Below are 275,798 nucleotides of genomic sequence, written 5' to 3'. Positions count from 1 at the left end.
TGAGTACATCACAAAACCTATATACTCCGTTTACTTCGTGAGCGAGTATACAGAAACTTTGCTGCAGTTTGGCTGCGTATGCAAATATTTTGACAGAACAGAGTCCTTCATAGATAAGTAAAGCAAATAATCATAATGAAATGGAGAGACTGAAGAGAAAGAGAGATTGAGCGCGGGAGTGAGCGGGAAAGCTGCAGAAAGAGAGATATATAAACAGATAGAGATAGACATATAGATAGTAAAAGGTTCACTGCGCTGTAGAGTATGCAATGCTTTTAGCCAAGTTAATTAAGCGCAAAAATATAATTCATATGTGTCTACTTTTAATTTGTTTTATTATTTTTTGTAATCTTGGCTTGTGTGTGTGTTATATTTTTTTGATTTGTTTATAGCCAGTTTGGCCTTATCTTTGGTCAATTCACACATGAATAATTGGCTTGGCTGGAAGCAGGCAGCGTGTATCTTGTTGTTTTGGCCATTATCTTATCAAACAGCTAATGCTATCTCACTCGCTCACTATCTATGTCTCTTTCCGTCCGCCAGCTATCTGTTGTGTTGATAACGAGTGATAACTGATGTTAATGTCTAGCATTTAGTTGTGCGCTTTTGTTTCAACTTTTCTGAAGTTTCACTCTAACCAATTGCGTTGTTGTTGTGTGGGATTTTCAGGACATACACTTGAAGAAAAAGTGTAGTGAATAGAGTTGACTGAAGTACAACATAAATTCATAATTTTTGAATCTTTATATGGAGGAAAAATACTTTAAAAAAAACCTTTGAATAAAAAGGTAAATAATTTTTTTAATATTTCAATATACTTGGATTTTTTATTAGAATTTTTTGAACTGCAAATTTATTTGCCTTGATCATTAGTTATAGTCTCTACGCTATTTCATGCAGTGTACACTTATACATATACATAAATGTCACTGCGTTTGTGTAGGCGCTTTTACTATCAGTTTTGATATTGCGATTTGCGCGGCCAACTCCTATAAATATGAATTTCATGCTATTAGAATTTTCTGTTCATTTTTAATGGGCGTTACAAACGGTTCTTTGAGTTCGGTAAAAATTGTATTCGATCGTGCTGCAATCGGTATCTCTGTGCTCTAGTGTGACATGGCTTAGGCCATCTTCTGATTGAAACTAATAATGTTTAACTCGTGCAACTCGTGGGAAACCTGTGATTTTCCCTGCACTGAAAATACTTTTTATGGCGACGATGCCAATTGTTTTTACGAGCCAGATATTAAACCACAACAACAGCAGCCACAAAATTCGCTTAATGGCCTGATTTACGGCCATACGCTCATCAATGAGCCCACAGTGAATTTCAATAATGGCGGCTTCTATAACACCCAAGCAGCAGCAGCACCACCGCCAATGGTTGCCTACGCCCAATGTGGTGCTGGCTTGTACAACGACTGCTCGAGCCTGGAAATGAATTCACCTTGCTCTGCGACGCGTTTTCATCCCTACCAGCGGCAGACCTCCGATTTTGGATCGTATCCGCCGGGCTATGGCCAACAGTCGAGCATGCCCTATGCCCGGCCAAGTCTGCCGTTGCTCAACCTTCCCGTGCCCTGTCGCGGCAATCAGCCGTGGGGCTATGAGCATTGCTATGGCTATGGTCCGAGTCAGCCGGAGCCATGTCAATTTACGCAATTTGTGGATATCGAGGATTTTATGTAAGTAGAGCAAGTGGAGCAGCCCAGAAAGCACCTAACCATACCTACTTCTATAAGGTTGACTTGCTAAATTTCATAAAAATATAAAATATGAAGTGAGACAAAACAATTGCGTAGCCCTTTATAGCGTAACTCCCACTCTGTTGGCTTTAATCCAAATATACGTTATGTCTTTTTATAAGCTCAACAAGTCTGAGAATTTTTATGCTACTCCAAGTGGAGAATTAATTGCACTTAAAAATATATGCATTTGTATTTGTTGACTCTTCATGTATATATCTCTATATATAAGCCTATCTAACTGTCAGCTAGGGTCTAGACTTCATAGCGAAATGCTAAGCATTGGTCGCTTATCACACACACACACTCACACAGACACGAACAGCTAAGTAGCTTGAGTGGGCGCATATCTTATCTCGTTCACTGAATTATTTTATACATATTAAGACATATGAATGCGCATATTTATGTGCCTACACAAACATATGTATACCCTGTATTAGGTGCAATGGGCTGTGGGTATTTATACGCTAAGCTCCTTGAAAATGAGGAACGATAAAAATGTTTACTATTGTATACATAAAATATATACTATTGAAGAGAACGAATTACCGATGCCATATTCGTCTTATTCGAACAGATGAGAAAGTCAATTTAAAAGGATAGAGAAATAGAGGTCAAATGTATTTTCCAAATAATTACTAAATTTTCTATTATATTTATGTTGAAATTTTCAATCGAGTAGGCAAAATATATGCTTATTGTTTCATATAACTCCCGGGAATCTCATTCGCACATTCCAAAGTGGATAGTTTTTTTTACTTACTTAAAGCAAAGACAAATGAAAATAACTTTCAGGCAATTTTTTTATAGCCTTTTTATTTTCACTTAATGAAATTGATAAATGATACTTAAAATATATATTCTTATCTTTAGATCTTGGAAGAACATGTGAGCAGCACTATAAGAAAGAAAGTAAATAAACTTGGAGCATAGTAGGTTTAGGTCTTGAGGTACCTGATGTACACATATTCTGAAAGACTACCAAGTCAGAAGTCATTCAGTCAATAAATTGAATATAGATAGGTTTCTAGTCGTATATAGTATAAATATATGATTATTAATTATATGATTATATATAATTTCCTAAAGTTTTTATTATCTTTTCAATTCATTATCAATGCAAATCAGTTTAATCGATTTGTTGGTATTGAATTTTTGGATTTCTTGGAAAATATGCAAACATATTAATTTGTGAAATTTAAGAGGCTTCTAACAAATGATAAAACATATTTCGAATATTTTAGTTAATTATCTATACAGAATAAATGGAAATCAAAGCTCTTTTTTATCGCTCGTCGATAAGAATTATAATCCGTAATAAAAAAAATTGCAAGAAAAAACGAAATGAGGCGTAACAAATTGTGTGGTAGCAAATTAGATAGTTGCCTCTATATAAATTTATTTATAAATGTATATTGATGGTTTTTAAACTGATAATTATGAATCGCATGACTGGGAAATACCCTATAAATACAAGAGTTACATAATTGTTTCTTATAGATTCTGTTAATCGCAATCGAGATTGCTCGACTAAGAGATCTGTCGAAGTTTTCGTAGAACTTATATTTTGATAATTATTCGTTGTTTCTCTGCAGGCCACACTTCCTTCTATATGGCTTAGGGAAATTTATCGTTATCTGAAGTTCTTAATATTTTGTTCTGTTCTATTGATGTCGTTTGTTCTGTATATTATATTTACATATATTTTAATCGTCACTCATTCACTTTAAAAGTTTTCAATGTATTTCAATTAAATTTTTTCAAAATAATTTTTTTTTTTATAACAGAAAGAAAATGAAAGCATCATTAATTGTTTTGCGATTGACGTAGTTGCTCACAATTCTCATTTCACATGCCAGAGGCGTGCGAGTCTTCCATATCTAACAGACACACACACATATGCATACCTCGATCTTTGCGTGTGTGTGTATGCTTGTAGTTGAGCCTCTCTCATTTGCGCGAGTTTCGCACAGAATTTGTTTACGTTTAGCAAACCGCAAACGAGCCGCACGTTTAGCCATATTATTTGCTTATCTATTGCAATATCCCCAAGCTCCATTAATGTATGTATATATAGGTATATATATATACACATTTAGGCATATGTATATGTATGCGTATATATATTTGTTTATAAACTTGGGCTAAGAGCTGAGCTTTAATACGATTTATTATTATACTACATATTTGTTTGTTATTTGAATTGTTGATTGTAAGTTTCATAAATATATGTATATATATATTGAAGCACATCTTCTTAGACTCATTTTAACAGTATTTCATTATGTATATAATAAACTTTGCAGTTTTTATACATTTAACATTAAGTTTAGCTGATATTTGTTTTTAAAAGATGTTTCTAGAAAACAAATTAAATTAAATTTATTATTATTATTAAACTTATTCAATATGCATTCAAATTAAATTTTGCTAAATAAATACAATTAAAAGTATATTCTATTCAATTTGCTTATTAGATTATCTCTATTAAAAACTGATTTATGGGCATATGCAAATGAAGTTGCTTTTTAAATAAACTATAAATATATTTATATTTATATTTATATTTACTGTTCCTATTATAAAGATAACGTTACATGGTTTTCTATATGTTACATATAATAGCGCACGTGCTCAGCTCATGCCCTAACTCTGCTGCCATTGAGCGCAGCCGGAAATGCTCAAAGCAACAAAAGCAAAAAGACGAAAAACAAAAAAAAAAAAAAAAAATCAACAGCAACAAACTGCAATCGCTTTGTGAATATTTAAAAGCAATTCACTTCTGTTTTAATGAAATACCCTAACCGCATTCGTCCCTCATTTGCTCTGCCTCCCACCAAGTCGCTCGAGTTGCTTAAGCAGGCTATTAGCATGCAAAATCAAAGTCGTTCGTTTTGCCGTGGGGCGGGGCTGTTTTGGGCGTTAACAATACATTTGAACTGTTGGCTGTTGATGTACTCGAACTCTCGAATTGTTTATATTTTATAAAATTTATTTATTGCTGATAATGTGACATTGTGCAGAGCTCTGAAAAAAATGTAATATATTATGATTCGTGAAGTGAAATGTTGAATCGAAATAATTAATTGCACAATTTTGAATATACTACGGTGTGGGCAGATGGATTTATATCAAGTGATACATTTAATGAAAATAATTATTAATTTATTATGAGTAGACAAATTCGATTATTCGTTCTAATAATACTCCATTTAATATATGTAAATTGAGATCTGAATATTATTTTATATTTTATTGGATTGGTATTAATCAGAGTCAAATTGAGGTAGAAAATGTTATTACTTCATATTTTGAATACTCTTCCAATCCTCTCATTGATTAACAGCCTTCAGTTTGTGAGGCATAACATAGACTTATAGTATATATTATATTATAATACAAGTATTTGATTGCTTATTTTCGTATTGTATTCAATAAAATTTTGTTTGAGGTCATGAATTTGTTAATCCACAATAAAACAAGGTAGAACAATATAAATATTGAGTAGATTGTCTTTCAGGGGTTTTCCATTCCCTTAACTGTAGTTACTTATATCAATAAATAAGTAAAGAAATACATAATCTTCATTGCATTGCTGTTTAAGGAATAATAGTAAGTTTTTAATACTTTATTTTTAGGAAGACAGGAAAGTCTGCTGGTTATCGAACCGCAAATTGCACGTAGCACTTTGATAATGTAAGACAATAGGAATTTCTGCAGATGTTATCTGCAAAGATACTTTCTTCTCAGGCTGGTCATAAAAAAAGATGAAGAAATTAAGATGAAAAAGAGTCAAACGAAAATTAATTCAAGACGAATGAGAACAAAGTTCACTTTTAGTGCGCATATTTGTCTGATTTTATACCATTTTATTAATATTATTTTAAGTACAGCTGCTTGCATGCAAAAATAGAGGACAAAGTAACGGAAATATTTTTTATCGATTAATTTTCAGAGCACTCACACTTGCATGCTTGCTACACATATTTTCGCATATTTTTCGAGAATTCCTTTGTTGCCAATCGGCATTTTTGGAACATGGAATTACAAACAGCTGAAGAGTCTTACAAACAGTTTTAGACTGTCATTTTGTTTGACCACACGTCGTATGAGTAATGTGATAAAATAACTTTTCATTTCTGTTTCGGCCTTTCTGTCTGTCTAACTGATATGGCACGGCATTAGCGGACATCTACAGCTCTATACGAAAACTAAAAATAAAAGTAGGCTGTGGGCTGGGGGCGTGGCAAGAGGTGGCTGTGACAAGTAATGCTTGTTGTCAAGAGCCGCTTGCCGGCTTTGTTTTTATTTTCTACTCGTTCGCGAAGTGAAAATTAGATATATTGCTGTTGGGCAATATTCAGCACGTTGGCTCGACTATGACTCATTTAGTCTTTAAGTTAGATACCTCAACTAATTTAGTGTAAACAATTAGTTGGATACGCTCTTTAGTGATGTGGTAAATTGGTAATTGGAATATTATATTTATGGCTTATGGTGATTTCGCAGCTAGAAACTTGTCATAATTAGATACATTCGAATATATTACTGAAACGAAAAATAATAATAATAAAATACTAGAGATTTTATTTTATAGCTTTAAAAAAAAAGATATGAAAAGAAAACTTTAACTATGAAGCATAGTTTAAAGACTGAAAATTATAGAGATTTTAACAGATAAATCTATAAGAGGTATATGCTATATCAATTAGAGCATCGCAATATTTAGTTGATTTCCTGGAAATTTGAAGAATGGAAACTGTGAAGATTTGAGTGATGTGTTAAATCTATTGAGGCATGGTAAATATAATATTAGTTGATTTCTTGGAAATCTGAATGAATATTATATAGTCAGGTTAATAGCCGTCAACATTCTTCTATTTCTTTTCTCTAGATTCAAATTCTTGTGTTTTCTCAGCAGAGGCAAGTTGTTAATTAATTCCCTTTACACATTATATGACATGATTTTTAACCAATTTGTTTTTTTTTTTTTTTTTGAGTTTCAGAAATAGTTTATAAAATTTCTGCGAATATTTCGTGCTTAGCTACGTGCCAAAATGTCCACCAAAAAATATTATATAATCATTAAAATGGTTTTATTTGACTTTTTTTGCTTGACCCTATTTCATATGATCATAATGATCATTAGCTAGAAATGAATTTAATGTATTAGTTTTTAGCGACAACTCACGAGTTTTTCTTGGCAATCCATATGAAATATTGTATATAGTATATGCTAGTCGAAAATTGGCTATAATCGAAATTGTTGTTGTTTGTGTGAGGTCAGTGTACTCTGAAATTGTTATAGCATACATATATTAAATATATATATGTATAGTATGTAGAATGCTTCACAATTTCCATTTGTCATGTGAACTATTATTCTTTGTTTAGTATTTTTGTGGCCCAATTGATAAGGATTTGGGCATACTTATTTATTTGATTAGTTTAGTTTTACTTTGGGAGACTTTCTTATCTGTAATGTAATGTTAATACTATTTAAGGCTGATTAATACAATTTCTACACTCTCTATTGATGAACTCACACATGTTAATCACTTTTAACCAGCGTATTTAAGATAAAATGTGAATTTCTTGTGATTTTGTTGTTGTTTGCTGCGGGCATTATTTAACTCAAATGGTGCCAAGGTTTTGTCTCGTTATTATCTAATTACTTAATGCCTTTGTCAGCCTGGCTCGGGCTATCTTAAGCCACTAAGCACACCCACTTGACCGCCGCTGATGAAGACCCAAAGTTTGGGCAGGGGAGGCGGGGTTGGGTGCGAGCTAAAAGTGAAAGGTTCTTAAATACATATTGTGATTGCTTTACTTTGTTGTCGCTGATAATACTTTATAATATTGTAGCTACGTCAATGAAAAGGGCAGCGTTTGTGTATTAGGCAATGATACTGAATAGAAGTACTGCAAATAGTTTTCAAAAAAGAATTTGAATTATAAAGTACTTTGTCTCTATTGCAACTAAACTGGCTTTAAGTTTGTTTGTTATCTTTATATTTTATTGTCTATATTAAATAAATATTTAATATATTTAATAAATTAATTAAATTAGGTATTTGTGTTTTCCTTTTACTTGTATAAATAATCATATTTTTATTCATTATCTACATTCTTTATATTTCTTAATATATTTTAAATGAATACCTTTTGCATAATTTGATTCACTTTAGATCTCGAGATTCTTTATCTGGTTTATTATTCAAAATCCATGTATTATGATTCAATCTTAGTTGTAGAAGAATCTTTTTATAAATTTAAAGTTTGTATACGAAATTCTTCAATTCTCTGCGTGGCTCCCGTGAATTTGGCATTTCGCTTTTACATAAAGAAGCCCAAATATATTCGAACTATATATGAAATATTCACGAATCAATTTAAAGTCGATTTATACCAATATTTATAGGGTTCGTTCGCTCCGGTTGGTCGAGTGCCTGGCGCTGCTGCTGCCATCAACTCTGCCGCCTTCGCCTTGGCAGTAAATTTTTAGCGAATGTTTTGCTCAATTGAAAAATTATGTGTGCGCGCTGGCCGCGCTGGCAATTGAATCAAATCAAATAAAAACGCAGCGAATCGCAACAATTGAAATCTACGCATTTTGGTTTGCGCCTCGCGACGCACCTCTCAGTGCCCCCAGCACTTGCCGAGTGGCATGTAAATTTTTTGCGAACTGAATGTAACGACGTCAAGAGTGGTCTACGTGATTCGCTTCAGATTAGTTTTTCATTTTTTGCTAACTTCTGTCGATGTGCTTTTTCTTTTGCAGGAATAATGAAAAACGCAAGGAAAAGTCACGGGATGCGGCACGCTCTCGTCGCTCCAAGGAGACGGAAATATTTATGGAACTATCGACGGCATTGCCTCTAAAGGCCGAAGATGTGAATCAGCTGGACAAGGCATCTGTAATGCGCATTACAATCGCCTGCCTCAAGATACGTCAGATGCTTGAGTTTTGTAAGTTTCATTTGCATAAACACATCATCAAATAAATATAATATATATGTCGCCATTTTATAGTGCCCGAATGCGATGCGGTCAAGCCGAAAGTGGAGTTCTTCGAAGAGGATTGGCTAAAGTGCGCCGAGGCCAGTGAACTGTTGAAGCAAACCATGGATGGTTTTCTGCTGGTGCTATCTAATGAGGGTGACGTCACCTATGTTTCGGATAACATAATGGATTACCTCGGCATAACCAAGGTAAAGCGAATTATATAGCCAAATTGATTTATTGTTTCATTAATTACAAATACTTTCTTAACAGATCGATACGCTTGGCCAACAGATTTGGGAGTATACGCATCAGTGCGATCATGCCGAGATTAAGGAGGCACTTAATCTCAAACGCAATGGCATTGTTGACAAGGTTAAGGATGAGCAGCTAATTGAATCGGGCGTTAGCACGCATCATCGTGATCTATTCGTGCGCATGAAGTGCACTCTGACCAGTCGCGGACGCAGCATCAACATCAAGAGCGCCTCTTATAAGGTCAAAACTCGAACTCTCTTAAGGAAATAGATTTTTAATACATATTTTCTATATATGTTTTGCAGGTTATTCACATAACCGGCCATTTGCGCGTGAATAGCAAAGGAGAGCGCGTTTTAATTGCCATTGGGCGGCCCATACCGCATCCTTCGAACATTGAAATACCGCTGGGCACCAGCACATTTCTGACCAAGCACAGTCTGGACATGAAATTCACATATGTGGATGACAAGTGAGCCGAGTTACACGAAACGAATTGTGATTTACTCTTACTAATACTCTATTAATTTTTTTGTCTTTAGAATGCACGCACTGCTTGGCTATCTGCCCGGCGATCTGCTGGAGACGTCACTTTTCCAATGCCAGCACGGCGCCGACTCGGAGCGTCTGATGGCCATCTTTAAGAGCGGTAAGTGCACGACTAGGGGCAATTTTTTCTCTCTTTTATTTTGTCGCTTGTTCATTAAAACTAACTGCAGCTAACTAATATTAAACTAATTACTTTAATGTACAAATTAAAACGCGTTCTCGTCGTTAGTTTGCGCCTCGTAGCATAAGCGCACGGGCGGACTTCCATTTCCGTCGCCTAACTACTACATCTCGTTAATGTCCTGCCGCATCAAAATAAAGTTGTCACTCGTTACACTTTGTATACTCTAGCAATGGGTGCTACGAGTTTTGTTGCTGAATTTGTAATGTGTGATATATAAGCATATAGTTCTTCAGCCCTTCAGCTCGGAAGCTATCTTAACGAAACTCGATATATTTATACAAAATAATCAAAAGTGTAGAGGTGGCCATTGTATTATCAACTAGATTATTGACTCTATAATGACTTGCTTCACTTCTAAATCTAGAATCAGTTGAGAAATATCTCATAGTTCTCAAGAGTGTCAAAAGTAGATCTAATATTATTACAATTTCCTTCCACTCTTTGCATGTTCTGATGATGAAATAGCGTCGCTCTTAATTACGTGATATATAAGAGTTTTTGGATTCTAGACATCAAAAAATAGGAAATAGAACACATATTAAATTTTCTTATATCTATAGCATTTCATATCAGAACTGTGGATTCCCCTATAATACTTATGGTATATCATATATATAACGAAAGAGTATTCAATCATCGTTAGTTATTTGGCGTATTTCCTCCATCACTTTCTGTCACGCCCGTGTCCTGCCATATCCTGCCGTGTCCTGCTGCCAGTTTGCTTATTGCATTTAATTAGTTGTAGCACACCGTTAGCCAACTACAACTCCGACATTCACGCCAACTCGTCCGTTTGCTGCTGCGTGTCCTGCTGCTGCTGCTGCATAAGTCCATTGTCGTTGCCTGGCTTTGCTTTAATTTCACTTTAGTTGCTAATTAGCTTTTTGCAACAACTAAATAAATAAATTGTTACGGACAGCTTTGGCTGTGTCTCTAGGCGGTTTCTGCTTCAGCGGCGAACAAAGTTTTGCAGCTTAACTTTATCTATATAATTTTTTTTTTTCTATTTTGTTATTCTGTCATCAAAATTAGTTTATTAGTTTACAAATATTACTGAAGCTAATTAGTCAAGTCTATCTAATCAGTATACGATCATAGAAGGAAATAATAAAAAGAAATTCATTTAAATAATACTACATTAAAATGCAATTAAAAAGTAATTAAAATAAATTAGATTCGAATCGAGTTTGTAGAAGCAGCTAATTAAATAGCTAATTTACTGACTAATTAAATAATAATTTAACTTAATTGATTTAAGTTAGCAAATTAAATATAATATATGAGATTGATAAATTTCCACTCTTGTTCATATTGATTACTAACTACTGAAGCTTCGCTAATTTATATGTCGTTAATCTGAATGGACTACAATAATAAGCCTTTCAAATTATATAATTTATCTGACGTTCGTCATTTAGCAGAGGGCACCAAGGGCCGGATTCTCAGTTCGCAGTTCAGGCTGCTTTGTGTTTTGGCCAAACATTTGCTTGACAGTTATAATAATCATAATGCAATTTATCATTAGTAAAACGCGTAATTTGGATCAAGTTCAGCTAGAAAGAAAGATGAGGCAGATATGATTGACTAAAAGGTTTCCAGACTACTGCACTTTGAAAGACATGAAATTGATTGCAAACACCAAAGCCTATTGGAAAAAAGATCTATGTCTTTCTTTTTATAAGGAATACCTCTCAGATATACCAAACCAAATTTTCTAAACGATGTTTTTATACCTAAATACGAAAACAAATGTCTCTCGTATTAAGTTTTTAAGAAGCTACGAGCAGTACATTTAATCCAGATACTTGATCGATAAATATCGATAATACATGATACTCGGTTCACAGCAAGCAGAGCCGCAAGCAGTGCATTTACTGCTTGCACTTCCACAAACAGCGCTTGCAAATAGTAGTGCTACTTACTTGAGATCATGATGACATGTGTGTTGATTGTCTTCTTTAAATATCAAGCATCAGCTTTGGTCGCCAGCCTGCATAAACTTTTGGACTTTTAAGATATTTTCTGTCTCCCGCTGTCGCTTAAGCACTTTACTAATTTTTGGTCTTCAGTCGTGGAGTAAAGATGAATCTTCAACTCCTGCTGCTGCCCGCTGCAAGTTTTGGCCATTGTTTGCTTATTTGTTGCGTTTAATGGCCGCGTCATGTCGTCTACATTGACCAAATAATGTTTTTGGTACGCTGCTGCCGCTGCACTTAAAATCCCAAACGCTGGGCAATAAAAGCTGCTGAAGCTGTTGATGCTGCTGCTGCTGACCATTGTTGGGTACATTGTACCCTGGAAAGCGAGCGTATCCTAGTCGCCAAAGTTGTTGAAGACAACAACTAGGAATGCTGTAATCGAGCATAACCAACTGCATCATACCTGTTCAAGCTGTAAAGTAGTTAGATAATTAAATGTCAGATATATATGAGGTTTATACGTAGAGGAATGCAAACAATGTTCAACTAGATGAAATCTGAAAGGTTTTATTGGTGTAATCTCCCCGATCTCTTCCGTCTCTCACTGCAGTTTTTGTATTTAAATTTTATATTATATATAAACGAGATTCAGACTAACTCTATTCTCATTTATTAACATAAGTTTATTACAATTTTTCCATGTCTTTGGGCATTTCTAAAATATCCTAAGTATATTATTCAAGCTACTCAAAAACCAATATTCTCTCTCTAAACGAGCATGCAAGAATAGATATATGTATATACCTATATATATAGAGAGAGAAAAGAAATTGTCACTGCACTACAATTGGAATTATTATTGGCTGCAATGAGTTTGGCTTCTTTGGAGGCACGTTCTGTGCGAAATGACTTTCGGTTTTATGATGCGACATGCATTCAAGCTCGGACACAACTGGACGGTCGTTTAGCTTTGGAATGCGGCTACAGCTTCTAACTCCCAGCTCCTAGCTCCAGCTGCTGCTGCAGTTACTCCGCATCCGGCTTTTGCCGTGCATATCGCATATCGTTAGCAGAAAACTTGCGAGCGAGCTGAAGCTGTAAAACTGTCTTCGAAAGTCGTAAAAGTATTTCATACATTTTTGTGTGTTTGTTCTTTCCTCCTCTATTTTTTTTTTTATGAAGTTCCAGCCAAACTGCAGTCGCTCTGTTAGCCATGTTGGCTTCTTGGCTAAGCAGCTGACACGCCCACCCAGCACTTTGAACTTTTGATGCTATGCTATGCGCCTTGTTGAGGACATTATAATTTTGTCATCAACTGTGTTATGTGTAAAAAGAAAGATCTTAAAAAATGTATATATAATATATAAATTTAGTTATTAGTTTCTTTACAAACTATCTTTGCAGAATTAATATGTTGTTGATCAGCTGATAAAGGATAGTCTTAACCAACATTGATTCACTTTAATAACAAATTTACTCTCCACACAGACAGATATATAGAGATCTTCAAGAAAATAAGCTTAAATTCTAAATATATGAAGATATTTTCCGACATTGATCAGAGATCTGCAAGGAAACTAGTTGAATATATTTTCCTATGACCCAATTGATGTCATATTTTACCACCTAAAGTTTACAATCAAAACTTTACCAATCTACTATATGAATCCTCTCGGAATAATTGATTATTATTAGGTGAATATGTGTTCCTATCTCTCAATCAATCTCATATTTTAACACCAAACTTTTACCAATCCTATAAATGAATCCTCTCGGAATGATTGAATATAATTTCTTATGTTTCAATTGATCTCATATTTTACCATTGAAATGCTACCAATCTAACATATGAATCCTATAGGTGTAATTGTGAACACATATTAGTTAGGGTATTCAGACTTTATAATGATTTCCTTAGAGCTCCCTCGTTATGGTTAGCTTGAAAGCTTACTTGCCATATGATTGTTTATGAGCGCTGTCCGTTTTTATTTCCATTTGATTTTCATAAAGTTGACATGCTTATATGATAACATATGAACGAATGGTGTTCGAGGTTCGCTGTTCGTAGTTCGTGGTTCGTGGCTCTGGCTTAAAGCACTAGCGTTGGCTGTGACAAACAGTTCAATAAAATACAAAATGTGCGGAAAATCGCAAATGTCATGGCAAAAGGGCGAGCAATTGGAAATCTCAAAACGTTTGCCACGTTTAGCTGCGACTGCTGCTGCTGCTGCTGCTGCTGTTGGTGCTGTTGGTGCTGCTGATGTGCATTGAAATGGAAATGTGAAATGGTTTCTAGAAAAGAAAATAAGAAAAAGAAAATGAAATTGAAGAAGGAACTGCAAGCATTTCCATGCTGCAAATAAAGACGACAATTTGGCCTCGAGGCGAAAAATTATGAAAAGCAGCAGCGCAGCAGCAGCAGCTAGAGAAAATGCAAACAGCATTTCAGATGCGAAAAGTAAATTTAACGTGGCAGATAAATAAAGAGACCCGCCCAGCTAAAGATGAAAGATAAAAGTGGTGCGCGTGGCAAATGTGCCAATAAATTTGCAACCAAAAAACAATACCAACAAAAGCAGATTTTTGCCACACACACACACACACACACAGACACAGAGTGAGATGGACTGTTGCGTGAGCAAAACTTTTTATTTAGCTTGGGGGACAGGACGGCGATGGGCGTGGCAGCTGTAGCATTTGCTGCAGCGGGTGCATTGCCGCGGCATTTGTCAGGCATTCAACTTTCAACTCTTGCTGCAAAAGTAGCTGCAGCTCAGCTTAGCTCAGCTTTTGGCTGGGTGAACGCAATTGGCAATTGCTGCTCCTGCTGCTGCTGCTGCTGCTGCTGCTCCAACTGCTGCTCCTGCTGGCATTTGTTTACGTATGTGTTTATTTTTTAGCACTCTCGACAGACACGTACGCAACAACAACAACAGCAGCTCAGCTAAGAACGCCAAATGTTGCATGCAATGCGGCGCAGCAGCTTTAAATGTTGCCCAAAAACAAGCTGGACAACATTTGAGAACTGTCTCCCTCCTTCTCCCTCTCTTTTCTCTCTCTCTCACTCATTGCTTCGTGGCCCTTGCCCCTTTTAGCTGCGCTTTTTAGTGCTGCATTTTCAAGTGCAACTTTTGAGTCTTCAGCTTATTTTTTGGTAGTTCGCGCGCTGCTGGCTGCTGCTGTAATCAACATAACAAGCGACTTGGCAGTTTACGAGTCTGTTAATGCCTTTCACACACACACACACACACACACACACACACACACACCCCACACACAGACAACCACCTAGACGCGCTTCCTGTCTAAAACGCCGTCATGTCTGTGCGGGCAAAACGCTTCCTGTCAAATTGCATTGATTAGTGATGACAGCGTGACAAGGCAATTTGTATTTAGACACGACTGTGTCTTGTCTGTTCAATAGTCGAAATAAATACACATTTAAACAAAGCTGGTTAGATTTAGACAATAAAGTCTTTACGCTTATGATATATAGAAAAATTATAAATAATATATAAAAAAATATTATTTAAAAACTTTATTTTAATATACTGTTTAATAGGCGAAATTCCGACTTATGTATATATAGCTGTACCGGAACTCTTTATATCTATCCATTTAAATCTATAAGCTGTATAAAAATTGTATCAAAATTATAAATATTAATATTTAATATTTAATATACTCTTTTGTTTTGAATATGAACTTTTAATTAATATTCCCTTAAACAATAATATCTATTTATACAATAACAACAATAATCTAAGTGAATTTGTAAGGCTTTTAATATCCTATATTTGATTTCACGTCATTCACGCGTGTCACGCAGCTATCTCTAAGGCAGTTGTCGTTGCTGCTGACGCTGTCAAGTCGTTGCACTCATCAGCCTTTCAGAAACAAACCCCATCCACGTTTCGTGGCATGCAACGCGTTGAACGCCCACGTGCAGCCGCCCACCAAAGTTTATTTATCTTTTGATGCGCGCTCAAGAAATGAGAAAAAGAGTATATTAGTTTTTCAGCTATGCGCTTGAAATTTGAAATTTAGTATATATACATATATATTTGTAGTCTGATAATATATGTGAATACCTCTTGCGCCCTAGAGGCGTGGCAAAGATAGATATGTACCAGATATGCTACACTTTAAGAGTTAGGATCAGTAAGTTAGGGGATCTTCTTTATATTGTAGATACAGAGCTATGCTTGATATACTTCACTACTTGGGGCTTATCAATTTTGCACTAAGCTCAACTCTTATGGACGTCGAACGAGTATTCTGCAGTCGGTTAAGCTCCACTGCGCTGACTTCGCATTTTTTTTTCTTGTTGGCTTAGTGGCTTTTTGGGGGGGAGTTGCGCTTGGCCGTCAGTTTATGTTAATGCACTTAAAATTTCGGGGCGAACGCGCCAAGAGTGGGCGTGGCATTGCACCAGTGGGCGTTGCCGTTGCAGTTGCTGATGCGTCGCCGCATTTTATTACATGCATAATTTCGCCGTGGGATCGAGCCAGACCACACCAAGCCACAATCGAGTCGAGTGTAGTAGACCGTCGCGTCCTGGGCCGAGTTCAGCTTGGGCTCCACTGGGCTGCTGCTGTTTTATTTATTTAGGTAGCTTCGTTTGTCTGGCGCTTCGTCTGGGCCATGGAGAGCGTCAACTAATGCCGTCGAAACTAATGGTCCAATTCGAGTGGCTCGACGCTGGTGGCGCTTGCCCGTGGTGTCCTTTGCCTTGGCTCTTGATGATGATGATGATGATGACGTCGCCGGCTTCTTCTAATCCTTGCTCGTGTGGATTGTAAAATTTCAGCCAGTTAATTTCGGCGAAGCTGAAGCGCCATCGCTCGTTGCATTTGACAAATTAAAATTGCATGAGCGGAAATGCGGCTTAAAGTTTCGCCGGATGCGGAATTTCCTGTGAGAGCGGAGCGATAAACAAAATTACATTCCAGCTGAGCGAAGTTACGGGTTCAGTGCAGTCACACAAGTTCAAGGCTAATAGAAAGCCATGAAATGCTGCCATTTATTACCAGGTCCTTCAAAAATCTCTTTGACACCGTTTGTCCACTCCATTGCATCTCCAACTCCATAATTTCAGTCTTGCTATTTCCATTCTCTTCTTCTTCTTCGTCTCTCTTCCCTTCCATGAAATGTCAGTTTCAATTTCAGTCAAATAGTTGTCTGTGTCTTATGCGGTCAATCAGTTGCGCCAGTCGTAAATCCAGAAATAAGACATTCGTCTGCTGGGATTCGATAAAAAGCAATGACTTTGATGCTGGCCAAAAACAGTTAAGGTCAAAACAGAAAAAAAAAAAATATTTATTTATTATATTTGCTATGTTCTTATATGTTTTTTATTATTTATTTCTTGAAGTTGTGTAATTTTATGGTTTCGTTGAGTATTATATTTTATGCGTTTCCTCTTCTGAAAAAAAATATGTACACAGTAACATTAATATTCGCTTTTATTTATTTTTTATTTTTTTTTTAATGCTAAATTACAGATTTAAAAAAAAAAAACCTTTCCGATGAGGTATATATCAATATAATATATTTAACATTAAAAAAAAAAAGAAATAAAATAAAATAAAAATCATAATATTAATGATACTCACTGTGTATTGGCTCATAAGATATCCCAGAGAAATGGAACTATTATAAAGTTCATTCTAATTTTTTTTAAATATAAATTTAGTTTTTTTAATTTTTAGTTTAATTTTTTGTTTAGTTTTTGATTTATCGTTTTATTTGAGCTGAAATTCGAAAATTATGATCAATTGTGATAATCCCTTAATGTTCAGAATTAAAAACCACAAAATATAGATATTTATAAAGAAATATTCTGAAGCAATTATGAAGTAGGTCCACATTCTGTATACCTGCAAGGTATGGTATCCAAAAGATTAAGAGTAACTTGAATATAGAGATGGATACTTTTTAAATTACTTGGCTGCTTTCGGTGTCTGCGAATTCATGTTTCACGTAGGTTGTCGGAGTATTTATTTTCAGCTATTATTTATGTAATTGCCAAATGGTAGACTATAAATAGGGAACTACACTTTGTGCTGCCTCAAAGTAATTTGGCTAATGTTAATGAATGTACGTCTGCCGTTCGTAAGGAGCGCAGGGCGAACGTCTTATCTGTTAACCTGTTGATTTATGTGCGAAGCGGGGGCTGGGGTGGGGTGGTGCGGTGGTGCGCAATCCCTGGACGCTTTATTTTAGCTCCGACTCGAAATGCTGCTGCCAGGCAGCATTCACTTCATTTTGCCAGTGTTTATTAAATATGCCGGCAATTTCCTGGCATTTGTTGGCATTTGCGTTGTCGGTACGTGGGGCAAATGTTAATGGTGGCCTGCCACACAGCTACAGCTACAGCTACGGCAATGGCAATAGCAACAGCGCCTTGACTTATGCACCACATTTCGGTTGCATCCACCAAAACGTGGCGCACTAGCGCTGTTGCGCAGTTTATTTCATTAAGTTCATAAAAATAAACAGCAACAGCAACAACAACAGCAAAACTCTGGACTTGGCAAGTGGAAAAGCTTGTTGTTCTCAGCAATTCTCCAGTGCTTTGTATACCCTGTAATTGTTGTTGAAATGTGCACAGTAGCCAAAGATAAAGTTGTCTAAAAGTTCATTAATCATGTGTCTAGCTCGACTTTAAATAAATATGGGATTCGGCTTATAGTTACAAAGACTTGCAGGATATATTTGACATATAAGGTGTGTACCATATATATATTTTGATCAGCTTCCTTTATATTGCACACAGTTTGTAGTTGTCGATCATCAAACTATTTTGTTTTATTTTAATGTTTATTTCATATACAGCTGAGTCGCGATGATTTGTACTCCGCTAAATCGAAAAGTTATATTCCCTTGAAAAAAAAAAAAAAATCGCTGTCGATAATTCTAGATATTTTCAATTTCTGCATAAATCGAAAAAAAAAACTGATCCCTTTGCCATTTCGAATTTCCAAGACTCGACTGTAGTTGATCAACATTTGTTTGTTTCAATTTGACTTCTTCATCGTATAGAGTTCTATTCGATATTTATTAATCGATTTCTTTATGAAAGTATAAAGACCTAGAGCTATGTAACTTTAGCTGTAAGTTCTTGAATTTGTAGTACGAGGAGCCTTGTTATCCTGCAAATCGATAAATATCGATAGGTTATATTACTTAACGGATGATGTCATTTCAAGAAAGTTTTTCCAACTTCTCAAAAGGTATATGCTTTCCTATACTCATTCCTCTTATATGCATTCTTAAATCCATTATGAAAGTATAAAGACCTAGAGCTATGTAACTTTAGCTGTAAGTTCTTGAATTTGTAGTACGAGGAGCCTTGTTATCCTGCAAATCGATAAATATCGATAGGTTATATTACTTAACGGATGATGTCATTTCAAGAAAGTTTTTCCAACTTCTCAAAAGGTATATGCTTTCCTATACTCATTCCTCTTATATGCATTCTTAAATCCATTCCCGCTTATATGGTAACTCATAGTCGTTCACTTGCCACCTGCTGCTGCTGCTGTTTGCTGTTACTTTCTTTAGCTTACCTTTACAGCTCTATTTACAGCTGCAGTAGCTGCTTAATCCTTGGCTGGGCAAATATTTCATTTCATTTCGTTTAGCTGCATCTAGTTGTGCGGGCAGTGACTTATGATGATGAATGTAAATGGCAAGTACCCAAGAAGGAGACCAACAGCCACAGCCCCCTGCATATCCGCACCCAACCTCTGACCTCTCTCTTATCCGACTGCCCCCAACTCTCAGACTTGGCAAATTTTGATGCGCTTTAAAAAGCGCAAAGGCTGTTCCAGCTTGTGCAGCCTGACTCAAGCGATACGTGCTATTCTCAATTGTCACGTCACAATTGCATTGTGCAACTAACAAATGTGGCAGGACCAGCCCCGACTCTCTGCCACCCCCTGCCCCTCCGCCCCAAACCGATCCTGAGACCAGACACCCTTCTGGCATTTAAAATTAAATAACTATTCTATTGAACTGCAAGAGAAATGCGTTGACTGCATTTTGACGCTCTAAATGGCGTTAATAACATTTAATGTGCGTGCACTGCATGGCATGCCAGGCCATTAGATACCCCTTACTTCCAGCCCAACTGCTCCCTTGGTTCTGCTCGTCTAATGTGATTTGCGTAAGTTAATTTCGATTCTTCTACGCTTTTACGACTCTTGGCTAATTGACTTTATTCCGCCGGACAATGTTCAATGACGCTGCTCAGTATACAGCTATATACGTATGCATGCACATACATACATATATTGAGATGTAGTTTTGGTTACTTGCATCACTCTCAGATTTGTTGCCTCAACTTCAGCTCGTCGTTGCATCGCTATCAGCTTCTTTGCATACTTTGGCTGTCCTGCCAGTTTGAAAGTTTGCCGTTTAGCAAGTTTTTCGCTAGTCTTGCAGAAAATTATACAAAAGGCAAACGTGTTGTGGTGCTGGGTGGTGTGTGAGTGGGTGTGGGTAGGTGTGAATCGTGGGGCATAAACTGCTGCATGCAAATATGCATTTGATTACACGCCAAAAACTTGCAGCCAAACAAAGGCAATGCTCAAAGTTGCGACAATAGCTGTGCGCACACTGGAGCAAGGGTGGAGGAAAATTGAAAAAATAAAAATAAAATAAAACAAAAAATAATAAAACAATAAATAAATAAAAGAGAATACAAAATTAATAAATAGTAAAAAATACAAATAAAACAATTAATTTAAAAAATAAAAAAATAAAAAAAATAAAAATAAAAAATAAAAATAAAACAATTAATTAATAATAAAAATAAAAAATTGATAAAAAAAATTAATAAAAATAAAATATTAATAATAATCAACATTTAATAGGGTTCAATTGTATATATATATATTTTTTTTATAGATATATTTAAATTGGGATTTATGCGAAGGGTCTATTTATAAATTATAATATATTATATATCTATTATAAAAATAAATTAGTTATTAATTTTTAAAATAAATATAATTATTATTATTATTTTTTTTTATATAGTTTTATCGCAGCTTTTGTCGTAAACTCTATAGCGCATTTATGAGGGTACCTTAACTATTGAAGTGGCTAAATGCCTTTATTGCTACAAGTTACTTTAATTTAGGTCACTTAGAAATTTTCTTTTAATTTATTATTTGGCATAAATAATAAATATTTACATATTCTATATTATTAAGTAACGCAAATATTTTGAGCACTAAAGTCTGCATTATCAACAGTGTTTTATAAAAAAATAATTTCGATTATATTGATATGCTAAATATCTATTGTATATAGATATTTATATACTATATTTATTATTTTGTGTATAGAGAATATGTGGTTCATGTTAAGTGTGCCTTTTATTCTGATCTGCTTCTATGACTATCTTGACTAATTTCTTGTATGCACCTGCTGCACTGTGCGCCGCTGTTAGAGCCGCCACCGCAGCCGCCGTTGCCGCAGCGTGTGGAATGACTTTTTGCCGTCGCTGGCGGGCGGCATTTAAGACGACAGCCAAGTAAAGTAAATTTGTGTGTTTATTTGCAAACCCCACGGCGTGTGGATCTGCTCGCTCCTCCCTCTCTCTCTCGCCTCTCTCCCCCTCAGTGTGTGTGGCTCAACTTTGCACATTTTGCACCGCAAGCGCCAAAACTAAAGCAGTTACAGCCAAGGGGCGGAGGAGAGTGATGTAGGGTGAGGGTAGGTGTATAGAGATAGCGCCAAAAGACACAAAATGTCAATCGGCGAAGTGGAAAATTTTCATTAAATTAAAAAAGCGCACACTTTTCACACACACACAAAACGAAAATTGTTGAGTAAAGAACAAACGCAGCAGTAAAGAAAAAAACGGCTAGAGCATGGGCGAGAGAGAGAGAGAGCGAGAGGGAGAGGGAGAACAGTGTCTGTGTGTGGGAGTGGAAAAAAATCCCAATGAATGCGCAAAGTTTTATGTTTTTGGCTGCCGGGCGGAGATTTTCTTGATATTATTTTTTTTTCTGTGAATTTATTTTTTTGGTTGAGGTTGCGCTGAATGTTTGTGTGTGTGTGTGTGTGTGTGTATGTCAGTGTATGTATGTGTATTGCTTTTGCCAGACAAAACGTATAAATGTGCTTAGGCAAGCGAAAAGGGTGTGACAACTGAGCACAAAAAATAGCTGTCAAATGCGATGCGCCTTAAACTATGCAACAGTTTTGGTCCGCTCTCGGACTTTGTTCCCCTATTGACACCTAATTGACTCTCGATTCACACACACACACACACACACACCGTACTCGCACACACCAAACCATACAATCCCTTTATAATCAAACACATAGAGAGAAGAAGGAGAAGGCAGAAGAAGAAAAACCGAAATATAATAATCTGCTGAGCCAAGGCAGCGGCCCATTTGTCCCAGCTCTTGAAAACCTTTTTGCCCACAATTTGTTTAACAAAAAGCCTTTTGACTCTGTCAAGCAGCAGCAGCAGGAGTAGCGGGGACAGCAGCAGCAGCAGGTCCTTGTCCCAGTGGAGGCGGCACTGTGATGGCTGCTGCTCAATCAATCAAAATCCGCTTGTGGCTTTTCTTCTGCTTTTGCTTTGGCTTTGGCTTTGGCTTTGGCTTTAGCCGCGTTAAACAAGTCGTGTAAACTGTCGAAATATCTGCGACACCTCCCGCCCCAAAACACGCCCCTTTATGGTGGGGCGGCGATTTGTGAATAAATTTGATTGCTTTAATGAGCTGTTGAGCTGTTGCGCATTGCGCATACGCAACGTTGTGCCAGACAAATTATGACAATCTATAAATATTTATATAGTATAGACGTATATTTAGTTCAGCTTGAGGCGCATTGCCATCAATATCAATTTCTCATTTTAGCTGCTTATCTGCTTGTGTCTGACTTTCTATACCCTGTAATCAGAAGCTCTTAATAAGTCGTTGACAGCTGAAATTTTGTATTGTATATATACTTAGGCTGAGATTGACTTGAGTAGCTCAAATTTGATTTATTTTTAATTCTCCTCTGTGTTTGTGTTGGTCATACTCTGTAATAATCTGGTTTTAATACAGTTTTGATAGAGGAGACCAAATAGAAAATATTAATGAATATAAAAATTCCCAATATTTTCTAACTATCTCTCTATCTCTGTCTTCATCTCTATCTCTGTCTTTATCTCTATCTCTATTCCTATCATTCTCTATCTCTCTCTTTATTGGATTTTAAAGTCTCCCCTGCCTATAGGGTAACATCTAGTCGGCTATACTAAAGTTCCGTATATTATTCCTGGTCTTTGGCTTCCCTTTGGAGGGCGTTAATGTGCTTACACGAAAATCATTTTAAATTGTTGTTTTTTTCTCGCGCTCTTTTAACGTTGTCCGCGCTCTGTCATTGTCAATTATATATTTCGTTTTATTCTTGCCTGTCCCAAAACTGGCAAAATAAAGCAAAAAAGAATAAAATCAGCCGCCTCGAGCTGTATTGGCCTGTCTATGTGGACCTCAGCGGACTTTTCTGGACTCTGTGCGCCCTGCTGCACATGTTGCGTGTCAGCTGCTTGGCGTTCTCGCTGAGCTCTCGTCTTCGCATTCTTTTTTTCCGCGTCATTTTCTGAAATTGGCATTTAGTGTGCGACGAGCGGGATTTACCGAACACACACTAACACATAGACACGCTCGCACACCCATCTAGATTGAGCTGCCTCCGTTTGGCTGTCTCGCTATGGTTTAGTTACACAATGGGTGCATTCACCTACGTGCAGCCGCCACCCCGCTGTGGATGCCACACGATGGCTTTGCCACCGGCTGTGGCTCCGAGCGCTGCTACTGGCTGTTTGTCTGTCGCGTTTCCTTAACATGACATGAAGTGTGTGTGTGTGTGTGTGTGAAAAGTGTTGCCAGTATCTGTTACTGCATCGCTGCATTTGTCTGTGCAACCGCTCACATTTCGTTTATTAAATGACAGCACGATATCTGCAAATGAAATTTTCCTTCAACGCATTTAGACGCTGTCGTCTCTGCTGCCATTGCCGCTGCTGCTGCTGCTGCTTCTACTGCTGCCTTCAATTGCTGAAATTGACAGTCAGACAGATAGATTGACATTTAAGCAACACTTTTGCATTGAACGCATTTAGACGCATCATAAAATTTTGTGCTCTCCATTTTTTATGCGCCTCAGCACTTTAGCTCTCTCTCAGCACTCGACTGCCGACAACTATTGCACACTTTTTGGCTTCTTTAGCTGCTTCAGCTGCCCATCATTCCAATTCAGAAAAGTGACAAGCGTATCTACCTATATCTATTTATATCCTTATATTTATACGCTGCTTACAAAAGAGAACAAGTTTTCTATGAATAAATTATGGCATTGGTCCGTTTTCCTTTTTTTTTCGAGACTCCTGCATTATTAAATTAGTTGGAAAGCTTAGTAATTTTAGATTTTTTATTTGAAATGGGAGGCATTTTATATGTATCAGAAGGAAAGAAGAAAGGAAAAAGCGTGTGCCTTACAATTTGATTTAAGGTTTGGTTTTTAAAGATTAGATGACCATAGAACCAAAATCACGAAGACTTCTATTGCTAAAAAGAAAGAAATGAAGAATGAAGGAGATATGGAAAAATATAGAAGAAAACAGTAGAGAACTTACAAGAAGCAATGTTAAGATTAATAAGAAGAATAGAAGAGAAAGAATAAAGAAGATAATATAACAAAAAAGACAGAGCAGAAAAAGCAGAGGAACAGTAATCAAAGATGAAAAGAGGAAAAAATGTTGAGATAAAAAGGGTTAAAAAGATTATCAAAAATATAGAAAAAGGGAAGAAAAGAAAAAGATAAGAGATACGTTAACAGAAAAATTAAGAGAAATCGTAAAAAAAACCCAGATTGAATAGAAAAAGCAAACGAAAGGAAAAAAATTATAAAGAGAAGATCCTTAGAGCGATAGATAGATTAGGCCAGTGGACAATATAGCTTAGCTAAGCTTATTAGATTAGAGGGCTTGTTAAAAGTGTGAGTGTAATTTATGAGAATCGTATAGAAGGGCAACATTTAACAGTAGCTGTCAAGTTATCTGCAATTAAAACTAAACATAAAAAAATCGATTTAAAGTATTATTACCTTCCAATTGGTCTCTTGATAATAAAGTTACTATAATGTGACAGTGGAATAAATAATTGATTCCATAAATAATTTCTTATTTATTTATACCTACATCCATTAGAAGTTGACCTGCTGTGATCTTTAGCGTAATGAATAACTATTTCTATCCTAAAAATCAATATTGTGACGCTCTGTCAAGGCACAGCTGACCATTATTAAGTAAATAGTTATAAAAATATATATTTTAGCCTTCGTGTGTTGGCTAACAGGATAATTGAAAATTAATAAATGATGCCAAAGTTTTTTGATACGATATGGCAGAGTCATCCAAACTAGTCAGGGCACACGAAAGTCAAGTAAATGAGAAGAGCGAGAGAATAAGTCGAAAACTTGCTGGCAAATCTCTGTAGAAATCTTAAGCAAGTCCAATTAGACGTTTGGCAAATGGACAAATAAACATCAAGGCATAAGCAGAAGCTAAAGCTGAAACAGGGAACAGGACAAGAACACGACCGAACCAAACTAATTGAACAACATGAAGCAGCAGAAAAAAAAGTGAGGCGAAACAGCACAGAATATGGCTGTAAAACTTTGCACGCTTTCTTCTTCATGCAACAATTGTTGCAAGTCAGTTGGCGCCGCTAATGAAAAACGGCAGCTCCGGATGCAGGGCAGGGACGAGCGCAGGCGGCTGCCATTAAATTTTGCTTAATAAAGTTGCAGCTGGCGAGGAGCAAGCGAACGAACGGAAAAACTGAATAAAATAAACGTAGAAGCCAGGAAAAAAATGACCAAACATCAACACTTAATTGTTTGGCTAGCTAGGTGAAGAGACTGTGGGCCGTGACTGTGAGCGTGACTAACAGTGACTGCAACAAAAAAAGCCAGAAAAAGAGGAACAAGAAATCGAGGCACGCTACGTGCCGAAACTTAACATATTCGCGCTGATTGACAGCCCATGTAAACAAGAAGAGCGATTGGCTGGCTATTTATAAGGAAAACAGCTGGTAACTGCTTGGTAGCGAAAGTCAACATAGATTTTGTTTTTGAAAATATGTAAGACGATAAATTATGAATTTATTTCTTTTGTAGGAAATAAAAAATTACAGAGAGAATAGCCTAAAAAACTGTTAAGCTTTAGCTCAAATCCTAAATTGTTAAAGCCTAGCTTAACATGAATGTAAGCTTATGTTAATGCAAATACTTAATTGCCGACTATTAAGTTAACAGATAAAGTTTAGCCTGTACTCTATCATACTCCGTAAATGCTAATTAACGAAAATGTCAGCAAAGTTATGTCTACATCAAAGAGTTTCGTTAAGCTTACATTAACAGCTGCTCACAGAAGAAGGCAATCTTAACTTACACAACAGACTCATGTTAGCTTAACAGACATGCTTTACGTATTTTATATTACAGTAACGTAATACAACATTAACGTAGCCAACAGACTCTTGTTATATTAACAGTACGTAAGCTCTATATACAATACATAGCTGTAATATAATATAAAATTACTAACATAATACAGTCCTGATAAGCACAAACAGAACCAGAATTCATTAACTAAGTTATAATAAAATTATAAATTAACATGAAAAACTCTGTTAAGTTAACAGGCAAGAGTTTGGGTCCCTTCTAATTGCACTTGTTAAAAAGTTGACAATTTGTCTAACTTTTCCCAAAAGTTTGGTATGAATCAAGTTAATATATTTGATTATAAAGATACTCTTTAAAGGTGGGTGTGCGCCATAATTATCTCCATGGAGATGAGATTTGTTTTAGTTGGCCTTTTCTTTGTCTCTCTCTCTCTCTCTCTCTCTCTCTCCCTTAGTCTTACCCTGTCTGTTGTTGGACTAGCATAGACGCGTTGATGATGTCTTTTCACGCTCAAATTGAGTTAATTAAAATTGTGGGTGCAGCTGAGAGATAGAAAAGAACCGACACCTACAATTTTCGACAGGTGCGTGCTATGCGCTGAGTGTCGCCGACAAACCGAATTAATGAGCCCAGCGCATAGAATCAGAGGGCAGGGGATTGCAAATGGGCAAAATGGGCGGGCTGGCAGTGAATGAATGTAATGAAATTTAAATACTCGTTTCGCCAGAGCATTGCGAACATTTTGTCTTATTTGAACGGGAAGCGTTGGCGGCGTTTGGCCAAAATGATTAAGTTGCTGATTTCTCGCAGACGCTGGCAAAAAGTTTTCAATTACCCCGCATTTATTTTTTGTTAAATTTTAATTAGTAAGCACAAGCGCACAAACGAAGTTGAAGTTTACTAAAGATTTAGCTATATCAAGATATAAGCTCTCAGCCACAAATAGCCAAATGCAGTTGGAGCATCCAATTAACTTAATTAAGTTCGAAAGGAAAAGGTCATGGGACCCAAAAGTCAATTAAATTTGTATTTAGTTTGTCGAAATTGTGGTAAGTAATTGGTAATTTGAATATTCAGGCGAAATATTAAGTTTATGCAATTATCAAAATATTTTTGCAATCGCAATTCAATGCTAAAATTATATTCGATTGCAAAGAGAAAGCGATACATATATAATTAAAATGTATTTAAGGAAAAGTTGTTCCATATGCGCATAAATTGACTTTTCATATATCATTATATTTGGCCTAAAAAACAAATGCATGTATTATTAAGAATATTTTCTTTAAGTCAATTCGATTTCTACACTTATCGATTATTACATTTTCGATAAACACGATTATTACATTCTCACTTACAGGGTATTTCCCAGTTCGGTCTCTTGACATTCTATGCTGAACATGCTTTTGTATTCGTATTTATTTGACTTTCTTTTAAATGATTTAAATGTGACTCGCGAATAAATAAATATTGACTGTGGCACGTCGCACGGCAGGAAGGAACGCAAAAAAGTCAAATAAATATGCAAATTCTTTGACTTTTGTTTTCAATTAACTTTTCTTCCTTGTTTTCCTTCTTGTTCTTCCTCAGTTTTTTTTTTTTTTGCTTAGTGCTTGGCTTGCTTTTCTTTTCAGTGAATGCGCGACAATGGCTGAATGCTTAATTCACAGTTATAGACAATTTTCCGCTTGGTGTGAACTGATTTTTCACAATGTATGTGTGTATGTGTAATTGAGGGGAATGTCAAATCATTCTAGTTATTCGTCTAGAAATTGAATTAATATTTAAATTTTACTTAACGCTTCGAACTGATCAATGGAAATTATGAAATCATCAATGGAACCAAATTAGATTGATGAGTCAACTTTCTGTTTCTTGCTATCTCTGTCTCTCTCTCCATCCATGTCTATCCCTCTCTTTCTTTATAGGTCTCTCTCTCTCTTTTTCTGTATGTCGATCAATCTCTTCTATCTATCTTCCTCTCTCTCTTTATCTATGCTCACTGTTTCTTGCTCTCTCTCTTTCTCTATATATATGCATATATGCTTCTCTCTCTTTCTCCTTGTATGTATATGCCTATTCTATCTTCCTTTCGCCCTTTATCTATGCCCCTACCTCTCTAACCCACTTTGTCTCTTTCTCCCTCTCTGTTTCTGTCACTCTCCCTTCTTCTTTACTCTATTTCTTTCTATTTCTGTCTCTGCTTCAACATAAGTCTCTAACCAAGTCACATTTCCTCCTTTCATCGTGCATTGAATCCCATTTGGAACTCGTTTAAATGAAACAATTTTGTGTTAATTCATTTTGATGCCAGCCCTCAAATGTGTCTTGGCATTCATCTTTGGCTATATTTATGCAGCTTTATGGGCGTCCAGCTCATATTTTGAGTAGTTTTTAATGGCTTCACCGCAGGACGTAAACAAGTCGCAAATGTCGCACGTTCTCATCCAAACCTAACCCAATAGGCGGTCCTATTCAACAAGGACAAACCGTTATTAGTTTCTCTGCGTCCAGTTCAGTTCGGTTGGCATGGAAACCAGGCCAAATGTGCCACAAAACTTGCGTGGCCAAATGCCAACGCAAAGGCCGCAGCAACCGCAGTCGAGCACAGACGACGACTTCTAGGCATTGGCCGGTCGCCCGCTGCGCTGTTTCGCCATTAATTTCTGGCTCTTTGCATTCGCCCGCCCACGCTCATAAAATATGCGAGCTTCAAAAAGCCACAAAAGTTGTTAGTTGGCGGCTTTTGAAGAGCTACTTGGGCTGTATGTGAGCGCCTTTTACGACCCAGTCCGGTCTAAAGTGACGAAACACATTTGCGAAGCCAGCAAACGAGATAAAACATCAAATACGCATCTTTTTATTACGCCTCACAAACTCTATTCAATATGCAATTTGTCAAATGGCAATTGATATCAGGCATAAAATTCTACAATTGATAAGCAGACGCAGGACGTTTTTCCTTTTTTAAATTTAATTAGTGTGCTTATAATTGAATTAAAGTGAATCGAATCTATTTCGTAACAGATAGATAGAAGAGGAAGAGAGAAAGTTAGGGGTAGAGATAATACAATAAATTAGCCAAGGAAGTCAACTTAAAACTGAACCTTTTCTTAAATTTTAACAAAAAATCTATATATTTCACATACTAATCAACTCTCTATATACGTCAAATCTAATCTAACTATAAATATAAATCAAATTTGATAGAATTGCGCTCATAAATAAACATTTATTGCAGCCCAAACACTCAGACAATGAAAGTTGATCCATGCTTTTAGACTTGCTATAAAAAAGAGTTGAAAAATACCCGTTAGTTGAAGCCCTTAAAAAAAACTTTTATTGACCACATTTTGAGTTATGGCCGCTTATGCTCGGCTTGGCTTGGCTATGTTGTGCAAAGGACGAGCGCTTTTAAGGCTGGCAAAAATCCAGGCGCTCTTTGGCATTACAAAGAAACGCAAAGAAAAGAAAAGAAAAACCCTTTCATGTCATTTGCCACACGCTGAGCTGCACGGATTTGCACGGCTTGCTCTTTGGCCAGGCCAAAAGGAACAACAACAACAACAGCAACAATAAAGGTAGCGAATGCAATTTAACGCTTCAGCGGGCGTTTATGAAGGAGCAGTAGCAGCAGCAGCACGATGACAGCGCTGAAGATGCTTTTCAATAAGCTGCAATTGAGTTTGCATAACTTGGCTAAAATATGCATATATGGTATATCTATATATATATATATATATATGTGTATATATTATATCTACGCCCCCGTGTCGTAACTTTAAGTTGTTTAGCGCTTTAAAGCGGCTGCGTGCAGCTTATGTCACGGCTTAATTCAATTAAATTAGATTACGCATACGCCACGTAGCGCCAGGCACATCGGGCTGCCTGGCCCAAAGGTCAATGGCTAAGCAAAAGCGTAACTTTAGGTTTTTCTTTTTCTGGCTGTCAAGTCAACTACCTTTTGTAGCAGCAGCTATCGTTGCAGCTGGGGGCCAAAGCTGCCGAGCTGCCGAGCTGCCGAGCTGCCCGACTTGGCCAAAAAACAATCCGCAAACAAATCCTTGATTTATGCGCACATCCTTGCGCACAAGCCAAACATTTATTTCCTTATCCACTTGTGCCAATGCGATTTGGCCAGCCAGCGTCTTGGCCCAGGCCAGCAGTAAAACTTACCGTTAGCAGACATTGAAATGGACACACACACGCACACACTCGCACACACCCATGCTGGGGGCAATCAAATGAAAGCAAACTAGCGCCTGCTCTAACTGCCATTGTCAATTGTGGTTGTTGCTATTGTTGATTCTGTTGCTGCGGCTTCTGGTCAGCGCGTGTTGACGATGATTTAGTATTATGTTGCTGCAAGGATTTAGTCGTGTACTCGAGCGTGTCTGCACAGCATCCCATTGGCCGCATCCTGTGCATCCTGGCTTTATACAACCTGCAATCAGTGTTGAGTGCTTTGTTTAGAAAGGAACGAAAAGAAGCTAGTACAGTCAATAGTACCGATAATTTTAAATGGCAAAGGGATTGGGTTTTTTTTCGATTTATACAGAGATTCAAATTATCGAGAACGATTTTTTTCAAGTGATAGCATTTTTTCGACCTATCGCGGTTTTCGATTTAGCGGTGTATAAATTTTCAATACTCGACTGTATATTGCTGGTATATATAATAATAGTTTTCAATATTTAAGTTATCGATAACAGCCAACTTTTGAAATATTCTGTAAGATTTGTCATATTGTCTTCTGCAAAATCGAATCAGAATTTCGTATTGCTAGTTCTAAATTGGCTTGTCTACTCTGGGTTTAATGACTATCTATTCGAAGTATATATTATATTTATTTTTAAATATAAACATATCTAGACTTAAATGAGTTCAGAAATGAGAGTACGGTATTTCAAAATCTCAGGTCTCAAGACAATGACCAAAGCCCACATATCACTATCACATCATAAATATCTATAGAGATGCTTTAAGCAATTCTCAAAAATAAGGTTTTCCTTTAGTTGCCTATTAGTTTCCTATTATGCCCATAGAAAATCCTCTAAAACCGCTAACTTTGGCTTGAAAAAAGCCATATCCTTAAGCAACGCTGCCTGCAACCTGCGTGAGATGCTTTTGCTATTTGTTCAACTTTGATACATAACCTTGAATGCGGTTCGAATGTGGTTTGAATGTTTGTCTTGCATTCATCTCAATCTCAATGCGGAATGAAGTTTAGTTTGGTTCAGTTGAGTAGAGTTCGTCCGGCAGCAGCAGCACCAGCAGCAGCAGAAGCAGCAGCAATGCATTGCAACTACTGTTTGCTTATTTGTACAAATGGCTGCTCGTTGTCTGTCTGCATGCGTCTATTTCCTGCCCTCCTCCCCCCTCCTCTTTCAGTCTATCTGTGTGTGTTCATAAATTCTGTGACTGCTGCCGTCTTTGGAATGTGTTGCTAAAAATTCTAGATAAATGATCTTTTGTCGCTGTGCGCGCGTAGATATTTTAATATTTTTGCCTTGAAACTTGTCTAGCAGAGTAAAAGTCCTTGACTAAGGGCAAATCAAGTTCATGGCGAATGCAACCAGCAGCCGGCAGCCAACAGCCAACAGCCAACGGCAGCTGCACTTTGCTAATTCCATAAACACTGCCAAAGCGTCTGAGCTCTATGGCTCTGACTCTCTGGCCAAGCAGACGCCGCGTGCCTGGAATGTTGCACACAGTTTCGTGTTGCATACTTTTGTGCGCTTCCTAATCCAGGCGAGAGAGCAGCTAGAGTTAGCCTCTGCCTCGCCTGGCTTACACTGCACACAGCCACACATATGGTTCACATACACGGCATGACTTGGCTAACAAGCCTCTTCGATGTTGCCTTATTAATGACCTAGCATAATTGCGGAGGAGTGCGGAGCTGTGGCTAAGACTAAGGCCACAGTGGCTAAAGAGTATTGAGCCAATGCATTGGGAATAGTCAAATGTGATCTACTTATGTTAGGTATAAAAGCTGTTGAAGTTTATATGTTGTATATATTGTATTATGAGTACTTATTATTGTTATTATAAGTACAGACGCTATAAGCGGAGTCAGTATATCCGGATTCTACTGTATTATAAAGACATATTTACATATATGAGATATTTACTCAACAGCTATGATAAACATTGTCAAATAATATGCGTTATTTTAATTTTTATCGATAGGAAAACTATCAACGACATATTTAGAGCTGTGGAAGAGTGTTGTATAGTCGGTTGAGCTGAGCTTAAATATTTCCTATCTATACATTCAATATTTCTTAACAAGTATTTAATGTATTTTTGCCCAATATTGATAGTTTTAGTTTTTCATCACAGACTATAAATCTTTAATTCATTTAGATACTAATACTATCGTATACATCAACGATATCTATTTAGAGTTGCGGAAGAGTCTTACAAAGTTAGTTGAGCTGAACTCAAGAAATTCTCTCTATATATTCAATGTATCTCAATTTCATGTATTTTTCCCAACATTTATAGTTTATAGCCTGCCACCACAGACTTTTAGTTCATTTTGATACGCAAACTATCGTATATATTATCGATAACTGCTGAGAGCTGTGGAAGAGTATTATATATTGGTTGAGCTTAGCTTAAATAGTTTCTTTCGATATATTTAATATTTCGCATGAATTTCTGCTCAACATTTATAGCTTATAGTTTTGTACCACAATCTTGTAGACTTTGCCCCACTGTGCTGTGTGCGCGGCGCTCGCTTTTGACTGAAATTAACACGAGGCCACTAAGCCGCAAGCGCTGGCACAAAAGAAAAACTAATTTTCTGCTGCTGATTTCAAATTAACTGAATGAATGACTGAGTGAATGCGCGACTGAGATAAGTACACGCATATATCTCGCTTCAAACGCACACATACATACATACATACATACATACATACAGACATATATGTAGCTAGTATATCTAACTAAATGCCATAATGATGGCAAAAAGCCAGCCAGCGAGCGGTGTCTGAGTTTTCGCTCATGTTTCATTGGGATTTGCGGCAGTGGCAGCGGCTTTTACATTATGTTTACGAATTCAATTTAAGTATAGCTATTTGCTGATATATATATGTATATATATACATATATATGTATAGATGTTATATGGATAGCCATTCAGGCAGCTGATGTCCGTATTCGGCCTGCAGCAGCAGCTGCGCCTGTAATTAGGCAACGGCAATTACCTGGCTTGTCCATTGGCCAACTCACACCATCATCGAAAGTTGGGCTAATAAAAACGCCGAACTTTCTACCAAAACGCATTAAAGGCCATGAATTTCAATTGCTATGTGCACGCGCGCCACCTCACCATCTCACCACCGGCCCAGGTGCTGTGCGTAGCTGTCTTTGGCTTATGAATTTTCATCAGCAGAACGGCAACGTGAATTTTTATGCCCTCTACCCTTTGAAAATGAGTGAATGGGGTATGCATGTTACATTGTGATGAAGGATAAATGTTTTAGATAGCTAAGTTGATCAAGAACTCAGAACTCTTAAATTCTAGAAATCCATCTAAAGCTAGCTCAAAACACATTTGGTTGATATCATAAACTTTCTTTCGATAAAAATCGATATATCGATGACAATAATTTGGTAGACATATCTTGTATACTTTAAGGACTTGACTAGATTCTCGATGCTCAGCTGAGAGTCATTACTAGGTTATGCTCAACAAATCATCATCAAAATGTTTATGAAATTTGTTTTTCAGGTACCTAAGGGTATGTTCTAGTCGTATACTCTCCATTACAGCTTTCCTTCTTGCTATATCCAGGCTTGCGCGCTGCTTGCCAGGCGCATTAAATTTTTATTGAGCTTAGAGCAGCAAGTGTCTTTGTCACATCAACCACACACACACAGACATACACATAGTCATACTCATACACACTCCTACGCACAGCAACACCTACACACACCCACACACCCACACACCCACACCCATATTCTAAGCTTTAATGCTTCGCATACACATATTTATTTGATTTGATTTAATCTTTCTTTCGCTTTTTAATTAAAATCGTCTTTATTGTTGAGCGTTCCACGCAGCTTTATAGGCCCCATAAGCATGCCTGTTTGACACCTAAGCGGCGCATCAAATATATGTATGTACAATATATTATATCGTGGAGCGCAAATTGGTGTATTACTTAGCAACTCTCTGATGTCGCATGTAGTACAGCCGAATCGAGTGGTTTTTATGCGGGCCCAGCAATTATATTATTTTTATGCTTCGCTGCCTTTTGGCCAAAATGAAAAAGAAAACGCGTCATTCGAAACCTGCGCCTATTTGCTTTAAACTAAATCTGTAAACCAAAACCAGGGTTGCGTGAAACTAAAGAGCGTGTAGAGAGTATTTAGAGCTAGCTGTTGGCAGTGTCAGTGGGAATTGAATGAAGATATTGTATATATTTATATAAATAAATAAATAATAATTAGTGCTCTCTAGTAGTAAGTCCGAAAAATCAATAATACTAGATTTTAAGCACAAGAAGTAGAATTAGAAATTTATATATTATTTTTAAGTAAGATAAGATTGACAAACATATATGTTATATATATATATATATATATTATTAACTGATAAGGTGCCGTATTTGTATCAAAATTGACACAGAAATCAGTATTTATCGATAACTAATACGCATTTGTTATTTATGCCAAGTTTTTGTGACACGTTAATAAGTAAGCATACACAAATTAATTGAAGATTAAACATCGATCTTTAAACAAATTTGTGTTTTATTAATTATCTAGTTGAATTTTAAACAAAAATCGATCATTAAATAATTATATAATATACATATATAGTCAAATGTCGATAATTCGAAATGGCAGAGGAATAGAATTTGTTTCTTGATTAATTGCGATTTTCGATTTAACGGGCTACAAATTTCAGAGACTCGACTGTATCTATATATTCATAAGCAATCTTGAAGTTCTACTTTTGTATACCTGAGTCATGCAGCCCTGGTTTTTATTACAAACACAAAATGCATCAAGTTAAGTGTGTCTCAGCATTTGAAGTGCTGAGCCGCAAAACAATTTGAAAGTAAAAAAAAAAAAAGAAAATTCTTATTGCTCTTATAGTGCGCTCTGTGTCGACCGCAATTGGGTTTAATGTAATTTGATTGATATTAAACTTATATTTAACTAATATATGTATATGTCTGTCTTTGTTTATATCTTACAGTGATTAACAAGGGACAGGGCGAGACGTGTCGCTATCGTTTTCTAGGCAAATATGGTGGCTACTGCTGGATCGTGACTCAGGCAACGATTGTTTACGATAAGCTAAAGCCGCAGAGCGTTGTCTGCGTTAATTATGTCATCAGGTGAGTCGATTCGTTACGACAGTTTTTCTACAACTAACTAAACACCCATATCGTATATATAGAGTATAAGTTATGAGACTATTAATGAGCCTAAATGTGAGCTGCCCGTATAACAATGCCAAATATTTGCTCATGTCTAAGTGCGCCTTGAATTTTGCGTGCTTTTATTAAATGATGGTAATTTGTGTTGCCTCAAATTTATAATTAATCAAGCGTATTTAATTTCCCGTTGCCAAAATATTTAAGCACTCCCCCCACACACACACATACCCAGAGACAATTTGAAGAATGCCTTGTCATGGCATGGCATTGCCCCAGCTCAAACCCCGCTAACGAACAGCCACACAGCATCCGCAGTCGCTTCATTGAACTGCAAACGGCACAGGGACACAAGATTTCCATACAGACGCACACAACATTTTTCCAACTGTGTTCGCAGTTTCTTATTTTTATTTTTCACTTTTTTTTTTATTTCCTTTCAAATAATTGTGTCAGTCAGCGGCAGGCCGCAGTCATCGGAATTGATTTGATTTGATTTGCTAATCTGTCTTTATTGATACCCTGTATTGATAATGGATGCAAGGCAAGAGTGAAGCTGTTAAAGGCAAAGCTTCAGCTGCACCAATTTCAATTTACTTTTATATATTTTTAATTATGATTGGAAAAGATATGCAAATTTAATACGCTGCAATTTCATAAGCAATGCATTGAGGCTTAACATTCAAAATATTCTTAATTTTCAACTGAGTACTTATAATTTAGGGTATCTTTATATTCCTGCACTTACTTTAACATATATACAGAGCATCTTCCAGTCATTACGCTTGCATAAAATTTTCCACCACAATTTTTTGTCAGCTCGCTTTAAATTTCCGTCAATCGATTGAATTCGCGCTTGACAACATGGCGTATACTCAATCAGAAAATAAAATTAGCATTTTTACTGCGACTTACAAGTTATTTCCGAACTTCTGCAGGGTAGCCATAGCCTCAGGTTTTACTATCCTTTCTCCTTTATGCATATTTATGTGCTAGCCTCACTTTAAATTCGTCTCTCTTTTTTTTTTATACCCTTTTCGACAAGCCTGCCGCACGCATTTATGAATAATATATATATGTACATATATATAAAGAAATTTTATTTTATGCATCTGTTAATGCTTTGCGTTCATTATGGAAATTGTTTATGCGCTGTACGTGTTGAGTTACTTCAAAGGGCGACTTGGGTCTCCGCATATATCTCAGAAACTTTCCGTTTCTATATATAAATTCGAAATTTTCAATCAGAATTTGCTTTAAATTTGTCCAAAATTGTATGTAGTGAACACCATATTCACATTCATTTCACATTGACAATATATATTCGATAACAAGTCAGAATCGATTGTAACGGTTATCAATGAGTAGCTTTTACTGTTAGCCAGTCGATTGTTAATTCGATAGCATTTGACCAAAAATATGTTTGAAAATATCGTAAACACAGTTAAATCGTTTATTAAAATAATCGATTAGTGACATAGTGAAGCCTCTTAATGGCTTAAATCGATCGCTTTCATAATCGATAGACATCATTAAAGGCATACCGCTCCTTTCATCATTTTATGCATATACATCTCTCTAAAACTTGTTGTTGATTCCGACAAATCGATTGTTAATTCACGCTGAATTATCGATTATAAATAGATATATGCCTTCATAATTCATTTAGACCGTCTACGTTGCTATTGTGCACTGTAATTACACACGGAGCGTATTACGTTTTTCCAATTGTCTGTATCAAGTTTCCCAACAGCAAACTCCTCGCATTTCCCTTTTGTTTCAGCTAGCGGGTAAGTATTCAATCATTAAGTATTTATTTCTGTTAAAATTAAGCGTTAATGAGCAAATATTTGTGCATTGTTTTGTTTTGGCCGATTTCCGGCTCTCGCTGAGAGAGTCGCAACATGAAAATGTGCTTTTAATTGCCATTTCAGTTGAATGTTGTGACGGGGGTTATTATAATTGTGTATTTTGTTTGTCCACCCACCAAAAAAAAAAAAAAAAAAAAAAAAAGCAAAACGGATGACCACGTGCCGTCATCGTTTGTCAGTTGTGTTTTTTGTTTGCTTTTTGGTTGTTTAAATAATTTATATAATTATTGGCTTCAACGTGGTCATCATCATTAGAGAACAGAATCAACTGTGTTTTACCTTCGTCTTTAAATAATTCTTGTTAATTAAAGTTAATTATTTGGTTAGATTGACGGGAGTACGTGTTATATTTCTGGTTAAAATTTGAATATAATAATGTCTTACTAAGCAGTTGATGAGATTAAAGTGAATGCTACAAATATGGGTATAATTCATATACTTATATATTTGTGTTTCTAATTTGTAATATCAACATGTATATATGTATAGAACTATATAAGTATAGGAAGTTGAAGGAGTTAATACTACATTTCATGTGACTGTACGTGGAATTTGAAATATAATTTCTTACTGATCATATGATACGATGGGAATACCCTTTTGTTTATTGCTATCTATATTCATCTGTCAGTAATTTGCTGTTAATTAGTTGATTAATCTCAAATAAATAGGGTAACACATAAATGTCGCATTTAAGTGCATTTAAGCTATAAATTTTGGTTGTCGGCTTCAGTCAAGTAAAGTTTGTTAATAAAAAAAAAAAAAAAAAAAAAAAAAAAAACTTGAGAGTAATAAAAAGTCTTCTGGAAGGAGGTACTTATTAAATGCTGGGAATATCCCCGATATATATATTTTTTATTTTTAATAGTTGATAGATAGATTGTGCAATTGTTCGATAACTCGTCATATGTATTTGACGGTTTGGCATTGCCTTTTAAACTTCAAACTCAAATTTGTAACCAAATTATAAACAAATTTAATGCAAAATAATTCACGGTCTTGTGCATTTGAGTAATGTTCAATTTTATTGGCAGCTATTGTTCTACTTGTGTTTGTTGTTGTTTGCCTAATTGAAAAATAAAATTACGATAGCGAACAACGGAAGAGATAAGAGACAAATTCTCTTGGCCTCTGTGCCAATGCCAAAAAATGCAAAAAAAAAAAAAAAAAAAAAAAAAAAAATCAAAACATTGACAGCGCAATTTTCTAATTGATTTTCCTGTTCTAACTTGAGGCCCCTCTGCACTGGGTATATTCTATCTATAAGGTATTTTCTTCTAGTACTACGAGCATTGAACTGTGTGCGTGAGTGAATGTGTGTGCCACATATTACTTTTACCTGCTGCTGCTAATGAGCAACATTTCTTGGCTAATGAGTTTTGGCAGCGCCTCAAGGCCGTGGCAACTGCAAATCAAATACATTCAATGACTATGCGTAATGGCCATGGCTTCTACAAAGCTATTTATGGCTGATATGTCGCAGTTGTAATTGCTGCTAGGGTTAGCCCTTGCAATTTCAACTTGATGAATTTAATTAAAATGTCACACAAAAATATGTAAAAATTATGCAAAGTCAAGATAAGGAAAGATAAAAGTGAGCTAGCTAAAGGTATATGCGACTGCTAGATACACTATGTGGGTAGTGGGTGGGTGAGGAAGGGAGAGTGTAGAGAAGAGCGATGGATAATATGAGTCCTACAGCATAAAGAGGCCAGGTTGAGATGAAAGATACAAGTTTGAATAGATTATAGAAGACTGGACATGACATGAGTAGAGCAGACTACTCAATACGCTGCTTCTAGTAAAACTATGGTTAATTGAGTGGAAGCAATATAAAAGACTGTCCTCAAAGTAAAATCATGTGGTTCAGATTATGATAAAAGTTAAAAGAGCTCCCAGAATAAGAGATAAAAAAGATAAAAGAAGAGAACATTCTTGCCTTGCTCATTTGACAATCTAACTAACAGATCAATATATCTGTCACTTTCTGTCTCATGTCCTCAAGACTTCAAATATGTTAGGACAGCTAGAAGTACCCTTGGCATTAGACTGAAATTGTCAGGCGTGTGCTAATTAACATTGATTAGTTTGGTGAGGCACCAAAAAATTTGCATATTTATAGCGCGTGTTGCATAATTTTAGGCGGCTAAGCGAGCGAGAGCTGCGTTTAGGGGCTGTTGTCGTTGTCGCTGTCGTTGTTGTTGTTGTCGTTGTCGTTACCGTTGTTATTTGTTGTCGTTGTACTTTGTTGATTTATCGAATGTGGCTTGGGCTTAAGGCTGCTCTGGCTGCCTTCCCTTAGTCTATTTTGCTGTGGTATTAATGGAATTTACACGAGTTCTTAACACTTTGGCCAAATAAAAGCGAACAAAGTTTTTTAAGCTTGGCTAAAAGGGCCTTTTGCCACCTCCTCCTCCTCCTGCTGGCTGGCAACAGCGGGCGTCGGCAATATTGCGGCTAAAAATTAAAACAATAAATTTAAGCCAAGCAACACAGCAACAACAACCAGAGTCGAAAAAGGCAAAAGGAAAGAGAAGAAATCATTGCATAATTTTTTTCGGGGAGCAATAAAAGTGTCCTTTTTACAGTTGCCATAAAAGTCACTGCGGAATCCTATTAAGCAGCCATTCAATTAATTTAAAGTGAGGCAGGACTCTTAATTATAGACGAATCGAAGCTTTGTGGTGAATATAAATATATATATATATATATATATATATATATATATATATATATATATATATATAGAGAGAGAGAGAGAGAGAGAGATAGAAAATTGGAGAGAGTGAGCTATATATTGGGTACAACATGTCGTATGCGCAACCTGATGAGCCCACAGAAATTCAATCAAGCAACATTTTGGTTTGCTGGCCAAAATGGCTGTGGGCCTTTATCATGTTACTGGTTTGCTGCTTGTTTTATCCCTTTGTTACTGGTCGTAACTTTGGCATCCTTCGTTGCACAATGTCCTCCTGGCCAAACTTTGTGTTCTTTTGCTGTTTGGCACTTTTTATTTTATTTTATTTTTTTTTTGGGGTTTGATTTTTGTTTGTGCTATTTGAATTTTTATCGAGCCCAGCTCATTCCCTATGTGTTTAACCTGGCCTGGCCTTAACTTTCTTCCTTGTTCCTTGGGGCTAATTTCGATTTCTTCCGAGCGATAACTTTGGTCAGTTGCTCGATGTGGGCGCCGAACAATGGCAAATTGAAAAAGTTGAGGTAGTTACGACCCATCCAAGCAGGACAACACCACACACAGCGCAGTCCAGCATTGACCTTAATTGCTTTTTTTTCTGCTTTCAAATCAATCGATTTTTTACACACACACACACACACACACACACACACACACATATACAGGGGGAGAGAGGGAGAAAGAGAGTTTTACCTTACGGGCAGGAATTAACGCATCGTGTATTATTTTTGTTATTTTATTTCCTAACTCTCTTTCGCTTTAATTTGATGTCTACAAAATGGCAAAAGCTTGGGGATTTTTGCAATAAGCCAATATAGGCGCGGACTTAAGATTTATGGCCACACAATTACCCCAACATAAGCGCTCTCTCTTTCTCCCTTACTCCATCTCTTACTCTCCCACTCTCCCTCTGTCTTTCTCTGTTGTCGAATTGCATGTTTTACGAATTTTTGGACCTTTGGCCTCGCTGGCTGCTAAAGAATGCCTCTTAATAGGCTTATCTAGTCACGTAGTCAGCGCAGCATCACGTATAATGCTAACTGCGAGGGTTGCTTAATAACTAATTTGAATTATTATACCCAGATATATACTTATATAAATCTATATATAAATGCTGAGTTGGTTTAAAAAAAGAAAACAAATTCTTAATTTTATATAAAAAGAAATAGCGATATTAAATTCACTTGATTCTGTGAAAAAAGAAGAAAACCTTGAGCTCAATATAAAAATTCATCCATTTTTTACCACTTTGAATGGAATAAAAACAACTATTTTTTAAAGAATTTTTTTCTGAGGAAAATAAAAAATAAAACTTTTTTGAAGATTTTTATCATAAAATCATACGCCTTAGTTAATGATTAAGCTTTATAGCTATGCACGTTTTATTGTATTATATGGAAGGTATTTGGCCTTTTATTTGCAGCAGTTCACAAACCTTAAACTAAGTCGTTTATCAGTCTGCTTATCTCTTGGCAAATGAAACAAATTTCAACTAGACTCGATAAACAGTCTACACAAATTGCAGCATAATATTATCATTAGCGCTTATCAAGTGCTATCGATATGTTATCAATGAAAATGTAAAGTGGCTTTTTAGGCAACAAATAGATAACAAACAACATTAACTAGCTTAGTTTGTTTGTTGTTTTCGTTGTGCCTAAAAATAAAATAAATAAAAAAAACTCATATAATTATAGGTGCAAACTTTTCAATCCGCTCTCGCCTTGTGCCTCGCATATGACAAATTCCGTTTGCTGCTATCTTACATAATAATAAAAGTTAAATCAATCAACTTTCGCTGTAGTTTGTATGATGAAAATGCCTTTGCTCTAGCTACGGCATTTCACGTAAGTCACGCGGCGTATGCGTAATGTGTATGTGTGAGACCTCCTCTAATGCTGCAGCATTAATACGGCTAAGTGAATAAGTTATGTAACAAAAAGCAGAACTATGCCCACTTATACAATCTATTATGTACATATGCAAATAGCCAAGTGCTCGAGGCGAAAGTCTTCGAATCAACTTGAGGCCAATGGAAGAGCACAGGATTTCCGTTTGAATTGGTTAACAAGCGTTCGGCAAGGAGACGGCTGACCAATGCCAGCGACTGACGTCAGGTTAATTAACAGTATATACACAGTCAACTCTTTAACAAAGCTGTGTTAGTGTGTGTGTGTGTGTGTGTGTTTGTATGTCTGTTTGTGCATATAAATACCGCCCGTGGCTGCCATTTTGGTTTATTTACTAAAGCAGGCAAACGCGCACACAAAATCAGCCTCACACACACAAACACACACCAACACACACACACATTGACATTGAACACACGTGCGTCAGTTTACGCCTTACAGCACAGCTCAACTTTAACAGGCTTTCATTCTCTTTTATGTCTTTCTCTCACTTTCGCACTTGTTAGCTCGCTGCTCTCGTAATACCCCTTGGAAAGTTTATATAGAGCTTATATAATGTTTGGCTTCACACATACATATGTAATTTGTAGTTATTTATATAGAGTCAATCAGAAAGAATAGCCGTGCCACTCAAAAGTAGTTTCAATGAATCAATAAGTTTGCAGGTGCTGGAGTCAGGGTATCTTCTAGTCGGGCACTCTCATTTCTTTCTTTTCACCCTCTTGCGATTTGGCGTTGCGCCGTTGTGCCTAAAACTTTTGCCTTCAAGTTGGTCTTTCACTTCGGCCGACGTGTTTGGGAGCCCAAACCTGACATCTTTCAAGGCGGGGCTAGAGATGGAAGCGAGCTAAATAGAGGTGGTCCAGAGCAACAGTAGTTTCTAGCACTATATTTTAATACTATCGATAACTGAAGAGATGCAGTAAAATATGTCGATTATGATACTCTATAATATTGCTAATATATGAACTTGCTATATCATAATAAAGATATAGACATCTAATCGTATATTTCATTTTTATGAGTATATGCGAAATGCTAATATTCAATTTAATGCCTATCGATGTAGATGATTATCGATAGCTGTCCTACATTTTAAATCATAATTTACACATCAAATTTTAATGTATTATATGAAAAAAAATAAAATAAAAATAAAAATACCGCATCTGACATTCATAAATCAAAATTTAAATGCTTGTGCTATCGTTAATTGCTTTGCTCACGACCCACGCCCACGCACTAATCTCTAGAGACTTTTACTGTTTGATGATTTTGAATGCTCCTGAGAAGTGCAAAATTAATTGATTAACACAATTTAAGATAAATTAAGATGTTTTCCAAATCACTTCTGAGTACGCTCACGCACGAAGCACGAAAAATGATATTTTTTTTTTTTTTGGCTGCAAATATATTTGCATCTAAAAAGTAATTTTGAAATAAATATTCTGTTGAATATATTTTTAACGTTCCTTTACTAATATTTGATTATCAAATATCTCTCGTGCTCACGCACTCACGCACTCACGCACTCACGCGCTCAGCTGAATTCGGTTGAGTTGTCGCGGCATTCATAATGTAGCAGCCTTTTAGGCGACAATGGGGTCTGTGGTACGAGTATTTATGTGTGTACTTAAATGTTTGCTTATCAGCGACGCAGCTGATTCTATTTTGATGAAGTTGAGCAGCGCCAACAACATTGTGACAGCCGGCGGGCCAACGGTGCGTATGCGTGATGCGTATTGCGCGAAGCGAGGGCGATGGTAGAGGTAGAGCTGGGACTTGTGCGTTATTCGTTTAGCAGTCGAAAGCAAATGACAAATTCATAGACGCCGTGTGGGACAGCAGCAGCAGCAGCAGCAGCTGAGAACGAAATCAGCTTGTTTGCATTTTGATGATATGGTGAATATTCAGCTGAGAAATCTGGCTGAAATTGTAGGGAAAAACCGTACGAAGCTCGACGAATCAGTCAAAAATCTTTGCAAATGTGACCAGCATTTACATAGGATCCACCTGTTCAGTGCGGACATCAAAAGATGATGCTCACACACAACCACATCTATATAAGCACACACATGTGTGTGTGTGTGTGTGTGCGTTAGGAAATTGCATTTTGATTGGCCTGTTGCTGACGCTGATAGCGCAGCATGTCCCAAAATGGGATTTTCCCTTGACATTGGCCGTAAAGCGTAGCGCAGATTTTTGATGGCTGTAAAAACAGAGGAAGACGAAAAGAATTCGCAATTTATGCGCGCTGTAATGTAAAATAAATAAGCTCGCGCATGCTTTATTCTAAAATACTAAAATTTTGATATTAAACACAAAAATGATGTACAATGAAAAATTACAATCTAAGGCCAGCCAATTCAGCAATTGCAGCCGCGCGGTGGGGCGACGCTGCTGGGGCTCTTAAAAGTTTATGTTTTTCTCTTCTCTACATATAGATTAACATATCTGTGTTGGAAATGCCAAGGTCTTTGGGATACGCACAATAAAACCCGATAAATCCGCACAAAATCACAACTTGAGGAGTTCTTCACACGCAACGATGCAGGACGGTGAGGGAGAGGAGGGGGGAGGGAGAGCAAGGACATACACAAGGCAACGGTCTGTGGCACGCACGTGTTGTGGCTGTAGCTGTGGCTGTGGCTGCCTTGACTTTCTTCCGCTTATTCCATATTCAAATGCCAATGGCAATGTCAAAATATATCCTGGCAACGCATATTTGAATAAACGTCAATGTAATTGACACTTAAAAGCTGAAAAGAAACTGAAATCGAGGCAAGGTAGCCTTAGGTACAGATTGGGGATGGTTTGCCGAGGTAGTGGTGGTGGTGGTTTGAGTGCCCTAGCGAGTACTGTGAATATGTTACGAAAGATGTAACGCTGAGACCAGTCGAGGGCTAGGCTAGTTGAGATCACAAAGTATATGCACTATACATAACATATACATAATCTTTAATCAACATGTCATGGTGAGGTGGATTTCTTTATTGATGTAATATTCGCTGGCTTTATATGCTATATTTATATTGGATTAAATTTGTTTATTTTAGTACATATTCCATATATAGCAATTATGCGGTTAAGAATATATATGCGCTGTGGGGTATGCCACGCCTCTTTCTGTCATTTACAGACATTTTAAGAAAATCATTCTACTCTGATTTCACATTTTCAGGGTATAAATATATAGTTAAAAATTAATTCAATAAATAAAAAATATATCAATTAAATAATAATTAAATACATTCGAGTCCCGATAATTCGAAATGGCAAGGGGATCCTTTTTTCAAATTATCGAGAATTATCGATAACGAAATTTTATTTAAATGAAATATCATTTTTTCGATTTATCACGATTAACGATTGAGCTCGACTTTAATTAAAAAGGTAAAAAAAAAATAAAAAATTTTTTAGCAACCACCATGAATACGACTTCAAATCTTGAGGTTATTATAAAATAAAATGTTTTTTCGCAGCAACATCAAATATCTTACAATGGTTTGTAGGAATCATCAAATACAAGACAAGACTATTTAAAGTCTGTTTATATTTGATATATAAATGTAAATATATAGATTTTTATTATTAACATATAAGTTTATATAATTTATATATATTCCACATTTCTATATACAATTGCAATGAGTCAACTCACGAAGTTCCCTGTCACAGAGTATGAGAACCTCCTCAAACTCGTGATTTGTTTAGTTTCGTTTCGTAAAAGTCAAGGCAGGAAAAAGTAGACAGAAGTCAGGCGGTGCTTGACACTCGAAATGCGAGTGTGTGTTGATATATATAGGTGTGTGCTTATATAAAACTGTTTGGGTATATAAATGTGAGTATTTTTGTGCGTGTGTATGTGTGTACCTGATGGCAGCCCACGCCAAAACGCCGCAGGATATATACATATATTACGGCACATTTTGCCGCAATTGTAGCTCAAAAGAATTGCGAATGCTGTTTACATAAATATTTTTAAAGTTGCGGCGCCAACAGAAATAATTACAGCAACAGCAACAACAACAGCTTTATTACATACATAAGCGCCCACGCTTATGATTTTATGGCTCAATTCGTTTTTGGGCTATTTTTAGGTGCCTGTTTGCCCTTTTATGGCGCGCGCTCCCTCCCTCTCTCTCTCTCTCTCTCTCTCTCTTTGCTTGCTTCCTATATGAATATAACTCTGTACATGTGTGTGTGTGTGCGCTTGCAATTTGTATCTTAAATTTCAGTCACTTCTTTTTTCATGCTAATTATTTTGATTGAGCTGGCAAATGAAATTTTCATTGGCCTAGCCTGAAGTGATCAAATTTACCTTGCCCTCTGACACACTGGATTACAAAGCAAATTATTTTGTTTGTTCAGCGCTTTTGATGACGTCTTCATTTATGAGCAATAACAGCAAGAACAGTAATAATAACAACAACAGCAATAACAGCAACAGCAACATGAACAACATCAACAAACGTGAAATCATATGTTTTGCTGCCTATCGAATTATTGCGTCGCACATTTTCATACATTTTTTTCGTGTGTACTATAACGGTGCTCCCTCTCACTCACACATACACACACACACTCTCTCTCCCTCTCTTCCTCTTTGTCAAACAGGCACACAGTAGTAGTCGCTCTCTCGCGTGTCGTTGACTGCTGAAAGTGAAAGTTTCGCTTGCGCTCAATTTCCATGGCCTTTGCACAGCCTAAATGCTCTCCATCGCGTGTTACATAACGCCAGCCGAACGCTCAACGAAAGCGAAAGCCAAAGCTAACAAAAAACAAAAAGCAAAAGAAAATAATAATAAAAAAAAAAAACGGAAAAAATTCGAGTTCAAGGTCTCGCATAGGCCGCATGCTCTGCGACAGCACAGAGAGCGCCATGACACTCACAAGCACGCTCACTCTCCCACTCTCGCGCTCTCTCTCTCTCTCTCGGTCGAGCCTAAAAGTAGGCTGCAGGCTGAGCAAGTTTTGTGCAATTGAGTGAAATTTGTGGCGTTGTGCCCGGGCCTGGAGCCTGGGTAAGTGAATGTGTTCGCTGCAGCCGAACAGCTGACGCCGACGCCAGCCGCACACCTGTATGTATGTATGTGTGTGTATGCGTGTGTTTTTGTGCGTGGGCAACTGTTGTTGTTATGTGTATGAGTGAGAGTGAGAATAAGATTGGAATACAATGATTGAGCGCTGGGCACGTGTACGCATTACAGTTATTTTATGTTAGCTATTGCAGTTATCTTTGCGCTGGCCGCTTCCTGCAAGAATTACGTCAATTTCGCTTGAAGGCGTTGCCTTGGGCCGGAACACACACTTTGCAGCCTATCTCGTTTTGCACTCTGCTCGCTTTTCATTTCTTTTTCTTTTCCTTTTTTTTTTTTTTTTGTTTTTGTTTTTGTTTGCTTTCTTGTGAAGTTTCTCATTTGCTATGTCAATTGTTTATTTGCTCGTCTATTTCTTTTATTTCATTTACAATTCCCTCGCATTATCCTTTTCGCCTAGCCTTGTGGTCCTGTCGATTGCTTTATCTTATCGCACACACAAACAACTCACAACTCGTTGTTGTTGTTGTTGTTGTCCTAGGCCGCTGTCGCGGCAAAGTTTTCTACGTAATTGCAAATTACGCAAGACAACAACAACAACAACCACGAAAGTGGGCAATGACAAAAGACGGAAGGCATATCCGTACCCGGAACCCTAACTGTACTCCGACCCGTATGCGCATTTCGCTCGCTCTGCACATCGCCAGTTATTAAAATGAAAATGTGCGTGGCTCCAGCAGGACTACAGGATATCTAACGTCTGTCAGAGGGAGCGAAAAGTGGTGTGAGACGAGCAGGCAGAAGAGTAGGCAGTGTAAAACAGAAGTAGGAAAACACGCAAACTATGTAAAACATGAAAGCCTGAGGAGTTGTCGCTAAATTTAGACGTAAGCTGCTCAGGGTTAGAAATTATGTAGACAGTTTAAATTTTCTTTTATTTTCCTGTCAATAAATTTACCTAAATATAACTAGATATATATGTATGTATATATATAACTAAAGTATATATAGAAATATAGTTGTCCATGTCAAGCAACTAAGCAATTGATATTTCTTTTAAATATTCAAAATAGTATGGACCTGGGTCATAAATAAACTTTTTAAAGTCCTATTAAATATATTTTCGAATACTTAGAAATTATCTTTCTATTTTTTGTCGTTCCAATTTTCATAATTTTGAAAAATGTTCTGACAGATTAACTAGATATATATATTAACAAAATGTTTTTGTATATATTTAGAAAGATATTGTATATTAGAATTACATTCTTCAATTTAATATATATGAATGTTAAGATTAATTTTTAATTTAATTTTTATAGTCTAACTTAAAATGATCAAAAACCCAACCAAAACTTTTATATTTATATAAAAAAAATCTTTTAAAATTCCGAGTATAATATACAAAGAAATCTAAATGGAAAAGTGTATATAACAGAAAAATATATATGTACTCCCCATTATATTTATTTGATATTCCTTATACATTTAATGCATTAAAACCTCATATATTTTATTTAAGTGTTTAGGTAAATTTTCTTTAAACGAAAGCATACCCAAAATTAAAACAGCCTAAAGACTTAACCCAAGCCAATTAGAAATAAACATTTACTGTATAAAGAGTAAAGAAAAAAAATTTGGCCTGCTCATTTCAAACTTACAAATAGCTTAGGGTCTGCCACTGAATGAAGGACAGACGGAGCGGACTGTCCGGACTACGTGAGCTGGAGCAATGCCAAGGCTTTAGCAACTGTTCAAGAGCAGCAAAAAATATATATCATAATAATAATAAAAAAATATATATATATAAAAAATTTGCTTTTCTAAGCAAATTTACAAAACGAAAGTAAAACCAGCGAAGAAAATTGCGGTCGAGTGCAACCGACCGGATAATTCTCGTTCGAGCTATTGTAATATATCTTTCTGTATATATTTTGTTACAATGTTTTCTATATTTCAAAGATATATATCTGAAGAGCGGAAAAAAGTATATATAACTAAGTATTCTTTATAAAAATATGAAATCATATTTTAGCTTACTTCCTTGAAGAGAAGCTCATTAAATTTATTCAATTGGAGTACTCATATATGCTTATTCGAAATAAGACTCCTTCAATAGTCTATATAGTAGCTGCAATATATAAGCAAAGTATTTACCATCAGTAGCTTCAATAGAGACTTTACTTTCATGCAAACAATTGGATTTTAACCAAATTGCTGCTTGGCTAATGCCAACATACTCGCTTTTCATGCCCTGAGCGAGTATGGAAAATAAAATATAAATATATTCCGCACGATTTAGCTATTTTTATTAATGATAATTTGGCACTTAGCATCGGGCGACAAAAAAAGCGCTGTTCATATAAAAAATTCTAAGCATAAATCTCGATTGTTGTTGTTCCCTTTCCATTTTCTGTTTTTCCATTTTCCATTTCCCATTTTGTCTGCATCAAATTTTCACGTTTGTCTTGCAACATGTGACAAAGATTCATTCGCATATATTTAGTTCTTAGTAATTGTTTGTCTACATAGCTTATATATATTAGATAGACTGACTGTAGTCCACTTCGCTAACCCAACTAGGAAATTCTTTATTATTTTTCTAGTCTGTTGTTTTTTTCTTCCCGGATTTCAATAAAACTTGTTTACATAAAGGCGAAAAGCTTGAAAAATTAAACGAATTTCGTTTGTGGTTTATTTGAAATTTATTATACCTACTCTATAAAATGTTGAATGGGCTATAATTCCTTTCGAATAGTTTTCTAAGACCTATTGGATATTATTATAGGATAATTTATCTAAAGATGGGAATGTAAAGAAAATAAAAGTTGAACATGTAAGATTAGAATTATAATGATGGAACAAATCCATACTTTATATCATGCAAGAATTTGTTCGTTATTAAAAATATTTAGCAATCATATATCGATAATTTAACATATCGACAACAATGTAATATAAATAATTTAACATTTTAAAAATTATTTTGAAAGACAGATCTGATCTTGGTTTATTTTAGTCTTAAATATATTGTTGGAATTTTTACCAAACTGTACATCAAAAATTTTCTGAAAAGGTTCAACAGATTCTAGGGTATTTCTCAAGTCTCTCAGACACTGGCACACGTCAACTATTTGTTATTTAAGTCACATGAATTTTGTCAATGTGTGTATGCAGATTGATTTTATTGCTGTGCGGATGATGAAACCGAAAGCAAAGTGATGTATGTAAGTAGCTATAGCTATAGGAAGAAGAATCAGTTGCGCGTGACACGAAAATTTTCCAGTAGTCCGAAAATAAAAATAAAAAACGAAAACAAAACAAAACACAAAACTAGCAAAAGATGCTCATAATTTGTGACATGAAGTCACATGCAGCCCGAATAACGAGATGAGCACGTGGTCTACTTTTATATGCTAGAGCAATGGGTGTGGGTGTGATTTGATTTGGAAATGGACACAGAGAGTGAGAGAGAGAGAGAGGCAAGATGGGAAGACAGTTTGATCTTTGGGACAGGCATTTCCTTGAGGACCGCACTCTGATGGAGGCACACATGTGCTTGATGGACTTGGCCAAAATCAAATCGACCAACAATAAGTGAGTGGACAGCCTTCAGTTTGCAGGCCCAACACATGTCGCTGTCATTGGCAGGATGTGCGGCATTTGCAGGACATCAGTTGGCTGTAGCTCTTTGTCTAACTCCTGAACTCATTTCGTTTCGGCTTTTAAAGCTCTCTGCCTAGCTCTGACCTTGTAATTATTTCAATTTATTAATATTACGGCGCACTACATATTTTATTTTTTTTCTGCTTTTGCCTACGGCGACATAAATCAAAAAGGCTTTAGCATTCATTTTCTGTTTCTCTTCCTCTTTATTTTTTTACACACGTGCGTGAGCCTCGAGTACAACAAAGCGCACGAGCTTGTCTCTTGCTTTATGGGCAGAGCTATTAAAAGGGCAATTGAATTGCCCAATGGGTCGTATACTTGATGCCCAGTAGCAAATGGCGTCCACGCATTGTAAAACAATTCAGTTTTGCAGTTGGTATGAAAGGTATGTTAGATGAATTGAATGAAGTCAAATTAATTCCTTCAGCTTTGCTGGATTGTAGTAGAGCTTTCATGTGTTTTTGTCACTGTACTAACTATCTTTAAAAGTTCTCTAAATATCAAAGAGTTTTTTCTATCTCTAAAAGTTCTCTAAACATAAAAGTGTAGCTGTTAATATTCATATTCATTGTATTTATACTGGAGGAAAACGGTTTTATGCTTTCCTAAAGATATTGACTTATTGCAAGCAAAATAGTTCTATCCTTTGATTAATCTTGTAATGCAACAAATTAAGCTGTGACTTGGCTTAACTTAAATTCTTTCGAAATATTATTTTTTCAGCTTTACTTCATATTCAAACTTACTTTTTGCTTTTACAGCGTATCTGCTAGTCGATCAGCTGTGCATTTGATTAGCTTCACTTGTTATTTATTTGAGCGCATTAAATGTTTATGCCTGTGCAGAAGATGCTCAAATTGCGTGTCAATACGCCAATAAGTAGGCTAAGAAAAATTGTTTCAGCCCTCGCGGCTTGGCTGTTCCACCGCCTGTCTATCCGTCTTTCTGTCTGTCGCTTACCCAATAGATAGATGGCTTCAATGATAAGTCATTGGAGCTAGCCAATTTGAGCCGCCAGCTGCTTGTGCCACACCCCATATCCGACTGATGAGCCACACAGAACGCAACATTCTGCTTCTTCTGCCTTGGTTTTTGGCCATTGCGTGCCGCCGAGTCATTATTTGAGCTCTACTGTGACTGGGCTGGCTTGCATTATTATTGTTTCTACTGTTGCTGTTGCTCTTATTGTTGTTGTTGTTGCTTCTGGCTTCTGCAAACAGCACAAATATTATATTAATTCACAGTGGAAGTGAAATGAATGAGAATGCCATAAACTGAAAACACTCGGACAATCCAACACCAAATACACTGTGAATATTTTATGGTTGAAATTAAGTATTCATGGGAATAGATGGATGGACAGGTAATGATAGAGAGTGAAATGAATGAGAGCAAGAAACAAGAAGCAAGAAAGAAAAGAGAATAAAAGATAGACAAAAAAGAATAGAGAGAGAGAAAGAGAAAGAGAGTCGGAGGCAGAGAAATATCACCTAAAGTCCATGCCATTCTAAACAAAGTTTGATATTTACAGCAAAGCTTATATTTACAGTTAATAAAAAAAGTCCGATTTAGCATATTCATGAAAACTTTCAATTTCTAAATAAATAAATAAAAATAAAATCTAAAATAATTATAAAATATAAAAGAAATATAAATAAATATTTTCCCTACTTAATAATTTTTCTAAAACACTTCCATAACATGTTCTATACGCATTACGCAAATTTCTCGCAGTGTAATTAACTGACTGTTTCATTTCATTTGATGACTTTGTTGTTTTCGATTTGTGGGACGGGAAACCATTTGACTTTTTTTTTTTTTTTTTTTGGCCGCAATGATGATGTTAATTTCCTGCGTTTCGTTACATTTTCCGACATTTGCGACTAAACAATTTTTGTTTTTATTATTATTATTATTAATAACATTTGTGAGTACTTCGCAGCGAGACATTAGCGACATCATCAATCATAACACGAACTTGACAAATTTTTTATTCTAAAATTGAAGCGACTTTTATAATTGTTGTTGTTGTTCTTGTTGCGTGTCAGCTGTCAGCTGTTGTTGTTGTTGTCGTAGACAAGCTTGTTATTTTAATTAAGCGTTTCATTATGTTACTAATTTGTTGTAGTTTGAACATTTTCTGAACAAAACCAAAATAATAAAGCCAATTATTCGGCTTGAAAATTAATTTCGTTTCTCATTGTAATTATTGAAATTCATATGGAATATACATATATTTATCTTCCGGCTGGCATGACTTCACATGCATACTGTCTAGACAGATGCGTAAATGGTATGCTATATATATAATATAATACTACAAGTCATACTTATTATTTCTGGATGTAGGCCAAGACTTTGAGGCCTCAGCTTAATTCATTTGCTGGCATTAGATACTACTAGATACTACTAGATTCAATTTCATTAATATGGATTATGTTCTGTCTTGATACCCTGTAAACGCTGAAAATGGGATTTGCTAGTCATAAACACTTCAGTTGCATAACATATAACTGTTAATGATACGAAATCTTACATTAAATATCTCTGATATAAAGTCACTTAAAATTGTTCTTTTAATTTCCTCGAAATTAATTCTAATAATGAAGCAAACTTTAGACTTTTCAGTATATTTTGTATATTAAAAAGTGATTCACTATAGATTTATTGGAAATACAGACAGATAGGGGATGATGAGTCAGTTGTTGAGTACCCTACATGCGTTATATACTACTATATATAAACCACTATATACTATATTCCAGTATCTTATGTCATATCATATCATTGTTTCATCTTCCTTATCTATTTCCTATCCATATGCCAGTTTCCTATATTATATAAAATCTTGTTCTCCTCTTTGATCTAATATATGTTCATTAAACATAATATATTAATTTCATCTATTTATGTTTGTTGTATATATTATATACTTGGCTTCGTCTACCCTCTAATCTGATAATATATATACCAATCCTCATTTCTCTTTTACAATAGTTATATTTCAGTTTATATCCACATTCTTCCCATTTACAGGGTATTTGCATGGTATTCCAATCCACTCGAACACTTTCTGCTTGCTTTAGCTTTGTTTTCACTCTTGTCAACAGATTTGCTCAAACATTTGCTCGCTACTCCCATTTCCCTTTTCCATTCCCGTTTTCAGATACATTTCGCTATGCACACAGTGCAAACTATCTTAACATTTTGGTTCTGTGTGTGTGTGTGTGTGTGGTTGTCGTAAATTAATCGCTATCATCAACATCATCATGATTTCTGAGCAGTGCTCGACTCCTGTTTGCCTTTGGCTTTTGTGGGCTTTTATTGCTTTGAGCGAAATGTCAACACAGTTACAGTTGAGGAGGCGTCATTGAAAGATGCTTGGCAAAAGATACAGATACAAGTACCAGATACATTTGGGCAGGCTTAGTTTTTGGTTCATTTTTGTGTAGCTGTTTATGAAGTTGCCCCGCTTAAACAAGATGTCAAATAAAATAAATATTTAAAAATCTGAATGGAAATATTTGTGTGTAAATATATTAGGAGCCTCTTAAAAATCGATTTATTTGCTTTATGAAATTCAATTGATTGGGCCATTCAAATAAAGCTCTTAACTTCCCTGCGACTGTATCAATCAAGTATTATATCAATCAGTTTCTAAATTGTCAAAGCTCGTGTGACTTTTGTTTTTGTATTTGAATAGCATTCGATTCCATTCGCGAATTGCCTAAAATTTGTTAGTCCATCAATCAATCAGTCAAACAATCAACTTTCATTATGTTGCGCTTGACATCAATCGCCTCATAACAGGCGAAACGAGTCGAATAGACGGCGATTCACCTGTTCGTTCGAGTTATTCGAGCCTTTGCCTGCTCCGATCATTTATCATTGCGAGGCGTCAAATTAAGTGTTATGCTCATGTTGAGATACAAAATCTAAACGCAAATAAGTGGTTCAAGTCCTGCCTGAGTGGCTGGAATGACAAACACAAACACACACACACACACACACACACACACACACACACACACACGTACCCATACACATACAAACAATTATATATATATACACACACACACACACACACAAATAAGCAAGTAAACAGTAGCTGCGGAAGCGTACCAGAAATCGTATAGATTATATGCAAACACCCGTTTCACCCGTTATACCCGCCTGCCTTTTGGCCCTTACCGATTGACATACATACATACATCGCAAATACCAACAACAACAACAACGCGCAGCTCTGCCTGTTATATGAGACCCAATATCTCAACATCAGTGTTGTTGTTGTCAATTTTTTGTCTCTGTTTTTGTTTGCCGTTTGTCTTGAGAAACTCGATTTTTCGGGCGTCGCTTTGAGCATACCCTACACAAGCACACAGCGCATGTGGTATGTGCGAATCAGTGCATTAGCAAAGACTCATTAATTTCGCATTATTGTAGCTCAATTAAAAATCAATTAATTAATTGTCTACAACTTTAAAGTTCTAATTAAATTTTAATTATATATTGTATGTAATATGTGAACTACTTTTGTACAGGGTATTTGTGAGTGGATAGGCTTTGCTTACATATTTACATATGTTCTGCAATTTTAAGCGTCTGCCCTGCGTCTTTCTTTGTTTGGGCTATCGTATTTTGCACACGCACACGCACGCACACGCACACACACTCACACACACACTTGCATATGTACAGCTGTGCGTTGTCTTTTGTATATTGCCAAATCACTTTTCTTACTCTTTTTGCTGTGCCTTGCTTTTTTTTGCGAAGTAAAAACCAGTTCCAGCAGCTGCGATACCGGCAGAACAGCGGCAGAGCAGCGACAGTGGCAGCGGCGGCGGCAGCGACAGATGCCGGCCGGCATACATTTTGGGCATTCAGGTCTGGCAGTCGATCATCTGATCGAAAGTCTGGCGTGCTAAGAGCTTAAAACATGTGGCGCTCTCTCTCTGTTTCTCTCTCGCTCGCTCGCACACACTCTCTCTCTGTCTCTCTGTTTTTGTGCACTCTCTTTGAGTGCTTTGTATGCTGCTGCTCTGCGTTTGCTGTGGTGGCAGCGCCTGTTGCAGCTCTTCATGTGAGTTGCAGCTTTGGTAGGCCTGGCCAGCACGCACGTAGACCAAAGCAGCGACGCTGGCGTCGTCATTAGTTTTTTATGTGGAATTTCGTCTTAAAACTAGCCAAACGCTCGCCCCTTGTTGCCAGGTGTCTCAGCGGCCGCGGTTCAATATGCGTGTGTGTGTGTGCGGCCTGGCATACGTTTGGTGACGTGATTTTAACAACGTCTGCCCCCAATGAATCAACGCATACATTTCACATATTATTTGCAAGATTACAACAACATGCGAATAACGGCAAATCAAATGCGCCGTGCAATTGTGAGCGGAACTTGTGAAATCTTTCTGCAGCGTTCGATTCGAATGCAACTCAAATCGGATATTGACTCGAGTGCAACTCAAACGGATATTGAGTCGAATGTGCAACTGCGCAAATTGTTGTATGTCTGTTCCCCAAATACCCCTTTCCCCTCCATGCTTCAATACGCTGAGTCATGTGTGGGCTTCCCTTTCCATGCCAATAGCGAGCCATATAAGGCGCTAGATCGGAAAAAATTGCGATTCTTCATTTAATCAAGTCGAAATGCAATTGAGCAATATAAGTCAGATCAACTTAGTCGCGTGTTTTTTTTGAGTGGGCAATATCGATGTGCCGCGCTCCTGCCCTCTTTCATATGCTCAATTCAATTGCACAGTCTACAAATGCAATTCTCTTTTATTATTGTATAGTGAGATATTTCGTATATATATTTTGAGCGATTCACTGGATATTTACATGAAAGTCGGCGATCCGTTAGGTACACACTATATGACACTATTCGCCTCATTTCTCTATTTGCTGATTTTCACTCCCAAAAAAGTTCATTTAACTCCAAAAGATAATTTTTAACAATTTGTTGTTGTTGTTAAGTTCATAATTCCTCTTATGAAAGTCTTAAGAATTAGAGCTAAAGCGCAAGAAAAAAGAGATAAAATGAAACAGAGAATTAAACAGAGAATGAGACAGAGAGAGAAAGAGAGCGAGGGAGAGCGTTAAAAAGAGAGGAAGGAGAGCAAGACAAAGAAAAAGAGAGAGAGAGAGAGAGAGAGAGAGAGAGGAAGAGCGGGACATATTTGCAGACCATGAATGAGAGAGAAAAAATACCCATGTATGAATGTTCCCCTTATAAATATTTCATACTCTCCATTGCCCCATTGACTACTATTTTGGGATCATACTATCTTAGATCTTATCTAGCAATGTAGTACAATACATACATGTATATATGATTTCTATTTTCACAATTAAAAGAAACTTACCAGCTTTGCTTTAACTAGTAAATCTCAACTCAATATATATATATGTATAAGATTTGTCAACTATGTGAGAGATTATTTATTAAAATCTATATGTATATGGGACATGAGACAAATTGTATTATAAAACATACAGATTATTATATTTGTAAATAAATTACTTTTTCCATTTATCTATTCGTTGAAAAAAAATAAATAAATAAAATAAAACTTTATGTAAAATATTTATTTTAGATGATTCTCTCATTTCGTCATATTTAACATTTGTCAGCGCATCATGTTGACTTTGAATCGTATTACGAATCAACTGCTTGACTGATTGACTGATTGATTGATTGACTGTGTGTTTAAGTTGTTGTATTTTTGGGGGCTCGTCGCTGACGTTGCATGATTAGGCATAAAAGATGGGAAACTCTACAATTGAGGGCTGCAACATGAGGTATGATAATTTCAAAAGCACACAAATACACACACAGGCACACACACACCCACACACACATAAAGCCACAGACATTCACACATTTGTATGTGCTTGTGTGCACGTTTATAGATTGCTTTATCAACATTGTTGATTTATTTTTAATGTTTCTCATATTTTCTTTAACGGAATTTCTGTGAAACTGTCTCTTGTTTGCTTTTAAGCTGATTGAAGTCGGACAGTTGATTTACATTGTCTGCTGGATCGGATTTATATATTATATATATACTATATATTTATGTATATATGTTCTTCTTATAAATGGTGCTAAGTGCGCTGCTGCTGCTGCTGTTGCAGTGGCCAAAAATAAACTGAAGGATGCGAAAATTTCAGATGGGGTAGAAAAGCAAGGCAAGTTCTAATCGGGAGTGATCGACTAGGGGATACCTTGTACATGGATTGGAATACTCACTGCTGAGAAGCTATGCACACACACTTACATACATACACATATACGTGTACACACACAAATGCAGACATTCCTCTTACTCTGCGTACTTCTTCCTAAAACTCAACCACAATAACTTGGATTCTAGATATCGAGTGAAATTTTAAGTTCGTAAATATCTTATCATATGCCTGTTATACATATGTTATTCGTTTTGAACTGAGTCCAAATTTATGTATGTATTTTAGTATTTTGTTTAGATTAGAATAAAAGAGCAGATCAACTGACTAGCCGGATAGACAGACAGCATAGACAATATCAATTCAGCATGTTCTCCCCATTAAGAATTTATAGACCTTCTGGTTCTCCCAATCTAGAGTTTATATACTACATCTATGGACTCATCTAAACCTGTTACATATACACGCACCAAAACAATACACCCTACTTGACTATTTCCAATGAGCATACAAAAAGAAAATGATTTGTCTGTTTCATGAAAATTCCAGCAGATGTTGCAAATCTTGTATTCTTTTGGATTTGTTGGCACAGTTTGGATTTATTTTTAAGACTTGAGAATTGTTTCAATCTGCGGCACAAGTTGATAAACCTGTTTAAGCCACATTTGGTAAATGTTTATATATTGGCATAAATATATATATCATATAAGATATCTATATAGGTATTTCATATGTCTAGTCCAAATTCAGCTCAATTTTTTTGAGATTTCTAAAATTGAATTTATATGTTTAATTAAATTTAGTTTTTTCACTTTTGTTTCTTTTTTGTTTGTTCCATAAATTTGTGAATTAGTTGAAATATGTTTGCTGTTTGCGCTTTTTTCAGCTTTTTATATATATATATTTATATATATTTATTTTTGTCTCCCTCTGTGGAAACTGCATAAACATTTCAAATTTATTTGAGTTTTGCTTATTTGTCTATTTATTTATCTATTTAATTTTATTTTCTTTTCGGTTTCTTACATTTTTTTTTTTTCATTTGTTGCAGCGAGAAATATGAAACAAATGGGTTAATTGTGGCATGTGTGAGTGTGTGTGTGTCAGCAAATGTGTTTTATATAGCTGAATATGTATCTGAGTTTGCATGTTATGCTAATATATATACTATATATACCATATATAAAGTCGTATATTCTTGATCTGCAGCAAAAATTCAGAATTTGCAGTTTTGTGCATATTATGAGATTCTTTTTATAGAAATCTATTGAGTATTTTTTTTTTTTTACCAAATTCTGTAACAAAAATCTTACTCTGCTTTCTATATTCCACATATTAATATACTTAACTTTTATAATAGTTATAATGCAAGAGCTTAAAGGAGCTTCCCTTTTTTATTTGCCTACAGCCAACATCAGAATTTTTTTTTTTACTAACTCTGCAAACACATTTTCGTGCAGGACCATAAAATTTTCATCAGCATTACGTAAAAATAGTGGGCTGGCGAAATTGCAGTCGAGTGGGAAAAGTGCTCACGTATATTTACATATACTATATATGCGTGTGAGTGTAGGTGTGTGTGTGTGTGTATTTTCATGCCTCACAGAGATGCCTAGATACTTCTAGTATATTCGAAACAGGCACAGGAAGATACAGATGCAAATACACGCAATAATTATACTCAGATACGGATAGAGTTAAAGATACCCGATATAGATGCTCGATTCAGATAGTCTAGACACAGATACACGATACAGATACAAATATATTCAGATAGAAATAGATATTCAGACAGACAAATACAATTTATATAGAGACATAGATACTCTCCAATGCTAAGCAATCAGATACAGATACAATCAATCGAGATATAGAGATACTTCCCAAATATTGATTCAACAATTTAGAAACAAATAATCGAGTCGTAGTCATACGCCATAAAATATTCTGATAAAGACATCTGTACTTAGATACAAACACAAGCTCAGATACAATCAGTCAAGTCACAGAGATGCTCAAGCATTCTAGAGTATAACAAATACTCAGCCACTCAAACACTCAGTTACAGATACAAACACTCAGATACAAGTAGACAAGATACTCCTCTAAGATTTTGATAGTTTAGATACAAATATTTGATATATAGATATTCATACACACTTGCCACAGATGCATACATAGTCGCCATACAGCTACTCAGATACAAATACTTAGATACAAATAGTCGTGTTACACAGATACTCACGCACACATTCGCCAGTTTATAACAATTTCAAGGCAGCCCATAAAATGCCCTTAAATGGATCTCATGCCTTTCCCTTTCTCTCCCTTTCTGTCCCCTCTCTCTGTCTCTCTCTTTCGCTGCCCTTGCCGTCCCGCCCTCGCACACGTGACCTGCTCAGCTTTAGGCCCCAGAGCCGAAAACTTTTGTCGATCTGCTCCAATGAATGAATGGATTTGTCTGACATAAGCAAAAATCACAAAAAAAAAAGAAAGAAAAAAATACGCTCAATTCGTATTTTGAATGAATGGCGAAATGTGTGAAATACGAATTTCTATGGAATATCGAATGTTAATGAAAACAATTAGTATTTAATCAAATTAGTGCTCGTTGTGAATGTTTTACTTAAAATAAAACTCGCTTTAACAACGCCAAACTCAATTAATTCGCGCCGCATGCGAAAAAGTGTTAAAATTCTGTGCGTTTCGCACGCACAACTTTACTGCTGGGCTGTTGGCTGACGCTATGCGTGTGTATGTGTGTGTGTGTAACTTGTGCTTGTGTTTGTATAACGCTTTTAAGGGCCAACACGCAATGGCTTTAGTTTTATGACGAAATTAGCGAATGTCTGTTTGGAAAATGCCACAGCTTCGGGAATATCTCACTCTCTCATTCTCTCTTGCACACACACACACACACACACACAACAGATGTATCGGCACACGCACGTATCAATATTAACGGTAAATTGTGGAAGTTGGTTGTAAATGTTTGTATTTATGTGTTTTTTGTGTAAATTTCAAATGGTTTCATGAGCTGTTTTTGTGGCATAATTTTTGGCGTTGTGACTTCGTATTTGAAAAGAAAAACAAATGAATAAAGAATGAATACAACAAAATACTAATAAAACATGTTAATTACTATTTGGACGTCTTATCATGTTATCAGCACGTTGCATAGTTCAGGTTTACAGTTAGATTAGGCGAAAATACTTAAGTATAGCATGCGCGCGTATGTGTGTATGTTTGTGTGGATGTTTGTGTTTGCGTAGTCGGTCAGTCAGCTTTATCGTTAGGTTTGTCCAAAAACAGCGAACAATTAGCGTAAAGCTCTCAATTGCTGAGCCATGCAAATTGAGCAGCCGCATGCGAAATTGCAAACCAGGCAAACCAGCGGCAGCATCCACAGCAGCAGCACCAACGACAACAACAACAACTACTCGAAGAACCACAACAGAAGCAGCGTTTGTTTGACATGCAAACAATAATAAACGAGTGGGAGAGTGAGAGAGTGTGTGAGAGCGCGAGAGCCTAAGTTTTTAGCATTTGCAAAAAATAATAACAACAAAAATCTAAACGAAACAGAAACGAACAAAATGAACGTAAATGGCAAGCGTTTTGCGCTCAATTGCGCGCACGCAATGAGTGAAACTAGTCAGCGTGAAAGCACTCAATGGCAGTGCGCCGGCGCTGCGCTCTTTTGAGTGCCTTGTTGTTGTTTCGCGCTCGCACTTAGAACAGCAGCTCGACGCTGTGCTCTTTCGCTGCCAGCAGCAGCAGAGCGGCCACAGCTACAAGCTTTCAGCTGCGCTGGCATTCCGCTTATTCGTCTCTGGTACGTTGTCGTCTGTGCAGGCAAGCGGCGCAGTCAGGCGCTTGAGTTTTTCCGTGTGCACTTCTAAACTTTAATTCTCACCAACAGAAAAAAAAAAAATCAAAAGAAAAGAAAAAAAGCAAGAATAATAACAATAAAATTAAAATAACTGGACTCGGCAAACTTGGCCAAAACGAATGAAACGCACAGCAAAAACGTTAAAATATATTGTTTTTATTGTTTAACAACGTCAAATTGTGCAAATAAATACAAAACCGAAATTCAACAACAAAAGTAAAATAAGCAATAAAACAAATAAACGCCATCTATTTTTCAACTTTCGCTGTAAATAAAACTCAATTGCATTTCCGTTCTCAATAATTAAACAAATAATTACAATAATTGCAATAATAATAATAGAAATTAACGAAATTCTGTAAAAAAAAATGTTTTAAAAAGCAAAAGGTAACAAAATTGTTTAAAATATACAAAAAATTATATAAAAAATGTAATTTGTGGCTGTAAAAATAAACAACAAATACAACTGTAATCAAGCATAATAAAAATATATATAAAGTATATATATTCATATATATATAGAAATGTGTATATGTTTATATATAAACTAGTTGAACACAACAAATTTTATATTTTTATTTTTGACAAAAATAAACTTTTTTTTATTATGCGTGAATTTGACAACGACAAAAAGAATGAAAATAAAACACAATCACACATACAAGTATATATACATACATCAATTATATATTTGTATATATACGCGTGTGTGTGTGTGTCAAAAAGATTATCAAAAATAAATAAAAATAAAGAAAATGTTCATAATTTCTGTTCAATTTAAAGAGAGAAAAAGGAAAAAAAAAAACAAGTGCGCACGTTTGTTACACGCGGCAGCGAAAGCGAAAAACAATAACAACAACAAACACAAGAAGAGCAGGTCGTAAAGCAATGCATATTAATTAATAAACAATTACAAAAATATTATGCCAAAAAACGAAAAGTCTGCAAAAAAAAAAAAACTTTTACACAACACTCGCGCACCTAACCTACAAAACAAATACATTTCTGCGGTCGACGCTGCTGCAGCGGCAGTTGCAAGCGCAGCAACAACAACAACGATGACAATTTTTATTGCAATCTGCGTTTCAGTGCGGCGCTGGCGTTGACGTTGACGACGCGCGACCCCCACAACGCAACGCACGATCTGTCTGCCGCTGCCCACTTGCTCTCTGTTTCGTTTTCTTTTGCTCTCTCTCCCACTCTCTTTTGCGTGCACTGACAACGCGCTCTCTGTAGAGTCCACGGCGGCGGCGGCGTTTCATTTTGTTTCGCGTTTGTTTTATTTATTTTGGCTATTTGGCATTTCGTTTTGTTTTTGGTTTAGGCTGAGGGTGGGGGCAGCGCAGGAGGCATAGCTGCATTTTTTTGCATTTGCAATTACATAAAAATGCTGAGCGAGTTAATTTGTTGATGAAATTTAATTGAATTGCAGCTTAATTAGCATTTAGCATCGACTTGTCAATAAACTCACATACACACAGACTGTTGATTACACAATTTGCAACGGTGTGCGCGTGTGTGTGTTGTGGCCGAAATTTGCGTGTTTCGTCTCTCCGCTGTTTATAGTCTAGTTAATTCAGCTTCTATTAAATATATACCTACAAATTCATATATATGTGTGTGTTTGTATGGGTTTGTTGCTGCCTCTTTTGCCTACTGCTTTTTATTTTCATTCAATTTAGTACACATTGCCTTTTATGTGCGAGCACACATGCACGCATTTCTCACACACACACACACACGCATACGAAAAAAAAAAAACAAAATGTTCGTCAAAAGCAATTACTGACATTTTACGTTGAGTTGAGTTTCACATGATGCTGCTCCGTTATTGCTCTGCAATTGAAATCAACAGCAGCGGCAGAGACAGCGACTGCGACAGTGTCAGTAGCAGAGGCAGCAGCATCGGCAGAGAGAGCTATACAACATCGTCGCAGCTTCAGTCAGGCAGAATTCATTTGTTTTATACATATATATTCTTTTCTTTTTGTTCTTCTCTCTCTTTCACTCCTCTGTGACACTGCGTGTGTGTGTCGTCTCCTTGTATCTGAGCGTTTCGCCTCAGTTTGTTACACAATAAAATTGTTGCTTTAATTTAGTTGAATCAACTATAATACTTCATTCATCTATCTGTCGCTATGTCATATTTTTAAATACATATACACATATATGTTTATTTATTTATTTTATATTCAATTTCCCATTACCAATTGACATTAACTGCATTACTAATGCACTTCTAAGTGATTATTGTTGTTGCGGCTATTTACACTTTACCCTCATCTTATTTAGGCGCGCTCTTCCGATCTGCCCCCTTCTCTTTACTCGCGCTCTCTTCGTCGCTCACAAGCCGAAAAGTGTGCCGCTGAGTGTTTGCAGTTTTTGTGAGTGCATTTGTTTGTACACGTGCATGTGTGTGTCAGTGCAGCCAAAGAGAGAACAACTGAGCGAGAGAGACGCACTAACATCACGCGATCAATTGATACACTGTCTCGACTTTGATTTGGACCTGTGTGTGTGTGTGAGTGCATGAGCCTGTGCATGTGTGTTTGTGTTCGTTGAGTATGTTACACAGAGTTCAAGAGTTTAGATGCCCTCTCTCGCCTTTTCTTGCTCTTATCAGCATTGCTTGAGGTGTTTGCTTTCGTCACAGCACATTTTAACAGGCCGACAAAGCTTCAATTAAAAGCTCAAAGGCTTAGACTTAATTGATTTTAAGCTTTGTTTCTTTTCACAACACATTTTGTTTTTTTTTTGGCAATTTTTAATGAAAATGATGTAAGAGCTGAAAACGTGAGTTCAAACCGGCTGCAACCGGCAAAAAGTACATTAAAAAAATAAGAGGGGAAGAAGAAGAATGTAGATGAAGCAATTATTTAAGTGTGTTCTGCTGCTGTGTGTTCGTTTTGCTTGTTAGCTTTGCGGCTATTGTAGCAAACGCTTTTGTCCCATTGATTGCCTTCCGGCATAGCTCGCTCTCACTCTCTCTTCCCCACTCTCTGACTCTCTGTGTATATATACTAAATGCAGGTGTCTGTGTGTGTGCATCATTTGCTGTACAGCAAAGTTTCCATAATTTTCCATTGTCAACAAAACGCAACTTGACATTGAATCATCTCTGCTCTATATCAATGCCAGAGCTATCAGACCCCAGACCCATGGCGTACCCATCGAAACCCCAACGTATCTCTCATACTGCGTAGTTCCCATTATTTCACCACTGAGACGAGCCCCCAAAAAACGAAAATTCCGTAAGCTTGTTGACTTTGACTTTTAAAAGTTAATAATTAAGTGTTTGTTGTTGTCGTGAATCGTATATTTTCTGCACTTCATCAAGTTCCAGTCTCTACGTTTATCTTTAGCTTGTGCTCGACGGGTGGTGGGGGGTCTGAAGGTTGGTTTGTTGCTTGTCCGAAATTCACGACGTTTTCACGTGTCTAAGGCTATAATGCTCATACGCTGTGCGCATGCACAGGCCCAACAGCTGAGTTGGAGCCGATTGTACCGTTACTTATCTTATCAACAAGCATTTGCCGGCAAAGAGAGCGAGTGCGAATTAGACGTCGAATGCCAGATACACTCAAAAGTCACTGAATTTCCATGCTTCAATCACGGGCGCAACGTATGCTTGTTGCAACAATCTCGAGTTGAGCATATATAGAATACATGATATTTACTTATGTATATATATTAATATTAATATATTGTACTGTTGCCATGATCTGTTCCGTTATCAATCGGCTGTGTAACGCTTTAATTAGCCTGTGAGACACACCCACCAACTGACGCTTATCGCACGACGTCGTCGACGTTGTCTCCTCTTGGCCCCGTTTAAAGATAAGCCTGTAGATAGAGGGTAGGACAGGGGTAGGAGAGAACTCTTTTTTTTGGCAAGTGGGTTTGTAAGACATATCCATTTCCGGCACGCTCTTATCGTTTATACAATATATGTATATAAGAACAAGACATAGCACATGAAATTTTCCAAAACATTTGCAGCTCACTAAAAAGAAAAAAAAAAGAAAAAAAATGGCTCATTAATAGCAAACAATTATTTATAACAAGGTTTTTTTTTTTTATAATATACATACTAACAAATTTTAAATGAAAAAATTTATGATTAAAATAATTGCTATATATAAACATTTGCTATATACATGTGCAAAAAAAAAAAAAAAAAAAAAAAAAAAAAAAAAACCGTAAATATATATTATAAACAATTGTTATACATGTATTTTAAGTATAACAAATAATTGTTGTATATAAATATTTTTATATCGGTTATATAAAACAACATCGAAGACAACTATTAAATATATAACAAATAACTGTTATATATCAAATCAAAATCAAATCGAAAATTCGCGCGTTTTTCGCTTTCTTTAACGGGCTGTGTTTTGTAACAAACGAGTGCAACTTAAAAAAAATCAACAAATGAAAAAAGAAAAACCCATTTGATATGATTATCATTACGATATCGTTGTGCATCGCCTTTTTGCAGTAATCTTGAGAACAAACATGAGATTTATTCACTTGCGCAACAAACGGCGGCAAGTGAGGAACAGGCAAAGCAGCAACAGCAACAGCAACAACTACCTGAAACTAACAACGAAACAACAATTGCTAAAAAACAAGTTGCCGAAACAACTAAAGCAACAACTGAAACAACAACTGCAACAACAACCACAGCCGCAACAACTTTAGAGCTAGTGGACAAACCCAAAGTGATTGAGACTGCTAACGAAACAACAACAACAATAACAACACCAACACCAACTCCAACAACTGCTGCTGCAACTAACCCACCATCAGCACCACCACCAACAACAACTAAAACAACAACTAAAACAACTAGTAACAACAACAACAACAATACCGTAACCTCAACTTTAGTTAACAAATCGCAGCAACTGCAAACCGAATTGCTTATCAAACGTGAAAATAATTCACCCGGACCGCGCACCATCACAGCACAGATCCTCAGCAACAACAGCAACAGCATCATCAACAACAACAACAACAATTTGTTGCGTATCGAAGAGAAACGCCCCAAATCGGTGACTGCCTCACTCATACGCAGCACCCCAGCAGCTTCTGCCCCGAAGAAGCATTCAATTGCTGCTCAGACGCTGCCGCCGACAACAACAGCAACAGCTGCCATATTGAACAACAATTTGCAACAGCAACAGCAACAACTGCAGCAACAACAGCAACAAGCACAAGATATGAATAAAGGATTCTTATCGTTCGCTGATGAAGGCCGAGGATTAACAAGTAAGTAGAACAAACTATACAGATAACTAATCCCAACAACAACAACAACAACAACAACAACAACAACAACAACAACAACAACAACAACAACAACAACAACAACAACAACAACAACAACAACAACAACAACAACAACAACAACAACAATGACAAACAAACAGAAAGTTAACAAGTTGCATTATGTAAGCAGACGACCCCCCCACGAAAGCTAATAAGGTTTAAATAATAGAGGTATATAAGTCTATATAAATACTTATATATACCTATATAACTGTATATAAGTTTCTGTATATAGAGAGAGATAACTCCTGCCAGTCTGCTTAGTGCATTAGTGATAAGCAATCGTTAGTTGCAACTGCAATCAAAATTATCAGCTGAGGGCATTACTATTTAGTTCTAGAAAAAATACGTAATGTAATAGGCCAATGTTTTTATATACATATATGTATGTATATACGAAAGGTTTCTACCTAGGACACTATAACACTGTTCTTCAAGTTTTACATCTATTACAAATTTGCAAGATAAAAGCTCTGATTCAGATGAAAACTCACCCAAATTTAGTAGTATATCTTAGAAATATATAAATGCAATGCATAGACCGCACTTAGGCATCTGCGATCTATATAAAAATATTATTAGTAGTATTAGTTACATCGAATTTCGAGCTATAAAAAGCTGATAAAATTTGCCAAAAAGCTTATTGCTTATACAAATCGTAAAATTACGTATCTAGATTTATCAATTGCTTTTAAAAAATTAATATGTAATGTGACCGTAGCTTATTTAGTTATAAATTTTTGAACAGATTTAATTTCTATTTGGAAAGATTACGTTCTAAAGTATACATTCATTAGATTTTGTATATTTGTCCAATAAAAGTTTGGAAATTACTTGTGTAATATTCTAACTGCATTCGAAGTGTGACCAGCTTATCTATAATGGAATGAGCAGCTTATCCCATGTAAAATCAATCTAAGAACAAAATCTTAACGTAGTTTATTTTAATATTAGTATTTATGCTAGTTAGTTTGTTATAACATTAAATCGATAACATCATTGCAGTTTAAGTGTGACCAGGTAATATAAAAGAAAAGAAAAAGAAATATTTGCAACATCTAACAGATAAAGCTTAGTTACGATTTTAAGCTATATTTATGTGCATATATGAAAATATATTTATCTCAACAGTTTGCCAGAAAGTATACTTAAAATATGCTATTTGATGCTAATATGAATTGCAGCTTTAAGTGTGACCAGACTGTCAGCAGACTTGCAGAAGTCACGAATTGTGAGCGTAGTGCAGTGCAGATAAGATTATTATGCAAATTGTTAGATTATGTATGTGTATACATATTTATAATATCAATATCAATTATATTAAAAATACACAAAAGTAGTAGCATTTTGATTCCTGTTTGCTGTCTGTTGTTGTTATTGTTGTTATTAAATAGATGTTGTTTGTTGTTAAGTTGATAACCCCTCGAGTCCAATTTCCCGGTACAGAAATAATCCAAAATGTGCATTTGCCAAAGACCAAGGCTGAAGTCAGGCGTCTGTCGTGTGGCTGAATGTGTGTGTATATATATGTGTGTATATATATGTATGTATGTATGTGTGTATATGTATAGTATGCATATTCATGCGAGTCGCGCCCGTTTCATAGTTGTTTCTGTATAGAAAAGTTAGGCAAGCGCTTGACGTGCGCTGCTTGATGCGATTTGACGCATTGTCGTTACGTTATTTGCGGCAGTTTTAATTGGTTAAAGTGTCAATCAGTCAGTCAGTCAGTCAATCAGTCCGTCAGTCTGCCGATCAGTCAGCAGCTGCTCGTTCAGTTTGTCAGTTCGTCGTGTGCTTATCGCCGTTTTGTGGTTGCAATTTGCGCAAATCAAACGATTTATTTGTAAAGACAACAACAGCAAATGCATAGCGACAACAACAACAATAACAGCAACAACAAGAGCAACAACTCGCTTGCATTTTGTAAACAAAATGTAAGCTAAACTAGCTACGCCATATAGTATATATAAATATATATGCATATATGTATTTATATATATATATATGTATGTGTGTGTGTGTGTGTGTAAATGTTATGTGCATAAATGTGCATCAACTTTTGCCGGTTGGCATTTTTGCTATTGTTGTTGTTGTTGTTTTTTCATATTACGTGCATTTGCTATTATTATTATTATTATTTGTTGTTGTTTTTAGCTGCTGATTGTCATAATCATTTTAAATATTACGCATACGCCGCGTTTAACCCACAAAAGCCGCAAATACATTTCGTTTCGTTCTCGTTTTTTTTTTCCTTCTTTTTTTTTTTTTTTGTTCGTTCGTTTCATTTGCTCGCTTGAGCCAATTAATATGGTTAAGCGATTTGGTGTCTGTCGTCCAGTTTGTTGGCGCGTGTTGCCCAGCTGCCTCTATGGCCGTAGATTCCCAAGCTTGTGTGTCGCCTCTGACATCTGTCAGCGGCACTGATCGCCCACACTTGTGGAGCAGCCTTCTACCTTTCGTTGGGATTTCGATTTTTCTATTTTCATTTTTTTTTCGCTTTCATTTTTGGTTAGCGCGTGCTTTTTTGTTCCGTGCTGCATTTCAGTTAGAAACTGTCTCCAAATTAGAGATGGGTTATATACTCTATACCCTGTAGTACTTCAATTTGGAAAGGGTGCTTTAGAATTGAGATTTTAATAGCAGTTTTATTATTAGTTTTCCATTTTTTTGTTTTATATAAACCGATAAATATTGATTTTTCGTAGATTTTGATATGATGTGATTTATTTAATTATTAATTAATTTTATTTATTTTAATTTATATATAGAATATATAGTAGCTATATATATATATAGTAGCAATAAATATCGTTTCGTCACATGATTCTATAAAACTTATTCTGCAGTTCAACAATTCAATAAATATTTCTTTCTAATGTCGATAAATATCGATGAATTCTGAAGTTTAGTCATAATAAATGAGCTGCAAATCAAAGGCACTAAATATTGTTTAGTTATCTAGATTACGTAGTGGTCGATTTAGATTCTTGATAAGAGTGATGCATATAAATAAATTATATGAGTATGGATTTATGACCGGAATTGCCAGAGGTAGTAAATGTTGCGCCTTTGTGCTGCACCTTAATATTCACTTCGATTTAACGTCGTCTCTCATTGAGAAATCTTGCCTTTAATGGGTACTATCAAAATAATACTATTAATTACCCTAGCAATTACTTTTGTTTAAGCTCTTTCAAAGCGCATCTCTCAGTCTATCATTCGTGCCTTCTCTGAAGTTTTTCTTCTATTTTTTTCCACACCAATTTTTCTTGTGTTCTGTTGACATTTGGTGCTGGCTGCAGACGCCGCAAATACTTTAGTTTTTTATTTCTATTGCTTCGACTTTTTTCTGCTTATTTTTTTTCTGTCTATATTTATTTTGGTTTAACGTGGAACGTAAATAAACAGGGAAGCACTTATTATATTTATTTTCGTTGGAGATAACCAAAAGAATTTGCCAGCTATTGGAATTTGATTTCAGCTCATCGCTTGATGATTCGCACAAGTGTTATATAATGTGCATTCATGAATCTTGAAAAGAAATTTAGTAAACATCCAATAGAGTTTTTAACTTTGTTAGCATTCGCTGATCATGATTGAGCTGAGTGAATGAACTATCGCCAAACTATCGCTTAATTGCCACGAGTTTGGTTTAATCAATGTTTATTTTTCGTTGTTTTCTGTCTTCGGCTGTACGGGCTATGCGTAGGCATCTAATTCCGCATCCAGAACACGCGCTGATACGGTATAAACAGACGCACAAGTAGGTGCCTAATCGCGACCTCTAGAACACTCAAGCTCTTAAATGGGGAGGCGAGCACAACGGCGCTTACATAAAGATGCTATCAAAATTGTTTATACGCTGTTCACGGTGTGAGGAGAGAGGGTATAGGGTTTACGAACTTAACCTTAGACTAGGTTATGGTTAGATATTGTATGACGATGTATGCACATATATAGATATAGAAACATTAGGAAAGGAAAAAGATATATCGTTTATAAATATTCTAAAGTTATGGATAAGGATATCGATATGTATAGAGGAATAAGAATAGAGACTGGGATGGATATGAATATGAATACATATATAGTAATGAAAGCATGCATAAAATATAGTTAAATAAAGACAGATATAGATAAAACATGTTGATAGTGATATAAAATCGATATATTTTTAAATACAGATATGAATATCGATATCTGTAAATGATCAGTATTCATATTTAATTTTGGAGGCGACTTTCGGTATTACACTAAGAATTTGAATGACTTATTCTTGTCAACTACTCCTGTTAGAGTATTAGACAGTCGGTTTACAGTTTTTATTTTTAATAAAAATAGTTTTTTTTTCGCCTCGCTTTATTTTAAGTGTCTGTGTCCGTTCTTGTTCTACGCTTTTCTTTTGATTTAGACTAATCCGTATTCCCTATTTGGGAGGCGACTAACTACGTCATTATTCTGTTGATCAACAACATTATTATCATGCGCATGCTCATCATCATCATTGTCATCAGCATCGTCATCAGCAACATCATCATCATGATGATTTATTTAAATTGAAACTGTGTCGAGTTGTTGAGTGAGTGTTTGGCTGCTGGGTCACGCGTTAGACTAGACTGATTCGCGTGTGTGTGTGTGTGTGAGTGTGTGTGTGCGTGTGTATGTGTCTGTGTGTTAGTCTAACAAGCACTCGTTATTCACTGAATGGTTATTCTAGAAAACTTTCGAATTCAAATTTTCAAGTGCATCGAATGTGGCTCAAGTGCAGCTGCTGCAGCTTGAGGCACGTCACGAGATGCTACGACAGTCACTTTTCGGCTCTCGGTTTTCAGTGTTCAGCTTTCAGTTTTGCGTATTTTTTTGGTGTTTGATTTTTTATTGCCACAGATCAAGTAATTAGCTTCTGCTCTAGTAAAACCTCAGCCGCTCCACTCAGCTGCTAAAATTTGTTGCATTGAGCACAGTAGTTTTTCCCTCTCGCTTTTCTGTTTTCTGTTTTTTGTTTTTAGGTCTACGACCTTGCACTTTACGTTAACAATTACGAAAAATAAAAAGATCATAAAAAACAAAAACACTTTGCTAATATTTACAAATGGGCACTTGGTGGGTTGTAGGTCCAACCCGTCCCAGCTCGGCCCGGCCCGCCCTGGCTCTGTGTGGGGCTCACTTGGCCAGCTCGCATTATCGTGTGCCATAATTTCACTTGTTAATTTATCGTTGTTGTTGTTATTTGTAATTTTTATATGTTTTTCGCTGCTTGGTTAGTTTTCCGCATAGTCCCTCGTCGTCGTCGTCGTCGTCGTCGTCGAGTAGCACTTGTGTGCCATAATTATAAGTCGCACTGTAGGGGGTCAGCTATAGATCCCCACTTGCCCATCCATTCGTCCCGCTAGCTAAGTGTTTGCATTGTTAATTAATTTGTCAACAGTGTGAGTGTGTGTGTGAGATAGTCTTTATATGGCAAGTATTTTATACAATATATATTTAGAAATATATATGTAGGTAGGTATAACTGCAGTAGATCGTGTCTCAAAGCTTTGTTAAGCCCTTAGCTGTTTTTGATTTTATTTATTTATTTATTTTTTTTATACTGTGTGAATTTTGAGTTGAAGCAGCTAACAGGGAAGGTAACGTTTTTATGGGGTATATATTCTCTTAATCAGACTAAGCGTTGAGTTAATCTATTTTTGCTCAACTATAAGTCTGTAAAATTTTCCTTTCGAGTGTGAAATAAAATTTTGGCTTCCAATTATCAATGTCATTCTATAAGCTATATCCAATTTCAACATATCTCGTATGTTTTAAGAGCTAGAGTCATCAAATTCGATATAGATTTTATACGAAAGTATACACATATAAAAAAATACTCTTATATCCAATGGTCCATTGACAACTGAAGCACATATAAATCCAGAGTAGTAGTACATGAAGGTATACTCTATTAATTAGATCATGTATTCCGTATTATAATTGCTTGTTGCAAAAAAACTACAATTTCCAAGAGTTTTTATTAGAATGTAGTTCTTATAAAATAATGTAAACTTTTAGCAAGAAAGCGTTTTCCATATGAATAGAGTTTTACTTAAATCCCTAGATCCGATAGTTTATCGACCTTGAAAGAATTTTTAATGTAAATTCTGGCACACTTCCACCAAAGCGTATTCAAACTCTGTATTGCTTTGCTTTACAAACGTGAACAATCGCGTTTGTTGTCGTTGGTCATTGTAAAATAAAATAAATATAGTATAAATTATCAATTGGTGCTTAAAAGTTATTGGAAAACCTAGAGTATTGTTTGCATAGAACTTGAGCAAGAGATAAGATACGTTTTGTTGTTGTTCCGGTTGATTTTTGGTATATACATCGTTGCTGGTAGAACAAGTGCAAAAACAGCTGAGCAATAGAAGATTCAGAAGCGTTTAACTACTTGGAATAGGTAGAACTAGATACATATATACAGTTATATGTGTATGTAGTCATGAAAAAGTCGTTGGAATAGTGCTATTTATATATCTGAAAACTCTCGTAGCCTGATAAATAATCTCGTATATATTGCCAGCTTAACTAGTTATACTAAATAAAAGCACAAATATATATATGTAAATATATACATATTGTAATTAAATCGTGTGAGCTGCTTATACCGGTTAACCGCTCCCCCGAGTATTGTCCATATAGTATAGATGGCATACTATATACACACATATATATATATTGTATAGTATTATGATTGTTGACTCTGAAGTTTTGTGTCGTGACGCGCATCCAAATCTCCGGGTTGATTGCAAATGGCGATAAGACGCGCGCATCTCGGATCTTGCGGTTCTGGGGCCTTGACTTTCAGTTAGGGTTAGGCCTCGTTAGGCTCAGTGCATTCAAAAGCAATGTTTGCCCCTGTTGCAGTTCGATGGGTCGTACGTCAATGCTACACCTTAATCAGTTGCAAAACTTTTCCGATGCTGATTAATAAGGCAAACAAAACCAAAAAAAAAAAAAAAAAAAAAAAGTAGAATAAAAAAAAAAAAAAAAAAAGAGTGCCTGTCAAAAAGGCCATTAAAATCTTTGCCCTAGCCTAGCAATTGTAGCACATAAATCAACTAATTCAGGCAGCCGAAAAAATAAGAGAGGAACAACTTTTATTAGACTCAATTGGAAGCTGTCAATTGGAAGAAATGAAATTTTGTCAGTTGTAGGGAGTGGCGCCAGTACAGTCTGCCTCTGCTAGTCTTGTGGCTTCAATTAACAGCAACTTTTGTATAATTTTCTTTTTTGGGGAGACGTTTGCACTTAGCACCAAGTTTTGACACCTCTTTGACAACTGCACAGATGCCCTAACTCAAATCGATATATACTAAATTTAACTCATCCTCATTCTATTTCTTCTCCTTGCTTTTGTAGTGCTGAAAGAGGAACCGGATGACTTGTCGCAACAGTTGGTTAACGGCGCGTCCGGCATTCACTTGGATGAGCCCTTTGGCGAGATTTTGGTGGGCTTGATGAACTCCTGCCTGCTGCCCGATGAGATTGGCTCGCTGGACTCGACCACCTGCTCGACGACGGGCAGTGTAACGCACTATCACAACAACAGCAACAGCAATAGCAGCAATAGCAGCAGCAATAACCCCAACAACAACAACAACAACAACAACAGCAGCAGCAACAACAGTAGCAACAGTTACAACAGCAATCGTCAGAGCTTAAACACAGCTGCAATTGTTGCGGGCGCTGCTACCAGCAGAAGCAACAGCCATCACAACAACAGCAGTAACAGCAACAGCAACAGCAGCAGCAACAGCAGCGGCAACAACAGCTGCAACGGCAGCAACAGCCAGCAGCAGGAAAATGGCAACAGCAACAGCAGCAACATTGATCCGCTGTTCAACTATCGCGATGAATCGAATGACACCAGCTGCTCGCAGCATCTGCACTCGCCTAAGGTAGGCAGCAACGGCAACACTTTCAAATCAACTCAATCTCTAACTCTCATATCATTTCCTTTACAGACGCCCGAGGACAGCAGTCTGCCGTCACTGTGCAGCCCGAACTCGCTGTCGCAGGAGGACGACTTCACGTTCGTTGACTTTGGCATGCGCGCTCCTTATATACCCATGGGCGATGATATGCCGCTGCTGACCGAGAGCGATCTCATGTGGTGTCCGGCGGATGATTTGCCGCCCATAGTGCCCAAGGATGTGGACAGCATGCAGCAGCACTTGCAGCAGTTGCACCAGCAACAGCAGCAGCAGCAATATAACAGCTACCAGCAACCGTTGCAACAGCAATCGCAGCAGCAGCAACATTTTTCCAGTTCGCTGTGCTCCTCGCCTGCCTCCACAGCGTCGTCGCTGTCGCCATCGCCCGTGCAGCAGCAACAGCATCAACAGCAGCAGCAGCAGCAGCAACAACAACAGCAACAACAGCAGCAGCAACACTCAAATGTCTACACCACCGGCTCCAGCGAGCTGGCAGCCTTGCTCTGCGGCACCGGCAATGGCACGCTCTCGATTTTGGGCAATGTCTCTGGCGAGGATCGGCTGCAGCAGAATGAGCAGGACTTGCGCAGTTTCCAGCAAATGCAGCCGGCGTTGCAGCTGGAGGAGGAGGAGCAACTCGAACGCGAGCAGCCGACATATTTCCAGCAGCAAATGTTGCTGAGCATTGGCAGGCAGTGCAAGAAGGAGAAGTTCGATGTCTCATTGTCCAGCAGCCTATGTACCTCGATAGAGGATGCATTTCACAACGATTACAGCAAAGATTGTAAGTATTATGGGGGATTGCAGACAGCAGGCAACGGCAACAGTCTCAAAGGCTAAAAATCATAAATCGAACTCATAAATATGTCCAAGGGATCACAATTATAGAGACGTGAGTCGAGTCGACTCGCATAGTTTTTCATGGCAGCCAAAAGAAAAAACACCTACGCGACGACAATAGACAGCCTGATGCCGGCTAATTATGTAGCTTTCCGATTTTTCCCTCAACGATTTGCCACGCACACGTACATTTCTCACACATTTGACAATTTCCAACATTTACTGCATTTGGAGAGGCCTAAATTGTGGCTATGCGTGTTTATTAATAGATCCAAAGCAGCGCTATGCTTGAGACACGTATACCTTAATATACATATATATGAATATATATATAAATATAGAAGAGTATATATATATATCCAGTTGATATTTGTATATATACATGTGCGTTTGTGTGTTTGTAAAAATAGATGAAAACATTGCCACAAATTTCCACATTTATTTGGCATTTAGTTGAATCTTTAAACAACTGCAGCGGGCATTTCGATTTCGAGAGACGATATGTAACGTTAGAGTCTATAGAACTCAGAGGATTTACCTTTTTATATACCTAATCTGTATAGTTTTGATTACATATCAAAATTAGCTTCAATAATTCTTAAATCAAATCCATATACTAGATAGACACACGACACTAAACTAAAACATTTGCTAAATCTTTCCGTCTTTTCTCACTCTCCCTCTCTCTATCTCTCCCTTCTCCCCTGCAAAGCTGACGAAAAAATGAACAGCGCATGGGGTGTGAGAGCTAATTGATGTCGAGCGCTCTTCAGGCCCAAATTGTTGCGACAATTACCAATAGCACTGGTTGGTTGCTGTTGTTGTTGTTGTTGTTGCGCTGGTATTTAGGAAATGCTGTGTAATTTTTTTAACACATGCCGATGGGCGGGCGGTATACGCCTCTTACCTTTGACACATGTCACACAGCGCCTCCTCACGAAGGTGGCTGTGATTGATTTGACTGGGTCTTGGGCCTGGCCCTGTCAGGGCAGACGCTAACTGTCGTTTGTTTAGATGATTTCTGCTTTTTGTTTTGGCATATAGACAGATGTCTGCGGAGTGTTTTTCCTTTTGTATTTTCCTATGTCTAGCATAGAGTGGCCATATCTTTGCATATCCAAATATATATATATAGAGATAAAAAAAAGATGGAGATATATATATATACCCTTTGCTTCGTGTCGTATAAGCATATATATTTCAATTTTTTGGCACACATGCAAGTTTTCACGAATAAAAAATAAAAATTTATAGAAGATTATTATTGTTTTAAATTAGCATCAATGTCATGGGCAAGAGGAATTAATTGCTCGTCTGTTTGCCAGCAGCCACAGCAGCAGCAGCAGATCGTACAATCATCCAATAAATTCCGGGTGAGAAAAGAAGATTAGATGACAATGTAGATGGATCTAGTAAATAGTGGATAATCAGCGAGAATGCCTAGTGACTAGTTTCTATATGAATATATATGTGAATATCTATATACTATGGATATGATATTTTAGATTATTACCAGAAGTATCTACGAAGTCTATGCTTTAGATTATATACAGATCTAGCTTCAATATATTTAGCTCTAATTAGAGATGTAGAACTATTGATATTGGGTGCCATCAATAATAGGTGATAGCCAATTGGAGCCTCCAATATATGTGTACAAATATATATAACAAGTATATGTTATATATGTATACAAGTATATGTAATAAAATAAAATGTAATCGATAATTATCGATTTTTTTTAAATATATGAGCAGGAATTTATGTCTAACTTCACTGAGTATATTTAGATATTTAAGAAAAGAAATACAATATTTATGGAGTTTTTTATCAAAAAATATGTTATGAGTAACTCATGTTATGAGGACTCAGCTATATATTACTAATGATTTGATGAGGACTGCCGCTGTCTGTATATACCTGTAAATACCCTATACAACCCTATGCCTCAACAGCTTTTATAGCTTGCTAAACATTCTAACTTTTTTCATTTGGTTGCAATTCTTTAGCCACCAATTTGGATTGCTGGAGCGATTTGTTGCAAATGAATGTGGCTGTGCCCAACAGCAGTCCCGCGGTTTCTCCAGCACCCAACAAAGTGGCAACGTTGCCGCTATTACAACAACAGCAGCAGCAGCAGCAGCAACAGTTGCCACAGCAACAGCAGCAGCAGCAGAATATCATATTGAATGCCGTGCCATTGATAACCATTCAAAACAATGCAACAATGTTGCAGCAGCAGCTGCAACAGCAGCAGCAATCGGAGGAGGAGTTGCAGGAGTTGATGCTGCCCAGCAAGCAGCCTGCCAAGAGGCTATTGAATGGCACCAAGGCAACCATACGCCTGGTGGAAAGCAAAATTACGCCAGCAACAAGGGCAACTCTGGTGCAAACGCTGTCGCCACAGCAACATCAGCAGCAGCAGCAGCAGCAGCAACAACATGGCAATAAGCGTCATTTGAATAGCCAATCAGCAGCTGGCAATGTTGTGGAGTCGAAGCGTCTGAAGAGCGGAACACTCACTCTGGAAGTGCAATCGCCACAGCTGCTGCAGCAGCTGATGGGCAAGGAGCAACAGCAACAGCAACAGCAGCAGCAGCAACAGCAGGCAAACAAGCGACACGCAAGCGAACGCTGGTCTACAGCAGCTGATGCCAAGCAACAGAAGCAACAGCAGCAACAGCAACAACATCATCAACAGCAGCAGCAGCAACAGTCGAATTCTGTGCTAAAGAATCTGTTGGTTAGCGGACGTGATGTAAGTGCCGGCTATTGCATTGTGCCGATGCGGCCCAAGAAGCAGCTGGCGAAGGTCTAGAGCTGGATGCGTGCCACAGCCACAAACTGAAAGATTGTGTGTGTGTGTTAGTGTACAATTCGAACGGACAAGCCCATTTCTACAATTTGTAAATGGAACGATTTTATAGACAAGAATAACAAAGAAACCCTCCCGCGATACTACCCTACCCATCAGTAATCATCCAAAACTTACGTCCCCCCGCCCTGCCCTGCCCCACCCCCGAACCCCACCAACTTAACCAGAACCCAAAGCAGAGCGAGCGAACGCACCGAATGTTGCATGCAACGTGCAGCAGTTGGCGTGCGTCAGAGCTCAGCTATAGTCGTAAATAAATGCTTATATATATATATATTAATTTATATATATATGTATCTGTATATCAAAATATATGTATACATATAGTCTAGCTATAGTCATAGTGTCTACCTTATAGAGTTATTGCTTAATGTTTAGTCTAGTTTAAGCAGCAGCAGCAGCCGCAGCCGTGTGGACTTTAAATTTATATATATACATATGTATGTGTGTATATATATATATACACATTTTAGTAGACTATTTAAAATAGTCATTTTTAATGCATCATTGAACTAATTGATAAGCTTCAGTTTTAATATCCCCTCCATATATATATATTTATATATATGCATATGCATATATATATATTTGCCCGATTTTATTTAGATACCCCTTTTATTTTAATTTGCTTTATTTGTTGATTTCATTTTAAGGCCATGTTGTTATATATATTTTGTTGTGCATATTAGATATATGCTATATATATTTTTATTGTACATACACATATACACACACAGACATACATTTACATTTACATATACATAATAATAATGCTAGCGCCTATTTTTTGCATAAGTCGAAGCGTTTTGGGCTACAGTGACTACCAGCAGCATCACAACACCAACAAATAGTAAAAATTTTGAACAAAAAAAATAATAAAAACAAAAAACCTCAATATTTGCAATTTAAAAAAAAAAAAAAATATATATATATATATACAAAAAAAAAGAAGATATGTGGCATAAATTAAATTGATTTTGTTTTGTTTTTCTCTTAGTCCCATCATTTGTTTACTGTGATAGCCATATTGCGTTTGTTATTTTTTGTTCTCCTTTTTTTTTTTTTTTAAATATTATTAAATAATATTTCGATTTGAAATTTGTTAAATGTGTAAGCATTTTTTGACTGAGAGGCTGCAGAAGCAGAGCCAGCGCCAGCTTTAAATAGAGCGAAAAATAATTGTTAAAAATAGTGAAGAAAACTCAAGGAAAATTGGGAAAGTTTATGTCGTCAGCGTTTTGATTCGAATTCAGTTTTTTACTTCAAATCACTTTATATATTAGAAAACGCAAGTAAAGTGCTACGAGTGGCATATACCCTGTAAATTGTAAACATTGTGAAAATGATGTAGCAAAAAGAATTGAAATTCGAGCGCTGGATGGTACAAAGAAAAACAAGAATTAATTAAAACTAAATTAAAACTATTAAATTAACTAGCTTAAATTAATTAAATTAATATGCGAAAAAGTAAAATCAGGCTGTAGGCAGATTTATTTAGTTATAGGTCCTAACTAAACATATACCCCTTTAACTAAGCATCTAGAGCAAAGAAAACTATTAGCAATTAAATATGAAGGAAATTTAGAGTCTTAAGGCATTTCCTAGTGCAGCGTAGCTCAGCAAAGCAATCCACTAGAGTTATGTTCCAAGTTTCCATTTCGTTCAGTAAACACCAAATATCGGATATATAGCAAAATTTTCGGTGCGAAAAATAAATGAAAAAATTGACTGGTTTAATTTTAAAAATTTAGAAAATTTTTGAAAGAAAGAAATCGAAATCGGGAATAAGGCTAACTCTTTATACGGAGTTTGAGTTTTTGGTCAGTACATTTTGAGCCTAGATCATGTTTTGGAGAGCAGAAAATCATTTCCAAAAGATTTGAATTGACAGAGAGAATTCTTAGCGCTGCAATCGCTATAAGCACTAGCCTTGTCATTTGGTTATATCACTTAACTCTCGCGCATTACAACATGGTCTAGTCTCAACAAATAAACCAAACAAAGACATAGCACAATTTCACGCATCTAATTTAATTATTTCTTTAAGTTTTAAGGCACTTTTTAGATTAAAAGTAAAAAAAAAAAAAAAAAAAAAAAAAAAAAGAAAACCGAAAAACAGTTACTTGATTCTTTTGTTTATTTTATTTTTGGTTTCGTTAATTGTCTTTCATTTATTTTGGCTTTTTAAAGTGTTGATTTAAAAGGCTTTATTGATTTTTCATAAATACTGACCACACGCTGACCCACTTGGCTCTGGAGTGGTTCGGTGGCTCATTGTGTGGTGCGCGGTGCGCGGTGCGTGCCCAACATATTATTCATTGTGACTTTAATTAAGCTTTCTTTTCCGTATGTGTCGCGTGCCAGCCCACCATTTGAGTGAGTGTGCGAGTGTATGTCTGTGTGTGTGGGTGTGCATTGATAACAAGCCCAACCAAAGCCGCTGGCAGCCTTCAAATTGTAATCATAAATATCCTAGACGACAACAGTTTACACGCAAAGTTTTTATTGAGCTGAACCGAACTGCGTATTATTTCAATTTCGATACAAAAGAAAATAAAAGCAGCTCCAGCAAATAGAAACGACTTGAGAATACTCTGTTTAGCCTTGTCTAAGACGGTTCTAGACTGAAGTCTAAGCAACCGAATATACCCCCAATGCCTCAAGGCTCAGTGTATACGGCCAAACATTCTTCAGTTTTAAGTAAAAAGAAAAGAAATGACGGCGCGTGTTTCTGCCCCCAAGTCTAAGTTGTGGGCGTGGCCATTGACACCTACCTACCTGTTCCCATTGAGTTTCGATTACATATTCGAAAAATTAACATATTTTATTGGCTGGGGGCCTCAAGACGCCAGCAGATGCCTGCGTATTGATTTTACACCTCCTGGTGCCAGGGCCAATAGGCATTTGCCCACTGTGCCTATTTGTGTCTATCTTTTAACGGCAGTTTAGGCCCTAGTCCTTTTACTTTGTTTCCGCTTTTGGTCTATCCTTTGCGCCTTTTCACATTCACATTCACTTTCACTTTCACTTTTGTTCTTTGGCCAGAGCGCAAAGCACAGCTGATGTGCTCTCACTTTGACTGTGGCTTTCTGACTCAGTTCGCTCTCTCTCACTCACTCACTCTGTACCACTCTCGGAGAGTGTTGCTATTTCCCTATATTTGCTCTCCCGCTGCTGCTTTTAGCCTAACATAGCCCTGGTTTTATGGCCAACACGAGCAGCGCTCATTTCGTAGGCCCACTTTGTACTCCCACGCCTGCAGCTGGCCCTCGCTGTTGTCTCTTTGTTTTAGCTGTCCTCTTCCTGTCAACGTCAACGACTGCTGCAACATATTTTGGCCCGGCTGTTACCAAATTTGCATTGTATGCGCGTGTGTGTGTGTGGGCGTATGGCACTTAGCTATGTTGTCTGTAATATACTGTTGCCTACTTTTGTGCGCAGAATAAAATTATTTTTATTTTCATTTGGTTCAATTTCATTCATGCTTTATTTACAAAAAGCTTTTTATAGCAGCTAGAAATATGTGGAAACTCAAATGTTTTCCCATGTCATAACTAAACCGAAGCTACCTCGCGTATACGGCCGTCAAAGAACCGTAACTACCTCCCAGGCCGAAACTGTCAACGATAGAGAAATTGAAAAAAAAAGACAAACAAAACAATAACAACAGCAACAACAAAACGTGTTTTCAGCTTGATAAATGCTGCATAGGAAATTTAACTGTTAGTTAAGTAAAATAAAATAAAATAAAATCGACTAAATCGATAGCAAAATTACGAAAATTGATAAGCAATCCCTAACAAAAATTTACTAAAGAATTAGATAAAAGTAAATTCTATATAGGATAGTGTGTTAGACGTAGATCTTAAGTGAACTAACTATTAATCGTAACTAGACAAATACCAGGACAATTAAAAGAGTATTTCCTTGATAATCATTTAGAATGTCAGAGATCCCAACTGATTGCAAAATGGTGCAAGTTGAAAATATTAAATAATTATAGCCCGAAAAGACTGCGAGCCAAGAACTCTCAAAATTATTATTATATATATAAATATATATGTTTATAAATATATAAATATACACAAAACGAAACCGAAAGATAGCCTATAATACTCCAACTACAATACATAGTTCTACAAAACGAATCGCTTGTACATAGGGTGAGAATGAGTGGAGAGCAAAGCAAACACCAGGCATACTTTTTGCAATAGCTATATGCCTAGCAGAAATAGAATGATGAGATACTCTTAAATATTAATCGATGTGGCTTTAACTAAACTATATTTAAGCACAGACAAAATACGACTAAACCTCATATAAGTAAATCCTCATGATCAAGTCAAATTTGTTTAGCATTAATATACATATAGACATATATATACTACATATATATATATAGCGACTACTCATAAACATATGCTGCATATATACATTCATACATACTTACCTACATACTTGCATAGCTATATACAAATCTATTCATATAAGATTTAGTTGAAATTTTTTCGCGTTACGTATGAGAGAGTGAACGGAAATGGGAATGGAACGATGTAGTGCGGGGAAGTAACGATATAGCTTTATCGAAACGGAGTGCAATCCGAATGATCGTCACTTGGAGCGAGTGCACATCGAGCGATAGCAAATTGTAACGAGTGCTGCGAGTCGATGTTGTATTATGTTGAACTGGTAACAACTCTAGTGAAACACAATTTGTAAGAAAAAATGGTAAAGAGTTGAGCCATGCTGCGATCAACTGCAGTGAATAGAAAAAGTTGTAACTAGAACTATCGAGCGAGTGGAAATGTAACGAGTAAATTGAAAAACGAGTAGAGTAAAGTTCAATGTAGTTCAAATGTAACGAGTACAATCTTAGACGAACGCTAACAATTTGTAACGGTTTGCCTTCGAGCGATTGGCACGCGCAACGGGAGAGCGATGAGAGATCGAGTATCAAACAGAAAGTACATACAATTACAACAAATATACCACATATACCTCAGTACATGCATAAGTACATGTGTGTGTGAGCGGAACAAGATTCGCTCACACGACAATTATATACCTCGTGTATAACAAATACATACATATACTAATACCTATATACTAAATCAAGTCGACAAGTACATATACTTACTAATCCAATAACGAATTATTTAATTAAAATCTACAAAGCAAACTTTGAATAGTTGAATACACCTTTATAGTAAATGTTGTAATAATAACCGCAAATAATTGAAATATTGAATGAAATGTTTTTTACTACCTCCCAATCTTGTTGTATGTGACTCGCATTTATAGTAAAGCAAAACAAAAATTATAAATTAAATTTAAAATGGAAAATGAAAAAACTCAAGCATAGCAATCTTAACTAAACTAAACTAAACTAAACTAAAGAACTAGCGCAAGTAAACTTAAACTAAATGTTGTGTAATTTTTATAGCTATATATACATATATATAAACTCACATACATGCGCCTCTAGTATATATGTGTGTGTGTATTGTCCAACAGTAGCCGAATAAACAGCAGAAATACCTCAGAATGCTTCAGATCAAATATATATATATATTTATATATATAAACAAAATCAAAAGTCAAATTGAAAAGAAATAATAAAAAATTTAGCAAAATTTTAACTACAAAACTCCGAACAATATACAATTGATAAATATACATACATATATACAACACATATACATACATACATATATATATATATATATATATATATATATATATAATACAGACATGTTACAACATGCTCGCTACATATCCGTTTTGGCCAATTTGTTGACTCATCATAACTCAAGTCGCGACAGGCTGACAAAGCACAATTTCCAACTCCTCCAAAACTTCTCCGCCCAAAGCAATTGATTTTGAGCTCAATTTTTTTGATTAATGGTCCTGGACAGCATGAGATTCAGTTTCGCTACATACATACATATATACTATATATAGATGTAGTATATATTGTGCCGCTTTAACTCCTTTATTAAGCGCTTCAGTTCAATTGACTAGTTTTTGTATATAAAATGTTGCTCATACGCCGCGCTGTCCACACTTGATTAATTTGCTACAAATTATGTGGAAATTAACCAAAATGAAGTTGAAATTTGTGAACCACAGCGCTTTAAAACAGTGGTAGAACCTTTTTTGGACTACCCTCGACCGCCCTCCCCTTTTGGCTCATTTGTCAAAGTGTCGACGCGTCGCATAAGCAAATGAGCAGCAATTTTTATGCGGCATTAGTTTTTATTTGCCCGAGGCAGCAAAATTTGTTGTGCCAACAAGAAAAGAGAGTCGAGCCGACTGCACGCTGCTCTGTTCGCAGTTGACTGAAAAACTCTAAGCAGTAGTCGCAATATCTAAATGAGTTTCTGCTTTCTATATATTCAGGAATAATTTTTTACTCATTTGAGTTCCATTTCCTATATAGTAACTAATGTCGAGTATATAGTATATATCAAACTCTAGCAGCGTACATATATACTCTCTTTTACTTTCTGAACAGAGTATGAAATGAGCAGATTTTTTTTCTGTCCTATTTTTCTCTTGGGCCTTCTACTATAAGCAGCTTATACAAAAACTTCCGCACAAGACAATTTTCACACATTTTCCCCATTTTTTCGTTTTCCCTTTTCTATTTGTTTTTTTGTTGTGAAACACTAACCGGAAAATACCTCCAACTAAGTCAAATTTTACACGTGAATAGTAAAAAGAAAATGTAGCATAAATTTAACTAGCCTTGAATTTGACTCCAATAAATGGAATATACTTTATATGAATGCAAAAGTAAAGAAAATGAATGAAAAGAAAATCTAGTATTTAAATGCCGCAAAGTATGCAATATTATATTAAATAAGCGTATACATATACATATACATATGCACACACATCCGTGTGCTGTCGCAACTTTTAGTAACTAAAAGAGAATAAAGCAAGAAACGTCAAAAACAACAATATGATACGATGTATGTATATGATATATGAATATCGATATATATGTGGATTATGAAAGTATTTTAATAAACTTTTAATAAATATTTTAGCAGAAATAAAAACTCCAACAAAAACAAGAAAAGCGCCAGCTTAACACACGAAATCAGCTAAACACACAAAAAAAGGAGACAAAAAGGAAATACTTTGTGTTGTTTTCAAATTGGCTTGTATTTTTTCTGGCGGGTTTCTTCTGGGGTCTCAACGCTTCGCTGACTTTGAGTTTATTTATGTGCATAAATATTATTGTATTCAGCTGCCAGCATCTCTACATATTTATTGACAGCCGAAACTTGATTAATCTGCCAATGCCCATCTCAATGCTCCGCCTTGCCTGGAAGTCTTTTGATTGGTATAAATGATGATGCCTGCCTGCCGGCCCGTCTGCCGTCCCGCCTGACAACTGCTATTTTGTGCCTAATCAAGTGGTCCAACTTTAGCTTATCAAAACCAATCGCACAACTTCTTCTGGCCATTTATTAGCTGCAGCTAGCATTTTTTATATACTCTGCAGTTGAGCTCTTGGATTATGTATGGGAATAGGTAAGAAGAGATGGGAAAATACAGAGAGTGAGAGAGATTTGAATATGTTAATAGGTCAAGTATTTGAAGAAGTGAGAGTAGAGAGGGAGATAGAAAGAGAAAGATAGAGGGAGAGAGATAGAGAGATATTTGAGTATATAAAGAGCATATGACATTATATGAGTAATGATGGATATATTCTATGCTATACATCTATATGCTGCTCTGATCAATCCTTAATATATAATATTTATAAGTTAAATTATGATTTAAGAATAGATCATCGAAGCATATGGAAATAAAACATATATTAATATATTGTATATAAGTAGAGTAGAGAGGGAGATAGAAAGAGAAAGATAGAGAGAGGGAGAGAGATATTTGAGTATATAAAGAGCATATGACATTATATGAGTAATGATGGATATATTCTATGCTATACATCTATATGCTGCTCTGATCAATCCTTAATATATAATATTTATAAGTCAAATTATGATTTAAGAATAGATCATCAAAGCATATGGAAATAAAACATATTAATATATTGTATATATATATTGTTTTATGATCTATTCTCATTAAAATATCACATATAACATGTTTATGATATACTAATCTGGCAGGGGATGAACACATCAATGTTATCTGCTCTCTCTCTCTCTCTCTCTTCAAAAATTTGTTATCTTATCCAGATATAACTCAATATTCTTAGTTATCTTGTCTCGATTTTGTTAAGGTATCTCAGCAGTGACTTCAACGAAAAAAAAAAAAAAAAAAAAACTTTCGCCTCCTTCCCAAAGGGCGTCAGCTTTCAACCACAAGCTGCGCACTTAAGTATGCTTGGCACACGCTCACACACAAACACAACTGATAGCACGTCTCTCTCTCTCTCTCTCTGTGTGTGTGTGCTCATTTGTGCGTATGTGTAGCGCAGCGCTCCACATTTAAATCCTTATGTATTGTGATGTGTGACAAAAACGGAAAGAAAAGAAAATTTAATTTGACAAATTTTATGCAGGCATTTCTCACAGCGCACTATGGGTCAAAAGCCTGATTTTTTGGAAAAAAGTCTTATTTTCAAGTTGAAAAAATGAACAATATTTTAATGCCAATCCATTAGGAATACCCTCTATGTAAATGTTACATACTCAGAATTTTAACAGAGGCGCGATCTGCTAACAAAACTGCTGTTAAACAGAGCTGTTATAAATGACACGCACATTATCAAGTTTGTAATAAACTTTATATGAATTTCAATGGCTAATTGAAATAAAAATAATGGCAATTAGATTCAAATTTTTAGTGGAAAGTATGGAATAGGGCTTGTTCTTTGTTTTTACGTGTTTATATTGTCCAAAATCTTTATGTGATGTGAAGTTTTGTGTAAGTCAAAAAGGTGTCTTTGACATCATTAAAAAAAAAAATGTTTGTCTTTGATAAGAGATAACTTGTGTTTGTAGCATTTTGTAGCAATGAAACTACGCCCATTTTATAGAGTATTCAATTCCGAACTAAGACCTATAAGTTCAACGTGCACTTTTGCGCACTTTTTGCGCAATTTCATTTTTCAGCAACTAACCTCGTTTCAGATGAGGAAGACTAAATAAGCATGTCCGAAAGGCAGGACTTTTCAAATTTTTTAGGTTTATGGCATGCTAGCTTCAGATAATGAAGAATACGATGATTAACAATAAAAGAGATATATTTTAATGTTATTTGTGCTTCAAATCATAAAATATAACCTTTTATTCCATGAAAAAATTTTTCCCCAACTTCTACATATAAAAACTATATGATATAGTTAACCGATTTTGATAATTTTTTTACAGGGTCTTTAAAACATGACAAGACACCTAATATATGAATTTGGTGTAAATAACTTAAGAAGTAAAAAAGTTATGACAGCAAATAATATGAAAGAGGGGCGGTGCCACACCCATTTTTTCATCACAAACGCGTGTTGTGAACGAAAGTCAACTGCAAAAAGACAAATTTAATTATCTTGACTGGTTCAAAAGTTATTAATTAATTCCAAAAAAACGGGCTTTTGACCCATAGTGCAGCGGAGCTTGAGCAACCTGTCATTACGTATACGACGCATTGTTCCACGCAATTGGCTCGACTGCTTATTGATTTTGATAAACAATATTTGATTCTCGGAGCAAGCCTTTCGTGCGTGGCACCGAATTGCCAGAGAGCCGCACTGTCGTACGAAAATCAATTTCGAGCTGTGCCGCGTGCCTCGATAAGTGCGCTTCAACCCAGGAACTTGCTGACTGCCACAAGCATTACGCAACATGCAACGTGAGCGTCAAATGCCAAACGCCCACTTTTGCAGAATTTAAACATCAAATGTGACCCGCTAGCCCGCAACAGCAGGCGACCCAGCAAGCCTCAACTTTTGCCTTGTTCTCGTTTCCTTTCAGCTGCTGTGCCAAGGAGTAGGCTATCAGTGCCCAAATGGTAAGGAGAGGGGTGGGGTGGTGACAGCAGAAGGCGTAGCAGCGGCAAACTTTTAGCTTTAATTACTTTGCGCTCGGCTGTGCATTTAAAGAGGCGCCCAAGTGACTCATTTCATTTGGGCACGTAATGTCAATGAACTGAGGGCGCTGATAATAAAAGCAGGATGCCCCAACAGCCAAATGAAAATGAAAATGAAAACGAAAACGAGAATGGAAACCAATTAAATATTGCTTTAAAGAGCTGCAAAGCTCAGCAGATATTATTTTTATATACCCTGTAGGCCATAATAAAGATGACGCGAAAAGAATGCATTGTAATGGCTAAAAGATTGAAAGGTGTTAAGTGCCAGAAAGGTATTTATATGGCAAGTAAAGCTGTGAAGTTGAGGGAAAAGAGTTTTCTTTTGCTGTTAACGAGTTTACTCAGAAAATTCATTCATTTTAATACGTCAGTTTCATAGCATAAAGAGCTTTTGGAATATTGAAAAATTATTTAGCATATGAGCAGTAAAGCATTAAAGCAATGCTATAGTAATATTTTTTTTAGAGAAATTCTAATGGTCAAAATCGATAATAATCACTTGGTAATATCTGGTAGATTATCACAAGCTCTTGAAATTATCAAACTATTTAGAAAATAGCTAACGAAGCTATCGAATTTAGGATCTCTATCTCTCTTTCTCCCTCTACCTCTCTTTCTCTCTCTCTCTCCAACTGGTATCTAATAGTCGTTCATGCTCTGCTCGTGTCACATTACATTTCTGTCAGTGTGACTTCGTGCGCAGCTCCCTAAGGATAACTAAACAATTATTGTAATGTGCCTGCTCGGCTTAAACCTGCTTTTTGCTTGGGCTTTAATAATTTATTATTGTGGCATATTAGGTCGATGTCGAGTCTATGTCGAGCCGATGACGATGTCGATGTCGATGGTCGTTGGTCGATGGCTTGATACTTTTGGCGGTAAGCCCAATATAGACGCACGCCAAACAATATATCATACAGTAAACCTATTACAATGTGCTTGGCATTTATTATGGCTTTGGCGGCTGGTATCGTAAGTTGGCCACCTAACCACGCCCCTAGCTGTGGGCGGTAGGCTGTGTGTTGTGTATTGTAGGCGCGTGCCGAGCACATTTTTTCTCCACTTTACTCTCTATAAATTCGTTATGCGCCCGGAGGGTGGCGGCAAGTGTGTCTGTGTGTGTGTGTGTGTGTGTGTGTGTGTGTGTGTGTGTGTGTGTGTGTATCTATTGCTATGTATCTGTATCTGTAGCTGTGCACTGCTGTGACTAGGCAGCTGTTAATGTGTCGCCAAAAGGCGCAGATTTGTGCTTTGCTTTCTGCTGACAGCTGCCGTGCTCTCCCCACAGGACCTCATCATCGATACGGCCCTTTCTTTGTCTGGGCCATATTTGCCCATCGATCAACTTACAGCACTTTCGCTTTTTGTTGCCTTGTTGCAATTAGCGCCGTGAAAGCATTGCAAATAGCGCGCTTGGTTCAATAAACTGCACTCGGACTTTGACCATATTTGCTGTCAGTTGCCTCAGCTGCACCACCGCACCACCAGCCACTCACTTTCTCCTATTATTTTTATTTTATTTTATTTATTTTTTTTTTTTTTTGCCATTTCATCTACATCATTTGGTCTCATTATTGAAAACGTGCCCCTTCCTCACTTGAAGATTGATATGTGCTTGATTTCCTGTGGTATTTGACACTGCTTTGTGTATGGTTTTTCTTCTTCGTTTTTTTTTTTTTTTTTTTTTTTTTTTTTTTTTTTTTTTTGTAACCAGAATACAGCATAATGATATTCCCCAAGAACTCCCCATTTTGTCGTCTTCTATTACTGTAACGAATTCCGGCTGGGCTATCATTAAAATATGATTTATAGCGAGTAGCTGCCGAGTAGCTGCCGACCTCCTTTTCGTGCTCGACTTCTTGATGGACTCAAGTGCCGTTGGCTGCTGTGAGCTGCCCTTATCCCTTTGTGCTCCCATGGGTATGGGAGAACACTGGGGCGAAGCGTGGGAGTGAGGCTGTACCATTGTCCTGTCTCGTGACTTTAAATATTTGTGCTGTGTCTGTGGCTTAGACAACAAATTGTGCTTACCATTCGGGCTTGATTTTTCGACTGGTTTCCTTAATCGCAGTGTTCTTCGCTCTGAATATGAATGAGGCATTTGGCTGGTATTTTAATGGGCTTAGAAAGTGGTTTACGATTTCCAAGCGTAATTAAGTAATTAAGCGTTTAATTTAAGCTAAATTTGCATAGATTGTACTCGCATTTAAGTTAGTTGTAATTTATAGTAAGAAATAACTACAAATCGTTCCATTTACAATTACATAAATAAGAAAGAGGTAATTTATAGTGAGAAATAGCTACAAATCGTTCCATTTACAATTACATAAATAAGAAAGAGGTAATTTATAGTAAGAAATAACCACAAATCGTTCCATTTACAATTACATAAATAAGAAAGAGGGCACAAAATGTAAAGCACAAAAATTGTATACATGTAACTGTAGTTCAAATAATCGATTTGAAACGATAAGTATCGATACATTTATATTTATTAAGAAATTATAATACTATCGACTATTATCAGCTGTTATCGATATCATAAATACGTAACATAATCGATAACATTACAAAATAATTTATCTACAGTGACGTACCGCATTCAGCTCTATTGCCCTTCCTCGGCTGCTCTACCCTTCACTTTAGGTTATACATTTATCGATACATTTTAGAGATGCGCACTTTAAACTTATCGATAAATTAATATTCTCAATTAGTGGCACTCCACTGAACAGACTATTACTAATGTATCTTCTTTTCGTTTGCTTTCCTTCTCCCTCCCCTCAATACGCAGTCAAATAATAATGAAGACGCAGCCGTGCCCATGATCATCGACGACAACTCTCTGGACCAGGTGGTGGCACCCACTCTCGTATCGGCCAACGCCTTCAAGTACTCGATGCCGCTGCACTGCCACACGGCAACTGCCTCGGTGCTGCGCAACTATCGCCACAATCCGCTGATCAGCGGCACCAATTTGCAGCTGTCGCCGGTCTTTAGCAGCAGCGAGGCAGCCAGCCCTTTGGCTGGCGATGGCGATGCCAGCTCTGTGGCCTCCTTAGATGATTCCATGCCGCCGGGCTTGACCGCCTGCGACACGGATGCCTCCAGTGACAGCAGCTTCGATGAGAACAGCCTGGCCGACTCGAGCTCGCCCCAAATGCAGCTGCGCGCCGAGCAAATGGATGTGGCATCGGTGCCCGAGGCTCCGCCTCCACAGCTGTGCGACGCAGAGGAGGAGGACAGCCAGCCGTTGAGGAGCAATGCGACCAGCCGCAAGTCATCAATATCGTTCATAGACAGCAGCAATCCGCTGCTGCGCACACCCTACCTGATGGACCTGTGCAACGACGACTACAACATGACCGAGGAGAGCAGCTTCGAGCTTGACGGTGTGCTGGATTATCTCCAGATACCCTAAGCGCCTGTGCAGCTATCACGGTAGACAGGCAGGCAGGCATTGCATTTGTTTTTTACGTAGGCTTTTCTTTTTTTTCTTTTTGGGTTTCGTTTAGTTTGGCATTTAAAGAAGTGAAATCAAAACATAAATAAAAGATTGAATTTTGAGCCTTACGTAAAATTAGAAATTAAAAAAATAAAAATAACAAAAAGCCAACGACCACGCCCACACTCACGCACTCACACACGCATACACTGACAACAATGGAAAAGAAAAAGAAAAAAAAAACAGGAAGGGTTCAACATATTTTGAATAGTTTTGTAGCAACTTTAACTGCCAAGAACAGATGAATAAATATATGATTCTACATGTAACAAAAAAGTTGAGAAGAAAAAGAAAAGACCCAAAAGAAAAATCAGAAAAAAATATATTGATTACAATTTTATTACACTAAGAAAAATACAAAAAAAAACTTGAATTTCATAGATTTTGCTCAAGAAAAATGAAAAATTTTGGTGACGGTTGTAATCCGAGCAGATTTTTAACGCAAAAGCTGTGAAAAAAACAAAAAAATACAAAAAAAAAAAAAATAACTTTTTTGAAAATCTTTTAAACAAAACATACAAGAAAATAAATAAAAATCATCTTCAAATAACGTTTAGTCTTAAGTCCAAATATTGAGTTCAAATGTTAACAAATATGTGTTTAAATAATTAAGTCGTACAGATTTCAACAGTTCAATTAATTTTTATTTTCAATCTTTAACTTTTTTGCATTTCTTAAAAACAAAAAGCTAAATAATTCTAAACTTTTCCAACAATTTAATGATTTGATGTCAATTTATATAATTTTCAATTTGTGTTTTGTTCGTCTTTCGATCTAAATGTGCTTTAGCTTTTAGTTCTAAAGGACGATTATTGTTCACAAAGCAACGTCTATATACTAGTAAGAAATTCTGCATCAATACTATATGTTATTCAAACTCGATTTTGTTTTATGTTCTTTCACAATCAATGTTTTGCTAATATGATAATGATTAAATAAACTAAGAATTCGTTTCAAGATGCCGTACAAAACGTTTTTACTTTTAATTGGGAAATAATTTTGAGATTTTTTTCAGAGCTAGAAAGAATTGTTTTAAATTGGAAAATACTTGGGAAACTTAACTTTCATTGTGTCTAAAACTTCATCCAAATTCCATCTGAGTTCACCTCACTTGAATCGCACATTATTCTGCAGCAGCTCGAGCAGCTGCTCCTCGGGCGCCTTCCACTTGCACTGCGGATATTTGTATGTGCAGTAGTGCGGATTGGCTATGCTCCATCTGAGCTCACCTCACTTGAATCGCACATTATTCAGCAGCAGCTCGAGCAGCTGCTCCTCGGGCGCCTTCCACTTGCACTGCGGATATTTGTATGTGCAGTAGTGCGGATTGGCTATGCGGCCCGCTTCGATGGCCTGACGCAGTGCCGATTGCTCCAGCCAGGAGAGCAGCCAGGACCAGTTGACGGCACCATCAACCATCAGCTCCAAGTCGGAGGCCTGGCCACTGCGCACACTCTCGCCCGCTCTGTGGGTCAGCGTGCAAATGGATTTGAGCAGGCACACGGGCAGATTGATGTCGTTCTCCAGAAAGGTGCGTTCGATGGTGCTCAGCAGGCTGGGCAACCCAGTCTCTGTGCGTGAATGTGGTATGAGTATAGTATTTAGGTTTACTTATAGTTATTCGACTTACCCACTTTTTCGCCGCTGGCATTGCGATAAATCAGCTTAAAGTTATCGAAGAGCTGCAGGAAACTTTGCTCCTCATCGAGCAGGCGGCGCTCTGCGTGCTCACCGGAAGCCTCGCTCTTGCCAGCCGGCACTATTGTCTCCAGGCCCATGCTGCGTATGAGATGACCCACTGCGAAGCCGCCAGCGGCCACCAGGCCACAGCTCAGGATGGCAGCAGAGTTGACGATAACCAGTGGCTGCAATGGGTAAACAAACGAGGGAAAATACACTCAGAGAAATGATTTTAAGACTACCTCAAATATATGTACATATATAAACTCAAATATTTCCACAGTCCAAACAAAAGCAAGAAAACGTTTAGGCATTTGAGCTAGATTTTAGTTGAGGTAAAAAATACCTATAATTTTCTTTGAGTGTATCATAAAATGGATTCTTCAAACTACTTACTCGAGGCGGTGCATTGGGTTTGCGTTTGATCGGCACCTCCACAAATGGCATCAGATAGTTCAGACCCAGCGCCAGGTCTTTGTCAACGCTATCGAAGGATATGAGACGGAATCCTTGATTGTTTTTCTGCTGCTTGTGGCTGCTTGAAGCTGTGGCGCCTCTACCATCATGCTGCGTCTCTTCGGACTCGCCTGCCACGCAACTGGACAGGATGAGGCACGATATAATCAAATATAGGAACTGCATGCTTCCGGCTGGCCGCGTCTGCTCCGTTGTGTAGCTGTCGCAGATTTGAAATCCATTTCGACTGACGGCGTCTTGGTTAGTTACGGCACGTCCGTAATTTTTGCTAGTCGCCGCTTCGCTGCCTCTTGGCTGTGATAATTTGAGTCGCATTTGAGCTCCACTTGCTGCTGCCACTCTGTGGCTGTTGCGCAGCCGTGACATAAGCTCCAACTAAGCTGAGGTGCGACAACGTTTTGTTTCTAGCGCCTCAATTGAGGAAGCAGCAGTTACTAAGGTAAACACTAAACGCCGATTGGCGCAAGTTCCCATCATTATAAATTGACAGAGACGGAAACACTCTCTCACTCTTAAATCAAATCAAAGTATGGCACAAAAGATTGATTTAAATGTGTTTTTTACGTTGGCTTATAACCTTATTGTATAGAAAATGTGGAATGGATATACAGCAGAGAATAGCAGGCGAGATTGAGAAAAATCTGGAAGGCAATGTGTGTCATATATGACTAATTTAATTTTCATCTCAACACTGGCATAGAGACCCAAGGTGAATTCCCAATATTCTTATGACATATTGAGAATCGAGAATTTAAATTTAATTTTTTGTAATTAAAAAATTTTGTATTTGGAATATTAAAGTCTAAAAAAACATTATTATTCTATATTTTTAATAAACAACAATAGAATTAAGTTCAAAAATCAATATTAAATAATTTGTGTATATAGATAAAAATATCGTTTTTATAACAATTTAATATATTTTTTAAATTTTACAAATAAAAAAAAATAAATACAAATATATATAAGCAAATAAATAATTAACAACTAAAGAACTAAGCAGATCGATATCCCTTCAAGTACTGCAACATAGTTGGCCAAGATCTGTGCAGGAGGCTGCCCGAGAGCTGGGGCCAGCTGCAGCTGCGGTAGGCGTGGCTACAGCTGCGGCTGCTGCGTGCCACATCAATGGCGCTGTAGACGGCTGTGCCATTCAGATAGGTGTCCAGCCAGCGGGAGCTGTGGGCAGCAGGGGATCAGCTAAATGGAAGACTTGCAAGTACAGTAAATACTCACTGGGCGAGAACATCGACGAGCCTGGCGGCTGTTGGCCAGCTTGGACTGGGCTGCTGCAGCTGTGCCGCATTCTGCTGCAAGTAGTGGCAAATGGCGCGTTGTGCACAGACGGAGACATCGATGCTGTGCTCGTCCAACTGTGACTCCAGCACCTGTGCCAGGCTGCGCACTGTAAGGGAGAGGGCGAGTGGAGGGAGAGAGTAAACTCAATAATGGACACTCATTAGCTACAGGGCTACTCACTGCCACGTCTGCTCTCGTGTTGCTTGGCACTGTAGCCGTAGGCATAGCCATTGCTATAACCGTAGCCATTTGCACTGCTGATGGAGGTAAAGACCAGGGGCGCCAGCACCAGACGTACAACTCCGGCTATAATCGCGCCGGCGGCCACTATTAGCGCCGTGTTGAGCAGCGCTGTGGTGCGCAGATTGAGCAGACCCTGGACGGCATCGCGGGCCAGCTGCATGCTGCGCTTCACGGGCACCTTGACCATGGGAATTATGAACTCCATTTCGACGCTGACATCCTCGCCGCTGGCATTGAAATGAAAGCCGCGTGCCTGACGCCTCTCGCCCTCGTCTCTGGCCACACTCTCCTCGCGCGGCTCGAAGTCGTGGAAGCGCAGCTGCCTGACACTCGCATTGTTGTAGTAATGGTCGCCGTAGGCGTTGGGCGTGGCCTCATGGCCCAGCAGCTGAAAGATGACGCCCAACAGGCCCAGACTTAAGGCCCAATGTTGATGCATTCTGAACGGCTATGCGCGTGCTGCTCGCTCCGAGTCTCGAGTGCCACTGAGCGCAGGCCCAGCCGTCACTTAGCTCTTTGTAGCGACTCTCTCGGCAGTCTCTGTGTGGCATGTAATGCCATGTAAGTGTCGCATGAATTTCATGGCTCTTGGCTCTGTCATCAAGATACTATGTGACAAATTCATTAAACTAAAGCGAACAAATTAAGTGGAATACTTCGGAGACGGCAAAGCGAAGCGATTCGAGTGGGGTAAAGTTGGGTAGAGGCTGAGATTATGTGGGATCAGCTGGCTGAGATAACATGCAAATTCGTTGTCAAAGCCCTGGCGAGTGCGAATGCGTTTGATCTGCTCATGGCATAAGGTTAGACAAACATGGAACTGCCAGTCAAAACGGTAGCAGCAATTGGTGGCATCAACAGAGCGTAACGAACGGTAGCACTGGTACTGGTATGTTGTACTCGAATATTTGTGTGTGAGTGTGTGGGTGCTTGCAATTTGTGTGTGCACTGTTTACTATTATATAATGCGCGCCTCAAAGGCTAGATAAACAACACTTTTTCGATTAATCCACATTTTATGCAATGAATGATAGTTGGGTAACATCAAAGTCACAAGAACGGTTTATTTACATACCCCGATTTTGGCTGTGGCCAAGGTCAACATGAATATGACCCCCATTTCAGTTTCAGTTTAAAATGTGCATATGTATGTGACTGCATGTAGGTCTATATGCGGTAGTGCCTGAGGCAGAGACATTCTAAGGTAGAGTCACTACCAGGTATTCTCCGCTCTACTTTAACTCTCAAGAAATATGAGCGATGCTCATTAGTTAAGGGTAGAGTCCTTCTAGGTATCTTTGTAAATGATCAGCTCTTCTGTACGATTCTCATCTACTACTATGGGATTATCATCAATTAAAGATTTCTTTTAGAACCGAGAATTTATAAACTCACTGACTACCTTCCTACTTGTATTCAAACAACATTCGATTTTGAGATTAAAATTTGTGCGGTTTTTATTTTGTATAATGCGAAACTAATTATTATCTGAAGATTTGGCTAAAACTTAAAAAAATGGATCAAATAAAAATTTCGATACGACTACGTACTGAACCTCTCGGTTTTACTAGCTGAAAATCGTACTTTCTTGGAGCTTAGGGAAACTTTCGATGTGACCTTTTGGAACTGTTTGGCAGTCGGCGGATAGGCAGCTCGGTTGAGGCGCTGATGTCGCGCATCGTATAGCTGACTATCTTTGCGATCTTTCTCCAAAGTAGTCGCTGCCTGAGATTCGCTATTGTATCCTCCCTTCTGGCGGGGCTTTGTTGACCCGGGTGCTGGTTTCTTTTCTGTCTTCTTGGGCGGATTGCGCATTCTGGGCGGCTTTGGCTCCTGATGCACGAAGCCCTTGCCAAAGATCCAAGGGAATCTGTCTTTGCGCTCGCCTATAACGCAGCCGCCGTACTGCACGTAGGCGTTGGGCGGATGCGGATACATGGTGGGCAGGGCCCAGTCGTTCTCATTGTACTGCGTCTCTGCGTTGGTCCTGTGACTGACCTTTAGCCGCTCCGGATGCATTAGACCCGCTGGCGGCGTTACGCCAAAATCGAATTCGGCTTCGCTGTCCGTGGTATCTGAGAGCACCAGCTCGTTCTCGCAGTTGTGCAACTCACGCTTCGCGCACTGCCGCTGCAACTCATCCACCAGCTGCTTCTTGTCGATGAAGCTGCGGCAGTAGCACTGCATCACGGGCCTGTGGCACTTGCACTTGCTGAAGCCCATGTTCTTGAGGCATCGCTTCAGTTCCCGCACCTTCTTCAGCAGCGGATTCTTCACGATGCGAAATTGCACAGGCTTCATATTCGCATAGGGATTGGCGGCCCGCTTCAGCGTATCTGGATCCTTGAGCGGTCGCAGTGTGATGAGATACTCGTCATTCTTCTTCTCGATGTGCAGAGTCGGCAATTGCACCAAATCCTCTGGCTTTTCCGCCATCTCGTGGCTTGGCTTTGGCTTCTGTTTGTGATACGACATATATTTCGATATGGGTATACTGTCAACGGGATAATCCTTGAGGAAGTAGCCCATCAGCTCGCGTATGGACCGGCGTATGGCGCCGGGTCGCCAGCCGGGCAGCTTCGCCAACGGATTGTCCGTCCAGAGCCAGCCCATGTGGCCGGGCACCATGCGTCCATCATCGAAACAATTGGTGTGGCCCAGTCGGGGATGGGCCAGCTTATCCATGGGCGCATAGACCTTGGACTTGACATTAAATTTGGGTTGCGCCTTGCGTCTCTTTGTCTTCTTGGGCTCGGCACAAGGATCTGACATTTTATTCGAGTATTTTCGGTGCTTCTTCGATGCTTTGGCCAGCTTGCAGGCCTCATCGCAGATTTGCTTGATCTTCAGCTTCTTATCCGAGTCATCTTCGCCAACTTCGAAAAGTTTCTGCATTTCCGCGAAAATACTAACCAAGTCTGTAGGCAACTTCTTTGATGAAGTCTTGTTGCACGGCTGTATACTTTTGCATTTCTTAATGCTCTGCTTAAGCGATTTGTAATCGCTCACAATCGATTCGAATGCTTCCTCGGTTTTGGATTCAGAGCCAAAATCGCGGCAGGTGTTGGTGTTGGAGATTTTCGATTCGCTGCTTTTCTGCTGAAAGAAGTCAACGATGATGTCCTTGGCCGTGGCCGACTCATCATACTCCTTCTCCGTGAATATGGGCAGCGGCTTGTAGCCACAGTGTGGACATGCCGCTATCTGGGGCAGCCAGGACACATCCGCGTGGCACATGAGGCACGAGCGTTCCGGCTTCACGCCCATCTGCTTCAGCTTTGGCGCCGAGGCTTGCGAGCACATGCGATTCACATTGCCTTCCCCCAAATAGGATCGCGAAGCGAATGAGAATTGATGGCCGGGTCCGGCCGATGCCTCAATCTTCAAGCAGCCATCGTCGGATTTGTCGGCGCTGTAGACATTGTAGGGCCCAGCCACGTCGATCAATTTGCGCGACCGCAACTAGAACCACCCGAAACCGAAGCGATCAGTGTTTGACCTGGAACGAATGTAGCTACTCACCTCGTCACCGCCACAAGTTCTACTATTGTTATTGGATGTTTCACAAAAGTCGTTTGTATCGTCCGACTGATCACCAATGCTAACGAAGCCCTGGCATGGATCGGAAGAGGTTTCTGCAGAGCTATCTGTATCCTCCCCCATTGAAACGCCAGTGCAGTCATCGTCGTCGTCGCCGTCATCGTCGGTTTCGTCATCGCTGCAAAGGTCCATGTCCGTGTCCATTACTCTATTGAATTTCAGGCGTCATCGGCTTTTTTGTTGGCTTCCAGGCTCCAGCCAGCAGCCGTGGAGCTTACTTACTCTTCCATGCTTTGACACTTCATGGTCATCGAGAGGCGTACTGTGCACATGCCCACGGTACAGCCCTTACATGTCAGCTCTACTTCTGTGGTATAGACAACCTCTTCAGTTGTGTTGATCATCCGCAGTATGACACTGTCTGGCGGGGCAAAGCAGCCGCGTCCTGGGCATCGAATAGTGAAAGAGTTTCACAAGTCATAAAACGAAAAAAACTTAGATCCACTGCTTACCGATTTCCTTATTCATGTACTTAACAGACAGATTGATGCCATCCGTTAGCGCCTTATCCAGACACTCTGGCTGCATTGAGAATCGAGCGCTCGGCTCAGACGGCATACAGTTGACACCGATGCGATTCGAGCACAAGACCGGAGTGCAGCCCTTGCAAATGACCACGTTCATTTGCAGTTGGTCTCGCTCCTCAAAGTCGCGGCCGGGCATGTAGAGCTTCATGCAGATCATGTTGGCCACGAAACACCGGAACTTGTCCTTGTCAGGCTTGACCTTCTTCTTGCCCTTGCCACTCGGCCCGCACATGGCGTCGATGTCAACGTTGGCGTCCTTCTCGGCCTCCTTGGCCATTTGCAAGCGAAACGCTGGGCCGCAGCACATATTCTTGTCCGGCTTACCTTTCTTATCCTTGTTATCATTGTTTTGCGGATTCTGTCTGGTTGAACAGCGTATATAGTTCTCCTTATCCCTGCTCAGCTCGTTCGATGCCCAGCAGCATGGTGCCTTCGACATTGTGCTAAGTACGCGTTGTCTACGAATAAGTGAAACTGAATAAAAAATAAATATATATATATATATATATATATTATAATTTTGAAATACGGTAGCTACAGTTAATTTCAATTTCAAATACACGAATTACAATTTCGATGCTATAAATTTTTATTCGCTCGAGCCTGAAAGCCAACGCGTTGAAATTTCAATAGAGTATGACTAAAATTTTGAACTGCTCCGACCAAGTAATTTTTGAATGTCTCATGGCTCACTTTGATCAACTGAAAGTCTTGGCATAGCCCTTAGAGCAATTATATGCTAACATTTATTCTTATGAATTATGAAATATATATATTATCATTAGGTATGAATATATGTATTTGATCTGTAATAAATATGGAATTTACTAGGAATATTTACATTATGCCCCGAGCCATTCCTAACCATTGCACAACTTTTAATAATTTGCGAATTTTTTGCAAACTTTTTTTTTGATGTTCACTCAAATTATCAAATTTCTTCGCAACTACAGATGCGTGTCATAATCAGATATCTCTATGCAAATTATTTTGCTTGTGTAACTCAATTGCTCAATTTGACAAAGTCGTGCACAATTTCGTTTTGCATATTTTTTTATTTATTCATGATTTCGACTTGTAAAATGTTTCCTTAAATTACATAAAATATAATATTCAACTTAAAATCTGCACACTGCTGGCTGCTTCGCTCTGCTGACCCATTGACCACAGTGCTCTTTTCTCCAATCGTGTTTACAACAGATTCGTGAGATTTTTCCTTTACTTAAAATTTCATTTCTTGATTCTAGTTCTAGTTTCTATTAGTTTGCTTTGAGCCAGGTGGGCTTGCCGCTGTATGGATCGAAACCGCCTCGAAAGATTGCAGTATCGGCTCCACCCTTTAGCCGGCCCTTGGACTTATCTGCTGCCTTGGGCTTGTCTGTCTTACGTCTGTTGATCATTTTGGGCGGCTTTGGCTCCTGATGCACGAAGCCCTTACCAAAGATCCAGGGGAATCTGTCCTTGCGTTCGCCTATAACGCAGCCACCGTACTGCACCTGGGCGTTGGGCGGATGCGGATACATGGTGGGCATGGCCCAGTCGTTCTCATTGTACTGCGTCTCACAGTTCACCCGATCGGGTCGATTGCAGCGCTCCGGCTTGACGATGCCCGCCGGCGGCGTCACTCCAAACTCCAATTCGTTGTCGCTGTCGCTCTCGCTGAGGTCCGAGTAGACGAAGGTGTCGCTGACATCCTGCCAGCCTTGCTCTGCGCTCAGAATTTTCACATCTTCGACGAGTAGCTTCTGGTCGATATGACTGCGACAGAAGCAGCGGGACACCGGCTGATGGCAGGTGCACACATCATAGCCCCTGTCGTTGAGGCCGAGCTTGATGTTGCGCTTGCCGGTCGCGATTGGATCCTTGGAAATGCGGAAGACGACTGGCTTCATATTCGCATACGGATTGGCAGCCACAGCCAAAGTCTTCGCATCCTTGAGCGGCCGCAGGGTGATGGTGTACTCGTCGTGCTTCTTGACTATATGCAGCGTCGGATGCTGTATGAGGGGCTCCTCGACAGCGCACTTGTCCGGCTCCTTGCGGGTGCGATAGTGAAAGCGCGAGTTCACAATCTTGTCTGCGGGGTAGTCCTTCAGGAAGTAGGCCATTAGCTCCCGTATTGACTTCTTGATGGCGCCCGGCTTCCAGCTTTTGTGATGGGCTGCCAGCTCGCTCTTGGTCCACATCCAGCCCATGTGGCAGGGCACTCGGCCGCTGCCCTGCGAGCAGGTGTGATGGGTGTTTGGCTGCCGAATCGTATCCTTGCGCACCAGGAACGTATAGCTAAGGGCGAGAGGGGGGCTGCCATTGATCTCTCTACCCCAATGGATGGTCTCGGTGGCAACTTACCGCTTGGACTTGCGACGTTTGCTCTTCCGTGTCACACACTTGGATTTCTTCTTCCGTTTGGTTGGCACACACTCCTCCATTTCCCTAAGCAGCTTCTTAATTGACGCCGACCGTTGGCGACCCTTCTTGCCCTTCCGTGTGATCTCAGCGCACTGCTTTAGCACATTGTCGGCCACCTCCTTGGCTGACGGCTTGCCGCCGACCACCTTCTGCATATCGGAGAAGATCTTGAGCAGATGCTCGCGATGTTGCGACGGTGTCGATGGCGTCTTCTTCGGCGATAGGGGCCGCGCAGGCGACTTGCTTTCCGGCGACTTGGGCTTCGTATCGACCATATTATCGCAGAGCTGCTGGATGCGGCAGCGAGTGCAGACACGTCCCCCCTTGCAGGTGCAGGTCTTGGTGATCTTCGTAGCGCTGCATGACGCTGGATCGACGTTGCTGCACGTGAAGCGACTTCTCTGGCTGGACTCACTGCTCACGCGCGTGTGGAGCATGTGATCGCGCAGGACATCCGCTGCGGTGGCCGTCTCATCGAACGGCTCCTCGCTGGGCTGCTCCAGGTCGCAGCGCTTGTAGCCGCAATACGGGCAGGCGGCAAACTTGGGCAGCCACGTGATGTTGGCATGGCACACGGAGCACAGCAGCGGGGGCGTGTACTTGGCGGTGGTCAGCTCCGGTGCCCTGATGATGGGACAGGCGCCCAGGGCGCGCCTGCGCACTTCCTGCAGCTCCTCCAGCTGTTGGGGCGAAAGAGGGGCATCGAATTCTGGTTTGTCCTTTTCGATGTTTCGATCCTGGTACAGCGAGCTGTCGCTGGAATCGTATGAGCTGCTGCTGTCGCTGCTTGCATCATATCGAACGCACTGGCATTGCCTGGACCGTTCATGCCCCGACGGTGGAGTGGGCACACGCTCCCTGTCTATTTGCAGATCCACCAGCAGCTTCTTCAGCATTTTACGTTCACGTTCCTTGGTTGGATCCATTGCTGGCGGTGTCTTCGCACCGCGCACCCCACAGCTACATTCCTTGCCAGCCGGCGGGTTTTCGTTATGCGTGCAGTTAAAGGGTGCCCCGGCCTGCGACATAAGGCGCTCGTCTGTGATACAGGTGGTGCCCGCGCACTTCCGGGAACGACCCAGCGTGAATATTATGTCACGCGGGTTCACTGACTTGTCCTGAGGCCGGCAGACATCATAGCAGCCAAAGGGAAGCAGGCGGGCGCTGAGGGGAAACAGAACAGAGAAATGATATGGATATTTCCCCTGTCGCTCGGCAATCGCTACTCACTCAAGATCCGGATCGACGGAGCTGATGTTGATTTTCAGGTGAAGGTGACCCATGCGCCTTTTGCCCTTTTCCAAGGTGATGTTCAGGCTCTCAGTGCAGGAGAAGGTGGGATCCGCCAGCATGCGCAGCAGTCCAGTCGAAGGTCTGCAGGTGCCGCAGCCGAACAAATTGCCATTTTCGTAAACGGTTACGCAGATGCCCTTGGAGCTCAGGGAGCCAACCAAATCGCAGGGACTAGCCACAAAGGTGCTAATCGGATTATTTGGAAAATATTCGGTTACCACTCGATCTGGGGACAGCTCCAAGAACTCATTGTATAGACGCACTCTATAGTTATACGGACTCTCCTCCCCCTCGACAACGGGTAGACTTGATTGCAGCACAATAATATTGAACGCATAGCATTGCTTAAGGTTATCCATAATGAAGCATTTGATTTATATGATTCCACAACTGGATGTTCGGCTAATGGTAATTTATATGAAATTTGCCAATAATTATATATAATTTGTAAAAATATATATTTAAAAAAATAATTTTTTTTCATTCATATAAAATTTGCTGCTTGGAAAAACTGATCTACTATAATTGACTTGAAATGAAATGAATAAACATAAATAAAAAGCATGCTAAGTTCAGAATCGGAAAAAAATATATTCGAAAAAATTGTATATCCGTGAACTAGATGTCGACATAAACATAGTTTCTCTCGGCTCCTGCAAAGAGCTTGAGGGATTTTAAGATCTGTTAAAGATCATAATTGTTATTAAACATCTTTGTATGAATCTACAGAGTATTCAGATAACAATACACCAAGAATATAGCTAACCATTAATTTATGGCTTTGCTGGCCTTTTAATCTTCCGCCGTATTATTTATTGCCAAGATAAGTAAACTCTCCACGTGATTTGACAGCTATTTGAAATTTATTTGGAATGCAAAACCTTGCATAAATCTGTAGTTAAAATCTTCGGTGCATTTTGTGAACAAGGAATTTGGATTTAAACATTCGATCACTACTATCCGTCCGCATTACGGTGCGGGCTTTGTTAATGTCTACGAAATCTCTTCAGAGAGGACCCACCAGTACCTGATCGAAGGTACTTGGCATTGGCAGCAGTTTGAGAGCCGCTGCCGCATTTCCTCTCAGCCACTGCCAATCGAAGGCGTAGTATGTGAGGTTCCTCCTGCTGATAGTTCAGCCGGTAGACGTGATGCTGCTGGGCAGCTGGCCAGTCAGCCGATCATCCGCAACGTTGTTGCCCCGGTCTGCACTTAGCTTGTCTCGAGTAGTTGGCCTGCCTCGAGCCGTTGAACTGTCTGGACAGCGCATGGGTCGGCGGCGGTGTGGGCACCAACATCTTGTCGTACTCCAGCTCGATGAGCAGCCGATTGAGCAATTCACGTTCGCACTCCTTGCTTCGATCCAGTGCCTTGGGCACCACCGTATCCGTGCCATGCAGCACGCAGCCACAGCCGGCAGTCGAGTTGACCTCCTTGCGTACGCAGCTGAAAGGAGCCTCGCCAAACGACATTAGACGCTTGTCCGTGATGCACGCGACTGAGGCGGTACGTTTGGAGCGGCCCAGCGTGAATATTATGTCACGCGGATTGATGGACGTATCCAGCGTTCGGCATATATCAAAACAGCCAAACGGAATCATCCGTGAGCTAAATAAACAGCAATATAGGGATACATATAGATAAAGAGTGGCTTAGCATCGGCTACTCACTCCAGTTGGGGATCGGCAGCGCTAAACTTGATATTGAAATCAACGCGCGCCACTCGCACCCCCTCCTGCTCCGCATCGACGACGTAAGCCCCGGTGGCCGTAAATGTTGGCTCAGTCAGTGGGCGCAGAATATCATCGATTGGCCTAAAGGAGCCGCAACCCAGCAGTTGCCCATTCTCGTAGATAGCCAGGCGGATGCCCTTGGAAGTCAGGGACTCAGCCAATTCGTATGGGTTGGCCACGAATTCGCCTAGAGCCTCGGCGGGGAATTCTTTGCCATAGATACGATCATCTGTCACTTTTAAGTATTGTTTATATGGACAAACCATATAAGTGTAAGGACATGGCTCCCCTGGCTTGTGTTTGAGCGTTGATTTCTCCAAAATAGCGTCGAAATAGTATAATTGCTTAATTTGCTGTTCCATTGTAATGCTTATCCGTTAAATTGTTTCGCGTCTTACTACTGGATTGGGTTTTCGACTAACGTAAATTTATATATAATTTGGTAATCTGATGTGTAAATTTTAATAATATATAAAATTTTTTTGATTAGAAAACCCAATCTTTTTAACGATGAGGAATAGAAACAGATCGAAGACTAAGACTACATGATGTCAATTTTGACCTAAACTGCCTACTGAGCTACATTAGAGAGTTGGCAATAGGTCGAATAGGAAAATGTAAGATGATATTGATAATGATGTAATATCTGTTTTTCTTTTTCGACAGTCAAGTGTGCATAAAATACAAATACTAGTATTATATATATATATAGAATGTGACATATCATATAATCGAATTGAGACAAACGAATATAGCTCAGCCGACTGCAGTTCTTTATGTGGTCTAAAATAAATATTTTGCTATGGGGCCACAGGTAGTTTCTCTATATATACATTCATCAAAGTCCAAAGCACAGTAATTAAAACTTATCTGTAGACTATTCAGGGTCTGTATCTGTATAGGTCTAAAGTATGCCTCACCTGCACTTATCTACACATATGTGTGAATTTTGAAACAGATTATTGTATATATATATATATTTTTAACATTTATTTTGAGGTCTTAGCGTCCAAATTTTAAAATATATAATGAGTGTAATTCAAATAATCCTCTGATAGCAACTCGAAGTGTGTTGTGGATGCCAAAATATGAATAAGTTATGAGGAATATCTTTTGAGAACAAGGAATTTTGAATTACATTCGATTACTACAATCCAGCGCCATCTTAACTGCGTTTCTCTAAGCGATCAACAACATTTTGCGTAATGCGATATATGTATGTCCTATATGGTTAACAGATTTCTTGTGCGGGCAGTTGGCGAGCTGCTGCAAATGCGGCGTAAGATGCATTTACTTGCGGGCATTCACAATGTCCACGAACTCTGGCTTGAGGGAGGCGCCGCCAACGAGGAAACCATCGATGTCGGGCTTCTTGGCCAGCTCCTTGGCATTGGCGGCCGTCACAGAGCCGCCGTACTGAATGCGCAGAGTGTTGGACACCTCCTTCGAGATGTTCTCTGTCAGCCACTGTCTCAGGAAGGCGTGCACCTCTTGGGCCTGTAAGGTGAAAATATGAGAGTATGAAAGTGGGAGCCTGATCATAGGGGAGCAATTCGCAGCCTTGAACTTACCTGATCGGGCGTAGCTGTCTTGCCGGTTCCAATGGCCCAAACGGGCTCGTAGGCAACGACTACGTTGGTCCAGTCCCTGATCTTCTTGGCATAGGCGCACATCTGGCGTGCGACCACTTCGTTGGTCCTGCCAGCCTCACGCTCTTCCAGGGTCTCGCCAATGCAGGCAATCACCTTCAGGCCCTCGGCCAGGGCGTGCTCGGCCTTCTCGGCAATCAGCTCGTCCGACTCCTTGAAGATGGCGCGACGCTCCGAGTGACCCAAGATAACCCAATCAGCGCCGACATCCTTCAGCATAGCCGGCGAAATCTCACCAGTGAAGGCGCCCTTGGCCACCTTGTAGGCATTCTGGCCGGCCACGCCGATGCTGCAGGGCAGCAGATTGCGGGCGAACATCAGATAGATGGCCGGGCAACCAATGACCACATCGGTGTTGGGATCGAGCTGGGCATCGGAGAGTACTTTGCAGATTTCGGCAATCGACTTCTGGTCGCCGTTCATCTTCCAGTTGCCACCCACGCAGAATTTACGGCCACTCATGTTGCTGACGGTGTCTTTGGAGAAGTTCGCGTAGAGCTGCACGCCGGAAAGTAAGAGATATCAAACATTAAAATATTGGATAAGAGAAATTTTGAGTGTTAGGTAGTAAATGCTAAAATTTTGATTAATAAATCGCCGGGAAAAGTTCACTTTTACTTTTATTCGTATTTAAACGGACGACAGAGACCCACCTCGAATGTAATCAAATGATGTACTAACTAACCTTCTTCTGACCTTCATATGTCTTCCATTGGCACTTGAAAAGCTTTGGAAAAACAGCTGTGAATTTGCCCAGAAGAGCTTGCGAGACGACGCTCTTAAGTGCGTCCAGCGTTAAATTGGTCGCCGAATGGTTCATGTCCATGATGGATGGGTTCGAAAAGAATATACCCCTGGACGCGCAATGAGAATCTACTGTTTTGCTTTGAATAAACTGCTTGGGCTGGAGGCGGTATAATCCGTTATTGTAAATCAAAAACATGATTTGAATGAAAAGTTTTCAGATCGAATGATAAATTTAAGTATTCTAAAGTATGAAGAACAGATTGAGCTACGCTTGCTCAGGGCTACTCTTATATAAGTAGAAGACGGTTTAGCAGTGACATAAACCTGCTGATTGGAGTCAGTCAGCTGCTACAGGTAAAATATCTAATTAGCTTATGGGAATGAAAAAAATAAAAAGAAAGCATTGCACATATGCTTAAATCTTTGACTAAGTATGTATATTCAAATAATTGATTTTTGCGGATCTTATGTATATTGAAATGCTTTAGCTTAGCCGAGACACAATGCCAACGGCAGGGTGTAAAGCTCTTGGCAAGCTTATTGGACTGCAACAGCTGTTGCAGGTAACAATTCCAAGTTTTCCAGGCCGAAACGTCTTAAAAAATGCCAAAAAATAAAAGTCTAGGCACGAGCTTTTAATTTCATATCTTGGTATTTTCCAACTTTTATTTGATCTTCAACAATACATTGAATATACACATAAATATATATGTATGTACATTTATATATATTTATATACATATTGATTTTCACAGACGTTCCAAGTATACTTAGTTAAACACACATGCATATATATGTATATATGTATATATAGGATACATTGTTTTAGATAACATCAATAGATTTCTAAGCAGTTTAATACTTATACATATGTATGTATGTATATCTATGTATGCATGTAGAAAAAATACGAGTATGTCAAAAATGGGGATTTACTTATAAATTGACTTTAAGCTAGTTCCAAACAATTAACTAATTAAACAAAGGAAATAAACATAATTACATGGAAAAATAAATGCTCATGATTCACGAAACAGAACTGAAACTGTAGGAACATCAAGAGCTGGAAATGTTTTCGTTTTCGTTTCCGTTTCCGTTTCTATTCCGTTTCCGGCTTTTCCAAGCATTGATCTATGATGGAGTCGTTTGAAACTCGAAAACTAGGTACTTATGCTAAAAGCTTTTGTCTTGCGAGTATTTGCCTAGTCTTTGTCTGCCTCGTGAGGAGCATTGACCGTAGGTCAACTCTCAACGCTGGCAGCGACTAGAGACGAGGACGAAGAGGCCGACGTGGAAGTCAATGGCCCAACGGTCAGTCGTGAATTGGACATGGATGGAGGAGCAGTGGGTCCAGCTCCAGTGCCTTCCCCTGATGCTTTTCCTGTCCCCGTGCCCGGTCCTGTTCCAGTCCCTGTCCCCGTCCCCGTCTCTGAGCCTGGTCCTGGAGCAGTGTTTAGCGCCGTTGGGGCTGTGGCCGCCGTTTCGTGCGGCTGGAAGAGATTAAAAATATTGGAATGCTGCATAAAGCTGCCAACTGACTTGAGCGGACTGAAGAAGTGCTCGTGACTCGTTTGAGCTGGCGGCGACTCCTCCGACTGCCTGGAGCTGAGACTATGGTTAGGCTGGCCGGCTGTTGAGTTGGCTGCTTCGCCAGGACTCGCCTGCTTATGTTCGTTGGCGCAGGTGCAGGAGCGACTCTTCTTGCGCGAGTTGCGCGTCAGTGCCGTGGACTTGCGATACTTCGGCTTGTGGCCAGGCGACAGGGGATTCGTGGCGCCATCGATGACATAGATGCCGGCGCTGTTGGCACCTGTGCTGGGCAGGGGCAGGCAGTGATCGCTGTTCGAGTTGCCGGCGAGCAGCTTGGCGCGCAGTTGCTGCGGCAGTGTTCCGTTGCTGGGGGAGGTGCGCGTGGAGCAGGGTCTGACCCGTTCCAGCGTGGACGGCAGCTCCTGGTCACCGCTGCTGGCATCCTGCAGTGCAGCCTGCTGGCTGTAGTAGTCGGTGTCATCGCTGCGCAGCTTCTCGCGCATGACACAGGCCAACGAGCGACGCAGCTCGACTGGATCGACGCCCTGGTAGTTGTGGTTGCCGCTTGGCGGCACAAACACATCCTCATACTCGTCCAGGTCGTCGGGCAGACTAATGCCGTCCTCAGGTCCCGTCGAGTAGTTCTGGTTGTCGTACGAGAACGCGCTGTCGCAGCGCTGCTGCTGCGACGCTGACTGCACAGCTGGCTGCGCAGTCGCCGGCACTGAAATTGAAGCGCTGCTCTCATGATCGCTCTCCCGCTTGGCGCTGGGAAACTCATAGCTAATCTCGCCCAGCTCCGCACCGCTAGATGCCTCCACAATGTTCCACATGTCGCGCTCAATGTCCGTGGAGGCGGTCACGGCGGCGGCCACCGTCTGGTTGATGCTGTTCACGCAGGGCGTGAGGACGCCGCACTTGGGCAGCAGCTGGGAGTTCTTGAGCGCCTCCTGCTGCTGGCGCAGCCAAATAGGGGAGTCTGTGAATCGGGAGAGAGGATCATTAGCCCGCCATTCGCTAAGCATTAAAGTAGACGACGCGCACTCACACTCACCCACATACATGCGCGGCTGCGTGGTGCGCATGGTGGAGTCCATGGACTGCAGACGGTGCTGGCTGGCCAGCGAGAAGCGATGTATCGCCTCCGCCTGCTGATCGATGTCCACGCCCATCAGCTTCAGCATGAGGTTCTTCAGCGCCAGTCGAAAGTCCTTCAGGTGGTAGGCATAGAGCACGGGATTGACCGCCGAGTTCAGATGCGAGAGTATGATGCAGAAGAGCGTCAGTTTGGGGTGCACATAGCAGTTGGGGCAGAAGGCCTTGATGCAGTTGATCGTGTACAACGGAATCCAGCAGATCATGAAGAACAGCACAATGATGGACAGATTCTGCGTCGCCTTCACGTCCCGCTTGCGTGCGGCGCCCAGAACGCGGAGCATGGTGCCCGTGTGGCCGCCGCGCCCCGTTGTGGTCACCTGCATCTGGGCGGTGGAGGAGCGTCGGCTCAGATCCGATGCGGGATTCATGGTCACTATCTGGCGCACCTGCGGCAATTAGCATTGAGCTGAAGCGCATTCCAGCATTACATAGACGAGGGGCTGCACTCACCTGCTTGATAATCACTCGATAGATGTGCGTGTAGAAGGCCAGCATGAGCAGGGCCGGCGTGATGATGGTGGCAAAGTACAGAAAGACCAGATAGTTGTAGTCCATAACCTCGACGAACAGGCAGGTCTGATCGTGGGGCACATCCGCGTGCCAGCCGAAGAGCGGCAGAAAGCCCACAATTGCGCCAGCCAACCAGCACACGGATATGATGACTGCAAAAGGGATGATGCACTGGATTAGCATACACAGCAGACACAGCCAGCGAGGCCGAAGCCCCACACAAGTCCTTGGCACTTTGACGTCATCGCACCAATCATGACTCAACTGTCGGCTCACTGAAAATGCTAATGAGAGCTACGACTATGCTGCATGGATGCCACTCATCACTCTGTCTACACTGGCTATTGTCTGGCTTTGCTGCAGTCGTTCCACTCCTAACAGTACATTGAACCAATTGCATTTGACCAAATGACGCACACGCCATCGAACCCAAAAAAAAGAAGAAAGAAATCAACTGTGTCGAGCTAACCAAATGCCGTGGATATGTAATTAAAAGCAATTAATTCTTTTCCCATTATGTCAATAGAAAACTTTTTGTTTTTCCTTTTTTCTCTGCCCTTCTTTTTCGTTCAGTCCAGAGCCAGAGCAGAGCTCTTTAATAGGTTCCAGCACCAGCAGCACCACCAAGTAAGATGTTGTGGCAAACAAATTCATAATTGCTTTTCTCCCAGCACTAGCTTTGTGACAAGTCATTTTAATTAAGCCACATGTCCTTCATATCCGTTTAAATCGATTTCTCATTAATTCTTCATGTCTCAATGCATGCTCCAGCCATGGCTCGAATTTGTCCATATTTCTCCATGGCTAATCGACTGTCGCTCGCCATCAGCCATGCAGCTAAACTTATGTTCATGTTCAATTGATTATTAATTTAACTATCATATGTTACACTACACTACTATACACTCCTACATATATTATACATAATCTCCCACTATCTCTCTGTCCCTCTCTCTCTCTCTCTCTCTCTCTCTCTCTCTCTCTCTTTACAGAGTTCCTGCTTGTCTCTCTAGGCTATACATGTAGTACTCTACTAATACTGTAGCTAATGAAATATGTTTCAACAAGTACCTAATGTAATCCCTAAATGCTTGTTTTCGTCCTCTGATTGGCTTATAATTCTCTTACACGTTTATCGCTACTTATAGAAGTATGTAAGCATAGCCTGGCAGTACTTGAAGACCATTCGAGTTCAATACTTTACGTACTTATTTTCTTGCCTACTCAGTACTTATCCTTGCATTTTTCTAGCTAAATGCAGTTTTATTTTTACTGAAATGTGGTAAGCGTATAACTTACCATACTATAGCGTACGCTAAGGATAGTGAAAGGATATAATTTAAATGTTTATCTTAGTCCATTACAAATGGGCAATAGGGTATAATGATTTTAATCACTTAACTTTGGTTTCTTTCTATAATAAGCTACAAGAACTATAATATATTTTGATATAGATATATTTTCCAAATAATTTTTTACTGTAATTTGATGCAATCTGTTACCAGAAATGCATATAATCCTCAAACAAACAAACACAAGCACTTCATTCATTTACCACTTTATTTACTGAAATATGTCGCTCAAGACTTTTCTTTGCTACTTTTGCTACCATTCGGTGTTTCGATTTTCCTTTTATATCATGTAAGTCTCAATTTCTACTCAAGCTGCTGTCAAGTTGGTTTCTACATCAATTCATCTCTTGTGCAATGAAATAAATAGCCTTGAATATCCTTAAAGCATTCCTGGCTGCATTGTTCTCATTTCATTTCTTTTGTTTTATGAAATTCCTGCCAGGCCACACAAAGCTGCAACTCAAACATGGCCGGGCTGTCAGGCAGAACAATGTGCAATATGTTGATTTGTTGGCCATTATCTATGGCATTGTTGCCACAGCAGATGCAACAGGAAAGTTTGACAATACAGAGATGCATTAGCCAGAGGCGTCTGCCCGCCTTTCACTTACCAATTGCCGTGCGGGTGCGCACATTGCGGGAGTAGGCCATCGGGTAGAGTATGGCCCAGTAGCGATCCACGGAGACGGCGACCAGGCAGAAGATGGATATGGTGCAGAGCACCACCAGCAGCGAGACGGTGAAGAGGCAGGCGTGCAGATTCTTGGGCAAGCCAATGGAGGCCAGTATGGCGAAGGGCACGCCCAGCGAGCCAACCAGGAAATCGGCCATGGCCAGCGAGACGATGTAGTAGTTGGTGCGGCGGCGCAGTTTCCGTTCGCGCCGGAAGACAATGATCACCATCAGGTTGCCAATGATGCTGATGATGGCCACGAGCACCTCGAACACGGTGTACGGCACATTCAGCTCGATGTCCGCCGATGTCTGCTCCGTCTGCTGAGTACTGGCGGCGGCATGGTATTGCGTAAAGGGCAGATTGATCAGATTCTGCGAGTGATTCGTTCTGAAAGCAAAGTCGGTGTACGAAAAGAACCGAAACTCGGACATGTTGGCAGAGGCGAATTGAGGCGTTCAATAAATTTGAATTAATTTTCGATTTCAATATTTTCCCCTTTTGTTGTTGTTGCTGTTGTAGTAATAATGGCAATTGCAGACAGTTTCAATTATGTTGTGCCTTGGAGCGTGCATAGCCTAATTGACGCGAATTGTTCAGTAAGTAAACTGAAATAGCATATGTTGTTGCATTTGTTGCAGTTGCATGTTGCGCATACGCCATGTCTGCCATGTCTGTATGTGTGTGTATGTGTGCCACAAGTTATCCTTCCCTTGTGGCTGCTGCGGCTGCTCTTGCTGCTCCTGCAGCTGTTACTACTCCTGCTCCCTTGTGACTCCTCACACACGAGCCTTTCTATGTAGCTGCGGAGAACAAGAGAGCAAAATTAATCATCGTTCGGCACGTTTACACACATGTAAACACATTTGCACACCCACACACACACACACGCATATATATACGTGAGTAATTGTAGCAATTTTTTAGTACAATAAATTGATAAATATTTGCCAAAAATACGTTCCATGTTCAGCTCGAAGTCGATAAGACTGCAGCGCCAGCAACTAACTAGAAGCAGTAAATGTGCACGACTAAAGCATACCCTGTGTACCTACTCTTCTTTAATTGCTCTCACTTGCTCTCTCACTCTAAGGACCTTACCGGGAAATGCGTCATCAAAAACATTCAAAACTAAAGAGAGTTCAGCACGAACCCCATTCCAGAATTCTCCAGAGTTAAATTATCAACCTTACCACTTTGCTTAAATTGTAAAAATATTATACTTTCTCTACCTGCATAGTTATTACACCAGAGTTATGAGCTCTATACGAAAGAGATATTATTTATTGAAATGAAATATTCCAAGCTAAACAAAACTTAAAAATAAAAAAATTGCAAAAAAAAAAAAAAAAAATTTGTTCAAATACTAAATGTGTGTAAATCGATAAATATCGATAATGAGCTTTGTCTAGTTAAGTAATATTTTTACTTTTGCTATGCCCTTCACTTTCACTCATATCAGTAAGTACAGGGTATCACTAAAATACAAAAAGATATAGTACAACAATTAAGCTGTTGCTGCTATCTTTACCGTTATTGTTGTGTGTGCTCGGTATCTGGTTTCTGTATCTATTTCGCGTGCGGCTTGTTTACCGCAGCTCGTGCCAAACAAATGGCCGGGTGTGTGGCAAGCGTTTAAGCTTTAAGCATGGCCAGCTTGCAGCCTGCAGCTTGCAACTTGCCACCAGACACTTGCCACTTGCCACTTGCCACTTGCCACTTTGCCACTTTTCCAACTGCTGCGGCATCAATCAAGCTATGACAACGATGAGAACATTTTCCATTTAATTGGCTGCTCCTTGCGCCGCGCACGTGTGCCAGTTGCAGCTAAGTGCAAACTGTGGTAGCTCCGACTCGCAGCACCGACTCGCCGCTTTGACTCGCAACGGCGACGCACTTCATCATCGCGCCGCAGCGACACTTTAAGTGTCTGCCTCGGGCATACGTTGAGCGAGCGGCTTGTCAAATTAACGCGACTCTTTGGGTCGTCGGACATGTTCTCATAAAGGCGACGCGCGCTCAGTCACTCAGTCAGTTAGTCATTCAGTCAGCCAGCCAGCTCACTCGTATTTGTTTTTGCAGGGTTCTTGGGCAAATCGTGACGCGTCCTGCAGGCCAGCTCCCACTGGGCCGCTTGATTGCGTGCTGTTGGCCAACATTTTGCGTAAGTCGACGTTTTGCGTAATTGGCTTTCGGCTAATTAATTCAAATCGAATGGGCGGCCACGCGGGAATACGGCCGTGCGTATTGGCGGGGTGCATATTGACTGGTCGATTTAGCTCAATTGTAAAGTGGCTTTTGGAGTATTTGCACTCGTACGACTCCCACTCCGTGCACAATCAGCAAATGGACTTAATTCTTGAGTTTCGGCTTTCGGGTGTCTGGGTATTGATTTAATTATAATTTGGCTAATACAATTAGCGCCGTGTGGCGCTATCGACTCGACTTTAATAAATTGCGTGCGAGAAATTTCAAAGTGTTTGTGCAGCCATGATTTGTTTGAAGTCACTTGATATGCCTGGGCCAGCGCACTGAATGACAAGCATAATTAAAATCGTCGTCTAGGACACGAGAGAAAGAGAGCGTGAGAGTGGTAGAGAGAGGGAGAGGGAGATAGCCACATGGCTGCATAGCCACATGTGATTGCCATACGTGAGCGGCAAATCAATTTCTTGTCCCAGCGGACATTGGGCTGGGCCATCTCAAGGCAGCTGCTGCTGCCGTTGCCTCGTGTATCTATTATGGTTGCATGTGGCACACAGTGCGTATGTGTAATGCGCATAAATCATACGCCCCCATGCACCAGGCCAGGCCACTAGCAACAGCTTCAGCAGACTCTGCGAAAGTTTTTAAGGCAAACGACAATGTCACGCCTTCACTAGAACAACCCGGACAGGGTTAAGCGCAGGGGTTCTGTGTCCCTCAGCTTCAGTTGACTATTTAATTTCCAGTGTAAACGCTGTCAGAATCAGCTGCAAATGATGCTCAAGGACGCTCGAGTGACTCTGTCTGACCCCGTCTTGTTACTTTTTGGCAAATATTACAGCCAGCTGACTGCATTTATCTAAATGGGTTACGCTTGAGTTCCCACCTCGGCACTCGGCCGCCCGCGCTCTCCAGATCCACGATCCACTGACCCCCACTGCAGCGCTTCGGATGAATCACTGCCAGCAGCACGCGATAGTGAGTGCCCCTTCTTAGTAAATAAAGTTGTCGCGCCTATTTCTGTTCGTGATTCAGTTGCAGTGATAAGGCCTCAAAAGGTTGCAGCAGTAGATTTTCATAAGCATATATAAATGCATATGCATAATTCCATTCACAATGATAAATGCATTTCAAAGTAATCAACATGCTAATTTAGCCTGAAAAACGTTCAGTTTCTTGTTATTCTTCTGCTAACCATTTACATTTATCACCTGCTCTGTCAACTCGACAATTAGTTGGTCATTTATCTTAGTTGCCTTAGCTACAACTGCTTGGTGGGAGGCGCGTAAGGAATACGGAAGAAAAAGATGCTCGTTAGAGCAAAGTAAGGATACCGAATAGAGTGTTGAGTAGAGTGAAAAGTGCGGAACTTTTGACTATGTGGTGAAATGGAGACTATAGCTTAGAGTGGAATGTATAGAAAAACGAAGTAAAAATGGCATAGTTGAGGAAGTATGTAGACTTGAAAAATGGACAAAGTGTAGAATAGAGATGGATACAAAATGTAGAATTGAAGAGTTAGTGTAGCGTAGTTCGAAGAGTAGTTAGTAGGCAAAGTGGAAAGTTTGCGGTAGATAAAGTGCAGACAACGAAAAAGAACACGAAGAATGTAGGATAAATTTGAAGTAGAGTGAATCTTATAGCGGAGGATGGTAGACTGTATAGAGATAAGCCCAGAAAATTTAGCAAAGTAATTAGGGGGTGTATATTGGAGGGTAGAGAACAGAAAAGCTTGTAGGATGGGTGGAGTCTAAAAATTTACCAATTAGATTATGTCGAATGGAGACTTACGGTAAATATAGAATAAGGCTATCCCAGAATATAGAAAATGAAGATAAGTGTGTAAAGATGTCTTTAGAAAACATTGAAGGCTGTAGTTTACTTTGAAGATTTGAAGAAAGAAAGTCAACATCCTCATAGATGTTGAGTATCCCATTACTGGAGTAAAGGTCCAGCGAATTTCGGAGTAAAAGGATATGCTCTAGAGTAAAAAGAAGGAATAGTGTGATCAGAGTTTAAAGTCTAAAGTCGAGTCTACAAAAGTGTAGAGATGAAGATCAACTCGACTTTGATTGCATAGTAGACCATGTGGGCTTAATTCGAAGGAAGAGTGTATCATTAAATAGAGTACGTAACTTTATATGATCATATATATAAACTAGAGTGTAAAGAATATTTCACAAAATATTGGAAAGTGAAACGTAAATAATCCTGGCAACTACAGTGTAGAGTATCTAGAAGGCAATTTCAAGGTACCACTAACCAAGATTTATGTGAGAATCACATCATGAAATGTTCAATATATCTAGGAATCTGATTAATAGTAAGTTTATCGACTAAGACTAGATTGAAGTGTCTAGTTTATTGCTTAGTCCAGCTGGGTATAAGGAAGTCGGTCGCATCGTTATCAGTGTGTTTCGTTGCTTTGTGCCCAGTCATTCGACGGCGTCATTTATTACCGTTTAATTACAAGAAAATGACGCAAAGGAAAGCAGAAGTGAAATTCGAGCTCTGCTGTTGCACATTTTCTCCTTCGCAAGGACTTGACCTATGCGTTGCCAAGAGAAATGGCAAATTGGAAGGGCAGTCAAATGGTTTTCTTAGCCGCCGTTGAGTGAGAGTTTACATTTATCTTTGGTTACATTTCTCTTTGGTCAATCGAAAGACTTTTAAAAATGTATTTAGCTGCTGTTCATTTGATTCCAAATCAATTGATAAACGAAAGTTCTCGTCGTTTAACAGATATAGATGTAGTCTGATATGTTGTCTGCTACATGGCGGCATATATAATGTTTACCCATGGTGACTGGCATATTCGATATGTATTTATAAGCTGTGACGCTTTAGGTGCATTCTTATGCACACATTTATTACTATCATAAATGGCATGGCTGTTGTAATGCAAGCATATGTATTTATACACTGTTTCAATAATCTATAAAAAGCTCAAATAATCACACGGCAAAGACAAATGCGCAAACTAGTAACGAAATACCAAATAGTATGATGTATGTGGGTTTTTAGTTTGCATATGGCTGTGCTAAGGGTAGTTAAGCCTTGGCATGTAATATGAAATGCATAGAAAAGGAGATACAAAATTTGACTACGTATAAAATATACAGGCTCGAGTCTAAGCATTTTGTTTAATATACATAATCATATAAAAATATATAAAATTTCCGCTTTAAGTCAAAGCTTTTGTTTATCAATTGTTAAATCCTTGCCATTCGAATTGAATTTCTCAACAGCGCAGTTTGATAAAGTCAAATAAACCAAAGCTCTTGATATATGTATTGTAAGATGAGTGCGAAATTTGATTCGCGAGTAAATAAAATTTCTTCACTCGGCAAATTTAAGACTAGATAATAAAATATTAACAACTTTTTGGCTTCTGGCACAGAAGCAATATTTTGTTGGTTTATGACTCGCAAGTGTATAAAGTATTTGGCTGTCGAAAGTATGTATATGGGTGTGCTGTTATCGCTGAATCAGAGCTGCATTCGGTGTTTTATCAATGTCGGAAGTACGCACTTGCGAGGCGCCCCTCTGTGGCATGTGTGCAGCACGTGTGGCCATGCAATTGCAACGGCAGTTGCAACGGCAGCTGTAAGCCTTGCGCATTGACATCATGATTTCGTTTTGGACAATCCCATCATTGGATTATCAAAACAGCTCCTATCCACCGCACTCCGCCTCTACCCCAGCCGCTTCTACGGGCTACCGACATGTGACGGACACATGTGACGCGCTTCCCATGTCACACATGTAGAGCCCAGCGCTGGGCAAATAAACGAGCCGTCTGCTGGCCTTAGATAAATATGCAGAGCATTGAATGGGCGAGCGCTAGTCGAGCAGAGAGAATTGAACATTTGGCCATTACCATTTTGGCAACTGTAGAGGCTAGCAGCCAGCCAGCTGTAGGCTGTCGACTGTCGACTGTCGACTGTCGACTCTCGTTTGTCGTCTGGCCTGTTGCTTAGCCTTTTGTCCGCTATCAGCAGTCGCTCATCAATCGCTCAGATGTATCAATCGCCCGTCCAATAGAGCGACAAAGTGCCAACAACAAAATCCTTATCGATGGCGGTGTTAACATATTCGTAAATTGCACGTAATTAAATGTTATGAATTTGTTATCTACCGCAAGTCATTTTGTCAGCTATTTTCCATTTTGGCTCCTGGCCCTCCAGCCCCGAGGCTCGAGGAGCTGAACGGAGCTGGTCGGGGCTGGAGGCTGCTCTCATTTGCAATTCAGATATGAATCTGTAAAGAACTGCTGTCCGACAAATTGATTAGTTCTTAGTGCAGCCAGCCTTGACAGGGGATTCAAATCAATCAAGCCGCATGCCGCATGCCGCACGTCGCATGCCCCACACAGTAGCTGCCCACATGCGGCCGCACATATATTTCACAACATTCGGCAATATTTTGCTGCCCCTGGGGGCAGGGCTCAGTACACGAGCGCGTATGAGTAATATTCTATGCTTCAACTACTCAATGGAAACAAGAAAAGAATCTCAAAAGCCAACTGCGTCGCCGTAGTACTAGCGGGGGCAAAAGATGGTGGCATATTAAAAGGATCTGTGATTGAATTTGGCTTACGCTTGAGAGGAGTGCGCACAGGTCACGGGGTAAATCCATCATCGTGCAACCCCCAATGTCAAACTCTCGAACTCGAATCGGCTTTAAAGCCGCTTAAAATGTCCGCTGTCAAGGACAAGGCGCCCCCCAGCAAAGTCGTAACTTTGCATAAGCAGCGCGGCTAAGGCGCTTTTTCTTTTAACAGTCTTTTGTTGCTGAAACTTTGGCTTAAAGGGCTGCGAGTCGCGACAGCGACAACAGCGACAAACCAAACAAATATTTATAAAACCAATAAAGATTCTATTGATGTTTGTCTTGTTTTACAACTGTTCACTCGAATAACAACAACAAAAACACTCTCGGGCAACATTCCTTCTATTGTAGCTGCGAATTGGCCTTTCATTGACATGAACAGTCGCTTCAACAACTTCCCTTCACACATGGTCAAAATGGCAACAGCCAACTGGCAGCTGGCCCCAGGGCAGCTCCACACACCCACACACACACACACACCCACCCACACACACACACACCTCGTTGACAGCGCACACATCGTTTGCATTTTTGTTGATTTTGGCGCAATGACACGCATCTCGTTACATTTGTCGACTGTCGACGTTTGCCTGTCTCTGGTCCTTGGTCCCTGGAATGGCACTTTCCTATCCCTCGGCTCGCTGTCGCAGCCCAAGGTCTGGACCATTTACGCAGCAGCTTGTCCTTGCCGTGTCCACATACGTGGCAGTCTGTATGGGAATGCCACAACAGCAGCTGGAGTAGGAGCAGCAGGAGTAGCAGGAGCACCAGCCACAACCACATGCACAGGCAAAGCTCTTGTTATCCTTGTGCTGACAAGTCAGCTTAGGCGTATGTCCTGGCAGTTAATGTGACGTCTTTTCGGCTTGACAATTCGCATTTGTTACGGCTTTCTCCAACTTTGTCATGCCTCATGCTGCATACGGCTAAATAATAGGCCAAAGAGCTTAGCAACACCTTTGACCAGGCCACAATATTATGAGGTGAGGATTATAAATATTAATTGTTCTATAAGTTATAATTGTTTTGACCAGAGCAGAGACGAGGAGACGTTGGGATTAAGCACTGTTAACTTGCCTCTAATTATATGTATTCATTATAACATACAGCGAATACTCATAGATTCAGAATGGCAAGGGACAAAAAATTAATTACATGGAATTACATGCCTTTACAAGTGACTACAGATGTATTAAATACTAGGAAAAATATCGCCAAACTAACGATAACCAAGTAAGAAAGCTCTAGTCGAGACTGCTCGACTAGGAGATACGCTGATTTGCATTCCAGAGCAGAAGTCTCTAGTACTTGAAATACGTTTTTATGAAATTTGTGGCGAGGGGGGCGTGTTATCTAAAGTCTCCAAGTCTCTAAGTTTAATAATCGATTATTCTCGATAAAAAATAAATCGGATGAGTTATCGAAAAAATAAGATAAACTTTTACTGCGTATGGTATGCACGAGTACGTATGCGAAATTGCAAGTCTCTAGCTCTAATAACTTCTAAGATCTAGGCGTTCATATGAAGGGACTGACAGACGGACAGGGTTATATCGATTCAGCTCGTCGCCCTTATCGAGAATATTTATACTTTACGGGGTCTGTGCCTGTTACATACTTTCCACAAAACCATTATACCCAGATTTCCCATTTTCAATGGGTTCAGGGTATTACAATGAGAAACCCACATCATTCAGAATGTATAGAAAATAAATAAGGGCATACCTGGAAATTTAATTTTGAGTTTTTAGTTGTGTTATAAATTGCACGGTTGTTTGAAACAAATTCAATTTATGAGGGAGAACAAATATTACAAATTTAGAAGAGAACCTAAATGAGTGTAAATTTTAGTGATTTTTTTATTTCAACTTCAAATCAGTCGCGACTTGACTGTATTTACCAGTATATCGAGCGGTAAGCTCTTTCATAACAAGGCTCGACTCGTGTGTACTTTCTTTAAATATTTGTCGAGGGCGACATGTGAAGCCTATTAAAATGTTTGTCAACACTGGGCGATGTCAGTTTAGTGACGACATAAGTCAATGCCTGGCCATTGACGGCAGTTAAATTTAATTACAATGCCCAAAAGTGGGCCCGAGCCAATTGCTGTAACTGGAGCCGCGCAGCTGAAGCCGGATACGTAGGTGGAGCCAAAATGGGAGAATGGGAATGAGAATGGGACTGAGAGTGGGCACGGTTAGGGACCCAGTGACAGCTAATGATGTGTGGCCTGTTGCTGTTGTTCATTAACGGCTTGAGAACTACGTGACCTACCGGGCCAACATAGAGAGAGTTCTCTGCTCCTCTGGTACTCCGGCATCCTTTGGCGCCGTCGTTGCTAAAAATTGTCATTGCGGCAAGTGTCGCACTTAGTTGAAACTTAATAAGTTTGTGTTGCCGCAGAAGTTGCTCATTTCCTGCGGATGTGATTCGCATAGAGCGTTCGTTCACACGCTGCCACGCACAAAACTAATGCAAGCAGCGTGCGGCGAAACAGGTGTGTGTGTGTGTATGTATGGGTGTGTGTTTGTGTGCGGCAGGAGACGGGAGGTGGGCCACCTGGTCGGCTAATCTCGGCGCTGCGCTGCGCTTTAACGGACGCAGTGCCATTAAATACATTTTATTGTCAGGCAGCCGAGGCAGCTGAGTTGGCGAGGCATTTGCATTTAAACGAGCCGCGTTTCGATTGGAATAGCATATATTTTTTATTGTTTTTATTTATTTTTATAACAGCACACACGCCAAAACACAAACGACAAATGCGCTGCCCATAGAGCCGAACCAAATTATAATTTTAATGGCATTTGCGTTTAAGTAGCAATTTATTTATTAATTTTTTTTTTTGTTCTCCCTCTCGATATGGCAGGTCTAATGTTCGAGCCAAGGATTGCCCCCAGAGGCGACGTGCACCTGTTCAGGTACGCCATGGCGTCTACACCGCCAGCACAGCTCGACAACTGGGTGGCTCCGCGTCAGCTGTTTTGTCTTTTGGGAACCTTTTGCCAGCCAATTGGGTGTGAGTGTGTGAATGTGTGCGTGCGCGTGTGTGTGTGTGTGAGTCATCGATTAGGTTTAATTGAACAAATCAATAATGTGATAGATTGCGCTGTGTGAAAAGCACAAATTAACACATGTGCGTCTGTCATAACGGGTGCTACCTGTAGCCGTAGCTGCACGGTGGTTGCTTTGATTTCGTTTCGCTTGGCTTTGGTGGACTTTGGTTCATCTGGCATCAATCAAACGCCCATAATTATGACCGAAGGCGCTGAAGGCGCTCATTAATTATGCCAGTTGATCACGATTGACTGATTGAGCGACTGACAGATTGAGCGATTGGCCGTGTGACAGCAATTATCTCGAACGGAATTAATGTGCAACGTGTGCACTGAGCTCGCTTAATGTCACATTTGCCACAGCACATTGAGTCCGGCGGTGGGGCAGCTGCCACCACAGACATTGGGTGGCCGATTACGAGCCGCTGACATGCCTCAAGGTCTTCTACAGTTCAACCCCTCGAGCTGCCCAGCCTCTGTTTACATTTTTTGTAATATCTTAATAAGAACATTGACTGGGAACTGCAGACACAATTTGCCATACAAACTAATCCACTTTAGCTAACAAATACAGAGAGACAGATATACACACACACAGGCACACACAGAGACACTCTTTCATTCTAATCCCATTCTCGTGCTGCATCGGCGTCTATTGCATATTATGAAAGTTTACAACAGGCTCAGGCAAATGGAAAGTTATGAGTGTATCGTGTGGGTGGTTGCTCAGTGGTGTCTGCGCTCTGCTGATTGGTGTTTGGTGTTCGGTGGTGCCTGCTCTTATTCCACTCGTGATCAATGCAAATTTAATGCAATTGCGCGTGCCAAGAGGGAATGCGGCCCCAGCAGGAGCAGAAGCAGCAGCAGCAGGAGCAGCAGCAGTTGCTGCGTGGACAAATGTAATTGGCGTCAGTGTTGATGAGAAGCCAGTTGACATGAGTTATGCATGGAGCATATATTATATATACATGCACTGCATAATTTAAGAGTAATATAATGTACAGATCTAGACTTAAGTATAACATACATATATAGATTAAAATTTTGTATATCATTAATTTATTATGTACATATAAGCATTTATTAAATACTTTCTATTTATAGAATGTATTCGATTGGGCCGTACATTTTAGCCAAAATAGGCTTATAGATCTGAGAGTTTAGCTAATCGATGTTTACATACGTCATCTTATATTTTCTCTCTCTCTCTCTCTCTCTCTCTTGCTCTCACTCCTTCACTCTTGCTCCCTCTATGCTCTAAGGACTGAGAGCTGGCATAAAAATATCTATTAAATTGTGAATAGCCATAAAAATGTGAATAGTTTCATCAAGTGGATGTTAAAAGCATTGTTTGCCAAATTGTCCGTAAAATGGTCATTAAATGTTTACAAATGAATTATATGCACATATATGTTTATTTTTATATTTTACACAGATTTCTAGCAAGCAACAAATTAAGTAAAAGATTTATTATGAGTAGTGTTTAAGTTTTACAGTCAACTCTTATTCTGGAACAAGACTTTCATGTGTTAGATATCGTGTTTAAGGATGAAAATGGACCTTACGATTATTATCTGTGTTCTATGCACCATGGGAACGCATAGCAATATCGATAGGTTAATTTTTCAAGAAAAGGAAAATTTATGTGGCGCAACTCTTAAAATTTGCTCCCAGAATAAGGTATCTAGAGTTTATCTTCTCTTTCAATATTATTATATTAGTCTTGGTCTCTATCATATACATTTGTAATACTCCTCTGCGATGCCTATTCCGTTTACTGAACCTATTTTCCGACATTGTATATTTGTTCAAAATTTGTCATGCGCGGAACAGTTATGGAATCATTCACGCATCAAATTAACTTTTCCACTGACACGTCATTAAATCAATAAATAATAAGCTAATTAAACTAAATGGGCAAGCCTTTATTTAGCCCTCGGAAATTATTGGAAATTTTTCGAAGAAAATGAAATGAAAATCCAAAACGGGGTTCCTTCTCATAGCTATTATAAGTTCGTTATTGAGTAGCTTTCTGAATGGCTGAAGCTCATGCTACCATAAATTGAATATCCTAGCAACTCTTTAGTCTCTTTCTCTATGATAGATATATCACTTGACTTTGCTATATGGCCACATGACTTTCAGCCAGACAGACGTCCATTCTAAGTGTGCGAGCATGAATATGCCATATGAGCTCATAAATGTCTGCTACTAAACATTTTCACTCAATATAATTCTCTGTTAGCACTTCACAACATCTCGGTGTTTATATCAAATTGAATTAGCAATAGCTGCCATATTGCTGCGTCTCACGAGCCATATTCAAAGCAATAATAAGCAAATAAACCAAACAAATAAACAGTTAAGTAACACCTTAAAGTGCACTTAAAGGTTTTCCGCCACCCCAGCAGGAGCTGTTACAACAAACTAATTTCTGTTTCAGTCTCTGTTTCGGTGTCGGTTTGTACAGCTTGGCAGGCAGCATTTTCTTTAAGAGCAATGCAAAGGTCACCGTTACAGTGCTGATTGTGTGGGTGTGTGTGTGTGTGCATGCGTGTGTCTGCGTCTGGGGTCAGCTTAAGAGTGGCATTTAACGGGGCCGCGATGCGACTCGATGTCTGGCCCACAGGCCACATGCCAGCCGTGTTGCAGGCACTGTTAAAGTGCCCATAAAGGGTGCCATTAAATGGCCAAGTGATGTCAACATTAGGTGCGCCACGCCCACGCACACGGTAACGCCCACGCAACAACAATGCGAATTGCGAGATGGACAGTAAAACGTGATCCATGGGGATTTGCGAGGCGTCCGCTCGCATATCCATCATAATGCATGCAGCCATCTCGCTCACTCTCACTGTCCCTCTCACGCTTTCTGTCGTGCGCCTCGTATGCTCCCAGGGGTCGAGTGTGCGGCCTGTCAAAATATTGACACCGTCTCTTTAGTTAACATCAAGGTCAACTGCACATTAATTGCATGTGCAGGAGTCGCGTGCGGGACAGGGGCAGGGGCAGCAGGAGTCAGCTGCTTATGTTGCTTAGTTAGGGCGTGGCTTGGTCACTGTTAAATCTGAGACAATTCCAGACGCTCGTTGATTTATAGTCGCGTTCCAATTTGCAGTTGTAATTAGCGTCGTGTTTATTTTCTAATTGAATGTTAATTGTGAGCAGCGAAAAACTTGACGCTCAGCTTTGCGATATATATAATTGTATATATATGTAAATATATATATATATATATATATATATATTCGCTCATATTCATATTTTTTTTTTGTGTGGCTTCCTCTTGTTTGCTTCCAGGGCGAACATGCTAAAAGCGTCGACTGTTTACGCATTCGTGACTTACTTTTAATTCAAATAATCGCACACAAATCAGATTTGTCCACTTCGCTTGCTTTGCTTTTGGCAGCCACTCACAAAGTGCAAACAAATCGCAAAATCACATTTTCCACCTTGTACGCAATCGATTTGCAACATTTGCCAAAATACATTGATATTTACGTGTCGGCGACACACGCGGCGTATGTGTAATATGCTTGAGCGTTGCGCATTCGCACCGTTGCGCACACTGAAGGGCTTTAAATCAGTCGGAATCAACTAAGCATTAGATGGCAGAGCCTTTGGCATTTGATGAGTATACAAATAAAAGAGTAAGAGAGGCGAAAGAGAGAGAGAGAGAGAGAGAGATGGGCAAAGTGAGTGAGTGGGCCTGTCCATATAAACATCTGAAAAGCGATTTTATTGCTTTGCCTTGGCAAACAAATCAAGTGGGCAGCATGGAAAGATCCTAATTGACTTTAAATATATCTTAAATATTTAAAGTCAAGCCTTTGATGTTTAAACGTGAAATCCAACACAAACATTTCCGCATATAATTAATAATAAATGATATTTGTATGCATTCAGTGAACTGGAAATGTCCAACTTTAAGATAAAATAAACCAGTGTTACTTCTGGGAAGTCAGCCACAGTTAAATGATTATTTTTAGCATACTTATTCGATAAATTAAAATGCAGTTGAAGGAGGTGAAAGGCAAGGCAGAACTATTGCTGATAAGACAAGAGCGTCAAAGAACTCTGGCTATGTGTTAAAATAGAAGCAGACAGAGTGGGGAACTATATAATATATATTTATTTTACATTCCATTTCCATACCTACATATATTTCATATAAATTTATTTTATGTTCTACATAAAATTCAAGAAACAGTTTCTATGTCTATAATACGAACTTCCTTCATTGTTTATAATTTATAAATAATCTTCCGTAATTTATCTTGAACATGTAAAACTGAAACAAAATAAACAAATTTCCATTCAACTTGAATCAGCATGTAGTCCTTAGGAACATGTATGTTTATTTATATAGAGATATACTTTTGTATATCCATGAATATACGGCTCATGTCCAGATAACTTCTACTTTGCATAAATCTATAAAGAGGGGCTGCTTCACCCTACAGCCAATGCAATATTAAATTGTCTCTGTAGAGCAGCTTGGCTACTTAACCCTCTCCCACTCTCTCTCAGTCGCTCTCTTTCTCTCTCTCTGTCTCTCTGTTTCTTTCACTCTCGCGCTGTCAGTGTGCTGCATGTGCATGTGCAATGCGCGTTGAGGCATTTGGAGGCTTAACCGGAAACTTTTAATTTAATTAATTTATACACAAAGGCGCAATCAACAAAAGACGATTGCAACAGTTCCCATCGCCCGTCCGCCCAGCCACACCCCCTGCCATCTGCCCAGCCTGACATTTGCGAATGCATGCGAATTGCGGTTAGAGGGCAGCGAGTGCATCTGCTGATCAGATATATGGATAGATAAACCGAACGTCAGCCGCTTTCAAGATGATTTTGTGGCCCGACAATGCAATGCCCGATTTGCTCTGAGTAATGCGAATGCTTTTGCCATAATTCATGAACAGCGGGCGGCAATTCGTTTTGCCAATGGCATATCTCAATTTGCTAAGCATTTCCCTAATTTCCCTCGCATATGCCATTTTCATCTGTGCTGCATGCGCCACGTGCAGCGAGCAGTTGCTGCCGCTTGGCCGTGGCCTTTGGCAACAGGTGAACATCAAAATTTTGGCATTGGTTATTCCATTTGATGAGCTGCTCGTGTATAGATTTAGATTCAGAATTTTCCTTGATATTTATTTTTTTAATGCTAAACCAACAACAAAAACAGCAAATATAGCAGCAAGTTGAGTGGCCCGGACGGAAGACGCAATTAGCGGGCAACATAATTAATTTATAAAATATCAGCTAACCATAAGGGCAGACAGGCCGCCACACACAAACACACACACACACAAACACACACACACAGACACACACACACAGACACACTTATACACCTCATCATGCAACAGGTCAGCTTGAATGAAATGAGCAGCATATAAATATTTATATTAGAATATACACATACACACATATATACATATGTATGTAAGCATATATATTTGTATAAACTGCGAGCATAAAACACATTCTACACCCAAGTTGTACGAGTTTTATTGATTTTCTCACTGTTTTTGGTCCGCGCATATGTTCCCTGTATTCAAATATTAACGCCCTGCTCAGCATACGAAATTTCATATGGATTTTCGCTTTGTATTTGGCCAAACTCAAAGTCATTTGGCTTCAATTGAAATTTCGCTACGCTTAGATTAAGCTCAAAATCAAAAATTGTATTAATTGTTATTGCAATTGTTTATCGAGCATTGAGATTAAGCTGGTTGAAGCCAGCTAAAGGTCTGAAGTGTTTTCCAAGAAATTCACCAATACATCTATATATTATATGCAAAACTCATAAAAACACTCAAATTGTTAGCTCAAATAAGCTAAACAATTTGACTGAATAAAGTTATTTAAAGTTGAAGATCTTTGGGTTGTTAGACTTATATGTATAGCAGAACGCTTAATATGTATATAATAATATATATATATATATATATATATATAAGAATACATATTGATATATACATACAAATAGGAATGACTCCATTTTCTACTATGGTCTCGCATAAAAATTTAAATTAAATTTTGTCTATTATTTATTTTGTTGTATTAGTAGAATCTATTTAAATATTTACAAATTTTTACCTGCTTCAAGTTTTCTAATTTCGTTTTCCATGATTATTTCATTTAATTTTGATGATATATGTATATAGTCGAACAATTCAATGCACTCTTTGCCCACTTTTCACTTTTATTTTGTTGACTAAATTCAATTTAGATCTGGTTTTCACTTGACTTATAAAATGGCGTTTCACTGTGGCACCTGCACACACCTACACACACCTCCACATACGCACACACTCACACAGAGAGCGGGGGAGAGAGAGAGTGAGAACAAGAGAGAGAGCGGTACCTGTTGCGCCTGGCTTTGGCTTCGAATCGCGCTCGATATTGGCGCGCTAATTTAATTGACACTCGGCGATTGATACGGCTATAAGATTTGATGGAAAACTTTTCGGATCGCGTTTCATTGACAAATTATTGACGTGAATTTCGTCTGATTTGCAATCGGGATTTGAATTTTTATGATGAGCCGCTGCTTCTTTTTTTTTTTTTTTTTATCTTATTTTTGTTATATTTTTATTGGTTTTTTTTATTATGATTTATTCGCGCCTGGTGCGAAATTCATCCGCGCTGCCCAACGCTCGCTGGCAAAATGCGCAAACAATTCGCTGGGATACGACGTCGCAGTCGCAGTCGCTGTCGCTGCCGCTGCCGCTGCCGCTGCCGCTGCCGGATAGCAAATGTGATAACGTTGCCAGCCACAGCGACACGACGCGGATTCGACTGGATTCGGCAGGCAGGCGAGCAGAGCCCATAACAATCCCGCAAGTGAGCCCGAACATGAGCCCGAACCCGAACACGAACCCGAAGTCAGTCGCAGTCGTTCCCTCTGGTGCATGTTGAATATTGCACTCTGTAATACGTATATGTGTGTGTGTGTGGTGAGTTTTGGGTGCTCATTTCTACGGCTGCTTCGTTGCTGTCATTTATATTTTGCCAGCGGCATAGAAGAGAAGCAGGAACAACGGAGACAGCATATCTGTGAATGTCAATGTTTATTGTGTGTGCCTAAATTAAGCATACGCCGCGTTTATTTTTGTTTGTTGAATTATGAACTAGTCTAAATATCGGGGACATTTAGAACTGTCGCATAATTGAGCTATAAACGCGTTTATTTTGTCACAGTTCTTTGACATCGAAATGCGTAAATTATTTATTTCAGTCTGTCGGCGTTTTCAATCAGCATCGACGCTTGGTTGAATGATTGAAATTAATGGGCAATCCATTCAGATCCAACGGGAACCGCTTGCTGCTGCCGCACCGCTGACACTGTTGTTGTTGTTGCCACAGATAGATTTGAACTGCGGCGCCACCTTGACTGACATTGCCCCAATGCCGGGCAGACCCTGGAACTGACGGCCGCCACGCCAAGCAACGCCCGGTACATAGCTCAATCAAACGCCTCTGCAAATGGCCAAAATCAATTTGTGCGATTTTGTTGCTTTATGATCGCTGCCGACGCTGACGGCGACGCCGACCGAGGCAGTTGATGGCCCCAGCTTGTTAGCAGTTCAATCAAAATTGTTGGCCGCATATTAATTGACAGCGCCGCAACTGCTACTGTCCGCGATCATATTATACTGCATTGTTATTAATGCTACATTAATATATACATATATAGATATACATTGATAAATCATTTAATTGACATTTGACGCACGTGATGTGCCTTCAGGTTGTTATTGCTTTGCTGCTTATATCTTACCCTAAAATTTTATATTTGCACTTGTACGATCTACTTATATTTGTATGTGGCTAAGGAGGAATTTTGCATTATTTATGTGTGTAATCTCTAATGGACTGTTTACTGAACCTTGATTAAATATTCTATAAATTTCAAATATTTTTTAAAGTTTTTAATTTTAAAAGCCAGCTGTCAGCAGTATTTTATTTAATATGTTATAAAGCTTTTTGAAGAGCCGCATTAGCTGCCTTAATGGTGTGTGTATATACTGGTATAAGTATAAGCATTGCTAAGCGTGCTTTCGTTGAGGTGGTTGTCGTTGGTTATACTTTTGTGATTTTCGTTAAGTTTGTGCGTCGGTTGTTAAGCAAGAATTTTGTAACAGTAGGTGAGGTGGGTGTCCCTGCTTACAATTATAATAACAATGTATAAGACGCAGGCTTGTGACTTTGCTAATAATTATAATAAGCAGCAGTTGTAAAGTATAAGACTTACAACTACATCATTTTTAGAGTATCTCAATATATTAAAATATATTATATAATAGTAATTTTGTATTTGAAAACAAAATTAATTTACTAATATATTTTTATAAAAATATATCCATTATGTATTTAAATTATAAAATTATATTGACACCACCACTGAGTTTGTAATTCTTCGCCACATGCCAGCCACTTGGCTCCAGCATGTCTACACTTTGCAGTAACCTGAACTATGTAATGGGAAATAAGATCTCTTGGGATCTGGGCACTACAACTAACAGAGATCCACATTCAATGAATGCCTACCAAACTGAGAATTGCGATGAGTAACTCGCTGTGGCAGTTTGTTGGGTTGGGGATATGGTTGGGGTTGGGTAGCGGATGGCACATGTGTCGTTTCGGGAGCTGCCTTCAAACACATATTAAGAGATTGTTTACAAAATGTGTGCTGGCTGGTTGTGGGAATGCTCGGCGACCGAGTCGAACCAAGTGACACGATCTGCACTTGGCTGCGCTGGCAAAGACTGTGACAATTGTCATATCGGGTTACCAGCAATAAAAATAGCAAATATGCCCCAACAGAAAATGTGGGAGTACGTGGATGGACTAGCAGTTACCCTATGAAAAAGATTCTAAAGAAATATGTAATATTTTATATTTAAAGATTTTTTTTAATTCAGTATATATATGATGGAAATCAATTTATTATTTTTTTTATTGTTTACAATATACATATATTAGATCTAAATAGGTCCCTCAGAAATCAGTGCATATAAAATGAGTATTTGATTTCACCTGATGCATATATTTGTTTGGCTTTCTTGGATTGAAAATTTTATAGGGTAAATAAATATTATTGTTTATAATTCATATCTTTATGATATTCACATATGGTCATTTTATACATACAGACACACACACACTCGAACACACACACACACACACATTGTCACGTCTGCTGAGCTGCGCATTAAGCACTTTTTAATTAATAGACGCTCCGGCAGTAGTCCAGACACTGCCGCTGTGGGCGCAGGCACAGTGGCTCAGTGGCTCAGTCTTTGCTCAGACATCGAGAAGATGCGGCGCGACGGCAACGAACTAGAACGAGAAATCAAATTAAGCTAAGCAGAGATTGGCTCCAATTCCATTCAGGCATTCAGTCATTCAGCTATTCAGCCATTCAGCCATTGAGTACGCCATGTGCTGGTGCGCACGTGTCTATTGGACGGTTCTACAGAATCTGTTCGCGCGCCTCTTCAACAGCCTCACGGATCGCAACTGCGCCAGTGGCTATCGGCGGAGCTGCTGTGTCTGCTGCGGCAGCTACAGGCGCCAGCCCGGTGACAGCGACAGCGACGCCGACGCCGAGAGCGACGCGGCCAAACAAGTTTCAGAATCGATCGTTGATGACGACCTGCGACGAGCAGCACCACACGATTATGTCATAGTGGGTGAGTTCTGAGCGAGACACTTTGATAATAAACGTTGTTATCTCCGGCATGTCGAAGTCTTTGTTCTATATTGATAGTGCGATATAGATTGGTAACAAACTTGACCAAAATTGTTGTATGTATGAAAAGTCTTTCTTTGTTAATGTTAACGACGTGTTGTCCATCAATCTAGAGAATTTGAATCATATATTTGTAGCTAGGAGTCTGGAAAGTTAGTTCAGATTATTAGATTCAACTTCAGATACTTCTTCTGGAACTAACGAACGAACGAAATAATAATGACAAATATTTCTACTCTTTACATAGCAGAGGAAAAAGTTAATGCCAAATTTGTATCATGAAGAAAAAGCTTCTGGTCCAATCTGGTCCAATCTGAGAACTGTTTCTACTGCTTCCCCAAAAAAGAAGACTATGCCAAATACCCTTATGAATTCAGATACAACTACCAATATATAGGTTATACTTAAGCTCCTCAGACTTATTTAGAACATTATATATTGCCTTTCTCAAATACATACACATACACACACTCACTCACACTCGCTTATTTAACTGCAGATGAAGCCGATGCCAACTATGTGGAGATCGAGCAGCGTCAAATCGAAACTGAGCAATATTACTTCACCGTGGACCGCAGCATGGCCGAGCGCATGCTCTACCAGCGAGAGGACGGCGCCTGTCTAGTGCGTCCCTTCAAGGCGACGGACGTGTGCATCAAGTACATTGTGAGCATCTGGGCGGGGGGTAACTATTATCACCTGTTTGTGCGGCAAATTGATATGCGCCAGAGATTCGCCATTGGCCAGTGGAAGCCGCACGAGCGCCACTTCAGCTCGCCATGCGAGATCATTGAGTTCTACGCGGAGCACCCGCTGCTCTGCACCAACAAGGAGCGCAGCCAAAGCGTGCGACTGAAGCCCATCAGTTATGCCTAGCCAAAATATCGACATCTTATGCTTAGAGTTTAGGTTAAGTTTATTGGAATTACGAGTAAGAGTAAGATAAATTATGTACAAATTGCGTAACTTAAGCTAGTTAAGTAGGCAGCTGGGTCAGCTAGGTGGCCACGACTGCCTTGAAGGCGCACCGGTTGTTCTGCATCAGAGCGGGCCAGAGGAAGGCCTTGATCAGGTCCGAGCGACGATCGGACTGCGGGTGGCGTTCGTGCTTCTCGGGACGCAGAAAGCCTAGATAATAATAACATAAATATGTATTAATAGTAAATTTAATTAAATATGTAAATTAACATTTATTTAGTGTATCATCTTACCCAGATTGAAATCAGTGTCCAGATAATAGGGCGCCTTTTGGTTTATCATGCGCCAGGCCAGTCGCACGCAGGCGCTGACGAAGTGCGTCAGCGGCGGACAGGATTCCAGGCAGGGATACTCGTGAAGTGTGGACAGCACCTGATTGAACACGGATCGCTCGATCTCGCCCAGCGGAAAGCTCTCGGCTGTCTTGTGCAGATGATGGCGCACCGAACGGTCCAGGGCCAGGGCCGTCTCGCTGCTGCTGTCCAGCGCGCAGTTGAGCACGTGGCGCACCTCCAACACCTTGCGCTCCCGCATGCCGTGGCACAGGCGAAAAGAAAGCTGCACAAAATATGAGAAAGAAAGACAGAAAAGAAGGTTTGAAATATGCCAATCATTACCCATGGCTCAATAGCTGCCCACGGCCAAAGACCGGGCCGAGCCAAGCCAAGCCGAGCCAGGCCAGAGCAGCTGATCCAGCCAATTGCCGGTGTCATTCATCTATCTAACCACTTGTCTCTATTCAGCGCCGAAGATCGAAAGTTATTTATCGACAGTCGGCAGAAACAAGCTCAATCGCCAACGTAATTTCTCAGCCCCGCGGCGCTTTACTTTCTTCTATAACACTTAATCAGCGCCACGAAACTCGAGCAGCTGCGGCGCCAACTCCAGTTCCAGCGCTTGCAGCGTTGCGTTGCACTGCAAATTGATATTTTGCAATAACAATTTGCGGCCAGCTTTTAGATTTCTCAAACTCAAGCGTGGGCTAAACAAGCAAAGTCACAAACATCGTAATCAACGTGAATTGGCAAAATATTGAAAATGATTTTCTCATTTTGAATTTCAAATAATTTATAAACTTTTCAATTTGGCGCAAATTTTAAATCATTCTTGAGCTTTAACAACTCCATAAAGAGAGCTGTTCTAGACATTTAAGAATGTATATAAATTTGATATTCCCATTTGATTAATGATTCCAATTTGTTATGTTAATTTAATGATTTTCTTATGGTCCAAATTTGCTTTGCTCTCGAATTAGGTAAAAGTTCTTAGTTTTTTCTAATTTAAATTTAAGTTAATTCATTTCTCTGCTCTAAACAAACTATTGAGCTTAAGCAAAAACGTTTTATTTAGAATAAAATTATGCATATCTATTTATTTATCTCTTTTTATAGTCCAAATTGAGAGACATGCAAATCACCAGTTAACTGATTCCCTATTTTCGTTGCCATATGCGAATGCTAAGCCAGCCGTTTAGTTCTTGAATATATCTATCTCTAATATATTAAATAAATAAATTTTTAAAAAATTTAATATATACATATATATAAATAATAAATAAAATAATAAATAAATAAATTATAAATATATATGTATATTTGGAAAAAAAAAATTTTTATATATTTTTTAATATTAAAAATTTATATATATTGCTTATATATATATACTTTTTTTTTTATATAAAATATATAATAGAAAAATAATTAATTTATATTTAGTGAATTAAATATATATTTTTTTATATATTTTGACCATAAATATTTTTAACATGTAATATTTTATTTTTTATTAGCCCATTTATATGTATATGTCATTTCATTATTATATCGCTGAATATTTATGGCTTATAAAAATCAAAATATTATAATTTAACAAACAATATGATCTTTTACCATAACTAGAGCTTTATTTAGAGTTAATAAATAATTCAATAAAACCCGTTTGATACCAAATGTAACATAAAAGTCTAAAATTCGCTATTCGATCTAATCTAAAATATTTCACAAATAATAATATTTGAGGTGAATTGCTCCTAATTGGAATTTCTACGGCTTCAGCTTCTAAATAAATTGAAATCTTCTCTACTTACCACAATCATGGAGAAGAGTATCTTGGCCTTCAGACTGTGCACGTGCTTGAGCTGGGGCAAGCTGTCCAACGCCTCCAGGGCGTCTGCTCGGTTCTCGATGTAGAGATTTCGATAGTGTGACACCAATTCGCTGTGACGTGGGTTGTTGCCAATGGAAAGAAGTTGCGGATGAGAGTCGGTTTTGAGGTGAGGGTGCGTGGGGTGCGCAGGCATCAGCAAAAATGATGTCAAGCCGCATTTTGAGCAGAGAAAACAATGGCAGCTGGCTGAGCTGTCTGGCTGACTTACCTGCCATCCTCGCTTGCCGAGTCGTCGGAGTGGTAGCCGTCGCTGCAGCTGCTGCCGCCGGCGCTGCCCGCGGCTGTGGCTTTGTTGGCCGCCAGCGGACTGGGCGGCACGCTCTCCGGGCCCATCATGTGGAGCACCACCTCGCAGCCGCGCGAGAAGTTCATCAGCAGGCCGGCGGCCGGGCGCTTCTCGATGTGTGCCTGGGCATCCAGGCGCTTCACCTGGCCCACACAGGACAGCACCTCCTTGTCGTTCTCGACGCGCGTGCTGAGATTCTCGACGAGCGTGTGGAGCTGCTTCAGCGCCGGTTTATCGAGCATGGTCAGCAGGGTCTTGTTGTCAATGAGGCGCTGCTGGATGTCGCCATAGTTGATGGCTAGCAGCCGCTGGTGGGAGGAGTGCGCCGGATCCTGATTGCTCGTGACCATGCTCAGCTCCTCCAGCTTGTGTATGGCCATCTTGTAGGTATCCACGTGCCGCTGCAGCTCCGCCTTCAGCGCCACGTGCAACGATATCAGCTGCCCCGAGGCATCTGTGGTCAGTCCATGCACGCCCAATCCCTGCACGGCATTGTCGAAGCTGCGCCGCCGTTCGCGCAGCACCTGCCTCAGCCCGGGCTCATAGTGGGCCAGCGCCTGCATCAGCTTGGAGCAGCGCTGTCGCAGGCCGGGCTCGTGTGGATTGGCAAAGAGACGCACCAGCTGCCAAACAACCGTCTCGCTGGGCACATCCGGCTTGGGCGTGCTGTTTAGCGTGGTCAGCCTAAGTACGAGAGAGACAGAGAGAGAGCAAGTGGAGGGCGGTTGGCAGAGGGCAACGCCAGTCTATACGACTTACCTTGTGTAGAAGGACTCCAGCAGATAGGCGCTGTGTGGCAGATGCTCCAGCAGCAGATCGATGGGCAGCTCCGCGATCACCGAGTGCAACACCGACGGACCCAAGCGACCCACCACGCCCGCCGCCTCCCGATATTGCCGGCCCTCCGACAGCAGCATCAGCCGGCGCAGCACCTGGCGAGGACTGGTCAGAAACTCGCGGCCATCGCGCGACGGTCCGCGAATTCGCTCCCGACTGTCCGCCATGGGCAGGCACAGGGACTGGCACTGGTTCTGGTAGATGGCGTCCTGGTGGTTCTTCAGCAGCAGCTGTTTCCTGTCGACGAGTCCACCTCTAATTACTGACTGGCTATGCAACTAACTGGTTAATGTGGGATGGTCAGATGCGCGTGTGTTATTTTTATACAAATGTGAATGAGAATCGAGAGCAACTGCGTCTTACAACAACTTCGGTTCCATGGACATGGCGTGGGCGAATTGCCAAACTCTGTGCGTAGTTTCTGCTGCAAAAAAAAAGAGTAAAGAGAGAAAGAAATCATTAATAAATATATACATATGCACATACATATGTGTGTGTGAGCACAATTGTTAATAAATAGGAAATCTGTCTGGGTAAGAATTCGCTTAGGCACAACACACAACAATTGCCACTTTCACCAGCGGGGGGCGTGCGAGTGGGCGTGGCCACATAATTTATCATAACTTAAGGCCTTACGCACACACCAGCTAACGAGTCGCAGCAATTGTTCAGGAAATACATACACACATATCTATGTATATGTATGTATATGTATAATGTATGTAGTATATATGTATGTGTATAGCTAACATATCATATCATATCTGTGATTGCAATTGTGGGAGTTTTTCCACTGCACAAATGACAACTAGGAAAACAAGGCGCAGACAATGAGGCACTAACAACAACAACAACGACAGCAAAAACAACAAGAGAAAGAAAAAAATTTAACAGCCATCAAAGGAGCTGAAAACTTTTCACATTTGCAACAGCTATTCAAATGTGAAGCCATAAATAATGCTAAATAATGCATTTAACGCATTGGACATATTTCACGTGCAAATACTTAAGGTTCGCCTCTCTCTCTCTCTCTCTCTCTCTCTCTTTCTCCCCCTCCCTCCCCACATGGAAGCACGCACTCGAGTTCCCGTTTGTGTGGGAGATAGGTATGATTTGTGTTTATCTGTAGACTATAATCAGTCAATGATCTGTGTTCCTCAGTCTCTGTTAGCTTTATGACACAAATGATTTATTTATTTATTTATGATATTATTTATTTATTATTTATGATATTTATTAAGACTAAGTCATATTCATTACTCAGCTGGCATGCTGCCTTCTTGATCAAATATGTAGTACAAAAAGATAACGACACTTCTTGTCTCTGATTCTTCTGTTGAGCAATGTGCTTTTTAATTTGGGAGAAATTGTCGATCTCTATATCAATCTAAAAAATTCAATTCTTAATAATAATAAGATTCTCAAATTTGGTATAGAACAATAAAAATGACACTAACAATGTCTAAATGAAAACTGAAGTTTTTATTGTATTAAACACAAATGCGGAAGAAGAGTAAGCTGATCACCTATTTTTTCTATTTTAATTTTTTTCTGCATTTTTCCTATAATATACTTGACTTCCAGATTCAATCCTCTTAAGCTACAATACTCTTTAGAATCAAATTCTATAGAATCATTTTCACATAGATATACGAAAATACCCAAACAATCCACTGATGGACTAGGCATCTGATTTCTCAGGCCCCTTACCTCTCTCCTGACGTTTACTTGAGAGGAGAACACTATCCTAAAAATCAGTAAGTAAAGACAACGTTGAAGAAGTAACTGAACAAGATTACGAAAGATGATGTTTTGAAGTGTTTGGAAATATGGAATTTCAACACAAGTGAGAATTTGATGCGTATCATGAATGAGCGGAAAAGTGAAAAATATTTCATATCTGAAAAATCCAAACTCGAATAGATCTCAAGTATATATAATTTTAATGAATTTAAATTGAGTTCTTCCAACCGTTTGTTAAATAATTAGCTACTTACTCGAAGTATCTGCATAAAACATATTATATAAAATTGGTATAAAAACATCGAAATCGTGTACTCATAATTTATACTAACTCTCATATTTTCATAATTTAATATATCTCAAGCATGAATTCAGACTAAATATTTAAAGCCATCATTTGACTCCAGGCTACCTTCAATGCATGCAGTAGCAAAAAATTTGCATGATCATTAGAAGATCAAGAAGAAGAAACAACAACACGACTCGCTTCATCTTGGTGCTGCCACCCATCAAGCGAGGCTGAGCAAAGTCTTTGGCCATACTTTGGTCTAGTATTTAGGAAAGTTTCATATTTTAAGTACAACAAGTTCTTGTTAAATCTATCCCCCGCCCACTCAGGCATATTTCACCTGTTTTCTTGAATGCAACTCGCATATTTACATGGAATTCGAGCGGCAATGCGCACTGAAGCTGAACCAGCGAAAGAGCTGCAGATGAGGTTTGGGCAGTTGCCCTGTTGGTAATATCTGTTTGTGTAATGTCTGTGTGTTCCCAAGAATTAAACATTTTATGCCTAGCAACAATTGCTGCTTGGCGGCCTGGCCTGTGCATATGGGAGGCAGCCAAGCGCAGCGCCTCCAGCCAAGGCTGGAAGTGACCCACCCAAAAGAGTTCAAGACTTGTGCATTACCTGGTCCCGCTTAACGGCCAGGTAGACGCCTTAATTGAAACAAAAAACCCTTCTCTCCCCCCCCTCCCTTCCTCAGCTCCAGCCCCACCCCTTTGCTTTTATGCTGCCCGGGGAGCCACTTGTTGTCAGTTATTGTTGTTGTTAGTTGATGTTGTTGTAGTTGTTGTTTTTTCCTATGTTGTTCGGTTTCATTCTAAATGCGCTTTGCCGTTACTTCGGCTCCAACTAGCGCCTAAACAAGGTGTGTTTCGGTGAGAAAATTATTTTATGAACAAGTTGAAATCTACTAAAGATTTATATATTCTAATAAACACACGATAGAGCTTGTTGGTTGAGCGTTGACTGACTAGAAGATACCATGGTTTGAGTGAGTCGAGCAGGAAAAGGGTAGAACTGTAGATATCTGTATGTACATACATACATATATGGGAGAACGGGAAGAAAAGAGTGAATAAGAGAAGTGAAGGTAGGGGAAGAGACGGGTGTGAAAGAAGTGAACAGTAGAGATGAGTAGGGAGGATGGAGAAAAAGGAGTAGAGGACGATACAAGAAGCATTAGTTATGTTGAGGAGAAAAAGAAAGACAGAAGAAGGCAAGGAAACGTAAAAATAATATATAATATAATGAAGCAAAAAAATTAAATTAAATGCAAATGAGGCGAAGATATGAGATGAGAAAATAAATATTGAAAATGGAATGAAAAGAAAGAAAGACAAATGTATTTCCTCTTTTAAGGGAATGAAAGGATAGAACTCTCGAGATAAAAAATCGATATTTTCTGATAAAGTCAATTAGATATTATTGGGATATCCATACCAGTCAATGTTTGTGAACGGAATTGCTCCTTAAGCTTATAATCGATATTAAATTAATGTGATTTTCTTAAATAGATTACTTACTGTCAAAAATCTATATTTATCGATAAAATGTTGCATATATACCATATATATATTCTATTTCCTTTTGTTATACCACATGATTCACACGTCAAATAAAATCTCTAAGCTGTGATTGAGATATCTCAGCAAACAATGCAGACTTTTGCGTGTTCATATCGATCATATTCATTTTGAGAACTATTCCTTAATTATAATTTATGTATTTATTATAATTTATTCTAACAAATCGCTCGGCAACTGCAGTTGGCAGATTGTGGGAACCAAATGGCACAAGTTGTGCCGCAACGTGTGGCCAAAACGTTGCACAGGATTTGTCAGCTTCAGCGTGCGTCTCGCTCTCGATCTTTCTACCTGACTATCTCTACATGATATGCGCACCTCTCTCTCTCTCTCACTCTCTCACTCTCTCTCGTGCTGTCGCTTCAGATTTCCCGCTACATGTTTGCCCGCAAATCCCATAGATAAGGCCACAAACTGTGTGTGCGATTGTTGCTGAGCTCATGCAGATGACTTCCTCACTATCTGGCCAGAACAACGTGCAACGACATGGGCCAACATGAGCCGGCACAAAGCGCGGCTAAGCAAACAGATTTCCAGATACACACGCACGCAGCAGCAGGGCTCCAGCCAGATGGATGGGCACAGAGAAAGGGCTGTGCGATGATTGCAATACAATTATGCCACAATGGGCGACAAATTGAGAGATGGGCGAGAAAAAGCCACAAAAAGCCAAAGCCTATGACACCTGAGATCGCGCCACGCTCGGCTGAGCCAGGTGGGCTGTGGGGTGGGGAGAGAGGTTGACAGCGGAGGGGCGTGTTATGTAAGCGCACATGCAGCTGCTGTTGGTGACAGTGCCGAAGCTGAGAACGGAAGCCAAAGCTGTAGAACTCTGCGGTCCATTTTAGCTGCCAGAGCAGCCAGAGAGCTGTTAGCCACACCAGGCGGCTTAGCTGGCGACGGTTTAATGAACCCGGCCGAGAGACCAGAGACGGCGTCTAAGCCAGAGCTGAGCCCAAGTGGAAATGTGAAATGATTTGTTGTTCAAGTAAAAAGAAACAAACATAACTTTTTTCTTATTATTTTTTACGACTATTATTACAACAATTTGTTATGTTTGCTTTTATTGTTTTGACTGCTGTCTCTGTGGCTATGACTGTGGCTGCCTTTCTGTGTGATTTTCGCAGGCCAACAAACTTCTAATTACCCCGGCCAACAGGCGCTAGCATGCAATCGAGCCACCTTTGTATCTTTGTATCTTCTTCTCATTTTTTGTTGCTGTCCCTAACGAGCTGCGAGCAGCCATTGGCGCTCACGTGCGCCGGCGATTAACCAATTTTTTTTCTATTCCCATTCAGAATCTCTGGCAATTGGCTGTGCGAATTGAGCAGAGCACCTGTTGCAATTACTAGGCAGCACTGCCAAAAAAATTGGGCTAGAAGCACAGTTAAATTACATTTAATACACTTGCTCAGCTCGGCTCAGCCATGAGATGCTGTGCGTGCTTCAAAGTATCTTGGGAATATACAAACAAAAATTGCTCTGAATTGAAGCTGCAAAGAGCTCGACGTTTGAGATTATCATAATTATATATTAAAAAAAAAGTAATATTCAAAATTGAAATATAAAAAAAATAAAAATACATTTTTAATTTTGAAGACAAATGCTCAATTGAAGCCAATTGCTATAATAGTCAACATCCTATACATAAATGGAATGTCTATAATTTTTTTATTAAACTAATAAAGTAAAATAAAAATCAACTGGGAGCTTAACTTCGATTAATTTCGTAAACAATTTACAAAAATTGGAAACAAACTTTTATCTTATAAATTGTTTATGTCATACCTACATACATAAATATATGCAATAGTATGTAGCATTATCTAGATTTTTAGATCAAATCAATTATAAAAATTAAAAGCAAAATTAGAGTATATAGTCTTAAAATTTTTCAAATCTTAATGGCTTCAGGAGGAGTTTATTTTTTAAGCATTATTCATATATAATATAATGTAATATACAATATATACATAAATATAAATATGTATGTATAACCTTATTATTTTATTATACATTCAATAAATGTTATTAAAATATGAAGATAATATATAGCAGTAGAAAGAATTCTAAATAAGTGGAAACTAAAATTGTTAATATCTGAAAAACAAAAAAATATATGTATGTAAATAATATATACATACATATATATTCTCGAAACATCTTCCACTTGACACTGTGAATTCCCATTTGCAAACAATGAACTTCAATAGACCAACTACCGCTAAGTTATGAATCAATTGGCAACCAGAGATCAGCCATAACATCAAATTGACCCCAAAACGAAAAATTCGAGCCGAAACGGGACAATGCGAAGCCAACGCAGATTTATCTTGTTGTAAAACAGAACGCACAAGTTTTGCATAGCAAAAGGAAATTCTTTGCACGCTCCAAATTTGGATACAAAAGCAAAACTAACTGTTGAGCCCAGCTATTTAAGCCAACATTAGAATTTGGCCCAACTGTGCTGCATTGTAAACATGGCTTACAAACTTTATTGATTGATTACATTGAAAAGCATGAGACAAAGGTAAATGTTGTTGCTGTTGTTATTGTCTTTCTTTCTAGCCAAGAGGTGTTGCTAGCCAGATTCAGGTAGATGGGTCAAGTGGCAAAGCTAGACTTAAGCCTGAGGCTAGGTTCTACCTATTTACTAGCTAGACTGGGTTACAGCTCATCATAATTTGACAGCTGGCATCTGTGCTTGCGGCTAACAAACAAAAAAAAGTAATTCATTATACGCCGTAAAGTAACTTAAAGTAGGGTATGATGGAGGGAGAGGAAATGTAGATGATAATGAGCCTACATATATACAGTGTATATATACATAAATGAATTCAAAAATACCTCAATCGTCGATAGGTATTCTTAACTTTGTTTACTCTTCCTACCACAGCAGGGTAGTTGTTAGTCTATCACTCCCTACTAGAAACTTCTAGTTATATTATAATATTTTTTTGGGTTCGCGGCAATTATTATTAACAAAAAGACAAAGAGCGCTAAGATTTTATAAAAAAAGTTTTTTTTTTTAACAGAGTCCAAAAAGTGGGTTAATTTCATTCAATTAGAATAGACGGAGTGTCAGAGCCGGCTGGCTCATCTGCCTTTTTGTCTTTTATTACCTGGCCAGGTTGGCCCGCTAATTGGGCGCGCCCTTAGCGCTAATCAACTTGGCTCTGGGAACTGAAACTCAAGCTGCACAAATTAACAAAAAACTGTTGCCCAAAATTCACAAAAATAAAAACTTAAGTGAAATTTTCAGTTTGGAATGTCGAATATTTTATTTCAAATTGACAATGGATTTTCAAAAAAAAAAAAAAAAAAACAACCAAAAATCATAAAAACTTAAGTGAAATTTTCAGTTTGGAATTTGAAATATTTCAGATAAAACTTACCGTGGATTTCCGTTTGTCTCAAGGAGGAGGCAGGCAGATCTTTTACAGAGCCCCACTCAGTTTAAAGTTTTCTTCACAATTTTCACTTGACAGTTGATTAGATAGGGTTAGGGCCAAGGCCTGGGTCAGGCGTTGCAAACCGCAAATCAAATTGTTCACAGCGCCTGCTGCGGCTGCAGCACCCACAGTAGACTCAGCTTTACAACGACAGCAACACCAATTCGGAGACACCAACAACGATTTCAACAACAACAACAGTGTCGGAGACAACAAACATTTTTGCACTTCATTAACTCTTCGAACATTTGTGGCGAATGCCACAGCAAAATTCTTGTCACGGCCGCGCAAGCGTTCGCTACTCTGATTCGGCAGACACGATTTACCGTTAACATGCACCCGCCGCACTCACAACGAAAATAACAACAGCCGACGAAATCTTTCACTTGACGTTTCGCACAGGCGCCGTCGCAGTCGCAGAGCGAATGTCAGCAGAGAGCTTTAACTAAACGAACCGAACGTAGCGCAAGTCAAATGCAGACTGAACGAATGTCATGACCGAAATAGTGCCAACAGCTAAACACAAGCTGGAGCGAAAGAGAGAGAGAGAGAGAGAGACAGACAGAAAGATGGAGAGTGAGTGCGCTGTGTAGAGTGATTGCGAGCGCAGGCGCGCAGCTGTTGTTGTTGTTGCTGTTGCTGCTGCTCACAGCAGCAGCTGCTGCGGCCAATTTGAATTGAGCGCGCCTAAAACACAAGCAGTTGCTAATGACCGTTGTTTGTTTGTTTTAATGCAGCATAGAGAAGGAATTAACGGGGCATATTGAGAATATGCAAACTTAACGAAGAGACTTCAATTTATTTAGCCAAAGCTTTTCTGGTATTCCATAAGGAACTTTCACAGCTTTATTAATGAGATAGAAATGTAGAAAACGCAAAAAGAGCCATGATACAATACAATAGATAATAAAAAATTCAACTTAATATAAACAGACAATTATTAAAAAATTGATTGAAAAGTGCTGGCAAGAATTAATAGTAAATAATAGAAATATAAAAGTATTTATTATAAATATATAAATTATAAATATATAAATGTATCTGTTAAGCCTTATAAGTATTTTTCTATTTCTATCATTTGTTTATATTTTATTTCCTAACAACTTTGAACGTTTTCTGACTTCGAAAATTCTAGGGTATTTCGGCAGCATATTCTAAAATTGATCTCGCCTTGATTTTCGCTTTTTCACTTGAAGATTTGCGCAGCTGCTTGACTCCATCGACTCTCGCTTACTTCAAGCCTAAATGCGATGCGATGCGATGATGGACAGAGTTGAAGCCGTGGCCAAAGTTATGTGTGCTAAGGCATTTGGTATTTAGGTTGGTGTTCGCGCTGTTGGCCATAATGGCAAGCGCAGATAACTCCATTGATGTCTTAGGCTAACTCGAAGTCAAAATTAATATTAAACGGCACACATGATCTAAGCATGTTTAAGTATTCAATTTTCTAGTTATGATGCAACTTTGAGAAACCTTTCATTAAGCTGGAGTTTATGCAAAACAGCGACTGTGGTGGGCTGCACTTTCCGAGTCGAACAACGGCTGGCCAATTAGTCTTAATTGCCATTTGGCAAGCCAACTTCATTTTAGCCAAACTAGTATGAAAATGGAGTGGCGGCTGCCAGCTGGAGAGTAGAAGAAACGAAAGAAGTTGTTGGTTAACTCCCATCGGCAGCGAGATTTAACTCAACTGATTAGCAGCGCTCAATGCCAGCCTCACATGGCCGCAGGCACGAAAAGCTCTGGAAAACTACATCAACCTTGCCGGGAAAATTGCAAAATTTTCACGTCTTATTTACGCGTTAATCGTGCGCAATTGAAAGACCCAAAGAAAAAAAAAGACACAATTAAACGTACCGAAATAGATCTGTAGCAGGTGAGGTTGGGTGAGCGGGCAGTTGAATGGGGCGCCCTCTGATAGGTATTTATTTGCGCCAGGGTTGCCGCAGCGTCATTTACATTTAGCCGGATTAACAGGGCGTTAAGTTTCGTCACTGATAAAGCCATAAAAAATAGTACCAACTAAATGAAAATAAGAAACCAACGTAGATCTTGGCAAACAGCCTAAAGGGGGCAGAGTCAGTGGAGCAGCGGTTCATGGGGGTATGCCACAAGCACACACACATACACACACGCATGTACCTACATAATAAAGCTATTACCGAGTCAAGGTTGCGCGTTAATTGCGCGAACAGCTCGACTCGTCAGCTCAACATTTGCTTCACAAGCTGAAGCGCTTGGCAAGCTGAGAGTTTTCCCAGCACGCTTCCTTTTCCTTTCTAAAACGCATTTCACTTTCTCGCCAACGCATTTCACTAGGCTGCAGCCAGTGCAAATATTTATGTGAAACTGTTAAACAGCGCCAAAGCAGAGCAACTGTGTACATTCGATATTTACTTAATTATTGTATTTATTTTATTTTAAGTGTGTCGCGGAATGCCCATTGAGTGCGTGTTCAAGTGGGGTATATTGAGCTTGACTAATAAAGATCATGTAACTATATAAAATATATGATATATGAAATTGATTTTATATAAGTTGAGTCTGGAATTCAATCTATCAGTATATTTTCTTAAATTTTACTCTGAACTTTTTTTTAAATCATAAGCATATTTTCGATTATGAAACTCAGCTTTGGGAAAAAGTTTATATAAATCAACTTTTTTCTTGAAAAACACTTTAAAAACACAAAAAAAAAATACTTTCTCTGCTTATCTTATCAGACTTTAAATTTATTTTAGCTCTTAAACAGTAGCTACTTCGTATTACACCAGAACTTTTGAATTATTATCAGACATTAAATTAGTATTTAAATAACGTGTCATTTGCTTGTGCCTCAGTTCTCTCTCTCAGGTCTCTCGTTGAAGCATTTAAATTCAAGTGAAACAAAATACCTATTCGAGTTCTTTGTGATGTTCTGTTCTATGGAAAATACGCCACGCTTTGACCCAATGGGACATCATTGCTATGGGTTTAGCACCCACCCGGACTGGTGGTCACATCAGCATGATAATAGCCACCACCACTGCTACCCATTGTTATAATAATATATATACAATAAAGAGCAAATCTTAAAAAATAATAGAAACACATTTGCATTAAAGTCTGGACTTTTAATTGGAGTTTTAATATATATACGACTGTTAATAAATAGCTGGATAAGACAATATTTTTGTTAGTCAGAATTTATCTTTGTGATCAGTCTATCTGCATACAGGGTATATGTTAGTTGTTCATTTTTCTCCACTCATGTTTCTATGCTTTAGTGCCTGCCTTCGCATTTCGAAATCGCTTACCAAATCAAGTAATTAGCGTTTTTGATTTACTAAACGCATCAAATTGTCAACTTGCGTGTTTTGCTGAAACTCCGCGAATTTTATATCAGCTGCGTCTGCGCACATTTCACCAGCGCGTCAAAGCGACAACAACAACTGAGGCAGCTGAAGCAGCAGCCGCAACCACGCACATGCAACCACTTGACTTGACTTAGTTAGTTAGTGGCATCAACAGCGACATCCACATCGACATCCACATCGACATCGACTTGGACATGGACATGGACATTTCTATAAGTCACTCGCCCAAAGCGCGTGGCATTTGCTTCTTCTTTTTGTCTGTGTGTGTGTGTGTCTGGCATTTTCCCCAACTGGAGGGGAGCAAGCGCAAGTTGTGCGATTTCTCTTTCTCGGAAAAATTTTGCAATAATCATAAAATTTTAACACAAATATTGAGCAAAGTAATTATTATAAATAATTGCAAAATCTTTGTCCATAACTCTGCAATATCTCGCATGTGGCCATGATAAGGCAGCAATGATGATGACCTATAATAGGTTTTCAATAATCACATTGACTAATTACCAATTTATAATAATTATGCTTATGAAAAGAGAAAGAAAAGTGGCAAAATGTGAAGGTGAGCAATACAGTGACCTAATTTCATAGGGGTTTTGAGCCACGTATCTATAAAGGCAAACTGTAAACAATGTATTTCTTTCATTCACAAATTGTAATCTACATTCATACTAACTGTTATCTAATCGTTACGTTCTTCTATATTTATGTCATTATATGCATATGCTAAGCCTAAAATCTACCCGATTATTTTTATCGTATTTCATAATGTCAACAAGTTATTTACGTGTATAACCAATTCTATGGCTAGACAAATGCATCTATTTATAGTTATTATAGCAAAATGGACACCGTTTACACTGTGTAACAAGTAAATTATTCTGTCTGAGTTTTCAGGTGTGCCTTAAGAATTGAAATTTCGTTTTTTTCATTATAATTTGAAGAAGCATCTATTTGATGCTCTTTTTAAAAATCCATAAGAAACGATTGGAATGTGACTTAATTACACGCTTGAGATTTATACGGCAGTTACGTAAATATTTCAATCAACTTTACGACTTTAGATTTGATGAATTCTTTCCAGCTTTGTCTTTGGCTTTCAGCAAATAATCTCTTAAGTCTCCTTAAGTGAAATAAAAACGTTATCTTTCTAATTGTCTCTCTTTCTCTTTCTCTCACTCTAACTCTCTCTCTCTTTTCTTCCTCTCTTCCCCTTTTCTCTCTCACTCTCCCTCTTTTTTATCACGATCTCTCTCTCCTCTCCCTCTCTGTCAGTCTGCCACCATTCCTTTTTCTCCTCCTCCCTGTCGTAATCTCTTCTCTATTCTCTGCCTCGGTCTGTCTGTCTCGCTCTCTCTCGCTGTCAATCACTTACCACCTCTTCTCTCCGTCGGTATACCTTTTCTATTCTCAGTCAGTCTTTCTCCCTCTCGAATTGTTTCTCTGCCTCGTTGTCACTATGCCCTCTCTATTCCCTCTCTCGTTCGCTTTCTATTTCTATATATATTCATATAGAAATATATACATATCTTTCAGCGACCTTTTCGGTCTATTATTTAAATTCGCCCCTTTCTAAGTCTTTAAAGCTATACTAATATACGCCAGCATCCTACTTATAGATGCATGCTCGATAATTATATTAGAATTTTCGAATCTCATATATTATTAAATATGAAAATACATAAGAATTGGTGAAACTGGTTATTTGATTACCACTTTCATCATATGCTTAAAGATTAACTGTGATATATTTGAAGATCTTAACATTTGTAGTAGGTTAAGTCCAAAATCATTTTACTTTTCCCACACACAAAAGGTTTTTCTTCCAAAACTGATTCGTGCGCTGACAAGAGTTGAAAATCAAAGAGTTAACATCAACGAATTTTGGAATACAAATACAAAATACATTTCCGCTGTTGCACGCTGGCTCGTTGCTTGTTGCATGCCCTTTGCATTGATTAAGGTGTCTTGTTAATTGTAATCTAGAGTGAATTGTGGCTCATATCTCACGATGCGCTTCCGTAGCAGCAACAGCAACAACAACAACAATAAGAGTATCTGATAGGGATGCAGACACAATGCTCAAATTGTCGGATGCTGCATAGTAATAATGCAATTTCATGCTGCATTATAATCAACTCATGGCTATGCTTGATATAGATCAGATCCTTATATAACATGCGGATGATTATAGAAATAGTGAATAAATGTTGTGAGTGCTGGCAACTAAATTGACAAGCGAAAAATCATTCGTTTTCTGATTTTTGTTTAATGGCTGATTGATGTTTGATGGATGCTTGATTGAAGCCAATTGCCCATCGCTACTGTAGAATTATTCTTATTTAATGTAAGAATGAATGGGGTATTGAGCATGGATGGCTGACTGTTGTGCGATTGATGTCATACATCCATTCATAACTGAGGAAGCTTATGTGATTTTGGCCATTTTCATCATTTTGTTATATGCAAAATAAAGTTAAAGTTCATTTGGTTAATTAGCCAGCTGTCTAAGCTTCTGAAAGCATTTTGATTAATGATTGATTGATCTACTGTAGATTCATAACTAAAAGCGTTTATGATATGTTCTTATATAATGAGCTATAAGCTGATAATGCCGAAAGAGAGAGGTGAAAATGAACTTGCCAAACGGCGCACACAAATGGCCAAGATGCACGCGCTTTCTGGCCATTTCGCGGTATTTCAAGCCATTTCGATTGATGGAGAAAATCCATTGCTATCCTATTCCCAATCGCAGCTCGACAGGCACATCATCTGTTTGATATGTGGCTACAGTGGCGCGACGACTGCTGCTGCTGCTGCTGTGGCGTCTCCTTTGGAGGCAACAACAACTTTCACAAAACTTTTGCCCAGTTGCCGAGTGAGATTTTGCTAGTGCGCCTGTCGCCCCAGTGCGAACCGATTGGCAATTCTTATTACAGAATCAGGTGCAACTTTTGCTTTTGCATGGCAAGCCTCGACACGTTGTTGTTTATGTCACTGAACCGACGCAACGGCAACGGCAACGGCAACTGGGCCGCACGTTCGGTTGACAGTAAAAGTAAGCGAGAAAAGTGAACGCAATCGAAGTCGACCCACTTTGGCATAGTTTGACTCGGCCCCAAAAACATTCTCGCTGGTAACTTCAGGCAGCAGCCCGAGCGCCCCAACGGATGCTGCATGAAAACCAATCACATTGTCTTCCTCGTTTTTCTGCTTCTTTCGTTTCTTAAACGCATTGCGAACGCAGCTGGGGGCCAGCAATTTTTTGGGAAAATCTCGTATGGTCGGTTTGTGAAATAAAACGAAAATAAAATCGGGTGGCCCAAAGCCAGCGGCTAGTGTCGTATGTCAGTCGTAGAAATTAAATACGAAAACCGGCCACCGGCTCGCATTCAATAATAAAGTCTGTTCAAACACTAAACCAACGACTGCAACATACTCTATTCGTAGTATGTGGAAATTATCGTCATCTTAATTTCATTTTATTTTGGTAACACTAAACAGTTTTGTGATCTCTTAAACTGTAGTGCTTTTAAAATTTTTCTAGAATATATAAAATATTTGAAAAATAGAAATCACTATATAATAAGAAGCCTAATATGTTCTTCTCCAAAAATGTTTAAAATGTATAAAAAACACTTTTCAACTTAAAATATGCAAATTAAAAATTTTATGTAAAAGGAAAAAAGCTCTAAATAAGTTGAATATCTGGAAAATGATAGCTTAAACATATTTATTTATTTATTTATATCGGACACTTTATTTTAAATCAATTTACGGTAAGCACAAGTAATTTTAAAATTTTTACAATATGAAAAAATTCAAAAATTTTAAATTGTATACAAAATACCTTTTATATAATGTAAATTATTTTACATCGAATTATTATATGTTAATACATTGTTTCATATTTATTAATTGAATATTATTATTTTGTATACATACTTTTTTCAATTTTTTTTGCTATATGTACATACATATATGCAGACCTAGAAGAGTTCAATTTAATATACAATACATACACGTACATACATATGTCTAAAATCTGAATAAGTTTCATGCTGACCTATATTCAAATGCAAATCTCGTATATAGACCCATATATACCCGAATCACACTGAATGAACAGTGTATAGGAATAAAGATTTGTACAAACAAAATCGCGCCTCAAACGAGCAATTGGCGTGACTTAATGATGCATAAATCAAAGCGGGGCCACTGCAGATTGGGCAGCTGCCCCAATGCCGATTGGGGCATGTGCCGCACGCAGCTGGGGCATCTGCAACCAGCTGCCGACTGCCAGATGAGTCGCGCAAAGTGGACAAAAACATTTATGCCGCTTTAATTGCGTGCACTGCAGTTGCCAATGCCAATGCCAATGAAAGTAAGTTGCCTCGAGACATCGAGAAAAGTAAAAGAAGACTCAAGGAAAACTGATAAAGCGGCCAACCAGAATTTCCAGCTAAGCGCAATCCTTTTAAGGCAACCAGATCTCAAATTCTCCTGTTTTCTTCTCTTTTTTTGCTATTTGTTTTCTTCATTTCAGCTTTTAGCTGCAATGCATTTCACTTTTTTCACATTAGCAAATAAACATTTGCCAATTTCACAATCTCTCACTCGGCGGCGCATTAGGTGAAATAAAGGTAAGGCAGGTAAACAAATTGATGAGAGTTATGTGGAAATAAAATCAATAAATAAAACTGGTTTATAAACATAAATATGGGGCGTACCAATTTAAAATCAATTGAAGACAAAAGGAAGAAAAGTAAGTAGGAATTTGCACTCAATAACCAATAAAAAAATTTGAATTATCCATAGTGAATAGTGAACTATAGATATTACTGTAAAGCAGTAAACAAACAATTAATTTCTAACACATACAAAGTGTCTAAACGAGCTTATCACACGGTTGATATAATGTACATGCATTACACCAGAACCTGTGAAATATTATCAGCCAGCAATTTCGTATTTAAGAGGTTTTTCATTTGTTGCTCCCTCAGTTCGAGTTCATTCGTTGTAACGCTTATAGCACAGAGGGAAAAAATCCTATTAGGAGTTCAAACATGTTCTGTTCGAAGGAAAACACTGCACAGCCTGGACCGATGAGCCATCATTGCCATGGAGAGACGCCTGCATCATCCTTGTGGTCACATCATCATTATGGACACCACCATCATTACCAACACCACCATCAGCACCCGGCCTACTTTAGTGCTTACGTATGGGACCGTCAACATGGACATTGCCACAGTCATCATCATTTCCATAGATCAAAATGTTTTTTTCGTGACTCTAGAAAGAAAATTGTGCAGGAGGAACCCAAGCAGATGTTTGACTACAGTGAAAACTATAATTAGACGTACAATATGTTTTTTATTAATTTATTTATTATTCAAGTGGTTTTGGCTATAAATTAAAATTCATAAACTATCTAAATAGCATGTACATATGTATATAAATATAAGTACAAATATATATAAAAACAGAAAACATTGCAATACGTTTCTAATTATAGGCGCCAAAATGAAATAGCAGCAACGTATCGATATATCGATATATGCATTTGGCATTTTTTAATCAATTATCAGACTAAAATACTAAAATGCCTGGAAAATAAACAAAATGCACAAACTGAACATTTACTTTTCGCTATGGATTTGCATTTAATTTAACAAATTCAACTTGAGTATTCATATTATAGATATATTTGTGTCTAATTGGAATGGCTCTTCACTAATAATACCAGAGCACATATATATAGAGCACAATCAGCACAAAGAGTAGATGTATGAGAAACAATTCGATGGCCAACGTGAACAAAGCCAGCGGATTAACAGGCGAAAATGTAATCAGAGCAAACATGTTGCAGCAGCTTGGGATTCACGCTCGCAGGCGGATAGCAGCTTTACTCCTGCACGGTGAATGTTAACTGTTTGTTGCGGGAGCTCTCGAATCGATTGGGCGTGTGAATGCTGAGCATCGCCGTGATGCCCAACGAGAGGATGCCCAGCAGGAAGGCGGTCACGAGCAGGCCAGCCAAAATTGGTGATGTGATGAAGCCAACGCAGTCATAGACATCGCCGAACTCTTTGCGTCCGTTAAGCCAGGGCTGCACTTGGTAGTCGGACAACACCAGGTTCATCTGAGTCTCGTTGGTGTTTCTGTTGGAGAAGAGCAGCTCCTCGGAGGAGCAGCGGAAGGAGAATCCAAGCGGCGCCGATGGCAGCGTATACTCATTGCCAATGGCCGGCAGCACAGCCTTGTAGTCCCTGTACTCCACCTCGACGTTGCGCATATGCCAGGTGCCACGCAGCAGCGAGAACTTGAAGCGCAACGTGCACTTCTCGCTGTTGTACATGAAGGTGATGCTCAGGCGACCGTAGCCCTTGGCGCGCTGATCATCGAAGGTGATGTGCTTGTTGTGCTCCTCCAGCAGCAGTGTCTCGTTGCTCAGGCGCAGCTCGGGCGGCCCGGTCAAGATTAGCACAGCCTTGTTGCCCTCTGCTATGTAAACCTGGGTCACTTCAGTCTCAATGAGCGTGGACTGTGTGGTCGTGGCACGATTGGCGTCCTCCTCCTTCGCCTCGTCCTTGGCTTCACGCTTGGCCAGATAATGAGCCTCTTCCTCGCGACTGGCTAAAATGCCTAACACCTCACCATGGCCATAAATGGTTAGAGCATCATTGTAGCCCGTCAGCAGCTCAGCGTCGTCCTCATCACTCTGTCCGCTTAGGTTAATGACCTGCGCAAAGGAGGCATGCTCTACATAGATGTCATACAACTTATGCATAGATACACACCTCAATGTTGGCGTTGTAGCTGTAGGGCTCCACGGGCAGGTTGCGCTGCGGCAGATATGTCCACGCGTTGTTCTTCACCAGATTTTCAAACTTGGGATACTTGGTGCCCTCCAGTCGGCTTGTAGAATTACGCACGAAAATTATTATTGCCTTGACATCTTTGAACAGTTGCGTCAGAGGCTGCTCCCTGCTACTGGCATCGACTAACGCTTGGGGTTGTAAATTGAATACCTTGTCGTGACCCCAAAACAGATACGGTCCACTTATGGCTGCACTGCAGCCGAGCGCCAGACTTATGAGTACCCCAACTGCAATTAGCTGCATTATTTGATCTTAACTCCTGCAAAGCTGACAACACGTTCGACTACACTTTGCCCCCAAAACTGACTAAGAAAACTCTTGAGCGAAAAAATCAATGAGTCTGGTTTGGGCGAGGCGCAGGCGCAGAAAATGTTTTCAATTCACTCTTTGGGGGTTGCTGTCTAAATGGGGTTGGCTGTGTCCTAGAGGGTGGTTCACAATGGCAGCTACTTGTTGATTCAAAGACTTTTCTGTTAAGGGATCTCTCAGATCTCAGATCTCTTGCTAAGGTATTTAACGTAAAAGAATGACCATGGAATGTATCTACTAGAAGTAAGGTCTTAGATACTTATATCTAAAGAAAGGAATACTATATAAGCAATACGGATATGTCAGATGCATTAGCGCTTAATGATATGATGAAGCATTGTACTCGTAGAGCAGGAGGCTAAACCTTCGTCTCTGTTTCATACTCTACTCATATCATAAAAAGTCTTATATTTCTTGTATACAAAACATATTTTTATTGTCTTTAGGCTTAAAGTACAAAGAGTATTTACAAAAGTTGGAGAACTAAACTGATGACTGTCACAGCTAATACATAAAACTTTGGCTGGGTTGGTGCTAAACTAGATGAGAAGCTGCCTTTAAAGGTTTTGGTACCTATGAGACAGAGAGAGAGAGAGAGAGAGGTATATCAATTATCATATATTTAATCGATTCTCAATATATACTAACGCTTCTCATTGATATCCCTTACACCACAGGTGCGATAGGAGATGGTCGCCTTGCGCTTGGTATTGACGTAGCCCGGTATGTAGAGACTCGGAGCATCGAGTCGACCGGCGGCTATCAGACGCGACATATCCAACTCGAGGCGGTGTGCCAGAGGCCCCTTGAAGTGTATGATCATCTGTATGCAGGCGCCGCCATGCAGCTCCTTTGTGCGTCGCGCATCCACATCCAGCATCCACTCCGGAATGCCCATCACCGAACGCAGCTCCTCCAGAAATTGTGCGCTGCAATTGATGCATATTTCACTCAAGCAATGCATTAGCTAAGTGAATGATTGCACTTACACAACGAAACGGGGCGGCTTTTGCAGATTTATGTACTTGATAACATTGTGATCCGGTTCGATGTTGGCGCAGGCGAAACGCTCGTGCGAATGATCCGGTCCAAAGATCACAAGCGAACGGCCAATGGCACCAACGGGCGCTTCCAGTGGGAAATTGGAATCGGTCAGCACCACGCGCTCGCCACCCAGATCTAATGAGAGATGGAATAGGAGATGATAACTATAACAATAGGAGATCTGAAGCTACTTACCTATCGTACCCAAGCGGGCACCCACATCGCCCACATAGCACCGCAGCGGATTGTCCGGTCCACACTCCTGCTCATACAGATCGAGCTGAGGGCAAAGCATAAGTTAATCTCTAATTATTTTTATTATAAATTCACATTCACCCACATTCAAGGGATCGGCCAGCTGTGTGTAGAAGGGATTCCAGACATAGCCACCAGCGACGCAACGTGTTGCGGTTGGCTTGACGGCCGCATCAACGCCCACCGGATTGACAAAGATCTGCCAGTTGTGATTGCGTGTGGTGTTGCGATCGTTTTTGCCCGGATGACGCATCTTGACCTCGATCACGGTCTCCGATTGACTGCCATCGTTGTGAATGAGCTGTGTCATCTTGACGTAGCCATAGGCATAGCCGGTGGGATGATGGAATGAGGCGATGGCGCGCAGCTCACGCGCTTCACTTGGACTGTAGCCGCGTTCCAGGGTGCTGCAAGCCCAGCGAGCGTTCTTTTGTTGCTTGTGTATGACCACGGAACGGCCAATGATGCTGGTGTAGCCGAACAGCGGGAGATAGGTGTCATTGTAAGCATCCTCGTACTGAGTGAGTCCATTGAGTCGTCCAAACTTGCCGCTCAAGTCGCCCATCTCATACTGATCGCTGGTGCCCTGCTTGGGCGGTGGCGAGGACTTTGGATTGACTCCGAAGGGATTCCAGTGGCCGTACAGAGTAGAAGCTTCGCAGGGGAAGGCCAGGTTGGCCTCAACGGGTGTCTGCAAGGAACGAAACGCTAAGAAACTTGAGGCTAAGCTAATGCAGCTGATGTCCTACCATGTGTATGTGATAGCCGCTGTTGTCCTGCAGTCCTTTGAGCTGCACCTCCACGTTGCTGATGTCGTACTCGGACTGCTGCGTTATTTCCAGCTTGCCGGCAACCGTGAGCGCATCCCCATTGGCATACCAATCCTTGGCCACCACCTTGCGACGGTAGTGTCCGATCAGACTGGAGCAGGCTAGGCGCTCACCTCGCGCCTTTGGTCCATGGTCGTCGTAGATGACCAGGGATTTGCCCAGTATGCTGTGGCTGCCCGACAGCGGCAGATTGCCATCGATGAACATGCGTCGGCTCAGCTGGCGCGCGCTGCGTTTACCTCCAGCTATTGTCAGCCTACCCAGACGTGTGTCCAAGGCGCCCATACGGCACATGGCGGGCCGCTGCGGATGGCAGAAGTCGTCAACGCTGCGATTGCCCCAGTCCACCTTGAATGGATTGAAGACAGCGCCAGTTGAGACGCAACGCTGCTGCCAGTCATAGAAGTCCTTGCCCGGCGGATTGCTGTGGATCGCCCAGCGATGCTCGTAGCTGCTGTTCTGCGAGGAGCCATCCGCCTGTATCAGATACTCAAATAGCACTGTCGTATCCTGCCAGGGCTGCTCGGCGGCCTGACGTAATATGACGCGACCGACTATAGGATAGCGGAAGAGTACCTAAATAGAATGATGTGAATTATAGATGGAGGAAGTCTAAGAGAGAGACGGTCTTACCTGAGCCGTAAACATGGGCTGCTGGTAGATGCCATTCCGCTGGTATTGATTCAACGGAGAGCAGCCCCAAATAGTCTTGGTTATGTTATGAATATCGTTGCGGTTATAGGTATAGATGACTAGACTGCGATGGGCGATGCTGTGACGACCCTGCAGAGGCAGATAGAGATCCCAGTAGAGGCCACTCAGCTCGGAGCTAGTGCCGGGCAGGACGTACTGATGGAAGTACTGCTTGTTGCGGCCCTGCAGCTTGCCGCTGAGATCGCCAAGGGCGTATTGCTCCTGGGTGCCATAGCCGGGTGGCGGCGCATGCTCCAGGTTCACCTCCAGAGGATTGAATAGCTCGCCCGCCGTCTCGCAATAGTCCGGCTGCCCGATTCTTTGCGGCGCGGGCGGAAGACTGTGAATGCGAAAGGCGGCCACATCGGCGGCAAACTTGCGACTCACGTGCGGAGCATGCGGAGTGGACAAAGTGAAGTTGAGGAAAGTGGGATCAAACTTGGAGCGCTGGCTAAAGGTGACCTCGCCCTTAACACCGCCAGAGTTGATGAAGCTCCTGGCAAGCAAATCGCAAAATTCAGTTAGCAAATCAAATTTAACTAAGACTCTAACTCACTTATAGGTCAGCGTTTGCACGTGCCGAATCTTGGTGCAGGCCAGATAGTTATCCGGATGCTGATTGTCGTAGAGCATCAGGTAGAGCGTGCGATGCGGTATGGTCAGATCTGAGGGCAGCAGCGCCAGCTGTGCATCCCGAAAGACGCTGCGCTGCGGCTGACGCAACGCGTTCTTGGCCACATTGATTCTACCCAGACGCGCATCCAAGTCGCCAATGCCGTGACCCGGGCCCTGGCCTTGGGGATCGAACACCAGCTGCAGGAAATTGCAATTGTCCTCGCTGCGATGGTGATCGTGCTTGAAGATGTCTGTCACAAAGATCTTCCAGTGATGTTGCGTGAACGGATACTTGTCCTCCGGCTGTGCCTGTATATGATACAGATCCGAGTAGATCAGCGTATCACCGCTGGCGCCATCTGTCGGTGCCAGCCAGCGAAAGTACACAGAGCCCGCAATGGGCGTATTGAAGCGCGCCTCCGCCATGTGCTCCATGGAGTTCTGCACCGTGGTTATCGTGGCGCAAATTCGTGCATTCGAATTGATTTCCGTCAGTACCAGCGACTTGCCCCAAATGCCCCGATCTCCGATCAGCTGCATCTTGTGCTCCCATCGAGCCGTCTCATTGCCCGGCAGCACCAGATAATCCAGTTCCTCATCGAAGCTGAGCACCTGGGCGCCCAGACGCTCCAGCTGACAGCGCTCGTCGGCCTCTATGTTCGTGTAGTCCACGGGAAAGCGTCGCACGGCCCAGCTCCAAACCTGTTCGGGATACTGTAACGTCGCCTCCAGACTGGCCTGGATCTCCACCAGCTCGGGGCTGCTCTGCCGAAACGTGATCTCTCCGTGCAGTCCATGCTGCGAGATGTAGGCAATTAGATGCTGTGCCTCAGCTGGTTACGAAGCAGAAAAACAAAACAATACTCATATGGATGAGTCAAGAAAAAAAACCTGTGCTAATCAAACGCGTTTTTGCAGAGCATGTATATACCCTGCAATTAATGCGGACATGGGGTATACTCGAGTTTCGTTAACTTATGAAATTATGTGAGATAATATATCATACATTGCTAAAGCTGTAGACTTGCTGAGAGCTACATACATACATACAAATATTGTTTCCTTATTCCCGTACCAAATTACATATGAAAATCGATAAATATCGATATTATACAAATATATAACATGCTAGTCTAACGATAAATGCCAATGCCTTACAAGAGTTTTAAGAGCTCTTCGTCTGGTTTATTATAAGGATATAGAAATTATAACTTCATCTTTCGATAACCTTCAAATTTAATATACATCGACCTTCAGTTAACGTTTGTGGTGCATAGCTCAAAGATTTGATGACTTAATTTGTAATTCTAATTCAGTTTCTAGTGATTGTTATGCTATATAACTAATTTCAATAACGAAAACCATCTTAAGACTCCAAAGGCATTAAGGCTCAGAGAAAATAGTTTACCACAGCAAATTCATCATAGCATAATACTCAAATTTAACCAGGCTAAGTATAGGGTATTGTCTGGTCAATCACACACAATTAGATCACTTTTGTTACTTTCATTTTCGCTTACATGCAACTTGCACTGGAATCTCAGTCAATTTTCTTGCAGTGCATTTGCATACAATGTGTGGGAATCGAAGGTGATTGGACAAGGCTGTTCCGCATGTCTTGCAATGCCTTGTCATATGTATATACATACATATGTACATATACATATATACTTACCGCCGCTTTGTGTTGCAATTCCATGGGCCAAAATGACGCATAAAAGCTGGGTTATTGAGCCCACTCGTTGGCTGCCATGCGGCATGTTCTTGGACTGCTTTCCTGGAATACCTTTTTGACTGTTTTCTGGACTTTTCTTTTATGAGACTAAAAGCAATCGCTAAATAGTTGTTTTTACTGTTGCGCTGGGCACTTTCATAACTCACGGCGCATGCGTGCGCACTGAGGGGGCTAAGCAAAAACCGCACACGTCGCAATTCAACAGAAAACTGGTCGAAAACAACACGATTGTTGGCTTAAACCATTTTTTGTTTTCGGCCCAACTGTGTTGAGTTTGACTTTTGAGTTTGTTTACGCGTTTCGCTTTGAGCTTGACTTTCGTTTGAGACTTTGTTTTCCTCTGCTCAGCTCAACTACGAACCGGCTGCAATCAGCTGTTGCTGCTCTTATACAAGTCTTATACTTGACGAAAGCGAGGCGAACCAAACGAATTGAATGAAAATATTATGCAAGTATAAGACGAAACGTATTTACCTTCGTGCAGCTAGGAGATTGTTGTGTGCATTTGACTCTTATATTTCCATTATTTGTGTATTTCTTTCACATAGTTTAGTATAGATTTTGTTATAATACTCTTAACATATGCTGTTCTCATACAGTAGTTATACCAGAATCATAGCGAACCAATTGCATCGGCATCGTATACATATGTATGTATGTATAAGAACAATATTAGTCCTATTTAATTTACTCTTATACTACTTAATATCGTGTTCACTTATAATTCAAACACAACTGCTAACTGACAATCAGTCATTGCTGCTCTTATACAAGCCTTATACTAAATACCTATCGAGCTTCGACGAGTTACCTTGGTGTAGCTGGTCTTATATGCACGTGAAAGAGTGCTGCATTTCTTTCAGTCTTATACAGTTCGCTTGCTTAACAGTGCAGTGCATACCCATATTATTACCGCTAAATCTAGCCATTTTATAAATATAGACTGATTTTTGTGTGAAATTGCTCTTTATTATAATAATTATTAATTATAAAAATAAATAAATTATATTTTCCCACCCACATGCAAATAAAACTCAATTTTATTTATCTTTTTTAGGACGACTCGCTATTCGCTTTATTCCATAAAAGTCATCATCATCATCATTGTTATATAAAAACAGTTCTCAATTTTATTTTTTTGTTAATATTTCTGACCGGGTTAAACAAGTTTTTGTTTTTATATTCCTTTTGTTTTATTTTTTTTTTTCAATTTTTTTTTTTTTAAGATTTTTTGTCTGCCATATAACTTAAGTTTATACTGAAGTAAAGATTTTCGCACTTAACAACTTGTTGAATATATTTTGTTAATAGATTGTTTTGTGTTCTTGTTGTTGTTGTATTAGTACATAGGTGTGTTGAATGAGACCTTATAGTACTTAGGATTGTGTATCGCTTATGACATCTGTGTCATCTACTTATGTTCTTTTGCCTATTTCCTTGTTTTATTTTCTTTTTTCCACTTCTCTGGTACTGATGCACCCGGCAATGCCTAGGAGGCTCATTGCTGTGGCCTCTGTCCTAGCGGGATTGGATGTGAGTTGGGTATCTTTTGCTCTCGAAAAATGTATGTAATATATAGTATACTATAGTGTTTATAGACGATTGATTGTCGCCATATATGCGCTTGTATAATCGGGCCAATGCGTATCGAATTCGTGTTAAAATTCGAGCACGCCCATTAAGTAAATCCTCATGTGGTATCATATGTGCATATATATATAGATCGTCGGGTCATATTTAGATCGACATTTATATAGATATGAATATAAATATTGTTTATTCAGAAAACATGAAAACGTGAACTCTTCAATAATTAAAGCAACTTTTGCATTTTAAAAACTTTTCGATACTTTTTTTGTTCTATTCTGTGAACGCATAAACTTGAAAATTTGTTTTTCTTTTTCTTAGATTTTTCATTGGTTAAGTTATGTAAACTGGCATAAAAATAAGAAAGATTTAGAAAAAGGAAAAACAATTCGAGTGAATGAAATAGAAAATGTTTCGTTCTTTTCATAAAGCTAACTCTCATATTTTCAAAATAAAAATTCATGTATATATATAGAATATATAAATATTGTTTAACGAACGATAGAGATATATGCATATTATAATGTTATAGATATATATAGAAATATATATATATGTATATAGAATATTTGACTCTCAGATGAAAGTAACCTAACGATAACGAATTGTATTGTCTCTCTCTCCTTAACCTGTAAAACAAACTAACAAATGTGGGCCAAGGCCCACAGAGAACTGTATATATTCTCATGTATACATATATATATGTATATTATGAAACATATACGCATACAAATATATAAAGATATATATAGATAGGATTAGCTACCCACTTGACCTGCGCATCTTTTGCGCTTTTCTTGCCTTTTGCTTTCTCAAAACTTCTCGCAACGAACAGCAAATGAAAACATGTTTTAGTTGTTTTTAAATAAATAATATATAGATTTTGCAGTTATTTATAAATTTTACGTGTAAAATTTAATAATAAAATCATCAACTAGAAAACTAGCTGAAACAAGCTTCGACAATTGGACTTTTAACTATCCCTAAAAATGAGGCGTGGTACTTGGTAGAAGAAGTTAAGAGTATTAATTTTGGTGTTTGTTCTTGTTCTTGTTGTTATTGTTGTTGTTTTAACAAAAAGAAATTGTATATATATATATATATAAATATATCTTTACATATGTAAAACGAGCATTTCTTTTAATTACGTTTATTATTTTTTTCACGATTTTTAAAAGTTTTTTTTTTTTTAAGTTTTGTTGTTGTTGTTGTTGTTGGTTGTTGGTTGTAATATGGATGCTGAGTTAAGAGTTAGGATGTGTGTTTGTTGTGGGTCTGCTGCTGCTTAGGCGGCTTCCTCTTCCTCCTCATCACCCTTGCCGGTGAGCATTTCGATCAGGGACGCGGTATCGATTTGATTCTTGTCATCAATGACCATCTGATCGAAGGCATCATCGACCTCCTTCATGGTGAATTTGTCACCGAAGCCCATGAGCATTTCGCGGAATTTATCACCATCGATGAGACCATCGTTATCGAATGTTTTGAAGGCAGCAATAACAACCTCGTCTTCATCGTTGGCACCAGAGGTGGCCATACGGTTGGCGAACAGGGTCAGCAATTGGGTGAAGTTAATTGGACCGGAGGCTTCGCCCAGCATGGCGTCCAACTCCTTGTCGTTGGCGATCTTGCCGACGGAATCGAAGGCAGCGCGCAAATCGTTCTTGCCAATAATACCGTCCTTGTCGGCATCCATAAGTTGGAAGGCCTGATTCGCAGCGCAGTGTAATGGAATTGGAGAGCGACCGACACGCAGAGCGAGCGAGACAGAGCGTGAGCGAGCGAGCGAGAGAGAGAGAGAGAGAAAGAGAAAGAGAGGTGGTTGGTGATTTGGTCTTGTTGATGGTATTATGGTATGCGACATGGCTAGGTAGGGATAGCTCAGGCATATATCTATTTTTTTTTTTGTTCTTTTTTGGATTCATGTCTGAGTTGGGTCTCTAGCTAAATACTCACTTCCTTGAATTCGGCAATCTGCTTCTGGGAGAAGACAGAGAACACCGAGGAGCCGGCGCGCTTCGATTTCTTTGAGCCACGCGAGCCGCCCGACGCTCTCTTCGAACCAGTAGCAGAAGCTGGGGCAGGAGTGGCAGCTGGTGCGGGGGTTGCTGCCTCGGACACTGCCTCAGAAGCGGTTTCTGAAGTACCTCCCTCTTCCTTGGTCTTCTTCTTCTTAACCTTCTTCTTCTCATCCGCCTAAAAGTGGATAGATAAAATATTTCCATTAGGCATTTCAGACATTTCAAAATTCTTAACATTTCGAAAATTAATTTCAAAACTTTCCGCCCGTTCTTCAATCTAAAAATACTCGGCGCGTATTACGTAAGCTCTTATAGGCTATATGCCTCTCGCTTTGGCTAGATCAAATTACTTTTCCGACCGATCCATTTATAGAATATCACGCGTGTGTGAGTGTGCGTAAAGTAAACTTTTCACGCATATTAAAAATAGATTTTCTTTTTTCATTCTTATTCCATTTGTGAACTATATTGAAATTGATGGACAAATATCCATAGGCAATTGTCACAATAATCCACATACGGGTGAGTCATTGAGGTCATTTAACGATTATGCACTTGCTTTACTTTAAATCATTTCAAAACTCAAACACTGCACAAGAAACTGATGTTTGGCTATAGATAGACATATAGATAGATCGCGAGTCCTTTGCTGGTGGTGCTAGGCGCCATATCCCGAGTCTGCTTACCATGGTGCTGAACTTTGTTGTGGTGTCTAATCGAGTCGAGCGGTCAGAGCACACTGAAACTGTGGCTGATTTTATCGTCCAGACAATGATGTTTTAAATTCTTTTTTCGGACCGTCTCTTCTTCTTACACCCAGAGCCGAACGCCGACCCGAGCGACCAAATCGGCCACTTCGGCAACGCCGAGCGGGCCGAATCGTTTCGTTTTGGCTTTCGCTATAGCCATTGCTATAGCCAGAGATCTGTATCTGTATCGTGCTGCCTTTTTTAGTATCTGCAAGGCGAGGTGCGCCCAGGCGCCGAGTGGGTTGCGGGTGGTGGCTGGTGGCTTTTAGCTGCTGGCTGGTGCTCGGTGGTTTGGTGGTTCGAAATGTTTACTCATCGCGTCGCTGCTCTAATCAAAAATCTAATTTTAACGGTTGCTTCTCTGCCCGAATACACATATGTATATATAGAAATATATGCATATATATGTATATGCGTTGGGTATATATCAGTTTGTTGAATTTTGAAATTTATTTTCGTGTATTATGAACAGATATTTCTTCTCTATGCGTCGGCCTATTATTCGGGCTATATACATTTCCAATGGGCAACGCAAAACATGTTTTGTATTATTCATCTTTGCTCTTGGGGCATTTGTCGAAGGTGTCCTCTTGCTCTGAAATCACCTACATTTCCCCTGGCCCACTGCGCATCCACATCCACATACATCGTATACATATATGTATGTATGTATGTACATAGTTTAGATCGGCTATATGCTCGATCTTCGCATCTTACCTTGTCTATTTTCAACGACCTGGCATTTCGTGTGTTTGCTTATTGTGCAATATAAAAGAGAGAAACGCGCTGAGAATTCCAAACCCAAAGAACATTTAAATACTTTATTTCACGTCTCGTACATAACAAAGGAAACCTGATTTTTTGTCAGCATAATCTTTGTTTTTCTTTCGCATATAAGTTTTCCATTGATATTGCATAACATCCTAGATATTTGAATTATGAAAAAGTTAAATGAACTTTACATATGATAATTATATTTGCTAAAATTAGTCTGTATAATGATCATTAGTTGTTTTTTAATTTAATGAAAATTTAATTTCAATTATTTGCATTATAATTATTGAATATATCTCTTATAATATATGAAAATAAATATTAATGCGCTTAATATATTAATATATACATATATATATATATGAAAATATATATAATAATCATAATAAACTGCTTCATAGAAAAAGCCAATAGGAACCTGAGTCTCATTTCTAATCAAGAATTTTAAATATTATTTATTTTTTGTTTTTATTTATATTATTTTTGCTTTTATTTCATATTGACAATTACAATATATTATATTTCATTAACGTTGTTTGTATTATTTGGTTTTGTTTTATATATTAAATATAAATTTAAAAAGGTATAAATTAATAGTATTACAATTCCTTATTTGTTTTTTAATTTTAATTTGTTTTTTATTATGTAAATGTAAAAATAAATTCTAATTTAACACTTTTCTAATAATATATTATTTTAATTCAATGTTCAATAAAAATGTATCATTTTTTTCTTCTGCAAAAACTTATGTTTTTTTTTTTTTTTTTTTAACTTTTATCGTTCAATACAATTAAATATATATATATATATATATATATATATATATATATATATATATATATATATTTTTTTTTTTTTTAATAATTTAACGTTGTAATATCTGTTTAACAAATGAATAGTTTGTGATTTAATATGATATTTTCTAAACAAAAAAGTATTTTTTGTATTATCAAAAACTTTAATGTGAAATTCCCCTTTATTTATTTTAAATGTACATGTGTATATCATTTTAATAAACTTTTCACATATATTGAAAATCGCACAACATATCGAATTTCCCAACAGCTAACTGAAGACATTGAATGGAATTTTGAGAGCACAAGACCTTAAGCTGTCTGTCCAAAAATGCATTGATAAATCATCACGTAGACATAATTGAAATTGTATTTTATTGTTGTTGCTATTTTGAAAGTGATTTTGAACGAAATTTCAAAGCGTTTCAGAATTTGGCATGTAACCAGGCGACGCATTGGCTGCAAGCCAAGCGAAAGAAAAAGATGAATAAGTTTCTTCTATGCCAAATTAAAAATAATGCAGAATAGTGCAGATATTCAAGGGATACCGAAAATAATATTGAAATCCATCGTGTTTTAGTATACAATTTCCGAAGGCAAAGATAACAATCTTGAAATATGAAAATAACATTATTGCAACTATAATAAAATTGCTAAGGGTAACAGGAAAGGCGCAACCTACGCATAACATTTGTTTATCCGCCGATATTCTAAATATACATATTTACAAGGCAAATTAAATTTGTATATGCTTAGTTTATAACATTTCTTTATACTTAAGTATATGGCGTCTATATCAATATATGGAAAATAAACGAAATATTCCTATGCTTTGCTAGCCTGGTCGACATAGACGTCATTGGGAAGCAGCTGTATTAAACGTAGCCATTCAAATTCTGTATAGAGTGTGAGAGAGAGCGTTGGATCTCTAGTATGTGGCACATTCCTTTGGCTGTTCACTCGCTCGCCTTGGGCCTATGTCCGAAAATAGCTGTGCCAACGCGCACTATAGTGCTGCCCATTTCGATCTGCAATGAAAGAAGAAAAACATCAATCTATACATATATATGACAGAGCTAGTCGAGAATAGCCACTGCTTGGCTTACTACGCACCGCTCGGTCATAGTCGTTCGACATGCCCATGGACACTTGCACCGCATCGGCTGGCAATGAATTGGCCTTACAAATCTCACGTTGCACCTGCAGCAAAGCTACAAAGTCCGGATTGGGTCCATTGCTATAATCGAAACCATAAGCGCCAATGGTCATAATGCCCACGGGCTTCAGATGCTTCAGATTATCGCTGATATACTGATAAAGCGACGGCGCAGCGCTAGCGTCAACGCCACTCTTAACTATATGGATAGAAGATAAAAGTGTTTATTAAATAAGGCAGTTCCTATTTGATCTAGCCAACTCTTACCATCTTCTCCGCTGGTGTTCACCTGCACAAGCACTCGCAGCGGCTCAGTGGGCTCGGGCTGTCGCTTTGCCCAGGCGGCATCTATTCCATTGGCCAGCTTCTCGCTGTCCACCGTTTGAATCATGTACAAATTAGGTAGCTTAAGCACCTGTTGGTTATAGTTATGTTATACACATCAGGGTTGTAGCGACATTTACTTCTTAGTCGAATTACTTTGTTGATTTTGTTACTCTGCAGATGTCCAATCAAATGCCATTTGATATCCGGACATTGGGCCAATATGTCTGGGTGTTGACTCTTCTCCACTAGCTCCTGTACATAGTTCTCTCCAAAATGACGCTGGCCGGCATTGTAAGCCTCAATAATACACTCAACGGGCTTTGTTTTGCTAACAGCCACCAGCAGAGGTTTCGGTGTATTAATTTCCTGATAAGATACAGATATGTTTGACCTTCGTTTGTTTACTTTTATTATCAATTGCAGCGGTACCTGAGGGCGACTTTGCAACACCGACTCGATCCGTTTTAGTACATGCTGTAAGCCGGCAGCAATGTCAAATTCGGCCATTGTGCGACGTAGCATTTAATACTTAACTACAGTTTAGACTTAAGCTTATTGTTAAAATTTTTGCAAATTCTACAAAACATATGTTAGGACAATTATCGATTAATGTGGCGGGAGTTCGATAAATAGCCATGGGCATGTATGTGATTTCAGTATTCTCTTATTTGGTATTTTATAGTTACAAACATTAGTCTTTTGAAAAGAAATTCAAAAATAAAATGCGACAGTTTTTTTTTATGTTGACGTATTGTTGATTTAAGAATATTAAAATGTTTTCATGTAGCTGACACGTAAAAAGTTTCCTCAGTCAAATCCTACATGCAGAATGGCTGACACTTACCATTTGGCATGCGAAGCGGCTGACAAGCTCATCAGATATTTGCAATCCATTAGAATTGCGGAAATACGCCAATCTATGGAATTTATTGGTGTCCATCAGGTTGAGATTGTTATCGCTGTATTCATTTTTCTGGCACTGCAATTTACGAAATTCACCGTTGTTCTCTTGCTTGCCTGCCTTATAGCCTTCACCATATTCTACATGGTAAGCATATCCTTATATATTTAGAGAAAAAATTTAATATATTAAAGCATCCGGCAATCACCAGTGGGACACTCTCTTTCCCGATCTGGCAGAGGATCAATACAGAAAAAATAAAGGCAATGGCTTCGAACAATATGGAGCTGGCTATGGTCCCAACTATGGACCGCGCTACGGCCACGATCGGTCCGTTGGCACCGGCCCCAGCGTTTCCTATTTAAATAATGACTTATCCTCTCGAGATGCGCGAACATCCGCCCTATTCCCTCCATTCAACTTCACCGATGAAGATCTGTTGCACGGTGATTTCATATACAAATCAAAGTAAAAAATGAAAATCCCCCATTCATTATAATTTTACTTGTAGGCGATCAGTCCAACTATCAGGAGGCGAAGAGTGACTATTTTAGGGATCGTAGCCTAGGGAATCGAGATCATATGCGCCAGCAAAGAAGATCTAACCTACCGGGCAATATGACACCTGTTGGCCACCTGGGCTCAAACAACGAAATGCGATCTCATCGTCGGCCACACAGCCAAATGGATGAATATAGATATATGAGGCGTAATGATCGTGTGAATGATCCGCAAGCATTTCGCAGGATGATCGCAAACGAATATCGAGTCTATCGACCAGGGACAGCAACTGAAAATCTAGCCCATTATAGACATCCACATCCTAACGATGATACGAGAATGAAGCGAATCGGCACACAAAGCGCTGCCGACGATCGGCAGGGCAAGAACCGCAGGAGCTCAGAGAAGTCCACTTCACAAAAAAGATATCCACCAAGCGAACTGCCGGAACGTTATAGAACTGGGTCGCGTGAGAATATACGCAGAATGCGCAATTTTCCCCAAGGACCGTCGCCTCGAGCGAGCGGACCACCTGGCCGTTTCGATCCCAGCGGTCCGCATAACAATGCCGATAGTCGTGGCGCGAAACGAAAATCAGGTGAGATAGTAGCACTAACCATATATGGCTAGTGAAAGTAGTCAGCAGTAGCAGTTTATGCCTTTCAAAAACTATCGATATGAAATTTGGTCGTTTTAGATTATCAATATACAAAAAGAGAAGGTCGCTGGGGCCAGTATTAATATGGATAAAAACAATTGCAATAAAATGAATGCGGTTTCACAAGATCAACAATCAACATTGTATGTATGTCGTGAAAGAGTTTTTTATTATTAATATCTGTAATTTACAAAGGGCATGTGATTGCAATAAGAAAGACGATGGAGATCCTTGCGGCTGCCAAGATGACGTTCAAATGCCCGCCGTCAAATCAGACATCGTTTATCCATATGTTATCGAGCCGGTATATGATAGCAACGAGCGGCTGACGACTCAAAAAAAAGAGATTCAACCAAAATTACCAGCTCAGCAATCAAAATATCTAACAAAACCTAAATAGTAAACAATACAACAGATTAATATTGATAATGTTCATATTAACCTAATAAGCTAAAGAGAAATTTATAGCATAAATCGCAGGTTGAATCATTTTTTTCAAATTAAATTCCAAGTTAATAAACGAAAATTTGTTGTTTAAATGAATGGAGCTGATCAAAATACGTCAAATTTTACTTACGTCACTAGCGCCATTTTTTGGTATATTTGTGTTTTGGTATTTTGTGAGTAATTTTCATTATTGCGAATTCGGTCACACTACATGGATTTTGTTTATATTTGTGGAAAGCAGAAATAAATGTCTAATTTGCAATTAACCCAGGAAAGGCTGTAAGTAAATAATAAAATGAAACAATTCATGACATAACGGGATATACATTGAATTAATTTAATCTTAGCGATGCATTGCGCTCGGAGTACAAGCCACGCAGGCCATGCGCAATGCTCAAATACCCACGACCGAAAACAAAGCCCGAATATCAGTCAATATATCCGTGGATAATACTCGATGAAACTGATCCGCATTTTGTATTTTGCGCCATTTGCGAATGTCGCTTGAGCGCCAAACGCTCCGATCTGGGCAAGCACGAGGGCAGCATAAAACACTCGGAGAACGCTCAACGCAAATCGGTCAAATCGAAAACTCAGAGCCAGTCGAACGGCAGCATCAAGTGGGAGTATAACGATGAGAGCAACGATGAGAGCCTTCTGCCAATGCAGTTTGCCACGGGCAGCGTGCTGTGCAAAACAGAGCCGGACAACGAGGATGAGGAGGCCGACGGCGAAGAGGAGGGAGAGGAGGAAGACGAGGATGACGATGGCACAGCAGAAAATGAAGAAGCACAACCAGAGGCAAACGGCGACGGTGATGCTGAATATGAGCCGGCTAGCAAGCGTCGTACTTCGGAAACAGATTCTCAGCATTCCGGCCTGTTGGACTACCTGCCACTGCAGGTGACCATCAATGAGATGCCCCACGGTCAGCTAATGCCTGCTGCCCAGCCGGCAACAACGACGCCTCAGCCGTGCCGCATTACAATTAAGAAGGTGCCCGCATCGGCACTCACAAAGATGAACACGAGTGCACCCATGGGCAACCATGAGATTACCTCGAAGGCAACCATAACGCCCATTGCCAGTGGCTGCTACAATTCGTTGCGGCAGCCGCAGCTTCAGTCGTATGCATCGCGGCAGATGCAGTCCTATCAGCTGCAGCACCTTACCTCAATCGAGTCGCAGCCGCGCGACTCACTGGATCTCTTCTTCGACAGCATTTGCTCGACGGTCAAAGGGCTGCCGCCCAAGCTGGCCACCGAGGGGAAAATTCGCGTGATGCAGCTAATTGGGGAGCTGGAGCTGCGTGCGCTGAACGAACGCGATGCATTGCCCGCTGGCTCAACAGTTGATCAGGCGGCAACAGGAGCACTGGCGACACCTTCGCTGGACGCACCTGGAGGCAGTCAGCAGAATGCGACAGTGGCCTCGACCACCAAATGAGGCGTATTCAATGATCACAGTTCAAAGTTCATACTCCTCTCTATCATTAGCAAGAGATTCTGTAGCAAAAATTGTTTATGCTCGTTCACGTTGCTCTGAAGCGGGTATATTGGTTGTGTGCAATGTCCATTTGTCTGAAATTCGGAAATATATATTCCGTATATATATATAGCCTCGCCTATTCTAGTGTTAAGCTTTCACAGTTTTACATCTAAGACTACGATGTTTTGCACAGATCTATAAATTTTATGGAAAATTGTAAAACATCTGGTTGAAGTTTATTTATTTAAATGTATCTATTTTGGGATCGTGAACGAGTATCAGACAGTCGGCAGTATCCGACTGCAGCACTCTTACATGTTGATGAGTTTTAGTGTAAGACCTTACTCCATTCATGAGCATTCTATCTTATCTCTACGTTATCGCCTAGAGATTGATTATTAAACAACAACAAATACAAAGCAAAAACAAAAGACCATTTACAAATATATTAAATAATTATTATTTATCATTAATAAAACAAGTCTGATAAAATGAACGGTTTACACTTAGATGATAACAATAATAATAAATTACGAAGTTACTTAGAATGGGGGCTTGCACTCCATCATGGCCTTTGCGCAATAATGCGGGAACTGTAGGCCCTGCAACAGTATTTCGGCGATACCCTGTATAAAGCATAGAAAAGGCGTGATTAGAAAGGTTTTGCTTTGATTTTTGCGGTTTTTTTTTTTAAATTTATTTTTTTTTTTATGGGTGTGTGGGTGATTTTTGTTTTGTTTTTTATCATAAGACTCGTTGGCTTAGTTCTTGTGAGTAATGAGTAATGGAACAAAAATCTACGAAGCGCGATAAGTGTTTCGCACCCGGCAACTATACTATGTATATGAGTAGTCAGAGATATAATTTATATAATGCACAGTTAGATGATATCATTGTTAGTTAGCACAAATATATACATGTGTATGTCCTTACCGATAAACCCGGAAAGCACACAACCATTGAATAGACTATGATGTAGCAGAACGAACAGAGGCAGGCGACGGCCAAGGCGATGATCCAGAAGACCAAAAGCCAGAATATAAACCAAACTGGGTTGCCCATCGTGAAGCGAGTATAAAAGATCTACTTGTCCAGATAAGTAATATGAAATGAAAGGGGAAAAATGAATCAGATAAGAGATGAAAGAGAATCATTCAAGGCAGAAGTTTCAGTTTCAGATGCAAAGGAATGGTATGATATGATATGATATATAAGTAAACTATTCATACTGGTTATACTATAATTCTTATCTGCTACTGTTCTTTAATATATAAAAATTAAAAAGTAATAATATATATTATAATTTTTATAGACCAATTTCTCTGATTCAAATCTAACTTTCAATAAGATAGATAAGAAAATTCGCTGATAATCCTCTTCTATATTTGTATATGTACCTATATAAGCTCCATATCTGCATACATATATATATATATATATATACCGAAAGTGATTTCAACTGTTATTTAATTAAAAATTTTACTTTTTGCTAGAGAATTTGGCTTTGAATACTGCGTGACAAACAGTCGAGCAACCGATTTGGTGTTGTTGACGTAAATAGATATGACGATATATGTATCTATACAGCTATGTTTGTAAACCGAGGTAAGGCTGCGCGAGTGTAATATGCACAATCTACTATGTCATCAAGCGTCTGACGCATACTCTACGAAAATTTAAAAGAAGGAGACAACTCCCATTTCAAAATTGAAGACTATTTAATGAAGTTAAATTAAATATATTTAGTCTTGATACAACTACTGAAAAGTTTCTGGTCTGAAGATTTTCTTCCAGTAGAATCCATTCAAATGTTTTTCTTTGTTTTTTTTTTTTTTTTTTTTTTTCTGGTTACGATCTTCAGTTGAAGATTATGCAAATTATCTTAGGCGTGCCCGCATACCAAATAAACAATTTTGTTTTTAATGTTAATTTAGCATTTCTGTTAGCCATGTTTACTAATCCAACATTGTAGAATGCGTGTTGCATTTATAAATACATTTTATTCTTTTTTTGATTTTTTTCATGCGCGCCTACGCCAAGTAATGCATAGGAAGGTAAATAATAACAACAGACCCACCTTGTGGAGCGCGAGAGAGGTGGAGAGAGCGCGAGTGTGCGGGGACTGTGCGACGTGCGAATGGTACGAGATGCAGGCGGCAACTAAAACAAAACTGGCGCAACAAGTTATAAAAAAGTGGTTGCCAGGGTTGCCAGGCGTTTGATAATGCAAAAGCTTGCATGTGCCCAAGAGTATGCTAAGCTTCTGTGAAAGCTTGCGACTAAACAGTAAACAGTAAATGCAGCGCAGCTGGAGTTAGCAACAGTTCGATGGGAATTTAGAAGATGAATTGATACCAATGGACCTGAAACTCTTGAATTAATTTAACGAATATTTAATGTCCACAAAAATGTATTACAGTATCATAAATATATTCAATTTAATTTAATGCCCATTAACAGATAAGAATTAGATACAGTTCGTTATCTAAACGTATACACCATACAGCGGAGCACTTCAGTTTACTGTGTCTGCTTAGCGCACAGCTTGCAAATTGTGTTCAGCATTCGCGCACAGGCAAAAGCACACAACCAGCTGCAAGCTGCAAAACTGTTATACGCCATATTTTTAGAAGAAGGCTAAGCTTTTGCACACAGCTGAAGCCGAAAGCTTTGCGCCTAATGTTTTCATAACAGTTGTTTTTCGTCTCTTCTTTTATTTTACTTCTTTTCTTTGTTCCAGTCCCCCGAGCTGTTGTTGTTGCTGTTGCTGTTGTTGTAGCCGTATCCCGCGGATGTCGACGCCGATTTGCAGCTGTTGTTTTGGACCGTTACTGGCGCCGCAGTCGCAGTCGCCGACAACTGCGATTTCAGCGCTCGTCATTCTGTCGTGAGTCGTCGTCCACGTCTCTTGTGTTGTGTGTGCGGCATTTGTGTGTAAGAGAAATATTTTGTTGATTCGATACTCGATAGAACAGGCCAATAAAACTATAAACCTATTATATCGAAGAGGCGCAATATCCAAAATTAGCCGTTATTTAATAATTCTGTTTTATCAGCAGCCCAATTGGTGTCATTTAAATCAACAGCTGATTACCGAAATTCCAAATTATGTAGCATAAAGTAGCGGTAAAAAAAAAAAAAAATCAGCTGCAAACGTTTTGCAATTGTGTTTGTGTTTGTAAAAGCAAAGGTTACAAATCCTGTGAGAGTGTTTGTGTGAGTGTGTTTGTGTGTGTGCCGTTACTTGTGTAAGCGTGTGTTTGTAATAAATCCGGACAACGTGCGATCGATTTTTGGGGGCCTTACAGTGGTAACAACACACTCGAAATATGCACAAACTAGAAATATAGTCAATGATGCAGGCGATGAGGATATCAGTGAATGTATTAGCATAGCATATGTAAATGTTTACGCGCATTCAAGGATGCGTATGTGTGTGCATGTTGGCTATAAAGCTTTGATAACATTTAGTCAAGTTACAACAGAATTATTGCCATTGGTTGGTGCTCCAACTCAGTCTTTTCGGTTCCCTTTCACTCGCCCCCTCTCTGCAAGACGAAGTAAACGTAAAATGCTCGACAAATAAATAAACAAACGGCCACTAGAGATAATGAAATTTTGTTAGGCACAAAGTGAGAGAGCGAAAGAGAGAGAGAGTGAGAGAGAGCGCGTGCAAAGAAGATAGCAACAACAATAGCCACAACAGCAGCAAAAGCCGCAAAATTTGAGGGGCAAAGTGCTGAGCGGCGGCACCGACTGCCAAAAGTTGCCAACAAAAACAAACAACAAACACAAAGAGAGCATGCGAAAAAAAGCTTCTTGGGCATAATACAGAAAGGCGTAGCGATGGAGACGGAAACAGCGCAACGACTTGCCGTATAACAGTTGCGAGCAGAGCATTGCAGACCAAGACCTAGTGCCAGAGTAACGCCACCGTCGCTCCTAATAAGCGTGAACGATGATTATGGCCAGTCAGTCAAGCAGGCACTGTGTACAGTGGGGCAATGCAGTGAAATGCAGTTCAACTTAAAAATGATGAATTTGTAAAATGAAATTTAAGAAGGAATGAAAATTAAAATATTAGGTATAGTTATATAGGTGCAGATATATACAATTTTCGCGTCGTTATAGTTGCCTTATATACTTAAATCAATTTTTCCAGTTTCAAGTTAATTATAATTTAAATATAACAAATTGTTTTTGTCATTAAATATGAACATCCTTATTAATTAATTTTTTTCAAATAAAAAAAAAAAAAAAAAATCTTATAAAATTAATTTGCCTGAAGAGAAAGTAACTTTGTCCCACAATGCAGGGCTCGCTGCCTGTGTTGAACGAGTCGCACGAGAGCGAAAGCGAACGAGAGCCGAAAGAGCGAAAAGCCGAGCGCAGGCAGGTCGCATAGTCCGTATGTTTTGTAGCACAGTTTAAAGTACGCATTGCGATGGTTTTTCACTTCAGTTTAGCTAGAGACATCGTCGTGTAATGAACAGAAGCTCTGCGAGCAACTGCTAGCCCAGCGGCGAATCGACGACAGATTTCAGTGCGCAAAAAAAAAAAAAAAAAAAAAAAAAAAAAAGGAATAAAAACAATACACAAGTAAATTGCAGTGTATATCAAAACACACACATACACTGACACACACGGACTTCTCGTTTGTGTGGAATACAAAGTTGAGGTGTCACTAAATTTTAATCGAATAACGGTGTAATAATTAAACAAAAAACAACAAATTTTTACAGCAGGAAAACGCATAAAATACAAATAAATAAATATAATCAAAATTAATAAATAAATGAAAATACTTAAATAGTGACATGTGACATGTGAGTGAGTAAAAGAGACACACACAGAGTAAGAGCGAGAGAGAAAACCTTGAGATCTAAGTTAGTACGCAACGCACAAAAGCTCAAGGTAAGTAAATCTTTTGTATGGGATGGATGTTATCGACTTAAAGCTGCTCTGTTGCCGCTGCCTAACAAGTGGGGGCATCGCTGGAGATGCCATAAATGGGAGAGAGAGAGAGTGAGAAAGAGAGAGGGAGAGAAAGAGAGCGGCTTATTGTGTTGCCGATTTTTTGCATTTAACGATTTTTGATGGGTTCCTTGATCCGTAAAGTCTTTAGCAATTTGCAGCAAACACACGCTCACACAGATGCTTACACACACATCGACACGCACACACACACACGCATACACAGGAGAGAAATGGGAGGCAGGTGAAAGTGTCCTACAAATTCATAATTTGGCTGTTTATATACACATTGATGTATATGTAAGGCACACATACACATATACACACACACATATTGTGGAGTCTGCATGTATTGCTGGTTTATCGAGTGGCAGCCGCGATGGCTGCCTCAATGTCTGCCCGCTTGTGCTACCTGTCGAGAAAAACAGGAAAAGCGACAAAAAAAAAAAAAAAATCATCCACAGCAGCGAAAGTGAAATTTCGTATAGACATACACAAGCACAGTTATGTATATATATACCTGCATCTGTGTAGGTATATGTGTGTGTCTGTGTGTTTTTTTTTTGGCACGTAGGCTCCATAACTTCCGCTCGGGCGACTCTCGCGCACACACCTGTACTCAGACGCAGTAATACACTGCCACTCACACAAACACACACACTCTCGCATACTTTGACAGCGCGCAACATTTGAAATTCTGATGAAAAGACATTTTTTTATTCAGGCTAAAGTACACATTAGGTAGCTGCTGCTCTTCTTGCTTCTTCTTGCGCTGCTTACCTTTTCATCAGCGGGAAATCATTTTATTTTATTTTCCTTTTTTAGTTAAATTTGTTTACATTTTTTGTCGTTTATAGACCCTAGCATTGGTGTATTTGGTATATTATGTTGAATTTTCATGTAAGTAAAGTAGTGAAATAGAGAGAGAAACAAGAGAGATAGAAAAAGAGAATGAGAGAGAGAGAGAGAGAGAGAGAGAGAGAGAGAAAAAACTAGATTGAGAGGAAGGCAGAATAAGAAAATGAAAAAGAGAGGGAGAAAGAAGAAGCAAGAAAAACAGAGATCCTAAGGAGCGGAAAACACAAGAGCAACAGTGAGAGGTAGAGAGACAAAGAGAGTGATATAGATATAGGCGCATAGTGAATTGCAGAGAATGACTGAGAGAGGGGGAGATATATATATAGAAAAAGAAAAGACAGAAAAAGGGCCTTCAAAAGAAAGAGAAAGAAAAGTATAAAGTAAGATATAGATGATTATATAGCTTCATATCGTACCTCAATGATCTCAATAAAAGTATTATTTTTACACATATATTTCATATTATTAAAGTCACTTAAAAGTAAAAGTTCTCATTTTGAAAGTGTATGTCATCTATCGTATATTCTCGTTGTTTAAAATTTAATTTATTTGTTTTTATTTTGTCATTGGGGCAAAAAAAAAAAAAAAAAAAAACACACACAAATTTCGTTTAATTCAACTGTCGATTTATCACACTTAAAGCAACAACAATCATGACTATAACTAAGTATAACTATCCTATCACATCATATCATCATGATTATCACGCTGCTTATGATGATGATGATGATGATGATGATGTTGATGATGATGGTAATCGCTGCTCAGTTACCCAGCCTCATGCGCTTGCGTGTGGAATTTGGTTTGTTTCCACTTAGCTCTATTTCGTATAGTTCTATTTTATTCTATTCTATTCTGTTCTGCGGTGCTCCAACTGCAATCAGGGGGTTTATTTATATGGCATGGAATGGCCATAGAATGGCCACAGATGCACACATCTGGCCAAACGCAATTCCGTCGATGTGGTCATTCATTCAGTGCGGAGACTGCATTTTAGATTGAGATTTATATGGATTTATGTGTGTGCTTGCAGCAACAAAAGCCAAAAATGATAAGTGAGTGGGAGTGCTCGACTAGGAGATACTCTTTCTTAGCTGGTGAATATGTAGTGAGCCATGGACAAATATGGCTGTGATGCATTGAGTAGACAATATGAGAATCTATGTAGTTACAGTCCTTTGACTCTAGCTCCCCAAATAGTGCTCCATAACTGAAGAGTTTAATCGATATTTATTGATATCATGGAAGCAAACAAGTTATAAATGAAGCAAATCCCTGCCAAGTACCAGATGCGTGGACAACCGGACTGACATATGAGTGTTACCTTTCTGTATCCACGACATCGATAAATATCGATAACATACTTCAGTTTAAATCCTAGCTTGTCTCATATATATATGATTTCGCTTACCTCTTATCCTGCCTGCTACATAAACTTAATACGCAATCGACCCTCGCATTCAATGCGTAGGGTATATCTAAAAAAAAATAGTAATAAATAAAATTATAATAAAAACATGTTGGATTTTCCTAAATGAATTTTAGCTTTTGCTTGCTTCGTTTGCTGCGCTTGTTTGATTTTCGTGGCATTTTCAACAGCATTTAAAAATAATTTGATTTGTTTATATAACCAAAGAGACGCACTCAACGCGTTTAAGCGAGGCAACAAAAATTTCATAAAGTTGGATTTATGTATCATAAACACACATTTTTAGAGAACTAAATAAATTTACTTACATTCAGAAATTGGAGAGAAATATTTGTATATAGCAAAGAATTTTTGTTTAATTAAAATTTGTATATGGGATATAAAAGTAAATTATGAATATTCTGAAAATAGAGAGAATTGTGAAAATTAGAGAAATAATAAGTCTGTTAAAAATAAAATATTTTTATAATTTATCTCTCAGAGGATTTACAATTGCCATCGTAATGAATATTATATCTCAATATAACATTAAAAAAAAAGAAACCCAATTTTATTTGTTTTTATTCAATTTTCCTGCATCTAAATAAGATAAATATCTTTAGGCTATTATAATTTACACTTTAATTGAATTTAAAGTAAATAAAGCTGGCTCGAGTTGAGTTTGCTCAAATACTGCGACGAGTTAAGCGGCAATTCAGGCTGGAATTGGGATTGGAATTGAGATTGGAATTGGAATTGGAATTGCAGTCGTGGTCGACTTCCGCTTGGCAGCGGCTCATCATGTCAGTCAGAGAAGTTCGTGACCACAGAAATTCCCCCGGGCGCACAATGCAGTTGTGTTCATTTGTTGCAACATGCCACAGTTATCCCGCCCCCTCGCCCGCCCCCAACACACACACACAGACACAAAGACACACAATGCATGGAAATGCGTGCGGACGCAGACAAATCATTTGTGCACAAATTAAGCGGAGATTTGCACCGGACTCTGGCTGTCTCTTTGACTCTGTGTGTGTGTGCATGTGTGTGTGTGTCAGCTAGATATAGCTGCTTTATGGTATATATAACATGCGCCTCCTGTCGCCCCTAATGCACTCAACTGAACTATCCGAATTGCATGTCGCTTCACATATTTAATTGAATCAATTGTCCAAATATTAACTCACAATGGAGAACTGAAGCGTGGGAGCATTTCTGGTACTACAGATCACACTCGCCTGTGCTCTCTCTCTCTCTTTCTCACTCTCTCTCACTGGTTGTTGAGGCATTTTGTTCAATGCCAATGCAAAAGTAAAGCGCACAAAGGCCCACGACTTAAGGCTTATGGCATGAAACACTTGAGAATTGCTTTGCACTTTTATGTTTGTTTGGCCAGAGCTTTTCCATTTCCTACTCGCTGTTCACACAATTTTCTTTATTGTTGTTGTTGTTGCTGGCAAAATTTATTTGCGCTTGCTTCACTTCGCGTTTGGCTCGAATTTATTTCATATATATATATATATATATATATATACATATATATATATGGAAGAAGCAGAAAACTTTCTTTGCAACGCTTTTCCTCTGGGGCTCGGATTTGAGCCACGGCGCTGTTGGATTTGTCCATTTGGCTGGCGTGTTCTGAAATCGAGCGGCACATAAAATTCATATTTGCCATAAAAATATGCAAATAAAATGTTATTAAACAATGCGAAGGACAAAAGAGCAGGCAAACCAAGCAACAGAAGTAAAGGAAGTACAAAGAAACAAGTAAGAAGGCTCCAGTCGAGACTGCTCGACTAGGAGATACCCTGAACCCTCCAAGCTGATATTCTAATCATTCTGGACTTCTTTTATTCATACATACATACACATGCACTTATAAGCACGCGCTCTGCTAACTGCGCAGTAAGCAGCGACTGCGCTGGGGCTGCGCTGCAATGTGGGCAATATTATGAGAATTTATTTGTTGAATAATTTCTTTTGTAGACGTATGATCTTAATGAAACTTTTAGAGCGTAATCATATGGCTAAAATTCCAAAGCACAAGTCTCTAGTACTTGAAATGCGTTTTTTACAAATTGGGGGCGAATGGGGCGTGGTATCCAAAATCTGTAAATTACAAAATCTTTGTATCCATTAACTTTATATACAACGCAAATTTGAAGTCTCTAGGTCTAAAAGTGTTCAAATTAGGCTGAAAAAACAAAGTCGATTTTTCGATTATTCTCGATAAAAAAGTTATCGGATGAGTTATCGAAAAAATAAAGCAAACTCGTACTGCCTATGGTATACACGAGTATGCATGCCAAATTTCAGCTCTCTAGCTCTTATATCTTCTGAGATCCTTTTGCTCATACGGACGGACGGACGGACGGACGGACGGACGGACGGAGGGACGGACGGACGGACGGACGGACAGACGGACAGGGCTATATCGACTCAGCTCGTCGTCCTGATCAAGAATATATATACTTTATGGGGTCTGCGATGATTCCTTCTGCCTGTTACATACTTTTCACAAAACCATTATACCCTGATTTCCCATTTTCAATGGGTTCAGGGTATAAAAAGAGACACAAGACGAAGAAGTAGAGCAAGCAGAAAAGAACAGATCCTTCGACAGTTGGCGTAGCATTAAAACGCAATTTTATTGCATGTCCTTGGGGGGCATTGGAATGGCGTGTGCCCATCATTGTCTTAAGGACGACGAAGCCAGGCGGCGACAGCTCAACAAAAACAGCAGCAGAAAAACAACACAGCGTGGTAGAGAGAGGGAGAGGGGGGGAGAGGCAACTATCGCATTGCTATTGCTTAATATTAGTTTTATGTTATTCCTCCCTTCTCTCTGCTTTTATGTGTCGCTGCGCTGACTACACTTTTATTATTTCTCAGCTCTGTTTTCCCTGCGGCCATTGCCTGGCGATAATATTACGATTTGTTGTCTACTGCAGGCTCATTAGATTTTATGGGTTTCTCTATTGAAATTCAGTTAGATGCGCCCAATACTTAAACACTGCGCCGGATGGAAGTTCTACGTATAGATTATTGAGTACGAAAAGATTTTTTGGTGAAATAATCAATTTCATGTATCGCATGTAGATGATATCATTTATATAAATATAGCATATGTAGGCCAATAATGTAAATAAATAAAATATATATAAACTAAATTTTTAGGTATTGCTCTATGGCTTAACTTTCTTTGAATGAAAATTCGTTGCTAGAGTCGAGAAGAAATATGAAGATATATGGTACGCTTATAAAAAGGAGCCAAAAATCCCATCCGGCACCTTATAAAAGTCTTCCTAATTCTCCCCAATTTCTTGCTAAAAATAAAAGTTAAAGTTAGATAAAGTTATTCTATCTATGGATTAAGAATTTGGTTATACACCGTTCAGTATTTAGTTATCAGTCAAAATCAGCTTAGACCACGGTAATAGAAATTCTTATTATTCCTCCATGCTGAACTGTTGTCGCTCTAAAGAGCAACTTCTTTTCGATACTTATTGTAAATATAGGCATATCTAGTGCCATAGAGTGGAAGTGCTCTACATATTTCCTTCCGCAATGCATCTGGGGTCAATGCTTGAACTTAATATTTGATATGATTTTTAGCTGTAAAACTAGCTCTAAATCTGCAGTGAAACGATCTGGGAGAAGGTATTTTACAGAGCAAATGTTTTATTCAAGGATTTGTATATAATATATATGTGAATAGACTACACTTATATGTATTTGTATTAAAGAATATAGGTATTTGTCTATAGAATACAAATAGTCATATAATATAGCTCAAACTTATAAGAGGTACTGCAAGATCAATCTCATTGTTCAATATATTTGTGCCAGAAATTTATATATAATATGTATATACAGATGAAAGCATCTATACATATAGATGTGGGATGAAATTAATTATGCTGAACTGAACTTTACTTAAGACTTTTACCTAATACAAATAGTTTGAATGCAAATAGACATTTATTTTCTTTTCTATTGATATAGTCTTCCATGGATACAAGTTTTCTTTATATTCCGATCGCCCTGTGCATTGTGAATGACAGTTAAATCCGTTCACATGCTTTCAAAATATACAAAAGGAATTTCAGAAAGCCAGCTTAAACTTTCTAAATATAAATCTCTACAATATATATCTATGTAATAAACCCAGAGAATATTTAGTTTAAGAGTTAAAGCATATAAGTTATTCAGACTGAGTCATATATGTATCTATGTAAATATCCAGCGCTGTAGTCTACCATATCCGAGCCCTTTTTTACATACAGATAATCACTTACACACACACACACACACACGCACGTGAGTTGGGATTAAAACGTTGCTTGGGTATAAAAAAAACGTAGCCAAGGGTAAAATAAAAAGTGAAAAAAAAAAAAAAAAACAACAACAGAAAGGAGTAAGCTGAGCGGCTGCTGCTGCTGCTGTGGGAATACGCGGCGTATGTGCGATTTTGCTTGCAGCCCAACTTAAAGCCGGGCGAAGAGATTAAAGCGGCGTTAGCATGGAAGTGAAGTGAAATGATGTGCTCTGAGTGAATAACGAAATTATGTTTTGTGGGCAATTATTTATTTATTTGCATATAAATTAATTAACTTTTTTAATTAAGCAATTCGCAATTCGTTGATTTGCAATTACAACGATTTGGGGACTAATTGATAGGCCGCAGAGTAAATGTAAATAATAGCGCGACTAATTGTAATTATTGCTGCAAATCAGACAGACATAGATATGTATATATGTGTGTGTGTGTGTGTGTGTATTTGTTGTATAATTGCAGCATATGCCAATTAAATTTCCATTTAAATGCCCGCACTTTGTGGCCATAATCTGTCTCTGAAACTGAAATTCCATCAGGCAGCTGCAGCTGGCAGAGTCTCTAACTCTCATTCTCTCTCTCTCTCTCTCTCTCTCTCTCTCTCTTTCTCTCTCTCATGCCTATCACTCTCTCATTCTCTATCTTGCTGGTGCGCCCTTAACGCATTGATTGCTGTAATAGGAAGCCCAATTAAAAGTGTTTACGCTATTATAGACATAATTAAATCATTATTATCATCAGCATCGGCATCGCCAACAACATCGCAATCAGCATCAGCATCATCATGATGTTTATAGTTCTTTGTTGTAGCTAGGAGCTAGTGATGCGTAATATCGACAGTGCATTAATATGCATCAAGTCATTGCGAGGGGTGGCACGTGGCGTATGCTTGATGTGCTGTTACTGATAATTCCATTTTAATTAGTGCTGGCACACGGACGGCTGGGCTTTATGGACTGGAAAGGACGCACAGCTTCCATGCATCCATTCAATTTAGCAACAGTCGCCTTTTGTTTGTTGTGTTATGTGCGCTGTCTGTGACGTCACAGCCCGGGTCACGCTTTGACATTGTACGGCTGCCCTTTGGTCACTCAGCAGCAAGAGCAACGGACAGAGGACAGCAGCAGCAGCAGCTGAAGCGCCCGCTGGCAATTTGCTTTCATTTCTTGCGTCATTTCATATGAAAGTCGCGTTCACATTTGACATTTTATAGAACCGGAGCTGGGAGCAGAGCACACACTCACACACACACACACACACACACACACACACTTAATAAACAACTAGCTGGGCGGAGTCCAAACCAAACAAATACAATAATAAGACAAATAAGAAATCACTATACGAAGTGGTCAGCCGGGGCGTATACTTAACTTTATTTAATTGTCACTCGAGGAGCTCTGTGAGCGAATAGTTTTTTAATTGGCTGAGAGTAGCTGGACTTTAAGTATTTCGTATACGTTGATTCTCTGTCTTAAACTTACGTCTTTGATTTACTTAAATTAATCATGGACTTGCTGTCAGAAAGCTAGGAAATTACTAACGTAATAGATAATATTGGGAGACCAAATTTAAAGAAGATTTTATATTGGTATATGGATATATGTATGTAATAATAATACAATATAATAGAAACATATATAAGAAAATTGTATAAAATTCACATGAATCTATATACACAATTCGGAGAGTCTTTTCAAAAGATTTACAAGCTATAATTTTTTTTTTTTTAATTTATTTTTGTAAGCAAACTAGATCTACACGTGCTATAGCGGGAGCTTATCAAATTTGATTTAAGCCTCTTATTATTATAGCTGCGGAAAGCGATGAGTTCAGGCAAAGGGAACTACGGACAGACGGATAGGTCTAAAAGGACTCAACTTTTCGTCTTGATCATATACATAATTAAGCATACGCCTAGGTGTTCCATATAACAACCATTTTTGATTGTTTATCAAATTTAAATCCAAAATGTGTGAGTTACCGAAATTTGAAAATTTTTGAATTCAATTTGGAGACACTGGACTAATAGAAAATCTTGTGCAATTCAATGTCAATGTGCTTGAAAGTCTCTCCTGTATTTCCATGATTCTCATTAATAAAAGTGTCATTCGCAATTTGCAAGCATTTATTATAGATATTTGCTGTTATAGTAAAGCAAATACATTTTGTCTGCTTTACAGTCGATGTTTCTATATCTGAAGCTAATCTGCACAAAACGCTAATGCCATTGCGGCGTATGCTTGATATTTAATGTAACACTTTTTAAGCTCTGTTAAGTATTAGCTCGGATGATATGCGGTCCTGAGGTAGAGAGAAAGCTAGTTAGATCTGTGGATATACTATTGTTTTAAATAATATATATATATATACATATATATATATTTTTTTTATATCTCCCAAATCAAAGATGCAATATGAAAAAAAATATATATATATACATGTATCCATGTCTATACTTTCAAATTAAATTCAAATTCGAAGAAACTTTTTAACGTTTTCAGCAAAGAAATAGCACCAGAAGTTTTCACAAATGTTTTCTAAGAAAATGTTTGTTGTTTCTGGCTAAGTTTGTTAGCCACAGCGAACATGAACGTGCAACATTGATGAAAATCTCACAAATGCTGCAGATTATAATAAGCAAAGAGTAAATGCAAACAAAATGGAAAATAAATAAAAAATAATGTTATTTGGGGTCGTTTGTAGCTCAGGTGTTTCAAGGAGTTTATGAAAAAAGTAAAATCTGGGGGAAAGGGAAAATGTGAAACACGCAGAGAGAGAGAGAGAGAGAGAGAGAGAGAGCGTGGCAGAAAAAAATGGCGGCTGCTGTCGGTAGTTGACTTGTTTCACATTTATTTGATTATTGATTTTCACTGGCAGCGCTGACTCGAGGCTGGCTTTAAGTGTGGACCCTGAGTAACTCGAGACCCGAGTGAGCTACACACACACACTGACACACACACATCGCTTGAGATTCGCATATGTCTTCGAGTCGGGCTGGTGATATCATCAAGGTCAGCTCCCAGCTCAAATGAGCCGAAAGCTGAATGCTCGTCGCACTCGCAGCTCGCACTAAATTGAGCGTCTCAGCGTTAACGAGCGCCAGCGGCGCCGCCGGTGTCGACGGCGGTGTCGGCGGTGTCGGTGGTGTCGGTGGTGTCTGCGGGTCGGTGGTGTCGGCTGTGGCTTTGGCTTTGACGGCGCCGTGCCACACTAAAGTCGTGGCCGGACGTTGCCACGCGGCACTTGCTTAATGATGGGTCACATCTCCCACGCCCCCGCACTCGACCCGGCCACAGCCACAGCCACTGCCCCAGCCACATGCGGTGTCGGCGCAATAAAACCGAAGCGCCACTAAATTCTTTCACTGAGCAGCCCCAACTTGCTCCCCCCCCCATCGCCCACTCACCCCATTCGCTGCACGTTTCGTGCATATGGCCGGTGTTTGCATATTCCGTATCCTGAAAAATAAAACCATATGCGGCACTGCTGCCTTGCCTTGCCAGTCACCAGCCCAACTAAGTTGAACTAGTTTTTGAAGCAGAAGCAATTGAAATCTAAATTGAAAAATCTTTTCTTCTAACATATGTCGAAAGTTATTTATTATAAAGTTGTTTTGGGTATGTTCTTTGAAGTTATATTACTTTTACAGTTAAATTTCGGATTTTTTACATTCACAATAGTAACAAAATATGGAAAACATTTGTTTTACTTTTGTTTTTGTTTTATTATTTTATTTGGAGCTGTCGAATTTTGAAATGCTGTATTTTTTTTGCATATTCCCTTAAAAACTAAATTTAAATATAGCAACGGCAAACATATTTATGAATTATTTGTATGCAGTATATAGAGAGATAGGCATTTCACATATCATAATCTAATGATTCTGATTATATAAATCTGTTAACCTTTTGGTATGTTCCATAAATGAGCTATGTCTATCCATTAGCAGAAAGAAATATGCCTCTATCTATGCATGTAAGTTTCTAGTTATATAGATCTATGTTTTTGTTTCAATTAATTCAGTAAATGTGTAAATATATCAGCACAAAGATAGTTAGAGGTTAATTCTAATTGACATCAGGCTAACTACGTATTTATCTGTTCAGATATTGCTCGTATTCCTTAGCATATATATTCCTTAGACATATTTGAACAGCTTATACAATATATGTGGGTTATATTATATGCCTTTCCAATATTTGTATGACTTACTTTTACATAAACCTTTTTTAATACAATAGAATATCTAAGCTTTATAGTGACTCAGTTATTCCCTTTCACAGTTCTACTTTAGCTCTCTAAATTTCTACGTATTCCATTTATTCCCTTTTAAAATTCTCTTAAATTAACATCCAACACATTTCCGAGTATTTCAAATTTCGAGTATGCCATAAATTCCATTAAGAAATACTCATATTATATCTGGCTTTTCGATTCATAAATTTCTTATTATTTCAACTTTAAAATATTCTAATCTAGCTTATTCCAAACCAAAATTCGCAGAATTTGGTATTAAACATATTATTCCGTCATATCTCTTTAGCTCGGCTTATTAAGACTTCAAAGTAGGGCATTTATGCCTTGTGAAAAACCATCAAAATATTTTCTCTCTCTCTATTTCTCTGTCTATCTCTCTCTCTCTCTCTCCCTCTCGCCCTCTCTATGATTATATCAACTTTTAAAATTTATGTTTCCACTAATAAAAACTTCTCAAAAGCCACTTTCAAGCGTCTCTAAAATTTACAGGGTATCTCAACTTCGTAATGCTAATCTAATCAAATGGCGCTTTCTTTTGAGGTTTTATTTCTTTATTTTAGTTTATGAGAGTCGAAACATTTGTTTCGTGTTGCTCGTTTCGATTTGTGCCACGCCCGCGTATTTATTTTATAGTGTTTTTTTTTTTTTTTTTCTTATGGTTTACCTGGCGTCAGGTATTTTAGCTAATGGCTGCAACACGGTGTTGCCACACACAAAAGGTCAACTGCATATAAACGCGTCGTCAGTGTGGAGCGCAACTTCCTTTCAGTTACGCAACACGAAGGGCTCTGAGAACTTTGAATCAAATTCAATTGAATTATGCTTTAAAATGACTTAGCTGGGATAAAAGAGGGGCGTGGCGGCATACATTATGCTAAGCTAATTGCTGCGAGAGTTTTTGGTGGGCTCACTTAATAGGCAGCTGTCTGGTCGACCTGAGCCAATTTATCAATAGAGTGACGCCTGGCTTGGGGCGACCCTCTTCAACTCATCAATTAAAACTATGGACTTAAATATATATGTATATATATATAGCAGCTGGGAAAACAGGCGCAACGTCAACGTAACAGTTAAGGGAAAACTCAAACAGAGCTGCCCTTCCGCCCACCCCCTTGCTGCCCCTTGCAGTCAGCGCTAACCGAATTGTTTTCGTTGCCTCGTTTACCCTTTGACTTTCAGAGTTCGTTCTGGCTGTTGTGTATCTTTTAAGCAGGCGAAATTCGCAAAAATTCTGAAAGCGAGCGCCAAACAAAACAAACAAATGGATGGGTCGCGCTGGGTCCGAGGGGTTGGCTTTGGGTAGGCCCAACCCTTATACAGTTGACCTTTGCAGAGTCAAGCTGACTGCCATAGTCGCTCACCTGCTCTGCACCTGTTCACCTGCTCACCTGTGCGCCAGCGTCCTTGTCATCATCATCGTCATCATCGCTGTTGTATCGTTATGGTTTCCCCTCAAACGCCCGACACCCGACCCCCCCACCTCCAACACCCAATCGACCAACCCCTCACACTCTCTGCTCACGTAGTCTATGCTTTGCTGCAAACTTTGAAAATTATAATTTAATTTGAATGTCATTAAAATTTGTGCGGCATGAGCTAAGCCCCGCTGCCACGCCCCTTCCGTCACCCATCTGTACCCTTTCATCATCATGGCTAGCAAAATATTATATACAAAAGCATAAAAGACCAACATGTTTTCATGAAGGCTGCCAGCCGGATTTGAATCCCGATTTCTTTCACTATTTCTCTAATCTACAAGCTTGACAAGAGAGTGAGAGAGAGAGAGAGAGAGAGAGAGAGAGAGAGAGAGAGAGAGAGAAGTAGAGAGCGACAGAGAGAGAGAGAGAGAGAGAGAGAAAGCTAAAGCAGCATCTAAACTTTATTTAAATATTGACTGTACAATTTTGTTGAAATTTAAATAAAATATATTTAATAAAATTAAATGTATGTCATTACATTTAGAATTATGTATATGTGAAATTTATCTAGCATCAATCTGTCTGATTTCATTTTAAAAATTCACAAGATATTTTAGATTCAGATTTCTTCCTTCCTTTTCCCTTATGTGCTCAAAATTTGAAGTATGTAGAGAAAAATAGAAATAGAATAGATAGCAAAGGAATGGAATGAATAGAAAATAGAGAATACAGGAGAGAGGAACAAAATTGAATGGATAGCAATAAGAATGTTATTGGATATCAGAATGGATAGCAGAATGGCATAGATAGAATGGATTGGATAGTAAAATTGAATATATGGTAAAAGAATGGAAAGTATAGTAAAAAGAACGCTAGCCAAATAATTGACAACAAGTTTGAGTGGAAGCCAAATGAAATTGCTTTGCAGTCTCAGTCTCTATTTACGCTGCAAATCTTTTAATTATTGCCATGCCCCACACATGCATTTAAGTATAAGGCTGAAGTAGAGCGCTTTTCCCTCTTTGCTCACGCACTTTTCAATTATGTGAAATTTAATCAACATTTTGTGCGCACAGCTAAAGTTTAGAGCATAAATTGTGTGTGGCATAAAAATTAAAAAATAAAAAAAAGAAAGAGGGAAAAAAGTGTAAATAAATGAAACTTAATTTCAAAACTGACGTTGTCAGCTGCCCCTCGGCTCCCACAAGTCCCCTTGGCCCCCCACTGGACTGGGCTCGCATCAGAAATGCGCATTTTTTATATAAAAGTTTGTTTGTATAAGTGTGTGTGTGTGTGTGTATGTTTTTATTTTTTATTTTTATAGTGAAGCTGCCAAGTGGAAAAAGCAAACGGCGCAGAAAAACTGCTGCAACCGCAAGAAATTAAGAAAATATTCACTTAGGCACTCGCCCGACGCCTTATCTGCAGGCCAGCAGCCGCGACACCACGGCCAACAGTCGACATCTTGCCTCTTAGCCTTGCTTGAAATCCGCAATAAACCAACAAGCAGGAAAAACTGAGGGAAAATGGGAGAAATCCTGCTGAAAGCACTTTGCCTGCCATTGAAGTTGGGCTGAGTGGAAGCGCTCTGGCATTAACTAACTGTCCGGCAACAAAGTTTCCTGGCTGCAGTGCAACAGTTTCTCGGAATAGAAAATTCTAGCGAAAGACCGGAATGTCCAGCAGAAGTACAAAGCTAGAAATAGGAAAACTATATTATTTATTATGATAGTGTGCATTGGGAACAGATGAGAGATTAGGAATTCCTTGAATTGAGAAATTACTTTTGATATGGTTAGGTTTTGTCTACTTCTCGTGCCATCTGTTTCCTTATGAATATGAATCTGATTTTAGATAAAGTGAATTGTCACGATATCTCAAATAATAATAAAAATTATATATGAAGTAATCGGGGGAGAGAGAGAGAGAAAGAGAGAGAGAGGGATGTCTGAGGGAGAATATACAATAGCCAAAGATTGACTTAAAGTGAGAGAGAGAAGGAGAGGGAGAGTGAGGGTAAGTGAGAAAGAGAGAGACTTAGCATCGCATATACCGAGAAACAAGTAAAAGACAGTGAAAGGCAATGAGAGTGAGATGGAAAGAGAGAGAGAGAGACAGAGAGGAATTAGTGGCACTAGATAAACGAAAAAATAAAGAAAAGTTAGGGAGAGATCGAGAAAAGAACAAGCTGAAGACAAGTAAACACAATAGATAAAAATATACAGAGTGTGTGTGTGTGTGCGTATGAGAGAGAGAGAGAGAGAGAGAGAGAGAGAGAGAGAGATTACATCTCTAACAACTTCTCTCCCAACTGAGAAAGGCAACTGAGCACCACGACAGATGAGTACAGTAGTAGAGTAGAGCTATATCTCTTCGCTTAACTCTTCTTTATGCCTCCAATACAGAATGAATATATAGAGCTATATTTCAACTCCTCAGTTACCTTTAAGCAAATAACTTTTAATCGTTTTAGTTTTCTTTATACCTCAATCGTGTTGGTCTGAAATCTGGCATCTGGAACTCTCTAACGGCTTGCTTTCTGCATTCCAATTGACTTAATTTAAGTGAAATGCGAATTGCGAAATGGGAGATGCAATCCCGCTCTCTCGCCTAATCGCATTTTAATTGTGCTGCAAAATAATATTTAAATTAGTTCGACAGTAGACACTGGCAGCGGCGACCACCAAAGCGAGTGGAGGAGCTATTAAATATGCCTTTGTAGAGCTCGAGCTGCGACCTAATGGGCTGCCAGCATGCAACCCAGTCGGAGGCTCAAGGACAAGGCAGGGGCATCCTATGCATACATATATATAAATTACTATATATATGTACGTGTCTGTGTGTACATTTGACGAGTTGATGTAGCAACGGCTGCCAGCCACGGCAAATGGAAATAGAAAGCCCAAGCGCAAGCCAACTGCAGCTTCTGAGACAATTTAACGAGTCGTTGAGTCGTTGCTGGGTGGTGCAGCATTCGGGGATTACTCTTGAATGCTTCAATTCTGCTGGAAGAATTTTAAATGCTCGGGCAACGAGGCGAACAATAACCGAAAGGCATCCACAGTCCATGCCATTCCTTTGTTGAGCTTTATTGAATATTTTTGTCAAATATTGATTGGATTCTGGTTCGTTGATTGAAAACTGGCGACAAGTTAATAAAATCGATTCGCGGCTTGAAAGAAGCTTGCAAATTGATTAAATACTGTTGAGAAGAGAGGTGGATCATAGGCTTGTGAAGATGATTTATCCAGCTTTTGGCTAGAGATTAATTTTCGAAATATATTTAAGTACTAATCTTTAGATCTCTAGATATATCGAAAAATTTTATATTTTGGAGTGCCTTTTAAAAGGATTTTATATAATAGTTTTGTAAAATGCATGTAATAGGCAGAAGGAGGCGATCCCATGTATGTCTATCAATGCGTATAACTAAGCGATCTCGTAAGCTACAAAAGCTATACGATTAATATTTTTAATATTTATTCCTTTATACCTTATCATTAATGTTTTCGATAAGTCATTTCATTTCCTTAAGAAATCGATAAGAGTCGATCATTTGATATCGAGAATTTGATATATCATTTCATATTTGATGTGTGATCGAAAGATGTTATTTATACAGATTTTGCTTAGTAAGGGCTATGAATTCCATATACTAATAGTATACATGAATGTATATATGCTTGTAATTTAATGTAGGTATACTTGAAAAGTAATCAAATGGAATAATTGCAAGAACACCTCTTTTTAATGGGTTCAATGTACATCCCAAACTTGCAGCCCCGCCTAGCGCTCTAGTCTTGGCAGAATAAATCGATTTTTCAATATTTTTAACTATGCTGATATAGCAGCAATTATTGCAGCATATAGCTATGCTCTTCCGCATATAAAGAAAGATTTTCTGCTAATTCACAAGAAATACACAAATAAATTTCTCCAGTTCTTGTAAAGCTTTTCACTACTCAGTTAAAGGGTAAAGGAACTCTGAGTCGACGCTGATTTTACTCATTTTACTAAAAGACTCTAATCAAAAAAGTCTCAGAGCTTAGAAAAATAGTAAAGTGAGCAGTAGTAGTCGAATATGAATATGATAGAGCTGGGAAGCTCTTGCTGTGTCAGCTCAATTTTCCGTTTTACCTCGTTGATTACTAAATTATGACTAATTAGTATATAGAGTGATGATATACACAGTTGCAGTTATACTATACTATAAATCACTTTATAACTGTCTTAACTACTGATAATTCGAGTTGTGCTCAAAGCAGTCGAAAATGTTTTTTTTTCCCTTATTTCAAATTTGCTTTAGCTGTGACTGTTGCGATATTCGCTCAAGCAGTTAAAACTGGTTTATGGGGCTTAAAAAGTTGTAATTGCCAAGACGAGTGACTTTACAGATAAATTATAAGATATATATAGAGACAAATTTATATATGTAGGAGTACGTATGCAAAGGCAGAGGCTGGGCTGACTTAGAAAACGATACGCCGCACTTGAGTGTGGCTGTGAGTGGCCCCGATATGAATATGTGTATATATGTATGTGTACATGTATGTATCAATGTACACATATATATATATATGCTTGAGCGGGTTGCGGCACTCAAAACTTTTTGAATGCACGCCGAGAGGCGAGCATGTGGCAGCCTCCAATTTTGCTTGGCTTCTGCTATTGCATCTTTGCTCGAGTGGTAAACATGCAACACTCACACACACACACACAGACACACACACACGCACACAGAGGGAGAGCAAATACATCTAAATAACGTAGCATACAAATGGGGGCAAGCCAAGCCAAGTCAACATGCACTTGTGGCAACAGCAACCGTAGCAGCAGCCCTGAATTAAGCTTGGCATGCCACAGCAGCAGCTGCTACTGCTGCTGCTGCTGCTGCTGCTATGCCAACTGGGAAAACTAAGACAAATAACTTAATGCCTTTTCTATTTGCAGTTCAAACAATAGAGACGCTGCCGCTCTGCCACGGGGAGGCGCAACAAAAGTGCAACAGCTGCACGGAAAAACAACTAAAAACTGCAACAAAAGCCCAAAAGTCAAAGTAAACCCAGACAGACGTAAAGAGTGCAAGGTAGAGAGAGAGAGAGAAAGAGAGAGTGACAGAGAGAGAGAGATACAGTGTGGGTAGAATGTGTAGTGCAGAGTCCACAAGGCAGCTTAAAGTGGCAGCAGCAAACACAACCGGATAATAAGCATAAGAGCCAACAACAACAGCAATAACCATCGCAACAACAACAACAACAATAGCAACAACAACAGCGGCAGCTGAAGGCGCTGGCGTAGCGCAGGCCGTGCCCAGCATTTAAATAAAACCAAGAAGAAGAAGAAGAAAAAACATAAACCCAAAGCCAAAACCAAAATCAAATCCAAATCGAAATTCAAACGGAAATAAGGCAGAGCGAGTGAGAAAGAGAGAGAGAGAGAGAGAGAGCGAGGACGAGTGAGGCAACGAGGTGACGTCACAGCGCCGCTAACTAGGACACTCGTGCCGCAAAACGCAAAATCTCGTTAGCCTGCACATCCCTTGCATCCTTAGCATCCGCTTGAATATTCACATCCGCGAAATGGTCTCTCGGCTGGGCCTGCACTCGCTGCTCGCCGCGCTGCTCGTGCTGGCGGCGCAGCTGTCCAGCGTGTGCGGCGTCATCGATCGCTTGGTGGTGCAGACCAGCTCCGGTCCGGTGCGCGGCCGTTCCGTAACGGTGCAGGGTCGCGAAGTGCACGTCTATACGGGCATACCCTATGCCAAGCCGCCTATCGATGATTTGCGCTTCCGCAAGCCGGTGCCGGCTGAGCCCTGGCACGGCGTACTCGATGCCACCCGCCTCTCGGCCACCTGCGTCCAGGAGCGGTAAGTAGCGACTGATGTGGGTGTGGGTGTGGGTGTGGCTGTGTGGGGGGCTGGTCATAGTTAGTTAGCTTTTGACGGTCCGCAGTCTCTGCATCTCTGCAGTTGCAGTTGACCTACAATGCAATAGTCGCTGTTGACCTAACTGTTGCGAGTGACGTCATTACGAAAACGAATGCCGGCCAAAATGTTAAGCAAATGTATGCACAGAGACATATATACATATATGCATGTATGCATGTCTCTATACACACACATTCATACTATATTCATTTAACATTGTGAATAGCAAAATGTCAACATTCCAACTGAAAATGGGATTGATGCATACGCAGCGTTGAGGACTCAAAGTGTAACCTATTCAAAATGTCCCAAATTCGGTTGGGAAAATAAATGAAATCTTTATTGATATATAGATAGAGTCTAACTTCTAGATATTTAGATAGATAGGTACATACATATAAAGATTGATAAAAAGATAGTTCGATAGTTATATAGATCGATAGATATATAAAAAGATATATAGATATATAGATCGATAGATAAATGGATAGACAGACAAACAGACAGACAGGTGGATATATACATTTAATTAATTTTTGATAGATGATAGGTAGATATACAGATGAATAGATAGATTGTTCGTTTGGCGTTTTACCACGCCCCCCGTAGGGGTTCAGTTATTTATTCACACATTTAGCAGATTAGAATATATACAACAATTTCCATTTCTCAAGATTAGCTTAATATATTTCATGTTCAAAGTTATACTTATATACGTCTTCTTCTCCTTTATAAAACAGCTATACAATTATTTATAAAAAAAAAAAAATATATACACACACCTTGTATATTCATTTTAATATAGAATTATTCATTAGTAAAATAAGTCTGAAGAGCTAAGCGGGTATCAAAGCAAAGTGGCCACATATATATATCATACTTTTTAGGGCAGCATTTTTTATTTTTTATTATTATAATTTTTTTTTATAGGAATTTCGCAGGGAGGTCTGCACTTCTTGAGTCTTCTTTTTCTGGCTGCTTTGTTAAGTCTTCTCGCCAAAGGGTTTGGGTAACCTTCGAGTCTTGCAACGTAGCTAGCAGCTACCTTTTGCATTACCCATTGTCCCTGGTACGCATGTCCCAGGGAGCAGGGCAGCATTTTGAAAACTCAAATAAATGATTAAAATTTTAAACGCAGCTCTCAGACTTAATTAAGCACTGATTCTATATATAAAAAAAAAATACAGATATGAAAGAAAAATATAAGAATTGACAACTAATAAACTGTTGTCTTTTAATTAAGTCGACGAAGATATTGAATTGAATTCCTTCCAAAATTTCTGCCTGCAGAAATCGAATGAGCTAATAAATACACTCTATATACATATATATTGGCATTCGTTTGACACAGGTATATTTGATTAGGTGATACATATATAGTATAGAGTGTCTCCATTAGTTGACTGCCAACACTTTGAAGCCCGTTTGCCCGTTGAAAAAGAAAACCCACAGTTTGGTCGATATATTCGGAATGCTTAAGCAAGTTAACAGGCTAGCATTTGGTGGGCGGGGAGAGGAGCATGCTTCAAGTATATTATATCAATTTCGGGTATACGGAGTGTACTTAATAGAGCGACTAGCCTAGTCATATGTTGTCTTTTACTTAACATACATAAATCAATTAGCCTCAACTAAAGCCACTTCCTACCAGCCACAAATCAGTCTAATGAATTTCAAAAGCCATACTCGTTTGCCGCACGCTCAAATGTAACATAACGAGTGTGTGCCTGTGTGTGTGTGCGTGTAGAGCTTAACGGAAATTAGACAAATACAGAGATACAAATAGAGATAGGGAAAGAATGAGAAAAGCGATGACAGAGTAGAATCGCCTTTTCCGGTTTGTTATAAATTACTTTTTATGCGAAGTGCCAAAGTTAATTTCAATTGACACGAAACCAAACACACCTACAGAAGGCGAGCTAAACGGATATGAATATATTGAACCACACACACAAACACACACCACTATGCGTATCGTCCAGCCTGTATATGTGTGTATATATGTATGTATATACATTTATATATCGATTCGAAAGAATTCAACATTTATAGGGCAAACGAACTATGTAGCTAAAGTCATCTGACTACGAGTGTGTGTGTGTGTGTGTGAGTGTGTGTGCGTGTGGGTGTGGGTGTCGGCCTGCGTGTGTGAGTATGTGTGCTGGTTTATGGACTTGTGTGTGCCCTCGAAAAATGGCACAGAAATAGTAAAACAGGTAAATCAGAAGAGTGCAAATAAAAATAAATAACACAGCTGGTTACATTTTTTGTTGTTGCTCGTAATTGGCACGAATTACACTTAAAGAAATTGCTTGTGCGAAATTCGTATGTAATCTGCGATGAAATCTAATTAATACATATAAATGTGTATGAATTGCCTTTGATGTAGTTAACAGCTCTGATAAGCTGAAGTAATTTAATAATTTAGGTAAAAAGCTCTAATATGCCGGTAAAAAAAAAAAAATATATATATATATATATATTACTCACTTCATATTTGTTTTACATTTAAGTATTTTTATTTAACAAGATTTTTATTGAATAGTGTACAAAGGAACAAGACACTAGCTTACATTTGGTGTAGAAATTATTTTATCATTTTAGCAGCGGATAATGTTTACTTCAAATGATTAAAGTTTATTTGTTTTACTCGCTGACACATTGAAATTCGGAAATTAAGGCTTTAAGTTTATTTTTATTTTTATTTTATTTATTTATTTATTTTATTTCTTTTTTGGGCCATAATTTTAAAGCTATATCTTTGCATATAATCATAATTATGTCGTTGCAATTTTCCCAACTTGGCATCTGAAATGTTGGCACCAAATCCAGTTTTCTAGGTCGTCTTTTACGCTGTTTGCCAGTTCATAATACTTGTGAACAGTGGATTAAGATTCAAGCTGTTCAACTGTGCCTCAAATTGCTTAAGCATTGAAGCCGTGATAAAATTCAGTATATATATATTTCATTATAGTTTTTCGTATGGAAAGAAAATTTAACCAATTTATAAATGGGACATATTATAAGTTTGATTAAATAATTGCAGATTAGAGTTCTGTTAGCTTAAAGGCAACTTAAACCACTTTAACTCAAATTCAAACTTAGCTTAAAAAGAAATTTATATAAAAAAAAAAAAAAAATAAATAAATAAAAAAATTTATTCCTAGGTTAGGGATATAAAAAACTAAAGAAAAGTTAGTATGCTTAGCAGATATAGAGCGTGATCTAGTCTGAGCATTCTTTTAGTTCTAGTACCAGAGCTAGTAGATCTGAGATCTAGCCAGGCTGCTTGAGTGGGACTTTTGTCTCTCGATCTATTTTTACTACTTGTACTCCGTCAACCATTTAAAAACATAGTTGATATATTATTTCATATATATACTTTCATATTTTACTTACATATTTGTCAACTGGATTCTAAACGGTTTCATCAAAAGCTTTTCAACTGATTGCATATTCTTTTCTCTTCACTCGTTAGCTATGAATACTTTCCGGGCTTCACTGGCGAGGAGATCTGGAATCCCAATACCAATGTATCCGAGGACTGTTTGTATATAAATGTTTGGGCGCCAGCGAAGGCGCGTTTGCGTCATGGGCGTGGCGCCAACGGAGCCGAGGTAAGCAGTCTCTCTCTCTCTCACTTCCACTCTTTCTCAGCACTACACTGTTTCTCTCTGCCTCACTCTTGGTATTCTAGCACTCGGGCAACAAGCAGACCGATACGGATCATCTCATACACAATGGCAATCCACAGAACACGACCAACGGGCTGCCCATATTGATATGGATCTATGGCGGTGGCTTCATGACCGGATCGGCCACGCTGGACATATACAATGCGGACATCATGTCCGCCGTGGGCAACGTGATCGTGGCCTCGTTTCAGTATCGCGTGGGCGCATTTGGCTTTCTGCACCTGTCGCCGGAGATGCCGCCAGAGTTTGCCGAGGAGGCGCCCGGCAATGTGGGTCTGTGGGATCAGGCACTGGCCATACGCTGGTTGAAGGACAACGCGCACGCCTTTGGCGGCAATCCTGAATGGATGACGCTGTTTGGCGAGTCAGCCGGCTCGAGTTCGGTGAATGCACAGCTCATGTCGCCGGTCACCAGGGGCGTGGTCAAGCGTGGCATGATGCAGTCGGGCACCATGAATGCGCCCTGGAGCCACATGACATCCGAGAAGGCCGTCGAGATTGGCAAATCGCTGATCAACGACTGCAACTGCAATGCATCCATGCTGAAGGTGAGTCCAATCCTCTAGTCCCCCAATGAACCCATTTTAATAACTGTCCGATTAGACAAATCCCGCCCACGTGATGACCTGCATGCGTGCCGTGGATGCCAAGACCATATCAGTGCAGCAGTGGAACTCCTACTCGGGCATACTCAGCTTCCCATCGGCGCCGACCATTGATGGCGCCTTCCTGCCCGCTGATCCGATGACTCTGCTGAAGACAGCCGATCTGAAAGGTTACGATATACTCATGGGCAATGTCAGAGATGAGGGTGAGTCGCATTTGATTATTGTTGAGAGTTATGAGAGCTTCTTCATAAGTGAAGTGCTTGATGAAAAGTGTTCCATGTTTGTGTGTGTTTAGTTTAAGAGCTCAAGAGCTTACAATTTTTCATAGCATACTTTTGTGGGCTCCCTAAGAGAAAGATATGCAGGGAGTGGAGGACGGTGTATATATAGATTATAATGTTGTTTGGAAACACGCTGAGCTTCTTTCAGCTCTATAATATATATATATATATATATATAGCCGAATTATATATACTCATATATATTCATTTATAATTAAATTATATATATTATATGTACTATATAATATGAAAGTGAAAAGAAACCTTAACACAAATAGATAGGAAAAAATGAAATCCTTAAATATCCTCTCACTCTTTCTTTCAGAACATTCTGTTATCAAACTATACCCCCAGCTTGTTCGTGTTAAGTAAAATGTTTTTTTGCAGCATGTTTCTGCTATGTCGCCAACTTTTCACTGAGCTAGAAAAACAGTTTTCCTTTTTTTTTTTTTTTTTTTTTTTTTGTCCGCTCTGAAAGCAGTTTCAGCGAATTTGCTTTCTTTTAACTCGGGCTGCAAATATCCTTGAGCTGAGCAGTTGCTTACTTTTTCAGCAGCTTTTTCATAGAGTGGACATCAACTTAATCAAACTTAGCTCGAGCTGTTGTCCACTGTTTTTTAACCAGCACGTAAACCCCATCTCTCTCCCTCTCTCTTTCTCTCTGTCTCTGTCTCTCTCCCGTTCCGCCTGCACTCTGTCCACTTTCAGCTAACAATAGCCTATCCGTCCGCCTGCTCTGGCGCTGCTCCGTTGGCATTGTTGCAGTTTTATTTTTGGCATCGCCTTTGATGCTGACGTCAGCAGTGTGCCAAATTTTCGCTGTGGCTGCAACCAGTCGCCATTTTGTTCATGTTGCAAGCCGCCCCTCAGCCCTCAGTCCTCAACCCTTTGTCCCCATTTCAGCCACCCGCTGTCGCATTTGTTGCTGCTGCATCCATTTGTGATTTTATTACTTTTGTTTTCATTTTCGTTTGTTTGTTTGTGTTGTTGTTGTTGTTGTTATTGTTAATGTAGATGCCACCGCATAAGCCATGCTTTGTTGTCGTTTCATGTTGTTGGTGTTTGGTGGGAGTGGCTGGTTGCCTCTTGGCCGTTTGGCCGTTTGGCCGCTTGCTCGAATGCTTTATGAGCCATAGTACATTACCGGCTTAGGGACAAGTTTTGGCCCGGCTTTGTACTGTGCTGCCACACACACACACACACACAAAAATGCACTTTGTGTAATGGCTGCGGCTTGTGGCAGCTGCCCCCAGCTCCGGAACGTGCCACAAATCAAGCAAGCTTAAAGAGAACCTCGAATCTAGAGTCGAATTTGTCAACGCAGCTGCAAGCAGCAGCAGTAACAGCAGCAGCAGCAGTAACAGCAGCAGCAGCAGTAGCCAAATTGAGCAGCAGAAGATGGAGCTGTGCCCGACTCACACGCATGAAATTCGCAAGGAGCTGAAGAGGGTTGACGGAACCCTGAGTGGGGTGGGGGCGTTCTATTGGAGCTGCCATTAAACTTGTCAGACTCGTGCACGCAACAAGCTCCCCGGGAGCGGTGGGGGGCTGGGGCAGTTGGCGTCACATCGGGGGCAATGTCAGGCAGGAATCATGCGGGCGCTCAGCTGTGCGAAACGACATCATAAATTATTTAAATATATTTATATATACGTGTATATACATATATATACACATGTACCGTTCGATGCGGCAGGCAGCTGAAAATAACAGTAAGGCATGTTGCATCCACGCGCCGATTGGGGCAGCACACGTGCTGCTACTCGAACAGGCATGACATGATACCAAAGTTAAAGAGCTTAAAAATAAATAAAATAGAAAACGAAAATTTTTAGAATGCAACCTAAATTATAAATAAATTATTTTTACACAAATTTTAAATTTTTGAATAAATTATACAAAACAAATATTTTTTCTGGAAAATTAATTTAAAAAAGAACACTTAAATAATTAAATAATAAATAATGAAAAATTAATAAATAAATTATATTAAAAAATATATATATATATTGAAAAATATATTGTATAATAAAAAAAAAAAACAAATAATAAAACATAATACATGTCTAAAAAGTCTAAATTTAAAAATATATTTATTTTTTATTTATTTAGTTAAAAAGTTTATTCTCTGTTAAATGAAATTCCAAAGTATGAGGAGTGAAATATTAAATATATAAACATATGTATAAAACATAAATATTTCTATTCTACATAAATATTAAATACATTTAATTTATCAAGATGAAGAAGAAGTATTTATCTTAATACTTAATCAAAATTGTTTGTCGTCAAAATTCTTTCTTATTACTTTCAAAATAAAATCATTTCCCCTATGTTCAATCTATGCAAGACTGAAAGCCATATTAATCAGCATTCAAGGCATTCACACACACACACTCATACAGATACACTCGCACGGACAATTGAATTCCTAGAAACTTGTGTTGCCATCTTGCTCTTGCCTGCTGCGTGCTGCATTGTGCTTTAAATACCGTTTGATTTTTAAGCTCTCAAAGCAAATGTTCAATTGAATCGTAATTTCTTATTTTTTTCTACGCTCAAGTTGAAAAGATTGCAACGTTTTTTTTCTTCTTTACTTCTCCTACTTTTTTTTTTTTTTTTAATTTTTTTCATTGTATTTTCTACTTCAGCGCCTCTGTCCGTTTCGCATTTCGCTTGCGGCGACGGCGACGGCGACCGCTGCTGCGTTTCCCAGCATTTATCGCGTTTGTGTTTGCCTGGGTTTGCGTTTGCTTGGCCTAACGGTAATGTTAACGCTTTGTGTGCATTGTTCGCATTATTCGTGCCATGCCGCGCGCTACTTAAAAAATTCCCGTTCGTTTTGCTTTCTCTTTCTCATTTTGCGCGAGCTATGCGTATGGCGCCGTGCATGTGTGTGTGTGTGTGTGCGTGTGTGTTGGGTTTGTTTTCGTATAACAGATTCTCGGTCGCTTTTTGTGCCTTTTTCTTGGGTTCGCTTCGCTTTCATTTTGTTTTTCTTGTTGCCATTGCTGCTTCGTCATTTCCAGGCGGCAGGCACCGAAGCACACTCACTCACACACACATTCACACTCACACATATAGAGGAACGTAAGCACTGGCACTGACACACGGCTCCGGGGCACTGGCGCTACAGACACGTGCGCTTTTCTGCTCACTTTCACTCATTGCTTGCAGCTGCTGCTGTCGCCTTTGCCTGGCTCTCCGTCTCGCTCTTTTGCTTCTTCAGTCGTGTTATTGTTTTTGTTTTTGCTGCATATTACAGCCACTGGCGCTGCTGCTGCTGCTGCCGCTGCCTGCCACTGTGCTCTGTCGCCGTCGCTGCTGTTGTTGCTGTTTCTAGCTAAGGTGTGCGTGCCCACAACACAACCACAACGATGGCTACGGCTCGCATATAACTGTTTCTCTACGACTGTATGTGCGTGTGTGTATTTGTGAGTTCAAGGTCATCTAGCATTTGAAACAAAACACAATAGATTACAATGCGCAGCTTGCATGAAAACATTTTAATTCTATTGTTTGTTGTTGCCTGTTAACTTGGTCAAAATGTTGGCGGTAATAACATCATTACTTTATAGATGCGTTTGCGAACTATTGTTTTTGTTTGATTTACAGTTTTACTAATTACTCAATTATTTATAAATTTAAATTTGTATTTTAAGATTCTCTCAAAGTCTTTCCGTGTCCAATTTGACCTTTTTCCGTTGCTGTGGAACTTATATATATATATATATATATATATATTTATTTGTATATGTATATGTATATGATATAACTGCAAAGTTAGAGCGAATTAGCCAAATGCTTGTTCCCAGGCTGTTTAAGCATTAAGTATACGTCATGTCTGGTCGCTGCAGCTGCTGCAACTAAAATTGTCTTTGTGACCTTGAATATAATTAACTAAAGATCACGAAAAATAACTAAATATATATATTTTTGTTTGTGGATGCTTAAATTGCGTAGAATGAAATATCGTAGAATAATAAAATAAGTAATAAAACCGGCTAAAATAATTAAATATGTATAAGTTTGGTCATATAAGTTTGTCTGCGAACCAGAATTTTCGTCGCAATAACCGTAGGGATGTTAAAAGAAATATGTACTTAAATATATATTAAAAACCTTAAACAAATTACTAACCTGAAAAATAAAAAAAAAGGAAATTTTGGCATAAAACTTAAAATTGTTAAAGCATGCAAGTTGCATATAAAATTACTAAATACAAACATATTTATAATTAACTGAACAAATTTAACAAATGAATAAAACTTAAATAAAATCAGCTGAAAATACAACAACCTTATGTTTGAAGAGTTTGAAAGTAGAAAACTCATTTGAATATTTATTTAAATATATATAAAAGTAAACATATAGTTTAATAATTATTTTGTAGTTATATCTGTTTTTCTGTCTTCATCTAATAAAGTCATTTGACTGAAATACATTTATTTAGTCAACTGTTTGCCCAGTTCTGAACCACTGTGCCCACTGTGTATAAGATTTCTTCATAATTGTTTAATCAATTTTTGAGTGGCGTCAAACACAAATTCATTTATGTTACACGCTGAGAATAAGTAAGTGTTTGAGTGTGTCTCTGTGTGTGCGTGTGTCTCAGTGTGTGCGTGTGTGTTGCTGTTTAAATTTAATGCGTAAACAAAGCTCGTTTTGCTCATGTTTTTGCATAATTTTCGGAGCTTGAGCCAAAATTGAATCAAACATCAACAAATTGCTTGCAGGCAAACAATTTTTTGTTCTTTGTTTTTCTTCTTCTTTTCCGTTGTTCTGGGACCACGAAGCTGCTGGGCGTGTGTGGGTTGACACACATAGCACCCAGACTCACGCACACAGCTATTGGCTATTGTTGTTTTTGCTGTTGTAACTGGCTCATAGGCAGCAATTATGGCTCGTTAGTGTGTTCGTATTTGAAGTGTGCCAGAGACAATGCCAGCAGCAACACACAACAGCAACAACGACAGCAGCAGCAACAACAACAACAATAGCAGCTACAGTAAACATAACAAGCGACGACAACAACAAGTGCCATAAAAATTAAGTTAATAAAAGGCAACTAGACGCTTTGTTCTCGCCCTTGTTAAGGCCGTTGTTGCTGTGGTTGATTTTGTTTATTCTATTTCACCCTTTTGTGCACCTCGACAACAACAACAACAACAACGACGACGACAATTGTTGTTGTTGTTGTTTGGGTTAATGCAGCGTTTGGTGTCCTTGGCACGGCTCGTTGATTGCGCCCCTTTGGCCACATCGTAGTGTCAATTGTTTTAGATTTTGCCCACGTAACATGAAGACTTTACTTCATATCTGTCTAGGCCAAGTTTTAATCACATTTTCCCGTTCTCTATCTCTCTCTCTCTCTCTCCTCTCTTGCAGGCACCTATTTCTTGCTGTACGATTTCATTGATTACTTTGATAAGGATGATGCCACAGCGTTGCCACGTGACAAGTATCTGGAGATTATGAACAATATATTTGGTAAGGCCACGCAGGCGGAGCGCGAGGCTATTATATTCCAGGTAAGCAACAATGCTCACGAATACACACACACACACACACACACAAACACACACACACAGTCCACACAGTAGCACATTCGCACTGCATCTGACATGTGCCTATGCCAATGTCGAAGGGGAAACGCATCGTTGGCTTTCTTTGTTGCCCCTGCTGTCAGCTGCAGCCAACTTGTGCCCCAATCTAACCACACACACACACACACACACACACACACACACACACACGCACTGACACTCACACACACACACACACAGAGGCATAGAAAACTTTTCAGCTCTTGCAGTGCGATTGGCCACAATTCCCACTCTGCCACAGTCGCCGCATAAACGAGTTAAAAATCTGACGTCAACTTCTATGAAACTGCATTACGCAAATTTATTCACTCTGTTTGCAGTGTGGCAGGGGCAGCAAATTTAATCAAAAACACAGAAAATGCGCAGCGCATTAAATCGAATTGCAACTGCAGCTGAGCGAATCGCCAGATATCGCACGATACTAACTGCAGCTCCAGCAGTGAGCCAACCCTCCCCCCTACCCATTCCCACAGCTGCAATCATATTTAGAATTTGCTTCCTGATTCGAGGAAGATGTAAACTAATTAGATGACATCATTGCCAGACTTGCAGTTGGCTAGCTATTAGCGATTATTTCAGCTCGATTGAAAGATAGATCGCTTAAAGCTTTGGCTTGAAGATCTTTTTAGAGAGTGCTTAGAAGAAACTTGTTTGTTTTTATGCTGCAAATTTAGTCAGTAATTGAGAGATTGTAGGTGTACCTCTCCAGTAATCATATTCCCATTTGTCAGAATTGATTTTATTATTTTATGATTTATTAAAGTTATACTTAATTAAATAGTTGCAAAAGTAATAGTCGAAAATAGAAATTGAACTAGATATAATATAATATAATATAATTGTAAAATTTAAAAAATAAATCTAGCTAACTAGGTGGAGAATGAAGACCGATTGTTTGTCTCTCGTTTTTGATGACCTTATAAAGGAATTTTATATTAGTTAAATAGAGAGCTATGCGATGTCATAAGAAATGTGCATATCAGATTATTAAATATATATATTATATAGATGAAACGAAAGGCCCCAGTGTCAATGCTTAATTAGCTAGTTAGTTTTTAATTGTATATTAAGTCTAAGACCTAACAGATAAATACTATATAAATAGTTTTATATTAACTTGAAAGTCATATAAGTAAATATTACATAAGTAGTAGATATGATACGCATATGTGTATATGCCTCCGCTGCTTCAATCTGGCTCTCGTCCATTCTAATTTGATCCTTTTAGAGTAGAGTCCAATAATCAAATTTACGTTTCACTATTATTGGCAATGTGCCTAGACAATGGTAATTTTCAAATTATTACGACCCGGCTCAGATGGACTAAATAGCTCTAATTCCATTATTCACTTTTCACAGCTTTCGTATTTTCTCTCCCCCTCTCTCTCTCTTTCGCTCTTTCTCATAAAAATATAATTGAAAGGTACAAACTAGATAAATAGATAGAAGCGTTAAGCTAACAAAAAAAAGTCACCCGTTTAATATTTTTGTAACAATTTTAGACAAGGCAAAGGGCCTCAGAACTATAGTAATCTATTAGTAATATGGGTCAATTAAGAGCAATTGGGAAACTGAGTCGCTAAGGCGACTCCATACACAACTCACGCTCTTTTATTAAAACATTATATATTATATACTTCATTTATATATACATAGTTGAAGCTTAACTGACTAACTCTTCCTGCTCTTCGCACACGAATTTTGCAGTACACCAGCTGGGAGGGCAATCCGGGCTATCAGAATCAACAGCAAATTGGACGCGCAGTCGGGGATCATTTCTTCACGTGCCCCACCAACGACTATGCACAGGCGCTGGCCGAGCGAGGTGCCTCCGTGCATTACTACTACTTTACACACGTGAGTAGCTCAGGTGGTATTTGAGTGGTGCTGTGGGTGCTGTGGGTGGTGCTGCCTGACCATTGCACGCAAATCATTAAATATTTCACAACCTTTGACACGTAAGACGGCGTCGGAGCGCGTGTGTCCAATCGAAATGCGGTCAAATGGGGCGCCACTGCTGAAAAACGAGTCACACACACACACGCATATGTATATGTATATATGCGAAATGAGAGCGGGAGAGAGAGAGCGAAAAAAAAGACGGAAAGTAAACGCAGCTACGTCCAATTTGTTTGTCATTAAAATTGCACACAAGGCTAATGGCGAGCAGAGCCTAAGGGGTTACCTCCAACAGCAACAGCAACAACAACAACAACAACAACAACAGCTACTTCAACAACAACAACAACTGCAGCGCAAAGGCGACTGATGACTGTCTGCATTATTTATGCCTGACGAATGGCTGCAATCTCATAGATTACATGAATACAGACAGCGAATGCAGATGTTTTTTAATGCGCACTTTTAAGTTGGAATACCCTGTAAAAGGAGGGACAATTACATAATTGAGCGTAGCTTAAGCTGGGAAATTGAGTTGTTTAAAGCAATATCTGCGAAGTGAAATTTAAGAAGGAACTAGAAGAGACGGGAGGAGATGGGAGTAGATGGATGTTGAGAGAATTGGGTGGAAATAGACGGGAGGAGATGAGGGTAGCCGGAAGTAGGTGTTCGGTGAGGAAAGTAGATGGGTGTAGACGGAAAGAGATGGGAGACGGAAAGAGATGGGACCAGAGAAGGAGGCAGCATATAATACTCTGTTAGTTCTTTCAGGTGTGCTTTGTCAAAAAGTTGGAAACGAAATTTTTTATCATTTTGTTTATGATTCTTAAGTCCGAATTTGGAGACCTAGTTAGCTTCACTGATAGAATACTGAAAATATAATATAATTGGAGTAATTTAAATAAACAAATAGTCTATACTACAATGATATGATTTAAGATTGGTTGTTAAGCTTTAGCTTTTTGTTTATATGTTAATATTATGATATATATATATGATATAGGATGAAGGGAAGGCTTCTTACTTGGATAGATGGAGGCATTTCGTTTATGGCAAAACAAGCTTAAAAGCAACTATTTGAAGCTCACTGATTTATCAAACAGCCCTCATTACTTAGCTGTAGACAAATGGAAAAAGAACTTTATTCATTTTTTATTCAGCTTACGAGCGTTTCAATTAGGCAAATTAAGCAAAGTTGAAATTGATTGAAAAGTTTAATTCAACTTTTCACGACAGGATAATTATTGAAAGTGTGAAGTATATAAAGAGATCTATAATTAAGGTTTTTAAAATGAACTTTAATAGTTTTAATTTTTCGTAATTTAACTTTATGTATTTTACTTTTCGTCAATTATCAAACTAAAATTCTTATAGCTCATATATCACTATATACATTGTATATGAGCTTGAAGCTCATGACAAGAGCTGTTGTAGTTCATGTTGAGGCCATGTCATAATTAAATTAAATTAAATTCGATATGCATATTCTGAATCGATATCAATATGGCAACACCTTAGAGTTTTGACACCTTTCACAGGGGCCGTCGTCGGCGCTGTCTTCGAGTGGGCAAACAAACAAAGTTCTGGCCAAGTTCTGGCAACCTTGGCCGCCATAATTATGGTAACAAAAACTTTCGCTCAATACACGCCCATAAACGCGCACACACACATAGAGAGAGAGAGAGGAAGAGAGTGAGTGAGGGGGAGTGAGCGCAAGGACAGCGCCAATTAAACTACACGCACTGCCTTGTTGTCCTGTGGCTGTGCCTGTGCCTGTGCCTCTGCCTGTGCCTGGGCCTCTGCCCGGGACACAGACACAGCTCGAGCACGAGTCGAGAGTTGCGTCCAGCTGTTGCAAGTGTGCGTGTGTGCGTGTGTACGTGGAGGCGGAGGCGTGGCAATGCCTAATGAAACTTCAATTTACGAGGTCACGGCCTGTACGGCCCGAACGTGTGGGGCATAATTTGAGTCAGTTATTTGCTTAAAGGACTGCGGCTGCTGCAGGCCTAATGATTAACAAATAGGGAGTACACGAGCCTAACCGCCCCAACCCCTCCGGCCCACTCTCAACCCCCACCCTACCGCTATAAAACATCAAGTATACGCCCGCTCGGACCCTATCGATTTTCTCTCAGCGACAATGCGTAAATGTTAATAGGTAATTACAGCTGACTGACGATATTGAGTCCTTGTCCTTCCATTGATAAATCATAATAAATAAATTTAGTATATATGCGTGTATATGTATATGTATATGTATATGTGTGTATGCATATAGCTCAATGCGCCCACTCGGGCCCACAGAAATTAGTGTTTTGGTCGAAAAAATCAATATTACGCATACGCCACGTGTGTCTTGAGGCGAATGTTAATCAAGAGCTTGCACTCTCTGTTTGCTTGTCAAGTCATTAAATGTGATTTTTACTGTTCGCAATAGTCTCTCTTTCGGCGCGGTATTAAGGTGGTATACTGGTTGTCAGTTGCTATGCGAGTGAGTTTGTATATACATATGTAGGTCTAGCTGTACAAGCCCTATGAGCTTGAAGATACATTTATATGAAACTGAAACAGTTTGGCATACACTATTTGGCAGTCATGCCATGTTATTAAACAAGATAAACGGTTTTCGATTTGCTTGGTTTCAATATGCGGCAGTTTAAAAGTCATTTAGTCATGTAAATTTTTAATTTAGTTCCTTTTTGAGAGTCGTGTAAGTTTTGAGGTTTAGAGTTTGAGCAAATTAACTAAATGATTAATTTGATTAATTAAGCCTGAAAGTCACAAAACTGCAAATATTCTATCCAACAAGCTTATAAATGTGTGTATGTTATCGTCAATCAGCTATGTGTTATGGATATGTTAACTTTAGTTAGTTATTTCAATCTACAGTTTGAGTGTCACTCAAATGTAACTACAGTTTGACAGTTACCTTATCAAGATCTTTCCTGAATTTCTACTTTAAACATAGTTTGAAAACCACTGAGTCAGCCAGCTATATGCATTCGATTTTCTCGATCTAAATAGGCTTTTTACAGTCTACTACTCCAGCTACAGTTTGAGCGCCACTCTATAGTGCATACAGTTTGACAATCAGCGAAGCAGAAAATCCATTCTTATCGATGAATTTTCACTACCCAAACACAGCATGGTGCAGCTCCAAAGGCCCCAGTGCGCAGCTCTTGCCGCTTGTTTATTTAATAGAGCGCACGACCTGGCCAACAGTGCGTGTGCAAAGTAAACGTACAGCCGTTGCATTGGCCCTATTAAATCGCCTGCTTATAATCTAGCATCAACAACAACGAAGCCTGCGAAATGAAAAGCAAATGAAATTAGTTTTAATTACAGCCTTCAATTGGCTGCAGCGAAACTCGTAACTCATTTCGGCCATAAACGAGAACTGGCCGTGGCGACCTTTGCCACTGCCGCCTCCTCCGACCTCCTCCCCCACCTCCATCGACCTCCTGCTGGTCGTGCTGGCAAATGGGGTCGCCAGCTGGGCAGCCGTTGGAGTGCCTGGCAGATTGTCTATTTCGATGGCTGCCAGTGGCAACACTTGACAGCCTCTTGCCAGCTTCTGCAGCGACGTGCAACGTGCTTGGCACTTAAATAAGTTCGCTCTGCTGCCAATTGCCAATGCTCGTGTCCGAGCTTTAATCAAAAAAAAAAAAAAAAAAAAAAAAAAAAAAGCGAGAAAAAAAAATGAAACTTTACTTTTGCCGTACAATTCTTCATTATTCGCGGCTCCCTTTGCTACTCTTTCACTTTGTCTATATATCTCTCTCTCTCTCTCTCTATCTCGCACTGTCTCTGTAAGGAGCCTGGCAGCTGCAGCAATGGGGCGTGCATATCCTGGCTGCAATTCATTAGATGACTTGGCCAATTGGCTGCCAGTTTGCAGTGGCTGCCAATAGCCAAATTGCTTGAGTGGACAACACTTGAATATAACGCACAGTGGTGCAGATTCAACCTAAATTGAGGGGAATTTTAAAACTGTCTATGTATGTATGCATGGCAGATGTTCAGTTTTGTTTTGATATAGCTCATTCTTTTTTATGAGAGAGGCTTCGGAATAATTTTCATATCTATATATATAGTATATATCAGTTATCTGATCTTCTCCAAGCTCTCATCAGTAAGAAAATAATGCTATTGGAAAAGATATTTCGATAACTCATTTTCGAATACATTTAAAGATAAGAAATTCATAGTTCGGAGCTTTCCAGAATTATAAATATTTCATTAATAAAATATATTATCTAGTCAAATATATATTCAGGGTAGCCTTGCTCGTCAGTTAATTAAAATTCGTTCATTGTTTGGCACAGTTTGCACCACTGTGCACTAGAGCTGTCTATCAGTTGCCATAGACTTCGGCCAAATTGCTGTGGTTTTGTGGCTTCTCTTTGTTGTTATTGTTTTTGTTGTTGTTGCTACTGCTGCTGCTCTTGCAGTTGGCTGTTGCGGTTAATTAAGGTATTAGAATAATTAGGAAATGGACTGGGGTATATATCCAACCGTTTGAGTTATCAATGCAGGCAATATAAGCGCAATTGGCTGTCTTATAGCCACGAGCACGCAGTCGCATCGTTTGTAAAATACTCTTTCCTTTACCCATGTTTTATTCTGTTCTCTTCAAGCCGTTTTAAGCAGCTGGCACATGCAACTTGGCAGCAAGTGTTTCCAGCAACCAAACATTGGTTATTTATTCATTTGCTGCGCTGTGCTGTATACCCACTGAAAATGGCTTGACAAGGGGTATATGTACTCGGTCTTAGCTTGGATGAGCTATAAAATGTAGTCGAACATATATATTCTTTTTGCAGTCCTTTTCTCTATATAAAAATGCTATACTTTGACTACCTCATAATTCCTTTAAGATAATCCACAAATATTTCCACATAAATTCTACTATCGCTAACAGAGCAACTGCCAGTTGAGCATACCCAAATGCAGCATTCTGGTTTTACTTTTCGGTTGCTTTATGTTTATTTTTGGGCTCCACGAGATGCTGCGACAATATTTACAATTTGCAGAGCGCGCGCGAGTGAGCGAAATCAAATAAATAAATAAAAAGGGTGGATGTTTATCTGCATAATTTCTGGCTAAGTTTACGACAATATTATCCTCTCTCTCTCACTCACTCTCTCAATCACTCTCTCACTTTTACTCACGGTTTCCACCTTCTTTTTTTCCATACCATAGCGCACCAGCACCTCGCTGTGGGGCGAGTGGATGGGCGTGCTGCACGGCGATGAGATTGAGTACTTCTTTGGTCAGCCGCTGAACACATCTCTGCAATATCGACCTGTGGAGCGGGAGCTGGGCAAGCGTATGCTAAATTCGGTCATTGAGTTCGCCAAGACGGGGTAAGCTTTCGCCGAGCTTTCATTTAGCAAAGCTTGCCATAGCCAAAGTCAATATAACGAGTTGGCTTAGCAAGTACACAAACCCGTTTGCTATAATGCGAGCTTTCATTGCTTCTCCCACACACGCAGCAATCCGGCACCGGATGGCGAGGAATGGCCGAACTTTTCAAAGGAGGATCCCGTGTATTATATCTTCAGCACAGACGACAAAATTGAGAAATTGGCTCGTGGCCCGCTAGCAGCGCGTTGCTCCTTCTGGAATGATTATTTGCCTAAAGTTCGAAGTTGGGCAGGTGAGTAAAAATTTGATATGATTGAAGCTATACGCCTAATGTCCAATGCTGTCTGCTACAAGTGTGATACTTGAAACGAATCGTGGCATATATATGTTGTCTTGGCTTATGTATATTGTAATTTAATAACACATGCAATTCTCCTGTGATAAGGCTTACGACAATTTCCCTAAGAGACGCTTAAAGCTAAGTCTTATCTATGTACATAGACTCTTGCCAATATTATCTGAAATTAAGTGGAAAGTAAAGTCTTCTATTTGACAATCAAATAAGACTCGCAGCGAGCAGAGCATTAGTTGATCCTGACTACCCGTTTGTAATATTCATTCTCTCTAATTTTTTTATTTTTATATTTGCGAAATCTTCTTCTGGTTATTAAGTGCTTTCAGGTGACAATTCGCAAGTTACTTTTGTTTCATTTTCTTTATGAATTTTTGGCATACAATTAACGTACACTTTATAGACATATTCTTTATGTGCGACACACGCCTCCAGCTGCTGTCTGGCTGTGACTGTGCCACACCTCAATAGCTCATCGTGCGATTCGTTGCTTCTGTTCGTATACACTGCAAACTGCATAGGCAATGTGTTAAGTGAAGATCTGAGTACTTTATGATGGGAATTCCTTTTTTTTTTTTTAAGGAATGTGATGAATACGAAAAAGTATGTTCAAATGGCTAAGGTTATAATTGATATGCAGAATGTATAAGTCAAATTAAAATAATTCTTGGATCATTTGGTTATATTGTTAGCCAATTTATTTTTAGGATAGTTTCTTGTCTTTTAGCTATAACGTTTTCTAAGCTATTCCAAAGAAAACATTTGTGTCTTTGAATTCTAAAAATAGTATATGATTATAAATATTTATTGAAACAAGATGAGAGGTTTTTTAATGCAAAATAATTTTAGTTTTAATTTATTTTTTAATTTAATTTTTTTTTTTTAATTTTTACATTTTAGTTTATTATTTTACCTTAAAACTAAATCATTACTATTTATATAATATGCACTAAAACTATCTAAAAACTCCAAGTAAAGATTTTCAGTAACTTTGCCAAATTGAATTTTTAAGGAATATATTTCATTAGATTTATAAATTTATTTGATCATTAATTTAATATTAATATTTTATTATTTTAATTACTGTTTGACTTAATTGATCATTTTAGTTATTCTGAAGGGACTTTTAAAGCGTATGAATTATTCGACTTATTGGCATTTAATTTTTTTTCTCGATTTATTTTCTTTAATGTTATTTTCAGTTTAAATATTTATAAATTTTATTTTCTCTGATCGGGTCTGGTAGCGCGTTTCAATTGGCACGACATTTTTCGGGCTGAAGCGTGTCCCATGTAAGCCTCAGATTGATTGAGTATCAAGTAATTACAGTTATGTATATATAGACTATATATAGTGTGTATATGTGTGTAAATGCTTTATTTCTTTTGGCAGTTAGTCGCAATCGTGAGTCAGACTCGTGGCAATACTTATTTTCTTTTTTGGTTTTTTTGGTCATTTCATTCCGGTGAAAGATTTTTATAGTTTTGCTCTTTTTTAATTTATTGCATTTATGCGTAGCAGCGTTCACAATTTTATTTATGGCTGATGTCAGTATCCTAAAATGTGCTCATCAATCAGTGAAATGAGTTTCGCAGTCTCAGTTTCTCAGACGTGAACCGACTCATCGACTAGCTGGCTAACTGGCTAACTGGCTGACTGACCAACTGTCTGACCGAGAAATTAAATTTAAATAAGCAATAAGCGACCACAGCATGCATATGCATATGCTTTCCAGCTGACAATGATAAATCAAGCCTCTTATACACATATACATATATACGAATATATATAAAGCATGTAGTTAAGAGAGAAGTCCAACCTGGAGTCAAAGTCAACGCGACAAAACTTGCTAATATGCATTAGTAAAGGTGGGCGTCAGCAGATTGTAAAAGTTCCTTTTATTTCATTTCTGAGTCTCTTGGCCCATTAAAATGCGTGGACAAGTTTTATGGTGCCAGGTGAAAGATGACTCGCAGTCGCAGTCGCAGTCGGCGTGGCAATCGGAGTCGCAGATGGAAACGACTTTTGTCGCGCCACGATGTCTGGTCTGGTTAGGTTTTTAGTCTCTGGGCTCTCTACAGCTCGTCGATCTGATACAAAAGGCAAATTAGTGTTTCACAAATTAATAAAATTTAATTTATGTTAATTTCGTGTGTTGTGTGAGTGTGTGTGCGATTATTGTTAAGCATCTGCTTTATACGCTTTCGCAGAGCATTTGAATTTGATCCAGAAACATGTAACGCAGAATTAGTTAGATCTACATCAGGTTAATTTTTAAGTAAATCAAATGATTTTGAATATACATCTATAAGAGTTGTTATAGTTCATCAGTAAAAGTATCTTTTGTTGCTATTGAGTATAGTATAACTTATCTTCGCAAGGGTATTTAATATTTGGCATGCTGGTGCTTCACTTTGATTTTCGTTCACGACTTTACATAAAAGCCAACAAACAGTTCGAGTATGCAAATATATCTGGCACGCGGGGCTCCCCTCTGAGCAAATGGGTTGTGCCGGTGACTGGTGAAGCGATGCTGGTGGGAATCGTTCATGCTAAGGGCCTATAGCTGAGCCATCAGGCGCAAAACTGGCCCACAAGTAAAAGCTGATCCGCACCGTGGTAACTGCTTATGGTGATAGTGGTGCTGGTGGTGGTGGAGATGGTGGTGCGGCGATTCATTGTGGTTACCGGTTCTATGGTTAATTAATTAATTTGCATTTTTATATGTTGCGGTTGATATTTTATGGCCAGCGCGGAGGAGCGCTTGCCAACACGCGCCTCATTTGCCATAATAAACATTTAAAATTTCACCGAAAAATGTCAGCGCTATATGTGTGCTAATCCATTTAAAATACAAAAAGAAGACGAAGAAGAACAGATCCAAACTGGTAACGCGCGTTCGTCCTGAACGTACCAGACGAGCTGGCACCGCATACACTCGATCAGTTTATCATTATTGACAGCTCACATAAGTGACAGGCCGAGGCTTACGACCTGGCTAACGATACTTACAGATACATATAAAGCAACAATCACAATGAAATTTAAAAATACCGAGAAATACACAGATTCCACTTAAGATATATATATATATATATATATATATATATATATATATATATATATATATATATATATATATATATATATATATATATAACAGATACAGATACAAATACAGATACAGATACAGATACAGATACAGATACAGATACAGATACAGATACAGATACAGATACAGATACAGATACAGATACAGATACAGATACAGATACAGATACAGATACAGATACAGATACAGATACAGATACAGATACAGATACAGATACAGATACAGATACAGATACAGATACAGATACAGATACAGATACAGATACAGATACAGATACAGATACAGATACAGATACAGATACAGATACAGATACAGATACAGATACAGATACAGATACAGATACAGATACAGATACAGATACAGATACAGATACAGATACAGATAACAGATACAGATACAGATACAGATACAGATACAGATACAGATACAGATACAGATACAGATACAGATACAGATACAGATACAGATACAGATACAGATACAGATACAGATACAGATACAGATACAGATACAATAAACAAATGTAGATACAAATGCGTAAATCGAAATACAGATATGCCATTAGATACAGTAACAGATACAGGTTGCCATAATTCAAGCCCGATGCCTGACATCGATATCCGATACTCGATACCCAACAGCAAACAAATGAATAAAACAATCGCGCTGTTGCCATACAAATTGTTGTATCTTTGTATCTTTTGCATTTGTATAATCTATTATGGCGTGGCCTTTTCTCTTTGATTTGCTGCGCTGCGCTGAGCTGAGCTGCGGTTACGTTTTGTTTGATTTGCGCTGCTTTTAGCGACACGTGTTTCAAATGCTCACATTGTTTTGTATCTTTTATTTATTTGTTTATCTTTCTCCTTTTATTTTATATTTGTCGCGCTTGCTTGTGCCAATTTATTTCTTGATTATCTGCGCATATAATCTACGAATTGGTCAGCCTTTTAAATTCAAATTAACGGGCATTAAATGCACGCGACACGCTTGCCCTGCGGTCAACCAAAAGATACGGGAATATAAATATAACATATATATATTTGTATAGATATATCTCTGTATGCATATATATAAATATTAATTATGTTTTTAGTAGAAGTTTATTATTTCAGCTTGAGTTGATACAAAGTATCTAAGGCGGCAGATTGATAGATAGATACATGCTTAAAGATACATATCTTGAGTTCTACGATTTATTTGCTTTGCCCGAGATATGGAAAAATAAAAGTTATTGGGTAATTAGCTGGAACAAAAGATCTAAAGTGCATGATTAAAAATATATTTATTGATCAGCTAAGCTAATGTATCTTAAACTATTGGCAAGTTGAAGATAGATGTGTTCAGTTTAGACTGTCAAGGGAAGTGTGAAGTAAGCGAGTTAAGAGCTAGCTAAAATATAGATAAACATATTTCTATGTATATCTATCTTAACGTCCGTTCATCTGAGGATGACGTTAGAAACGAAAAAAATGATAATATAAAGCTTCGCAGAGAAATCTTTGCTATGTTATTCTAAATATAGACCTATTAGATATATGGTCTAGTATATTTTACCTGCTCCTTTCTATTTTCTATTTCTTTATTTATGTTTGCTGCTTGAGAAACTAGTTATAAATTAATTTTGATTTCTATAGAACCTGCACATGCACTTTAATAAAAAAAACAACACTCTCGATAACTACGAATATACGAATATAGCAAAGCGTTTCTATCTGAACCATACCGGCCGGCTTAAAGATTTGACTTTGGTTTTGTCCGAATCGAAAACAAGTTTGTCAGATACAATGTTTGTATATGGCTATCTAAGCAGTTGAGAATCGTGGCAATGCTGCTTATGTATCTTGTTGGACAGTCTTGATTTCTTTTGGTCAAAACTGAAATTTGATCGGATCACGGTGTTGACGAACGAGTTCTGCAATTAATTAGCACACAAATCGGTTATAAATTCTGTATTTTAATAAACAAGCAAAAATGCCATTACAAAAAATGAATAAATGATATCGCAGACAAATTGCTAGGAATTGTAGTTAAGGTAAGTTCGCGTGAAATTCGTTTAAGTTGCTTATCGATATTTCGATTAATCTTTATTTGAATGCACCAAAAATCGCACCAAAAAACCAAATGCTTGCTTTTGCTTCTTTTATAATTTACAAATTGGCAAACAGTTTTTCGTTTCTTTTATTAAAATTATTATCAAAACAAAGTAAAGATTATAACTTAGGCAGCTGCAGGAGAATTTGATTTTGCTTTCAAGTAGACCAAGCAGAAGCCTCGAGCAGTGGCATGCCACGCATTAAGAAAAACAGTTTTTCTTTTCAGAACCGAACCATACAATCATTCAATCAAATCATTTTTAAACTATAAAATGCTTTTCCCCCCTGAATATGCGACACATGCTAAACATTCTATTCTCTCGCTTATCTTTCAGGCTCCGAGTGCGATTCGGGCAGTGCTTCCATAACGCCCCGCATGCAGCTGCTTGGACTGGGACTCGTGCTCTACATAGGCGCCCTGCTGCGGCTGAAAGGAGTTTTCTAAAAGAAATTCTCTGGCAACATCGCATTCCATAAGTAAAATATGATAATATTTAGCAACTGAAGGAGACGGCGATAGATGAGGAGAGAGCGAGAACGACAGAGTTTTAGAATTGGAGCCATACTGTTGTAGTGTGGCCAAACGATTTGTAAATGAATTTAGTGTTGCATGCAACTGCATTAAGTGGCAGCAGTTTGGCATTTGTTGTAGTTGTTAGTTTTAACCACTTGCCAGGTGCAAGCAGGTAGACACTTTAGCACGCGGCTTGCCCCACACGGAGACACACACACACACACCAACACATATCAAATGCAGCCCGAGTAGTTGCGCTTACTTCTATTATTTCCATAGACACACACACACACACACCCATACACACACATACACCTTGATACACTTTTGTAGCACGCCGCTGAAATTTGCTTAGTTTGTATACAAAAAAAATGCAATGACCCAATAAAGAGGCCCCAACAAACCCAGGCTCCAATAAAAATATATAAACCAACAAAAAAAGGAAGCTAAACTGAGAAATTAATCAAGCAACAAAATAAAAAAACAATTTTGATAAATTGAACGTTTGTCATGCCAGCCAGCCAGCCAGTCAGCCGGGCATAAACAATACACGAACAAGAGGAAGAACAAGAAGAAGAAACTATATTAAATACTCGCTTAGAGTTTGCATATTTTGCCAGCTGGCATGGGTCCAAAACTCTGCCCAGGCCGTAGACCCCGAAAAATTTTGAATTGATTTTTTGATAGACCCAATGAAACTTGGCCAAAAATGCATTGGTTTCAGCTTTCCGTTGGGCATGGTTCATTATTTTTGTCACACAGCGATATATGTATATATAATATATATATATATATATATATATATATATATATATATGATATTGGCATATACATATACATATATACTTATGTTTTCCTTTTGCACTTTGGGCACACCAAAAAAAAGTTCTTATGACGAAATTTGGAAATGAAAAACAAAGCAACAATTAGTAAATTTGTATTGTTCGAAGAGAGAGTTTTAATGAGAGATTTGCAAGTTTTTTTGTAAAAGGGCAGCCCGCAAACCGGAATGGAAACTGATTTCTAGGGAAATCGGTCGGAAAATGAATAAAACAAAAGTATAAAAAAAAATCAAGTTTGTAGGAAACCTAATGAAACATTTAAATGGCAAAACATATCAGTATATATATAAATATATATATTATATGAGCATATATATACATCTATATATATACATATATATATACAATAAATGTAATACATCTATATATATATAGTATACATATATGTATGTACATGTATTATTGCATTTGTACTAAACGTTTTACAAATTGGCTTAGAGACTACAAAAACACAAAAAGTTAAGAAAATAAAAACAAAATATAAATGGAAATAACTAAAAGTTTTATACACTTAGCGAAATTCGAACCAGAAACAAAACAAATGTGCTGTATATTAAAGTTTGGTATGCCTATATCTATAAATGAATGTAGATATATATATATACATATATATATATATATATATATATATATATATATATATATATATATATATATATGTATCTAAATCTAAATGAATGAATTAATCGAGTAATTGTCATATATACACATACATACATAGCTCAGTGTACGTATGGAACAAATTGAGCGCGTTTAGAATGAATCATAATTCTTAAGGGCATATCTGTATATATATATATATATATCTATATATGTATATGAATGAACAACAACAACTATTGAGAGCGAACGTTTTCGAAATTAATCTAACCTAAGCCACACTGATATTAACTAAGTTATTTTTATTATAAAAACACACACCCACAAACCTACACGCATACAGCTAAAGTAAAAAAATAAAAAAAAGACAAGTATTGGACTTCTAAAGAACAGAACAAATAAAATATAATAATACAAAAATAAATGAGAGCAGTAACTGTTTCTTGTCTATATCGAATAAAGAAACAATATTGTTTATTAGCTGTAAGCAAAATGAATTCTATATAGTATATATATATACATATGTATATCTATATATGTCTTGTGGTCTAATGCCTATTTGAGCGATGTTCGCTTTCAACTGTAGCAACTAGGAACAAAATTCAATGTGAAATTATAAAAATAAATTATTAAAATTACTTATAGTTAAGGTTGGCTTAGCGCAAGGACAACAATCGAGCCAATCAGCAGAGATCGCCAGCCATATACGAATCTAGTTTTGGCTGCCGTGGCTCTTGTCGAACCAACCTGCCAAATGCTGGACTCACAATTTAGTTTAAGCATGCAAAAGTAAAAAAAAAAAATAAATAAAATAAAAATTAAAAATTAAAAAAATAAAAATAAAATAAAAACAATAACTAAACAACTATTAACTATTCTGTTATATTCTGAGGACACACAAACTATTACTAGAACACCAAAGGTCAAGCAACGATAGTAAAGCTCACTTATGAAACTATATCCATAAAAAGAGGAAAAACAAACCCAATAATAATAATAATAAATATTGCTAATAAACATATTCGAAACAAACATAAATAAATACAAGTTAGTTAAGTAATGGAACATTGCCCTACAAGAAAATGAAATGAATCTTTGATTATAATCAAGTATATTGCAAGCAACATTCGTATTTAAATACATTAATTAAAAATATTATGAACTCATTCCTAATTTTACAAACAATTATCAAATCGATTCAATTACTTTAAAAATAAAAAAAAAAATAAACACACACAATTTTGATGAAAGTGTAAGAACTTAACGATTTTTAAGTATATGTGAACATTTATATTTTTATACCATGCAAGGCAAACCGTATTGAAAAAAAAAAAAAAAAAAATGCATTAAAAATACTAATATTAAATAAAAAAGAAGAATACAAATAATTTAAATGATAAACAACTAAATGAGAAATATTTAACATTTTTTACTGCGTATTGAAAACAATGTATGGCAAGAGTAAAATTAAAGAGGAAAACGAAAACTTGAATTCAAATACCAAACAAAAATTAGCTTTAAATGACTCAAGAAGATTCCCGCGCCATATTTTAGCCATGATTTCGCCCCAGTCAAAACAGTTTGCCACACAAATGCACAAAACTTTTAAGGATTTAAAATGCTAGGGGTATTCCCTGTTCTGTGAAACCCGGCTTGGGCCTGGCTTTGTCCGTGATTTCGGCGTGTGAGCTACAAGGATGAGTTATTGGCGCACCTCCAAGGCCAAAGGACTCCAGATCCTCCTCAATACGCCCAAATCATCGAACCTCAATGTGTAGAATTAGCGATAAATGATAAGAATTAAGGAATTTACTTTTGCCTTTTTCAAGCGAGATCTTAAATCGAATATGAAAAGATTGCAATTATTTTTACTATTTAAATGTTGTACGCATTTCCATGTTTATGTTTTAAAAAAGAGTGAATCCTCTTTCCCAACCTGTCCCACACCCACTCCTACTCCCACATCCTCTGAGAAATATATATTTTGTCATTTTGCATGGTTTTCGGCTCAAGCCAAAGAATTGACAATATAATATTTCGCCTTAGAAGCAAATGGAGATAACGAATGAGAGACAAATTCCAAGTGTTATGCTTATAGATCTAAATTTTTTATATACATGACGACACACACATTCACACATTCTTACATACATACAGACACGCATCTTGCATCTACAATAATTTCGTAAAAAAAAAAATTTGATATTTTAATTGACATTTTTTATATTTTCTGTTGCCGTTCTTCCAAACATCTATATATATCTATATATATGTGCGTATACATATATAAATATATATGTATGAAATTAATAGTGAAGAGCACTCAAAATATATCCACAGTGTGCTTTTGATATTGTAGTCTGCTATTTGTAAAAGAATTTATATATAGTATACATTATAGTGCTAAACATATACTTATGATAATAATGCAAATAATTGATATAAATGCTGTTTACATTCAAAACTTCACATACACACACATACATACACTTAACCACACCCTCTCCAAATCCGACATATATAGTACTAGTTAAGTGTCTATAGGAAAATAATGAAAGTTAGGTAAAACACAAAATATTTCCATTGGTTTTCTTTGAGTTTTGCCTTTTTGTTTTTAGTTTTCTCACTAATAGAAATACAATAATTAAATTCTTTTCGTTTGTATGGTAATAAGAAATCGTTACTAATTATATCAGCTACGACATCTGATAATAAAAAACACAGTTCTAGTTGGTAGACGACAAGTGTAAATTGAATGTTGAATTGATTGTTGAATGCGATCAATGCAGAATTACTTAAAAGCATCACAAAGAATTAATGAAAACCAAATGATATACTAAACACACACACACACCAAACACAATGTTAAAAGCCAAGCACAGGAATGCATTTGAAGATTAAACATACCAAAAATAATATATAACAAGAACAATACAGTACATTTAGCCCCAAAAATAAAAAATAAAATGCTAAATTCAATAAGATAATGAATGCGAATTAAACAATGAAAAAAATTTAAATAAAAGAACATAATTAACACGATTACTTAACGAGAATGTAAAAGCAAGTTTGATCACGTCTTTTTTTTAAGTGTAAAAATCAAATACATATCAATATATGGCCTATGGTTTATTTAGTTTAATTATATACGACTAAATTCAAAACAAAGATTATGAACAAAAATTATAATAAGATAAATGAATTAATTATAATATTAATAATAAAAATAATAATAAAATATAGCTGCAAGTGTAAGGCTCTGATTTATGACTTTTTAAGTAGGCAATTTGTAAAAATTAAGCAACTGTAACTGTAACTGTGTAAAAGTGTTGCTAAATGAAAAAAAAAAAAAGAAATGAAAAAAAAAAAAACAAATTGTGGTTAAATATGTGTTCTTACTTGTTAGTGGTAATAAAAGCCAAAACAGAGACAACAAATAAATAAAATAAATAAATAAATTTATAAAACTAATTTAAATATAAATATAATTATATAACTATGTTGTGTCAACATGCACGACTAGAAACCAACTGTAGCTTTTAATCATGCCAAGCATTTCAATATAATTTCCATTCAAGCTAAATCCTATTTTCCAGTCTGCTCCTCAGTTTCCCAATGCAGCACAGTAGTTGCCACACACCCACACACACACACACACACAAAGTAACTAAAACAAAAGAGATAATAATAGAATTATTTGCATTAATAAAATATACCCTAAGCCCCACACACTCTCAGATGCTCACCCTAATACAATAACTCTAATGAAAACTAAGCAGAAGCAAAAATTTCAATGTCATAAATAAACGAAAAGAAATCAAAGAAAACGTAGATAAATTACAGACATAGATATATATGTATATGTATATATATATATGTGTGTATCGCCACAGATATATATATGTGTATATATATATATATATATATGAAATATATATGGCAGCTCCAGTTTAGTTGAGAATTCCTTTGGGAAGGCGCTTTAGTGTTCAGCAAAAATTGTATTTGTATATTAAGATTGTTATGGAAATGCATTTGTTTATGTATGTGTCTATAGTCGATGAACGATGAATTACAATTATAATTATTATTGTCGCAGAAATTACTTTAAATTTAATGGAAAAAGCAAAAACACACAAACACCTACACACACAAAGAAAAAGTATATAATTAATGTCTTAAGATATAAAGGAAATACAAGAAAACAAAAAATGAAACTCTGTATACACAAGCTACATATAGATACATATAGATAATTATGTCATGAGCATAAAAAAAGTAGGGATCATTTTACTGAATATTTATATATACATACATATATATATATATGTAAATTATACTATATGTAATCTAACAGAAACACACACAAAAATCAATTCTGCTAACAAATAATAAAGAAATAGTAAAAATCACTCATGAACAATTGCTAAATACAATTTGCTATACTTCGAGGAAAGAAAATAAGAACAAATATATAAAATAAAAACCAAAAGTAAAAAATTAAAATCTACCAGAAAATGAAAAACACAAAGAAAGACAAAACTGTAAACAGTAAATTTATAAAAGAAAATGAACAAAAATCTAAGTGAAATTATATTATACGAATATATTGTATATCGAAACAAGATGAATATAAGTCAAATAAAACTTATGTATCATGTATTAAACAAAGTAAAGAAGACTACTTTTATTTATGAGGAGGAGAGTAGATAAGAGAAAACGACACTTGGTATATCATATAATGGTATATATATATAAACTATCATCTAACTATAAAATTTTGATAAATGTTATTTGTGTTCTTAAGAGAAAACCGGATATATTATAGTCGGAGACTCCTCACTGACTGGATATATTATAGTCAGATAGTCCCACTAGACAATTGTCAGCAGATTGCTCAATTTTGATAAATGTTTTTCTTATATTCTTCTCTTGATTGGGTATATTCTAGTCGGACACTCCCAAATGACTGGGAATATTTCAGTCAGATACTCCCCACTAGATAACTATCCCCGATGTTAAATTTTGATAAATATAATTTTTGTTCTTAGGAAAAAACTGGATATATTCTGGTCGGCCACTCCCTACTGACTAGGTATATTCTAGTCGGACACTCCCCACTAGACAACTGTCAACTGTGTTAAATTTTGATAAATGTTATTCGTGTTATTCAACAATTACTCATAATTTCAGGAAACTCTTGGCCACATAGCTTGCTTTATGGCCTGCTAATTACGAGAGACTGCAACTTTACATCGAATCAATAAAAATAATAAAACGAATGAAAAAACGATGCGCTGAAATGATAAACACCAAATAAAATCGCTTATTTATGGCCGACTTATGCGCATTAGCCAAGCATTGAATATTGTATTTAATATGCACATAAATTCAACTGCAATTAGCTTCCGTGTGCAGTCGAAAGCCTTAAGCCCCAATTAATCAACTTAAGTTTGAAGTGTAAAAGGGGAATACCCCTGACCCCCTGACCCAGCTGAATTACCGATGCTGCGTCTCTGTAAGCCAGAACATTTGTCAATTTGTGCTGGACCCTCGCCATAGCTTTACAGTCCGCAATTTAGTTAGTCGTAAAATCTGGCCGGGCCCTGGGAGAGCCGGCCGACAAGAGTTGCTTTAAATGGATGCACTTCCATTAGGGGCCGTACTCGTCGGCATTTAAAATGTAAATGTAAATTACATGGCATTGCAGTTGCCGTCGCTGAGTCGTTCGTTTTATTTCCGCACATAAAAGAGCTTAATCCCTGGCATATCTAATAAAGTTTATGTTCGTCTATCTTCTATCTTCTCTTGCAGCATTTGCGCAGCAGTTGACACACGTGGCCACCTCGGCGTTTGTCTACCTGAAAGCCTGGCTCATCAGTGCCTGAGTGGAGTCTATTCCCAACCTCCATCCAAATAATATATTTTTAACCCCAAGTAGCTGCACAAACCAAGCGAATTTCTTCCAAGGCAAATCATACACTTCCAAGAGAAACAACACTAAGCAACACAAAGTCTGAATTCGAGGTGAAGCAAGTGGGAGTAGAGATCAACGTGGTACCTGGACTTGAGCTCAGGTTGCCAGAGACAATAAGCAGCAATTCTATATAGGCTATAAGAACTGGACATATGAATACTATATGATGCATAGACTTTAACGAATTTGCGAACGAAGGCTGATTGAGATGGGAGCAGCGTGCTGGACACCCTCACAAATCTAATCGTCTTTCACTTAAACTAACTCCCAATCATGTAGCTAGCTCACTCTGAAAACTGATATCAAATGCTACTTATATTCTTGATTAAATCAAATATTCTTCCACTAACAAATAATTCATATTCGTTTTAATCACATTTTTTCAGCAATGCCAAGTGTATTTCCGTTAATAGCCGGTTTTTGAATCAGCTTTAATTGAAACGACAATCGCAAAGTTAATCTTGCGATCTAAGAGCTGAATTGGATGCTGTTTACACGCGAAAGGCTGCATAAGGCCAGCCTTCAACTTGACACATGAATTATTCGAATTGCTTAAAGACCAGGCAAATCGAATCGATAGACTATGCCCTCCCCCCTCTACCACAAGCTCCGAGCCGGGCCAATACTCAGGCTCTGTCCATTGACCCAACATTAAAATCTAATGACAGACCAGACAGACCGTCAGCAGATGCAGAAAACTTTTAGACAAAATGAAATAATAAAAGAAGCCACCGAAATAAAAATCACAAAACTTATGCGAAAAAGAGGAGAAGAACAAGAATCTGACGAATCGACACGCCGAAGATGAAATGCTCTGGCCGAATCGCAGACATACTATGTGAATCAGAGATACATAGATACATAGATACATAGATACATAGATACATAGATACATAGATACATAGATACATAGATACATAGATACATAGATACATAGATACATAGATACATAGATACATAGATACATAGATACATAGATACATAGATACATAGATACATAGATACATAGATACATAGATACATAGATACATAGATACATAGATACATAGATACATAGATACATAGATACATAGATACATAGATACATAGATACATAGATACATAGATACATAAATACATAAATACATAGATACATAGATACATAAATACATAGATACATAGATACATAGATACATAGATACATAGATACATATATACATAGATACATAGATACATAGATACATAGATACATAGATACATACAACTGTGAGCTCTCGCTTTAGAGCTGGACCAAGCGACAAGTCTCCACACATAAACTATTTATATAATTCACTGTTGATATGATTTACAATATAGACACATAAGCTATATAGTTTTCTTTCCCTCATGGACTCATCAAAAATTACTGATACATACTTTAATAATTTGAAATAATTTTAAGCCATAACTAATTTTTGGTTTAGGTCCGACTGCTTCTTACTTCTTAATGGATGTTGAAGATGGCTCAGAAATCTTAATGGCTTCATTAAAAGCTCTAAAATTATTATTAAAACGTGTAAGTAATTTTTGCTTAAAACCAAACATAAATATTCTTTATCATGTAGATAGTTCATATATAAAACGTTTTTGACTACCAAAATGAGTTTGGTTATTTTTAGGAATACAAACATGGAAATTACTTGATTAGTTTTTGTTCAATCAGCATTCTGTCCCTGCTTGACTACTGATTTCTCTATTTGATATACTTTACAGATCTCACAAATAACCCGTTTTACAGATATATAGGCATAAAAACAGAATGACATAAATAATTATGTATATCGACCCAAAATGTTTTAAGACTATCGTCTGATTTCTATATAAACTGTCTTCTTTTAGATAATCCTATAATACCCCATCAGAGTAGAACAAAAGAAAATAGAAAGAAGCGATAAAACTAGCTGAATATCATTTCATGTTTGCTTAGATAAATGAGCCAGCGTTCGGCGGAGACAACCAGTCTCCACTTGTCGTATTTCGTATTTCACATATCGTATATCTTTGGATTGGTATTATGAGGCTTGCCAGCTAGTTTTACAATAGAACCTGTTTCCAATTATTGTTGCTTCTTTTTTGCATTTTGGTCAGGGCTTTCGCTAAGCGCTTGTGCTGGGCTAAAACTGGGTCTGGGTCTGGGTTTGAGTCTGGCTCTGGCGTTGGCTTTTGTGAGGGGTTTTTGGGTTTGGGAACTGTTCAGCTTTTAAATGCCAACTGTTTGTTCGTTTATCGAGTTTTGTGTTTCTCTTAAGAGTTTTTAGTATCAATTAACATATTGAATATGATCAGTCGATGCTTTATGGCAAACAGTCGCTGCACAGTGGTTCCAAACACAGCCAAGGTGTCAAATGTGCCACGATACAAACAGACTGAACCACTCGGACGCTCTTACCAATTAGCAAACTGACTTCTAAACCTCACATCAGCTATCAAATGCCAAACGTCTTTTCTAATGAACAATAAAATATATTTTTATTTCAGACTTCATTTATGTTCACACTAATTGGGTTTCTCTCGATTATTCAGCTGCTTTCATGAATGAGCCGAAGATTGTTACCTAATGTAAATCTAATGAGTAATTTGATAATTTTGTGATTGATACGTCAGCCCAACTTTTGTGCGGCTATGTAAATATTTTGCTGGCATTGAAATTCGCATGAAATTGTCAACGCTTTTCGGACAGCTCAATAAAAAGTTTCGTTAATAAGATTTGCCAATATTTTTTTTCTTGCCAATAACGACGAAAGCAATTGCTCATGGATGCTGTGAAAACCAAGTTCAATGGAATTGCTTATCGGGTGAGCGTGGTGCGAGCTGACGTCGCTCCGGTCGCCCCGCTGCGACCCACCCACGCATCTCGTATATCTATGCCAATATTATGTCAATGGGCCTGTCCAAATAGAGTGCGGCACAAGCTCAGAATTGGACTGGATTTGATTTAGGCTCATTGTCGAGTTCGTTGGCACCTAGTCTAAGGTCAGACAGGCAGTCTATAAAGTGGGCCAGCTATACGAGCTTGGCCATGTTCAGTTCCAGGGTCGTCGCGTTGACAAAAATCGTCTGTTGCCCCATATTTCATCCAATTCGGCACTACTGTCCCTGTACATATATGTAGGTTAAGGCCCTATTGTAGAGTCAAGAGATAGTGTGCTAGTTGAAAGTGCCCGACTATCAGTTACCCATTAGACTGTTCAAGTATGAATACATAGACAAATCAAGTATGGGTGTTCTGGTGGGGAGTGACCAACTAGCAGATACTCATTCGAATCTTCAAGTATGAATACGAAGCAATAAGGTGATTTGATGGGGAGTGATTGGCTATTGGATACCCACTATAGTCTATATGTATGAATGGGCAAAGTAAGTAAAGTTGATCCAAACAAAGGTAGTTGTTCATGGGCTCTTGTGGGGAACGATCGAGCTTGGAATACTCTGAGCCTTGCACAGAAAAACTTTTTTATGGATTTTCCGATGAGCTCAGTTAAAATATTACTTGATTGCTAGTCAGAAACATTTCCTATTTATTCAATGGCTTTATTTATTTAATTCGGTTTCGGTTCTATTTATTTTATTTTTTATTTATTTAATTTTATTAAATTAAGGTTTGAATGGCGTATACTTTTTCACTTTTCAGTTACTTTTCAATTAAGAGATTAACCCCGATTCGGTTTTATTTATTTAATTTAATTAAATTAAGGTTTGAATGGCGCATACTTAAACTCAATTATCATCAGAATTCGAGTTGACTTTCATTGCAAAGCTAAGTAAAAGTAAAGTAAACTATTTTTAAAATTTATAGTGTGCTTGTTAAATTCTGTGTGAGTTTGGATTTTCAAATTATAGAAAAAAATAATAATAAGAGAAATTGAAAATGCTCAGATATGTCCATAGTAACGTGTTAATTCCAGTGCGTTTTATGGCATCATTTCATACTATATACGCCCACAATGTGCAGGGATCCTCACGCAGCTATTACGAGGTGCTCAAGGTGCCGCTCAATTCCAGCGGAAAGGAGATCAAACGGGCCTTCTTTGAGCTATCGAAGAAATACCATCCCGATGCTAACAGTGACTCGCATGACTCGGACGAGTTTGTCAAGGTGTGTGAAGCCTACAGGATACTCTACAAGCGAGTCTCACGCGAGCACCACAGCAATCGGCTAAGGTCGCGCTATCGCACTCTGGCACCTCTAGACATCTGCTATTCGAACAAGAATGTGCATAAGAACTGGACCAAGTATCAGGCAGCGATACGTAAGAAGCAATTCGGACATGAAATTAACTCCGTTGGCGCTCCCATTGATTTGTGTAAGAGTACTCAGATAGATAGGCCGAGCGAAGTGCGCCTGCTGCCCGCCGGGAATCTATTGCCGGTGGTCAGACCCGTGGATTCCAGTGCGGTGCTTCGATTACCGCTGCTCTTTGCCCAATCGCAGGAGAGATGGCTGCCTGCCTATTATGTGGCAGCCTTTGGCGTGATTTTGGCTCTCCTCGTTGTCGATTCCGTGCAGCGGGCCGGACTAACCGCCGACCCCAGTGACCAGATAGTTGCATCTCGGCAACGTTCATTCAAACATTTCAGTGGTATTTTACCCTTTGTCTCTCAGACGTAATCTTTTATCAAAATCGTATTGTACACGATCAGATAATCCATACATTTGAACTATAAACGAGATGCTTTGCACCTGTTGAGAGATTCTGTGTTTTTATTATACATCAATTTTTTTTATGTTCTATATAAAAATTCATTTACATATATATTTTTTTTATGGGTTTGAACAATGCGTGAACTGGTTTGCGAATCAACTTGTAGTTCAATTCATTTGAGTTCACAGCGTTGGTTATTAATAACACCAAAAAAAAAAAAAAAAAAAAAAAAAAACTATGAAATTTAGCACAAAATTTATGTGCTGACTAAAGCATCATCAGCTATGTTAATCAGTTTGTCACGAGTTGCTTAAATGTGTCGGAAATGTTTGCAAATTATTCTACAGCTTAAAGTCAGTTTTTGTTGACTGTTAAAAGGAAAGGAAATGTAAGTTAATTTTTTACACATTATTAAACTATAGTCATATTTAAACATAATTTATTTAATAGCTTTTTCAGATATATTCACAGCCTAATCGACGTTTCATATAAAATATAGAAAAATCTTAATGAAATAAGTTAGAATATGAAAGTGAAATAAAATATTACAATTATCGAATTGAACAATTTTTATATTCAATTGAATATCTTAAGTAATATACATAATGAGCTCCTTCATTATATTGGTATAGAACATGTTAGGGTAGCAAAAGTTTCGGTCTTTAGCTGTCAAGCTCAGGTGTATGTCAGTCACTCAGGTGTATGAAAATAGTTCAGGCTTTGGCTAAGACTTCCGCAGAGCTTAAGCCAAGCGTGGCCTTACATACCCATCACATTCTGCGGCTATCTGTACAATCTGGCAAACAATCGGTTAGATAATACAGGCAGATAACAAATATGAATAAATATGTATATATATATATATCTTGATAAATTTGGTCTTAAGTATGTTGTACATTAGTGTTATTATGATATCAAATGGAACAGTGGCAGCTGCCTACAGTAGACCCCTCTCAAGGCGAACGACTGTCAAGCGTGTCGACAATCGTCGGATGACTGGGGACCACCACGAGCGTACGGCCGGGAACCGTTAGTGAGGCAGGCAATACTAATACTAATAGTAGTTTGTTAATTTGTGTATATTGTATTGGACATTATATATTATGGCTGTGCTTGTTTATCTTTTCCGGCTGACAGCAGTTTGATAAATTATGCGTGAGCGCAACATCGGCTTTGATTAAGCTGTTCTTCAACCCTGTCTCCCGATACTTCAAATGCGCGCTGATACAGATAACAAGCAAGACATGCAGTCAGATACACATAAATCAAATATTGCCACAGCAAAAATCAGCATAAATACAAATATATTCATATAGAAGTATATACTCGGATATATACACGCATTCAATCTCGATAAAGAGCATTCGAATTATGTTCTGTCGCCTGTCACCGTGCTAAATAAATACATTCAGCGATCGCCTCCATAATGAAGCCAACTACTACATGAGCCGGCCAAAAACAAGACGCACAGCAAGGCGCAAAAAAATGATAAAAAAAAAAAAAAAAAATTAAAACAAGAAAAAAACGGCTCAAAATTTATTGTACGCTGACGGCTTTTTAATGAAAATCACTTGGCTACCAAAAAGCGAATTAATGAAGGTGTGTGCTTTGCGCATGTGTCCGATGTTGCGATGTTTCACTATTGGGTTTCGATTTCTGTGCCGGCACAAGTTCAAACAGCACATTGACTGCGCAAGTCGGCCATGAACGACGGCCAAATACTCAGTAGTTGCCGAAGTTGCGGGGAAAAGGTGCTGAGCTCAGGTTTAATCAGAGAGGAGTGAAGAGATTTGTGTTAAGTATGATTTATGAATCTCGTTATGTATTGATATCAATATGTAATCGATAAGAAGGGAAGTGAGCTCAGGTTTCATTAGAGAAGGGTCCAGACAGTTGGGCTAAGTATGATTTATGACTCTCGATAAGTATCGATATCAATTTGTTATTGATAAGACAAGAGGTGAGGTGAGGTTTCACTAAATATGATTTATATTTTCTATTTATATTTTTTGTTATCGATAAGTATCGATAACATCAAGAGAATCGTCAAGAAAGTTGCGCCAAGTATCGCATTTAAATCTCGATAAGTATCTATACCAATGTGTTATCGATACGATATAAGAAATGATACTGAATGTAGTCAAATAGGTGATTTTATCATCAGGTCAATATAAACATTATATATTTAAGCTATTCAATATGTCCAGGCAAACAGGCAGCTGATTCGATCACTAGATTGCGTCAGCTTCTATTCTAGATTAGATATATGCAGACATATATATAAATATACATAAAACAATCTTTATAGCTATGCTAATTTGGTCATAAACAGTCCTGTATACCCACTTTCTAATAACTAGAGAGCATAATAAAAAGGCAAGCAAGACCAGGCAAACAGCATCCATATCGGCACAAAAATCAATATGCTAACTACTTGGGAGTGTGTGTGTGTACACGTGTATGTGCGTGTGTGTGACTACGTGTGCATATATCATGCGCAGATTGATCAGCATATGAATCAGTTTAGCATAAGAATCAAAACGTTTCTCTAATGAAAACTTAACTTCTTTATGGCTATTTCATTCATGTGTTTAAGCAAAACATGTTCGACATGGCTTAGAAGATGTTTTATTCTATTCAATATGTTTTTTATGCCATATACCTTATATCTTTCATATTTATTTTTTAGTCCATTTATTTTATTTTATTTTATTTTATTTTATTTTTTTTTTTTTTTTTGTGGTTGTCGGTGTGTGTGTGAGGCATGCCCAGTTATATAGAAATTTTATTGCACTCGTTTGGCTATTTATAACTGACATATTGATATTCCATATAGGTGCCGTAGACAGTTTTTGAATTGAATTCGAAATCATTTCATTGTTTAATGGGCCAGTCTCACGCGCTGCTTCTCTATAAGAAAACAACTCCAGCAACAACAACAACAAAAACAACAACAACAACTGTATATGACATTTTAATTATGTTGCTGTCAAATTGTTGTTGCTATAGCCGCAGCGAGTCTCAATTGCAATTAATAATATTTAATAACAGTCGCCCCGGCATCGCACAGCCGTCAAGTGCATAGATTGAAATGTTATGGAAGTGTTTTGTCATCGCATGAAATGGAGATGAGCCGCATTTACATAGCATTCGCATTGTTAGCCGTGACTTATAGTCGAATTAGATGCTTGCCCAGCAATTGTAGCTCAATTAACATATCGAACCTATGCTAGTAGTTATTATTTTTTGTTGTTTTTATTTCAGCTCTAACTTTCAATTCTGATTGTACGTGCACATATGTTATTTAATTTATTTCCTTATTCGCAAATGATGTCTTAAGCCAATTATCGAGTCGCCTCAATATACATACTTGATTAAGACTTGAATGAAATATTCGAAAACAACATTATTTATGGATAATAAGAGTCTTAGGTGCCTAATAACGTTATGTGTAAATGATCTCTCGCAGTCCGAGCGAATCAATTTTATGAAATATTTATTTAAATGAAATATATATATTTTTGCTGAAGAGTTTTGTGCACCACAGTGGAGCTAAACCGGCTTGAATATGATATTTGAATTTTTAATTTTTATTTTTTTTTAATTTTAGCTGTGAACTAATATATGAACTCAAATAGGGGCTGTAGAGGACACCATAACTTTTGAAAAGTATATGAAATATCGATACTAAAAATATACTTAAATAAAAGTATTTTGCAAGCTGTTAGTTTAGCTGTTTTAATATTAATAAGCATGATATATTTATACAAAACTATATTATTAGCTATGAGGCAAACCCACTCAGAAAACCAGTAAGCGCAGAGTATTTCAGCCTCTATTTTATAAAAATTTAATTTGTAGCTTTACACAGAAATATAGATAAAAATACATGTCACTTAAATGATGTATTTCACACTTTTTCACTTTAAAAAAATATTTAAAAGCATTCATATATAATTTTAGTTGATTTTTAATATTATAAGTTTAAAGACTAAAAAAAAAAAAAAAAAAAAAAAAAATAACATTTTTTATACTTTAATTAATTTTCTGCTTAAATAAAAATATATATTAAATATAGCTTCTTGAATATATTTTATATATTTTTTATATATTATAATTTCAAGTTGTTAATTAATATTTATTTCAAATTTTTTATTTCTTTCCTTAATTGTTTTAATCTATATTATATAATAATCAGTGTAATGTTAAAACACATCTTAATATTTTTTGACAGCTTTTGTACTAACTTTTGTCTTTTTTTATTTATTTATTATTATTATTATTATTATTTATTTATTTATTTTTTTTTTTTCAATATAAAACTTATCTTGTTATTGAATAATAAAATTTGTTGCATTCTGTATTCATTAATTGGACTTTAACAATATTGTTTTCATTTCATTTCAATCAGATTTTTGTATTGATGTTTTTTTATCTCGAAATTTATGACATTGTGCCATCAATTTATTCATTTATTGCACAAGCTGTGACAAATCGCAAACGAATTCATATTTATTAAATTGTTAATGCTGCTGTTGCTGTTGCTGTTGCTGCTTGCTGCTTGCGCATCTCTGAAACGAAGGCAGACAGCTGGAGCTGCAGCTGCAACTGGGCGTGGCTGGTGCACATTTGCTAAAAGATTGATGGGGCGACGGAAGCGCAGCGGGCAACAAGGATGCACCAACAGATTTGAGTGACACTGACCGATCCGCCCCCGCAGCACCACAGGCCATGCAATTGCTGATAAATGACAGAATGTTTTACGCACACACACACACACACACTTACTCTCGTCAATTTTATGTGTAAAGATAGTTCCGCAAAATGTTGACAAAAGTGCGCAAATATATTGCACTGAACAAATTGTCCGATTAGAGAAATTATCAGCAAGGCAAACGAGCTCGCCTCGTTAATGTAACAACAACAACAACAACAACAAAATGGAAATGTTATGTCGACCTTAAAGATAGAGCACTATCTGATGGCAGGCGCATTGAACTGAATTGCGACACAACTGAACTGGGTCGTCAGCCAATCAGCCAAGTATGTTTACTTAATTGTTAAGCAGAACATGAACTTAACAAATGGTATGAGTGGCATGAGTCAACGGTTCTTCACACATACATATATATGTGTGCCTGTAATATCTTAATGTTATGCAGACACTTTCTAGGGAAGTGTTAGGTATTGTAAATGCATATTGTCAGGATGGCTGTGCGAACAAGTTTTCTCTTTATGTTCGCTTCCGTTAAGATGAGTCAATGAATGAGCGAGTGAGTGAGTGAGTGAGTGTTGAGTGCCGAGTGCTGCTAGTGGGTGGCAACTGAATACAAATTGTAGAGGGGAACAGCACGCGTTGCTCGCAACAAAGACATTAAATTGACTCATAAAACCACAACAGGCGATAACAGCCAGATGCTGAGCTAAATGAGCTGCTGGCTATCTGCTTATTTCTGTTCGTGTTTCTTTTCTCTCCTCTTTTTTTTCTCTCACTCTACACACTTTTTGCTGAACATGCGTTTAAATGTACGCAGCAACACGCACACGCTGAGATACATCGCGCTTTAGCCGCAGATACAAATGCAAAGTGCTCAGAATCGAATCGAAACGAATTGAATGGCATATGGGCTGGGCAGAGCAGAGGCAGAGACTGAGACTGAGACTGGACAGGCGCCTTCATTGAAGGTCAATAATGTTTGTTTAAATTTTAGCTGCAGCTCTGTATGTGTGTGTGTGTGTGTGTGTGTGCGTATTGTTTAAGCGCAAATAAAACGTAATGAAGTGGATGGCTAAGTAGGAAATGTAAACTAGCATTCGAAAACAACGCGCACAACAAGTTGCAAAAAAGCAAAACAACAAAAAGCACAGAAGAAGCACATAAAAAAACATAAAAATTAAAGAAGAAGCAGCAACTACACCCATATATACATATATAGTACACATGTTTATTTCATATTTTTGATTTTTTTTTTTTTTTAAATATTTATGTTGCTCTTTGTGAAATAAAATAAATCAGAAGTGCAGCTGAGACGTCACTGACTGCCCTCCCAGCTCAGCCCCTGCCCTGCCCCTGCCCGGCCAGCTGCCACCTGAGTGCTGCCTCCTGTTGCCAGTCAAGAGTCAGACATCATGTGTGGCATTCTGTGGCAAAGCAAACCAGTTGGCAACTTGGCCAAGATCGGGCTACCACGTTGAGCCGGCGCAATCGTTTGTACTTGTTAATGGCTTTGTACGCGTAATTATTTTGGCAAGAAGCCGTGTCGCCGCGGCGCGAAAATCAGCTATAGCGGAAACGCGATTCTGCTCCAATTTTATGAGCACCATGTGTACCATGTTGTACACATCACATATATACACACACATATATATATATATATATATATATATATATATATATATATAGATTTATATCTGTATACTTGTGGTTTCCCTTTGCAGTTTTTAGCCCTGGTGAAAGGCTCCATTGGGAATTGGTTCGCCGCTTCGATTCTCTCTCATTGTTGTTGTTGTTGTTTTTATTTTTCTTATATTTAATTGGGTGTTTTTATTGGCTTTTAATGATACGCGAAATGATCGAAGCTTCTGGCCTCAGGCAATGCACTGCCCCTTTAACTTTTGTTCAGCGCTAGCCCAGTGCCACGCCCCGTTTGTGCAACGTCTCAAGTGATTGTTGCCCCAAACCAGCCACAGCCCGTAGCCCGTAACCCGTATCCCGTACTCCGATCAACATAAAGTTCAATCAATGTCTTTCGCCGGTAATTATTAAAGAACACAATCATTTTCGAGAGCAAAAGGGTAACAGCAACTCGGCATACATAAAATATATAGTTTAATTCAGTTAAATATTCATGTAAATTAAGTTTATTTTTATTTCTTTTTGGCTGAAATTTTAGAACGTATTTTTGTATATATTTTTGGGCTTGGATAACAATATATGTATCCAGCTTATACTATTTTAATTTATATCAGATCATTATTTGCTGTGACGCAAATATCTGTGACGCAGATATCCGAGGTTAAAGACATTTAAAGACAAACGAGCTAGCGCCATATAGCCTAAAGAATAGAAGTTGCTGATCTTAAATCTCAGCGGCCAGACAGGAAAAGTTTGATAAATATGAATATTAAAGACAATATTTTCAGCACATTTCTATTCATGCTATTCAAGAATATTCAAGAATATTTCTTCCTTACTCTATATATTTAATTTTAAAATATGTTTAGTATTTTCATACATAAAGGGTTTCGTAAGATAAATGTTGAACGTTTTCCCCTCAAGCCATTTTAGCTGCAATATCGTCAAGGCGCTTGGTCAACCTCAGCAACATTTGATGTTGCTAACGTTGCGGCTATCAACATCGCATGCTAAGAAACATCGTATGTTATCAACATGCTATGTTGATAGTCTGTTGCGGCTATCAACATGCTCATCCATGTTGCTGTCAACAACAGACAGTCGCGTATGAGTTATAACAGTGATGATGTTCAGCTCAGCCGGCTTAGCAACATTTTATGTTAACAGCCACTTGCGACTGTTAGTGGGCCGCGCATGTTAAGCGCGCTTCCAGCAACATAATATGTATATGCTAGGTGATTTGCATTGGACATGAATTATAACCAAATATATGGCCTACTAGAAATTGTTATAAATAATATAGTTATGGTGTATTTTAAATAATAATATTTATAGTATTTTTATGAATTATATTTGCAGCACTTGAGCTAAGCATAGCGAAAAGTGATTTTGTTTCGGTTGCTGGCCGGCTGCGCAGTCCGCGCTGCTGCTCGCTCTCACCCGGCGCGGCGACAGGTTGATCGGCGGCTTCTTTTGCGGCTGCCGTTGTTATCTCTGCCGCTGTCGTTGTCGCTGCCGCAGTCGCAGTTGCCGTCGCTGCCGCTCGCTGCCTGTGGCTCTTGGTATATAAACGTCAGCGTCGCCCAGCGTCCAATCAAACAGACGACGCCTTCAAGTCTAGCTGCACGCACGAGAGTGGAGTTGGAGTCGTCGGCAATATTTCGTGACGCTTTTTTGCTCGGTTTTTTGGACACACACACACTCAAAGAAAGAGAGAGATCTTATTGCAAGCCTGCCCGGCAACGCGTGTGAATGAAATTGCAAATTCAAATTTAAAATCCAACAGAAAAAAAAGAAGCAAAATTCTAAATCGAATCTAAAGTGCAGTGAATGTAAGACTGTCGCCAGCGAAGAGCTTATGTTCAAGAGTGTTTAATTAAGTGAAAAGTGCCTAACTAAAATTCATATCTTGTAATCAAATCAAATCAAATATTAACTCAACCTAAAATGATGCAGCACAGCGCTCTACTACCTCTGGCCCTCGTGCTGATCTCCTGCGGAGCAGCATTCGCCTGCCATGGCAAGCTGATCGGTAAGTCGTAGCTGACCAGCCCCAATTCCGCTATCGTCGATTCATTTGTATGCGGCCTGCCTGATTTGGGGCATTAAAATGATCTGAGTAGAGACTGAGAATACTTATGGCCGGCCGCAAGTGCCTGTTTGGCATTCGCGAATTTAAATACTTTTTTATTTCCACACAAGCTATACGACTTTTGTAGGCAAATAACTTTCGTGTTTCGCATTTGGTTTTTATTTTTTATTATTATATTTTAGTTTTGTGCTTTGTAAATTTGTACTTTTATTTGCGCAGATTTGAGGCACGTTTCAGTCATTTGTTTTATGAATGAATGAAAAGCAGGCAAACGCCAAAGGCAGGCAAAACCAAAGCAAAAGGTGCCCATAGAATTTCAGTCAATATTTGCCAACGCAATGTTTTATTTGGTTTGCATTTAGCGAAAGCCGCACTTGGCTGGCTGCGAGGTGTGCCCGAGAACTTTCCCAATCTACAATATTCGCTTGCGCTTCCTCCACTGAAGATGACGCGAAAGAGCGGCCTATTACATAAAGTATATAATTAATAGTTGATTTAGATTGCGCTTCCCAAATCATCAAAGCGAAAACCTGTTCGCATTTCCAGTTTATATAAACTTTAAAATATAGCGAAAAGTCCGAAAAGACGCGAAATATGCTCTCAGCTAGTCATAGGCCAATCAACTTGGCAAATAATCGAGCTCAAATACAATTCGATTCATTAACATTCATTCCATCCGATTATTATTAAATAACATAATTATGAAACCGTTCAGCAGCGAGTTTTGGCAGCTCATTGAACTGCGAACTCGAGGCCCGTGAAGGTAATTCGCCTCTTGACTGAATTCGGCAATTTGACACTCTGTCAGGTGCCCAAGCACCTGCCTGTGAAATTATATATATAATTTATTGGGGCGTGCTAAGTGGATCAGCGCAACATAAAAAAAGAGCTCAAATGAATTAATTAACATTTAAAAAAAAATCGAAAAAAAATCAAAAACACTTGCCAAACAATTCTCTTGACGCGTTTTTGTGTTCTGCACACGCAGGTGCCGCCTTTTGTTAACAAAAACCCAAAACAAATTCCAGTTGTTATTGTTTATTTTTTTCTTCGTTTTTTCGGTTATTTCGTTCTTTTTTTTCGTAATAAAAATCAAAGTTTTTATAGTGCGCGTGTGCGTGTTGTTGATTAATGTTCGCTTTTTATGAATTTCAACGCAGTTCCGAACAATGGGACACGAGTAAATCCAAAATTTTGTTTAATTATAATAGCAGAATTTACAGTTGAACTTTGCGGAGGAAACGTTTAGCTGTGCGGCATCAATCAAAGCATCGCCGTACTAATAATGTAATTAAATATGTAGATGCGCAGGCAACAGGCAGAGCGGCAGCAGCAGCAACAGCAACAACAACAACAACAACGACAACAACCTCAACGAACAACGAACAAGGGTAGCTGGGTGATAATCAGTAAATGATAAATGAAACAAAACATGTTGCGGCCAGCATAAAGCCTAACTATGCCGAGCAGATGATGCTGCCAGCTCCTCGGCGTCTCCTTTTTGTGGCCAGCATCGGCATCGTCGGTTGCCTTCCCAGGCTGGCAGCTTCAAGGTGAAGGCAACGCGAGCTGCCAGTTAAGCACTTGTTAACATATTGTTGGCATTTGCTGCGCTGCAGTTCGTTGCTTAAGTCTTTTGTTTTGTGGTAGCTGTTGACGTTTCGTTGTCAACATTATGTTTTATATACAGTTTTTTTTTTTGGTTTTTTGTTATTAACTCTCAAGCGTATGTAAATGTGGCGGAAATCGATCGATCGACAGCTTTATGTGCAATTTGTCAGAGAAGGTAGTTCACGAAATTTGCATAGCGCCCGTTGCACTGTGATTGATGCATATTGACTTAAAGCGCTGAGGCTGACTGGCCGACTGAGTGGCTGACTGAGTGAGCGAGCGAGAGACAATGCTGTGCGTTGATTTACGTACCGGTTCGTCTCAATGTCTGCCAACTGATATTTATGTAAATGTACTTTGTCGATATATGTATAGGAGATGTATATGAGATATATATACATATGTATATATAGTATAGCATAACACTAACACGTCTTTAATTTGACAGCTGCGGTTGAGTTTGAAGCTCGACGGGTTCTGCAAGAGCCGCTCGCTCACTGCTATTTTTAGTCAGCGGCACTAACCTTGACAAAAAGCACACACACACAGCCACAGCCACAGCAACAGCAACAGCAACAACAACATAAAACACACTTACTAAAAAAAAAAATAAAATAACATAAAAACGTCCAGCTCAGCAGTTCGGATGTTCGAGCAAATGCGAACAAGCGATTCGGCTGGCTCTATTGACATCTAGACCCATATTTGTGCGAGCCGCAGCTAAGCGTAGCTGTAAATTTATTTACTCTGCTGCTGCCGCTGCTGTTGTTGTGGTTGTTGTTGTTGTTGCTGCCCGCGTCAAGTTGTCTGAGTGTCTGAGCTGCAGCACGTTTGCTGCACTTGACCGGCAGCTGACGATGCCATGGCCCTGGCAGTGGCAGTGGCAGTGGCAGTGGCAGTGGCCCTGGCAGTGGCAGTGGCAGTGGCAGTGGCAGTGGCAGGGGCAGCAGGAGTTCGCTTGTTAAATGCGCTCACGTCGCGGCGGCGCAATCAGCGCCCATCGCCAGATCTCTCGGCCTGACTCTTGACTCTGGCCATTATTATAATTATTAAAAATTATTAAGCGCGCGTAATTATTTAAATGAAATGCGGCTGCAATAACTGGACACGCCCAAAATGTCCAGGAAGGAGCAACGCTTGCTTGGTTTTTCCTCAACAAAATCTCATACCATATATGTCGTCTATAGATCTTCTGTGAGCTCATACGAGGCTCACGTACGCTGGCCGCTGGTTCGGCTAATTAACACCCTGCGGCAATTTAGTTGTTGCTCTCCACGCGGACTCCGTGATCAGCTCATGGCAGCGGCACATAAATTGAAGTGCCAAATATGCTCCACTTGGGGCAAACTTTTGTTTCAAATTACGAAAGTTCAATGAAGCCAATTTGTCTGCGGCTGACACACTTCACACCAGCCAACGTGAGTCAGTGAAGTCAGGCGCCGTTTGCAAAAAAAAAAAAAAAAAATAAATAAATAAAATTAAATATTAATGAAAAAACATCTCGAAAACAAAACACAAAAAATTATAAAAAAAATTGGCTAATGGGCAAAAGTTGGTTTTTTAATTGACGCCTTTGAGCAGCACGCGCCGCATCGACTCTTAAATGTTTATTGACTTTTTGCTATTTTCGTTGGGTTTTATTCCAAGACGTGTTCTAATTCGAACCGGTTGCCATTTGAGCCGAAGCCGAAGTCGAACTAAGGCGAAAATACATTTATTTCGAAACAATTTGCAAACACTTTAAATGGAACGATTATTAAATCGACTACAAAATCGTATGCGATTTAATGCCTATAAACACAATTATAGAAACTATTATTAGACACAAAAAATAAAAGCAACTCATTTAAATCTGAGCAGTTCGCTAAAGGCTTTGAATGAAAGGTGAACAAATTCGCTTAGCTGGAAACCGGCTGGCTCGGGAGCATCATTAAGCCAAGTCGAAACAAAAGCCCAATAGCGACAAACACACGCATACATAATAATCAAACTGAAATTGAGAAGATGAAAAGACAAATACAAAAATTATAATAAAAAAAAAAAAAAATAAATAAAAAAAACTTTATATATTAAGCATTTCGATTTGGGATAGAACAAGCCAAAAATAGAAATGATAGCATGTCCCCAATCGCACACACACACACACACACATCCATAGATATATGTCTAATTTTATGCTAATCGCGACCCAATCGTTTCAGCATCGGGCATCACTGCCGAGGAGAGATCAATCATCTTGCAGGAACACAATCGCCTCAGGCAACTCGTTGCCACGGGCCGCTATCCGGGCCAGCCGGGCGCCGAGAATATGCGCGAGATCGTCTGGGACGACGAGCTGGCCGCCCGCGCCCAGCAATGGGCGGACAACTGTCAGTTCCGGCACGATCCGCACCGCACAATAAGTAAGTTGTCCATCAAACATTCGCATGCTCGCAATCCCCCATATGGTGAAGTTTCCACATATGAATGCCGGCAATACGACAGCCGGCAGCTGGTTCATGTGATTTACGTGTGAATTACGGTTTGCATGCACTCGCTCAGAGGGCCTTGGTAAAGTATCATTAATATACATCCCGGTGCACTGGTTATCATCCGCAATTAAACACTAAAACTAACCCAGTATGCCTAGACCATACCGCATCTAGCTATAGCCGCCATAGCTGTGGAACCCTCAGGATCTGGTTGACTAACTTGATCTCTACCCATAGATCGCTTTACCATGGGCCAGAATCTGGCTGTCATCTGGAGCACTGCGCCACTGGACCCCGACGATGGCGATTTCCCATCGCGCATCCAGAACTGGTTCAATGAGGTGCAAAAGTATTCGTTCGGCGATGCCTGGTCGCCCAAGACGGGCCACTACTCCCAGCTGGTGTGGGGCGAGACCAGCCTGGTGGGCTGTGGCTTTGCCGAGTACAAGGATACGATCAAGTACAACAAGCTCTACGTGTGCAACTATGGACCGGGGTAAGCATGCAACGTCGACTACTGCAAACAAATGAGGTCTAATTCAACTCTATCTCTCTCTCTCTCCTTCTGTGTGCAGTGGCAACGTAGTTGGCTACAATCCCTATGAGGTGGGCAAGCCATCGTGCGCCACTTATGGCATGAAGCCCTCGTCACGGTACCAGGGACTGTGCGCCGCGCCAGGCGCTGTGCCGGCGGCCCCCAACAGCGTCTATGGTGGCAACACAATTGAAACGTATGAATACAGCTACAGTTCTTCAGCTAGCAAGAGCAACAGCAACAGCAACAACAACAAGCCGACTAACAACATTAACAAGAGCCTTTTAGCAAACAGCAAACAGAGCAACAGCAACCAAAACCAAAATAATCCCAATCAACAATTTACCCCCTCCTCCTCCTCCCAATTCCCTAAACAGGCAGCACCATCAGCTCCACCAGCAGCACCAGCAGCACCAGCAGCAGCAGCATCGACGACGTCAGGCGGTAGCTCCTTTGGCACCCAGGCACGTGGCAGTAGCCAGGCCTATACAACGGAGAGGAATCAGAGGCATTCCGGTCGGTATTATCACAAGCTCGAGGCATATCGTCCCAGTGCAACGGAGTTCCAGAAGGCCGTACAGAAGCACACTATACTACGCACCCATATAGATCAGAGTCCGAGCGTGGAGAAGCAGCAGGATGCGGCTGCGGCAGAGACAGCGTCAGCGCAGGATGCACCTGTGTCCAGCACACCGAAACCAAGTCGTGGCTGGAGCCTTTTGAGTTGGCGCGGCTAGAGAGAGGGAGAGAGAGAGAGAGGGAGAGAGTGGAGATGCCTCCTCTCCCCACCTCAGCTCCTCCCACTGCCCAGCACTGCCATGCAACCAATATGCCGCAGAATGTATTAGCTCACCCGCCCAGTAATAACTACTATGTAGTGTCATTAGAACCATCTTCGATTCTGAGCTTCCCAGCTGACTATAGCTCCTACTCGCTCTAACTGTCTAACTATCCCAACTAATACGTAGCAAATGATAGGCTCTTCTACTTGTATTTAAACATTCCCCATAAACGAATTGCCATATGATGTAGCGTACATACTATTCCCTCTAGCCTTAGCATCATTTACTCTGCAATTATCATGCTGATGTATTCTTAAAATTATTTATATTGTATTATTGATAACATCATTCAGTCAATCAGCTACCGAATATTTGTATCAAATGTTTGTACCAAAAAACAAAAAAACCTAAAAAAAAAGAACAGGCAAAATTGTAATTCAAAATTTTCTATCTTTTTAACGGCGTCTAACAACATCCACTAGTTAGTTATATGTAGTATTGTGTTCAAACAAATAAAAACAGCAAGATGATATTTAAAACAATAATTTACTTTTTATTTATGAGTGATTTTTGAAAAGCAATGACCTAAATCTCGAACTGACTAAGTGAGAGATCATCGTGTAAACATTTCTGAAGAAAGGATGTTTATTCCCAATTTCATCGTGGGAACATGACATTCGCTTTAATGAATCATTATGCATTCCAATTAATTCATGTATCAAATAAACCAGGTTTTATAGCCAGATCTTATCTCATATTAACATAACCGAATAATATCACGTACGTACATCTCAGAAAGTTCATCGCATAAACACACAGGCAATAGGTTTAAAGTTTAAAAAACTCATTAAAATTAATTTGAATTTTTGTTTTTTTTAACTTATTATGTTGACATTATATCATTCGCTCACGTGCATAAGGCACGAACTCTTTCAATTGAATCGTAACAGCTCTAAAAAGCCAAAAGTGAGGATTTCGCTCAGTCCGCCTTAATTGTCGTGGAATGTGATATAATTATGATATGAATAAGATATGATATTGTAATAAGAAATCTTTTCTATAATCAGATATCTATCGATCACAAGTTTCATTGTGTAAACATGCTTAAGCTCTTAAGTAAAGCCTTGTATTATGAGTAACATCTATTCTTCAGTCTGATTACTATTTATCGCAAGTTTCATCGTGTAAACACAAGTGATTAAGCTAATATGTAAAGCCCTTTATTAAGATCAATATCTACTCTAAAGCCAGATTTGTATTTATCGCAAGTTTCATCGTGTAAACACAAGTGCTGAAGCATGAAGAGCGCCTTAGCTCTGGCCACTGCGCATGCGTGAGAGCGAGATAAAGAGAGCGCCATAAGGGCGTCTGCTGAATACGTGCTGAATATGCGACCAAGACGAGAGACGATTGCTGAAAGAGAGAGAGAGAGAGAGAGAGAGAGAGAGCGAGCTCATTCGGAACTGATAAGGACAACAAAGCCGGGACTGGCAGGCTGACCAGCATCGTAATGAAGCTGCGGTCCAGGAACAATTAATGCGGATGTACGTACACTCGATACAAGATAACAATAATGGCTCTCAGGCTGCACACAGCCAGGCGAGCATTCAAGTAGGCGTAGCTAATGGCCTGGCCATGTCCTATGCCAGCATTATATTGGCCAAATACACCTTGCTGCGGCTCAAGGTCATAAATGCACTCGAATGCGCATCAGCCAGATAAATAAGGCCGATTGCTGCCAGAGCCAGCAGCCATAAAGCTAAACGAGCGGAGAAGAACAGAGCGGACATGAAGTGCAAATGAAAAACTCTAAAAAAAAAGTTTCTTTTGAATGCAAAGCTGCTTGTAAAGCAGAGGCCATTACGTAAATTAAATTAGCGTAAGGTAAAGTAATGCCAATTAGAGAGAGAAATAAGTGTCTCTACTTTGCCAACTAGAGCACTCTGATTAGACTCTTATGAAAAAAAAAAAACAAAAAACATACATATATCAAGCTGATGCCATGGCCTAGTGAGTCGACTATATAACGGAACTGCCCGTTGGCCCATTTTGTGTATGAAGCACACACAGTAGGCCAATCAAAGTAGCGATTGGGCCCGCCCGCACGCTATCTAAATTCTTTTGGCCCGGCTTTATATTCCATTGTTGTTTGTTTTATTGTAATTGTGCAGTTTATCTGCGTGTTAGCTGTCCCCAATGTGGCAGACCTATTACACTCCAGCATGCTCATAAATGACTATAAATTTTTGAATACACTCACACACACTCACGCACAATGGGTGTCAATTTCATGTGTGTGACACGAAATTAAGATAGGCGCACATTGCTGTCGACTGCTGTATCGGTATCATAGGACATATGACAGCTATAAAACACACAAAGGGGTCTATGGAAATATGCAAATGTATAGATAGAGAGAGAGAGAGAGAGGCAAGGAGAGATAGAGTGAGTGAGTGAGTGAGAGGGGGAGGGAGACTCTGTGGCATTTGTTAATTTACACAGTCCGTGCTCGCTGGCTGCGGCTGTTGTCCAAATGCGAATGCACTTCATCATCTTGAGCAGTCACAGAGGCTGGCAGCGTGAAATTAACTGCCAGAGTTTTTCTTGGCAGGACAACTTTTATTTATACATGGCCATTGTCGTACATTAACTTATGATGCGCACTGTGCCCGGCCCAAGTGTCCTCCACGCAGTGGCTGACATCTCTTCCCCTCCCTCACTCTCCCCCTCTTCTCTTTCTGTTGCTGTGGCAACTTTTCCTTTAATACAAATGTCAATTTGTTGCAGCTGTCGCAGCAGCAGCGCGAAAATGCAATGTTTGAGCTTATGCGTGAGCGGATTTTCGCCGGGCAAAAATAAAATGAAATAGCCTCGCGTAATTAAGCAGCCGCAAATGTTGCACGGGCTGCCAAGTTGTGAGAAAAAACAAAAGAAAAAACCGAAAAAGCAATGAAGCTCAAGCGACAAAAGGAAGCTGCAGCCCGCATTAACGCGGCTTATGAATATCAAGGAAATCATTTGTATTTCCCTTCATTTTCTCTCGCTGCGCTTCACCAATTTTTCTCTGTGGTCAAAAAGAAGTAAACTTTTAAATTAATTAATATTATTACATTGACAATTTTCCCCTATATAATATTATAAATTTTTTTTTTTTTTTTTAATATATAAAATCCTCATTCGTTTATTTTTTGTTGAAGGGTATTTCGTAGTCTGGCAGATAAACTTCTGACGCTCATTTAGCTGAAATCCTTGCCAAATGTCATTTGCTCTTTTCAAATTAAGCAAATGCCGGATGTCCGCATTTCTCATGCCAATTTCAACTTAAGACCTAAAACCATTTTCTTAGGAACATTATATTTTAAAGGGTTATTGGAGTACCCCGTATGGCTTCAATAACCATTATTATAATTTTATATTTTTAAGTCTACATTATATATATGGCTCATACACTTGAATTACATTTAGCTATGCATACTTTTAGGCAGAATACATGAAAAGTCCTCAAATGCATATTCCATCTCTGAAAAGTTAACAGTAATAAAAATCTGTTACCCAATTTTCCTTACCTAGATAATAAATAATAATATCATCGACTGCAAGCCACAATATAATAGTTTTCACAAAATAAATCAATAGTAAAAATATATATACATAAATAAAAATAAAAAAATAAAAATAAATAAAATAAAAAAAAAAAAAATAACCAGTAGAAAAAATATATTAAAAATCATTCATATAAAGTTTAAGCCATTAAATTATGATGTTTATTCAGCTAAAAAAATATATGCCTAAACGTATTCAATAATTACACGAATAAACAATTTAAGCTTAATGAGTTTATGAACTTTTCAGATCTAAAGTCGCATTTTTTGAATTGACTTTAAATCTGTAAATACGAGAACCTGTTTAATATTATTGGGTAGAGAAGTCATTAGTGATGGGAGCTGAGGTTCCATAGGCAATAATCTACTACTCTTTACATCTACATATGCCAGGCGTCCAGATATCATCATTAGTCCAATGATCATCTACGTGAATGACTAATGAGTTGAAAGCCAGACAACGCAAGTGTAAATGAAGATAATATGCAAAAACAATCTCTTATCTATCTATGTATAAAATGAATGAACATCATTTCATGACAGATTCCTATGGTGATTAGATTACATTTGACATATACACTACTGTATTTGCTTTGTGTAGAAAAGCACTGGAAGGCTATGGGCTATCATGTTTGTCGAGCAGCATAAACAGTGGCTTTATTTGCGGGTATGCCTTGGTGAGTCGTTCGCCTCTAGTTTGTTGAGCAAAGTCTTCAGCAAAGCCGTAGAACGTTCCTGCCAGTTCTCAACCATAAAGTCAGTTGGGACAATATTCTGTTGAGGAATTTTCGAGGCAATCTCAGTGAAAGAGGCAGGTGCTCATCTCAATGAGTCAAAACGCATGTCTAATAGTGTCAAGTCTTCATATTTGTGGACAGGCAACAAGGTATCAGCTTTCACATAGCAGTCTCAAAAGTGAGCTATTTAGGATATGCAAACCGAATTTGAAATGGTTGAACAATCTATGATTATAAATAAACATCTATGTATGTGTGATTTAAATACATAATAAACTATATTGCAATTTAAAATATATAGTTAGAGTACACATAAATGCTAAGCACAGAAGCAATTGAAGACATAGAATACATATAGTATATTGAAAAAGTTTTTCAATTTGAGTTAAGCTTTTATTTCACATTCAAAGATATCCCACATACAAACACACACACGCACTCTCTCTGCTCTTGCAGCAAATGCAAAACTATGTTTATTGTCGAGAGAGGGAAATCCCCATATACTCACTCTCACCCACCCACCCACGCATACATGGAAAATTAGAAATAGAAAACCCAGCAACAAAAAACCAACTGAGGCAATAAGCGAAAATGAAATGAAAAATCATGAATGGCCAACGAGCGAGAGACTAAGGGGAGTGCAGATTGTGGAGGGGGTAAGCGGTGCTGGGGAAGACTAACTGACTGGTGCCGTGCCGGTGGCAACGATATCAAACCAAACCAAACCAAGCCAAAGCCAGAAAAATAGAAAAGCATTTTGCCAGCGCTCTGAGCATTGGTAGCATTCAGCCAAAGCCCGAGTTTAGCATTGCCCGTGAAATGAAAAGCGAAGGGCAGCCAAAATGCTGAAAATTACCAAAAGCCAAGCGCTGCTCTCCATAGAATATACAAATACCAAGCCACGCCCCCCTCTACCGAGCCGTGCCGAATCCCTGCCAATGCGAGATAAAAATCGAAATATCAAAAGTTGTGCAGACGAAACGTAACATGGGAATTGGAAAGCGAACTCTCTCTTTTATTTATGCTCGGCCCCGAGCTCGTGCTGAAGCACTGCCCATCATTTGCTTTTTATTCTACCATAAGCTCTTTGAATATGTTACAGAAACTGCAGCAAAGCCATTTCAATAGATTTATAATTACTCAAATAGAAAATCTATGCACCGCAGCTAGATTCCAATTGAGCTCGCTCTGCTTGCATCGCAATTACTTTGCAGAATATTGAGGGAAGGCAGGTGTTTGTAAAAGACAGAGGTAGGGGAAATCTAGAGAATGTGATTCACATCAAAAACAACTCCCGCGATTATACTTGGATAGTATCAGAGCTTGTGGCTTTCTCCTTCTGCTCTGGTAGTAAGTGACTCACCGCCTTGAGTTTCATATTCAGAATATTGAATGCTATTACTATTGAATTATTTTATTTAGTTAACTTAGTTATTGTAATTTATTTCAATTTCAATTATTTATGTCTAAAATGTCATATTTTTTATTTTAATTTTTTTTTTATATATTTATCTTAATTTTACATTTCATATTTAATTTAATTTAATTTTCATTCTATTGCTTTAATGTTTGTCTTAATTGTGTTGTTTTATAAATATTTTTTTTTATTTGTATTTTTTTATTTTTATTTTTTAATTTACTTGTTTTATGTTATAAATCTTATTATATTTATTTTATTTTTTAATTAATTAAATTTTTTTTATTTGTTTTACTTGATTTATATTTTAAAGTTTATTTTGTTATATATTTATCTCTAATTATTTTTATGTTTAATATGTTTTTTTTTTATGTTTTTAATATATTTCTTAAAATTTTACTTGTTTTTTTTTTTTTTTTTTTTTTTTTTTGTTCATTTCATTTTTATATTATTTATTAAATATTATGTCGTGTGCTTTATTTCTTTATTTTAATAATATAATTATATCAATTTTAATCCTTTTTTATGTATATTTATAGTTTGTATATACTAATATTAGTAAATATTTTAATACAGAATGAGCTTCAGCTAATACATCTCCAATCCCATAATATCTAATATACATTAATTACATAAATAATGCAATTTAAACTCAGACCTTGACTAAATTTCTCGTTTCTAAGTATTTTAGTGATCTAGATAATACATATGCTTAAGAATATAGCTGCGATCTCATAAAAGACGTACACAGAAATATTCCGGCTAACTGTTTACAGCCAAACAAATATGTTTCTTATCTGCTTACTTAACACCATTGAATATTTCAGTGTGAAGGCCAACTGGGTACGTCATATGTTTATCTTGTATTCTACTAGATTAGGCTGCTGTGTCAGCCAGCTCCCATAGATATATACATGCATGTATAATGTAGTATGGCAAACATTTCGTAATTTTCTTCTACCACAATAGAAACATTTCTCTTGCTACATAATAATTGGTAATGCATCGTTAATAAATGCACAAACTAATTATAGAGCATATTATGAAATATTAACTCGAGTCGAGTTGAGCCATGTGCCACACTCATATCGCATTCAATATAATAATTCATTTTAATTAATTGCAGGCAGAGAATTAAACTCAAATTTCGAAAATGCCAAACTTCTTAAGCTGTAAACAATCGAGCTGAGCATTGAGCAACATAGAATGAGCCAAGATGCCGTTGCTGTAATTGTTGTTATTGTTGCTGTTGCTGTTGATGTGATTTTGTTAGCCGCAAGTCTGTAGCGGATGTTGGCATTGCTGCAACAAGGGCCAACAATTCAGACCCAGACAAACCAAAACTTTTGTGGCACTCATTACGTCTGTGTGTGTGCGAGTGTGTGTGTGTGTGTGTGTTACTGTGTGTGCACAATTGGCAAAGTGACGCAAGTGTGGTTGCCATTCTTCTGGTCCTTATTGTTGTGGCTGCTGTTGTTGCTGCGCCGCTCTTGTTGCATGTGCATTGGCGTAATTAATTTGAAACGGCGCCAAAAACGGAAACTTCTCTCTCGCTTTCGCACTCTCAATCACTCTCCTTCTCTATCTCTCTCTTTCTTTCTCTATCGCTCAGCCACGCCCGCCGCCCACACATGCACATATATGCTAATTGTGTCCATCCGCCTGTGCTTCCGGCAAATTTCCATTCATCTCTGGCTGATGGATGTACCATAAAAGTTAATAAAGTAAATAATTTAGCAACATTTATTTATATATTATTTAAATATTGCGCACTCGTAATTTGCGTTGCTTTTGTTTTTATACATTTTATGCCTGAATCAACTTTATTGCTTTTAATATTTGCATTATTTCTCAATTTGCTGCGCAAAATTTTTTTATATTGCAATCATTTCGTGCAGCTGCCGCACACAAACATACAGCAGACATCACGACACACACACACACACAGAGCAGGAGACACAGTACACACACACACTCGCACACCCTCGCAGCAATTGTTGGCACTTTCGAACGGCAGCTGCTTAAAATTCAATAAAAGAAAAGCGAGTGCCGCATGTAAATTGCGACCAATAAAAGCCTTATTTAGGTACGCAATATGTTGACAATATTATTTATACATGCACTCACACACATACACGCATATAAGTTAAATATTATTTTTAGCTTTACGCTCTGTCAAAGTATATTTTAATATAGAAGTTTTCTCTTTTGACTGTTTAAACAAACATAAAATGGACGAGAATATAGAGGATTTATTTTATTTTTGAAAAAATATATATGTAAATAAACTTTCATTTATTGCTTTAAATATTGCATAAAGTTATTTATTTACGTTATTTATTTAATAAAAATATATTAAAAAAAAATTATCGACGTTTTTCTCATATTTAAATTTTATATTTTTTAAGTATTAAAAGCATTATAATTATATTATTAAATTTATACATATATAGAAATATATCGTTGAATAAATATTAATAATATAAAATAATATGATTTATTTACAAACAATTTTTTTTATATATAAACGTTATTTATATTTATATATTTTATATTAGGTATTTTTTAGATATAATTAATTGAATGTTAAAAAAATTAAAATGAAAGGTGTTAATAAATATACAAAAAAAAAAAAAAAAAAAAAAAAAAACTTAAACAACTCTCCCATAAGCCAAACACATTTTATTTTAACTAATCATTTGTATTTATATATGTATTTCTTTCGATTTGTTTGCCAGTCAAGAGAAATGTTGTTAATAAAAGAGGAAATTCTCCATTTCGTAAGCGTTTAAATATTTTGCTGCAGCTTTTCTTTTGAGGCACGTAACTCGGCATAAATTATTTATATATTCCTTGACATTCAGTTCGCGTTTAGTACATCAACATTTACAGCTAAAAGAAGACAAAAGCCACCCTCACACACATACACGCACACACACACACCCATACACACTTGTCAATTGTCACTGTTGTGCGTTGACTTTAAAATGTGTGAGCTACTCAAAGATTTTGGGTCCTACCAGCAAGGAGGGTCTCCGCTTGAAGCTGCTACCTCTGTGAAGGGCTGCTCTCGAGCTTTGGACTAATGAAAAAGTTTTTATTGCTGTCGCACACATGCGTGAACTCTCAAATTCTGAATTGCGCATAAGATGCCAACTACTATAGAGTATATATATACATATATACATGTGTATATGTATGCGGGACTGGGCGCATAATAAATGAAGTGGCAAGAGGCGTGGCCAAGCAGCAGATGCCACTGGAGATTGATGACAATGCGTCCTACAGCTGAAGCCGTCCAAGGCTTTCACATCTAATTAAAAACAGAAGAGCTTCTCAAATCAACCAGCAAGAGCCCCAAGGAACCACAAACGAGCAACATTACTCATACGTTATAAACACATTAAAGCTGCCAGCACATATCCACCCATGCACACACACACACACACACACACCCACACACCTACACACTTATGTGTGTGTACAAATAAAATCTAGACAATAATTACATATGCGAACCGCATCGGGCCCGGCCAACCGGGCAAACCTCAGTGCAGCAATGCCCCATGTCAGACATATGTTTCGACGATAGCTCCCTGGAGAGGAGGCCAACGGCAACGGCAACGGCAACGGCAGCGGCAGCTCGGTCCGATCCGAGTCCATCGCAAGACAGCGGCTGGCCATAAACGTAAGTGAATTAACCATTCAACTAACATTATGGCCATTAAATCATTTTTGCCAACAACCCCGGCCGGGACTCTGCCCTACATATGGGGCCCGCACGCACTTCACTTTCATTTTTTCTCCTTTTTCTTTTTTTTGGGCGCAACCGCAACTAATTTGTTGCACCCCTCGACAGCCGCTTGGCGTTAGCTGCGTGTGTTTTGCAATTGAAATTCAACTACAAAGTGTATGCGCAGGGTGTGCTGGGGCCGGAAGTTGAAAAAAATGTGTTTACAGCATTGCAATTAATGGCGCAGTGCACGCAATGCCCACGCTGCCCCACTCAACGGGCAGCCAGCCACCCCGCTGAGTGGCAGACAGCACCAACTAGGTGCGGCTCTGTTGCATCAGTCTACCTGGTATTGCCTAGTAGAAGAAAATATATGGAAGCACGCGGCACTAAAAAGGCGTGAAAATGTTGAATCTAATTCCATTTCGTATTAAGCGACATGCAACCCTCTGTCAACGATATCAATCTATGCCGGCAGGAGGAGGCAAAGCTCTGTGGCAGCTCACTGAACAAAGGCAACGTGGAGTGAACGTTGTTCAATCCATGAGCTAAATATACATATATGTATACATGAAAATATGAAAACGGCATTATATATGAAAACACACAAAATTATCATTTATAGAAACTAAAAACTAAATAAATTATAATATTGTATGCTTATTATATCAGACTTATAACTATTTTTATTTAATATTCCCAAACATGAATATAGAAATAGAGATAAATGTGTAAGCATGGCTATTATGAGATATAGTGCGATAGATATGGATAAGGGCTACAGTTGTAGGCTCTAAAAATAGTCAGACGAACGCTGAGCTTTACCACCTAATCGCTGAGGTTGTAAGAAAAAGGTTCGGAAAAAAAAAATATTTAAGAGAATAAAGGTGAGCCTTATAAAAAGGTCCACTAGATTTATGGGTTGAACTCATGCTTAGTCTGGAGTTTAACCATTTTGGTATTTATACCAAAAATAGTTGTTCTACAATAATTATAATAAAATAAATACACTTCTTACAAATCACGTATATTATTTTATTGTGAAATCGGGCAAATAATTCTCGAGCTATAGCCATGCAAGATCAGAATGAAGTGAATATTCTGAAAAGCTCTTAGATCAATTAGCAATATTCTATGATTATTTAAGTTAATTTGCAATCTCAGACAAGGTGGTCAAAATATTGTCTTTTAGCTTTAGTAATATGAAACATACAGTCGAGTCTCGATAATTTGTATCCTCCTTGAAAAAAATTCGTTCTCGATAATTCTCGATAGTATGAATTTCTGTATGTATAAATCAAAAACAAAACTGACCCACTTGCCATATCGAATTATCAGAACTCGATTGTAGTTACACTTTATCAAATCACAGGCATAACATTGACATAACTAACTCATTTGTCGCACACTTATTATTACGATATCAACAACATCAGCACAGCTTCTTGTCTACTGTAGACAAACATCTACCTACTCTCTTCGGTCTGTAACTCAAGCTAAGTGACTGAAACATTAAGAGAAAAGACATTACCAGACGAGATACACACCTCAAAGTACAGCTAGCATAGATAGCTCGCCTGTCATATGGCCACACGCATCTCGAGCGGCAGCGCCATTCATTATTTACTGCTCACATATGTATGTATTTTTTATGGAAAATAAGGAAAAGTGAATATAAATTTGTTAACGAGAAGCGCACAAAATGAGCCGTAAAGCAATCAATTTTCCATGTGTTTTCATCTCGAGTCGAGGGATATGCAAATGTATTTGCAAACAAACAACAAGGCCAACATAATCTAGATATATCAAAATTGCAAACAGGTACAGGTACAGGTACAGTTACAGGCGCAGGCACTGTAATAAACTCAACGCTTTTTTTTTTTTTTTTTCAGACAGGTTTATTTACCATTTGACATTTGCAGATTTTTCGTGATTTGCTGTGCTCATCGGGGAGTTGTGCGTGCGAAAACCCTAAGCGTAAACACACTTTTCGCTAGCACTGTTCAAATCTTGCTTTGATAAATATGATAAATAATTGTAAATATTTGTTGTTGTGCGCACGTATGACAAAATAAATACATAGCCAACACATTGCCATTATACCAGTAAATAAATAATGCAGCACACACACACACACGCACACACACATACAGAGAGTCATATGAAACGTGCTGCTGTCAACGTTTGTAATTTTTAATGGCAACTTCAATAAATTATGGCACCAACTTTGGACACAATCAGCGCTGAGAACATGGCAAACAAACGGCTCAAGTTGTGAAAGAATATTTACAGTGACAATCAAAATAATTATAATAAGTAAAAGGGAAATTAATTATTCAACAACTCTGCATTTTTTTTTTATGATATATATGTAACTAAAATTAAACATCTAGAAATTTGCTTTTAACTCTTTTCATTATTTATGATAATAGAGGTATTATTTATGATAGAGATGAATAGTAATGAAAAGTTTCGCTCGAGTTAAAGAATTTGCTATTGAGTTCTTATAGAGGTAACCCAATTCGAGGCTTTAAACTTTTAATTCAGATTTCACGGCAATTTTCTCTATATCTATGGCAATTGGCATCTGCTGGGCTGAACCCTAAGCAGGGTCATTCGAACATTCCGAGAGAAAGAAAAAGCTAGAAAACAAATAAAAGTAAATAAAGGGCAAAGAGAAGTAGACAGTGATTGGGCATCTGTAAAAACATTCCCCATTTTTGGTGGGGCAATGGCTCGAAATTGTCTGAAAATTAGCTTGAAGGGTGCATAAAATTATGGAAATGAAAATGGGCAAAATGTGGGGGCGTGGCAATGGCGGCTAGCATGTGCTATTTATAGTAAGTCGTATGGGTAGCATATGCCCGTTGAAAATTTAATTGATTTGACTATAATGGACGCTGTGCTCAGAGATGCGCAATGGGTCGTATGCGTGATATGGAGTAGAAATTATTGCGACAATGCTTTGCTCTTGCTAAAAGGATATTAAAACTGTCACTGTAATGCTGCACTATAAATGGATGAATATATACATAGAGCATATAGGAAGACGTGAGTTGGGCTGTCCATATTCGACGGATCCCTCTGCCATACGCCGTATAGGCTCAAGGTGGCCACTTGATAGACATCCCACTGAATAATGATGTCAATAAATCTATGTGGACTAAATAAAATAATTGTTATAGTCAACATAAGAAACCTGTTTTTATTTGATTAAAAAAAGGCAGTCTTGTAGGGTTGTCAGATGGGTCCATGGAAAATATTAATATTGAATTGTTTTGATTTCACCTAAAACATATCTGGAAATATCAATAGACTTCAAGCTTGAGACCTCGATAATATAATATTTATATTCATGTGAGCGTATTTATAAATAATTAATATATTATAAGTATAAAAATAGTTTTCAACTTTGCTCGCCCAACTTTCCCACAAATTCTTTGGACATAGTTGAGCTGTACCTTAATTTGTAGAACCAAAAGTTCTGCTGCACATGTTTTTTAATATATATATTACTATATATTTTTGTAATCATTCTAATTAGTAGTCTGGGTAGGAGCATAATTGTCAGCAATATGTTTTTAGCTGTCTCAGCATAAATGTTGCTTCAATGTGCGTGTGCGTCATATTTGTGAAAGGAAAAAAATAAATAAAAATTCACAAAGTGGAACTGCCAAAACATATCCAATAAAATACTTTATCTATAGCTTAAGCTATTATCAATAAGACACTGTGCATGAAACGAAAGTGAGATTCTCGGGATTTGCGTCAGATGTTGTAATTTTGATGGAGATTAGATTGCGGCCGACATATAAATAGTCTCAGCTGGAGCTGAGTGGAGCATTCATTGAATATCTGTTGAACAAACCTCAATATGCTTGCAACTCCTTTGCGCCATCTGGCCAGCCTGAAGCTACCCACCACGGTGGTAAAGGACCAGTCCCAGCTGTACGAGATTACCAACAAGGGCTACGGCAAGGATGCCGTCAAAGTGATGCACATCAATCGCAAGGGGCGAGTGCACAGCATCCAGGAGTTGGAGGTGGGCACACATCTGAAACTCTACAGCAGTAAGGACTATATGCAGGGCAATAACTCGGATGTGGTGGCCACCGATTCGCAGAAGAATACAGTCTACCTGCTGGCCAAGAAGCATGGCATCGAGAGTCCCGAAAAGTTCGCTCTGCTCCTGGCCAGTCATTTTCTGAAAACCTATCCTCACGTGGAGCAGGCTCACGTGCATGTCGAGGCGTATCCATGGCAGCGCATGGAACAGGAACACTGTCAAGTGAAGGACGGCGATTCACAGTCGAATTGCAGACGCCAGCTACACAACCACGCCTTCATCTTTACGCCCACGGCGATGCATTACTGCGATGTGATTATGTCCCAAAATGGTAGGCACACTAGACACACCCAAAGCGAAGATGAGCTCCTCTAAAATACTCTTTATCCCAGATCCCAAGCCAACTGTCATGAGTGGCATCAAGGACCTGCGCGTCCTGAAGACGACCCAATCTTCATTCGTGAACTTCGTGGACGACGAGTTCCGCACGCTGGCAGATCAGCACGATCGCATCTTCAGCACCGTCGTGGAATGCTCCTGGGAGTACTCAGAGACGCAGTCCGTCGACTTTCTGCGCGCCTGGCAGACGGTCAAGGACATTGTGCTGAGGAACTTTGCCGGCGATCCCAGCGTGGGCATCCCCTCGCCCTCGGTCCAGCACACGCTGTATCTCAGCGAGAAACAGGTGCTGGACGTACTGCCGCAAGTGTCTGTGATCTCGATGACCATGCCCAACAAGCACTACTTCAACTTCGACACGAAACCCTTTCAAAAGCTGGTGCCAGGCGAGAACAACGAGGTCTTCATACCGATCGACAAGCCCCATGGCACCATCTATGCTCAGCTCTCGCGCAAGGACCTCAAAAGTCATCTGTAAAGGAAATGTGAATTTGGCTCAAATACCGAAGAATGTGCTACTGTGAATTTATCCTCTACATTGTATATATCTTCTTCTATTTCTTTATGTATATCTTGTATAACTGTTAACCGAGAAGCTATTAAATTTAGTCACCTGCCATCGCTGTAATTGAATTTATGCAAATATTATACATGGACTATCAGATAATTCGAAATGGTAAGGGCCTCAGTTTTTTTTTTTTTTTTTTTTTTTTTTTTTTAAGGAGATAGAATTATTTCTGACTTATCGCGATTTTCAATCATGCAGGGTACAAGTTATCGAGACTCGACTATATATATGTATATTCTTTCTCAAACCACAAAGTCCATAAATGAATATCAATATGTGAACTGAGTTTCGATTTCAAAATATAAAGTCTTTGAAATTGTATAAGAAGAGGCAGCAAAATTATGACTTTTTACTGAAATTGAATTTAATATAATTAAATTGAATTTATCGATATAATTTAAATAAACTAATAGCCACATCAATCCCTTCTTCTCTTTTGTTCAACTGCCGGAGGTTATTGTCTGACTCTCAATAGAGATTGAGCAGGTAAAGTTGTCAGTCGACGAGGCATTGAGTAAATAAGAAAGGAAGAGCTGAAGAAATGTAGAGTCTTAATACATATATAATCATTCTCAGTATCCTGTATCGGAATAACTCAATGTCTCTAAATCTTTTTACGAAAATACAAAAAATATTTATACAAAATAAAATAAAATTATAAAAATAAAAATAAAAAGTTTTCTAAGTATACATATTTTTATTAATTATATTATTTATATTTTATATATAAACAGATGCACATATTATTTACTTAAAATGAGTCCTGATTCCATTGACTAAAGTACAGATTTTATATCCCAAGTTCATTGACCCCATCTACTAGAAGAGAATTGAGTTGTTGCCAAGCTCTCATATAATGTTTTATCCCAATTCATAAATTAAAAATGTTATTTGAAAGTGTTTGTAAAACATAAACTCCTTTTATTATGTTTATTGCCAGAAATATAATTTCTTTAAAATGATTGCTAAGCGTGTGCATTAAGTAAATAAAAGCTTACAGGGCATTCAACTCAAAAGCATACGAATACTCGCCTACAAAATACCCTATATAATTGTGTTTGAAATTTTCAAATAAACTGTCTTTAGATTCAGTTTAAATATTTTTAATCTCAGTTGAGAGATGAGTTGAGTACTTTATTACTTTACTTAGTACCTTATCTACCCCTTGGCCATAAGCCAAACAACATTTTTTTCTCTTCCTATCTCTACTACTACTACTAAACTAACAAATACAGAAGTCCGGGCTCGTATTACCGTGCATTACTCACGGAGCGGTTTCCCAAGACATATTTCGCCCGAGTTGTTGAGAAATTATAAATTGCCCAGCAGCTGGAAACTGATAAGGTTAAGCCTGTGAGTAACACCTCGTATTTCGTTTGGTTCTCAGAACTTTCACTTGGCATTGAAATCTCGTTTGTTTGTTCTGTGAAATTAAAGACGACTTTGATTTTGCTTTGATTGAATGCATAAATTGAAAAGAAAAGATTTCAGGTATTTTACCTGATTTTTTATTTTTATTTTATATATTTATTTATTTATTTTTTTGATTCAGTGAAAAGTTTGCGCCTCGCATTTTACCATAAATCTCCTAGGGGTCTGTCGGAGCAGCATATGTAGTGCGAGCGCCAGTACAAATCATATAAAAATGCAAATGTTGAGCTCACAATTTCGCTTCGATCTTTCGTTTAGGGACATATAAAAGCCAGCAGTAAATTTCAAAAGTCAACTTCATGACCCGGAAAATTGCGAAATAAGCCGAAACCTACCCTTCATTGTGGGGCCAGCGGGTTAGTGGAGTGCCGAGGCGGGCAGCTACCTGACCCACTGCCACTAGTTTCCATTGACTACATATACATGAACATACGCATATACACACATACCCATGCATACGTTTATTTGAAATTCATCAAATTTTCATCATCATTGGTCGGGCCCAGGAAGTGCTGTCCAATCAGCAAAGGCAATCAACACTATTATTGTATCTAATCAAGGCACAGCCACAGAATTTGCAACTGTCGATTAGTTGGGTCCACTTGCACTCTGTACAGTGAACACTCCCCCACACGTTGATATCTCCATTACGGATGTCAGCCACAAAACGAGCATCACGTAATCATTGGCATTTGTGTGAATGTGTGATTGAAGCTTGAGAATCTTTTCGAAATGAACTAAGGAGTTATTCTCTCTTTGATTGTATATTGTATATTTGGATTTATCAACAAATATAAGCATAACCATAAACTGATGTGTTTATAGAGATTTTATGACTTATTTTATATTATTTATGAATTTGAAATTGAATTTTAAGAAAAGCAAAAAAAAAAAAAAACTGGTTTTCTATTCGCGTTGTTTATTTAGTAGAGAGCTGAATGAAATACAAATTTGAAGGGGAATTTTTTGATGAGCTGAAATATTATAATTTAATATGTGTATTATTAATATTAATGTTTATATACATCGGATATTAAACCCATTTAATTTTAGACAGTAAGGCTACGATTTTTTTCAAAATGTAATTTTTTAATATTTGTTTTGAATTTAAAATATTCAAATGGATATTTTAAATTGAATTGAGAGTGGGTTTTGTGTGTCTAAAAAAATCTTTGGCCTAGATTGCCTTTATTTAAATATGTATAGAAATTTAATACAAAATTTAATTTAATACAAAATATGCAAAGGAATATTTTTACTTAACTAAAATGGGTGTCCATTATATATATTTTGATTTTATATATCATAAATTTTCGTTTTGTAATACTATATACATTTTATTATATAATATGTATATTACATTATATATATTATAATTATATAAATTTATCATCAACTTATTTGTATAGTATTTTATGCTACTATTTTTTTTTTATTGGTCACAAATCTAAGGTGAAATATTCTTAATCAAATTAGTTTAAATTTTAGCGCTTAATAACTCACTCGCTTAGAGTCTAGCCCCATCTGTTTCGCTTCACTTCCCATCAGATGCTCTCGGACCATATAGATAACTTTTATGTTTTATGAATATGCTGGTATGCTTCTGTTGTTTATGAAAACAAGTTCCAAGCCCATTAAGAAATATATATAAATACGCCTGCGCAGGCAATGTTTATCAATTGTCTGTCGGCAGTCTACATACCCTTTTAAAACTCTCTTGATCTTATCAGTGTTATAATAATACTTATGAGAGGTTATACAAAATAATATGCATAATATTTATTCGGTGCTACTCAAACATATTTTACTTGTGTTATTATTCTATGTAAATGTAATAGCAAAATGTTTTTAAAAACTTGACAGAGAGTGGGCACAACTTTGCTGTTGTTAGCTTTCATATTCAAGACTTTTTCATTTTCCATTTTCCATTTGCAATTGCTGTCTGTTGCTGCTGCGAGTGGCCACAGTTTACTTACAAATAGCCAAGACATCTCTTCAGAGCCAGCTACGAGTGCTGTATATATAATCAGTGTTTACTTTCTATCTGGGCCAGGAGTTCGCATAAAACTTGGAAGTTAGTTAATGTGCCTTACCTTCGAGTTGATCTATGTAACGGAACTCAAGGGTCACACAAAACTACACTCAGGCAAAGTTCTGGGACAGGTTTAGTTGTTAGTTTGTTTATGCGCTGGCACACTGCCTGCTGGCAGTAAATTCCACTTGAAGGTCCAAGCATTGGCCAAGGCAGCTCAGCTGGCAGACGTTGGCAGTACAGTGAACACGTGTATCATCCAGAGGCACATTTTAGCTATCGTTCATATGTTAATGTTTGTGCATTAGGCTAGAAAGGTGGAGCCTCTTTAGTTGCCTCTAATTAAAAGCCGCAAACGAACCCATACACACACACACACACGCACACAGGTTGTATGTTGTACAATTTAACACTGTCACGCATCGTTTCGTGTGGGCTTTTGTGCTTCGACCTTTTTGGCCAAAAGGTAAGGCTAATCACTGAAGGATCCAGGCATTAACTTAACGACTGCGCACATAGCCCTCAGCCTACAGTGTCGTCCCCTCCACAATAGTTACAATTAGACTAATGAAAACCGCATCGGAGCTCTGTAATTTGATGTCTAGCTTTCGGAGAGTCTGAGACATCTCACCCCACTCCCTCTCCCCTCGTTTTTTTGGGGCCATTTGTTTATTCTCTGTCGGAGTTTGGCCTTTGCCAATTAAAATAAATTATTATACAATTTACTCAGAAAAGCCAATGCCTGACGAGAACTTAACACAATTACGCACAGATTTATAGCGTTTTTCGACAGCAACAATAACAAATGCAAAGAAAAAAGAGAAAAAGGAAAAGAGAAAACATTTTCCACGGCAATGGCCACAAATTCCGCTGTTGCTCTTGCCTCCTGGGACAGGCAAATTGTGAAATGCGAAATGCGAAATATAATGAAATGCTTTCAGCAATCGATGACAGACAGACGGACAGACGGACAGACACAGACAGACAGACAAGCAGACACATACACAGACTGATAGACAAACGATTGTCTGTCTCCTGTGCTGTCTGCCATTTGCGAAATGCATTGCATTTGGCTTTCAAATATTTTTCCATACCCTGTGCACACAGAGCTGAAATAAATGTAATATTGTAGAGGCATACCTGATGTAGACCGAATATTGAGCAAAGCCCGATAAACTCGTCAAAACATCAATATTTTCGCGAGTAGGTTCATTTATCTCATTTTATCTGTCTCCCTGTGTAGGCCAATCGAAGTGGGTTGAGTCTTTCATTTAGTGTTGACGAATTTATCGATAACTTTTGCTTTTATATATTGAATTTCTAATTTAATTTATGGTGGTCGTTTAAGTACGCTTTCAGTTAAATTAATTTGATTGATTGACTCCAATTTTGTTATTTTATAATTGAATTTTAGGTGCTTGAGAATTCGCTTTCTAATAAATAAATGAAAGCCTTGTTAAACTCAATTTATTTTAATTTTTATAATTGATTTTGATTGAGTTATATTTTAATTTTTATAATGGAAAAGCTTTTTTTGGCTAGGCTTTCTATTTATGTCTATGTCTATTTATGTCTAAAAATAGTTTACTTTAATTTTTAAGAATTTTTTCTCATTTGCGAAAATGTTTATTTGTTTATGTATATACTCGTACACCTATATATTATAATTTTTTCTGTAGACTATAGGGTATTTACCAATCTAGCTATGCTTATGTCTTAGTCGAGCACTTCGTCTTCTCTTTTGCTGCTTAAAACATTTTAAAACATTTTGTACTCATTGCCTGCGACAATGATGCCCATTTTGATGGATTAAAAGTTAAATAGCTCTCGCAGACACCCCGGGGAGTACGAAAACTCGAGACAATGGCCCAGACGCACGCCCGTTGCTTGATTTTCATGCGAAAAAAAAGGAAAGAAAAAAAAAATAAGTTGACCCAGCAAATTTTGTTGAAAACTCAACTCGTTGGCCATTAAAGGTCAAGTTGAAAGAAAGAGAAGCGGCTGTCACAATCAGGCGAAAAATTAAATTAGAATTTTTCAACATAAATAAATAGTATATGTACATACATATATATGTAGCATATTGCTAAAGCATTGGGTCAATATTTAAATATATATGTATGCCACTGCTAGCACATGTTACTCAGCAGCGTGCAGAGTTTGCTTTGGGATTGTTTGGCTCTTTGCGAACCTCAATTGCCTGTGGATGCGTGTCTGCTCAACTTTTTAGGGGCGGGGCTCAGTGGCCATGGCTAATGTACGCTGTGCAATGACTTTTGGCCATGGCCAACGGCCATGCTGCAGTGGCTCAGAGTTGGCATTGTTCTCGAGTGTGTGCGTATGCGGGCAGCCATTGACTGTGGCGCCGGCCAGTTTTAATTGGATAACACGAGCTGCGTTGACTGGCGGCTAATTGCTGAGCATTAGGCTGCACATTGGGCCGGCGGCGGCAGCGCCAGCGTCTCGCCTGGCCCTGACAGCTGGCCCTGTCATTAGCCAGCAGCAGCAGCAGCAGCAGCAGCAGCAACACAGCTGCTCTCGGACAATATGCAAACATTTTTAAGAGTTTAAAGCTATGCGCGCTGACTGCAAAGTTTAAGCGCTGTCAACGCCGCAGCCCAACTCGGCAAAGTGACAAAAACTTTTGCGGTGATAAGCGTCAAGTTGCGCTGCTGACTCCCAGAGTCGCTCGCTGTTATGCCCATAACTGTAGGGTCTATCCTACATACAAGCATGCAACAGTATTCGTTTTTTTTTTTTTTTTTTTTAATACCCTGCAGACATGGGAATCGAAAGGGTGTATAAGAATTGTTGTGAGATTGCAGATAGAGAGAAAGAGTCTTAAATATCAAGTGGAGAAATCGAATAAATAAATACCTAACTATTGTATAAGAGTATAGATTGATCGATATACATATATCGATACATTTACCTTATAGATTACTAACTTCAGTAGTAAATAATGCTCTTGAATATTGAATGAAGTTTTGTGCAATAATGCATGTAAATAATCGATGGATTTACTTTAGATGTTATCGACTATTATTGTGTAAAAATACCTATCGAAAAGTTTATCTTATAATGACGTTTTTCTTCTTTATTTGTATTATTCGATAAGGAAATAAATATGGGTATATATTGAAATGTAAGAAGTAAATCGATAAATATCGATAAAGCGATTAACGATAAACATTGATTTAACACCGCACACATGAGACTTTAGAAAGCATTAGACTTTATAAGCTTCTGCTGTCGAATGATGTATTCATACTCACAAGTCCCACATAGCAGTATTTATTAAATGGTTATCGATAAATTTCGATACAACATAACAAGCTTTTGAACACATTTTAAATCTCGCTTATCATACTTGTTTGTAGCTTATTCACAAACTTCTAGGCAGTAGAGCCCTTTCTTCACAGCCATACATCCAGGGCATATCTTAGTCGATTATCATGCTGCTTGATTATTCCTTTGTTGCCATACTTTGTTTCTTTTACTTTTATTTTAGCTTCCGCATTTGAGCCAACTTGTTACTCAACTAGTACTTACAAGGATGCGACTCGCCGTCATTGTCAACGTCATAGTTTTGCCAGCTACTCTCTCGCTCGCTCCCTCTCTCTCTCTCTCTCTCTCTCTGTCATACTCACTCTGTCTGTCTGCCTCTAACCATTGGCATGTCGACGGCCCCTCGTTGCTGGCTTTTGCATCTGTTTTTGTCGTCATATCAGTTTTCGTCTGAATAGACACGTTATCTATACACAATATGGCTTAAAGTGAGCCGGCTGGCCGCACTAAGGTGTCAGCTCTGTGCCCAGAAATGCGAGCTAAGCGCTGAGAGTTGTGAGCTCCAACTTGCTCGGTGTATGTAGGTGTGTGAGTGTGTGTGTGTTGGTGTGAGTGTATATATATCAGACTTTGCATGTTTTGAATGATATACTCAGCCGCAGCTCGTTAGCCGAGTGTGCGAGTGTGTGTGTGTGTGTAAGTGTGTGAGTGTGTGGCATGCATTGTGGCACAATTCTTTTGTATTTTCTTGCTCAGACGTACATTGTGTCGACACAATCTATTGCATTTCTTCGGCTCCTGCGACTCCCAGGGCCACGGGCTCCTGCTGCTGCCTGGGGCTTTCGTTTTTTTCTTTTTGTGTGCCATTTGAGGCATCAACTTTTGCTCGCTTGCCTTTTGCCACAGCAATTATCAAGCAGCAAGTTTATAGACTCTTGCGGCTGCTCGTTAGCCACATTTGTTTGCATGAGCCGAGGCAAATCTAAATTAAAGCACTTAACACCTGTATAACGCAATTTAATTGAAATTGCACAGCCCCACTCGACTTGAGCAATTTATTATTGCCAAATGGCAGCAACAACAGCTTCGACTATAAATTTGATTTGCAGTTGCTGGCAATTGGAGAGAATTGCTGCAGCTCACAGTTCAAGTTGCAAGTTGCAAGTTGCAAGTTGCAAGTTGCAAGTTTGCAGTCTCATTGGGCACTTGGCACTGCACTCACACAGAGGCATAAATAATGCATTTCTGATAAATTAAACAATATATAGTGGAGCAGCCATTAGTTATGCATAATGTATACGCCATGTGCGCCAGACTTTAACACCCGCAGAGGATGCGGCAGAGGACGGGACGGACGACAAGCGACAATTGCAACGCCAGAAAAGCGGAAACGGAAACGTGCACAGTGCATGGCAGTTGCCCAAATGCCACAGCACAGTGCAGGAGGCAGAATAAACTGGCTGTCAATGGCTGCTTTTTGATCTATTAGAAACAAAAAAAACGAAAACTTTAAAGATGTTCGGCAGCCAGTTGAGGCAGTGGTTGCTCGTCATGGAACTGCAAATCAAATAGTCTCGTATACAAAGTATAATGCCTGCTATCGCACTTAACTGATCTAATTACAGTTGGCAGCAGCTCCGCCTCCGCTTTAGCCGAGCGCTTCATAACCGAGCCAGACAATGGCTCGTCATTAGAGGTAGCCAGCATAGGAAACCGCCCCTGGTGGTTCGGTGGCGCAATGCAAACACAACTGTAATTATGTAATGCATAAAGGCCACATTTACCGTTGCGCCAGCCAGCCATCTGCCATACGGTCCATCCGCTGCCCCCGGCCTTCCCTCGCCTACTCGGTCCACTTGCAAAATGTCGACAGATGCTATAATTGAAATGAAAATTACTGCAGCTGCCAAAGTCAAAATGTTGCAGTTGACAGCAGCTAAGCTGTCGCTTCCCATGGAAGTGGGCGTGGCATTGGCTATGGCAAATGGTCTGATGAATGCGACAAGATGTTGCATGATATTGCTGCGAGCCCCTGCTCTCCTCCCAGATGCAGCAGCAGCAGCAGCCGAGCAGCCGAGGCGGGACAACTTTGACTGTAATTACGCATACGTCACGTTGCCAAACTGCATAACTTGGGCAAAAATGGCTGTCAAAGCTCATGTAATTTTCGACTTAAAAATTGCCAAACATACTCACACACACACACACACATGGACCTTCACACACACACACACACTCTTCAGTTCTGGTAAAGCAATTTGCCTGCGCTTTGTTGTGCAGCCAGCGGAAGATTTTAATGACGTTTGCTGCTGTTCTTGCTCCTGCTCCTGCTCCTGCTGCTGTTGCTGCAGCTCGTGTTGCTGCTGCTGTTGATAGTGCAGAGGAGCTCTCTTAATTTTCTAATTGACTGCTTAAATTTTAAGTTAAAATTGCCAAAACTACTTGGAAGTCTGATTAGAGTTGCTTAAGCATTTGCTATAAAGGGGCATATAAAAAAAAAATAATTATAGACGATTACAGAAAATATACAGCTTATTAAATTTGTCTCATATATAGCAGTATATAAACTCATTCATATCTATAAAAGTATTTTCATTCATGACAAAAATTTTCATTTTTGTTTTAAAGTCTTGGCAACTTTATTATTATCGCTCAAGTTGTGGAGCCCACCTGAAAGCAGCAGGCGAGCAAACTTAAAGATAAACCAATTTGCATTCTTTATGAAAACTTTTAGCTGAGCATATGGCTGGCCACGCTTACTAGCGTGTGGTTGCTCTTGTGGGTGGGGAGGTGGTGGAGCGGTTGCATGATTGGTGTTATGGCTTAAGTTCCGATAAATTTAATGGAATTTAAAAGTCGTCAATCAGCAGAGCTGTAGCAGAGCTGAAGCCGTAGCCGCAGCCTGGGCAAGTGCTCATTTTTAATGCATTTCATATACAGGCACACACATTTTACACCTCACACACACACACACATACATGCGCACATTTAAGCTGCAACAATGAAAGCGAAAAAAAAAAGCCTCGCAGGACGCAGCCTTCGCCGAGAGACTTTGCACTGGCCGCCAGCAAGGATTTCATAGCATTCCTATAATTAATGATAAATATCGCACGGGGAGCACATGCCGTTCCATTGCCGTCAGACAGCAGACGGATCGAGTCGCCGCCAAAAGGATTCACACTGGAATGACAAATGGTGGACGCCACCGGCCGCATATTAATTGTTAACCGCGAATGCCATTCGCAAGAATTAACGACTAATTACACAGCCTGTTAACAGCTGCCCAGTTGAAGGTAACTCAATTTGATTCTCTTAAGCCGAAAGCAAAAGTTCATTGAGTAAATATTGTCTACAAATCAATATGATTTGACTCGATTATATAGATATCAATTTTGGATTAAAAGTTGTATGAAGTCATAGTATATGTATGTATTTGAAATGTATATGTCATCATATACATATCATACATAAACTCTGCATAAAAGCAATGTAAGTTTTCAGATTGATTAAAATGAATAAAATAGGCTGAATATTTATTGGAAAATGTGATTTCAGTCTTGATATTTCTGAAGAATATAATAGGATATTATCTGGGCTTAAGGGTAATTTATTAAATTGAATCGCGATTGTCTCTGATCTCTCCTCTCTAATATCTCTCTCCATCTCTCTCCCTCTGTCTCTCAGCAAAGGACATAACTATCTTTGTTTAGTTCCTTCTTGGTTCCTTCCTTTATGTCTTTTGGATCAACTGGCATTACCCTTCTCTTTCTCTTTTGATCACTATCTCTTTCATACTAACAATCTGCCTTACAACATATCACTCTTACTCATCTCCATCTTCCACCTTGTTGATTAATATCTCTCTCTTCTCAACGCTCGTCCTACCTCTCTGATTATTAGCTAGTTCGACCTGTTTATTATGCATATCTCTCTTCCTCTCTCTCTCTCTCTCTCTCTGTCATTGCCTTACTCTCTCTATCTCTCACGCACACACTCTGTGTCTCTTGTGACTCTCCCTGTCTTGTTCTGTATTTCCCTCACTGAATCTCCCTCAAGGTAAAACTCTAAACCTTAATCCGATAGACAATTTTACAAAAAAATTTTTTTTATTTATTTATTTTTTTTTTTTTAACAATATATGTTTTATTTTATACCCCAAACAATTCACAATATATTTAGCTAAACAAAGTAAAACAATATTTTGGAGCAACCTACAGAATTCGCCTAACGATTTGAATTTATGAGGAGTCTTGGCCAGAGCCCTAGTAAAAACTATTTAACAAGTTCAATTATTTCGATGCAGAGCCCCCCCAAAAGCAGGAGATGCGACCCAGCCGAGTGCCTAATCCGTGGAGGGTGATATGCACGTCCAGAGGTAGAGCATGCCAGCGGCGCAGGCCAGTTGGAACCACTGCAGATACTTGTTCCACGACATGGCCCGGCGATACTCGAGGTGCATGCGCTGCACGGTCACCGCGAGGTTGCGCTCGACCACGCGTAGGCCGGCGAAGCGCACCTCCTCGAAGTTGTGCACGGCGAACCATATGGGATAGTGCTGGTGCTCGAGATAGAGGCCCGAGGGGCGGGCCACGTTGCCCGGCTGGGCGACGATGTTGGCATCGTCCGCGCCGGCGTTGGGCCCCTCGCCCAGAAACGGAATGATATCCTCGTGCAGCAGCAGCCGGCGCATGCAGCACGGGCAACGGGACAGCACGCGACTGTGCAAATCGGCCCAGAGGCAGGTCCAGCAGAAGAGGTGTCCGCAAATGGTAATTACCCCAGCGCGCACATAGTCCTGGCACACATTGCAGAAGTACGGGGCCAACAGGTGATTCCTGCGCCGCCGGCGTATTTCTGGAATGGTTGCCACCTGCTGCTCATCCTCGGGATTGGGCTCGTCTGCATGGAGTACAGAGGATTGGAGTCTGAGCGGCATGGCCTAACGTGTCTCACCTGCATCTCCTGCCGTCGAGTCGGCGTCGTCTGTGCGCGCCAAATCAAAGTTGTCGTAGAAGAAGTCCACAAAATTCTGTTCATTTGCCATCCAGTTGGCCACATCATCTGGTTCTTGTATATCCATTTTGTTTCGACTTTTTCGATTTCGTTACACCGATCCGCAGACTCGGAGTAAAATGTGTAAAAATTGATTTTGTTGTATATGAACTTGTGTGTAAATAAAATAAAACTACTTGGATGGAAGATTCTCCAAAACACAAGGAAACTAAGTGGGAGACTCGATTGATTGATTGCATGCATACTACGTGAGGGTTGTCACATTCCATCAAGTGTAGTCCGTGCTTGTTGGGGCTGTCTTGGCTCACAGTCAGCTGCAATTAGACAGGAGCCGTCGCTGAGGCCGTCAGGCCTCATAAATTGCAGCCTCCTGCCCGCTGCTGCTTGACAGGACGCGAGTCCTTTTGGAGGAGGCGCAAAAATCGGAGCTCAGCTCGGACACTGTCTGACATATGGCGGCGTAATTTATGCATACAATGAACCAATGCAATGCTCTGGCTGTGGCAAATGCCGCAGATTCATTTTGCATTCCCATCTGCGGCCTCGCAGTTGACCTTTTGTAGCTTCGTTCAAATTTACGCGCTGCGGCTGCCAATTTTGTTTGTCTCTCTGTGTGTGTGTGTGTGTGTGTGTGTGTGTGTGTGTGTGTGTGTGTGTGTGTGTGTGTGTGTGTATGTATGTGTGTAAATTGTGCTTGTTGAATGGCCGTGGTTATTGCACTGTCGAATCGATTGCCTCAGCAAACCATCCATACACACATTATTGACCCACATCGCATGTTCGTTTTACATCATTTAAATAAATAAAACATCGAAATTAACAGTGCGTGCAAACAATCATTAAACTCTTCTCCCTCACTGCAATGGCTGTGCACTCAGCTATGGCTTTGCAACTATTTATTCAGTCTCCTCACAGTTGGCATATAAATATATAAGCCGAGAAAACTTAAACAAAAATTACTTTAAGTTTAGCTACTATTTATGTAAGATTTTTTTATTTTTTTTTTATTTTTGTAGTCAATCGAGTTGTATATTTACTTAGTGTAAAAATGAATTTTCAACTGTAAGTTTTTGTTTATATGTACATGGAAGTGTATGAATATTTGCATTCCCTCTTAAATGGGTAGATATAATTAACTAGAAATAATAATTGCATTATTATGCAACTGATTTGTTTCATTTCATTCATTCATCAAGTGGAAATTCAATTAAAATCCATAAATATTTTTAGCACTTTCAATTTTATTTAATTAATTAATTTATTTCACTTCATTTATTTTAATGCAGTTAAAAACATTTTTAGCATTTTCAATTTTAGTTAATTAATTTATTTAATTATTTTATTTTTATTTTTTATTTATTTTATTTATTTTTTTTTCAATTAACTACATTAAAAATATGTTTCCTTTTTTCAACAAAACATAATTTTTTTTTTTTTAATTTTTTCCTTTTAATTCCTTTTAAATTTGAAAATTTTTAATCTTGTTATTATAGCATGAATGAACATTAAATATGTATATGTATTTTATTCTCTTTCAAATCTACATCCTCATATAAAAAAAATATTAAAGAGTTTTTCAAATTGTTTTCTTTAAATTTACTTTTATATTTTAATTAGTACTATGAAGATAATAAAGATAATAAAAATAAAAAAGCTGTATCGTCATTTGACATTTAATTACCTTGCCATAAATCGTTTGAAATGCACAAATATTTGCATTCATTTGAATTATGCAATTTTAAATTGCATTTAATTTAAATGAAATCAAAATTTGTATTTAATAAAAGCAGATGTAATTATAACGTGTTAATGCGCGGAGCATAATTAAAAATGTTATCAGTTACCGTGGCATGACTTTTCACGGCATTTGGCAGGTGGTCGCGGATAGAGCTGCGTGTGGTGCGCCGTGGTGCGCCGTGGTGCGCTGTGGTGCGCTGTGGTGCGCTGTGGTGCCGGCAGCTGTGTACGTCAGTGGCTAGTGGCACTCGCAGTTAGTTTTTATTGGCTTCATTTGGCATTGGATGGCCAACGAGCACTGAACACCGAACGTCAAACCAACGAGCCGGTCATATGTGGTGCAGTCAGTTTGATGGTTGTTTTTGTGGTTGCGAGTGTGTGTGTGTGAGTGTTGCTAGACGAGTGAAGACTCGTTATTTGCATACAAATGGCATTTAGACTCGTAATACACTGCGTATACGCAATAAAAGTGTTAAGCACCCAAGCAGCAATAACAACAATAAGAACAACAACAGGGACAACCGCTTGGGCTGCCCATTAAATGCAACAATAAATTGCGTATACGCAACGAATGGGTCCGCGACTTGACATCCGGAATCGACTGTCATGGCATGCCCGAAATTTAATTAGTTGGCATTTAACATTCAGCATTTTGCAGCTGATGTTTTTATGTTGATGTTGTTGTTGTAGTTTTTGTTGTTGTTATTGCTCATTTTCCGTCCAATGGCATTCGCTGCCTTTTGGGCATTTCATTTATTCGGCCTGTGTTGTTGTTTTCAGTTCTTTCCTTTTTTACTTTTATTTTATTTTTCAGTTAATTAAACGCACGCAAACATTTCGACGTTCTAAATTATACGCAATTAAATTTGAAATTACTTTCGAGTGAGTTCTGCTCGCGGCAATAACTTAACTGGAAATTTAACTGTAAGCCCCGCTGCCGCCGCTGCTGCTGCTGCTGCTGCTGCTGCTGCTGCTGCCGAATGTCACATTTGATGTGGCCCCTTTCTGAGAAGTCAGTCGACCATTTGCGTAATTGGCCAACGCCTATGGCAACTTGCCTTTAACTTTTCCGGCTGGCGAGTTTCAGGTATCTTTAAGTTGATATCCTGCACCTTAACCTTGTTTGTCTCGCTGCGAGAATTGCACTGTCTGCGCACTTCATTATGCATTAGAGGAAAAACAAGGCAAGTGAAAACTTTGCAGTCGAGCTTAAGCAACTGCACAATACTCTAGCACAAGTCTAGAGTCAGCTCTGAGACTTGACGATGCTAGCACATAGATAATAATATTTACAAACCATATAAATAAAGGAATTATACCTGTTTCGCATGCCCAGCGAATGGTTAATAACAATTCCTGTACTTCCAATACTTTTTTCTTAAGATACATTAACCTTATACTTACTCCAATGAGATTGAATAGAAAATTGACTAATATGACTAGAAAAATGTTGCATCTGAACATATCATATGGAAATATCATATACCTAATATGCTGCACATATTGCTCAACGAGCTGCCGAGGCCATAGCTGGAGTCATGTTAATGTAATGTCTTATATATGCAATATATTTTAATCTTCGGCACAGTCTTTTTTATGCTTAAACAATATGAAAATACTTATACATATATATTTAACAATCAATTTGTAAGAGGTCATTCTACGGCAGGGATACTTTGCTGGGCTCTTGGGTAAAATCGGGCAAGTTATTGATTGCAAGAGCGATCAGCATCACTAAAACCAAAGCGATTATTAGCAATACAATTGTTGCCACAAAACACACCAGATTTATCATGCGACATATGAGTTCGAACGGTGTATATAGGTCTAGGATGTTGACCGACTCCTCTCCGGCTATCATGTACTGCGTCTTGATCACCGTCGTAAGCGCAATGATATTGCCCAGAATCAGGAAGATGAGCATTGAAATGAGCTAGATGAATGCAAGTCAAGTGAAGGTATACTAAAATGGCGATCTTAGGAGGTTTATATTCGAGTACAAACCACATAGCGTATGTGCCGCCTGGGCACCGCAAAGTGCGAATTATATAGCCAAGGACTCAGTCCGTAGAGAATGCAAGTGTAGCCGGTGCTCGCGCTGATGGTTTGCCGAACCAACTGCTGAAAGCTCGATGAAGTGGGCAACACGTGGCCAAACACTGCTGCATTCAGTATGCAGATCACCTGTCGGCTATAACGATGAGTATTGGGAGCAACTACATAGATATATGGTTAGGCAGACCCACCGCTGTTATAAGCAAAATAATCCCAACCACATGCTTCTTGGTGAGCGTATTAAGAAGCCGATGGGCCATTGACCGCGAATTTAGTTGTTCTTATTAATATTTATATAAACAAATTATTCTAAAATCTAAAAGAGTGAAAAGTCAAAGTAATAATTGAAAATGAATATATTCGAAATATACATACATATACATACGTACATACGTATATATATATAAAGAAAAGCTAATCAAAGCGTGATTGTCCGCTTGGTATGTGAGAGCTCGCAGGGTATAGAGAATGGCGGAGGGTCTTCGATAGTTACTTTAATGCTGGAAAGTATTATATACAATAGAATATCTTGAACCTTTGACGTATTAAACACTGAACTTTGAGTTTTTATAGCTTTGAGAAAGTTTATGGGCGGATGATAGGATATGTGTGCATATAGACCATCTTTAGAAAGGCGTATATAAGCTGGATATAGTATTGAAGGTATGCCATATGCTACATCAATATATAAGAGCCTTTATCTAAATAAGCCTAGGAGTACTAACAGCACTTACTCAGAAATCAGTTTTATTTTAATATTAATATGCATTTAAATTTGCATTAATATTTGCTATGTTTATATCAATCTTCGATTCAACTGCATTCAATTTGTGCTAATGAAATACAGGCTTCATATATTTACATATATATTTGAAGTTTTTCCGTTTTTTCTATGGGTTTGATTTGATGCCCCTCTTATCTTATCGTGCCATATAAATGAGTTCTATTCAGAGTTTTGCTATTTGTGCAACTATTATTGAAAATTGTGTAGCTCGAACGAGCCGTGGCCAGCCTACTCCATTGGCTGGTATTTATATAATCATTCAAAACAAATTGAAATTTTCTTTTTGGCATTGAGGGCACTTATCTAACGGGCGCAGGCATGCTGGCTCCAGCTCTTGCTGCTGCAGCTCAGACTGTGGCTATGGCTGTTGCTGTTGCTGTGGCTCTGGCCTCATCCGCATGAGGAGTGATGCCGGCAACCGGCGCTAATTCATCAACAGTAAAGGCAATTTAGATACTCATCTAACCGGATATCGACAGGCAGTCAGGCAACCGGAGAGCGAGACAGCCAGGAAGACAGAACGAGACAGCTGGAGACAGCGAGAGGAGCTGGGAGTGCTCCGCTGGCAGCAGGAGGCCAAGTGAGCTGATACCGATACTGATACCCTTGTCCTTGTTTGCGGCGGCATCGAGGCGAGGCGAGGCGGGGTCTGGGCTCTGTGTGTCCTGCAGACAGAGTTTCATAAAATATTGATAGACGTGAAGTTGGCAGCGCATATTCGCTTCCTGTTCGTGTCTGCCGCAGCCATAAATAATTTGCTGTAAATGCAATCGTGGGGTTACATGGCGCGTAACCGAAACAGAAGTGTGGGTGCAGGTGAGCGAGCAGGAAGCAGCAAGCAGGAAGAAGCAGGAGGCTGCCTGGCTGCCTGGCTGCCTGTAACAACGTGATGCTAATGGGAAGGCGGCGCTCGGTGCGAAAGTGTTTTA

General features: G+C 38.6%; 23 protein-coding genes across 34 annotated transcripts; 8 read left to right on the top strand and 15 right to left on the bottom strand.

Annotated features, from left to right (window-relative positions):
- Positions 1–74,941: 74,941 nt before the first annotated feature.
- LOC6572777 (protein similar) lies at positions 74,942–92,720 on the top strand. The gene is made up of 4 exons (XM_001998847.4): positions 74,942–75,086; positions 75,153–75,906; positions 77,972–78,720; positions 91,700–92,720. The coding sequence occupies exons 2-4, from the start codon at positions 75,237–75,239 to the stop codon at positions 92,324–92,326; spliced, it is 2,046 nt and encodes a 681-aa protein (XP_001998883.4). The 5' UTR covers positions 74,942–75,086; positions 75,153–75,236; the 3' UTR covers positions 92,327–92,720.
- A 637-nt stretch (positions 92,721–93,357) lies between these two features.
- LOC6572778 lies at positions 93,358–95,373 on the bottom strand. The gene is made up of 3 exons (XM_044007361.1): positions 94,487–95,373; positions 94,041–94,275; positions 93,358–93,981 (listed from the first exon to the last, which is right to left on the bottom strand). Exons 1-3 carry the CDS (start codon positions 94,931–94,933, stop codon positions 93,641–93,643), a joined length of 1,023 nt encoding a protein of 340 aa, XP_043863296.1. The 5' UTR covers positions 94,934–95,373; the 3' UTR covers positions 93,358–93,640.
- A 176-nt stretch (positions 95,374–95,549) lies between these two features.
- On the bottom strand, positions 95,550–96,792 carry LOC122756808. The gene is made up of 3 exons (XM_044007362.1): positions 96,077–96,792; positions 95,804–95,972; positions 95,550–95,746 (listed from the first exon to the last, which is right to left on the bottom strand). Exons 1-3 carry the CDS (start codon positions 96,546–96,548, stop codon positions 95,563–95,565), a joined length of 825 nt encoding a protein of 274 aa, XP_043863297.1. The 5' UTR covers positions 96,549–96,792; the 3' UTR covers positions 95,550–95,562.
- A 748-nt stretch (positions 96,793–97,540) lies between these two features.
- Positions 97,541–100,847, bottom strand: LOC6572779. Of its 2 annotated transcripts, XM_044007360.1 has the most exons (5): positions 100,775–100,847; positions 100,162–100,694; positions 99,932–100,094; positions 99,632–99,827; positions 97,541–99,571 (listed from the first exon to the last, which is right to left on the bottom strand). In XM_044007360.1, exons 2-5 carry the CDS (start codon positions 100,673–100,675, stop codon positions 97,652–97,654), a joined length of 2,793 nt encoding a protein of 930 aa, XP_043863295.1. In that variant the 5' UTR covers positions 100,676–100,694; positions 100,775–100,847; the 3' UTR covers positions 97,541–97,651. The 2 variants fall into 2 exon arrangements, with proteins under 2 accessions (XP_043863295.1, XP_001998885.2); XM_001998849.4 differs by lacking the exon at positions 100,775–100,847 and having other exon boundaries at positions 100,162–100,710.
- A 424-nt stretch (positions 100,848–101,271) lies between these two features.
- LOC6572780 lies at positions 101,272–104,481 on the bottom strand. Its single transcript, XM_001998850.4, has 3 exons — positions 103,876–104,481; positions 102,586–103,809; positions 101,272–102,519 (listed from the first exon to the last, which is right to left on the bottom strand). Exons 1-3 carry the CDS (start codon positions 104,295–104,297, stop codon positions 101,496–101,498), a joined length of 2,670 nt encoding a protein of 889 aa, XP_001998886.1. The 5' UTR covers positions 104,298–104,481; the 3' UTR covers positions 101,272–101,495.
- A 298-nt stretch (positions 104,482–104,779) lies between these two features.
- LOC6572781 lies at positions 104,780–106,547 on the bottom strand. The gene is made up of 2 exons (XM_001998851.4): positions 105,609–106,547; positions 104,780–105,546 (listed from the first exon to the last, which is right to left on the bottom strand). The coding sequence occupies exons 1-2, from the start codon at positions 106,031–106,033 to the stop codon at positions 105,120–105,122; spliced, it is 852 nt and encodes a 283-aa protein (XP_001998887.1). The 5' UTR covers positions 106,034–106,547; the 3' UTR covers positions 104,780–105,119.
- Positions 106,548–106,646: 99 nt separating this feature from the next.
- LOC6572782 (triosephosphate isomerase) lies at positions 106,647–108,247 on the bottom strand. Of its 3 annotated transcripts, none has more exons than XM_001998852.4 (3): positions 108,006–108,247; positions 107,243–107,818; positions 106,647–107,168 (listed from the first exon to the last, which is right to left on the bottom strand). In XM_001998852.4, the coding sequence occupies exons 1-3, from the start codon at positions 108,144–108,146 to the stop codon at positions 106,962–106,964; spliced, it is 924 nt and encodes a 307-aa protein (XP_001998888.3). In that variant the 5' UTR covers positions 108,147–108,247; the 3' UTR covers positions 106,647–106,961. The 3 variants fall into 3 exon arrangements, with proteins under 3 accessions (XP_001998888.3, XP_032585129.1, XP_015022077.1); XM_032729238.2 differs by having other exon boundaries at positions 107,974–108,062; XM_015166591.3 differs by lacking the exon at positions 108,006–108,247 and adding an exon at positions 107,939–107,959.
- A 462-nt stretch (positions 108,248–108,709) lies between these two features.
- Positions 108,710–129,891, bottom strand: LOC6572783. Of its 3 annotated transcripts, none has more exons than XM_001998853.4 (5): positions 129,262–129,891; positions 113,229–114,093; positions 111,206–111,417; positions 110,652–111,141; positions 108,710–110,576 (listed from the first exon to the last, which is right to left on the bottom strand). In XM_001998853.4, exons 2-5 carry the CDS (start codon positions 113,722–113,724, stop codon positions 109,309–109,311), a joined length of 2,466 nt encoding a protein of 821 aa, XP_001998889.1. In that variant the 5' UTR covers positions 113,725–114,093; positions 129,262–129,891; the 3' UTR covers positions 108,710–109,308. The 3 variants fall into 3 exon arrangements, with proteins under 3 accessions (XP_001998889.1, XP_015022078.1, XP_043863161.1); XM_015166592.3 differs by having other exon boundaries at positions 110,646–111,141; positions 129,262–129,890; XM_044007226.1 differs by having other exon boundaries at positions 110,646–111,141; positions 129,530–129,890.
- A 2,274-nt stretch (positions 129,892–132,165) lies between these two features.
- LOC6572784 lies at positions 132,166–134,106 on the top strand. The gene is made up of 2 exons (XM_001998854.4): positions 132,166–132,860; positions 133,419–134,106. Exons 1-2 carry the CDS (start codon positions 132,608–132,610, stop codon positions 133,793–133,795), a joined length of 630 nt encoding a protein of 209 aa, XP_001998890.1. The 5' UTR covers positions 132,166–132,607; the 3' UTR covers positions 133,796–134,106.
- Positions 133,818–144,722, bottom strand: LOC6572785. Of its 2 annotated transcripts, none has more exons than XM_015166593.3 (7): positions 144,194–144,722; positions 137,550–137,610; positions 137,109–137,423; positions 136,272–137,033; positions 135,984–136,113; positions 134,131–134,455; positions 133,818–134,047 (listed from the first exon to the last, which is right to left on the bottom strand). In XM_015166593.3, the coding sequence occupies exons 2-7, from the start codon at positions 137,570–137,572 to the stop codon at positions 133,917–133,919; spliced, it is 1,686 nt and encodes a 561-aa protein (XP_015022079.1). In that variant the 5' UTR covers positions 137,573–137,610; positions 144,194–144,722; the 3' UTR covers positions 133,818–133,916. The 2 variants fall into 2 exon arrangements, with proteins under 2 accessions (XP_015022079.1, XP_001998891.1); XM_001998855.4 differs by having other exon boundaries at positions 137,550–137,607.
- An 8,566-nt stretch (positions 144,723–153,288) lies between these two features.
- Positions 153,289–154,730, bottom strand: LOC6572786. 2 transcript variants are annotated; one of them, XM_015166594.3, is made up of 3 exons: positions 154,407–154,730; positions 153,537–154,348; positions 153,289–153,478 (listed from the first exon to the last, which is right to left on the bottom strand). In XM_015166594.3, exons 1-3 carry the CDS (start codon positions 154,728–154,730, stop codon positions 153,340–153,342), a joined length of 1,275 nt encoding a protein of 424 aa, XP_015022080.1. In that variant the 3' UTR covers positions 153,289–153,339. The 2 variants fall into 2 exon arrangements, with proteins under 2 accessions (XP_015022080.1, XP_001998892.1); XM_001998856.4 differs by having other exon boundaries at positions 153,289–154,348.
- Positions 154,731–155,191: 461 nt separating this feature from the next.
- On the bottom strand, positions 155,192–160,314 carry LOC6572787. Its single transcript, XM_001998857.4, has 9 exons — positions 159,909–160,314; positions 158,175–159,066; positions 157,559–158,114; positions 156,845–157,501; positions 156,181–156,786; positions 156,036–156,120; positions 155,786–155,975; positions 155,445–155,725; positions 155,192–155,369 (listed from the first exon to the last, which is right to left on the bottom strand). Exons 1-9 carry the CDS (start codon positions 159,991–159,993, stop codon positions 155,263–155,265), a joined length of 3,459 nt encoding a protein of 1,152 aa, XP_001998893.1. The 5' UTR covers positions 159,994–160,314; the 3' UTR covers positions 155,192–155,262.
- Positions 160,315–162,722: 2,408 nt separating this feature from the next.
- LOC6572788 (myosin regulatory light chain 2) lies at positions 162,723–164,367 on the bottom strand. Its single transcript, XM_001998858.4, has 3 exons — positions 164,263–164,367; positions 163,512–163,751; positions 162,723–163,263 (listed from the first exon to the last, which is right to left on the bottom strand). Exons 1-3 carry the CDS (start codon positions 164,263–164,265, stop codon positions 162,841–162,843), a joined length of 666 nt encoding a protein of 221 aa, XP_001998894.3. The 5' UTR covers positions 164,266–164,367; the 3' UTR covers positions 162,723–162,840.
- Positions 164,368–166,251: 1,884 nt separating this feature from the next.
- LOC6572789 (pyridoxal phosphate homeostasis protein) lies at positions 166,252–167,981 on the bottom strand. The gene is made up of 5 exons (XM_001998859.4): positions 167,806–167,981; positions 167,530–167,742; positions 167,317–167,464; positions 167,007–167,248; positions 166,252–166,921 (listed from the first exon to the last, which is right to left on the bottom strand). Exons 1-5 carry the CDS (start codon positions 167,896–167,898, stop codon positions 166,850–166,852), a joined length of 768 nt encoding a protein of 255 aa, XP_001998895.1. The 5' UTR covers positions 167,899–167,981; the 3' UTR covers positions 166,252–166,849.
- Positions 167,982–168,080: 99 nt separating this feature from the next.
- On the top strand, positions 168,081–169,962 carry LOC6572790. 3 transcript variants are annotated; one of them, XM_032731000.2, is made up of 5 exons: positions 168,081–168,424; positions 168,489–168,723; positions 168,789–169,376; positions 169,476–169,579; positions 169,655–169,962. In XM_032731000.2, the coding sequence occupies exons 1-4, from the start codon at positions 168,206–168,208 to the stop codon at positions 169,517–169,519; spliced, it is 1,086 nt and encodes a 361-aa protein (XP_032586891.1). In that variant the 5' UTR covers positions 168,081–168,205; the 3' UTR covers positions 169,520–169,579; positions 169,655–169,962. The 3 variants fall into 3 exon arrangements, with proteins under 3 accessions (XP_032586891.1, XP_001998896.2, XP_015022081.1); XM_001998860.4 differs by having other exon boundaries at positions 169,651–169,962; XM_015166595.3 differs by having other exon boundaries at positions 169,632–169,962.
- Positions 169,963–170,051: 89 nt separating this feature from the next.
- On the top strand, positions 170,052–171,817 carry LOC6572791. The gene is made up of 2 exons (XM_001998861.4): positions 170,052–170,162; positions 170,231–171,817. The coding sequence occupies exons 1-2, from the start codon at positions 170,131–170,133 to the stop codon at positions 171,327–171,329; spliced, it is 1,131 nt and encodes a 376-aa protein (XP_001998897.1). The 5' UTR covers positions 170,052–170,130; the 3' UTR covers positions 171,330–171,817.
- LOC6572792 lies at positions 171,808–173,553 on the bottom strand. The gene is made up of 3 exons (XM_001998862.4): positions 173,449–173,553; positions 172,305–172,454; positions 171,808–171,997 (listed from the first exon to the last, which is right to left on the bottom strand). Exons 2-3 carry the CDS (start codon positions 172,431–172,433, stop codon positions 171,914–171,916), a joined length of 213 nt encoding a protein of 70 aa, XP_001998898.1. The 5' UTR covers positions 172,434–172,454; positions 173,449–173,553; the 3' UTR covers positions 171,808–171,913.
- Positions 173,554–175,844: 2,291 nt separating this feature from the next.
- LOC6572793 (acetylcholinesterase) lies at positions 175,845–225,521 on the top strand. 2 transcript variants are annotated; one of them, XM_015166596.3, is made up of 10 exons: positions 175,845–176,285; positions 193,579–194,494; positions 198,033–198,171; positions 198,252–198,797; positions 198,853–199,060; positions 204,527–204,669; positions 206,452–206,601; positions 211,846–212,009; positions 212,139–212,302; positions 225,338–225,521. In XM_015166596.3, the coding sequence occupies exons 2-10, from the start codon at positions 194,208–194,210 to the stop codon at positions 225,409–225,411; spliced, it is 1,875 nt and encodes a 624-aa protein (XP_015022082.1). In that variant the 5' UTR covers positions 175,845–176,285; positions 193,579–194,207; the 3' UTR covers positions 225,412–225,521. The 2 variants fall into 2 exon arrangements, with proteins under 2 accessions (XP_015022082.1, XP_001998899.1); XM_001998863.4 differs by lacking the exon at positions 225,338–225,521 and adding an exon at positions 217,906–219,155 and having other exon boundaries at positions 175,847–176,285.
- A 3,736-nt stretch (positions 225,522–229,257) lies between these two features.
- Positions 229,258–230,206, top strand: LOC6572794. The gene is made up of 2 exons (XM_044007293.1): positions 229,258–229,333; positions 229,395–230,206. Exon 2 carries the CDS (start codon positions 229,432–229,434, stop codon positions 230,125–230,127), a length of 696 nt encoding a protein of 231 aa, XP_043863228.1. The 5' UTR covers positions 229,258–229,333; positions 229,395–229,431; the 3' UTR covers positions 230,128–230,206.
- A 7,892-nt stretch (positions 230,207–238,098) lies between these two features.
- LOC6572795 (venom allergen 5) lies at positions 238,099–244,552 on the top strand. Of its 2 annotated transcripts, XM_044007393.1 has the most exons (5): positions 238,099–238,548; positions 242,421–242,621; positions 242,928–243,186; positions 243,266–243,421; positions 243,603–243,925. In XM_044007393.1, exons 1-5 carry the CDS (start codon positions 238,464–238,466, stop codon positions 243,832–243,834), a joined length of 933 nt encoding a protein of 310 aa, XP_043863328.1. In that variant the 5' UTR covers positions 238,099–238,463; the 3' UTR covers positions 243,835–243,925. The 2 variants fall into 2 exon arrangements, with proteins under 2 accessions (XP_043863328.1, XP_001998901.1); XM_001998865.3 differs by having other exon boundaries at positions 243,266–244,552.
- A 12,787-nt stretch (positions 244,553–257,339) lies between these two features.
- LOC6572796 (uricase) lies at positions 257,340–258,589 on the top strand. The gene is made up of 2 exons (XM_001998866.3): positions 257,340–257,893; positions 257,955–258,589. Exons 1-2 carry the CDS (start codon positions 257,371–257,373, stop codon positions 258,437–258,439), a joined length of 1,008 nt encoding a protein of 335 aa, XP_001998902.1. The 5' UTR covers positions 257,340–257,370; the 3' UTR covers positions 258,440–258,589.
- A 10,778-nt stretch (positions 258,590–269,367) lies between these two features.
- Positions 269,368–270,501, bottom strand: LOC6572797. Its single transcript, XM_001998867.4, has 2 exons — positions 270,234–270,501; positions 269,368–270,179 (listed from the first exon to the last, which is right to left on the bottom strand). The coding sequence occupies exons 1-2, from the start codon at positions 270,358–270,360 to the stop codon at positions 269,623–269,625; spliced, it is 684 nt and encodes a 227-aa protein (XP_001998903.1). The 5' UTR covers positions 270,361–270,501; the 3' UTR covers positions 269,368–269,622.
- A 3,076-nt stretch (positions 270,502–273,577) lies between these two features.
- LOC6572798 lies at positions 273,578–274,439 on the bottom strand. Its single transcript, XM_001998868.4, has 3 exons — positions 274,277–274,439; positions 274,035–274,214; positions 273,578–273,963 (listed from the first exon to the last, which is right to left on the bottom strand). Exons 1-3 carry the CDS (start codon positions 274,343–274,345, stop codon positions 273,691–273,693), a joined length of 522 nt encoding a protein of 173 aa, XP_001998904.1. The 5' UTR covers positions 274,346–274,439; the 3' UTR covers positions 273,578–273,690.
- Positions 274,440–275,798: the final 1,359 nt, after the last annotated feature.

The sequence above is a fragment of the Drosophila mojavensis genome, unplaced genomic scaffold (genome assembly GCF_018153725.1).
Source record: "Drosophila mojavensis isolate 15081-1352.22 unplaced genomic scaffold, ASM1815372v1 contig_16, whole genome shotgun sequence".
In the NCBI taxonomy this organism is placed as follows: Eukaryota; Metazoa; Arthropoda; class Insecta; order Diptera; family Drosophilidae; genus Drosophila; species Drosophila mojavensis.
The sequence above is the reverse complement of the archived record's forward strand: the minus strand, read 5'-3'. Positions and strand labels throughout refer to the sequence as shown.

Excerpts from the sequence above, each read along its gene's own strand:
- LOC6572777 (XM_001998847.4), top strand. The coding sequence starts at position 75,237 with ATGCGCGCTCCTTATATACCCATGGGCGATGATATGCCGCTGCTGACC. Across the intron at positions 75,907-77,971 it reads CAACGATTACAGCAAAGATT|CCACCAATTTGGATTGCTGG; the intron begins GTAAGTATTATG and ends GCAATTCTTTAG. Across the intron at positions 78,721-91,699 it reads TGTTGGTTAGCGGACGTGAT|TCAAATAATAATGAAGACGC; the intron begins GTAAGTGCCGGC and ends CTCAATACGCAG.
- LOC6572778 (XM_044007361.1), bottom strand. The coding sequence starts at position 94,933 with ATGTCACGGCTGCGCAACAGCCACAGAGTGGCAGCAGCAAGTGGAGCT. Across the intron at positions 94,276-94,486 it reads AACCCAATGCACCGCCTCGA|CCACTGGTTATCGTCAACTC; the intron begins GTAAGTAGTTTG and ends TACCCATTGCAG. Across the intron at positions 93,982-94,040 it reads TGCCAGCGGCGAAAAAGTGG|AGACTGGGTTGCCCAGCCTG; the intron begins GTAAGTCGAATA and ends ATTCACGCACAG.
- LOC122756808 (XM_044007362.1), bottom strand. The coding sequence starts at position 96,548 with ATGCATCAACATTGGGCCTTAAGTCTGGGCCTGTTGGGCGTCATCTTT. Across the intron at positions 95,973-96,076 it reads TGGCTATGCCTACGGCTACA|TGCGCAGCCTGGCACAGGTG; the intron begins GTGCCAAGCAAC and ends TCTCCCTTACAG. Across the intron at positions 95,747-95,803 it reads CTCGTCGATGTTCTCGCCCA|CTCCCGCTGGCTGGACACCT; the intron begins GTGAGTATTTAC and ends TGCTGCCCACAG.
- LOC6572779 (XM_044007360.1), bottom strand. The coding sequence starts at position 100,675 with ATGTCGAAGGCACCATGCTGCTGGGCATCGAACGAGCTGAGCAGGGAT. Across the intron at positions 99,828-99,931 it reads AAGTGTCAAAGCATGGAAGA|CGATGACGAAACCGACGATG; the intron begins GTAAGTAAGCTC and ends GGACCTTTGCAG. Across the intron at positions 99,572-99,631 it reads GAACTTGTGGCGGTGACGAG|TTGCGGTCGCGCAAATTGAT; the intron begins GTGAGTAGCTAC and ends GGGTGGTTCTAG.
- LOC6572780 (XM_001998850.4), bottom strand. The coding sequence starts at position 104,297 with ATGGATAACCTTAAGCAATGCTATGCGTTCAATATTATTGTGCTGCAA. Across the intron at positions 103,810-103,875 it reads TCCGTCGATCCGGATCTTGA|CGCCCGCCTGCTTCCCTTTG; the intron begins GTGAGTAGCGAT and ends GTTTCCCCTCAG. Across the intron at positions 102,520-102,585 it reads AAACGTCGCAAGTCCAAGCG|CTATACGTTCCTGGTGCGCA; the intron begins GTAAGTTGCCAC and ends TCTCGCCCTTAG.
- LOC6572781 (XM_001998851.4), bottom strand. The coding sequence starts at position 106,033 with ATGGAACAGCAAATTAAGCAATTATACTATTTCGACGCTATTTTGGAG. Across the intron at positions 105,547-105,608 it reads GCTGCCGATCCCCAACTGGA|CTCACGGATGATTCCGTTTG; the intron begins GTGAGTAGCCGA and ends CTGTTTATTTAG.
- LOC6572782 (XM_001998852.4), bottom strand. The coding sequence starts at position 108,146 with ATGGACATGAACCATTCGGCGACCAATTTAACGCTGGACGCACTTAAG. Across the intron at positions 107,819-108,005 it reads CATATGAAGGTCAGAAGAAG|CTCTACGCGAACTTCTCCAA; the intron begins GTTAGTTAGTAC and ends TCCGGCGTGCAG. Across the intron at positions 107,169-107,242 it reads AGACAGCTACGCCCGATCAG|GCCCAAGAGGTGCACGCCTT; the intron begins GTAAGTTCAAGG and ends TTCACCTTACAG.
- LOC6572783 (XM_015166592.3), bottom strand. The coding sequence starts at position 113,724 with ATGTCCGAGTTTCGGTTCTTTTCGTACACCGACTTTGCTTTCAGAACG. Across the intron at positions 111,418-113,228 it reads GCGCACCCGCACGGCAATTG|TCATCATATCCGTGTGCTGG; the intron begins GTAAGTGAAAGG and ends TCCCTTTTGCAG. Across the intron at positions 110,577-110,645 it reads GCGCATGTATGTGGGTGAGT|ACTCCCCTATTTGGCTGCGC; the intron begins GTGAGTGCGCGT and ends CCCGATTCACAG.
- LOC6572784 (XM_001998854.4), top strand. The coding sequence starts at position 132,608 with ATGTGCTGGTGCGCACGTGTCTATTGGACGGTTCTACAGAATCTGTTC. Across the intron at positions 132,861-133,418 it reads ACACGATTATGTCATAGTGG|ATGAAGCCGATGCCAACTAT; the intron begins GTGAGTTCTGAG and ends ATTTAACTGCAG.
- LOC6572785 (XM_015166593.3), bottom strand. The coding sequence starts at position 137,572 with ATGTCCATGGAACCGAAGTTGTT. Across the intron at positions 137,034-137,108 it reads CTGGAGTCCTTCTACACAAG|GCTGACCACGCTAAACAGCA; the intron begins GTAAGTCGTATA and ends TCTCGTACTTAG. Across the intron at positions 136,114-136,271 it reads TCGGCAAGCGAGGATGGCAG|CGAATTGGTGTCACACTATC; the intron begins GTAAGTCAGCCA and ends CCCACGTCACAG.
- LOC6572786 (XM_015166594.3), bottom strand. The coding sequence starts at position 154,730 with ATGCAGCTAATTGCAGTTGGGGTACTCATAAGTCTGGCGCTCGGCTGC. Across the intron at positions 154,349-154,406 it reads GCTACAACGCCAACATTGAG|GTCATTAACCTAAGCGGACA; the intron begins GTGTGTATCTAT and ends TCCTTTGCGCAG. Across the intron at positions 153,479-153,536 it reads GAGAGCTCCCGCAACAAACA|CTGCTGCAACATGTTTGCTC; the intron begins GTTAACATTCAC and ends GTGAATCCCAAG.
- LOC6572787 (XM_001998857.4), bottom strand. The coding sequence starts at position 159,993 with ATGCCGCATGGCAGCCAACGAGTGGGCTCAATAACCCAGCTTTTATGC. Across the intron at positions 159,067-159,908 it reads AATTGCAACACAAAGCGGCG|CTGAGGCACAGCATCTAATT; the intron begins GTAAGTATATAT and ends CTTCGTAACCAG. Across the intron at positions 156,121-156,180 it reads AGCTGGCCGATCCCTTGAAT|CTCGATCTGTATGAGCAGGA; the intron begins GTGGGTGAATGT and ends CTTTGCCCTCAG.
- LOC6572788 (XM_001998858.4), bottom strand. Across the intron at positions 163,264-163,511 it reads AGATTGCCGAATTCAAGGAA|GCCTTCCAACTTATGGATGC; the intron begins GTGAGTATTTAG and ends GCTGCGAATCAG.
- LOC6572789 (XM_001998859.4), bottom strand. The coding sequence starts at position 167,898 with ATGCTACGTCGCACAATGGCCGAATTTGACATTGCTGCCGGCTTACAG. Across the intron at positions 167,743-167,805 it reads TGTTGCAAAGTCGCCCTCAG|GAAATTAATACACCGAAACC; the intron begins GTACCGCTGCAA and ends GTATCTTATCAG. Across the intron at positions 166,922-167,006 it reads CGAACGACTATGACCGAGCG|ATCGAAATGGGCAGCACTAT; the intron begins GTGCGTAGTAAG and ends CTTTCATTGCAG.
- LOC6572790 (XM_032731000.2), top strand. The coding sequence starts at position 168,206 with ATGGCTGACACTTACCATTTGGCATGCGAAGCGGCTGACAAGCTCATC. Across the intron at positions 168,425-168,488 it reads CCTTCACCATATTCTACATG|TGGGACACTCTCTTTCCCGA; the intron begins GTAAGCATATCC and ends GGCAATCACCAG. Across the intron at positions 168,724-168,788 it reads CGATGAAGATCTGTTGCACG|GCGATCAGTCCAACTATCAG; the intron begins GTGATTTCATAT and ends TTTTACTTGTAG.
- LOC6572791 (XM_001998861.4), top strand. The coding sequence starts at position 170,131 with ATGTCTAATTTGCAATTAACCCAGGAAAGGCT. Across the intron at positions 170,163-170,230 it reads CAATTAACCCAGGAAAGGCT|CGATGCATTGCGCTCGGAGT; the intron begins GTAAGTAAATAA and ends ATTTAATCTTAG.
- LOC6572792 (XM_001998862.4), bottom strand. The coding sequence starts at position 172,433 with ATGGGCAACCCAGTTTGGTTTATATTCTGGCTTTTGGTCTTCTGGATC. Across the intron at positions 171,998-172,304 it reads TGTGCTTTCCGGGTTTATCG|GGTATCGCCGAAATACTGTT; the intron begins GTAAGGACATAC and ends TGCTTTATACAG.
- LOC6572793 (XM_001998863.4), top strand. The coding sequence starts at position 194,208 with ATGGTCTCTCGGCTGGGCCTGCACTCGCTGCTCGCCGCGCTGCTCGTG. Across the intron at positions 194,495-198,032 it reads GCCACCTGCGTCCAGGAGCG|CTATGAATACTTTCCGGGCT; the intron begins GTAAGTAGCGAC and ends TTCACTCGTTAG. Across the intron at positions 212,303-217,905 it reads TAAAGTTCGAAGTTGGGCAG|GCTCCGAGTGCGATTCGGGC; the intron begins GTGAGTAAAAAT and ends CTTATCTTTCAG.
- LOC6572794 (XM_044007293.1), top strand. The coding sequence starts at position 229,432 with ATGGCATCATTTCATACTATATACGCCCACAATGTGCAGGGATCCTCA.
- LOC6572795 (XM_001998865.3), top strand. The coding sequence starts at position 238,464 with ATGATGCAGCACAGCGCTCTACTACCTCTGGCCCTCGTGCTGATCTCC. Across the intron at positions 238,549-242,420 it reads CTGCCATGGCAAGCTGATCG|CATCGGGCATCACTGCCGAG; the intron begins GTAAGTCGTAGC and ends CAATCGTTTCAG. Across the intron at positions 242,622-242,927 it reads CGATCCGCACCGCACAATAA|ATCGCTTTACCATGGGCCAG; the intron begins GTAAGTTGTCCA and ends CTCTACCCATAG.
- LOC6572796 (XM_001998866.3), top strand. The coding sequence starts at position 257,371 with ATGCTTGCAACTCCTTTGCGCCATCTGGCCAGCCTGAAGCTACCCACC. Across the intron at positions 257,894-257,954 it reads TGTGATTATGTCCCAAAATG|ATCCCAAGCCAACTGTCATG; the intron begins GTAGGCACACTA and ends TCTTTATCCCAG.
- LOC6572797 (XM_001998867.4), bottom strand. The coding sequence starts at position 270,360 with ATGGATATACAAGAACCAGATGATGTGGCCAACTGGATGGCAAATGAA. Across the intron at positions 270,180-270,233 it reads CTCGACGGCAGGAGATGCAG|ACGAGCCCAATCCCGAGGAT; the intron begins GTGAGACACGTT and ends TACTCCATGCAG.
- LOC6572798 (XM_001998868.4), bottom strand. The coding sequence starts at position 274,345 with ATGGCCCATCGGCTTCTTAATACGCTCACCAAGAAGCATGTGGTTGGG. Across the intron at positions 274,215-274,276 it reads TTATTTTGCTTATAACAGCG|GTGATCTGCATACTGAATGC; the intron begins GTGGGTCTGCCT and ends TATAGCCGACAG. Across the intron at positions 273,964-274,034 it reads GGCGGCACATACGCTATGTG|CTCATTTCAATGCTCATCTT; the intron begins GTTTGTACTCGA and ends GCATTCATCTAG.